This window comes from Panthera tigris, chromosome B3 (genome assembly GCF_018350195.1).
Source record: "Panthera tigris isolate Pti1 chromosome B3, P.tigris_Pti1_mat1.1, whole genome shotgun sequence".
Lineage (NCBI taxonomy): Eukaryota > Metazoa > Chordata > Mammalia > Carnivora > Felidae > Panthera > Panthera tigris.
This window is the reverse complement of record NC_056665.1, coordinates 46,300,016-46,588,373: the sequence shown is the minus strand read 5'-3', so window position 1 is coordinate 46,588,373 and position 288,358 is coordinate 46,300,016. Positions and strand designations below refer to the sequence as shown.

Genomic DNA, 288,358 nt, shown 5'->3' with positions numbered 1-288,358 from the left:
CAAATCATTATAGCACCAGGAAGACAAGTTGAGAAAGGCTGCTTTTCAGTCTCCTGGGCCACTGTCCTCTGTGTGGTTCTGACACAGCCAAACCATTCTCTGGACCATCTTTCCAGGGGAGGGGAAGGTTTCTAATGGGGACAGACTAGACCTGGACAATGTCACCAGCCTTCATCCTGCCCATGCTGAGGGCCAGGGCTAGCCTGGGACAGGCTCCATCAACCAGTGATTATTTATTATACTTTATGCTCATGATTCACTCTCTCAGTGATCTGTAGCAAAACAGCGTGAGCAGCATTCCCAGAGCCAGTGACTGCCCCAACATTTCGGAGGCGTGGAAAGCACAAACACAGAAGCAGTACATGAAAGGACAGGCTGAATACATCTTGAGAAGTGGAAGCAGAACGTTAAGGCCATAAGCAAGTTAAGAAGAGATACCTGGAGCACATGAAGACTTTATAAAAGCTGAAAAAATACCAATAACTGAGCAAACAATTCTGGTTCTGGCTGTAAAGCAAGTGGGAAGTACTGAAGGCCAGAAACAAGGTTCGGGCAGGAGCCACCTCTCCCTGGCATTTCCAGAGATAGAGCGTAAGCTGATGATACTAGCTGGAACTCAGGAAAAGTTCTGCCACACTTCCGAGCTAAGACATGTATTAAGAAAAAGAAGGATCACCTCCATAGCACTCATCTACTTGACCAACAGTGATGACAGCAGCTAACATTTCAGAAGGTCTGGATGTCTGGGATACTCAGTCCTACCATTTAATCTTCACAGAAACCTTTTGGGGTAGGTGCGGTGATTACGCCCATTTTATAGATGAGGAAACAGAGGTTTAGTGAGATTAAGTGATTTGTCCAAGGTTGCACAGGTGTTAAGTGGTAGAGCCAGCATCCATCTCTGAAGCAATGTGATACCAGAAACTCTACTCTTCGTCTCAAAGCTATGCCTGACTTACAGTGGAATGGCCAAGGGCTAGAAATGACCAGCTAAAGTATGTGAAGCATGTAAATCCTCTGCACTGGTCTTATGGGTTCACTGTACTTGGTCGCAAAAACCACACTTCTTTCTCCCCCAATGCCTCTACTCACTCTTTCCCCACTGTACCTTGCTTGACCCCTTAACCCTGCAAACATACTTCCCTCTCTCTGTCTAGTCAAATGTTCCTCTCCTTTATAGGTCAATTCAAGTCTTCATATTTGATCGTATCTAAAGGTTTTCCAGACTTCTACAGTTCACAAGGATCTCCCCCCATCCCTAAACTCCACTATAACTTTACAGTCTTTTCTGGAATTCTTTGGATTCTTTCAATGTTGTAGATTAAATTTATCCAGCAAAATTTCTAGTGCCTTAATGAGCCACATCTTCCCCCACAGGTCAAGCACAACGCTTTGCACATGGTATATGGCTCAATACTTTTAGTAGACTGATTATGGACTAAGCATTTACTCACACAAGGATGCATTTAAGAGTGGCAGAGGGAAACGGACATGGAAGAGGTCTCCTCTTGTGTATCACAGGATTTTAAAAACATGGAACCAGCTGCTTTCAAAAGGAGGAAAAAATTTTTTTTGGATGGGGGGAGGGGGTGCATCAGCTTAGAACAACCCTGGCTATCATTTACCCTTGGAATGCTGCTCAAAAAATCCATTTATAAGGGCACCTGGGTGGTTTAGTCAGTTGAGTGTCCGACTTCATATCAGGTCACCATCTCAGAGCTCGTGGGTTTGAGCTCCACATCAGGCTCACTGCTGTCAACACAGAGCCTGCTTTGGGGATCCTCTGTCCCCTTCCCACTCTGTCCCTCCCCTGCTCACTCTCTCAAAAATAAATAAATCTTAAGAAAATCCATTTATATATGAAGGCTGCAAATAAAATCCCCTTGAGTGTAGGTTTTCTTTGTTACAGTCCCATTTTTCAGGTCCTTTGCTTTTCAGGAGGACTCTTCCCCACTCTGATCTGATCCCTGAAGACTGTCTGTACCTGGCCTGCCTGCTTCCTTGGCTGGATATCATGGGAGCCACTTGAAACCTACGTTCAAACCTCACGTCTGCCACTTACTGGCTGGGTGACCTGGACAAGCTGCTTAACTACTGTAAGCCTCAGTTCCCCGTCCAGACCATGTGGATATGAGGGGTTGAGCGTATCACTTCCATTTCATCATCGTGAAAGTCGAATGAGACAATGTTAGGAAAGAAGCTAACATAAAACCAAATACAGAGCAGGCATTTAATTAATGATATCTATCATGGCTATTGTAAAATACTTGTAACCGCTCTTCCTCCTCTAGTCTTTGCCAGAACATCCTCTATATGCCAGAAATTTTGGCCTGAAGTCCTTTGATATCTCCTCAGCTCCCATAGAACACTTAAGCCCTCTGTGACTGGGTTCCAGCCACCCTTCCCACTTGTGTCTTCAGCAAGCCCCTTCTGGTCATCTTATGTCCAAACCTGTGGTCCCAGACTCAGAGAATCTACAGAGGCCAAGCAGGTGACATGAGCCAGTGGACTGGGTACGTGTAAAATGAATGACCACCAATATTCAGCCCCCAGAAGCCACAGGAGTGGTGGGGAAAGAAACAGATTCCAGAGCTCACAGCTGTAGTGATTTTGCTATGGGGGAATGAAAATAAGCAAGAAATCTAGATTTTATGGAGAGCCTCTTCATTTTTGAATGCCAGTTAAAGATTTTAAAATGTTGTGAGGCAAAACAAAACATTTCTGCAGGCCAGATTTGCCCTTGGGCTGCCAGTTGGTGACCTTTGTTTCAAACACACCAAACTCTGGGACGCTCTGAATTTGCTGTGTCTTCATGCCTGTGTTCCTGCTACTCCCTCTGCATGGGAGGACTGCCCCCCACCCTCCAAAACTGAAATGTTATTTGTTCTGTGAAAAAATTAATGGATTCTTTCCTCAGTACTTGCAAGATGTGTGACACGCTTCTATTAATAAAATAGACCTTATTATATGAAATAGATGGTGCATTAATTTTTCTCCATTGCCACTTAAGGTAAGGGAGCTGTGTTCTAGTCATCTTTGTAGCATGTAGTACAATGCTTAGCCTATAGAAGTATGTGCTCAACAAAATGTTTGTTTAATGAATGGATGAGGGTAAGAGAAATCAACAATTGTGTGACTACTCCTCTATGCTGGTATCTGCAATCCCTATTTCTCTGCAGGCACCAGCAACTTTGGACACTTACATTTCTCTCCCATTTCCAGACATCTTGAATCCCCCAAAGGGGCTCTGGGCATTTAAGGCATTGTAACAATTGATCCTAAGGGAAGAAAACATAGTACCGTTAGTGCTGAATTCCACTTGCACAGAAATAGTACCACTGGCATAGTATTTCCTTTAAAAGTTTTATTTTTTTTAATTCCTTTTTTTTTTTTTTTTTTTAACATACGAAACATCTTTAATCTAAAATTTGCTTTGATTTCCCGATCTGGCCAGGAATGGGTATATATCCATTCTCGGGGGGGGGGAGTCTCCTTGCCTTTGGTATTCCCATCCCCCCAGAGAATGTGCTTACTTCACCCAGGTTCTGGAGATTATGAGGTCCCCACACAGCCACTGGCATGTGTTACGGCTAGAACAATGACGCTGACTCTGATCTTACCAAACAGTCCCCGCCTGCATTGCAGAAGACACCGTGAGGGCCTTGTTGATGTCATTAGTGAAGACAGCTGCCACAAGTCCAAAGTCTGAGTTATTGGCTCTTTCGATCACTTCATCCATTGTCTTAAACCTCAGAATCTCCTGAACAGGGCCAAAGATCTGCAACAAAATCATTTGACCCAACACAGGGCTGCTTTGCCAGCACCTTTACAACTGCTTTCCACATTGCAAAACAAGTTTGTTCTGCTTTCATTATTTAAACTTCATTTCAGCTTAGCAGCACAGAACTGTAAAATAACCTTTGGCAGAATAGGATTGTACACGTGTCTAGCCTTAGAGTTTGTTCAGGACCCTGACTCCTCCACCCTCCCTGGAATCACTTGATTCTACTGTTAAAACTGCCTTCTCCATGATTCTCCAGACACTGCTCCAGATCTCAGAACTGCTGGTCTGGACTGTTGGCTGATGTGCTCCTGGTTCCTCTCTCGCATGAACGTGAGGATACTTGGGTGTCTTCTCCTTCCTGGGGAACAGCTTAGTAACCTACATCTGAAGGAACAGACCTGTTGCAAGTGTATTACTAAGGCCAATGATTGGCTATGGTGACTGTCCTCTGGGCTAATAATAATTGCAATCATTTAGCAGGTCACCTGGCCTCCATCTAGCTTGCTTGCCTTTTGATTTAACATTTTCTTGAAAGTGAGATTTTACATAGTGATGTTTATAGCTGTTACAGAATATATATAAAATATAAAGAGCTAAAGCTAGAATATCATGTACTAGAAGTGCTCTGGAAACCATTCCAGAAAGATGTGGCTTTTGTCAGAACCCCACATTGGATACCTCCTCCTTGGCAATCCGCATATCATCGGTGACATTGGAAAACACCGTGGGCTCTATGAAGAATCCCTTTCGGCCCAGTCCTTTGCCTCCACATTCCAGCTTGGCACCCTCTGCCACACCACTCTGGATGAGTTCCAGGATCTTGTTGTACTGTTTCTTGTCAATCTACAAAAGAAATTTCCTAATGACTCCGTGTAAAGTAAGTGGGTTCTCAAGAATCTCTCATCTGCGATTTTGTTTCAAAGCTCCATGATATCTAGTCATATCACATGGGACTGCTGTCACTTACCCATTCTTCACCAACAAAACATGTGGTTTTTTTATGGTTCCACCCAGCATGTTGGGAACTTCAGTAAATTACTGCACTGATGACAGTGTGAGAGTGCCAAATCAGAACTATCAGACATAGGCCATGTTTTCAGATGATAGAGAACTTTGCTAATTGATTAGTCATTGTTTACAAATGGGGAAAAACTGACCTCTACATCCAAATGAACAGTTCAGCAAGTTGTACTGATACTAAAAAGATGAAAACAATAGGTGAGCTATATGGCACCACACATCAAATCCTATTGGGAAATATTTTTAATTGGACCTCCTATTACACCCGTAGAGGAAAAGATCAAGTCCAAAGAATGAGGACTAACTTTCTATTCCATAAAATAAAGTCAAGCTTGCTCCCCAAAAGTCATAAGTATCACTCAATTACTATGGTTAAAAACCTAAATTCACTTGGGTTTAACTGCTCATCAGTCATCTTTCAAATGGTCCCCCAACCTAGGTGATGTTGTTGCTTATTGGGAAGACCCACACGCTAGAGATCTAGATGCAATCTGGTCCAAATAGCCTTTACAAATTCTCAGGCTCTATCTACAGTTTAAAACCAGAATTCTATCTGGAAATATGCCTTCATGATTGTGGAGAACCTGCAGAGCCAAACAGTGTGGACTGCAGGGACTTTTGTGGCCCTCCCCACCCCATCCCCCACCACATGAAGCATTCAGGGTAAGAGAGAAACATAGAGCAGAGTGGGAAGGAGATAGCCCTCATTTCCTACACATTTACAAGCCACAAGAACCTCCCCAAAGTAGGTCAGGTTGGTGGAGAGATTCCTCAGCCACTGAAGAAGGGTAAGTGGCTTCTGGGAAAAAGAGATGTCCACTCTCCCTGACTAAGGCATTTGTAGAGGGGTCTTGAAGGCCAGTGATTACCACTGGGTGTCAGTTCTCAAGGTCAACATCCATCTTGTCATGCACAGGTCTTTTTTAGAGCTGAGACACTCCAATTTACCCCCAAGGTTCAAAGTATCCTTAAGGCAACTCTAATCCCTTAGTGTTTCAGAGATAAAATTTAGAAAGCAAAAGAGAAGCATGAGAAATAAGAATGCCTCACCAGCTACATTTCTAGCCATGAAGACAAGGTGGAAGAGTAAGGAGGAAGCAGAAAAAAAGAAGTTGTTTCTGGGGTCCCACTAGAGTGTCCAGTGTTCGCCAAGGATTAAGAAAGCGGATGTTTATTATTTCTCTACCTGGGGTCCCTGCTCAGTGGTGGGATCAAAGGGACTCCCCACTATGCGCCTCTTGGCTCGCTCCACACTTCTTCTCACAAACTCCTCATAGATGGACTCCTCCACAAAGATGCGAGACCCCGCGGTGCAGCACTGGCCTTGGTTGAAGAACACCCCCTGGTGAGCCTGCTCCACAGCATAGTCCACTGCAAGAGGAAAACAGCCACGTCCTCAGCACTAGTTCTCCTGCGGAGGGGTGTGTCTACAGAGTCACCTCCCATCCCTCTCCCCAGAGCCCTAGGTATAAATGCCACGCTCACCGCAGAGCGTATGGTGAGTAGGCAGCACCGGGGAGAGCACTGGATTGAGAACGCAGCTTAGGTGGAAGTTCTAACTAGACCCTGATGTTACTTGCTATGTGAATGTGGACAACTTCACTTCTTTGAGTCTCTTTCTTCTGTAAAAAGAAGGACTGGACCACGTCATCTAGAACAGGGGCCTCAAACTCCAGGATGCCAAGGGGCTAGGCAGATAATGTAATGGTAGGAATCTGCCAGCTACTGAAACAATCTGATGGAGGCTCAGAAGGAAAGACACTACATTTGGCTGTTGCTCTGCGTGAATGTAAACCAATGGCTGCCAGATGGCCAATTTTAAGAAAAAACAGAAGTCAGTATTTTTAATGTGCAGTTTTTCTTTTTTCAAGTGCTGTGTGACATTTAGACAGGTAAACATATGTATGCCTGCATCTTGTCTATGGACTGCCAACGTGCAACCTTACCCTACAGAACCTTGTAGCTGTATGCTCAATTTGTATTTTGTCGAATTAATAAGCTAGAACAGAAACTGATCTTCTTGAAAGTCACCAAGTTTCCTCTATATTTACATGGGATGGTGTAATGGCATAAAACTTTTTCATGTCGTAGCGTATCCTTCAAGACAGGACTAGTAAGTATGGTGTGTTAGTTGCTAAATGACTGACTCCCATCAGTCAACCAGTGGTGTGAGTGGAGGGCCTACTCCCCAAGAGAAATTTAGGTGTTAGAGTTCTGATCCCTTGGACAGCCAGCATGAAGCCGATGCTGAACTCTCTGCGGACTCCAAGCTGGGGCTGAGAGTCAGACAAACTGCTTTCTGCTTTCTGATCTCTCCAGTGATGAAAGGGAAAGCAGCTGCGCCTGGCAGGATGGGAAGAAGAAAAAGAAAGAATGAAAGAGACTTTGGAATTGCATTCCCTGGAAAGCTATTCTAAACAGAAAGGCCACACCTAGGCAGGATGGACTGCATGGCATCCTGCCTGGAGACATGGGATTTCCTACGTTTGCTGCTCCATGCTGCCACAGAATCCTACCTCCGAGGCGTAATCACCTGATTGAGGTCCATTCATATGGGACTTACCAAAGTAGGTTGTCATTCTGGCTGAAAGTCGTGGAAGCAGCAGAGGATGGGGGCACTAAACAGAGAAGGGGTTGGGGGTTTGGGGAAATGCTGGCAGGCCTAGTGAACTAGTATTTTTTTTAATGATCTACAAAGCCACCAGGCACAGTTGAGAAGTTTCAGATTTCTTGCATCTCGGCAGAGAGAGGGTATTTCAGCCGTTCGGAGGCTTAGGCCACACCCCTTTGCACTGCACAGCCCTGAGCAAGCCTTCATCTCTTCTACCCTGCTCTATAGCATCACAGAGTCAAAGAAGCTCATTAGTGTCCAGAAAACAAACTCTGTTCAGCTGTCCACTGACAAGCGTTCTTTCCCAACATTAGTCTATCTGCTCCTTAGGAGGAAAGGTCCACATTCTTCTACTTAAGTGCCCCTTAGTCTCCCAGATCTTCTTCTTAGTGTCCTGTCAAAGTGGAGATACAAAGAGGGCACCGGAAGGCAGTGTGCTGGCACATGTATGAGATCTGTGGGTGACTTACAATCAGCATCGGCAAAAATAATATTGGGGCTCTTCCCTCCAAGTTCCAGAGTTACTCTCTTCAAGTTACTTCTTCCAGCTGCTTCTTGGATAAGCTTTCCAACCTGAAAGGAAAGGAAATGGAGGAAGGTTTTGCACACCTTGCAGCTGAGACAGTCAGTGGCCAAGCCAATTCTGGGCAACAGTAATTGATCCTGCAAAGCAAACTAACCCAGTGGAGGTGGCAGGAATAACTCCTGTGTCGGGTTGGGCGGACATGATACAAGTCAGCTGGGATGCAGTTTAATGTCTGTGTGAAGTGAGTTGGAAGACTGCTTTAGTTTCATGATGGAAGGAGCATGGAAAGAGGGTTTAATCTGGAATCTTAATCACTGGTCTCCAAAAAAGCCAACTGGCTCCACATGAAAGACATGATGCATGATGAATGTACAACAAAATCTTCATGTATTTAAAAAAAATGCCACATATGACTTTAATCACAGGGCTCAAAGAAAATATAGATGTTACACCTTTGCCTCCGCCTAGGTCTAGAGTAGAAGGATTCCTGATGGCTGAAGAACTGTCTATACTGTGCAATGCCTATTTACCTAGAAGCCAAGCAAACAATAGGCTGAGTTAGAGATAGCATTTACCATGGTGTAAACTCACACTTCCAATGGAACTGAAAGTGTCAAGATGGAAACAGAAGAACACACTGCCTCAGTGATAGAAATGCTGTCCACTCTTTCAGAGTCTGCCTCAGCTGAACAGTGTTTCCTTGCCCAAGGGAATACCCTCCCATGGGTGGCCTATCCACGGATGGCAGCAGGGGTGTAGAGGCCCTTGCTCTCAGCTCACCACAGGACAGCTCTGCAGGCCCATGGATGCTCCACCATGCTGCATGTGGTTGGCGGACGTTGTCAGGCCTGCACTGCAGTTCAGCTTCCCCTGTGCCCACTCCCCTTCAGCAGCGATCCCTAATACATAACCTGCCTGGCAAACTCCATCTCAGCAGCTGCTTCTGGAGAACCTGACTCATACCAGGGTGCTACTCTACTATCAGGGTAGAGGTCACATTATGGGAAATACCAAGTCCCCAAATCGCCCATATGGGCACTTTGCTCTTGTTGGGATCAAAAATGCTACTGAATTCTACTGAAAATAAAATATTTTAAAAGCCTGGAGAAAAGAAATGCTAAATTTGAGTCCCTCCAGCCTCTTGTTGAGATCTTCAAGTAGGACTAACAATTCCTCAGGCAGGGTAGTCATGGTTAAGAGAAAATGTTCTGGAACCTGGAAGTTTTCTACTGATTTTATTGCTTACCAACTGGTTGACCTTGGAAAATTTATTTTACTTCTTGGCGCCTCGGTTTCCTCCTCTGTACCTGGGGCTAAACATAGTATCTACCTCAGAATTCAGTTGTCCTGAGGATTAAGTGAAGATATTTCATCCTTAAAACCCTCCTCGTACACAGTGTGCCCACTCATGGTAGCTACGTGAATGCGGGAGAAGCCAGGCCACTCTCTTTCCATGTTCAGTGCAGAGCAATGGAGGTGATCGTAAGAGGAGTTACTGCTAAGACTTTCCAAAGCAGGGCTCCCCCCTCCCTGCCCCCACTTCCCCCAAACTGCTTACACTTATCAGTTGCTTCAGGAAAATACTGGGGAAACTCTCTGACTTCCTTCAGTTGCCAGTATTACTCATTCACCGGATTAAATGCTTTTATGTTTTTATTATTACTCTACCTTATGGCAAAAAATTTAGAAAATGTACTTTCACTCCGAGGAAACCTAACCATGGGGGAAAAATAGTGATGTCTCTGGAAGAGCCAGAAGTGGTGTTTCTTAGTTTACAGGACAATGCTAGTTTCCAAGAGGTTAAGAAATACTGACATCCAGCCCTAAGATTAACGGGCAGGCATCAGCCCACCAGCCAGATGGTGCCTCTCCTGCCGTGCCAGTTTGTCTGTCTTCTACCTCAAGGCAAACTCCCTAGAAGACAGGCTAATAAAGGCCCTGTTCTCAGGAAAACATGCTTCCTCTTCTTCAGGAAGAAAATGTATGTACACAATGGAAAGGAGAATCTGGCGCTCTGTTCTGGCAAGAGGACAGCGGTCAGGTGAAAACTGTGACTGAAGCCTGAGATCCCTAGCTTGAGAGGGGAAGCCTTCAGAGGAGGACAGCTGGGACAAGAGCACCATGGGGAGTCCCTGACGGCTGTCCTCTGTGACTGATGCTTCTCCTGAGGAATTCTAGGGTTCTTGGCTCTCTCTGCCCTGAGGAATCCATATTGATGATGACTCATCTTTAAGTCCAGGAAGATAAACAGACGAGTGCTTTCTCAAAGAAGGCAATCACTGGAATTCCCGCACTTATTATTAATTGTATTAGAAAATGAACGTTTACTGAGCTGATCTATGTCAGACATTTACATGTAATTAGCTCATTTAAGTCGCTCAAACACCCTACATAGTAGATACTATCTCATTTTAAAGGTGACCAAACTTACGAGCTGGAAGTCAATGGATGGTACCATGTTACCCAGCAGGTGGGCTGGCAGAGCCTCTCAGACCCCAGGTAGACTGATGCCAGGGCATGAGCGCAGATCACTCCCTCTATGCGCCTCCCTCTCAACTTTCCGCCTTCCTTTCTGTATTTCCTGAGCACCTCATGTGTGTCACTCACCACCAAAACCTTATCCCTGAACTCCTAATTGTATCCAGGTGAGTAGGAGTATCACCTTTTATAGATACAAATGATGATCACAAACCATCAGTTGCAAAACTTACATTTTTGCCTTCAGAATGACATTAAAAAACAAGCAAAAGCAAGGGGAAATCATGGGTTTCACACACAGTAAGATGCTGAATAAATGTTTGGGGTTGGTAAAGGGAGTGGGGGCCCAGCTGGCATTGCATTTCTGTTAGCCCTACTCATGACATTAATCAAAAATTCTAGGGGCTGGTATTTTTTGCCACTAGGAATGTTGTCCAGTGATTATTTTCATGGCTACGGTAACTATACAAAAACCTTGCTCAGTCTATGGTCATCAGAGAATACCTAAGAATAATTTTTCCTGTGTCAGTGCTTTGCCAGCCTTTCCTTAGAAACCAAATTTGTGCTAAACATTGTGAGGCAAATCTCAGATGAATAATGCCTTTCCTCTTCATCTTTGGAAGAAGGTCAAGTTGCAGCTCAGAGTCGAGAAACAACTGAATGTGTTAGGCCACGGGAGAACCATTCCCATCTGGAGGGGCCTCAGGAAAAGACACTTAGGAAATGCAGTTTTCACTGATCCCCTTCATTCAACACACATATTCCTGGTTCTCCAACTTTGTGCCAGGTGCAATGCTGTACCAGGAAGGACCTCACAGCTAAGAGGACTTCCACATAAACCTAGCAGCTGCTCACTAAGTGTAGCTTTACAGTCCACTGGGACAAAAATCTGGGTCAGATTTAATATTAGATAAGAGTGGACAGAATTATGGCTCTGAGGTACTTTGTTATAAGCCAGAGTCAGAGCTCTCCCTCCGGTCTTTGTCCACAGATTAGGGCTTTGGAGAACACATTATTACTCATGAATTCTCTCCACGAGTGGACACAGGTTAAATGACCACAAATGGGAGGCACTCCTCATTATCATTACCAAGAAGGGGAAAGAAGTGATGGAAAGGAAAACAGATCCAAGTCCAAAGCAAGAGATTTTTTTTTTTAGCAAGATTTTCTTAATAGGGAAAAGTAATATTTAAAAATCAAGTGTTCAAGTGAGAATTGACTCCATGTCTGCTTATAAAATTTGACAGGTCCCGTGCAAACCGACCAAAAATACTACCTATACAAAGCCCATACAAGGGTTCCCAAAATTAGAATCTACGGAGTTGGACAATGTCAGGAAGAACAAAATGCAGACACCACACAAGGGCCTGGGAGAGGCAGTGAGTAGTACTCCTTGGGAGTATGTGTGACCCCGGTCACGGCGAATCCCTGTATGCAGGATCAGAAGGCAGAAGTGCACGGAGAGGTAAATGGGGCCGCAAGACACACAGGTCTTGTGAGTGGTTAAAAGTCAAGTCAGTAGGGATAGATTTATAAAACCAAGTCCTATTCTGATCAAATAGGCAACACCTCCCGCCCCATCACTGACAAGCTGGCTAACTGCAACCATATTCAGGTTTATGGATTACCCACAGGTGTCAAGAGACCCAGGTACTACACACTGGCGTGGTGCCCAACTCCTCCTTCAATTTGGGAGTGACACTTTGGCTCCTTAAACCTCAGTTTCTTCCTGTGCAGAATGAAGGCACAAGCCAAGTAGTTACTCTATTCTTAGTACTCGAGTTGGCTGGAAGGGTTTTAAAAGACACATAGGGCTCCCGGAGCCCCTGTCTGTATTTAGAATCTGTCCACTGTTCTTCTGCATTTTTCTTGCTTATGGAGCAGAAGTAGCTTTTCATCAAAGCATGCAGCTGCACAGAATGATAGAAAAACCTGATTTTTTTTTTTTTAAGTTTCCTGGACAGAGGTCATTATGAAAGAGTAAGTGATGGTGTTCCAGCCACGTGGTTTCTTAACTTTGCATTCCCTGTAGTCAGCTGTATCTGTGTACCCCAAACAGGCAAGAGCGGGAAGTGGGGGCTCCCCCACACATATTGGAACTGGGCTCATTCTCAGCAGGAATGTTGGCACAGATCGACTCTGACTCCCATCCATGTTTTGAAAGGCTTCAGGATTGATATGAGGAGTATCCCTGGAAGAGCCACAATGTACCAGAACACGTTCACAGCAATGTGCCAGGGTAGGGAAATGCAATTTGGTGCTTTGCAAGGGAAAGGATTCCTCATACAGGACAAAAAAGAACACAAAAGGCCTTTCCATGCCCTCTTTTTTTTTTTTTCCTTAACGTTTATTTATTTTTGAGACAGAGAGAGACAGAGCATGAATGGGGGAGGGCCACAGAGAGGAGGAGACACAGAATCTGAAACAGGCTCCAGGCTCTGAGCTGTCAGCACAGAGCCTGACGCGGGGCTCGAACCCACGGACCGTGAGATCATGACCTGAGCTGAGGTCGGACGCTTAACCGACTGAGCCACCCAGGCGCCCCCCATGCCCTCTTTATTTAATGCTGTTGCTCCCTGAACAGTGTTCCTGAAGCTGAGTAAACTTTTTATTAATTAGTGAATTACATCTATTAATAAGGGTGGATTCTTTCTCAGAGACATGCCTCCTTAAAACAAAACAAAAATCTCTAGTACAGAGTTCAGTAAGCTGGCTGAAGGATGCCTGCTTTTTAGAATATATTTTCATTTCTTAAACCTCTAACAGATTGACTCTATGGCTTCTTCCCTCCTCCCCTTATTTTTCACTGTTGTGTTTACTGGCTAACTATGATGGAGACGGGAATGACAAAAATATATGTCATTGGATATTTCTTGCCTTTCTGAAATACCTAGAAAGAACAGGCCAAATCAGTCTGTTCAGATTTCTACCTGAAAGTAAAAAGACCAAAACAGTTAAGCAGTTCCTTTAATTTCAGTGATAACAGCAATTTCAAAACTGTCAAATTCCAATTATGAAAACCAACATGGCCGCTAACAACCAGTCCTATCACACCTGTCCCTCCAGTCACATGAAACCATATGCCCTTCCTGGAACATGCCTCTATGTGTTTGTCCAGGCGGTTTCATCTGCTTAAAATGCCTTTCCTCCCCTTGCTTACTTGATAAAATCATTTTTCCTATTTCTGCCACTTCCTCTGTGAAGCTAGCTTTCCAGACCCACCCTCCCCACAGGTCTGGTCTCTGATCCAACAAAACTCTCACACTGTTCTTAATAGTTGTCTTCTAGCCTGAATTCCTGAACAGAGAGACTCTACTTTCCCACCTACCTACCGGACATACATATGGAAGATTTTCCTCATTTGTTGGGTCACTGCACCAGAATATGACACCTGTTCTAGGAGGTCTCTTGGAATCAGAGACCATGTTAGAGAAACAAGTGAGAGAATATAGGATGCTTGTGTCCAAGGTAGTCGTACTTTGCCATAACTAGCAGAATAATCTTTGGCTTCCCTTTCACTTATCTTTGGCTTAAATTTCCTCATTTTTAATGAAGGGAATGACTTCATCTAACATTGGCTGTACTGCTCCTGGAGCACTTAAACACTTTTTCTATGTCTGGGCTCTACCTCAAGAGATTCTGATTATTTTACTCTGGATTATTTGTAAAAGTTCCCAAGAACGTTCTAATTTGCTGCTAGGGTTAAGAACTATGAGATGAAAGAAACTTTAAAGGCACTGCTCCCATACTTGTCTCTAACCTTGCATCATTGGTTCTATTTTGCAATTGTACAACATTACTGTTTATTGAACACATACTCTGTGCTGCTTGTTCTCACAAACATTACTTAATCTTCATCCATTTCTGTGAGGCAAAATTACCCCCATTTTATAGCCGGGAAAAAAAAATGTGACTCAGAGAGGTCAAGAAATGACTTGCTGACAGGCATCCACTGAGAGGCGGAGCCAGGACTGGACTCAGAGTGGCCGTACCCAGCCTAGGGTTCTTTCTGCTCCACTATGGCTTCTCTCTGTGGTTCTTACTTCTCTTCTCCGATGCTCTCCTGGGGATTAGGTCCCCTTTGCTCAGAGTAGAATTCTGACAGCTAAACACTCTATCCACAGCTAACAGATATTCCAGATCAACTGTCTGGGATACTTAGCCATCCTTCTGTTAACTACATAGGACTCTCCCTTTGTATTTCAGATAACTAAAAAAGTCAAGATTCTGGTTGTTTTGGTTTGCTTTGATAGGAAGAATCGTGGAGTACTCAAGTCCATGTTACTACATTTCCCACTAACCAGGTGAACTGAATGAAGGGATGGGCATCATAGGACCTGCTCATTATCACCCAGAGCTCCAAGGAGAGAAACCCCTTGCAGAATAAATAATCTCAGTGAGCAGGCAGAGGCCACGGCATACTTTTTCTTATTCTTCAGTACTCAAGTTTTGATTTAAGAATTAAGAAAAGGAAAAGAAGATACTTTAAAGCCTGTACATCCAGGTGCTTTTTGACACATTCAACTGGTATTTTTGATTCAAATGCTGGATGGTTTACTAGTGGACCCCTACAATCTTAGAAAGAGGCTCATGAGCTTTTTTTAAAAAAATAGACAAAACGATAGCAGGGCAACTCCCCCACCTACAAAGAGGGGTGAGGCTACAAGTGGAAAGAGCTGACCCAATTCATTACTCAAGCCGCAGCGAGGGTGTCTACACCATGCATTATGACATTCATCTCACTTAGGAAGTGAAGGAGAACCCCGGCTGCGTAAATTAGAATCAGTGATAATACAGCTGTTAGCCACAAACATTTGTTTGGCACGAATCAATCTGGACTCTCCTGTAGTTTGCTTTGATGGTCTCTCTACTATCTTGTTGACTAATGATGAAATCATGGTTTGTTAATCTAACTGAACAAAGAAAACACCACACCAAGCAAAGTGCAAACTGCTTTCCTGTACTTTATTGAGGTTGTTTATTGACTCTGTGTTTATAAGAGCCCTTTTATATTCACTTATTAAATATTTACATGCATTGCTTATGTATTTAGCTGCATAAGGAGAAATTAATCCTATCTTCCATCTGAGTAACTCTGTTTGTTTTTCAAAGGCCTTTTGCTGAAGTAAAATGGCAAGCAGCCACCTCAAATAAGCTTCTTGTTACTGTTGCAGACATTCTGTGATGTACCAGTAAGTCACTTCTCCCTAGGGTAATCATACCAGGGGCCATGTTCAAATTCATATTTAAGTGACATGTTCCCTTTGGAACAATCTATACAATTTCCCAAGGAGCCTACGAAGAGAATAGATGGATAAAGAAGTAAAAACTGATGAAAGCAAGCTGAAAATGATTTTGGGAATTATGTGATCACTTGATTTGCCTGTAAAAATTCTCTACCCACCACCATTAATATGGGGAATTATAATTGGCTTTCATATTCTAGACAAATGCTTCTCTCTCAGGTCTTCTATTATCTATCTGTCAAAGATACTACTCCAGAAAAGAAACTAGGAGATACTCCAGAGGCCATAGCAGTAGTTCCCCTCTAAGTGAATGCAAACGCCTTTCTAGAGAGAGAAATATCAAATATAGATTTTGTCAGAAAAACTTGGTGAAATGTGCTTTATGCACACTGCAATAGGCTACCTCATGTTGTGAGTATTCCTAAGAACAGAACACTTCACATGGCCACCTTCCACCTCATTCTCTTTCCCGAACTTTTCTTTTTCTGTCTGTCTGTGTGTGTCTCTCTCTCTCAGGTCCCTCCACTGAATATCGGCATCTTTGAAGATTACGTATTTAGTTTTTAATGCTCTTCCTGTTAAGATGGAGAATCTCCTATGTTATATTATATAAAGCTACAGTGACCAAAAATAGTGTGGTATTGGTGAAGGGACAGACACACAGATCAGTGGAACAGAACAGAGTCTAGAAAGAGCCCCATACAAATATGCACAACTGCAGCCTGAGAAAGGCACAAAGTCATTTTAGTAGAAACAAAGACCATCTTTTCAAGAAATGGTACTGGAACTAGTATTATCTACAAAGAAGTTAGTTCCTCACTTTACAACATGCACAAAAATTAAATAAAAATACATCATAAACCTAAGTGTTAAACACAAAAACTATAACATTTCTAGAAGGAAACATAAAAGAAAATCTCTGTCATGTTAAGTTAGGCAAAAGTTGCTTAGGCATGACACCAAAAGCCCGATCCAGAAAATAAAAAAATAACGAATCAATAAACTGGATGCCATTAAAATTAAGAACTTCTGCTCTGCAAAAGGCACTGCTGAGAGAATGAAAGGATAAACCACAGACTAGGAGAAAATATTTGCAGAGCACAATGGACTTGCATCCAGAATACACAAAGAATTTTTAAAATTCAACAATGAAACAAACAACAAAACAGTAAAAAAAAAAAAAAAAAAAGTGGGCAAAGATTAAAACACACTTCAACAAAGAAGACACACAGATGACCAACACACACATCAAAGAGATGCTCACCATCACTCATCATCAAGGAAATGCAAATCAAAACCACAACGAGATATTACCTCACCTCTATTAGGATGGCTACTATAAAAAATACTGGGAATAACAAGTGATGGCAAGGATGTGGAGAAAAAGAGAACCCTTCGGCACTACTGGTGGGAATATAAATCGCTGCAACCATTATGAAAAATAGTACAGAGGCTCCTGAAAAACTTAAAGATAGAACTACCATATGATCCAACAACAATCCCACTTCTGGGTATTCTTCTGAAGAAAACAAAAACACTAACTAGAAAAGGGATCTGCACTTCCATGTTCACTGCAATATCATTTACAATAGCCAAGGTATGGAAACAACCTGAGTCCACCAATGGATGATTAAAGAAACTGGTATATATTAACACTGGAATATATATTCAGCCATAAAAAGGACTAAAATCTTGCCATCTGTGACAACATGGATGAACCTCAATTGCATTGTTAAATGAGATAAATCAGACAGAGAAAGACAAATACTGTAGGAACTCTCTTATATATGCAATCTAAAATAAACATATTATATATTTATATGTATGTGTGTGTGTGTGTGTGTGTGTGTGTGTGTGTGTGTGTGGACTCTTCCAGGACCATAACTGTCAATATGTATGCACTCAGTGTTTTAGCTACTGTGCTTTAGAAACTAACATTACAGTGAGGAGGGCCAGAATCCAAAAATTTTAAATGTGTAACGGAAACATCACATAAAACCAACTAACTCTATATACAAGCACACATATGCACAAGTGATGTGATCCTGAGAATGAGAAAAGCTCCCCCCAACGGATGCACCAAGATCACCTATAAAATCTGAGTGAATTCAATTTCAATTGTGCCACATGGTATGTTATGTCGATCTACCTCATGATAAGGTATGGGCTGATAATTACCTAATTTCAAATACTGTTAAGGATAATTAATATATACAATGTCTGATTTCATCCCCAGCCCAGAAGAATCATTTATTAGCCAGCAACAGGGTAACTGTATAACAGGATCTTACACAGATATTATCTAGTTTAATGCTCATAACTGCTTGGCAAAGTAGGTGTCAATCCCCCCTTTTTCTAGAAAACAGACTCAGAAAGCTAATGAATAATCAGGTGGAACTGGCATTAATTACATATCTGTGAAATAAATTTGTAGCAAAATTTTCAAATGGGCTTCTATAATTTTAAAAACCTTTAAATAAATGTGGTACGTAGTCAAAAGTTCCCAAGATATACATATATTTAAAAAAAAACCACTATGTTGAGATAACACTATTACATTTATTAGGATGGCTAAAAATAAAAATACTGACCATACCAAATGCTGGAGAAGAGGTAGGGGAGCTGGAAATCTTAGACACTGCTGGGAGGAATGTAAGGTGGTACCACCACTTTGGAAAATAGTTAACAATTTCTTAACCTACCATACAATCCAGCTATTCCATTCCTAGGTATTTATCCAAGAGTTAAGGAAATACACACACACATACAGATGCACAAAGAGTTGTACATGAAATGTTCACAGGAACTCTTATTTGTAGCAGTCCCAAACCAGAAATAACCTAAATGTCCACCAACAGGTGAATGACAAACAAATTCTGGTATATCCACAAAATGGAATATGACTCAGGAACAAGAAGGGATGAATTACTGAGATACACAACAAAATGGATGGATTTGAAAATTACTGTGTGAATAAGAACAGCCAGACAGAAGAGTATATACAGTGTGTTACTATTTATATGAAATTCCAAAAAGTGCAAACAATCTACCATGGCAAAAAGCAGATCCATGCCTGAGAATGGGCAGGGGGTGGAGGGCAAAAAGAGGAGATCACAAAGGGCCAGCAGGAAACTTCTGAGGGAGATGGACGTATTTGCTATCTGAACTTTGGTGGTGGTCACACAGGTAGATACATATGTCAAAACGTATCAAGTTGTACATTATGTGCAATTTATTATGTATCAATTATACCCCAATAAAGCTGTCAATAAATATACATTAAACAATGAAAGTGTTATTTTATTAGAGCAATTATGTCATACATCTATTTGTTGTCATTTGGGAACTGTTGGGGGGAAAATTATATTGAATCTACCTGACTATTTAAAATATGAGTTAATGGTTTTAATTAAAGTCAAATGGCTTAGGAATAAATTAATTACATTTTAAAATAATTGGAGCTTGACAGGGAAAGAGAAGTGAAGAGAAAAAAAGAAACTTAAAGGAAAGCAAAAGGTGGTGAAAATAAAGAACAGATCAGAGGACAAAAGAAGAGATTACAATTAGAACTAAAAAGAGGCAGGGCACTTGGGTGGCTCAGTCAGTTAAGCATCCAACTTTGGCTCAGTTCATGATCTCACAGTTCGTGAGTTCAAGCCCTGTATCAGGCTCTCTGCTTTAGATCTTCTGTCCCTCTCTCTTTCTCTGTCCCTACCTCCTGTGCACCCACTCTCTCCCTCCCTCTCAAAAATAAAACTTAAAAAAAAGAAAAGAAAAAGAGGCAACACTTGAGATAATAAGTTTCAATAAGAATGAAGCCACCATACTCACTACAGAGGTTGACCAGTTCTCATTTATCTGCACAGAAGGCAGGAAATAATCATGATGCTAAGGACTCACTGGCCAGATAAGGGAGGGGTGGGCACTCAGGCAGCAGAAACAGCACATACTCAGTCACAGAACTGAAAGGCACGGCCCGTCTAGGTGTCTGCAAGCAGTCTGGGAAGGCTAGAGAAAGGGGAAGTTGTGGGGCCAGGTCATGAACCAACTTGTCTGTTACCTGAAAGAATTTTGGATACCCAGGTAGAGATGTCTACTCTACAGATAGAAACAGAAGTCTCAAGCTCAAAAAAGCGGTTAATAATTACAGTGAGCTATTTCAAGGACATATTCTGACATACTGTGTTCACTCATAGGATTATTTCATATTGACAAATAAAAAATTAAATGGACCAATTAAAGTTAGTACAAATGAAAAACCTTTTGGACCGATGGTCTTATGGGGAAGGAAGAATTAGAGTGGGAAATGGTGGTTAAATTCCAAGTTCAAAAACCAACATTTATGACTGAAATGAAACTTGCACCTTCTCTTAGGAATAGTGCTTTTATTTTAATGTTTATTTTTGAGAGAGAGAAAGAAAGAGAGAGTGTGTGCAGAAGTGGGGGAGAGGCAGAGAGAAGGGGACAGAGGATCCAAAGAGGGCTCCATGCTGACAGCAGTGAGCCTGACGTGAGGCTAGAACTCACGAACTGCAAAATCATGACCTGAGCCGAAGTCGAAGTTTAATGCTCAACTGACTGAGCCACCCAGGTGCACCAGGAATACTGCTTTTATGCAGTAAAAGCTAAGTCAACAAAAATTGCATATAAGAAGAAAATGTGACCAGCTAAGCCTGCAGTGTCAAATTTTCTATGAATTCATCAGCTGATTCTCTGGGTTCTCTTGAACAGCCACTGCAAGGGGCACATGATAATGCCATGGCCTTGGAGCTGGGCTGAACCTAGAAAACCCTCTGGGGAACAAGCCTGGAGCATAGAAGAACTAGCAAAAAGAGGGAGGAGTAAGCAATCTTGCCAATTGTCAGTTCTATGCCCTGTGTGCCAGGGAAACCCCAAGGTCATTTGTAAAATAAGGAGTGACTTAAGGGCATCTTTACTCCTGCAAGGAACACAGTAGAGGATCAAAATACTTAACGATGTAAGAGGACTTGGAGTTCTAAGATTATCAAAGTCCTCTCTTTCTGGCAGCTGGCAAGCCCATTTGCACCCTTCTGGGCTCCAGGGCTGCTCCAGCACATGGGGAGCAAGAAAGAGAGAAATGTTGCTACACACAGATTGAGCAGTGGCAGAGGAGTGCCTGGATTGCTACACACTTTCCTCTTATGACCACCTTTGCTGTGTCCCAGAGGTTTTGGGCTGTGGTGTTATCATTTTCATTGGCTTCCATGTACTTTTTTAATTTCCTCTTCAACTTCTTGGTTAGCCCATTCGTTCTTTGGTAGGATGTTCTTTAGTCTCCAAGTATTTGTTACCTTTCCAATTTTTTTCTGGTGGTTGTTTTCAAGTTACTCAGCATCGTGGTCTGAAAATATGCACGGTATGATCTCAGTCTTTTTGTACTTGTTGAGGGCTGATTTGTGTCCCAGTATGTGATCTATTCTGAAGAACATTCCACGTGCACTGGAGAAGAATATGTATTCTGCTGCCTTAGGATGAAATGTTCTGAATATATCTGTTAAGTCCATCCGGTCCAGTGTGTCATCCAAAGCCATTGTTTCCTTGTTGATTTTCTGATTAGATGATCTGTCCATTGTTGTAAGTGGGTGTTGAAGTCCCCTACTATTATGGTAAAATTATCAGTGAGTTTGTGTTTGTAATCAATTGATGTATATATTTGGTTGCTTCATCTTGGGGGCATAAATGTTTATAATTGTTAGATCTTCTTGGTGGGTAGGCCCATTAATTATGATACAATGCCCTTCTTCATCTCTTATTACCGTCTTTATTTTAAAGTCTAGATTGTATGACATAAGTATGGCCACTCTGGCTTCCTTTTGGCGACCATTAGCATGACAGATGGTTCTCCAGTATGATTTGGTCACACTAGCCTTCTACCCCTTTTTTCTCTCTCTTCATCTTCTGTGATTCTTATGATTCAGATACTTTTTCTTTTTAATGAGTCACTGAGTTCTCTAATTCTTTATTTTAATTTTTTTAAATGTTTTTAAACATCTAAGAGTAAGAGAGACAGAGTGTGAGCTGGGGAGGGACAGAGACAGAGGGACACACAGAATCTGAAGCAGGCTCCTGGTTGTGAGCTGTCAGCATACAGCCCGATGCGAGGCTAGAACTTGTGAACCGCAAGATCATGACCTGAGCTGAAGTCAGACACTTAACTGACTGAGCCACTCAGGCACCCCCCTGGCTTTCATTTCTTCCTGCTCTTTCTTTTGGGGTGAATTCCTTCATTCTGTCATTTTGGAAGATTAAAAGAACTAATAAAATAAAAAATTAAAATTAAAAAATTAAAACCAACACAAAACATCAAATAAAAAACAACAACAAAAGCAACAAAGACTACAAAGGACCAGAGAACACCACCAGAAACTCCAACTCTACAGGCAACACAAGGCAATAAATTCCTATCTTTCAGTACTCACTCTAAATGTCAATGGACTAAATGCTCCAATCAAAAGACATAGGGTAACATAAGAAAACAAGATTCATCTATATGCTGTTTACAAGAGATCACTTTAGACCTAAAGACTCTGTCAGATTGAAAGTAAGGGGATGGAGAACCATCTGTCATGCTAATGGTCGCCAAAAGGAAGCCAGAGTGGCCATACTTATGTCATACAATCTAGACTTTAAAATAAAGACGGTAATAAGAGATGAAGAAGGGCATTGTATCATAATTAATGGGCCTACCCACCAAGAAGATCTAACAATTATAAACATTTATGCCCCCAAGATGAAGCAACCAAATATATACATCAATTGATTACAAACACAAACTCACTGATAATTTTACCATAATAGTAGGGGACTTCAACACCCCACTTACAACAATGGACAGATCATCTAATCAGAAAATCAACAAGGAAACAATGGCTTTGGATGACACACTGGACCGGATGGACTTAACAGGTATATTCAGAACATTTCATCCTAAAGCAGCAGAATACATATTCTTCTCCAGTGCACGTGGAATGTTCTTCAGAATAGATCACATACTGGGACACAAATCAGCCCTCAACAAGTACAAAAAGACTGAGATCATACCGTGCATATTTTCAGACCACGATGCTGAGTAACTCGAAAACAACCACCAGAAAAAAAATGGAAAGGTAACAAATACTTGGAGACTAAAGAACATCCTACCAAAGAATGAATGGGCTAACCAAGAAGTTGAAGAGGAAATTAAAAAAGTACATGGAAGCCAATGAAAATGATAACACCACAGCCCAAAACCTCTGGGACACAGCAAAGGTGGTCATAAGAGGAAAGTATGTAGCAATCCAGGCCCTCCTAAAGAAGGAAGAAAGGTCTCAGATACACAACCTAACCCTACACCTAAAGAGCTGGAAAAAGAACAGCAAATAAAACCCAAAACCAGAAAAAAACAGGAAATAATAAAGATTAGAGCAGATATCAATGCTATAGAAACCAAAATAAAAGGAGAACAGATCATTGAAACCAGAAGCTAGTTCTTTGAAATAATTAACAAAACTGATAAAACCACTAGCCAGTTTGATCAAAAAGAAAAAGGAAAGGACCCAAATAAATAAAATCAAGAACAAAAGAGAAGAGACCACAACCAACACAGCAGAAATAAAAACAACAATAAGAAAATATTATGAGCAATTATATGCCACTAAAATGGGCAATCTGGAAGAAATGGACAAATTCCTAGAAACATACACACTACCAAAACTGAAACAGGAAGAAATAGAAAATTTGAACAGACCATAACCAGTAAAGAAATCAAATTAGTAATCAAAATCTGCCAAAAAACAAGAGTCCAGGGCCAGATGGCTTTCCAGGGGAATTCTACCAAACATTTAAGGAAGAGTTAACACCTATTCTCTTGAAGCTGTTCCAAAGAAGAAATGTAAGGAAAAGTTCCAAACTCTTTCTATGAAGCCAGCATTACCTTGATTCCAAAACCAGACAGCGACCCCACTAAAAAGGAGAACTATAGACCAATTTCCCTGATTAACATGGATGCAAAAATCTTCAACAAGATATTAGCCACCCGGATCCAACAATACATTAATAAAATTATTCACCACGACCAAGTGGGATTTATACCTGGGATGCAGGGCTGGTTCAATATCTGCAAAACAATCAGTGTGATTCATCACATCAATAAAAGAAAGGAAAAGAACCACATGATCCTCGGGACCCCTGAGTGGCTCAGTTGGTTAAATGTCTGACTTCAGCTCAGGTCATGATCTCACAGTTCGTGAGTTCAAGCCCCGCATCAGGCTCTGTGCTGACAGCTTCGAAGCCTGAAGCCTGCTTCAAATTCTGTGTCTCCCTCTCTCTCTGTTCCTCCCCCACTCATGCTCTGTCTCTCTCTCTCTCTCTCTCCTTCAAAAACAAAAACATTAAAAAAAAAAATCACACAATCCTCTCAACAGATGCAGAGAAAGCATTTGACAAAATACAGCCTCCTTTCTTGCTAAAAACCCTCAAGAAAGTAGGGATAGAAGCATCTACCTCAAGATCATAAGAGCCATGTATGAAAGACCCAACACTAATATCGTCCTCAATGGGGAAAAACTGAAAGCTTTCCCCCTAAGGTCAGGAACACGACAGGGATGTCCACTCTTGCCACTGTTGTTCAACATAGTATTGGAAGTCTTAGCCTTAGCAGTCAGACAACGCAAAGGAATAAAAGGCATCCAAACCAGCCAGGAGGAGGTCAAACTTTCACTCTTCGCAGATGACATGATACTCTATATGGAACACCCAAAAGATTCCACCAAAAAAACTGCTAGAACTGATCCATGAATTCAGCAAAGTGGCAGGATATAAAACCAATGCACAGAATCGGTTGCATTCCTATACACAAATAATGAAGCAACAGAAAAAGAAATCAAAGAATAGATCCCATTTACAATAGCACCAAAAACCATAAAATACCTAGGAATATCTAACCAAAGAGGTGAAAAATCTATACACAGAAAACTATAGAAAGCTTATCAAAGAAATTGAAGAAGACACAAAAAAATGGAAAAAGATTCCATGCTACTGGATAGGAAGAACAAAAACTGTTAAAATGTCAAAACTACCCAAAGTAATCTACATATTCAATGCAATCCCTATCAAAGTAAAACAAGCATTCTTCATAGAGCTAGAACAAACAATTCTAAAATTTGTATGGAACCAGAAAAGACCCTGAATAGCCAAATAATCTTAAGAAAAAAAACCAAAGCAGGAGGCATCACAATCCCAGACTTCAAGCTATACCACAAAGTGTAATCATCAAGACAGTACAGTACTGGCACAAGAACAGACATTCAGATCAGTGGAACAGAATAGAGAACACAGAAATGGACCCATAAACGTATGGCCACCTAATCTTTGACAAAGCAGGAAAGAATATACAATGGAATAAAGACAGTCTCTTCAGCAAGTGGTGCTGGAAAACTGGACAGTGACATGTAGAAGAATGAACCTGGATCACTTTCTTACACCATACACAAAAATAACCTCAAAATGGATGAAAGACCTCAATGTAAGACGGGAAGCCATCAAACTCCTCGAGGAGAAAGCAGGCAAAAACCTCTTTGACCTTGGCCACAGCAACTTCTTACTCAACATGTCTACAGAGGCGAGGGAAACAAAAGCAAAAGTGAACTACTGGGACCTCACCAAAATAAAAAGCTTCTGCACAGCAAAGGAAACACTCAGCAAAACTAAAAGGCAACCGACAGAATGGGAGAGGATATTTGCAAACAACATATCAGATAAAGGGCTAGTATCCAATATCTATAAAGAACTTATCAAACTCAACACTCAAAAAACAAATAATCCAGTGAAGAAATGGGCAAAAGACATGAACAGACACTTCTCCAAAGAAGACATCCAGATGGCCAACCGACACATGAAAAAAGGCTCCACATCACTCATCATCAGGGAAGTACCACAAGAGATACCACCTCATACCTGTCAGAATGGCTAACATTAACAACTCAGGCAACAACAAATGTTGGCAAAGATGCGAAGGAAGAGGATCTCTTTTGCACTCCTGGTGGGAATGCAAACTGGTGCAGCCACTCTGGAAAACAGTATGAAGGTTCCTCAAAAGATTAAAAATAGAACTACCCTACGACCCAGCAATTGCACTACTAGGTATTTATCCAAGGGATACAAGTGTGCTGTTTTGAAGGGGCACATGCACCCCAATGTTTATAGCAGCACTATCAACAATAGCCAAAGTATGGAGAGAGCCCAAATATCCATCGATGGATGAATGGATAAGGAAAATGTGGTATATATATACAATGGAGTATTACTTGGCAATCAAAAAGAGTGAAATCTTGCCATTTGCAAGTACGTGGATGGAACTCGTGGGTATTATGCTAAGTGAAATTAGTCAGTCAGAGAAAGACAAATATCATATAACTTCATTCATATGAGGACTTTAAGAGACAAAACAGATGAAAATAAGGGAAGGGAAGCAAAAATAATATAAAAACAGGGAGCGGGACAAAACAGAAGAGACTCTTAAATATGGAGAACAAACACAGGGTTATTGGAGGGGTTGTGGGAGGAGGGATGGGTTAAATGGGTAAGAGGCATCAGGAAATCTACTCCTGAAATCATTGTTGCACTATATGCTAACTAACTTGGATGCAAATTTAAAGAAAGAAGTGGCAGAGGAGTCTCTACAGTTCTTGTCCATGAGATATAGCTTAAGGCGACAGGAAGAGTCTCAGCACTTCACGGGCGGACTATAGAAGTGACATATTCTTCTGAGAAATATAATCAAAGCATAACTCTGGCCCCCATGGTAACAGTACCCCTGCGTTCAGTGAGTGTTTTCCCCAATTACCAATACTGCATAGTTGTGTGGTAAGTATAAGCTCTTGGGAAGTTTTGTAAACTTCTAAATAAAATAGACGCACTTTTGTTGTTTATCTTTTGAGAAGTTCATGGGTGAAGGGAATGCTTTGGATGTCTTTGCTGTGCTAAACTGATTTTGAATTCATTTGTTTTCCCCCTTCAGGTGCTTAGAAGAGCTATCATCGTTGGAATGAAATTACAGACAGAGCAGACACTGGGAGTGGCGGCTGTCAGTTCGCACAAAGTCTTCCCTTGCACAGGTTAACAAACTCAGGGCTGTAGTTGTTTTCTTAAATGCATCTAGGAACATGTTTTGGAGTATGACCCAACTAGTCAAATTATGTATGAATCATAGTGATTCCTGAAAGCTAATGAACATAAGAACCACTAGAAAAGCTTATCAAAATAAGAATACCTAGACCTCATTTCCAAATAATCTAACTTAGAAGCTCTTGGGTGGTGCCCAGGAATCTACATTTAAACAAGCCTCTCAGCCCTCCCCCAATGCCCCCTCTGCGTCCCTGTAGGTGAGGTAGTCCTTGAAGAGCTACTGGAAAGCAATGGTAACCACATTACACTTCGCTGCGAAGAAATTCTCCCTGCACCAGATTTTTGTTCTGGCCAACACAGGCTGTGGGAGTGGCCCGAGCTCTAGACCAGTAGCAGAATCGGGAGTTCCTTAACAGGTACTAAGTGTCCTTTTCCGGCACTGCTCTCTAAATCAACTACACTGTTCCACTTAAAAAGAAAACAGGATTCAAAATCAGTTTATCCAAGCAAGCACTTGAGTGATCTTTCCAAAAAGTAAAATAGAACAGCAAAAACAAACAAACAAAAACCTCACATTTATTAGAAGACAAAAATATTCATAAACTATAAAAGCTTTAAAACAAACAAAAGGAAAGTAAAACTGCCAGAGGACAGTAGGAATTAGTTTTTGACAGATACATTCTTTGCAAATGGAAGTTTCGGATTCAGCTAATATTTACTGAGTTCTTACAATGTGCCAAGCAACAGGACTGGAACTTTCAAATGCGTTCTCTCAATTGGTCCACAAATAAATATGTAAGGAGTTATTATTCATAGCCTTTCTTAAGAGATGAAGAAATGAGAGGTCAGAAAGACTAAATAATTTGCTGAAGGTCACACAGCAGGAGATGTGGGATTGGATCCAAGGTTGGTTGAATCCAGCCCCCTTCTCTTCTACCCCACTTTCCCAAGAATAAACTGTTCTATAAATTTCATTTAAAAATAATAGAAAACAATGACAGCTAATATTTACTGATCCTTTACTAAGAACTACGCCTTGTCCTTGTCCTAAACACTTTACATATACTCGCTTATTCCGTCCTCACGGTCCATGAATTAGATACCATCATCCCTTATCTTCAGACAGGAATGTGAGGGCTGGAAGGATAAAATACTAACACATACTGTGAACAAATCCACACCATCATTACAGAGGTTTAAATTATGTCCAGTGTTCTGATATGGATCTGACAGATCTTATTTAATCTTGATTACTTTTAGTATGACTTGAAGACCGTGCTTGGAATTTCTTGTTGTAAAAGGGATTTCCTCGGTTTTACTTTTAAGAGGCCAAGAATGGTGTTATGATGCAGTGTTCTTTCAAGCTTTCATTTAGCAAAAAAGGAGTACTTTATTTTCCTTTAAGAGGTTCTAAATAAAGGGCTGAAAGAAATTAACTCAAGCTGAACTACATACATTCAAGCTGAACTAAAGTTTCTAAACTAATGTAAGATTCTGGAAGGAGGTTTTTGTTATCATTAGACTGATTGGATTGATTACTAACTGTTTGGCTTAGTTATTAACTTTGCTTTTGATAAGCCACTGGATAGCTTTGCAGACGGAAATTAACCTGGCCTGAATACAGGTGAGAGTAACACAATCTAAGCAGTAGAAAGATGATTTATGAGAAATAGGTATAGGGGGAAACCTAATATTTTACCTAGCTTTTGCACACTTTTGTGTCCTTTAAATATTAAATACTTCCACTAGGACACTGGGATTATGGGTTTAGCAGTCACTGAACCTCTGGTGTCCAGTGTTGGCTCACTCTACCAAGTGTTTGGGGCACTAGGAAATCAAACACACACCACTTCTCAATGTGTCCCATCTGCCATGACGTAGGTTCTTAGGACTGTTTTTTTTACCCCCATCTCTAGCAGGCTTTTCACTTCCAGAAGAGACTGTTAAGGATACACAATGAATTAGTATAAAATCTACAGCTCTGGAGTTTAAATGCCTGTTAAAAGTCAAGCTGTCTGAAATGACAGAAAAATGAAAACTACATTTGCTTTTGAGGGAAACCGTGAAACCTAATCTCCCATTTTACACCATGCCAGCAAAACGTGGAGCGAGCTTTTTCAAAGTGCTGGTCCTTAATATCAGGCTCAGGAAATGACCCTGAGAACTGAATGGATACCAGTATTTGTTGATTATCTGCCAATAGCAAACAGCACATTACTCACAAGGGTCCCCGCAGCTGGGGCTACTTTCCTCCAAGTCCTTCTTGTACGTTGGTCCCCGTATGACTATCATTTCATTTTCTTCAAAGAGAAAAGGCAGACAGACCTACATTTCTCTGGGCTGTGAATACTAACAGCTCTGGAATGAAGATGTAGCATTATCTTTTTCTTAAATTATTATCAATCAATTATTGTTACCTTTGAATGAAGCTGCTTTTCATTTGAACTTAAATATCTTGAACTAATGATATCGTGATGGTGCTGTACGGTAAAAGATGGTAGCTACACTTGTGAGAACAGCATAATCGTAATCATCACCTTCTGGCTTGGAGAGTAAGCTTTTTTCTTCCCTCAAATTCAGTCTTTATTTTTGGGGCTAACAAATATTTATAATGCATGTTGACTACACATCAGATACTACTTGAGGTAGTGAGAAGAATGCCTAAGATCGACTCTAAAGAGACCTCCACCCCCAAAATCTGCATCTATGGCCAGAAAGTGTCATCTGAAACTAAAGTGAAAAAAAGTCAACACAAAAGTGATAAGCAAATATTTGAGTTCACCCCAAAAGATTAAAAAGGAGTTACCTATGGGACAAAAATAATATACAAATATTCTATACCAAACACACCAAGGGTTTTTCCTGAATCCAAACATCTTTAGGATTGTATTCTTTAGACTTTATAATTGTATCAGCTGAAGTAAAGAAATTGATAACCTCACTGATTAGAATATATTCAATTTGAGGCAATGAGGATGAAGATAAACTATGAGAATAAGTGATCTGCCTGAAATCTAAAAGAAATCAAATAATGGTATCAAATTAATCAAAAGATGTGACAGATGATCCTGCTTTTGGTTGTAATGGAGTAACTGGCACTGGACTTGTCCTGCTACTGAAAACAACTAGAAAAGTATGTGACACTGCTTTCTCCAAAGTGGACATGAGGCAGTATGGGACTATGATCCTAGAGATAAGAGAAACACGTAAGGGAAAACCTCTCTGCCAAGACTTTCTCGACTACAGCAGGGGGTGGGGAGACCAAAGGAGAACGTGGTGGTCTCACTAAGTTGATGATAAATATCAGAGTATACAGGGGCTGCAGTGGCTAAAATGTGAGGGGCTTAGTACCAGAGGGAGAGAATGAGGTCCAGAAATCTGAACAGGGGGGTCCCTTGAGTTCTGGCTGAATGCTAAGCTGGGAATACACAGGGTGAGACTCCATTAGACTGAATAAAGAAGGAAGACCAGGTCATCTGTATGCTGAATAATTCCCAGAGTTCATACAGGGCTGGGAGACATTGGAGTTCAGACCAGCTAGAGTGGAAAGACCTTGCTGAACACCAGGAGCATTCGGCAGAAGCTCCAGAAAGATCTCCATTTAGTAATCTTAGTAAATTTTAGTAGTTAGTAAAAGATAAAGTAGTCCCAAAACAGCTTAAAATTAAGTGTCAAAAAGGTCAAGCTGTCCAGCAAGTGACTTAACCGTTTGTCAAAAAACAAACAAACAAACAAAAACCCCCAACGTTCTTTAAAGAAAGACAACAAACTTCACATGGTAACAATCCTTTCAAAAATTAACAGACATGCTCAACAAATGGTGTTGGGGAAACTGGCCGGTGACATGCAGGAGAAGGAAACTGGACCACTCTCTTACACCATACAGAAAAATAAATTCAAAATGGATGAAAGACCTAAATGTGAGACAGGAAACCATCAAAATCCTAGAGGAGAACACAGGTAGCAACCTCTTTGACCTTGGCTGGAGCAACTTCTTACTAGACATGTCACTTGAGGCAAGGGAAACAAAAGCAAACATGAATTACTGGGATTTGATCAAGATAAAAATCTTCTGCACAGTGAAGGAAACAATCAACAAAACAAAAAGGCAGCCTCCAGAATGGGAGAAGATATTTGCAAATGACATATCTGATAAAGATTTAGTATCCAAAATCTATAAAGAACTTATCAAACTCAACATCCAAAAAACAAATAATCCAGTTAAGAAATGGGCAGAAGTCATGAACAGACACTTTTCCAAAGAAGATATCTGGATGGCTAACAGACACATGAAAAGATGTTCAACATCACTTATCATCAGGGAAATACAAATCAAAACCATGATGAGATACCATCTCACACCTGTCAGACAGGCTAAAATTAACACAAGAAACATCAAGTGTTGGCGAGGAAGTAGAGAAAAAGGAACCCTCTTGCGTTATTGGTAGGAATGCAAACTGATGCAGCCACTCTGGAAAAGAGTATGGAGGTTTCTCAAAAAACTAAAAATAAAACTACCCTACTACCCAGCAATTGCATTATTATCTATATACCCAAAGGATATACAAAAATACAGATTCATAGGGGTACATGCACTTCAATGTTTACAACAGCATTATCAACAATAGCCAAGCTATGGAGAGAGCCCAAATTTCTATCAATTGATGAATGGATAAAGCAGATGTGGTATGTGTGTGTGTGTGTGTGTGTGTGTGTGTGTGTGTGTGTATATATATATATATATATATATATATATATATATATAAAATGGAATATTACTCAGCCATCAAAAAGAATGGAATCTTACCATTTGCAACAATGTGGATGGAGCTAGAAGGTATCATGCTAAGTGAAGTCAGTCAGTTGGGGAAAGACAAATACCATATGATTTCCCTCATATAGGGAATTTAAGAAACAGATGAACATATAGGAAAGGGGGGTGGAAAAAAGAGGAAAGAAGGAAACAAACCACAAGAGACTCTCAATAATAGAGAACAAACTAAGGGTTGATGGAGGGAGATGGGTGGGAGATGAGCTAGATGGGTGATGGTTATCAAGGAAGGCACTTGTTGTGATGAGCACTGGGAGTTGTAAGTGATGAATCACTGAATTCTACCCCTGAAACCCATACTGCACTGGATGCTAACTAACTGAAATTTAAATTAAAAAATAACAAATAAAATGCTATGGCAATAAATAAATGAAGGGATCACATGTTTAAATATTAAAAAAATTAACACTCATGGGGCGCCTGGGTGGCTCAGTAGGTTAAGCGTCTGAATTCAGTTCAGGTCATGATCTCACAGTTTTAAAGTTCGAGCCCTGCATCGGGCTCTGCGCTGACAGCTCAGAGCCTAGAGCCTGCTTTGGATTCTGTATCCCTCTCTCTTCTACCTCTCCCCCACTTGTACTCTGTCTCTATCTGTATCTCTAAGATAAATAAACATTAAAAAAAAATTAACACTCATGAGAAAAAGCAATATATATATATATATATATATATATATATATTTAAAGAAAATAAATATATATTTAAAAACATAATGGTTGGAAATTTCCAAATTTGATGTAAACTATAAACTTATAAAGCAATCTATAAACTCATAGATCCAAAATTTTTCAATGAGCCTCAACTAGGAAAAAGAGACAAAACTACACATAATAATCCAATTATTGAAAACTAATGAAAAGAGAATATCTTAAAAGCATCCAGAGAAAAACATTATGTACAGTAAAACTAAGATCATGACTGCTAACTTCTCATCAGAAAACGATGTCAGAAAAAAATGAGAATGATACCTTTAAAGCATTGATAAGTAATAAAACAAAATAAAATTATCAAATAAGAATTCTAGATTCAGGAAAAGTCATTAAAAAAATGAAAACAAAATGAAGACATTTGCAGACAAAAGCCAAGATAATTTGTCACTGACAGGGCTGCACTCTAAGAAATGTTTAAAGGAAGATGGTAACACGGAAGGGAAATGGTATTGGAAAGAAACCTGGGCCTACACCAAAAAAAGAAGAGGGCCAGAAATGGCAAGTTTGTGAGTAAATACAAAATAATTCTGTTTTCTTGCTTTGAATATTTTTTTAAAGACAGCTGTGTTATCAAAAAGTATATAACATATGTAGTAGTAAATTATAGGAAAACAGCATAAAAGGATGGTATGAGAAGTGGAAGAATTCTGTTTTACAGTCATTATATTATGTATGAAGTAACAATGCTATTTAATGGTAGGCTATGATTAAGACACATATTGTACTTACTAAAGCAATCACTTTAAAAAGAGGTATAGCTAATAATCCAATAGAAGATAAAATGGAGTATTCATTTCATCCAATAGAAGGCAAAAAAAGGAGGACCAAAGGAACAAAAAAACAGCTGGGACAAGTAGAAAACAAAAATCAGGATTGGAGACTTAACACCAAACCACATCAATAAATCTTTCATATTAAACAACAACAACAACAACAACAACAACAACAAAAACCCAACACAGGAGAGTACATATTGTATTACTCCATTTATATAAAATTCTAGAAAAATATAAAAAGGATCAGTGGGTTGCCTGGGGCCAAGGGTGATAACCACAAAGAGACATGCAAAATCTTTTTAGAGTATGGAAATGTTCTGTATTTTGATTTGGGCGATGATTATGATGAATTTTGTGTGCATCTGGTACTTAAATGGGTATATTTTATTGTGTATACATTATACTTCAGGGAAGTTTTTTAAAAAGTTGAAAAAAATCTTAAATGGCAATACAGAGATTTGAACTCAAGCGGCCCAGAAACAAGTGCTTACGTTCTTGCTGATATCACTAGGCCACTTCTTGTCCAGTCTGAAGGATTAGGTCATGTGTCAATTTAACTTTCTGATACATGATGTTGTGACTTTAAAAACCCTGCATGACTGACAGATAAACGAAGAGATTTGCCTGATGTCCCAGATGAGAAGTCAATCTCGCACAGAAAGCACATGCCCTCAATATTACACACAGATAATGCAATGTCAGTCAAAATTTCAATGAGAGTTTTTGGGAGGAAGGCAAAGTGTTTAGAAAATCGATTTGAGGGCGCCTGGGTGGCTCAGTCAGCTAAGACTCTGACTTCGGCTCACGTCATGATTTCATAGTTTGTGAGTTCGAGCCCCACATCAGGCTCTGTGCTGACAGCTCAGAGCTGGAGCCTGCTTCAGATTCTGTATCTCTCTCTCTCTCTCTCTCTCTCTCTCTCTCTGCCCCTCCCCAGCTTGCTCTCTGTCTCTTTCTCAAAAAATAAATAAAAAACAATAAAAAATTTAATAAAAAGAAAATCAATTTGAAATTTTACCTGAAAGAATGAGAATAGCTAAAAGGTTTTGAAAAACCATATCAGAGGGTATCTTGCCTACCATACTGCAACATCTTTCAAAACCCTGTAATTAAGAGAATCTGGTACTCGTGAAAAAATAGACAACATTTTGAGTCCTAAAACAGAAGCATGTATATAAGGAAATTTATCACATTAATGTTAATGTTGTATTCAAATTAGCTGCAAAGGGATAGAGTATTTAATAAGCGGTGTTGAAGTAACAAACACTCATTTATAAAAAAAAATAGTCAACATCACTGGTCATCATGGAAATACAAATTAAAAGTACAATGAGGTGTCATCTCACTCCTGTAAAATAGCTAAAATAAACAACACAAGAAACAAGTATTGGTGAGGATGTGGAGAAAGGGGAACCTTCTTGCACTGTTGGTGGAAATGCAAACTGTGTGTACAGCCATTCGGGAAAACAGTATGGAGCTTCCTAAAAGAGTTAAAAATAGAACTACCCTAGGATCCAGCAATCACACTAGTAGGTATTTACCCAAAGAATACAAAAATACTAATTCAAGGGGATACCTGCACTCCTATGTTTATAAAATAGCAGTATTATCTACAATAGCCAAATTATGGAAACAGCCCAAGTATCCATCCACTGATGAACAGATAAAGAAGAGTAGGGGATGTGTATGCATGTATGTATGTATAGGTATATATATATAATGGAGTGTTACTCAGGCATAAAAAAGAATGAAATCTTGCCATTAGCAACAGCATAGATGGAGCTAGAGAGTATTATACTAAGCAAATTGAGTCAGTCAGAGAAAGACAAATACCATATGATTTCACTCATATATGGAATTTAAGAAACCAAACAAAGGAGCAAAGGGGAAGAAAAAAGAGAGAAAGAGAGGGAGAGGCAAATCAAGAAAGAGACTCTTGGAGCCTCCTGAGGGGCAGCTGGTTAAGTGTCCAACTTGTGGTTTCAGCTTAGGTAGGGATCTCAGGGTTAGGAGCTCAAGCCCCACCTCAGGCTCTGTGCTGAATGTGGAGTCTGCCTGAGATTCTCTCTCTCCCTTTGTCTCTGCCCCTCCCCTGCTCATGTTCCTTCTCTCTAAAAAAAACAAACAACAAAAAGAAATGGATTCTTAGAGAGAACAAACAAAGGGGACAGGTAGAGAGATGGGTTAAATAAGGGATGGGGATTAAGAGGGCACTTGCTGTAATGAGCCGGGCATTGTATGGAAGTGTTGAATCACTAAATTGTAGAGCTTAAACTAATACTACACTGTATGGTAACGAACTGGAATTTAAATAAATACTTCAAAAAATAAAAAAATAAACAAACTTAGGTCTCATCTTTCATTACACGTGCAAATAAATTCCAACCAAGTTAAAGATTTAAACAAAAACAAAACTATAAAAGAAAATATTAAGGATCATTTGTATAATGTTAAAAGGGTTTCTTTAAAGACAGCCGGAAACCCAGAAGCCATGAAAAGAATGAAAGATAGGACTAGAGACAAATTAAAAACTTGTGCAGAGCAAACACTTCTATTTAAAAAGAAAATAATAAAAGCAAAGAGAATATATGAGAATATTTGAGAATATTCGCAGAGTATTTGCAAATCCTACAAGGAACAAAAGATTAACATACTTAATATATGAGATCTTGTAAATGAAACATCACTCTAATTCATTTTTGGTAATAAGCAAATTAAAGCATAAACATCCTTTTATTTTATAATTTCACTTTTAAACTGTTATCTAGTAGAATGTCTAATATGTATATGAACAAAATTTCACTCAGATCTCCAAAGATTTTCAGTTCAGTGGTCTGTATAATAGAGAAAAAAAAGTGAAAAAAAATCCAAAAAACTGAAATGTACATTAGCAAGGATTAATTAAACTATGATAAACTGATGCAAGAGTATTCTACTCAGCTATTAAAATGAATAAAAGAGATCTATGAGTACTGACATACAAGGTGCCATATCTCATTTTATATATTACAATCTCATTTTTATTAAAAAAAAATATTACAGGGGCGCCTGAGTGGCTCAGTCAGTTAAGTATCCAACTCTGGATTTCGGCTCAGGTCATGAAGTCAGGGTTTGTGAGTTCAAGCCCTGATGGCGCAGAGTCTCCCTCTGCCCCTACCCCCTGTCTCAAAATAAATAAACTTACAAAAATACATTATACTAGAAAGCCCTTAACTGACTCAATCAGGACCACCGATTGGTTAATATAAAGAGGTTGAAGCAGGGAAAGATCCTTAAGTATTTCATTTTAATTCATTCTCTAGTTTTTGATATAGAACTGAGAACTTTAATTATAGGTTCACCTGTCCTTTCTGATGAAACCATACTCCTAAAATACTGTTTAAGGTTTCTGGTTTCAGTTTCCTTAAAGTGGAATGAAGACTGGGGTGCCTGGGTGGCTCAGTCAGTTAAGCGTCTGAGTTGGGCTCAGGTCACGACCTCACAGTTTGCGGGTTCGAGCCCCGTGTAGGGCTCTGTGCTGACAGCTCCGAGCCTAGAGCCGGTTTCAGATTCTCCCTCCCTCGCTCATGCTCTGTCTCTCTCAAAAATGAATAACATTAAAAAATTAAAAAAGAAATTTGAGCAAAGACTTAAAAATATTTGCAAAACGATCTGGGTGCACATTCTATCTAGCGTCATATTTTCCCCCAATTTTTTTATTATTGCCTTGCCCAGTCCTAACTGACTGCAGTTTCTAAGGCATCTAGCTCTTAGCAAATCTTTTCAAGACACTAGACTTAGCTTAAATAGGAACTATATTTTCCTTTCACACTCACATTTTGGTTTACATATTTCATTAAAATTGCGAATTACTATAATTGAGTACAACTAGAATAAAAGGTTTGGAAACAAGATTAACTCTTTACAAACAGAAAACTCAAGATTCTCTAACTATAAGTTAATACTCAGGTTTATTAACCAATCTCTTACGGACATTTTTTTACATGAGTCAATTTAACCAAGTATCATTAAATGCACTGATATAATCAAGCCCCTAGGCCTGTGCCATCCAGCATGGTAGTCACTAGCCACATGTGGTGACAGGGCACTCACACAGTGGCTAGACTGAATTGAGATGTGCTGTAAATGTAAAATACATGCCAGATGTCAAGGACTTTGAACTGAAAAGAGCATGCAAAATACTGTGACAATGATGTTTTTATATTAACCATAAATTGAAATGAGTATTTTAGATATACTGGATTAAATAAAATAATTATTAAAATTAATTTCACTTGTTTCAAAAATTTTTAAATGTGGCTAACAGCAAATTTTTCATTACAAATGTTGCTCTCACTGTATTTCTGTTGGGTGGCACACTGTTCCTCGAGATCTACAAACATGGTTTATTCAAAGGTGATGTCATCTGTGAAGTTCTACTTGAAACAATGAATCAGACTCTCTTTTTTATTATCTCTATTACTTGAATCTAAGACACTGGTAGTAACATTTTATAAAAAAATTTTTCTAAGCAGACTTATGACTCTGTATCAGGGGTCAATAAACTATGGCCCATGAGCCCAACTTGGCCTCCTGCCTACTTTAGTAAAGCCTGCACACTAAAAACAGTTTTTGTGTTTTTAAATGGTTGGGAGAGGGAATCAAAAGAAGATTAATATTTTGGGATGTGTAAAAATTATATGAAATTCAAATTTCAGATCTATAAATAAAGTTTTATGAGCCCGTCACCATGCTCAGCTTCTACATTTCCTACAGCTGCTTCATGCTTTACAAGGCCAGAGTGGAGTAGTCGCAACAGAAACCGTACCACCTACAAGGTCTACAACATTTACTAGCTGGCCTTTTCCAAGAGAAGTTGTCTGACCCCCTGCTCTTTACCATCCCTATGGCTCGTGGACACAGTTACAGTTGCCAATGGCACCTACAGGATGTGGTGAAATAATGAGGAGAGAGAACTGTGTTCCCATTTTAATCTCAACTGGAGACTAGATTTCCAGCTTCTTAACCTGCTTCTGCCATTAATGCTCTTGACTCCAAAAAGTGTTTAGAACCCCAGCTTCTGGGACAGATTTTGTTTGTTTCTTTTTGCCTCTGATAAGTGTTCCTTTTATTTCAAAATATAATAGGGTTCCCCACCCCTCCCGGGACAGGTTTATAAAGATGGCATCACACAAAAAAACACTCAACAACCTGCAACATCAAAAGATCAACGCACAACTTTACTTTGACATTCGCGAGCATTCTAGCTATGATACCAATGCTGCCCCTTTGAGGGCTTGGGTACTCGCTGCTCTTTTGGTGTCCAGCCTGTAGATAACATACCCAGTTTTCTTTCAAACCCTCTACTCCTTTGCAGGACTGTTCCTTGACCCATGGTTTCTCAGGTACCTACCTCAGTTGACCCTGTGAATGCAATCTTGTCTATGCCAATGTGAGAAGCTATTGCCGCCCCAGCCGTTGGCCCGTATCCTGGCAAAATATTGATGACTCCCGGCGGAAAGCCAGCCTAACAAAACAGAATTGGAGGAAACGTGGCTTGTGAAAGCTGATGAAGCACATTAAATCGGCTATGCTCCAGTAGGCCCCAACTACAAGGGGAGTGGGAGCCACTCCCAAGGTTGGTTTCTCTTACCTCCTTGATGAGGGCTCCCATGTAGAGCGCACTGAGCGGTGTTTGTTCTGCTGGTTTAATAACTACTGTATTGCCACAGCAAAGAGCTGGAGCAATTTTCCAAGCAAACATCAGCAGGGGGAAGTTCCACTGAAAGGAAGAAACTCAAGGTTGATAAATGAAAAAATATTCCTTTACTGTTTTGTTTTCAAGCTGTGACTGCTCAGATTTCTCAGACGAGGCCTCAACATAAATCTTGTCCCACCACCAAGTATCGATGTTTGGATATTTTAATTACTTCATTAAGAAGAGAAAAGGACCAACCTGGAAAAGCTCTCCTTTTCTATTGGGCAAATTATTATATCCCAACTGCCCAACTACCAAAAGAAATCTCCTGGCGAAAAGGGAGTCTGAATTTTTTCTTTGCTTTGTTTTGGCTTTTCATTGCTGTCATTTTATGTTTTTAAAATCGGATTTTGGTTCCAGTTAAGTACTTGTCTATGAAAACTCTCTCTTGCATTTGTGATTTTTTGCACCAGGAATTTCAGACTGGCTTGAGAGCTCTTCAGTGTGGAAGAGTGAGACGAGAAAACTCCAGGTGTGAATTATATTTAAGTTAACGTGTATTTCAAGGTAGTGCCTTTTCTTTACAGACATGTGGTGTCACAAAACATACACAAAAGAAAGCACACTTACTAATGAGGATGCAACAATTTTCACTTGTCTCCCTTCTATTGCAAAATAAAACTAACGGACACTGAAAACTGTATGTTGAGTATCTGAACTGGGGGCCTAAAATGGTTTAACGGGATTTTAAAAGCATATTAAGCTTGTATTGTCATAAGCACAGGGATGAACCTCAGTACTATCAGGTGTCACTGATAGTTTCATTAAGAAAGAAGACAGAAATCCTGGTCCCCTGCTTCAGCCCTTGACCACAGTGTGTTTCTGCCTGAAGCATCTCAGCTGCCACCCTTGAGAGATTCCCACTGGCCCTGGCAAGCTTGCAAAAATATACAAGTGTCTTGCCTTCACCAAACACCCAATTTCTTTTCCCCTTGGTTGTTTATAAACTTGGGAGTCCACAGTGATGTTTTAATTCCATCTACAGTATATAAATCTTGGAGTGTGGTAATTGAGCCTGAGCTGGCTGACAAGTGGCTCTTGTCCTGGCAGTGAAGGCTGGAGCCCCAAGAGTGTGGGGAAGGGCAAGGCGAGCAGGTTTGAGTTCCTGCAGTTGAGGTGACAGACCTCACCCCTGTTCTGATCCAAATGGGATTACCCTGGGTGGTACAGGAGCAGCAGAACTTACACCCACCTCTCATTTTCTCTTCCATTCTCTAATAAATTTCACAGAAACCCACAGCTTGCAGATCAGTTAAAAAAGTACTAATACCTCTCAAAGATCTTTGGCCCCCAAAGCCAAAGATTACCTTCTCCTATATTTTGAAAAGAGAAAATTTCTTGTCTATGCTTTAAGAGTTTAATTTGAGCCTCCCCTGAAATCCTTGCCAGAATGATTACTAGTACTGCTGGAAGATTCGGTGATGTTTTGTACAGTGCCAAGGCTGTGTATGAGAGAAAGGGGGAAAAAAAGACAATGTTTAATGTTCCAATCCAAACACTAAGCACTACATCTATTTCCCTTTACAAGACATACAACAGCCCGGCATGGTTTCAATTATGACCGTGACGTTAATTGTACTGCTGTGTCTTCTGTACAGTCTTCTATCTAGATTCTTGTGAAAAGAAACAGTGGGAAAGAATGGGATTAAAAGACCATATAAAACAATATGCCTGGAAAGATGGTGAGTCATAGTTCTAAAAAATAAACAAGCAAATATAACAAAGCATTAATTTTCCATAAGCAGAATGGACATCCATAACCAAGGGCAGGTTATTAATACACTGGGCTTTGCTTTGCTTATTTTAATCATGAGAATTCCACGGCTTGAGAACTCAACTCCTGGTAACGGAGCCGAAACCCTATTAACCTGTTCAAATAAGCATTTGCAGGGAGGCTGTTAAAGATATGTCAACAACATGAGCTCAGTTTTTTTCCCCCAGTAATGGAAAGCACACCTCCTGAGGTCCATGTTTTATGTATCTCTAAGAGAACTGGTTCAAACGAAAATAAATATGAGGCGTGAGGAGATACACTCACCGGGATGATCTGTCCACACACTCCTATGGGTTCATGTCTTGTAAAAGTAAAATAATCTCCATCTGAAAGAAATGGGCAAGATCACTACAAGAGAATTCAGATTAGGAAAAAAAAAACCCGCAGAGGGAGAATTTGGGTGGCAACCACAAAACCAGAAATAAAGTTGAGAAAACATCCTACTCAACCATATAGGAAAGCTGGTAGAAGAGCTTATCACTTGGCCTGGGGTAGCTCCAGATATGGCTCCTGGACACCCAGGGTACTGATGAGGGAACCTTAAAGGCAAAATGAAAGACAAGTTTATGACACTAGAAGCAGTCTTCTGAGGAGGTGGGGGGAGGGGAGAGAAGATGGGAAGAGGGGGGCTGGGAAGGAGAAAACAGTAAGTTCTAAATTTTATGTTAAGTATTAAAATGATACTTAAATGGGGGTGCCTGGGTGGTTCAGATGGTTGAGCGTCTGTCCAACTGTTGGAATCAGCTCAGGTCATGACCTCACAGTTTCATGGATTCGAGCCCTGCGTCTGGCTCTGCACTGGCAGCACAGAGCGTACTTGGGATTCTCTCTCTCTCCCTCTCTCTCTGCCCCTCCCTTGCTTGCACTGTCTCTCTCTCAAAATAAATAAATAAAACTTTCTAAACAATTAAAAAAAATTAAAATGACACTTAAATGTAAAACAGTTCTTTAAAAGCTGAGGTACCTTAACATTTTAAATAACTTTCTGCACTATTAAAAAAACAAAAACAAAACTAAGTAACATGTTACTGGGTAAATTTAAAATGGCAGGCAACTAGAAAAGGTGAGTAGTAAAAGTAAGGTCTTTTTTGTAACTCAATCCAGGTGTCAAAACAGACTTTCTGGGCCCTGGGGAAGCCAGACATCTTCAGGCATCTTTCAAGAAGTCAAAAGTCCGCTTCAAAGAAGATTCCATCAAAAACCCAAAGACTCTGCCCTCAAATTAGCCATGGAAATGAGGACAATTTAATAACCTTATTTTCCCTATAGGAGCAATAGGCAATTGGAATAATTACCCAGGAAATCCAAACCAAATTTTTCTTTAGAGAAATGCCATTATATTTATCTGAATTATTTTAAATGGTTAATTGAAATAACCAAAGAATGGCTTGCTTTTAGCATATGGCTCTTCAGTGCTGGTACTGGACAATGTCTTTGTTTTTCCCTCACCTGCCAACCCTGTGGCCACTTCCCTCATATTTGTTTTCTGTCTCAAAAGTTGTTCCCAGTAAAGCGAAGGCCCTCAGTTACTACTCGTGACGAACACTCCTATTAAGGATGAAGTAGGGACAGGAGTGCGTGGGTTGGGGGAAGAGAAAGAATGTGATGGTTTATCATTGTCTCTCAACATAACTAAGCCACTCATAGTTCTCACACAGAATTGTTTTAATTAAATACAAAATTATGCATTTAAAAATAATTGAAGGTCTCTCTCCCCTGAACCTCGTTTCCCAGAATCTGCAGCAATCTGTTGCTTCTGGGTCTTTTCACAGAACTTTTTTTCACATACAAGTATATATAGCATCCTTTTATTTCTGCCCCGCCTTTTTAAAAAATATAAATGTGATCATATTACCCACAATCTTCTGTATTTTTTCTCACGTGTTTTCATATATAGCTTACATATCTTTTCAACTGCTGAATGCTATTCCATTGGCACACTGCATAACCGTACTGCTCTGAACTGTCCTGAGGGGCACAGAAATTGCTTTCCCTTTAGGCTAATATAAATAATGCTTTAAACAGGCTCATTGTATATGATCTTTGCACATCTGGAGAACTGCATGATTAAAGTGAATATGCATTTTACATTTTGATAAATACTGCCAAATCACCCTTCAGAAAAGTCACACAATTTTTTAAGAAAATCTTTAAATGCTTATTCTTAGAGAGAGAGAACACACGAGCAGGGGAGGGGCAGAGAAAGAGAGAGACACAGAATCTGAAACAGGCTCCAGGCTCTGAGCTGTCAGCACAGAGCCTGACGTGGGGCTCGAACTCACTAACCACAAGATCATGACCTGAGCCGAAGCTGGACGCTTAACTGACTGAGCCACCCAGGTGCCCCTAAAAGTCACACAATTTGTAACTCCAACAACATGGTATTTTTCCCTATCCTTCAACATTGTGATTTTTCAAACATTTTAATTTCAGTGAACCTGACAGGTGCAAACTGGCGACCTGTGTTGATCTGTGACGAATGGTAGATATTTGGCTTGAAAAGCTTTTCATGTTTACTGGCCATTTTCAATTTTTTTCCTTCAGATTGATATCTTTTGCCATTTTTCTATTGGGTCATTCAACCTTTTGGTTATTTGAAGGACTCTACATATGTATATTAAGGAAATCAGGTCTCTGTCACATGTATACGTGAAGTTTTTTCCTAATCTGCTGCTTGTCCCTGAATTTTGCTTTACATATCTTGATTCAAATGGAAGAAATTCAGAAATATGCAAGCATTCAACAACTATAGAAATTACTTTAGAACATATCTCCATTAAAACAAACAATAGCCCAAATGTGGAAACTGCCATTGGATGACAATAAGTCTGAGTGATATCTTAAAAATCAAATCAAATATCTTAGCTTTGCATGCAGACAACTCAAGAAGTTTCAGATATCATTCTTTTTTTTTTTAAATTTTTCAATGTTTATTTATTTTTGAGAGGGAGGGAGGGGCAGAGAGAGAGAGGAAGACACAGAATCAGAAGCAGGCTCCAGGCTCTGAGCTGTCAGTACAGAGGCTGACATGGGGCTCAAACTCACAAACTGTGAGATAATGACCTGAGCTGAAGTCGAGCCACCCAGGCACCCCCTCATAGACATCATTCTTTACAAAAGTGCAAGTTACTACCCTTCTTCAACTTAAGATCTCTGAAAAGGTTCTTTTTTTTTTCTTTTAATATCAATACCTTTTACTGCTTCCCTTCTCTGTGTGTATGGAAGATATAAATATGATGCCAGGCTCTTCCTCCTAGAAGCTTTTTCGTGAAGAGCAATAACCCTTATCAAGAGGCTAGAGGGATTCATTCACATGGAAATCCTTCCCAACTGTAATTTGGCCAAGGTGATGGCTTCGGATGGATAATCACAGATGACAGAATCAGTGTCAGGTCAAGAAGGCATGCAAATGGGCTGAGAAGATGGGAACCTGAACTAAAGGACAACACAGGCATTTCCGGGGGCAGCACATGTGGGAAACTGGAGCGGTTCAGATGGAGCGTGTCCCCCTCTATATTCTAATGACTGGAGAATTTAGTTGTATTCCTTACATAATTTTGAAAGTTACTGAAAAAATGAAAGAAGAGAAAAAAAGTAGGCAAAATCTTACAAAGCTGGCCTCATAAGGAATTGAACTTGACTCTGTAAGTGTGTCCCAGGAGAAACTGAGTTATGGGGAGTGAACACTTCTGGGATGAACTGCCCACAGACTTGACATTTAGCTAAAGGCTGGCACAAAGAATGGACTAGAGAATCTTCTATCCCCACAGCTCCTCTAAGCAGGAAATAAAGAAATAAAGGGTATTTTGGTGCTTGAACTCTTCCTCAAAAAATCCTGAGTGAAAGACATAAAGGGGCCCTGGCCTTGAGCTTAGTCTGTATTCTCATCTGGTTAGTGGAAGATAATTCTGGACACCCCTAGTCTGACCTAGGATGCCTGGCAATCGTGAGAGCTATGCCTTCTACGTGGGCCCTTGGCTAGGGCTAGTGGCACCACAGGTCCTTCCGGCACTATGGCCCTGCCCTGAATCCCACCAAGCTCCTACACTGACGTTACCCAAAGGCCAATCACTTGAGAGACACCCTCATAATTTCTGTCGCATCCAAGTATCACTTACTCTATTACTTAAAGGTTTGTTAAATCAGCTTTTAAAAATATGTAAATAGCTACTTGTTAGACTCATCTTAAAAACATCTATGACGCAACAGGTTTCGTGAGCTAGCAATATTTGCTTCAAACCAAATAATTCAGATAAAAAATGTTCACTACTTTACTGTGTGGAATCACCTTGCATGCTCCAGTGCCAGGTGGGACAGGCCACTGTGCTTCTCAAATTTACATGTGTACATGAAGAACCTGGAGAGCTTGTTAAAATGCAGATTTTGAATCAGTAAGCCTGGGGCATGACCTGAGAGTCTGCATTTCCACAAGCTCCCAGGTGATTATGGTGCTTCTGATCTACAGCCCAGGCTCCAAGTGTATCATGATGACTTATAGCTGCTTTATAGTTGCTGAGTTCATTTCTATTTACTCACTGTTTGCTTAGCTCTGGTAACTCTCCTCATTTGCCTGCAAGGAGTTTAAGTGAAGGAGAATCTGATCCACCTTTTTAATATTTAAAAAATACTAAAATAAGAACAAAACACATGTATTTCTATAAAGCTTTACAAACTATTTTCACATTCTTATCTCATTTCGTGCTCAAAACAACTCTATGGAAAAGGTAGGGCAACAGTTATTATCTATATTTTCTAAGTCGAGAAAAAAAATGGCACACAGTGGTAAGGTCTATAGTGATTTAACTGGCTAAACTGTGGCTTCTGGACTTGAATCTGGGTCATCAGACTTGCAGTTCATTGCCCTTAGAAACATTGTAAGACTTTCCTGTGAACAGAGTGTTGGATTTAGACGGGTATCACAAACCACAAAATCAAGAGTATGATGTGATGTCATGGAGTGCAAATGAGGGGGAAAAGACAATGCTTTTGTGAAGAGTGAAGAAGATTCTGTGGGGATTTGTTATGTGGACACAGAGAACTCACATAAACTCCAGGAGGTAAGATCTAAAGGGAACACTGCAGTGCAACACCACGTCCCCTGAGATGGGGCAGTCCAGGACTGAGTGCCTCTCTCCTCTTCATAGAAGCAGAGTCAACTCAAAGGGGTCACAGTGTTACTTCTCTCTCTCTCTCTCATATTCCTAAGAGGGTACACACCGAGAACTCTTCCCTAAGAGAAAGGAACAGCCCATTTTCCCACCTTTTATGTTAATAATGTCCTCTAAATCTGGCAAGATGACTTAAAAAGCTGTTCCCTTCACTTCTTTGGCTTTGTGCTATAAAGTGCTTCAGCTTGATAGAGAAAAAAAATCGCCACCCAAACTCAGATACTCCGTTTTAAGGCTACGATGATCTTAGGTCTTCTTACCCATATGGGGTATTACAGAGAGAGCTCAGACTCAGCAAGAAAGGGCTGTATTTGATGAGAATACCAGAAAAACGTTCTGAGCCAACAAGTTAGAACATAACTATGGTGCAGAAAACTAAAGAAGCGATGAGATACCAAAATAGAAACACAAAATCACATGTATAGGAATTTTATCTCTCAGCCTCTTTTCTATTGCACTCAAAAAAGTAAAAAAAAAAAAAAAAAGACAGAGTAACAGGTACTTCTCTTAGAAGTTTATTTTAGGGGCGCCTGGGTGGCTCAGTTGGTTAAGCGTCCAACTTCAGCTCAGGTCATGATCTCACAGTTCATGAGTTCAAGCCCCACGTTGAGCTCTGTGCTGACAGCTCAGAGCCTGGAGCCTGTGTCTCCCTCTCATGCTCTGTCTCTCTTGATCTTAAAAATAAATAAAACATTAAAAAAATGTTTTTTAAAAGTTTATTTTAAAACACACCAAGAGGCAACTTCTCTGACGTGTTTTTATATTTGAATGTTTACACCTCATGAAGAATATAAAAATCTTACAATTAAATACTTTATTATACCATTAATCTGGGTGAACTATGGATCACATTTTATTGACAATGTTTAGACTGAGCCATTTCTAGAACTGTATTAAGAAAAGTCTTTGACCTTAGAAATGAGGAACAGAATCAACCTCTTCTGTATTTGGGAAAATATCATGCCACTGTTCTATGTTCTTTGATGGGAACTTGTCTAATTACACAGAAGAGACAGCAATTATTCAGTTACTTAGAACAACTTTATTATTTGTATTATTCCTTCAGAGTTATCATTACCTATGTTTTTATTTTTAAAAAATTTGTAATGTTTTTATTTATATTTGAGAGAGAGAGAGATAGAGCTTGAGCGGGGGAGGGGCAGAGAGAAGGAAACAGAATCTGAAGCAGGCTCCAAGCTCTGAGCTGCGAGTGTCAGCACAGAACCCGATGTGGGGCTCAAACCCACAAGCAGTGGGATCATGACCTGAGGTGAAGTCAGATGCCCAACTAAGCCACCCAAGTGCCCCTATCACTACTTCTTAGGGCAGATTTTGTCATTGCTTGAAATAATCTTTTTGTTTGTTTGTTTTTGTTTTTGTTTTACAGAATGTTTATTCTCATAGGAATATCTGCCACTGGCAGTCTCTACATGAACTACAGTATGTTTAGAAAATCTGTATTGTCAATAAAATCATAAAAATCTAAAATGTGCCAGAAATTGAGGAGAAATTTATCTAATAGAGACCTCAAGAACTAGATCCCAATTACAATACTAAGAGTATTTCAAGAACTGCAGCAAATTTTATATACCTGTTAACACTAAAAGTGAGTTTACTTAATAGCATAAAAATATGTAACACAATTCAGTGAATGGTAGGTCATCTTCCAATCTCTAATCTGGGTGCACAGTTACCTTTTGAAGAGCTGGTAACCCCTCTGATGATGCCAGTATTAAATGATTAGAGCAGGAACAATGAGCTATTCCATCATGTGCCCTAGCAGATACCTATGTATTCTGACACTGAAAAGACCTCACTGAACATTTACAACTATCATGATAAGCTCTATAAATGCCTACACAATCACTGAGACTTCATGCTAGTACACAGCAGTGTTAACGCTATTCTTCTGGGAGTATGCTGGTAGCTTCTCAGGAGTTAGATGAAGCGTTCCTGAGTCTGTCGTGAAGATATCTTAACTCCACCACGACACTATTATGCAGTCTTGAAAAAAAGATGATTTCTCTGGACTTCAGTTTCTTTGTCTGAGAAATGAGTGGACTGGCCTTGGGGCCCAGGAGGTCTTTTGTAGTCAAACCTCCTCAAAGAGGCTACGTGTGAGGCCGACTTCACAACCTCCTGTCGCCAGCAATTCAGGTACCACTGAGGACCCCGCTTCTCCTCAAGCTCAGTGAGTGAACAAAAGATCTCACCATATGCATGCTTTGTATGTGCACACTAGAGTCAGCTGTTGAAGGCAACACCTTACGATTTGAGTCAGTGCCTTGCACATCTGTAGCCTTTCCTTTAGCTTAAAAGGTAAAACTGATGGGGGGGGGGGTGTAGTGGACAAATAATTACATATGATCTGGGTGGAGTTTTTAGCTTGTTCTAATGTATCATTAAGGCCATTTTGATGTCAGGATTCAGCTTGAAGCACGGACTACATTTTCCCTGCTTACATATCACAAAATCGATAAAACCAACAATTGTGGAACAGAGAAAAATCGTACGTAGTGCAGATCAATTAATCTCCCCCAGTAAACTGGAAACATGCTTGGATCATTCCTCCATCACAAGGAGTCTGTGGACATGAGAAGAAGCAGAGGATTTTGATTTAGGTTAAAAATAACCAAAATGGGGAAAATAACATTTCCCCTGCAGGGCTGCTATGAGATTAGAGATGATATAATGGGCACAAAGTGATCAATAAATCACAGTAATGATTATTATTTATCAGCATAATTAGGAGCTGCCATAGTAAAAGGGTCAAAGCACAGGATTTATGGTCAGAAAGAAGAGCTCCGTTGAATACCACGGCAGGAAATAAAAGCCAGTGCTGTCAAGTGAACAACACTGAGACCCTTGTCAATCACACTGACACCGTACAGTTCTGTGGTAATGTCTGACCGTGGGCCTTGCATGAGAGGGAAGAGAGAGGGATGGGAGAATCTCTCGATTCAGAGGGAGAAAGAGCTGTCCAGGGGAGAGTTCAAAGTGCTAATGCCATAACCCACTTCTCCTCTTCCCAAATATTCTAAGCTACCCTTCAGGGGGAGGGGAAAAAGCAGGTCCTTGTTCTAAGTACCCATTATATAATCAAAGTGCTCCTTGTAAAACACAATTTGGTTCAAGGCATTTGTCTATTTCAAATGATTCAGTGACTCACCATTGCTGTGATAAAACTTGCAGCATGGTTTACCAAGCCCCAGAGCCCCAGGGTCTTCTCAACCCGGCTATGCTTTCAGATCCACTACCGCACCGTACTCTCCTCCCTCCATGCTCTGTACAGGCTATTACCACCACCTGTGATAGCCTCCTCCATTTTCACATACGTGCCCACTCATCTCGTACGTCCCGCTTCCCTCTCCAGGAAGCCTTACTACCAGCTGAACTGCCTCTCCAGTGGAGAACTTCATGCCTCCATAGCTGAATGAGCTACACTATATTGCAACTGTTTGTCCATTGGCTTGTTTTCTTTACTATTCTTTGAACATCTTACTTACTCACCTTTGTATCTCCAGTGCTTTATACAAGACATGAAACACAGCAGATGCTCCCAAATAAAACACAACAAAACAAAAAAATGAATGACTGTATGAAGCAAAGAGTGAATGACTGAGAGGCTGAAGTTGTTATCTGATACAGGAGATGAAGGAAGAGCTCTTCCCATTAGCTGGCAGACTGTCCTGCCTTCCTAAATGGGAAGGAGTGAAAGAAACAATAGTGTAATTCCTCCTGCTCTTTTTGGTTCTCATGCTTTAGTGTCAGAGATACTAAACTGGATGAACCACAGAATATCCTTCAATGAAACTAAGTAATCTTATATTTTTGAGATTAAAAAAACACTTTCTGGGGCGCCTTGGTGGCTCAGTTGGCTAAGTGTCCGTGTCTTGATTTTGGCTCAGGTCATGACCTCAGGGTTGTGAGATGGAACCCCGCACCGGGCTCCACGCTGGGCATGGAGCCTGCTTTGGATTCTCTCTCTCCCACTCTCTGCCCCTCCTCCACTCGTGGTCTCTCTCACCTGTGCAAGCGCTTTCTCAAAAAATAAAACAAAACAAAACAGTTTTCCAGTTTACTTTTTACAGGTGACCAGAAAGACCTCTGCTTTTCATTAAACTGTGCTTTTCATTCCCATATGTCCTCTAGAAGCAACGATTTGGTATTTGCTGATTCAGTGTGCAAGCCGACGTTACATAACATAACTACCATGAATAACGAGAATAAAAAGCATATTGATCTAAAAACCTTCAGAGGGTTAAAGACTTCACCAGGGTGACTGGCCTCTTCATCATCCTGTCCTGCTGAACCAGTCTCCATAAGAAGAGGGCCTCCAGTAGAGACCTGGGTTTGAATCTCAGGCCTGCCACTTACTAGCCATGTAACCTTGTTCAAGACACTAAATCCTTGCTGTCTCATTTTCTTATCTGTAAAATGGAGTACCTTTTAAAACCCAAACTGTTTCACAGGGATCATACACAGAATCACACAGGTCCTGGGGGTGAAATAGTTTACACAATCAAGTACTGTACAAATATATATTATTCCTTCATGTTGTAATTCCAAATGTAAAATTAAGGTATTTCACAGAGAAATGTATGTAACACAATGAAGACCTCATGGTTAGAGACTAATAACCTTATGTTCTAGATTTCAGTGGAAAAGCCTGAGAAGGAACAAAACCAAGCTGATGATAAATTATGGAGTTACAAATGACAAACACAAAAGGACTGACTGAACATATCTGAGAATAAATAAGTGAATAATAATGACCCCTCCCCCTTTCCCTGATTTTCCCCTATGCTCTCCCACCTCGGGTTCAGTCCAGCTAGAATCCCTAAGTACTGAACTAGCCAGAGGGGCCTATGAGCAGAATTCTCAGTAGCCTACAACAGGCAAGCTCAAATGTACCTAAACCTGGAACAGAGAGGAAAGCTGCCAAGTTCATGTTTGCCTCCGTCCTTCCCTCATCTGCTTGGAGCACCACAGCCAGAGCTCTTACATCTCAGATCCCCAGCCTCCTAGGGGTACTGCCTTCTCCTGACTCCCTTGAGAGTCACGTCACCTCTAAACACACTTTAAGAAAACACAGGGAAACTAAAAACTACTTAGCATATAAGAAAATTCCCCATTTTTTTCCTTCACAGGCTGAACACCAGTGTGTGAGTAAAAGTGAGAGGGACTTCTGTGAAAGCCTTTTCTGAGCCCTGTATTCCTAACTCCTAGGTCAACATCCTCAGGAACTCCAAAGAGCATCACATGAAAACAGTGAGGCTTATACACACACCACCTCTTGCCAGATAGAGTAAAATAAGGCATCAAACATCAGAGACTCGATAAATCTCTATCTTATCAAGGTCTTCTCTCCTAAGAAAGCAAAAGACAACCAAGACATTGTTAGGCCAAATAGAGATTTATGTGTACAGCCTTCTGTTTCACCTCATTTCTAAGATTATTTATAAGTCATTAAAAAAGATATTTAAATGCCCCAAACACATTTTGTTTTAATAGTGAAACGGCGAGGGGAGGGGATGCAAAAAAACACCAGGGCCTTTGGTCTTGTTAATTTACATTTCTGCCTTGAAACAGGAAAGGCCAGCTTAAAAAGGAAGACACATGTCCTGTTTTTAACAAAAATTGTAATTCTCAGGCCCTCCAACAGATATGCTCACACTACCTAGTAACCCTGCTCCACTCAGGCCATTCCCAAATCCTGCCAGCAATGCTAGAGAACAGGAATTCTGTAAAATCTTCACAGACAAAACTGAACCAAGAGTCTGACATTCCCTAAGAGCAATCTTCTCCATACTGAACAAAGAAAACCTATGGGTGGCAAGGAAGAGTGCCTGTAACTGCAAACCCATTTTCTAAAGGCTAACATTCCACATGTTGCTGTATATCATGGAGGTAATTTTAAAATAGACCTTTGAAGTCTCATCTCTGTCCCTTCTCCACTCTTACTGTGACTCCTCCTCTTGCCCCATGCCTAAATGAAGCATCCCAACAGCCACTTGGCTGGTGCCGGTCTCTGTACCCTCTCCTTGCTGCTCGAGGCAGAGAACCAGCCGCACAGGCATCACCTGGCAGCTGGTTAGGAATGCAGAACCTCAGGTCTCACCCCAGACCTAGTCCATCAGAAACTGCATTTGACAAAGACCCCAAATGATACGTATGTGTATCAAAGTTTGAGAAGAACTGCTCTAAGCCCACCGCACTATCTGCTGGCCACCCCCGTTCCAGGTAAACCAACCCCTTGGCCTGAGAAGGGCCTCAGGGGGCACTCCAAAGTGCCCAGCCTTGCTTTCCACACTTCCTAGGATGCACACGGAAAGCAGGCTGTTTTCCAGAAAACCTAGGTAGAGGCCTGGGCACGGTACTTAGCAGCCACCAGGAGCCACTGGTGAAGATGTATTTCCTGTCCTTATGTCTGCTCACCATTACCAACACCCTCACATCTCCTGCAGTCATTCCCTTTCCTGTCCTACCTCTTCTTCCCAGTATTGAAAACGGATCAGCTAGTGAAGTGATTCACCAGGCTCTAATGTCAGAATTTCGGCTCTCCAGCTTGCTTGCTGGTGAATTAGGAAAACTACTTAACTTCACTAGCCCTCAGTTACTTCCTCTGTCAGTGAGGATGCTATAATAGTGCCTTCACCTTGGGCTTGCTGTGAAAGCTCTCAATCTGGCATTCGGATGGCTGGCACCTCACGTGCAGATTGGGACCTGTCCACTGACTTAGTGTGCACATTCGCCCTCTCCTTTAAAGGACTACACCACTGACAGGCAAGGCCACACAACTCAGCACCTAACTGTAACTCTCCCATAGAGATCTCTGTGCCGCTGGTTTTCTCTCCTAACTTGGATCTTAAAAGAAAGGATGGCTGTTGTGTTTACAGATTGAAAAAGTAATTCATGCTTATTACAGAAAAATATAAAAAAGAGAAATAAGTTATCCACAATCTCTCCTCTAAGAGACAATTGTTAACATTTAGAGTGTCCTCTTCCAAATAAGTAGATCTCACGGTCAGGAAGGAAAGGACCAAGTCTTAATGTCCTTGATAACTTCCCCGACTTCCCCGCGTCCAATACCTCTCCACACTCCCAGCACCTAACGTAGCACAGTGCTGAGTACTTAGCAGCAGACAAACCCATACGTGTGCCTCAGCCGACTGCTGTAGTGACGTAAGTGGCTTGTCCCTGCACTTATATGTACACTGTCTACATACAGAAACAGGGACGTTGTCAGAGTTAGTGATGTAATATGTTTGGTTCATATGTAAGGTTTCTGACACGAGTTGCTCCTATCTGCATTCCATGGGGCTACTGTTTGTGTTGGATGGTGAGTGTGTTTCTGGTTTCCCTTTCGATGTGCTCAGATTTCACTTACCTACAGGAATGGTCATCCCGTGAATTTTATCAGCCCAGCCTGCGTAGTACCGAAGAGTTTTGATGACCCCCTGCAAATCCACGTAAAAAGCTTGCAAGAACGGTTTGCCACCATTTAGGGATTCCATGGTCTGTACGAAAAGAAATGGAGAGAACTTTCCAGTGACACACAAAATAATCTCTAGAGCAGAGGAAAATGGAAGAGCGAGAATGTGAATGAATACGAATAGTGATTCATACCTGGTCAGTTCTGATTTCCCAAATGAAAAGATTTTTTAGTACTGCCAGTTTAGGTCAGTCTCTAGTAAAAACCACAATGAATATGTATGCACATGTTTTTGTGCCCGTGCGTCTCCAGTAACCACTATCCAAATGCATAAACACAACGTTTCTTCAACTAACGATAAAGAAATGTTCTGCCTGTCAAACCAGCTTCTGTTATATTAATGATCAGAGCTGCGTGGGGATGTGTTGGAGTCTAGACCAGTAATCTGAATCCATAAAGAGGAGCAGGGACATGGGCCTTTATGCAACTGATGAGAATATAAAGCGTTTTCCACCGCTGCCAAGACCCCTGCTGAGAAATGGAATATCCACCGTGCACAGTGACTTTATTTATTACCATCAAATAAACAAGAGCTCCTCTAGGGAAGCTCATACTTTAACAACTTCAGGGCTGCTTTTTGGTAAATATTTATGTTAACAACCATTACCTATTAAAAGTGAAGTATCTGTTCCATTGAATAAAAATAGACATACTGAGCAGTTGTAGATTACAAATGTTACTATTTGAATGAGGTGTTCCTAAACTGCTTGAATTGTAGCAACAACCATAAAAAGCCACATGGACACACTGAAATGAGAAAGGAGTATTTAGACTTGAGAAATATTGAAGGTGTTACAAGTTTAATGAATTCAAAATAAGCAAAAACATATGTTTATAATCTCATGTCCTTCTCTGTGAGGACACTTTATTATTCATACTGGTGTGAAAATGATGTGAGTGCTGACAAAACTAAGATGGAAATATTCTCCATTCGATGACATAAAAATACAATCACTTACAGGGCAACATACCCACTCACGTGGGTAAGGATCTGATGCGACTCACGTGCATATAAGATAGGACTCATTTTAAAAGATCCCATCACTTATCACTGTACATTGGCTCACCTTTACCAACGGGAATCCAATTATTTCCCAGTACTTTTGAGAACACGTATATGTTCAGGAGATGGGCATTATGTTCTCCAGGCAGCCAGCACAGAGCCAAGCTCCACACAGTATAGAGTGAAGTGCAGTCAGTAACCAGAATCTGAGCCACCTACATGGTCCCAATGAGCTGTTGACAACAGCCAATTTCACCTGAGGGTTGCCAGCCCTATGTTTATTTTCGATTAATTATATTTACTTGGATGAGGTATTAACTTCATTTTCTGGTCAGAAGCTCCCATCTATTCCAGAGGCTATCTCTTATTAAAAATCACTCCTCCCATGGCCTGAGGAGTATTTAAAAACAGAAATCTCATTTAAGTGTAATGGCAAAAGGGAACTGATCACGGTGAGGCATATGTCCGAAAAAGAATGGCATATGAATTTTATGACATGAAAATATAACTGCAGTATGTGTGTGTGTGTGTGTGTATATGTATGTATGTGTACACATATATGTATATATATATGTGTCTGTATATATATATATATGTGTACACATATATATACATACACACTAGTCTAATGTTGTAAATATCGTATAGATTTCACTCAATTAAACAGACACTTACAGACAATCTATATGCCCTCTCTACCTGACCATTTATGTCCCAGGAACACAAAAGAAGTAAAATACAGTCCTCACGCTTGAAGAAATCATAATCCAGGGAAGACATAAGCCTGCAGACCAGCATTTCCCCCCAAGTGTTCCAAAGAATTCAGTTTTGCACGATACTGATAGATTAGCCAGAAAAATAGTGTTGAGGCTTAAATAAATCTGAGAAATAGTGACTAGGGCTTTTCCGAGTCTCTAATAGGTCAGTGTCTCGTGAACATCTGAGAAGGAGCTACTTTACCCGGAACAAACACCTTTATTGCAAAACACATAAACACCTCACTGGAACAGTCTTCCTTGAAGTACCAGATTAGATAATGTTTTTAAAGAGAAGTAAATGTTACAGGGGCCAGAGTTCCAAATAATCTCCATAAAGGATTCATTTTTGTTCCCATACTATGAACAGATCCTGGAAGGGGATGGCTGGAAGAATGATGACAGCAGTGACACTGAGGAAGGACATAAGGCTTCCCCCTCCCAGAGCAAGCCCAATTGTGCTCTGTTTTCCCACGTGAAGGGTAGGATACAGTGTTCACGGTTTGAACGCCTGACTGAACAAGGACGCCCTAAACGTTAACTGATCAACAGTGGGTTATCCAGGAGGAGATCCCTGGTGCACAAAACAGACATTCCCAAATGGTTCCAGTTTCCAGGCAGTTCGTATTCCCTAAGAAACTGACTTTTATTTTATAAATAGCAAAAACAAACAAATACAAAAACCACTAGGAGAGGAGAGAGGATGCTCCTTATGTGAGAAAATGATTTAGCGAAAGACAGTTGCTGTCTCCTGCTATCTCTCCTATCCCCTGGTTCTAGAAAGTGGCAGAAGAACAAAGGGGGCAGAAGTGCCTGAGAGGCCCTCTGCTTCTGAAGGATTCTCTTTAGTCAAGAGAGGTTAACTCTGGGGAGGTAAAAAAACAGTCCTATTTGATCCTCAAATGAATCATTTGGTGTTGGTTTTCCCTAAGCTTCATGGTGACTCTCCTGCTGCTTAACTGTTTTTGTTTTGATTTGTCGGTTGAGGGTGGGCTAAGGTTGGAAAGGAAGGCAAGAACGTCCTTTCTAGTCATGGGAAGCTATGGTTTTGTTCTTCAAAATTCACTAAGAAGAGACCCTCAGCTAGTCTTGCACCTCCCCATCTGATCCCAAAAGCCAAACACCTCTCATTTTTCATGTGTATTATGTTCTCTTCAGCTTGTCCCCCAAGTTGACTTCACACCACATTTTCAGAAAGGCTGAGGAATCTACATTTCAGTGGAGTAGTAAATTTAGGGTAAAGACTTAATGTTTTTTTAGGCTACTTACTGCAAGAACTGCCCTGTCTCGCTCCACCAAGTCTGCAAGCTTATCCAACAGACGGCCTCTTTCTGAAGCGTCCATCCTTCTCCACACTGAACCAAGAGAGAAAGCCAGGCGGGCTGCCTGCACTGCTTTGTCTATATCTGCCTGTTAGAGAGGAAGAGGCACAACTGAGGAGAGAGAACACTCCAAATAAAGGAAGAACCACCTGCTTCGATGAAAAAGGTGATGAATGAACGTCAGTGCTGGTGTCTGGGGAGGATAAGCTTAGTGCTCTGTTGTCTGAAGGCAGTTATTTCATAGGGAATCTTTTTCTAAGAAGGACATACCTTGTCTGCTTCTTGAACTTCACACACCTGCTCTCCTGTGGCTGGATTATAGACAGGGAACACTCTCCCGCTCTCTGAGTTCTGCCACTCATTGTTAATAAAAATCTATGGAAGTAGACAACAGAGGAGGATCGGTGAGACACGTGATAGGAAGCCAACCAATGGTGAAGGATTATGGAAGTGCCATGGTAGTGATATTTGTTCTATATGTTTGTTGGCACGTAAGTATAGAATTTGAAGCATTACAAGAGACCCTTAACAGTATGCAGTCCAGCCTCTCCCCAAATTCAGAAATTTCCTCTATGATATTTTTATCTCAAGTTTATCCAAAGATTAAATATAGTTCTTACCTTTAGCGAACCTGCCAACCAGTGAGGGAGTCAAACAAAGATGGAAGCACAGAGTCTCACATACATACAAACAATACACAAAGCTGAGAAAATATTTACTGACTGTCCAAACTCTGGCCAATATCCAAAAGGAGTAAATACCATGGATCAAACTGAGTCATCACGCTTTAGATCCTAGTTTCTCTCTCAGAGGCATAAGTAACTTCACAGGGAACTTGAAGGGTGCTGAAATAAGTAAGCATTCACTTAATTTATAGTCAGATCCTGAACTGTGCAATGACTCTAACTGGTGAGTTAAACAAGTTATGTGTGTAAGTCCAAGTTAGATTTCTTCCCCTTTGCTGGGTAGACTACACGACTCAGCAAAGGGAAAAGGCCTGTCTTTCAAACTGGTCTCTCAAGAATTTCTTAAGAGTCTTGGTTTCCTTATAAAGGAAATGGAGAGGGGCGCCTGGGTGGTGCAGTTGGTTAAGCGTCCGACTTCAGCCAGGTCACGATCTCGCGGTCTGTGAGTTCGAGCCCCGCGTCGGGCTCTGGGCTGATGGCTCGGAGCCTGGAGCTTGTTTCCGATTCTGTGTCTCCCTCTCTCTCTGCCCCTCCCCCGTTCATGCTCTGTCTCTCTCTGTCCCAAAAGTAAATAAAAAACGTTGAAAAAAAATTTTTAAAGGAAATGGAGATTATATTAAAATGGCAAAGAGACTTATAGTTAAAAAAAATATTCAAGTTAGTATCTCAGAAGATTTGTAAGGACTGAGTTGAAGAAAAGGAGAAAATATAGGCAAAGAAATGTAAAAATTTTTATTGATATTAAAGAGAGAAACCCAAACAAAACGTTTGGACTATGACAGCTCAAAGAATACACAAAGATATTTTACTCTATAAAATTTATAGCATTACCATGAAAATTTCTGAAGTCAGAAGCCATCAGTCAATTTAGAACAAACACAAGGAAAAATTGATTTGTTATTGTCTGCCATTTTAGTAAATCACAGATGAGGCTAAATGAAGACAGATCTGCAATTCTAAATACTAAGTTCTAGATTATTCCAAAGCTTTATTTTGCCTTGATTTGTTAAAACAATGAAGCCTATGTTTCCCCTTTTTAAGACAAAAGAGAAAAAAGACCTTAAGTCTGCATAAGCACTTAATTCAAAAGTAACAAGCATAAACACAATGGCCTTGTAATTGTAGAAATTTTAAGTGTACGATTTATAAACATGCTTTATAATTTACAACAATTTATAAACAATTTCTAAATGTAATGTATTCATTTATTCAATAAGTACTTAGATAGTCCTAGACCTAGGACAGGCAAAGAGGACTAGCAGTGCCAGCCCTCCAGGGTCTTAGAGTCTCTAGTAACTCATTAAATATTCACAACCTTAATGGCAGAATTTTATTACCACTACCAAAGATGAGAAAGTTGTGAGGATGGGAGGTTAAGAGTCTGATGAAGCAGGTTCTCGTTGTGGCTCTGACTAGTCTACTGCTCCTTCCAGTGTTATCAGAGTCTGCGGGATTGCTCAGTCCAAAGAAACGAGTTCATGTCCAAGCCTAAATTTGATCTATAGTTCTTGGACTCCTGGTCTAGTTCTCTTCCCACTCCATGTAACAAACTTCCTAACAGTTCACAGTTGATCATATCTGCACACTCCTTTGAAACACAGTATGACCTCCAAGGTAACAAAGGACAAAAATTGAGAGATTAGTTTCACTTCTAGAGCATTATCAGGTTTAAGGAAGAGGGGTCTTGCCAATATGCCTTATTCTCTTTATTCACAATTTGACAGAGACTTCTTAACCTTTTTAATCCAATTTTAGTTTTTAAGTTTCTTTACTGAGTTCTATCTGTAAGAATTGAGATTTCATGACCTTTATTGATTCTTAGAGGTCTTCCAAAGATCAAAGAGAAAAATTACTTATTTTTTAACAGGATAAAACTCATTCATTCTCTTACTGTTTTCATTTAGGTGCATGGATCATCTTATAAATTTAAGATACACTACAGGACCTTAGTGATCTTTTGCTATTTTGTCATCCTAGGAGTTACTTCATCATCACTCAATTATTTCCAACCATGCTAAAAAAGAACAAAACAAAAAATTGTGGAACTGCCATAGAATGAATAAATAATTACAACTATTTCATCATCCTTCAGTTTTCATATGGTGTTGTCCAAACTAATGCATCATTTTTTGAAAGCACATAAAAGAAGTCTGGTGACACCATCTTTGTCATATCCTTTTTAGCTTTCATTGAATGCATTTAGGAACTCAGAATTTTTCATTTCAGTCCATCATGAGTAAGAGAAGATTACAGAGAAAGATATTTCACAACCGTAAATGAGTCAGAAGATGAAGGCAAAGAGAGAGAAACACTGGAGACTCTACTGATGAGGGTGAAGTTGATGAAGCAAAAGTTTGGACTATTTTCTCAAACTCAGGAATTAAAGAGCAAACAAGATATTTATGAATACACCAAGAAAACATGATATTCTAACTCAGTCATTTAATAGGACAGAGTTAATTATTTAGTATTTTGCAACAAGAACCTGGACCACCTTGTTTTGCTAAAAGGATATGTGATAATTCTTTTATCTTTTATGATATCTGTGTGTAAAAATTTAGTTGATATGATTCATAAGTGGACAAATACTGAAGGTAGGTGTATACACAAAGGTGACTAGAGGACACATATTATGTAGAAATAAAATTTTTCATTGATCAATCTAATCTACGTTTAAATTAGAAATTTAAATTAGAAATTAAAAACGGGGGTATCGATTGAGCATCTGACTCTCGATTTTGGCTCAGGTCATGAACTCACGGGTTCATGGGATTGAGACCTGTGTTGGGCTCTGTACATTCAGCACAGAGCATGCTTCAGATTCTCTCCCCCTCTCTCTCTGCCCCTACCCCATGTACTCTCTCTCAAAATAAACAAACTTTAAAAAAAACCTAAAAATGGAAACATCCTGTAATTATGGAACACAAAGATAGCCATCCTTTTTAATACAAAATTATAAGCACTCAAACTTTTCAATAGCATTACACTGTGAAAATGCACATACAAGAACCAGAAGTAACAATAAGCTGTAGCCTATTAGAGATATGTTTAAAATCTGGAATCAGTATTTATGACATGAATATTTCCTGTTTCATACATGATAGCTGATGAGCAGATAGTTAGATTCAAAGGCCCTTTACCCATTCCTGGCCAATACCTCTAAATATCCAGGAAAATATGGAAGAATAATTTGGTTTGCTATGTTTAAGTTCTAATTTTGTGGGTTTCACTATTACTACTGCTGTACATTTTTCATAAAATAACTTAAAATTTTAAGCATACAAAGGATCCAACAGACCCAGATGGTAAATGTGATGACTATTTTTCCTGGTATGCTGAAGGTTAAAATATTTGATTTTTACTAGGTTATTCTTTTTGTAGACCTAGCCTTATGACACTTAAAAAACCTGTACTGATAACTTTGTTGGTACACCGACTAGCAAATACCTCTAATACTTGAAGATTTTCAGCTTCTCTAGGCTATTTCAAAAATCTTGAATACTATATCAATAGTTCTTCCCTAACCAGGCTCCCAATGGCCAATACTGACATAATTTAAACAACAAAATAAATAATGATAGCAATGATTACTCATAGAATGAAAAAGGCACTCAAGAGCCCATAATGATACAAATTATTTTAATGAATATATAAATGGGGGGATAAGATGAAGTTCTGCTTCATAGGAGAATTCCAACTAACAGTTGTGAAGGAATGGTGGAATTAGATAATCACCATTTGTCAAACATCATAGTAGTAATTGCTGGAGGCAAAATCATCAGTGGATGATAAAATTGGTGGGTAAAAGTATAATGAAAAATTGGATGTTAATGTAGTCTCAAAGTATATTCCCACAAGATACTTCCTAATTACAAAGGGAAAAATAGAAACTTTATTAGAGAAACTTGACAGACAGCACCTTAATCAAGCAATCAAGGTTAACATCACCAGTAATGCAACAAATGAATTGTTATTAACATTTTATCTGCATGTCCTACCAATAATTAAAAAGCTGTGTTGAAATCTCTTGCTTTGGTTGTGGATTTGTCAGTATATCTCTTAGAGTCTTCATTTATATCTTTATAAATTTTAGGCTATTTTATTAGTGAATATAAAATGATTTTTGTACATTATCCTTACATCCTATAATTGTTTATTAGTTCCAGAAGGGTTTTTTTTCTCTTTTTTGTGTGTTTGAATTCTTAGGGATTTTCTACCTAGACAATCATGTTATTTATGAACAGAGACAGTTTTATTTCTTCCTTCCCAGTCTATATACATGTTATTTCCTTTTCTGGTTTTACTATATTAGGTAGGACTTTCAGCACAATGTTCAACAGGAGTGGCAAAAAGGGGTTTCTTGTTCCTATTCATAGAAAGCATCTATATAATTTCTTGTCATTAAGCATGATGGCAGCAAGAGGTTTTATGTAGGTATTTATCATCCAGTTGAGGAAATTCCTTTATTTTTAGTTTGTGGAGAGGTTTTTTTTTTTTGTTTTGTTTTGTTTTTTTTTTACCATGAATGGGTGTTGGATTTTGTCAAATGCTAATTCTAAATGTACAGATGCTATCGTATGAGTTTTTTTCATTAGCCTGTTGATGTGACAGATCATAATAAATGATTTTTGAATTCTGAACCAGTCTTGTATACCTGGAATAAATACCACTTTGTTGTGGTGTATAATATACTGTTGGATTTTATGTGTCAACATTTTTTACAGTATTTGCATTTATGTTAATAAGAGGTATTGGTCTGTAGTTTTCCTTTCCTGTATGTCTTTATCTGGTTTTAGTATTACAGTAATGCTGGCCATATTAGATGAGTTAGGGAGTGATCCTTTTGCTTCTATTTTCTGGAAAATACTACACAGAATTGGTATGTTTGCTAGAAATCACCACTAAAACCATCTGAACCAGGGGCATCTGGGTGGCTCAGGTGGGTGAACATCCAACTTCAACTCAGGTCATGATCTCAAGGTTCATGAGTTCAAGCCCCACATTGGGCTCGCTGCTGTCAGTGCAGAGTCCACTTCAGATCCTCTGTCCCCCTCTCTCCTTGCCCCTCCCCTGCTTGCTCTCTCTCTCAATAACAAACATTTTAAAAAATCTGGACCAGTGCTCTTTTATTTTTGGAAGGTTACTAATTACTAATTCGACTTCTTAAATTTATATGGGCCCATTTAAGGTTAGCCAATATGAGTTTCCATCCTTGGTTCCCACCACCAACTATTCCTTTTTTGTGCATCTCTTAGGTCAACCTCCTGAGAAGAGCACTTGGTTGGTTTCAGGACATTTTTTGAAGCACCTCCAGATGTAAATGAAATAACTACCCTTGGGTCCAAATATATGTAACCATAAAGAAGAAAGCCACGTATGTTTGAAGCCATTAAAGGGCCAAGTTTGGGTCAAGATAATTTCTTTTCAAAAGAACCATGGAGAGGCGGGCAACAAGTGATGAATATCTCAGGAGTGGGTGCCAAGTTGGTAGGTGTTAAGATTTTAAGAATTTCTGTATTTTTAAAGTGTCTTTGGTATTGGTATCTGGGTAATTCTGGTCTCAAAGAGTAAGATGGAAAGTATTCTTCTCCTCTCTTCGATTTTCTGGAAGAGTTTTTGTAGAAGTAGCATTATTTTGTCCTTAAATATTTGATAGAATTTGCCGGTAAAAGTATCTGGGCTTGGAGTTTTCTCTGTCAAAAAGGTTTTTTAGCTATGTGTTCAATTTCTTCAATAAATACAGGGCTATTTATCTATTTCTCCTTGTGTGACTTTTGGTAAAATCTGTCTTTCAAGAAATTGACCCATTGGAGCATCTGGGTGGCTCAGTTAGTTAAGGGTTTGACTCTTGATTTTGGCTCAGGTCATAATCTCCTGGTCATGAGATCCAGCCCAGCACTGGGCTCCATGCTGAGCATGGAGCCTGCTTAAGATTCTCTCTCTCCCTCTCCCTCTCCCCTATGCTCTCTTTTTAAAATAAAAAAAAAAAAGATAGATAGATAATTTGCCCATTAGTTATCAAATTTGTGGGCACAGATTTGCTCACAATATTCCTTTATCATCCTTATAATGTCCATTGATGGTCCCTCTTTCATTTCCGGTATTCAAAATTTATGTCTTCTCGCTTTTTCTCTTTGTTAGACAAGCTAGATATTTATCAATTTTATTGACCTTTTCAAAGAACCAGTCCATGGTTTTAGTGATATTCTCTATTGTTTTCTGTTTTCAATTTCACTGATTTCTGCTATAATTTTTTATTATTTTTCTTCTGCTTGCTTTAGATTTATATAGCTCTTCTTCTTCTAGTTTTCTAAGGTAGAAACTTGGATTATTTCTTATTTTCTAGTATATGCAACTCAATGCTGTAAATTTTCCTCTACCATTTTCACTGCATCCCACAAATTTTGGTAAGTTGTATTTTCATTTAGTTTAAAACATTTTAAATTTCTCTTGAGACTTATTCTTTGATTCATGTGTTATTCAGAAATATGTTCTTTAATCTCCAAACATTTTGGGATTTTCCAGTTTTCTGCTATTAATTTATAGTTTTACTCTATTGTGGTCTGGGAGTATTTTTTATATGATTTCTACTCTTTTAAATTTGTTGAAGTGTGTTTTATGGTCTAGAATGTGGTCTATCTTAGTGAATGCTCCATATGAACTTGAGAAGAATGTGTATTCTGCTGCTGTTTGATGGAGGCTTACTTTACTACTCTTAGAACTAATAGCAGCATTTGCTTTTATAGAAAACCCAGCTTTTGCATTTTCCTTCTGTTCCCAACTCATTTTAATATCACTGTTCTTTCAATTAATCAATATATTAAAATTAATGTATGCATGGATAGCGTTTCAATTACATATTGTAATAATATTTCATGTCACACCGTATAATTAAGCAGAAAAAATGAAAGGCAAAAAGGTTGAAAATAAAGTGATACTGTCTTTTTTTCTTCAGACATGATTGCCTGTCCAGAAATTCCTAAGAAATCTACAAAAAAACGCTGAAAGTATAATTTAGCAAAGTCCCAGGATACGAGATCAATATACTATCAATAAATCATTGGGAAATGAAATTTAAACGCATATATTTATACACACACATTAGTTCATGCAAGATCTGGTTGCACTGCGACAGAAGGGTCCTTTACAGTATATTGCTTACCTTACAGCCAGAAGTGGAAATCCTGGGCAGCAACTTCTGGCAGCAACTATTAACCCGTTAAATTATGTGACTTTAAAAATTATACTCTAAGAAAGAGTCTCAAGAAGAGTTATGGCTCTTAGTTGTAATGTAACCTCTTCACAAAATTGAGGGACCTGCAAAACTCTCTCCCAATCCTCCCCTGTAGAAAAAGATTCGATAGAAAACAAAACAAAACAAAACAAAAAAGGTGGAACTAACAGAAAAAGGAAGAGCTGAGCAGAAATTTGATTTTGCAGGAAAAAAACGGCCAAATGTTCATTGAAAGCCTATTTTAAGGGCACCTCACTGGCTCAGTTGGTGAAACATGTGATTCTTGATCTCAGGGTTGTGGGTTCAAGCCCCACACTGGGTATGGAGATTGCTTAAAAATAAAATCTAAAAAAAAAAAAACAAAAACAAAAAACCAAAAAAACAAAAGGCCTACTCTAAACACCGCGTTGTTTTAGATTCTACTGAAAACCCACAGAAAACATGTACTCTGCTCTCTGCTGTCCTGGAACTTATAATTATGTTTCAGAGACAAGATTACTTTCAGGAAAGTTAAATAATGTAAGGCACTCTATGATTTAGTGCCAAGATGAATGGTAGAGATAACCACTGCAGGAGTGTACCTCAGAGAAGGGAGATAGCAGTGTGGGCTGACATGTTAGAAGAACACTTCAGGAAAACAAGAAATAATGAGGGAGTATGACCCAGGGTAGGGAAAGGATAAGGTAAAGGAAAGAAATTCTATCCCTAATAAGATGATTCAGCTGGCCCGATCTACCCCTCCTCCTCGACTTCAGCTCCTCTCTGAAGATTATCTGATACAATGGTTTAGGAAGTGTGACAGAAAAGGAAGAAATCCAAGTTTAGCTGCTCTCCTTCCCTCCAGGAGTCCCCAGACCCTAGCAGCAGCTCCAGGGATTGAGCGCCCTGGAAACCCAGCCCCAGCCTCTACCGCGGGACTGGCTTCAGAGTAAGCAGGGTGCCTTCCAGCACGCAGGTCCTCCAAACCACGAAAATCCAGAAAGGACATAGGTCAGAAAGCCGGTCACACTCACAGAAAGAAGGGAGACATGAGAAAAGATTCTTCCCAATGTTGTAAATTGATACATTTAGAGAGAGCTGTGCCTAAAAGGAGTGAAAAAGACGGCAGAGCATACAGGAAGAAGAAGCTTTGAAAAGACATGGAAAATAAATACTGAAAAAAGTAGTGTTAGAGAACAAATATTTTTTAAAAAATGTAGTTGTTAGAATTGAAGAGTCTGAGAAAAATAAGCCTTACAGATTTCCCAATGAGAAACAATGAATCGACAAGGGAACCATGATGAAGAGAAATGGGGGTAGTGGGAAAAGAAAACGTTGAGATAGGGAAAATAGAAAGAGCTGGAACTCCTCTCCTATGAACATTCAGGTGTTCAATATTTTGAACTGTTCGAGACTGGATAACTAGATTTCTTTCCTTTTTTCACATGAAAATACAGTTAGAAAAAGCATTAAAGCAAGACCAGCCAGAACACATACAGAGCCCGTGGCGGAGAACAATTTGAGACCCAGCCATCGACTTGTGTCATCACAATCCTGCTATTTGCAGACACGTCTTGTGTTCGTGGTTTTGGTCAATACCTGAATTTCGCTAGTAGCCCACGGAGTGGAGAGGGGATTACACTGTAGGGGAATCGTGGTATTCTTGGGTAGCATAATCCGGAATGCTAAGTATGTGTACTTGGGCCAAAAGGTTCTCAAAAGCCAAGCAAACGATTGCAGAGATAAAGACAAGGAGTCCCAGGCAATCAGTAAGGACAATTTTGTTATAAAAAGTCTAGTCTAAACACAGCTGAATTCAAGAGGATGAGTCTCTTAAGGTGCAGGTTTCCATGGACTCTTCCTGTTAACACCCTCCCATCCCATCTTCCCTTCCCTTATCTTCCTCAAAAGTTTGTACTAAGTAGGTGCTTAGTGCCTGCTAGTGTCTCCTTAGATTTCTGGATTTTCTTTCTTTTCCAGGATGAGCACATTACGTCTTTCGGGTTAAATATACCTGTCTGTCTCCAGTATATGATCCCAAGAGTACAAGAGGGCTAAAGGGGTACTTGCTCCAGACGTCCCAAAAGACAAAGGCCACTGCTTCCATGTAGCGTGTCAACCACCAAATAATTCTTTAAAGAGAAAATAAATCATTCCAATGACTGACTCACTTGTAGAGAACAGACCTGGCTAAAACAAACTCAATTATATATCATCAATCCTACCTACCCCACTGCCCCATGATCTCCATATCTGAGAATGCTCTTGACATCTGTTTTAAGAAAAGAGTAAGAAACAGCCAACTGGTCTGAGCCGCCTTATCAAAGTCACATTGAATTACAGCATTTGTTACTCTGTTGAAGCAACATGGCATTAAAGCCAAGTACACACCAATGTCAGTTGTGACATATTCCCAAATCGGAAGAAACTATACTTGCCATCAGTGTTGTGGTAGAAGGCAATGGGAATTGCTACTGGTAATGGTTAATGTTCATTTCTTCCTGTTCCACTTTCTATAAACAAGGTAATGCCTATACAAGCTCATTACTGTAAACTGAGCACATTTAAATTGGCAGTAAAACCAGAGTATTTACTCTAGTGCACATATAAAGTGCCTCATCCAATGTTTTGGAAATGTTTCAAGTTTTGAAACCAAGCAGCTGGCAGCTTTACAAGCCAAACCTTACACTTAAATCACTCACTCTGGAAAGTTTTTTGGTGTCCCGTGTCAGGTAGTACCATTCAGCAGACGTTCATTCCCCCACCCCTTGAATTCTTTTGCAATAAATTTGCATTCACAGGGCTCTTATAACTCTTCCAGCACCATAGACTCCAATGGCTGTTGATTAAATGTATATATCCTGTGCATTTAATCTGACTTACATTATGGCCACTTCGTAAAAATGCCACAGACTGGACAAGCGATGACACATAGCAAGAACCTGGAATCCCTGCAAAGCCTCAGATTAGGGTTTTTTCTCCTTCTTTATTAATAGTGACCATTTTGTGGCCCGGCTCTAAATCAGCAAAAGTATTTGACAGCAAATGCTCCTATCTATGGATTATATATAACCCGTCCTACACACCAGATGAAAAAGGGATAACCCTGGGAAAGGAAGGGCTTGTTCCATGTAAATCATGTTACAAATTGGACAACACCCAGAGAGTTCATTGTTCAGCCTCAATTGTGAAGGCCGTTCCCATTTACTATTCTCCTAGAATCGATGTTAATTAAGGTGGACTGAGACCATAAATCAGCCTGGGAGTTTTACAATGTAATTCAGCATTAAGCATATATATTTAAATTAAAAGTAACTGATTAACCATTAGAGTTTTTCCAGAAGTGGCTGGGGCCATTTCTTTATAATAAAGACACGTCACCTTTCATTTTTGTAAAGGGGAGAGCATGAAAAAAATACTGTATTATCTTCTAAAATGGTGAATAAGGCTGGTAAGTGACTCACGACACTGGTTATTGGGAGGAGGAGCTGGCAAGAGAGAGAGAAAAGAAGAACAGGAAGGAGAGCTGCATGGTGCAGGGCAGCTGGCATCTTTTCTCTACCTCCCTTGAAGTCGTGGGCTCTCCCTTTAGTCACAATCATCCATTACCCACCTACCATTCATCAGGCTCTGTGCTAGGCACTGGGGGTGACAGAAATAAGTAAGAACCAGCGCCCGCCCTTCAAGTGAGCGTTCAGCATGGCAGAGGGCAGGACTGTCACAGCAATGGCTCTAATAATAGGACATGACAACAACATTCAAAAGGATTTATGGAACAACCACTAGGAATATGCTTCAAAGATACTATACTTTATGTTCCAACTTTATAAAACAGTAGCCCGGTAATTTGTGTGCCTCCAGGAAACCCAACCAAAGAGCTACACCTGCCTGACAGAAGCCAGGAGAACATCCTTCTGAGAATAGGACTTGGGCTTCATCAAAAAAAAAAAAAAAAAAAAAAAAGCAGAAGAAACAAAGCAATGGCTCTGTAAACCCACAGCTGAAAAGACAGGATTGTCTGATAAGTAAGTCCTTCAAGAGCTGTGCTAACACAGCCCATCTACACATGCCTCCCCACACAGTAAATATGAAAACCACGTGCAGAGAGTGAGCCTGGGAGAGGAATTTGTTTTAACCCAAAGTACATGGATAACACATATTCGATGAGTAATTCAGATTTATTAACATTATTAGATGACCACTGTATACCACGCATTTTTACTATTTCATTTAATCTGTGTAACATAACCGTGATGTAGGTATTTTCCTTCTAGATGTGTAAATGAAGGATCATGTTACAAATGCAAGTTTATACTGCAAATAATGTACAAGGCAAAAACTTGAACGTAGGTCTCTAAATGCTAAGTACAGAGCTTTTCCATTCCTCGTAACATTACCGGTTCCCACCTCCCACCATCCACAACTCTACTAGACTACAACTTTAAGTGAACGATCTATGTTCAGTTAGGCCAAAAGCAGCAAAAAGAATATAATTAGGACTTTTCCTGTAAAGTCAGAATTGAAAACCCAACCAATCAAGCGAATAATAACAAAAGTTAACATATAAGGCTTACTATGTTCCCAGCACTGTTCTAGACACTTTACATATATTAACTCATTTAATACTCAACATTATCATCTGAGGTCAATACTATTATTATCCCTGTTTTACAGATGACGAAGCTGAAGCTCAGAGATATAGAGGAGCTCACCCAGAGCCAGGCATGTGGCAGAACTGGGACTCAAAACCCACACAGTCTGGCACCTTCACCCCTCAGCCCTGGACACTGGTATCTATAACAGACTGGCACTCTGATGTCACTTCCTGCATTGCTACATAACCTTCAAGCGGCCATCTGCACTGTCCCAAAAGAAATAAACATGCTTCTTCCCCAAGGGGTAGGTTTCTTCATAATCTGGTCCCAACCAACACTTCTGGTCTCCTCTCCGGCCATCCCTCACCATGTATCTAAGCAGGAATAACATCTATAGGACAATATCATTCATGAGAAACAAGCAGTGACAAAATAACACCACATTTCCCATCAAGGATATGTCCCTATCTAAATATAGAATGGAGTGTGTGCCTGTGGAGAAAACCAGACTGGTCTTACATAGACCAGTGTCTTATAGTGTGCCATAAACTGAGGAGCACAAGCATTCAAAATCTGTGGATCTAAGTTCCTCCCTTTGCCCCCCTATACTTAAATCACACCAAAAATGCTACGAATTGTTATGAATGAGGATCTCTGAGCCTGCTGTTTCCTCCCTTCCTTACCTGACACAACATTAGAATTTTAGTCATCTTTCAAAACTCAGTTCGAGGGGCGCCTGGGTGGCTCAGTTGGTTAAGTGCCCGACTTGGGCTCAGGTCGTGATCTCACAGTTCATGGGTTCGAGCCCCGTGTTGGGCTCTGTGCTGACAGCTCAGAGCCTGGAGCCTGCTTCGGATTCTGTCTCTCCCTTTCTCTCCGCCCCTTCCCCGACTCGTGCTCTGTCTCTCTCCCTCTCTCTCTCAAAAATAAATAAATATTTTAAAAATCACAAAAAACCCCTCGGTTCAAATACTTGATAAAGCTGTCCCAAACTCTTCAGAGTTGTCTGATCATTCTCTGACTTCTGCCTGTGTATCACATCGATCTGTAATACTTTACGCATGTCCCCCACTTAGATTGTGGGCTCCTTAAGGATAAACACCATGTCACTATGTCATCTTTGTTTTTTGATCTCCAGGACCTAGAAAAAGAATAGTGAAATGGTAGATGCTCAGTAAATATTTATATGCATTTGTATTACCCAAGAAGCAAATTCTTTTTGTCAACAAAAACCAAAACAATGTATGTTTTAATTCCAGGAATCAGATCCTTGGAATTCTAGAACGGTTTCTATCTATCCAGAGAAGCAGGTCCCCAGTCAACACTGAATACTACCTAATATTGGATGCTTCCTACTTTTTCTTGTCTGGATTGAGGCTACGCAACAATCGGTTTTCCTCTAGAACATGGCTTTGGATAGACACTGTGACACCAAGATAATGGAGTTATTTACTCACCTAAGAAGATTGCAGAACCATGCACCTTGCTAAAACTCTTTAGGATAAAGGTGGTTCAGAAGGAACCCTTTTTCTCTGGGGGCACTAGATAATGACACCGGAGTTCTCGGGAGGAACCTGAAACCCAGAACTGCAGTCCCTTCATCTCACCACTGCCAGTAGTGTGGTTCATTATTTAACTCTGCTTAGGGGCTTGTTTATAAACGGACATCACTTTCGTGGTCTTATTTTCTATCACAGCAAAAGGAGGAGGGGGAGGAAGAGTGCTTGTGTTCTGTTCTTGGTTTCAAACTAAATGTTCAGCTAGTCTCCTAGCTTCCCCAACCCTCAGTTTCTTTATCTATGATAAAGAATGATGATTTATCTATAATAAGTGAAACTTGGTAACTGAAGATAGGCTAATCTATGACACTTGTGATAAAACTTCTGTCCAGCCCCTTGACAGATATTGATAATCAATCACAATATCTTCCAGTTGAATTTCTGAAAACTTTTCAACATGGCATTTTAGAAAGCTACTGCCAACTGAATGGAAGATGTCCCTGAGGACGTAAAAGTTCTAACTCTGTGAATCTGACGTACTGGCTATAGAACACATATGGCCACCAGTGGGCGCTCAACAGGAAAGTTTGTCATAAGTTCTGGGACACCGTAGGTTTGTCTTTCTTCTCCAAGTGCATGTTGACATTTCTCTAACCATTTCAACAACACCTCTCTATGTCCAGGGCAGAGTCCATCCTCTGGGTTCAAAAGTGGCGGTCTCCTTTTCCAATTACGTCTAGCACTTGAACATGTAACTGATGAACTAGAAAGATACCATTTTGAAAAAGCACAATTTGGGTGGAAAAAAATCCTGCAACAAACATTTTAAAACTTAGGCAAGCTCATCACCAAGCACAATTGGTAACTGCCCACCTTCCCCCCAAACGGTCTTACTGCTTGTTGTGAAACTATGAGGTTCGACACGATTATACTTTACCAGCGCAATCGTACTAAAGGATCACTTTAAAAGACACTAATGGGGGGCACCTGGGTAGCTCAGTTGGTTAAGCATCCCACTCTTGGTTTCAGTTCAGGTCATGATCTCGCGGTTTGTGAGTCTGAGCCCCGCATCAGGCTCTGTGCTGACAGCACACAGCCTGCTTCAGATTCTGCGTCCCCCTCTCTCTCTGTCCCTCCCCTGCCTGCGCTCTCTTTTATCTCTCTCCCAAAAATAAACATTAAAAATTTTTTTTAAAAAGGAACTAACAAGTGAGTATCTTTTTCTTGCTCTAAATATAGTTAGTGGAGGCTGCTTGGGTTAGGAAGAGAGAGATTCACAATGCTGGAAGGGGCCCTAGATATAATGTATGCAAATGAAAAATGTTACTAAATAAATTTCTCAAAAGAAGCCAATGACTTGCACAAGGCCACATACCCCACTAGTGGTAGAATAATAGGGACTGGAACCCCCATGTCCTGATTCCCATTCTAGTGTTTTTTCTAAATTTAATCTTTGCTAATGTTTCTTTGAAAAGCAAATTTGATGGTTGACCAGGGAATCAGAGCAACCCTCACTGCATTTCTTCCACAAGGTCTCTTAAACATTACTCTGCACAAGGAATTTTGCTCAAGTCCCTTTTTTCTTCAATACAATCAATGCAGATGATAGCGAAATAATTTTTAATTTCCTTTCTTGAAAGCAAAATGTGTTAGGGAAACAGTGGTGATTTACATTCCTAATGTGATTCTGCTTAGAGATGAGGTCCTGGGATATTTTCTGCAGCCTCCTGAGGTGCAGAAGCAGGAACTTCTGGCAGAGAACAGACAGCAACCTGACTATTGTGATCTTCAGATAATAAATTATTTCTTGGGCTTATTGAAGAACAGCTTTGTGCTCTTACAACAACAGGGCTATATTTGAGGGTGCAGGAAGGATACTTCAAAATCATCCTAATGACTTCCCACAGGCCAGTAGGTCTTGGACAAGAAAAGAAAGGGAATGGCCAGCCTTGACTGATTTAGGAGCTGGTTACAATTTCACTGCATCAAAGTGATTCCTTTTTCATACTTTCCTTTCTCCATGGAATCTAGGTATCCACGGCTGAATAAGAAAAGGGCATCAAATGCCAAAATCTTTATAAAATGGTCACAGCTGTTTGATTCACAGTCACTTCTCCTAGCTAAGGGAATTAAAGTAAAAATTCATGATGGCACTTTGTTAGGGACACTACACACAAGCATTTGGGGAAAAAGAATCTCTAAGTGTAATTCCCTCCTGTAAATATTTCATAACATCCTAGATTCTGGGCAAGAAATGTCATTTATTTCCCCACCTCAGAAATTTTATCCCCTTCCTGAAGGAATGTGTTTAAGAACTCTAACAAGTACAATACTACAACAAAGTCTTCTGCCAAACATTAGTGTCCTTTTCCAGGGCACTGGGTGGCTCGGTTAAGCTTCTGACTCTTGATTTCTGCTCAGGTCATGATCTCATGGTTTGTGAGTTCAAACCCTGCATCTGGTTCTGCACTGACAGTACTGAGCCTGCTTGAGATTCTCTCTCCCACCCCTCTCTCTCTGCCCGTCCCGAGCGCATGCACGCTCTCTCAAAAGAAATAAACCTTAAAAAAAAAAAAAGTGTTCTTTCCCAAATCTGAAAGGAACAGGTATCTCAGTGTCCAAGAAGGGAGGTCTGAAATATGAGTGGAGTATATGGTTGTGTCTCTGGATTAAGACAGTAAGGACCATAACGACAGGCTTTCTGAAAGCCAATTCAATGTGACTGGGCTGGTTTATACTTTCTGTTGTTTGTTTGTTGTTGTTGTTGTTGTTGTTTTCCAAATAAGACCATCAGGATAGCAACATGCAAGTCTGTTCTCTCCTCAAGACAGGTATAGAGACTGAAGTTGCTTAACATATTCAATCATAATGATTAAATGTCATGAAGGTTGTGTCTATATGCAAAATGAAATAGAGATATGAGGAAATTCACTGAGGACTGAGGTGGTTAATCTTGCACATATTCCTTTATTTTCCTTATAGAACAACCAGAGTGGAGGTGCTAAGAGCCAAAAGATCTCCATGTAAATACCACTCTGCCTTTTACCACTTATGCAATCCTGAGCCATCTTTAAATAGACTCTCAAACTCTTTGAGCTTTGTTTCCTTCTCTGTAGGAACAGAAATAAGGCTCGTCCACCTTGCAGGGTTGTTGTACAATTAAGTGAGATAAAATGTAACTGTGCCTGAGGCTTAACTGGCTAGGATGAACTTTCTTCCCTCTCGAAGATCCTTGAAAAGAGCTCTCTTGGCTTCATTTGGTTTTCTCCGTACTCTAATAGAGCACTTAACATGCAGTCAGTGTTCAAAAGACATAATAGATCATACTCCTGGGACAGAAGTGAAGACGGACTTCAGATTGGCTGTCCACAGGGATCCGACCCATCTAACAGTGGCTTTACGTGGTTTTCTAAATCTCAGTAGTTACGTGGAGAAAGACCCAAAACAGGGAACTTAACCACACAAGCCAAGCCACATCACTTGGCCACTTTTGCACCAGGAAGGTAACAGAAGACAAATCAGGCTTGCCACACTTTGCAGCCCACAGCAAAGTGGCTGTGACAATACAGAGATGCTGCCATGAATTTTCTAATTGGGGAATCTGACCCCCTGAGGAATTCTGAAGCAGCAGGCTTTAATAGGAGTTAGGTGTAAATAATTTCCTATCCTCGATGAATCTTTGACATAAAGCTGTCATATTTTATTTCAGTAATAAAATGTTTTGTTTTTTTAATAGTAAATGCTTCAAATGATTTGTATTTAAACCCTGCAGTAGATGGTGCCTTGGAGAGTTGAATTTTACTCGGCTTGCCACTAAACTGCTTTTGGTTCATCAAAGGAGAATACCAGATAACAAATCAATAACCAGAATGATGTATCTATAGAAAAAAGTTCAATTACTTTTAATTGAGCAGCATAAGGAAGTAGTTTAAGGACTTGTCATATGTTGGTTATCTCCTTTTACATGACTATTCCATTGTTTCTACGGATATACTGTACTTTAAAGCGATTTGTGGACGACAGAACACACAGCATGATCATTTAACTGTACAAAATTAAATTTCTATTGTAATGAAAAACTGTACTGATGACCACTTCAGTATGCTACTCTACAAAGCTAGTAGGCTTTTGAACATTATAATCAAAGGTAAAAAGGTTATTTTTAACTTCAATGAAAAACATCCCCATCTTCTTTTACTTCTAATTAAGAGGCTACCTATATAAAGTAAAATAATGAAGCAAATATTCAGAACCTTCCTGTTGAAACATTTAGGTAGGTAGAGCAAAAGTGGTTCTGTTGACTTCCACTTTTTGCTCTGCTTCACGCCAAAACATCTGGCTAAAAAGTGAAAAAACACCCAAATGGCATTGTATAGGAAAACACCTAGATGATTGATTGCATTTTGCACTTTAAAGTCAGTGTTTTGATATTATAGAGACATGGCCTTGGTTCAATAGGTGTAATCTCTTACAGGCAAAAGCATGGTTTCATAAAGCTTTGACAAGGACTAATTTACCAGTTCTAATTTTAAAGTAATTAACTGTTTTTTAATAACTGACCCAATTTGTATTCTCTGAACCCCACTTACCCTGAGTCCCAGGCTGAAAGGCAGGAAAAAGGAAAAGTCTTCACTAGGAAAAACTGCAATCTTGACTTTCAAAGTATGCAGACAGCACAAGGTCAAAAGAAATGAGAGGCAACATTTTAAAACAGCTTTAAAATATTAATCTAAAGCGACTGTGCCAGAGTATTTTAAAATGAAGGTTGTATGCCCAACACATTACACTAATGTGCAATAATTACATGAATTGTGTTAATCCTGGAAACAAATAAATTACAACATGAGCAGTGAGGTAGCAAAGATCCACCCAGCTTTTCAAATATCCATCTAATCTCAAGGTCTGTTTCTGAAAGTGAAAGGACACTGATGAGAGCCCAGAGACAAAAGGTCATTCATTAGTCATGTTCCCCAGAGGACAGTTCAGTTTGGGGCAGCCTTCCAGGAACAAGGCTAGATCTGAATGAACTGGACCGTGAGGGAAGAGGTGGGGAAGGAGGCTGGCCTCTTTCTCCAAAGGAGGCTGATTGGATCATTCAGATTAAAGGGCTCTGGGGTTACCTGTGACACAGATTAGGGAAGACACAGGGTTCCATTTAACTCAGGATTCCAAGGGTCATATTCCAAGGGCAGGATATTTCTACCACAGACTAAACTGTGGTAGATAACAAACTGTTATCATATGACTGGTTTGACTAGCACCCAGGTTGAATCTCATGAAGGTCCTTTTTAGTCTTCTTTAATCACAAAAATGGGCAAAGGTATCCTAAAATCACGTTCTGCCTCCTCATTTCTCTCCTGCCATTTCATAATGGGTATAATTCCCATGTGTATAAAGATTCCTAGATGGCGTGACTTGGGTATGGCATTTAAATTTTCTGTGGCTCAATTTTCTCATCTGTAAAATAAGATAATAAAACCACCTTGGGATACCTGGCTGGTTCAGTGGGTAGAGCATACTATTCTTGATCTCTGGGTTGTGAGTTCAAATTCCACATTAGGCGTGGAGCCTACTCAAAAAATTAAAATAAAATAAAATAAAATAAAATAAAATAAAATAAAACCTCCTCATCCAGTGGATGTAAGAATTAACTAGATTACTGAAAAGTCTGGAATAGTGTGTACTCAGAACTTCTAACTGATTCAGATTCTGAATGTAAACAACCAATTCAAGACAATTTATTAGTGCTCTTAAAAAGCTAGTCACTGATTGTTCTGTGTTTACTCATTCGTTTACTCTTCTCTCCATTGCTAGTAACTAAGACCTCTTCGAGAAACCATCAGAGACAAACAGGGCGAAAGGATAGGTGGAAGAAGGTAACGATGGTGAAGGCCATCCGACATATTAACTGGTCTCCCATAATTTCTGATTGCTACTCTCCTGACTACCATAAAGACAGGTCAGTGCAGACTGGTTCACACATCCCAGGGTTTCCTGGGCGGGAGAGGGTCTGAGCGGTGGTGTGGGAATGTTCTTTCAGAAGAGGAAACTCAGCAAAGGGCTTTCATGCTGTCCTGTCAGTCTTGAGAAAGCAGGAATGTAACATGATTTCTTTTGTCTTGTGCTTGGAAACAAATGTTCCTTTGCCTATCTTCTCTAGGTTTAATTAGTCTTCTGTCTTTCTCAGAAATCAGCCTGTTCATTTGCAAATGGCAGACATCAGAAAGACTAGTGACTATGAGTGTAGGTGTTGGGGGGGAAGGAGGCTGAAGTGTTTATTTTCAAAGCCACAGGGGTCCCCATTTGAAAAAGCACCCAGCTTATCTCAATGTTTTTGTTTGTATGATTTTGAATTAAAAGGTTGGAGCAATTCATTTAGGAGATTAAGCTGTCTTTACAATGAGCCTAGCTGCCCTATTTATTCACTAGTATCGTTACGGTTTTTAAAAAAGGTTTTCTACTACACTCTTCATTAGTGCAACAATTTTTAAAGATTCCTTGAGTCTTTGATTTTTAATGCCAATTAATTTTACATTAACATGATGCTCATTGCTGGTCGCCAGTAAAAATCACAAACCATATGTATAATAACAGTTTAGGGTTGACAGTTTTAGCAAATGAAATACAGGATGCCCAGTAAAATATCAATTTCAGAAAAACCAATTAAATTTCAGTATAAGTATGTCCCCAAATCACAGGGAAATCATGGTGCATTCTTATATTTAAAAAGTATTTGTTATTTACCTAAAATTCAAATTTAACTAGACGCTGTATATTTTATCTGGCAACCCTACGAGGTTTTCATGGAAATTGTACAAGCTCCACAAATGCCAAGTGGAAACTAGGAGAAACTCCATTTCATTACTTTATTATTATACTTAAACTCGCTTCTTGCAGAGCTCAACTTCATCAGTCAGAATAATACTCCCCAGTATATGAACAAATAAACGGATACCTTGGGAAATCAAGTGAATTGTGACTACAGGATGGGACTAAGTTCTAACCACCAAAGGCCATTCATTTATGGTAATTTTCTCATTGTGAAAAAGTGAACCACAAAAGGGACAACTGGTATCTTTAGCTGAATTAGAACTTAATGTCATGAACTACTACATTTAAATGCCAATGTCATCTTTCATTTATGTTACAAAGCAAACATCCTATGCAGAGAGAGGCTGAAACACCCCAGCGCCCATCCTAAAGTTGAAGAGGCCTTTGAAACAATAAATGAGTGATTTCTCCACACTAAACATTTGCTTGTGACAGTAAACAAAAAGCAAGCTGAATTTTATATAGCACAATCATTTTCGTGTATCTGTTGATGCAGTTAAAAGAAGAGAGCAATTACTGAATTTTTTCTTTCAATTAGAATTATAATTATTGCCCTTGACTCAAATCTTAGCAAATACTCTCAAATATAATTATATCTATGTTGTACATGATTAAATTCTTCCTTATTGCTCTCCACCCTTACAAATATGCGAAAAGATCTGTGTGACACCTTCCTCTACCCCAGGAATTTAATTGTAATATTTACAGTAATTAATTCCTAAAACCCGAGTTAATAAAATGTGATAATGGACTAATAAACCTAACTGTGCATAGCTTATAGAGTCAATTTCATTACCCTAAAGCCACATCTAATATTTAGGAAGACAGATTTTTTTTTTGCAGACCTCAAATCGCCTTAATTTTTCTTTCCTTTTTGTCTTTCTTTTTAAAATAGGCACCTTCTTGACAAAGGAAAAAAGGAAAGGAGATGTCAAATGAAAAGCTCAAATTAACCTTCAAATATCTAATCAAGAAATCCCTATTTGCCACTTAAACAAGATATTAGAAAAATCTTGCTAGGACTTAATTTTGAAATAAGCTCACGTTGGAGGTAAGTCTTGCTAACACTTGAAATTGCTAAGAAATGCCACCAAAAGCCGCCACTTGACCCAGAATTCCTCTCCAAGAAAAACTAGCCATAACTACATGTGGGACCTTGTATGAGAAACTGCCAGAATGTCAACTTCATTTGCAGTGGCCCCATATGGCCTGATCGCTCTCCCTGGCATGATAAATCACTGGCAGAATCCTTACCTTCCTACGTTTGATCTCTGCTCAGCAAGATGTGGTTTTGATGTGAAGAACTCCAGATCTCTTAGGTCAGAGACAAATAGCAGTGGCACTGACCTGCAAAGTGCTAAGTCTCTATTAGACTCAAGTGAAAAGCCATAGGCTTCTGACAAGCTCCCTCGCCACAGACTTTACTCGACCCACCGTGGTTTTCAAGAGCTCAGCCTGACAGAAGAGCTGCTGAGATGGCTGGGAGGAAATGCCAACAAACCTTTTCTTTCTACCACTATTACCCAGTATTAAAATCAATCTTCTCTAAGATTTGAAGAAGGAATTCTCTTGGGAGTCACTGGTCTGATTTCTAGTACTCTAAGTCTTTAACGAACACAATGTTTTTTTTAATTTCTGGTGGCTCTTTATGACACTGAGAAATCATTCATATATGAAGAATCATGAACAGATTTCTGTGGACTGCTTTCTGGTAATTATAAGGAAATCGTTGGGAAAATATTTTAAACATTGCTTCGAGTGAAAATTTGGGGTCCAAGAATAGGGGTTTGCAAATAGACGGACAAACAAATTCAGATTTTCCTTCTGATCCTCATAATCCCAGGTTCGGGCCCAGGAAATGAAAGAATTCTGAAGGGTCAGGGTGGGGTAAGGAACTCATATAGCTCTTTTCCTCCAGTTCTTTTCATAAGTAGGTGGATTAATAATACACATCTCATTCTACCCTATGATTTTATAAGTAATAAAACGGATGTCCAAGGAATTTAAGTAACTAACCCAGTATCACAAAGCATTTTCCTATTCCCAGAGCCTAATATAGAAGAGAGTACTCAATAAGCTATCCAGTAACGTTATTTGTTAATTCCATGAATCTTTATCGTGTGCCTACGTATACAAGGAACTGTTAAAAAGCATACATTAATGGCAGAATTGGGCTCATTCTGCTTCCTTGTTCATTACTCCACAATGCACCCTAAAGATCTTCTGTTTCAAAGAAAGGGGTAGGTGAGTGGGACTGAAGGAGGGAAGTTTTTCAACCTAAAGAGTGTGTGTGTGTGTGTGTGTGTGTGTGTGTGTGTGCGCGCGCGTGCGTGTATATATATGTATGTTGCTCTCACTAGAAAGTTATTCATTTCAAAACACTTTACCTGGAATTCACTTTCTAGCTGTGGTATTTTGTCTATTAGTCACCATGCAAATGAAATCACAATTTTATTTTCTAGTGCTCATTCACTTATTAATTCACTCAAACACAAAAATATGTGGACCACACTTTGTGTCAAGACCACCATGATAACCGGCTTTTATGAAGATTCAAATCCAGGAAGGAAACTAGTCTACACATCAAGCAAAAACTGGATCCCTTACGTTGGCATTGTCAAACACACAAGTTATTTAACAGTAATAATAAAAATGAAGATCTGAAACAAGCCTTAAAAAACCACATTTGAAAGACTTCTTGCAACAAGTTCAGAAGCTATTTGTTATTGTAAAAATAACTACACAGTCATTCCAAGAACAGTAAGACTAAAATTAGTATAAAACTTTAGTTGGCTGAAGTGATGAAGAACGCTGAGAAAGCAGTGCGCTATCACTTTAACAGCTGCATTATCTCAATAGCCGCCCCCTTTACACCACTCACAATTAGAGACACTCATAAATAAGCCCCTCATTAGCTCTCTGGAGAACGAAGTTGGTGACTCTGCAAGTGTTCATTCAAAGCAGAATGTTTGGTTTATTTTCTAGCTAAATGTAGTTTATGTACCCGTGTTTGTACGTACACGTCTACACTAAGTGTTGAGCAGTAATCTCTCTCCTTAAGTCAGATCATCAAGAGTTCCAAAAATCACTGTTTAGTGTACTTCTTTTCCAAGCCTTCTCTTTTTCTCTGTTGGAATTCCTGGTAACGATACCAGAATGTGGGCAAACCTCATTAGTCTCCCTGCTGTTTACAAGACAGGATTTATGCTCAATGTGCTGAACACAAGGACACACATCACTAAATGGCTCCAACTACCACCCAGGCTCTAATCTGAGAAATTTTTCACTCAGTACAAATACCTATCGGCACGGAGGAACACGGAAGAGCAATTACGGCCAACACATGTAGTCTTTTAAGAGTACACCAATAAATACCCATTTGTGAAGGTTAATTTAATGCAACCCAGGCTGTTATCTGGAATAGTGTGTGTCACCAATTCAATCCATTAAGTAATTACTAAATTCTCAGGAGGGCTCACAGAAGTCAAATGTGGTTATTCCAGGTTCATTGCTTCTGGTGTCCCCAAGGACCATCCGGGCCAACAGCTGGAAGAGCTGACTACAAAGGTTCCCAGGCATAACTAGACATGTTACGAAAACAGGTAAATGAATCTGACCAAGGAATGAGGGTCATCAAAGGCCTGCCTGACAGAAATACTTAGGGAGGCAGAAGAGAAGCAGAAGAAAAGAGAAAAAGATGGAAAAGGTGAGAAGGGATAACTCTGAGAAGTAGAGGAGAAAGGGAAATGCGTTCTCTCTAAAAGTGAAGACAGAGAAATCGGAAGACTACTGGGTTTGGCTTAAAGGAGACAACTTGTCAGGAGATTCTTTAGATGGGATTTTTGAGCCATTTACGATAAAACATTAATCGTGCATTCCAACCACCACCCTCTGGGCACTTAAGTTCTGTTACAGTATAAACACTGCATGAATTTCTGGGGTCTACTGTCTATTTCTCTATTCTGCATCCCCGCTGAGGCTACACACAATTGACAAATCTAATCGGAGTAGGATTCCAGTTGGAAGCTTTAAGTGGAAATGACTGCCCATAAAAGGCAAGGTGGAACACATCCACCTAAGTCGTTCTGGCAAGTGTCTCTACCACATAGGTTATAGTCAAGTTACACAAAATGATGGCCCATGGAAAGACAGAAAGCATTTGGAGCGCCTGAGTGGCTTAGTCGGATAAGCATCCAACTTCAGCTCAGGTCATGATCTCACGGTTCATGCGTTTGAACCCCACGTCGGGCTCTGTGCTGACAGCTCAGAGCCTGGAGCCTGGCTTCAAATTCTGTATCTCTGTCTCTGTCTGCCCCTCCCCCACTTGCATACCGCTCTCTCTCAAAAAATAAACATTAAAAAAATAAAATAAAGAGGAAGCATTAGAAAGAATATGAAATATATTCGTTTTCAACAGTCTCATCCGTACTCACTGCCAAGTAAATCTGAAGAACCATAACAAGGAAAAGCACTTTTTGAACTGAAAAAAAAAAAAAAAATACAAACAAGCAGATGTTATTAAGGGCAGTACATAACTGCCCAACCAGTGGGAATCCAAAAACACAGTTCTTTACCACAGCCTGAAGAATCACACCTAAGTATTGATTATACCAATTCTCTGTTTTTCTTTTTTTTTAATGAACACTTTCACTTTTATGTCAAGTTGAAATTGTTGCTAATGGTAGCTCCCATACCTACTGTTGCTAAGTTGGGGATCCACAGTCATAGAACTGGACTTGGGATTATCCTATACAACACTCAGCAGAGCATTAGGCTGAGTTCAAATTTTACTGTCTTTGTCGTCGTGGTTCTTAAGCTTGTTACTGTTATGAGCAGAGAAGGAAGAGATCCAAGTCTTGGAAATGAAACCTACTAACTCTTGAGCCTGAAAAATTTAACTTTAATATGCTTGACTTTCTCAGTTACATAGTGGGAATATTAATATAGTATCGGTATCATAGGTTGTTGCAATTATTAAATGTAATCATATGGGAAAAGCACTCTGGAAATTATAGTATTAATAATAAAAGGAACTATCAGTAGCCAGTAATGATAATAAAATCTAACAAGTATTCATTCAACAAACATTTCCTAAGCATTTCACTATAAGGCACTGAGCTAGATGCTTCAGAAATACTAAGATGAATAAGAGTTTATAATCTAGTACAGTGTAGGAACAGGGAGTTACACCAAAAAATATAAGCATACAAGGCTAAAATTGTACCATTCAGAAGTAGTGTAAACAAGTAATATGGGCATTCAGAGAATGTAGGCTCATCCCCTCAAAATAAGTGTGGGACCGACAATGTCAGGTACTATGTAAGCAATAGGCACAAGAGGGCTAGCTCCAGTTTTAAGATTGGAGAATTTCATTCCTCCTCAGGTAGCTTCTTTAGAGTTAGAGATCAATAACTTAGAAATCCAAACACAAAAGTGAATGTGTAACACCAGCTTTGAGTTTAAAACACAATGAGTTAAAACATTAACGAAATATAAAGCGATGTTATTTTCAAGCCTGGTGCTAAGGAATGACTGAAATTCTCTAAGCTAACACAATGAAGCACAGTATGGAATTAGTCATTCAAGGGAAAGGTCCATCAGAAATTCTTTTTCACATTATGTTAGCTGTCATCCCTCCAGTTTTCTCCAGTCCTATAAATAAATAGCACACAGTGAACCTGGTAATGCCCCTTTCAAAAAATGAGTGGTGTGTGTGTAAGTGTGTGTGTGAGGGGAGGAGAACAATAACCAACATTTGAGCACTTCTTCTGTTCTAGGGAGTATAAGAAAGGTAGGGAAGTAACTCTTGACATGGAAAACTTACAATGATCATATCTCATTTTATACAATGACTCCTTAAAGGTAGATTTACAGAATGCCCTACTGTTGTTAGTTTAGGGAAACCAACAAGTACTAAAATCATCCACGAAAGTAGGACTAATTTCTGATATTTTCCCATTACAGAGAAGATCAGGCTTAGAGAAAAACCACACATTCTGAACCTCCTAATATTATTCCAGAATTGCACAGAATATAATTCTGAAAAATTCTTTACACATTAATATCATTTGCTTTTCTTATATGTTACATCATTTGTCCTTAAGATTTACCTGTGTCCTTATATATAAACAAATACAAATGGGATTAATTACAGGTAGATTAAGGCACAAATGAGAAAGGTAAATTTTTTAATAATAAAAGTAAACTTCAAAAGACTATGTAAAAGAATACCTTGAAAAACTTGGAATAAGAACGGATTTCTTTAAAAAGACACCAAAAGCACTAACCATAAAGAAAAGATACAAATATTCCTCAGGGTTCCTGGGTGCCTCAGTCGGTTACGTGTCCGACTTCGGCTCAGGTCATGATCTCACAGTTCGTGAGTTTGAGCCTCCTGTTGGGGCTGCACTAACAGTGCAGAGCCTGCTTGGGATATTCTCTCTCTCTCTCTCTCTCTCTCTCTCTCTCTGCCCCTCCCCTGTGTGTGTGTGTGTGTGTGTGTGTGTGTGTGTAGGTGTGCACTCTCTCTCTCTCTCAAGTTAAAGAAATAAACTAAAAAAAAAAAAGAAATATTCCTATTTGCATTTAAAACTACATGACAATTACACTAAAAAAGAAGAAGAAAAAGCACAAGGGGGCAGAAATTTTTCACACTGTATATAACTGTCAAAGAATTATAATCCCAAGTACATAAAAAAAGGCTACAAATCATTAAAAAAACATACATATGCAAACAGAAATGAGCAAATGACATACTAGCCAACTCACAAAGGAGGACAGCCAAATGGCCAATACACATATGAAAAGATACTCAACCTCACAAGAAATCAATGCAATGCAAATTCAAATAGCAATGAGATACCATTTCACACAGACTGGCAAAATTTCAGAAGTATGAGAACTCCGTATTTCTGAATGGAAGTGAGGTGACGATAGAGAGTAGCAGGTACTTGGATACCTGCTGGGGGTAGTGGCAACCAGTGTAACTGTGTTGGACAGAAATTTGGCAATCCCTAATTAAGATGCAGATCCACATACCCCTTAAGCCAGCAATAATATCACTTCTAAGCATACATCCTAGAAAAGTCTCTCACCCAGGCAAGTAAGGAGATATGCTTAGGAACATTTAGTGCAACATCACTGTAATAGCAAAATGCTGGAAGTATCTTAAATGTCAATTAGTAGAATGAATGAAAAATTGTAATATATTCAAGGAATGGAATACTCTGACAATGAACGAATGACAATGTAAGCATTGCAAGTACATCCAGTTACACGGAGGAATCTTGAAAATAGCATGCTATGAAAACAAAGCAAACTGCAGCACAGTACCCTTTGTGTAAAAAAACTTAGCATGCAAAACAGTACATATTGTTTATGAGTACATGCAGGTGCATAGATACGAACACCTATGAACACCTATGAGGAAGATACATGCCTCTGAGGAAGGAACGGGGAAGTAAAGAAGGGAATGGAGGAAAGCCACAGGTGGAGTTTCAATGCAGTATTTCTTTAAAAAAGAACATTAGCAAATACTGCCAAATGTTAAGAGCTAACAAATCTGGGTATAGTTATACATGTTTGTGATATTATTGTCTGTAATCTTCTACAGGCTGAAACATTTCATTGTCTGTCAAGTACGTCCTACGAAACAGCGCTATTGGTCTGCAGAACCTGAAACATCTCTTTACCTTCTGAATACTCATGGTGCCTTCAGGACATTCATCTCAAGCATTTGCACCTTCTATTATGCACCATGTGTGTATGTTCTCACCCCATACCCAAGTGGGAATCCTCTCCAGCCTCTTCAGGGCAGGCCCCACAATCTATGTGGTGTTTCACGCCAGACAGTGACTAACAATGCTTTGTACACAAGCAGTCCTAAATAAATGTCAAATGAATGAACAAATTAATAAATTCAGACAAGCAAAAGGGTAGCTCTGGCTGTAGTTAAAAATGACCTCGAAATAATAGAGCTAGATACCCTTCCCTGTGAAAATCAAGTTACATTGGTATGTTGGGGATCAGACTGTAAAATATAGATGAGCATTGCAAGTCACTAGTTTCAGGTTTTGCTAGGGAATTTAACCAGTCATACTGATTCCTGATCTCCCAAAAAAGGATTCAGTGTAAAAGTAAATTTCTACACCTAGGGAAGTAAGACTTTAAGTTATCCTCTGTAGATTTCTATAGATATTCCCTAATTTTATCTTATCAGGCAAGTTCTTATTTTCCCTTTCCCTTCCCACCCTCAACACTCCATCAATACACACACATCAGTGCAGAGATCTGGTGTGTGTATTGTTTGTGGGCACTGGGGAAAGAGGGAACCAGGTTACATTTGCCTGTTACTAGGTTTACTTAAAACCACAATATTTTGCAAGATCCACTTACCCAGAGGTAGGTTCCATCATACGTGTGGGAAGAGCCACCCACTTATACCACTTTTTGTTTGACTAAGTTTAAGAAGTCCCTAAAAATGACCTGGGGCAAAAAAACAATCCCTAAGAGTCAGTGGACTTGAAATCAGAAGACATAGGCTAGAGGAATGAAAAGTATGTACAAGAAAATGTATAAAAATATAATCTTTAATTATTTGGAAATTTCCTCCTTATATTTTATAATCAATGAAGATTGGAAAGTGTTTGGGTACTCATGATATCCTAAATTCTTTGTAAATAAGAGACAGGTATGTCTAGTTTTTAACTGGACAAGAGGTTTCATCTTTCCAGAGATCTAGGAGTAAAGCAACTGTGACTCTGGCTCTCTAAAGGTCAGATTGTGACGAGGAAAGGAAACAGAGCAGATAACTGCTTCTGGAGGTACCAGGGCTGAGCTGAAGTGAAAAGAAAGGTTCTTTCTACAATAAAAATTAAAATGTTCACTCACAGACATTCTAATTTTTAACCACATTCTACAGAGGTCAATAACCCCCCGTGTTTAGCCCCAGGGAAATTTTGTTGAGAGCCTAGCAAAAGTCTAGGTGGTGAAGCACCCAATTATTATTCCAACTGGGATTTTCAAAGGCTGGAAGTATTTCCAAATCATGTGACACAACAGAGCTGTGCTGTAAATAAACTCACTGAGAGTTAAGATTTTTAAGGGAAACAATGTAAACCTGGCTTCATCTTTTTTATTTTTTTTAATGTTTATTTTTGAGAGAGAGACAGAGACAGAGTGCAAGTGGGGGAGGGGCAGAGAGAGAGGGAGACACAGAATCTGAAGCAGGCTCCAGGTTCTGAGCTGTCAGCACAGAGCCTGACGTGGGGCTAGAATTCACAAACTATGAGATCATGACCTGAGCTGAAGTCAGACCCCTACTCAACTGAGCCACCCAGGTGCCCCTTTAATTTTTTTTAATGTTTATTTTGAGAGAGAGAGAGGGAGAGAGCGTGCGCACGTGCCCACATGAGTGGGGGGGGGGCAGAGAAAGAGGGGGACACAGAGTCTGAAGCAGGCTCCAGGCTCTAAGCTGTCAGCACAGAGCCTCACTCAGGGCTCAAACCCACGAACCATGAGATCATGACCGGAGCTGAAGATGGACACTTAACCCACTGGGTCACACAGGTGCCCCAAAGATAGCTTCATCTTAAAGGCCAACAAACAAGCAATGGAGAAATGCCAGAGGTAAGAAATTCCCAATTTGGATAATCTCATATATCTGAAAGGTAAAATGGAATCGAGCTCAAAGATAGATCTGAAAAAGCAATTAAAAATTATCCAAAGTGACATTATGGCAATCACTTCTATATGCATCAGATTTGGTGTTTGAGGGGAAATGACTGGTTTTGAAATGATTTGTTGCAGCAAATAAAGAAATTAATGAAATTCTAGAAGGGCTTTCAAAATAGTCACTGCATTTTACTTTCTGGAAGCTGCCAAACTGGGCAGTCAGAAGCAATGAAAAGTCTCTTTAGCTTTAAATTATAGGAACTAAGATACCTTCCCATTTCTAAAAGGTATATATACCATCTGAGAATGTACTCAAATGCTGCCATACCTCCCAGATTTATGTGCCAAAGACTTGGCAACACCTTTGCCCAAACTACTTAAAATGCCAGAAACGGTTGTCTGCCATCTGACAATTAGGGCAAGCCACCTGGGTGTACTGAGGCATATTAATGCCAGATTTCGCCACAGTGTCAGGTATCTAATTTGATTCTTTAAAAACCGGCTGGGAAATTGTTTGATTTAGTGACTTTTTAGTAAAGAGGAGACCTTAGTAGAGAAACTGCCAAGGGATCTCATTTGATGGAAATGTAGGGAAAACATACAAGGGACCCATAGCTACCCAGAATATTAAACTCTCGTGGCTAATTAAAATAGTAAACAATGGCCTGTCTTGTAAAACCTTACTGACCATACAATTCTGATCTTTCTTAAAGTGGGCTTGCATTAATTCGTAACTACAAATGTAAAAATGAAATGGAATTAGCCCTTGGTTAACTATCATTATATGTACTTTCACACAGTTTTTCATTTAGCCCTCACAACAACCCCTAGTAAGTACATATATGACCAAGGTTTGAATAAAGACCTACTTTAACTCAGAGCCTTTCTTTTTCCAAATCAAGAACTTACAAACTTTTTCTAAAATATAGGCCATATAGTCTCTGTTACAACTGCTAGACTCTAGCATTGCAGTCTAAAAGTAGCTCCAGACAATATATAACTGAATGGGTGTGTCTGTGTTCCAATAAAGTTTTATTTACAACATCACGCAGATAGTCTGTAGTTTGTTGACTACCACAAGCTGTCACTGAGATAATTAAAGCAGACAAAAATATACACCAGTATTTCTATTTCATTATCCGACTGCGAAAGACTAGAGACAGAAGTGCATATGTTGGTATTTGAGATGTTTTTGGTCTGCTCATATTTGAGATGTATTTGATCACTGTGCTTGTGTAATGCAACAGAGAACTTATATTATACATGCCTGGCTTCTCTTAAGCCTTGCTGCAAGGGAATCAGACCTCACACACAGAACAGGCTCCTCAGAGTATCTTCTACCCTCAAATAGAAAATCTATTATTCCTCATTTTATAGAAACAGACGACAGAATTGCCTCAGCAAATGATGATTCCATATGGTAGCAGAATCCTGTACAGAAGGCATCAGGGCAGGACTCCAAGAGAATTATCTATTTCAAGCCCTACAATAAAGTTGTTTAGCAATAAAGTTCTTTTGCAAATCTGAGGTTCCTATAAACATGAGGTGTTATTCATAATTTATGATAAAAACAATCTTGATTAGAGATTTGGGAACAATTAGACCCACACCATGTTTTAAGAAATAATCTCTGCAAGGCACCTGGGTGGCTCAGTTGTTAAGCATCCAATGGCTCAGGTCACGATCTCACAGTTCATAGGTTCGAGCCTCAAGTCTGAGCTGTCAGCTCAGAGCCTGGAGCCTGCTTCAGATTCTGTCTCCCAGTCTCTCTCTGCCCCTGCCCTGCTGGAGTGCTTGCGTGCTCTCTCTCATTAAAAAAAAAAAAAAAAAAAAAAAAAAAAAAAAAAAAAAAAAAAAAAAAAAGAATCTCTGAAATAGGCAAGAATCTGATTTTTTAAAAAAGTAGAACATAAAAAGTAGTTAATTTAAAGTCAGGAAATCAAAAGCCACATGATGTAGCTTCTTCCTAAGAAGAGTAGACCAGCACATATTCTCCCCATGTTTGCAACAGAAAGAACACAAAAAAAATAAAGATGTAAACTCTCTCTCTCTCAAAAAAAAAAAAAAGTATGTTACTGTTAGGAAAAGTGAAGTGTATTATGGTCAGGAAAGATCCATCAGTTTTTTAAAAGTCAAGGCCAAGGTCTTTCTTATCAAGTATTTCTACTTCTTCCTATTCGCTCTCCTTCAAAAGGTTTTGCAAGGATCAGATATGGTACACATTAAAGTGCTAGGTAAACTATTAGACCCTATAACCAATGTAAGTGGCATTATGTATTTTTTATCATTATTTGTTACTACAATGATCAACTGAACTACTGCCATGCTGACAATTTTTGGCGATCAATCTTTCTAATAAGATCCTAAGCTCCTGGAAGGGAGATGCCCAATTAGCTTAACAGGGAACACTGTTGTTAGGAATACTAACAACACTCAGTGGTCACCCAAACATCCTTTGGACAGAATTGAAATTGACAGCAGAAAATAGAAAATGTTCAATAATAAGATTTTAAACAAACAAATAAATAAGTAGAAGTTACCCAATGCACATTTGCTCTGATTTTCAGTTGTCTTTTATTTTTTCTCTTCTAGTTTAGTAGTTTAGTAGGTTAGTACTCCATTAATGTTCCTTTCTTCCCTCTGTTCTAGCTCCTCACAGAATCAGATGCTGGAAGAAAACACAACCCTTTATGTTACTGTCAATTATAGGCATAAACTGTCACTGAAAAAATGCTCAACACAGAGACAGCACAATGCCTCTGCGTGTGTGCACGTGTGTATAATGGGGATGTGGCAGTAGAAAGAAACTAGTAAAGACAGAAGAGACAACAGAGACAACAGACAAGGTAGGGGTGGGATAAAGACAGAAAGATTCCAAAGACCTTCTGGGAATCTGGAAGAAATCTCCCCTGCAGTTAAGGGCAGTCGGTAAAGTGCTAGCCTTAATTTTACAACGTGTGAACTCTGATAATATATTCAGCCATACAAAGTTTGAAAAACCAGACTGATGAAACAGAAACAACTCAGAAAAGTTTTAATTCATAGAAACACACCTAAAACCAATCAGATTCCTGCAATAGCTGGCAAGCAGTCTTCTGAGGATCAAAGCAGGAGAGTACACGCTGTCTTGGCCTTCAAGTGGTCACCTCGCTACTTGTTGTTGGTAAACTTAACGCTTTCTTGACTAATGCAGTCTTTTCTTTAAAACAACAACAACAACAACAAAAACACCCATATTCCTTAATAAGGAATCATTTTTAAAACCTGGGATCTAGACTGCTTCACTAAGGAAATAAAACTAGATCTATACCAATGATGGTATTGCCACTGATCATTAGTCTAAATTGGGTACTGGAACTTCAGACAGGTAGGCTTATGTAACTAAATGTAAAATGTAAAATGTAAATGTAAAATCACTACAAGAGCACAAGTTAAGCCCTTTCAGTATCTATGGGGACTGGACTGTAATTCTGGAGTATTTTCACTGGACCTTTGACAGACAAAGATGTAAGTTTTATTTCTAATAATCTCTCCCACTTCCCCCTTCATAAAAAATGAAAAATACATCAGATCATAGATCTTAAATGCAAGATCATAAATGCAAAGTTTTCTAAATGCATGCAACTTGAAATTCTCATAATCTGACATTTACACGTAGGCAGTGGCTTTATGTTGGTCCCCAAATCACATTTACAAATCTTATCGTGATACCCTTAAAGATGCATTCGTTCAACAAGACAAAAATGATGAAGGATCCATCTTGTTTATCCTGCACGGCTCTGTGACACAAACATGGGATTTGTTTCCTATGTGTTCTTCAACAAGCCCTCCAGCATAGTAGTTCTTTAACCATTACTCTTTCAAAAATCCCTCTCATGAATGTGGTACTACTGTTCTAAAGGACGAACTGTCATTCTACCTTGTTCATTCTTCTGCTTGAAATTACCAAGATAATATCCCTCACTTCTGATCATAAGTGAGTTTTTAAAAACCTTTCCATGGATCTTATTTTTCCTTTTAAGTAAAAAAACCATTAGCCTCAGCTACCAAAAGAGCAGATTCTGCTCTTCACATTAAAAAAGCTGCTCACCAAAGACGCTTGTGTCAGAAAATTTAGAAGTCTCACTAAAAAGCTGGGGGGTGGGGAGTAAGCTGCTGGGAATCTTCACAGATACCTGATTTAACAAGGTTTTGTGAAAAGAGCTTGCCTTTAGATTAGCATTACTCAGTGTTTATGAGGGTTGTTTGTCAAGCCAAAAATAAGGCGCCTCCTCCCCACAAATTAAAAGAGTCAAGTTTCGATCCATTATTTCATTTCTGATTGTTTTTCTTTGCAATAAGTGGGAAAGTGGATATTGGATAAAAGTCTCCTCCGAGCTAAAAGACTCCACATTAAAGGCTTCATTTAGCTATAAATCAGTTGTCTTTCCTACTGGGGGAGAACAAGAGAAAAAGGGAGCGGGGGTAGCTGGAGAAAAAAGAGAACTGGAAGAGCTTCCAAATTAAATTCCGAAATACCTACTGCATACCTAAAAGTCCTTTCCGGGGCTGTGAGGAAAATCCCAATGAAAAGCTAAGACTAAAATCGAACCTTTCAAAGTATGAGAGTAGGGTCCCGTCTCACCGGGAGATCCTGAATCTTAAGATCTTTAAAGAGGGGCTGGAGAGGTTAGCGACCCTCATAAAACAAAGCGTTTATGCTGTGTATTTCCCTGCTCGTTCCCAAACCCAGAGATGTGCCACGCACTGGCACTATTGTTATGCAAACAATGCCTAAATGGCTGTAACCACTAACGACCTCCCATTAAAATGGCTTTCAAAAATTTGTCACACCATCTAAAAAAGCTAACAGGTACATCAAATCCATCATGAATCGGGCACTTAGAACACGAATCACCTTGATTTGCATCCCAAAACTCAATGCAAGTAAAATTTCAAAATTCGGATATTTAAAAAATTTCTCTTTCAACCATTAAGCCAGAACCAAACAATACACTTCTCAACAAATTTAGTTTATCCTGTAGTAAGAATGATGGAAAACAACTTTAACCGTATTGTGTGTCTGGGAAACGCGCTTTGGTTTATCGGGAACAATTTGGGGTAGAAATCAATTGAAAGTAATAGAAAAACAAGAGAACTGTAAAATGAGCTCCAAGGAACATGACATTAAATCCCATCTTTCTCCCCCCACCATGTTATAACTTTATAATCACCCCGTGTATCTAATCAATATATTTTTTTCCATGTGGAATTCGTAGAAAGTGAATTCAACTCCCATTAATGAAGGTAGCGCATGCATATCCTTTTTTATATGGCCCAGCAACAAATCCTGCTTGGCAAACCCAAAATGTCAGGGTTCGTTATAAAAAATGATTTCTTCTCAGTCCGAGAGCGAGCCCGTTAATGCACAGCAATTTCGAGAGTTTCTGCGTTGTCCAGCAGAACTGCCACTGCCTACAAATGCCGAACGAAATGCCCAAGCCGGAGGCGCCGGGAGGCAGCGTCCAGGTTTCGGCGCGATGCGTTAAGGGCGGCCCGAGCTTCGTGCGCCCTGTCGGCCCCTCCCGAAAAGCCGCTCCGCACCGCGGGCTTCCGAGGACCGAGCGGGGACTAGCAGCCCAGCGGCCCCTGAAGGCGCAGGGCCGCTGGGAAAAGCGGCCGGGCTGCGTGGCCCACCTGGCGGGAACCCTTCTAACCCCCATGAGTCGAAGCGGTGCCGACGCCTCCCCTGCGACAGTCCGGACCCCGCGAATCGGATCAGGAGGCAGCGGCAGACGCGGCGTGGGTGAAGAGCCGTTGACCGCGACCCCCAGCGCCGCGTTCAGGTTGGGGCGAGTCCCCGAGGCTTCCCGAGTCCCCGACAGGCCTTCGGAAGCCCTAATCCCGAGGACGGGGCGTCCCTCTGCTGCGAGGGGATGAGAGGCTGGCCCCGGGCGCCCCGGCCCCCGACCCGTCACGCCGCCCTAATCCCCTAACAGATCAGGGACAGGAAGGAAGGTTCTAGAAAGCCTCGGTGGACGGCAGGTCCTCGCCGGGCGCTTACCTTGGTGTACTTGATTTCGAGGTTGGGCGTGGGCGACGGCAAGAGGTGCAGGGACGCCATGAGGGCGGCGGGGTCGGCCTTCACCTCGCCGGGCATCTCGATCTTACTGGAAGTCATGGTGGCGGGCCGAGGTCTCGCTCGCCCGCGGCGTGGGCTGTGCGGGCTGTGCGCGCGGTCGGCGGGCCGGGGGCGCGCTCGCCTGTATATAGGCAGGTGTCAAGCTGGGGCTCTTCTTATTGGACGTGAGGGCCGAGGCGCGGGGGGCTGGTCCATCCTACCTAGGACGCCCGGGCGCAGCCCCGATTTACATAAAGCCCGCCGCCCGCGTCGCGCGATCCGTTCGCTCCGCGCCCACGGTCAAGTGCGCCTGGCGACTACCTCGGCCGCGGGGACAGGCCCAAGCCGCCTCCACCGCCGGCCTCGACGGCCAGAGCCCGAACCGCGCTGCGGCCGCTCGGGGCTCCGAGAGCGGGACCGGCCTCGCTCCCGTCCGGGCGGCGGCGGTGGGGGGCGCACCTTAGCGGATGTCGGGCGTGGGTCGTAACCCCAGAAGCCGCACCGGCGGGGGCTGACGCGGTGCGTTGGAGTTAGCTCTCGGAGCTCAAAGGGCGGCTCTTGGGGCGCCAAGCGGGCTCGGCAGAGGAGGGGGTGCGTCAGGGGCCCCTCCCTCTCGCGTCCCGGGGCCCTTCTCTCCCGGAGACCCGGGGGGCGCCCTCCGCTTTCTTTCTTCGGGCAGGCGGCCTAGCACACACCCACTCCCCTCAACGGAGCCGGAGGTGCACCGCGGCCGCAGGGTCCTGGTCAGGGAGTGATGAGTGCGAGTTCCTCGCCCCACACTTAAAATTAAGTATCCCCGCCAGGCAGTCGACTCCGCGCGGCCCTCGCCCAGCTTTTTCCGCCCAGCTGCTGCCCTCTGCCGGCCGGGACGGCCCCGGGCGGTCCGCGCTGCGCCCCAGGATGAGGGCGTCGGTCCTCTGAGGGAGTTGGCGTGTTTCCTTGGCCCCTCTGTCTTTCTTCTAGCATGCCCCCTTCTAGCCCTCGTTCTCCTCGCCCCCAAATAACTCAAGGATATACTTGTTTTTTCTGTTGTTTTTCACGCCAACAGGTGAATGTCCCTCCAGACATTGGGTTCCTCGCTTTACTGCCCCTTTGGGTTTGAGCTTCTGTACTTTATACCCCTTTAATGTAGATGTTTACCTAGCTCCAACAGGCCTTCTTTTAGTTTGTGGGATCCTAGAGGTCAGCATATAGGTGTACGTCAAGAATCCAGAGATTCCATCCCAGAATGGGCTTTGGGCTACAAAATCTGGGCTTCAGATAAAAAGACCTTTATAGGTCATGTCTGCTCCTCGCTCCCAGTGCAAGCTTGACAGGGGCCTACTGATTCTTATCTTAAATGCCATTTTCAAAGCCCTTAGAACCTCATTTCTTTGGCTGTTAAGGGTCAGCCTGAAGAAATTTCCCCTTGGATACTTTTCCTAATTAAAAGTGCCTAACACTCAGTGCCTGAATGCTAACCAACAGTAGAAAATAGACAGAAATATTTCATTTTAGTATTAGGTCTATAGAAATAAATTCCAGCCTCTCAGAACCCAAAGTATCTACCCAAGTTTACGTGAGTGAATTACCTCAGCCTAAGCAATAGGTAGATCTCAATTCACAGAGGATCGCTATGGCCAAAAATTATATTTTAGTTGACAGTATATCTTCATGAGCTATAGTTTTGTTTTGTTTTGTTTTTTTTAAGGCTTGGAGAGTTGGAGATACAATTGAGGAAATAAATAAATAAATACATACATACATACATACATACATAAATACATAAATAAATAAACGAAGTCCAGGAGTTAGCTGGGGAGAGGGGGAGAAGATAGTAGCAAGGGGAATCAATGGTGCTTGTGGAACAATTCTGCAAACATGTTTTGCAAGGTGCCTTACTAGAGTTTGGGTTACAAACAAAATGGATAGCCTTTGCCATCAGTGAGCAGGAACCCTTCCCCACAGGGAGGTAGATCACTATGAGGGACTGTGGGAAAAAGTTACAACTGTATGCTCTGGGACTCTACTAAAGAAGAGGTCAGCTCTCTGGGAATGCTGACCTTTGAGCTGGGCCTTAAAGGAAGAGGTGGAGAGCGCCTGGCTGGCTCAGTCAGTTGAGCATCCCACTCTTGATTTTGGTTCAGGTCATGATGTCACTGTTTGAAAGTTCAAGGCCCACTTCAGGCTCTGTGCTGACAGCACGGAGCCTGCTTGGGATTCTCTCTCTCCTCTGTCTGTCCCTCCCCTACTCATGCTCTCTCTCTCTCATAAATAAATACATACATACATACATACATACATACATACATACATACATACATGAGGTGGAGCTTCCTTCCACAGGGGAGAAGAGTACAGAATAGGTAGGAGGGTCCACAAGAGCAAAGGCATAAAAATTGGAGAATGCTTTGGTGGGAGGTGGAGAGAGAGGCATCAATGTGGCTGGAGCAGCAGCAGATGAGGCTGGCAAGGCAGTTGACTCAAGGTTGTAAGGACCTTAATTCTTGAGATGCTAAGAAACCATCAAAAGAGGGGCACCTGGGTGGCTCAGTCAGTTGAGTGTCCGTCTTTGGCTCAGGTCATGATCTTGAGGTTCGTGGGTTTGAGCCCTGCATCAGGCTCTGTGCTGACAGCTCAGAGCCTGGAGCCTACTTTGGATACTGTGCCTCCCTCTCTCTCTGCCTCTCACCTGCTCGAGTGCGCTCGCTCTCTCTCTCTCTCTCTCTCTCTCTCTCTCAAAAACAAATACACATTTAAAAAAACCTGAAAAGATGTTGAGCATGAGAAAAGGGGAATCTGTATAATTTAACCAGATAAATGAATACTGTCAGGAAAGACTCACAAAGTAGAAATAGTTGAGGTATATTCTTCTCAAAGCATGAGACAGACTTGTTCATCCTTGAGGCATCTCTTGCTTGTGGACTCTAGTTCTAGCACTGTGGCTGGAAAAGCTCTCCCAGGGAAGAAACAGTATGATGGAATTATTAGCATTCATTACACAGTGAGGTAGAGCAAGTAAATAGATCCCTCTTCCTGGAAATACAAATCAAAACCACAATGAGATATCACCTTACAAATGTCAGAATGGCTAACATTAACAACTCAGGAAACAACAACAGATGTTGGTGAGGATGCAGAGAAAGAGATCTCTTTTGCGTTGTTGGTGGGAATGCAAGCTGGTGCAGCCACTCTGGAAAACAGTATGGAGGTTCCTCAAAAACTAAAAATAGAACTACCCTACCACCCAGCAATTGCACTACTAGGTATTTATCCAAAGGATACAGGTGTGCTGTTTTGAAGGGGCTCATACACCCCAATGTTTATAGCAGCACTATCAACAATAGCCAAAGTATGGAGAGAGCCCAAATGTCCACTGACAGATGAATGGATAAAGAAGATGTGGTATATATATACAATGGAGTATTACTTGGCAGTCAAAAAGAATAAAATCTTGCCATTTGCAACTGTGTGGCTGGAACTGGAGGGTATTATGCTTAGTGAAATTAGTCAAAGAAAGACAAATATCATATGACTTCACTCATATGAGGACTTTAAGAGACAAAACAGATGAACATAAGGGAAGGGAAACAAAAATAATATAAAAACAGGGAGGGGGACAAAACAGAAGAGACTCTTAAATATGGAGAACAAACAGAGGGTTACTGGAGGGGGTGTGGGAGGGTGGATGGACTAAATGGGTAAGGGGCATTAAGGAATCTCCTGAAATCAATGTTGCACTAATTTGGATGTAAATTTTAAAAAATAAAATTAAAAAAATAAAAAAGAGATCCCTCTTCTCCAGGCAGGAAAGGGATCTCTAAGCTTTTCCTCATAAACAGTTCCAAAAGGTCTAGTGCATTTTTATCCAGTTCAAGATGGGGGACAAGATTCAGCAGAAAAGAACAGTGAATTATAATTACTTTTTCAGCATACGTTTTCTTTGTTCCTGTTTGTAGGACTTACTCTGCTTTAACTCCCTTGTAAGGCTGCTTTAACCTCTCTTCTCACATTCTTAGTCTTCCCTTTTCTTCTCTTTCCTTACTATCTTGTTACTTTCTCATTTTCTCTTTGGATTTCACAATGGTTAAAGTGGCGATCTTCCCCACCACTACCTTTTGATATCTAGCATTTTGAATTTCAGTCTTTTCCATGATTTGGTTAAGAAACATTTTTTCCCACCCTTATAATGTTTCCTTCTCCCACCCTCTCCCATCTGTAATTATTTATTGTTTAGGATACATGTTGTTTATAAAACCCCTTGCACAACGGAACACAGGCTACAGCATGATCTATTTCCTTGTGAAAACAATTTATTAGGCCTGGTGGAGCCAATATCCTGGAGTTGTAGAGGAGAAAAATAAATTCTTGCCTCATATTTCCTCACCTAAATAATAGAATGCAAAGTTGTAATTTTAAGGTATTTGCCTTATGTGAGGTTTGATTTTTTTTTTTTTAAGGTATGAAACCAGAGCAATTTAGGATTTTTTTTTTTTTTTTTGCAGTTATGCAGGAACAAATTGAGAAACATGCTTTAGAAAATCAGTGAAGGAAACCAAATGGAGCACAAAGATTCCTCCCAACCAAGGAACACTTTTGGTTTTGACAATAACAATGTCCAGCTTGAACTTCGAGCTTCCACATTCAGGGGCTATCGCAGCCTCAGGTGGCCCTGCTTAATTGCCTTCCTGTTCCCATTACTAACCATGATGACAGCCTACCTTTTCTAACAGATATACTCACATTTTAATTTATCTGCAAAAATAAATCACACATTATAGCATTTCTCTCTTCCGGGTTAATTGAATCAGTTCCTTAAATGTCTCTAAGTCTAATGATTTAAAAGGAGCACATTGTTTGAAATATTTAAAAAATTAGGGGCCTTGGGTTGTATGCAGAATGATCTCAGTGCTTATTTCAGATATAAGTGTTTCCTAATGATCTCATTCATCTCAAACGGGATATATGCTCAGCTACTTTATTTAAAATGTTTCCTGAAAACTCTAACAGGAAAGCTTAATGCAAAGTATATTTATAGAGAAATGGTATTTAATATATTTAAAAAAATCTTCTAAAGAACTTTACATGTTTTTATCCAGAAATGCTTAATGAAGTATTTTAGACCCATTATAAATACTTCTGTAAAACAAATTCACTTATATTTTTATTTAACGTGAATATTAACTTTTTATTTAGGATCTAAACACTCATTTAATTATCCTGTTCCTTCCAACATTTAGAAGAAAAGAGGCTGAGATTGTGGCATTTATTAACCATAAAAATTCTCTACATATTAAGTCCTTCATACCCCAGTGTGGCCTCTGGTCACTGTATTCTATGAAAAGGGGTATTTATGGTTGCAGGGATTAGATTCCTAATTGGTTATGACTCCAAAAATAATATTTTGATACAAAACACACTTCTTTCCCTTTAAAATATATCCTCCACCTTTTGGGAGCCTCAAGAGACTATTTTAAAAGTGGAAACTAGATTCGTCTTTGTTGTAAAGCCCAGTTCTACCTCATATATGTTTTAGAGACTTCAATCTGGGGGCAGGGATGAGCTCAGCACTTTATCAATAATCAAACTTAACAGGCACAGGGAGAAATTAAAATCCCAGCTATGCAGCCTTCTCTGCAGGGCCAGAGGAAAAGGGCATTAGCGCCCTCTGCAGTTGATGGCATGTATGTGCAAATGAATGTGAAATGTCAAAAAGCAATAGTTTGGCTTTAGTGTATTTTATCTGCTACTGATGAGATATGTTTGGAGATGTTACAGTTTTAATTTGAATTAGGTTGGAGGGGGATGAATCTCAGAATGCAGAAAAATTTCAAGCTGCAGTTAATTTAGGAGAGGGACTTTCATTAAAAAAGCTTTTGACTTTTAGGAAAAGAATGGTAGTGTTTATTAACCAAGTTTACCACAGAAAGTGAAGTACTTAGACCCCTACCATCTTGCTCACGGAGTAGTTCAGAGCATGCAGTATACCACAGCAAGTCATATGGGTGTGTCTCAGATTGGAAGCAGCTATTTTATCATGGGGAATGAGAAAGGGTTGCTCAGGGTTGCACGCTCCAGAATTTTTTTTTCTTGCCCACATTAAGTGCTTACTTTGTAATTAAGTTAAGTTGGCTTTTCTGTTTTCCTTTCATGTTCCGTAATTTGCGGTTTTGCTTTTACTTTTAAAATTCCTCACATCTACGCATAACTCTTAACTGCTATGACTTCCTAGCCCTTCCTAGGGCTCTCCCATTCTTAAACATAAGCTCCTTCCCCAAGTCCTTCTGCCCTTATGCGGTCATTCATCCAAAGGGTCTTTGTTCATATGAAATTGTCATATGAACATTGATGATATCTGGGACAGGGATCCATATTCATGTTCACTAGAAGATGAGGTAACTGAACAGTCATTGTCTCTCTCTTTCACATGCTAGAACAAGCCATTGAAAAGACAACGAGGAACACTTTAGATGTCTTGACCACAGAGGGGGAATGCCACTTCTTTCTTCCCTATCACCCAGTTCAATCTGTGAAAACACAGGGCAAAAATGGGAGGCATTCAGAGCCAAGACACTGACATCCAATTTGGATATCCAGCCCCAAACCAAGAGGACAGATCTCTTGCTTCAGGCATACATATTCCCCCTTTCAGGGCATCTGGGACTCCTTGGTTGCTGGTGCTAAACATAGATTTTTCCTCCCTCTGTCAGTCAGATAGCTCCAACTGAACAAATATTTACTGACAATACATTATGAGCCAAGCATTGACATGGAATCTATGAAGAACAAAAAAGAAGTGTGTGGAATGATGGGGAGGCTGCATCATTCAAGGGCCAGATGAGACAGGAAAGAAGTCAGACAATACAGTGTAGAATAAGAGGGAAAGGTGGTGGCAGACAGGCAACAACCTATTCACAAATACTTTTATCAGCCTTTTCATGGACCTCACGCTCTTCTAGGTGCTATGGGGGTTATAAAACACAAGTGGGAAAGATAGTAGCTTCCAAAACATGGACCCAAAAGGAATTCCTTTGGCATCTTTTAGTGTTAAGCCAGCTAATGGGTTGTTGTTGGTTTTTTTTTTTTTTTTTTAGTTTTATTTATTTTGAGAGAGAGAGAGAGAGAGAGAGAATGTGTACATGTGAGCAGGGTGGGGGCGTGGGGACTGACAGGGGACAGAGAGAGAGGAGAGAGAGAATCCCAAGCAGGATCCACACTGTCAGCGTACAGTTTGATGTGGGGTTTGAACTTAGGAACTGTGAGATCAAGACCTGAGTCAAAATCAAGAGTCAGACGCTTAATAACTGAGACCCCAGGCACCACCATCCCCCCAGCTAGTGTTATTGGAGAGGTTAAAATAGCTATTTGTAAAATTGTAATTCCCAAAAGCAAATACTCAGAGCTGAGATTCCTCCCACTTCCCAAATCCAAGTTAAACGTCCTCAAGTGTAAAGCCTTTTGGTACAGACCTAGCCAGAAGAGAAAGTAGAGGGACCAAGGGCAGTTGATCTTTCTCCCTCACTTAGGAAGAAAAGAAAGTGTGTGTGACATTAGGTCATGTATCTAATGCTTCCATACCTACTGTGGATTGATGTTGTCACCTCACTTCTGCTTGGTTGGGGGGGGGGGGGTGGGGTCAGATATTCATGGAATAGTCCAATGGTTTTCAACCCAGCTTCCAATTATAATCATTTATGGTGCTTTACGAAAATATGGAGGCTGGGTCCCACATCCAAAGATTTCAGCGAGTCTAAGGTAGGGCCCAAGGCACTGCTATTTTTAACAAAGCTTCTAGGTGTCTATAAAGGCACAGCCTATTTTAAGAACCACCGGTTAACCCACAGAAGGTTAATTCAGAGGAGTTACTTGAGTCCACTCTGCCACCTCTGGATTGGAAAAGTGGATTCCATGCCTCCTACTCTGTAGTGCTCTTTGATTTGCTATTTTTAATTTACTATTTGAAAAACACATCAAGCCTCAAATGGATTGACCTTTCTGCTAATGTATTTCACCTAAATTAACAGAGGCAATTAACTAATTTATATTGGGATTGTGCACTTTCCAGTTCACATTTATCAACTCTTAAATGCTCGATCTGGTGTTGCAGTTTAAATTTTTTATTATTACCCTTTAAATCTGAAGGAATGTCTTACATCTAATTAGCCAAACTTACATATTCAATTAATAGAATCATTACAGGCTAATGAATATGGAGGCTGTACTAGGGTAACATCTGCCTGCCAGTTGAAAGGACTCAAACTTTGCTGCTGCTATGAAAAAAGGAAAGTCTGCTATAGAAGTGAAACAACTTGAACTTGCAGTTTTAACATTTCTGTGCGCTATAATACCTGCAAGGAGTTTTAGGGGCCGGCTGACGTAGAAAATGCAATATGCGGTCCAGAGATAACTGCCTGTCCAGAAATATGGGAATCAGAATTGCAAAAGAAATACACCTCCACAGACCCTTCTCAGGATGAAAACTGTGCAGCTCTAGATTTTCATCTCAGGTCATCTAGTTTTTCTAACCTGAGTTTTTCATGAAAAATGCTTAAGAAAATAAACTCTGAGAAAATTAATACCACAAATTAAACAGAATTTTAATTTACTGTAATATACTTTAGGATCATTTTAAAATCATGGGATTTTATAGATTTGAAAATATAAGCAGACATTATTTTGGGAACTGGATATTCCAGTAATATTTGAATTCTAGGTAAATCCAGAGATCTAAAATGAACTTCTGCAATATTTTTAGTTATTAAAATTCTGGTATTTTATTTCTCTGGCTAGGAAAACAATAGATATTTTTAGTAATTATGAAAAAGCCACGAGTTTCAGGAAAGGTGGCTGAGAGCTAGAATTCATTTGAAAAACTCTTTTTAGAGATGGCAAGATTGTGGGGAAAATAATCAGAACTCCCTTCCCAAGTATGTGATAGGTCCAACATTGGCAAGAATTGAACAAGTGACTTTGGACTCATGTCTGTGACGTGACAGTAGGAGTGTTTCAGGACATGTGCATGCTACCGTATTGGGGCATCATAAGTCTTTTTTTTCTTTTTTCACTTCATACTCCTTACATTCAAGCTGCCACTTGACTTATGAGAAGGACCACATTTCTTACTTTCAATTACAGAAGTGCGTAGTCCCAATGTCCTTGCTATAGAATCAAGTACACATTTGTCAAATATTCTTAAAGTGAATTACTGCGATATTCATTATGTCTACTACTGAAGAAAGTTTCTAATGTGCCTAGCACTGGCCAGACTCCCTGGGCTATGACAAAGAAAACCTTAAGGGCTGGTCACACCTCAAGGAATTCATAATTTGATCCTCAAAAGGAAAATCTCTATGATTGACAACACATATACCCAGGCCCACAAGATTCACCGTGTTTCAAGGATGGCTTATTCTCTTCAGTATCTGAAAAACAGTGCCTGTGTGAGTAAATCTTCCCCGTGTTGCTCCCAGTAGAAGAAACACAGGGGGGAAAAAAGGCACCAGGTCTGCTCAGGGGGCCTGGAAGGAGAAAACATAAGCAATTCCTGGGTAGGAGGGATGTCTGTCTTGGTACCCTTGCTATTGAGGGCCCTGATGTTACAAATACAGAAAGAGCAAATTTAATAAAAATACCCAGGCACCTAGATCATTCAGGATCTAGCTTTCAGTGCCGGTGAACCCTAGACATCCACTGTCACCACTAACACAGTTCAGGGCCCAAGGAAATGCTCTTCCTCATCCCTTGTCCTGTGTCCTGAAAACAAAAGAAAACATTTGAATGCTGGAAGGTTAGTGTGTTAAGCATCGTCATCATTAACACACAGGCAGGGTCTGAGCAGTGCAAATGTGGAGATGAGGAAAAGGACAATTAGCTAACTTGCCAAGTCCTTTTTCTCAGAGAGTATGAATATAACAGGCTTCCAAAGTAGAAGTATTTCCCAAGAGGGCCGAGTGTCCGTGTTCTTGCTTCTCTTTGTATTCCACTGGGTGGCTTTTCAGGTAGTCACAAATTAACATGGTATTCTTATCAGTTGTGTGTGTTAACTGGGATATTTTGCAATATTAAATAATTTATAATACTATAAAACTTGTATATATGAAGGTCTAGAAATAACATAAAGTATGATATTCTTTATCTTGGCAGCTAGACGGACATTAAACTCTAGAATTTCTAATAGTTACATTTTTTAAATTAAAAAAAATTTTTAACGTTTATTTTTTGAGAGACAGGGAGAGACAGAGCACAAGAGGGGGAGGGGCAGAGAGAGAGGGAGACGGAAAATCTGAAGCAGGCTCCAGACTCTGAGCTGTCAGCACAGAGCCCGACACAGGGCAAGAACTCACAAACTACCAGATCATGACCTGAGCTGAAGTCAGACCCCTGACTGAGCCACTTATTTCCCAACACCATTTGTTGAAGAATAGGTGCCCCTATTTCTTTCATTTTTAATTCCAGTATAGGTAGCATAAGAGTTATATATTAGTTTCAGGTGTACAATATAGTGATTCAACAATTCCATGCATCACCCAGTGCTCATCATGACAAGTATACTCTTTAATCTCCATCACCAATTTTACCCATTCCCTTACTCACCTCCCCTCTGGTAATCATCTGTTTGTTCTCTATAGTAAGAGTCTGTTTCTTGGTTTGTCTCTTTCTCTTTTTTCCCCTTTGCTCATTGGTTTTGTTTCCTAAATTCCACACAGGATGAAATCATGGTATTTGTCTTTCTTTGACTTATATCGCTTAGCATTATACTCTCCAGCTCCATCCATGTTGTTGCAAATGGCAAGGTTTCATTCTTTTGGAATCATTATTTTTGGAATATTATTTTGGAATAATATTCCATTGTATATATATACCACATCTTTATTCATCTATCCATGGACACTTGTGCTGCTTCCATAATTTGGTTATTGTAAATAATGCTGTTATAAACATAGAGGTGCATGTATCCCTTTCAGTTAGTGGTTTTGTATTTTAGGGGTAAATACCCAGTAGCGTGATTACTGGCTCATTTTAACTTTCTGAGGGATCGCCATGCTGTTTTCCACAGTGGCTGTACCAGTTTGCAATCCCACCAACAATGCAAGAGGGTTCCTTTTTCTCCACAACCTCGCCAACCTTGTTGTTCTTCTGTTGTTGATTTTAGCCATTCTGACAGGTGTGAGGTGATAGCTCATTGTAGTTTTAATTTGCATTTCCCTAATGATAAGTAATGATGTGTGTATTTTCATGTGTCTGTTGGCCATCTGGATGTCTTCTTTGGAGAAGTGTCTGTTCATTTCTTCTGCCCACTTTTTAAATTGGATTATTTGGTTTGGGGGTGTTGATTTGTATAAATTCTTTCTACATTTTGGATATTAACCTTTTATCAGATATGTCATTTGCAAATAACTTCTCCCATTCTGTAGGTTGCCTTTTTGTTTTATGATTGTTTCCTTCGTTGTGCAGAAGCTTTTTATTTTGATGTTGTCAATAGTTTATTTTTGTTTTCCTTTCCCTTGCCTCAGGAGACATATCTAGAAAAATGTTGCTGTGGCCAATGTCAGAGACATTATTGCCTGTGCTGTCTTCTAGGATTTCTATGGCTTCAAGTGTCACATTCAGGTCTTTAATCAATTTTGAATTTATTTTTGTGTATGGTGTAAAAAGTGGTCCCATTTCATTATTTTTTAGGTAGCATTATTTTTTAACTTCATTCTTTGCATGTAACTGTCCGGTTTTCCCAACACCATTTGTTGAAGAGACTGCCTTTTTCCCTTTGGATTTTCTTTCAGCAAAACAGGGGTTTTCTGTTGTGTTCCTGACCTAGGTGTCCCTGTTTGTGTTGGTACCATACTGTGTTGATCACTACAGCTTTGTAATAAAACCTCAAGTCTGGAATGGTGATACCTCTAGTTTTACTTTTCTTTTTCGAAATTGCTTCGGCAATTCAGGGTCTTTTGTGGTTACATACAAATTTTAGAATATTTTATTCTACTTCTGTGAAAAATGGTGTTAGTATTTTGATAGGGATTGAATTAAATCTCTGGATTGCTTTGGGTAATATACACATTTTAACAATATTTGTTCTTCCTATCCACAAGCATGGGATGTCTTTCATTTCTTTGAGCTGTTCTCAATTTCTTTCATCAATGTTTTATAGTTTTAAGAGGATAGGTCTTTCACCTCTTTGGTTAGGTTTATTCCTAGGTATCTTATTATTTTTGGTGCAGTTGTAAATGGGATTGTTTTCTTGATTTTTCTTTCTGCTGTTTCCTTATTAGTGTATAGAATGCAGCAGATTTCTGCACATTAATTTTTGTATCCTGTGACCTTACTGAATTCATTTATCAGTTCTAGTAGTTTTTGGTGGAGTCTTTAGGGTTTTCTATATAGAGTATCATGTCATCTGCAAATAGTGAAAGTTTTACTTCTCCCTTACCAATTTGGGTGCCTTTTATTTCTTTTCATTGTCTGATTGCTATGACTAGGACTTCCAGTACTATGTTGAACAAAAGTGGTGAAAGTGGACATCCTTGTCTTGTTCTTGACCTTAGGGGAAAACCTCTCCGTTTTTCCCCATTGAGTATGATGTTAACTGTGGGTTTTTTGCATGTGGACTTTATTATGTTGAGTCTAATAGTTTCATTTTTACAAAAATATTTTGTGAGATGTAATTATATTTAAAAAAATTTTTTTAATGTTTATTTATTTTTGAGAGAGGGAAAGAGAGAGAGGGAGAGAGAGAGAGAGAGAGAGAGAGACGGAGCGTGAGTGGGGGAGGGGCAGAGAGAGAGGGAGACACAGAATCCGAAGCAGGCTCCAGGCTCTGAGCTGTCAGCACAGAGCCCAACACGGGGCTCGAACTCACGAGCTGTAAGATCATGACCTGAGCCGAAGTTGGACGCTCAACTGACTGAACCACCCAGGCACCCCTGTAATTATATTTTTTTTAACTGGATAATTTTATTCATAAGTTTGATACTCATTAATTTTAATTTCTATTTTGTCTTTTTAATAGAAAATTTTATATAGCTTAGAGAAAACTTCTGAAAACATCTATGAGAAATATTTTACTATTTCTATTTTTATTTAATTCACATTTCTGATTAAATATAGTAAAATTTGTACACTTTAAATATAATTCCTTCTTAAAAGAAACTTTAAATCACTGCTGGCAATATCAAATTATGTGAAATCTTGGTTATGACAATATAGTGATTTTGATTAAATAAAGGCAAAAGCTGCATTTTGCATTTTGTGGAATATATAATATATATAATTTATGAACCATGCAAGTCTTTATTTTATTAGTTACCCACACAATGCTACACATCAACAGAACACTTAGATGTACACAATGATCATGAAATTCAGTAGTCTTGATATTTTGCTGGCTTTCAGCCAAATAAAAAGTATAGCTTTCTATATTTAAAAATTTTGCCATCATGAAGTTCTATTTGTTAAATCAGAAGAGAACACTATATTTAATAAGTGGTAACATTAGATAAAAATTGTAAAATATTTAAATGTATGGTACTTGTGTCTCCATTTGTCCTCTTTATCTGGACTCAATGCTGTTAGAGGTGGGCCCAGATATAAGGAGTTGTTTTTCTCTCTGGGCTTAAGAGACTGATGTTTCTTTGTGTCCTGATTCCATTTGACTTCTCAGAGACTCTTGGCTAGTTGGCAACTGTTTTCTTTTGTTAACTATCCTGTGATATTCCCCTTGTGTATTTTTAAACTTTTCTCTGAAAAGGTGTGTCAAGTATTCCTAGAAACACAATTTGATTTTGAACTTAATATGTTAATTGACTTTTTTTTTCAGTGGTTTTCATCAACTGTTAACAGATTGAATCAACCTTGTAGAGATTTTCTCTGCCTTGTGATCATTGTTTTCCTTTTTTCTATGTTCCCTATGCTGTACTTCTCATCTCCATTACTTACTTATTTTATAACTGGAAGTTTTTACCTCTTAATCCCCACCCCTATTTCACCTGTCATCCCCACCAACTTCCCGTACAGCAACCACCAGTTTGTTGGTTGTATTTGAATCTGTTTGTTACTGTTATTACTTGTTTATTCTTTTGTTTTTTAGATTCCACATGTAAGTGAAATTATGTGGTATTTGTCCCTCTCTGCATGATTTATTTCACTTAGATTTTTACTCTCTAGATTCATCCATGTCTTGAAAATGGCAAGATTTCATTCTTTTTGATGGCTGAGTAATATTCCTGTGTGTGTGTGTGTGTGTGTGTGTGTGTGTGTGTGTACCATATATTCTTTCTCCATTCATCTTTCTATATTTGGGCTCTTTCTACAATTTGGCTATTGTTGATAATGCTGCCATAAACATTGGGGTGCATGTACCCCTTTAAGTCAGTATTTTTATATCTTTGGGTAAATACCTAGTAGTGCAATTGCTGGGTCATAGGGTAGTTCTGTGTTTGTTTGTTTTAACGTTTATTCATCTTTGAGAGACAGAAAAAGACAAAGCATGAGTGGGGAAGGGGTAGAGAGAGGGAGACACAGAATCCGAAGCAGGCTCCAGGCTCCGAGCTGTCAGCACAGAGCCTGACGCGGGGCTCTAACTCACGAACTGCAAGATCATGACCTGAGCCGAAGTCGGACGCTCAACCGACTGAGCCATCCAGGAGCCCCAGGGTAGTTCTATTTTTACTTTTTGAGGCACCTCCATACTGTTTTCCAGAGTGACTATACCAGTTTGCATTCCCATCAACAGTGCACAAGGGTTCCTTTTTCTTTGTGTCTTTGTCAATATTTTTTATGTCTTTCCCTTTTTTTTTTTAATTTTTTTTTTAACGTTTATTTATTTTTGAGACAGAGAGAGACAGAGCATGAACAGGAGAGGGTCAGAGAGAGGGAGACACAGAATCTGAAACAGGCTCCAGGCTCTGAGCTGTCAGCACAGAGCCCGATGCGGGGCTTGAACTCACTGACCGCGAGATCATGACCTGAGCCGAAGTCGGCCGCTTAACCGACTGAGCCACCCAGGCGCCCCTATGTCTTTCCCTTTTAATATTAATCATTCTGACAGGTGGGAGATGATATGCCATTGTGGTTTTGATTTACATTTCCTTGAAGACCAGTTGTGTTGATCATCTTTACATTTGTCTGTTGGCCAACTGTATGTCTTCTTTGGAAAAAGTTCTATTTAAGTCCTCTGCCCATTTTTAAATCAGATTATCTGGGGGTTTTTTGGTGTTGAATTTTATAAATTCTTTATGTGTTCTGGATAGTAACCCCTTTTTTGATATATCATTTGCAAGTATCTTCTCCCATTGGTTAGGCTGCATTGTCATTTCATTGATGGTTTCCTTTGTTGTGCAAAAGCTTTTGATTTTGCTGTTTATTTTCATAAGTTTTTGTTTTTGTTTGGAAAAGGCACTGGATCAGGATTCAGGAAACCCAAAATTGTATTCCTGAATATTCCTTTGCTCACTATGTTTTAGCCATTGAAATGTCCCCTGCTTCCCCCACTAGAAAATGTTTATGCTAGAGAGACACTTGGGTGGCTCAGTCAGTTAGGCTCTTGGTTTTGCTCAGGTTATGATCTCATGGTTCATGGGATCGAGCCCCGCATTCTGGCATAGCGCTGGCAGCCAGACCCTAGTCTGTTTGGGATTCTCTCTCTCCATCTCTTCCCCTGCCCTATAAGCTCGTGCTCGCTCGCTCTCTCTCTCTCTCTCTCTCTCCAAATAAATAAATATTTAAAACAAGAAAATGTTTATGCCAATGTGAGTATAGCCTCATGAGAAAGTGTCAAAGTTTGTATGAGGAGATCTGCATTTTTTTTTAAATACAAAGGAAAACAATACCAATTTTCTATGCTACAAAGTCATTCTTAAAACTGTGGAATAAAGAATTAGGGTACAGTTGAACTAAACAAGTTGTGGTATATGTGAAATATGTAACTACATTCCATCTTCATAATGCAACAAAAACAACTGCAGCACTATCGGGAGCTGAGGGCTATAAAGAAGCATAAAGCATTGCCTCACATGCAAGAGCTCTGTGTTCAAGCCAGCAGGGAGCGCAGTGGTGCCCTACCAGGTGTGCAGTGCTACAGAGATCAGAAGAGAAAGTAGTTATGTCTCTCCAGATGGCCAACAGGCACATGAAAAGATGCTCAACGTCGCTCCTCATCAGGGAAATACAAATCAAAACCACACTCAGATATCACCTCACGCCAGTCAGAGTGGCCAAAATGAACAAATCAGGAGACTATAGATGCTGGAGAGGATGTGGAGAAACGGGAACCCTGTGGCACTGTTGGTGGGAATGCAAATTGGTGCAGCCGCTCTGGAAAACAGTGTGGAGGTTCCTCAAAAAATTAAAAATAGACCTACCCTATGACCCAGCAGTAGCACTGCTAGGAATTTACCCAAGGGATACAGGAGTACTGATGCATGAGGGCACTTGTACCCCAATGTTTATAGCAGCACTTTCAGCAACAGCCAAATTATGGAAAGAGCTAACTGTATATCAACTGATGAAGGGATAAAGAAATTGTGATTTATATACACAATGGAATACTACATGGCAATGAGAAAGAATGAAATATGGCCTTCTGTAGCAACGTGGGTGGAACTGGAGAGTGTGATGCTAAGTGAAATAAGCCATACAGAGAAAGACAGATACCATATGTTTTCACTCTTATGTGGATCCTGAGAAACTTGACAGAAACCCATGGGGGAGGGGAAGGAAAAAAAATGAGGTTAGAGTGGGAGAGAGCCAAAGCATAAGAGACTCTTAAAAACTGAGAACAAACTGAGGGTTGATGGGGGGTGGGAGGGAGGTGAGGGTGGGTGATGGGTATTGAGGAGGGCACCTTTTGGGATGAGCACTGGGTGTTGTATGGAAACCAATTTGACAGTAAATCTCATATATTAAAAAAAAAGAAAAGAAAAGAAAAGAGAGTAGTTATGTCTCTATGGGAACCAGAAGAAGGATGGCATTTGAACTGTATCTACATGGTAGGGCACATAGGCAGGACTAGTATGGTGGCAGGAATACTGAAACAAATTTTGGAAAAGTATAACATAACTGTAGACCAATGGTAAGGACAGAGCCTAGATGATAAGCTAAGAAATTGATTTAGTAGAACAGGGAGCTAGAGTAACCCCCCCTCCCCACCTCCTCACACACCTCTTTACATGAAGATATTACCTGGGTTATATGGTAGCAAATCCTAGAGAAGAGTGATGTGTATGTTATTGCCATTCAACATTGTAAATAGCCAGGCAAAAGCAGAAAAAGGTCCAAAAGGTCTACCCATGAATCAGAAAATTCCCAGGTATAAGGCCAATTCCTTGGATCATAGGAGGGGGAAGCAAGATGATGAAATGGAAAGGCCTGGAGCTGTTGCTAAGAAGGAAGTAGGGGTCACTTACACTTCACTGGCTACAAAACCTTGCAAGGTGCAGACTGGTCTCTGTGTTAACACTCTCCTCACCAAGTTTTGTATCTTCTAGCTCACTACCATTCTCTCTGTCCTGCCCTTTTTCTCCACCTCTAATGTTACTGCTTTTGTCCTGTTCCTCTTTATCTCTTGAATAGCATAGGTTCTACACTGCAAATTTCTACACTGACAAGAATGAATTTCAGGTAAAATTAAGCAAGTGATACCATGTCAGTTCATGTGGGATGTGGGAAGGAGGAATGCTCTGAGCTACTGATAGGAGAAATGGATGTCTGGACTATTGTAATAATTTTGTCCTTCCTGCTTCTGGTCTTACACCACCCTTCATGCAGCTGATAGAGTGATCTTTCAACATACCAACCATGATTAGGCTACTCATTTCCATAGGGGCTTCCCAGTGCCTGTAGGAGGAAGCCCAAACTCCTTGATGTGGCAGTAGCCGCTCAGAGCTGTGACTTTGGAGGGTTAATTGTATAACCATGTGTAAGAGAAGTAGACTATTCATTCAAGACCAACAAGAGAACTCGAGGTCATCTAGTCTGGGCTTTCCTAAACTTCTCTCATCAGTCTTGAATGTAATAGACTCCTGCTGCATCAGTCTTCCAAGGAAGGTCCCAGGAGTGTGTGTTTCATGACTGGAGCTCTCCCAGAGCATTCTTATGATCAGGTAGTTTGGGGAAACAGTGATACTGCCCATCACCTTTTACACCAGAAGCCATATTCCAGAAAGGAGGGACCAAAAGGAGGAGAGTTGTGAATGAGACTGTAGACCTCATGATAATGTCACCAGAGTATACATGCCAGAGCCTAATCTAAGGTCCACCTGGGGGCTCCTGTGAATGTATGATCTTGGCATGTAGAGACTTTTCTCCCACTCCTGTCAGTCCTGTGGGGCCACAACAGTATCAACTCTTTGGCAGCAGTGACTGGGGAAAGTAGTGGACGAGCAGGAGAAAAAGAAAAATCCTAGACTGCATTCCCATTGAGGAACCAGAATCAGGTAGATTTTTGCCCCCAGCTTCTAGTTGTTCAGAAGCAGCTGAAAGTAAGCAAGATTTGACTGAGTACAGCAGAATTTGTTGCTGGTATTTATATACTTAGCTTTTTGCTTTTTTCCCCTGCTTGTCAGTGCTCTCACCTCCTCATCCCCCCAGTGAGTCCTTGTTCTCAAACCTTTCTTCTCTAGATACATCGAAATGGCTTTGTTGTCATCAGCCGTACTTTGAGGCAGTGTTTTGCTTTGACCAGGCATTTGTACTACCCATCGTTCTCTCTCTCTGTCTCTGTCTCAGTTTAAAAATATAAATTATTTCAGGCAGCACTAGAAGCCGAAAAAAATAATTGCAATAGAAAGTCAAGAAAGCCACCTTGCCCCTGAAATGATAATTTTCCACAGGTTGCCTCACAGTTTTCTTCAGCCACTCAACTCACATTTAATGGATGGGACATTGTGCTAAGCACTGTGTGAAATATTTGGCAACCAGAAGAGAACAGGGAAATATGAAAATAATCATAATAAGTAACAGGGCTTTGTCTTTTTCTTTGACTTGCTCACAGTCTGATGAGGATAAAAACTCAACCAGATAGAGGCATCTGGATGGTTCTGTCAGTTAAGCATCTGACTCTTGATTTCAGCTCAGGTCATAATCTCAGGGGTCATGAGATCGAGCCCTGCATCAGGCACAGAGCCTGCTTGGGATTTTCTCTCTCCCCCTCTCTCTGCCCCTCCCTTATTCTCTCTTTCTCTTTCCCTCTCAAAATAAATAAATAAACATTAAAAAAAAAAAACTCAACCAGATAATACTGTAAGACACAGATATGTATAACATACATAGGATCCTAGGGAACAGAATAGTTAACCTTTTAGGGGCATGGGACCAGAAGGCTTTACAGAGATACATTTTAATTTGGACTTAAATCATCAGAAGGTTTTTACTATGAAGGTAACAGGGAGAAGGAAGGACATTCCAAGTATAAGGAGTGGCATATACAAGGGTACAGAGGCAGGAAAATTTTGTCACGTTCAAAGAAAAAACTAAGCAAAACAGAAGGTCTGTATGGAAAGTGTAGAGTGAGTGGCAAGGAGTAGAAGGAAATGATGCTGAAAGGGTAGGTGGGAAGTGAAGGGTCTACCATGTGGCAGACTGTATTTTTCAAGTGATATACTTTTTCAAAATGACTTCACCAATATATATTCCATCCCACAGTATTTACGTTCCTCCATCCAGAGGTGAGGGCTCTGTTCCCTCTCGTCGAAACTGGGACACCTTTATAACCTTTCTGACCAATAGGATGTGGCAGAAGTGATGCTGCATGACTTCTAAGCCTTCTTCTAAGGCTCGTTTATAGAAAACACTATGACTTCCACCCACTGTGCTTCCACCCTACCGCCTACCCTCCCTCCTCCTATCCTTCTCCTCCTGCCTCCCTCCCTCTGTTTCTGGACCCTTGTCTTTGGAAATCAGCATGTTGTGAGGAAGGCCAGGCCAAGTGGAGAAGCTAAGTGTGGGTGTTCTGGCTCCTGGCCCCAGCTAGGGCTCAGATGTAGAATGAACAGGCCTCTAGATGACTTTGGCCAGTGAGTCTTCGTGCAAGGCCCTGGACCTTGCAAAGCAGTCACAAACCAGGCCTCCTATATTCCGCCTGAATGTCTACCCACAGTGACCCTGAGAGATAATAAATGATTATTATTGTTTGAAGCCAATTGGTTTTGGAGTAATTTTTTATGCAGCAATGGATAACAAATACAGTCATGCCAAAGAGTTGCATGACTTCATCTTAAAAACACTGAGGAGAGCATAAGAATTGCAGATTAGAGAGATAGCCCTGGTGCGATATGGAAATAGGATGGTGGTGGAAGGGTGGTTTAGAGGCTGGGAAGACAGGAAGCTATCACAGTTATCCAGATCGGAGAGAATGGTAGGGCAGGAAAGCATTTCTGATTTTTTAGGCAAACTTTCTTAATTTTAGTTTGGTTTAGGAACTCTCTCACTTTTATGTACCCAAATGGTGACAGTCAGTAAAGAGAGCAAAACACTTGAGCTGACTCTCTTTCACTCTCCCCTATCTCAGCTTTCTTTTCCACTTTCTTATATCCAGATCCTAGACTTTTCGAGTCTGTTTTCATGGTGCCCTCATTCCTCCCTAATGATGTCTAGTGCCCAACAGCACACTCCTCCTAGCTGGTGTCTTCCTGCCTTCTAAGTGTGAAGGTCATGGTGCCAATCTTCTCATCTAGAGTTTCTGTTGTCTCTAGCTCATCGGCATCTGGGTTCAGAGGAAAGCATAGTCCTGGAGTTTTGTAGGGGGTATAGGAGGACATGTTTGAGGGAAAGGGGATCTCAACTGTTGGGGGAGTAGATCCTAGCTTTTTTAATACAGATGAGTTAAATAATGATAATCCTGAGACCTATATGATTTATACTATTGAGTACTATTTTTGATGATTGTAAATACTGAAGGAGTAATGATGTGTTTCTTAACATACATTATTTGGTCATATAGTGTTAACAGTACAATATCATTCACCACTTAGAGCAAGACTCTTTAACTGTTGCCTGTTGTCATGTATATATAGTAGAATGTATAAGTCTAAGAGGTATTTAGAAAAGCAATGCAGGCCAAAAATAAAATGAATTAAAATTTTTCCTTCATTTCCCTTGTGCTTCATTCTTCCTGCTAAGTATTAGACTCATCTCTAAATTTATCTAGGAGTACTTGGCAATAATATCTTACATGCACTATCATGCAATTTTATTCATTTTGGTTACATTTGTGATTCAACATCCAGAACTACCATATTGAGCAATTTCTTTCTGTCAGGATCTTTCATATTCATGACCTTACTCAATCCTTACATTAAGTTCACAAGGTAGTATTTTATCTCTATTTTATAGTTAGGAAAGCTTTCCTGATTCTAAGTTAAGCAACATGCTGAAGGCTAAATTGTTGCAGGATTTTTTATCACAATACCTGGGATTTGTTGTCTCGCCGCTTCAATGAATGAAGAGGTGGACACAAAATGAGCAGCAGGCAAAAGTCTATTAGAGTACAAAATAGAAAGGAAGAATAGAAGGAAAGCTCTCTACAGAGAGGGGGACATTCAAAAGTGAATGCCAGAGGACTATAGGCGAGAGTCCTTGTTTTATGAGGTTCTGGTCAGCCCTCCCTCTTCCGTTCTCCCTTGTTCCTTCTCAGATTCTACTCTCACTGACTTGATAGCTCTAGTGCTGGGTTGTCCATTCCGGATTGGCTCATTTCCATTGTCCGAGGGGTGGTCTATGGCCATACTTAGGTCTTTTGTCAAATTCCTGAGGGGAAACCTGAGAGGGAGTAGGTGGAGTCTGTTACATTCTTAAGAGGAACCTTATGCCTGAGGATGTTTGCTGTGGTCTGACACTCCCGGCATTGTTCCAAAATAGGTGTTTCCCCACCCCCCCCCCCCCCCAGGGACCTCTGGCCCTAATCATTCCCTCTCTGCCTACTGAATCCTGTCTTCTATCATAAAATGATTCTCAGTAATAAGCAGGGCCTTGATGTTACATATTTTAGCTTTTAAATTCAGAATTCTTTTCACTGTGTACCAGAAAGCATGATGGACTTAGGCCATATTTTTTTCAATACCTGTAATTGAAGGCAAACTGCTTTCATTTGTTTTTACTCACACAGTGACAAACTGACAGGTTTTACTCAACTGGTTGGTTGGATATTCAGATCTGGCTGGCTAAGCCTTTTAATATGTGGACGGTTTCAGCTCTCCCTGTGTCAGCATCTGCCCTGGCACTCAGTCATTTTCCAACACACGGTGAGAATTTGCACATAGTTCTGGTGCCTAACAACTCACACTCTGGAGCCAACTATTTGGATTCAGATCTTAACTCTGCCGCTTGTTAGTTCTGTGACCTTGAGGTAGTACTTTACCACCCTGTGCCTTAGTTACTTCACCTTTGAAATGTAGATAATAACAGTGTGCCTATCTTGTGAGTTTGTTGTTAGGGTTAAATGAGTTAAATAGTAGATGAAGTTTGGAGAACATTGCCTAGAACATAGTAAATGCTATTTAAGTATTATTATTATTATTATTCCAGGAACCTAAGGAATCAGTATGAAATCAGCTTGGCAATTTAATAGCACACATTTATGTGTAGTTATGTGTGGATATGTATACAGCTGTTTTTTCTCTTCCTTCCTTCCTTCCTTCCTTCCTTCCTTCCTTCCTTCCTTCCTTCCTTTCACAGCCTAATTTCCAACCAAAATGTAAGAATCCCATTGTCTGGAACTTGAAAAATCTCTCTCCCTTCAGTCATCATGGTATCCAGACAAAATAAATGATGACATATTAGTTTGCTAGGGCTGCCATAGCAAAATGCCATTGACTGGATGGCTTGCACAGAGAAATGTATTTTCTCACTGCTCTAGTGGCTGAAAGTCCAAGATCAAGGTGTCCTTAGGTTTGGTTTTTCCTGAGGTCTCTCTCCCTGGCTTGAAGATAGCTGCCCTCTGGCTACCTTTTCATGTTCCTCTTTACTCTGTGTGAGCACATCCCTGGTATCTCTGTGTGTACAAATTTCCTCTTCTTCTAAGGACACTGGTCAGATAGGATTACTTTCTTATCACCTCTTAAAAGGCCTTATCTCCAAATATGGGTTACAGTCTGAAGAGGGGGGTATTATGAATGGGGCAGGAATGGGAGGGCAGACTATCTAAATTATTTTATGTTACCGTGTCTACTGGGTAGGAGCTATGGTCCCTTACTGTTGTTATGTAAATCCCCACAATTTCCCAAGGTTACTGTCCCTGGGAGTTGGAGACCTGCATAGGTTGCTGGTTGAAGTATGATGGCTTGTTAAATCATCCTGGGCACTCAGCTGGACTCTGAGTTCTGAGGGAAGGTGAGAAGTAAAGCCACCCCTCAGAGCCCCCTGGGCTACTTGCCAGGTGCCACTATGCTTATGTGACATAGAACCGGGAGGGACCCAGAAAGTGGATCTGCTAGAAAATGCTAAGATTGATCAGAGTATTTTCTCTAGGTTTACTTCAAAAGTTTTTGATCATTTAACTTGAAAATAGCTATAACTTGGCTTTTTCAAGGCAGTCAGCAGAAAGAAAGGAGGGAGACGAGCCAGCAGCTAAGCCAGTGCGGGCAGGGCAAGAAAACACTAGGTTCACATCGCGTTTATCAGTCAGCCCTGGAGGCATCAAAAGGTTTACTGAAGGGATGTGCTCCTGCATGGGTGGGCTTAATCAAACCACTCACTCTAATCATCTTGTCACTCATTTGCAAGTGGTTTTCCTCACTAAAATACCATTAACATGAGGAGAGGGAAGTGTGACCAGGGCAATGGGGAGTGGAATCAGTGCAGTTCGGTATCAGCGATCTTCAAAATTATCTTGTCTGATTTCCCATTTTCCCAGAAGGCACTGATGTCACACGTTCTTGTTCTCCATCTCCTAAAGTTGATTTCCCTTCTGATCAATAACACTCAACACTTCCTGGCCTTCGTTTTAAGATTTTATCTCCTTATAGAAAGAAATGAACTTCTGAATTTTTTCTTACCCTTCTCTTCTGCTCTTGTCTTCCCATCATCAATAACATAAAAAGGAATGATCAGTTTAATTTATATGGCTAAAAATTGTTAAAATTATTGATAAGATTATGAAATAGCTGTGCTATAGCTATGAGAGAGTTTTGGATTTAAAGTCATAGGATTTGGATTCACATTCTAATTCCACTGTTTACCAACCCTGCAAGGCCAAGTCACTCTTTACTCTCTCTGCACCTCTGCTTCCTCACGTACAACATGGAATACCTCTCTCAGGAATATATTGAGAGTTACATAGGGTATAGTTTATAAAAAAAAGTGTTACACCTAGCACCGGGTCTTATCTATAGAAGGTACATGGCATATCTTCATTAAATCCAAATCTGTTTTACTAGCAATCAAAAAAAAAAAATCTTTGTGTTATGTAAATTTTCAAACATAGACAGAAGGAAAAGGAGAATTCTAACAACCCCCAATGTACCCCTTACCCGCTGTTCAACATATGTCAACAGGTTGTCAAACTCATTTTACTTACCAACACTTTGCGTTTCTGGAATATTTTAAAGCAAATCTTAGCCACTGTGTTATGTCGCATGTAAATACTTGAGCATGCATCTGTAACTTACCACCATAGCATTTTTACACCTAACAGAATTAAGAGTGATTCCTTAATATCATCTGTAACCTGGTTGATATGCAAATATTATCTTAAAGAGATTTGTTTTAGTCAATTTGTTGCAATAAGGATTCAGACAAGGCCCACAGAGTGCATTTATTGTGCTTAAGTCTCTTGTTTAAAAATAGTCCCCAATTTCTTATATTTTTTAACTTTATGCCATCAATTCGTTAGAAACAAACATGTTATTTGTGTTATAGAATTATTTACTTTCTGTATTTAGCTGTTGTTCTGGATTTATGATGTTACTCAACTTTTTCTTTTATCTCCTGAACTTCCTGTAAACTGATGGTTGGATCTAGAGGCCTGATTATGTTCGTTTCCAAATTTTATAGACAAGAATGCTTCATAAATGGTACAGAGTTAGCAATCTTTTGAGAATGACTTATGATGTATTTCTCACTATTTTGCCATCAGTCTCAGAAATCTTTCTCTGCCACAAACCCAGGCATATAATGACCATGGTGGCAGTTCCATTGAGTTGACTATAAAACTCTTATCTTACATTGCCACTGAATGTGGCTGTCTGTATTCTTCTATTGTTGTTGTTTTATTTTGTTTATTTTTTTAGGTAAAAGTCTAGAATTTAGTACTGTTTTAGAAACTATATGCCCCTAACTCTAGTGAATCACCACTTTTGTAAGTCACTCACCATTCACTTCATATACATAGATATTTAGTTAGAATTCATGTTGAGTCACAGTATATTTAAAACAATGAGTCATTGTCTCAAATTGAATGTGATAGGAATTATTCAGAAGACAATAGTCACCTTCTCTATAGTCATTCCTTAAATTAAAAATAAGAAGTTTTAGATTCTGGATAATTCAGAATTCCAAAATAATTCTCCCTCAATTGTGTAGATACTCTCTTGAAATAGTGAGTCAATTCACATGATTCCCCTCAAGTAGTTTCACAAATAAATATTTATCAAGCCCTACTTTGAATAACTCAAGTTTGCAAGAAACTACAAGGTAAGACTTAGTTTCTGCCCTCAGGGACTAAGTTTGTTAGGGAAGATAGTGAGTACATCAATAGTTATAGTGTGAAGTATGTTTTGTAAGAGTGACAAAAGCAAAGCATGCAAAAATTTACTTTAGAAGCACATGGGATAGTTTTTGGTAGTATTTGAGATGAACTTTGAAGATTTAGAAGGTTTTGTTTCATCCTTGGAAGATGAGAAATTGTGGCTTTGGCAGGAATGGAACATACAAAAAAGCCTAAAAACCAGGCTTGAAATCAATGGATATGGTTTGCCTCCACTTAGAGAGATGAACAGAGGGACGCCTGGGTGGCTCAGTCAGTTAGGCATCCAACTTTGGCTCAGGTCATGATCTCACGGTTCTTGGTTTGCAGCCCCACATCAGGCTCTGTGCTGACAGCTCAGAGCCTGGAACCTGCTTCAGATTCTGTGTCTGCCTCTCTCTCCTCCCCACCCCCACTTGTGTTCTCTCTCTCTCTCTCTCTCTCTCTCTCTCTCAAAAACAAATAAATAAACATAAAATTTAAAAAAAGAGAGAGAGATGAGCAGGGATAGAGAGAGAAAAGCAAGTCTATCCCTCCTTTCCTTCCTTCCTTCTTCCCTCCGTCTCTCTCTCTCTCTCCCTTTCTTTCCTTCTTCCTTCCTTCTTTCCTTCTTCCTTCTTTTCTTTCTTTCTTTCTTTCTTTCTTTCTTTCTTTCTTTCTTTCTTTCTTTCTTTCTTTCTTTCTTTCTTTCCCTTTCTTTCTTTCTCCCTTCCTTCCTCCCTCCCTCCCTCCCTCCCATTCTTCCTCCCTTCCTTAATTCGGAAGGTAACATAAAAACATTAAAGTAAGATGACATAAAGTGGTGTCAAAACCAGAAGAAGGAAGAGTTTTAAGATGAAAGGAAGCACCATTATTCACAATAGCAAAAAAATGGAAACAACTCAAATGTTCATCAATTAATGGATGTATAAACACATGTGGTATATCTGTACAATGGAATACTGTTCAACCATAAAAACGAATGAAGGACTGTTATACATTACTATATGGACGAACCTTGAAAACATACTAAGTGAAAGAAGCCAGTCAACAAGGGACTACATATGAGATTCTATTTATATAAATTGCGTAAAAGAGACAAATCCATAGAGAGAGAAAGCAGATTAGTGGTTACCTAGGCCTGGGGGGCGGGGGGGGGGGGGCAGTGGGCAGGTGGAAGAATTGGAGGGTGATGACTAAGGAGAGTGGGATTTCTTTTTGGGGTAATGAAATGTTCTAAAACGGATTGTAATGATCACTGCACAACTCTGTGAATATATTAAAAGTCATTGGATTTTATACTTTATTGGAATGAATTGTATGATATGTGAATTATATCTCAGTCTAGTTGTTTAAGAAAAAAAATAATGAAGGGAGTGGTCCACTGTATCACTTTTACCAGGAAGTTCAAGAAGAATGAATTAAAAGTTCATTGGTGACCTTTAAAAGGGGAACTTATTCTCTAGAATGGTGGGAGCTGAAGTGAGTGGGTGAAGAGGAAGTAGAAGTAGAGTTGCCTTTTAAGATATTTGGCCATAAGGGGTGAGACCATAGGATATGAGCACTTCACTGTACCCCTACACAGCCTCAACATTTATTTTTCAAAATCATCTCATTAATATTAATTATTTCTAAAGAAAACCATTCTTTTGGGCTAGGGCTTACCTTTCTTAGTTCTTGAGCTTATTTTCCACTCTCAGTCCAAGACTCTTGCCTGATTTACTATGTTCTTTCTCAGTTTAATAATAAAGAAGCCTCATACAAATCCAAGTTATGGCACATTGTACAAAATAATTGGTCTGTAATGATTAAAAGTGTCAAGATCAAGACAGTCCAGAAAAACTGAGGAACCCTTCCTCACTGAAGGACACTGAAGAATTAGTGTGATAACTAAATGTAACACATGATTCTAGACTGCCTTCTTCTATTATAAAAGACATAATTGGGGCAACTGTTGAGACATGATGGGGTCTGAGGATTAGGTAATAGTAATATATCAATGGTTGCCTCCTGATTTTGATAGTTTTATCATTCTATGTGAGAGAATGTCCGTGTGTATAGTGGGCAACACTAAGGTGAATGGATGTGATCAGCATCATTTGGCAACTTACTTTCAAATAGTTCAGGAATACAGTTCTTTGTATAATTCCTGCAACTTTCTATAAATCTGAGATTGTTTCAAAAACATAAATGCAAGTATCATCATGCAAGAAGTAAAAATAAAATGTGCCTAGAAAGATAATCCTCCCAGCAACCTGAATAAGTTAGCACAAATCCTTCTTGAAGGAACAAAAAAGTTCATCCTGAATCTCAAAGAATTCCCACTTATGAATTCATAGTTAAAATCATAGAACACAAGAAAATAAGTTATGAGGAAGAGTTGAAGCAATACATAGCAGAATTAGAACCATAAAGACTTCAGATAATGAAATTAGCAAAAAATATAAAATTCATGCTTAACATGTATTAAAATATGTTTAACATGCTTTATGAGGTAAAAAGGAGTCTTGAACATATACAGAAGACTATAAAAACAACCAAAAAGGCTTGGAAAAAAAAGAATCAAATAGAAATTCTAGAAAAGAAAAATATGATTGAAAGTAAACATATTAAATTTGCTATTAAAGAAAAGATTAGACATAGTTCAAGAAAGAATGAGTGAACTTGAAGATAGAGTCAAAGACAAATTCCAGAGTGTAGTTCAAAGAGCTAAAAGGATAGAAAATATGAAAGAGGTAAAGAGGCACAGAGGCTAGATTGTGAAGGACTAATGAATGTGTGCTTGGAATTTTGGAGAGGAATAACAGAATTGAAAAGAGTCAGTATTTGAAGAAGCATGAGGTTGAGAATTCCCCCAGAATTGTTGAAAGACAATCAACAGTTGTCAAAAAAAATTGTCAAAAATCATCTGGCAAATGCCAAAGAGAAGCTGGTTTTTATCTAATATTGGGATCACACTTATATAAATGAGAAATATTTAATGCTCCTGGTTTAGAAGACTTAATGTGTAAATATGCCAGTTTGTCCCACATGATTATTTAATGCAATTCCAATAAAAATCCCAATTAGTATTTTCATGATATTTAATAGCTCAACTCTAAAAGATATGTGGAAATACACAATGCCCAGGAGATCAAAGATACTCTTAAAAATGAACAAGTTGGGAGAACTTGCTCTACCATGTATCAAGATTTATTATAAAGCTATAGTAATTAAGTTAGTGTGACATTTGTTCAGAGATAAAGAAATAGACCACTGGCATGAATATAGAGCCCAGAAAAGATCTATGTGAGTACTGACAGAAGGGCACTGAAGGGCAGGGGGCAAAAAGACAGACTTTTTAAACATGTGAGGCTAAAACAATTGGCCATCCAAATGAGGAAAAATGAAATTAGATTTCTACCTTACAGGATACAGAAAAACCAATACTTGATGATTAAAAATCTAATATAAAAGACAAAATTAGAAATCTCTAAGAAGATTATATAGAAGAGTATCTTCGTGACCTTAAGATTTGGGAAGGATTTTTTTAAACGAGATATAAAAAACTAAAAAGGAAAAGACTGATAAGTTGGATTTCATTTCAAGTTAAGAATGTTGAGTCATTAATTTTGCATTTAAAATGTTGTATTCTTGGGGCGCCTGGGTGGCTCAGTCGGTTACGTGTCCGACTTCGGCTCAGGTCATGATCTCACGGTCTGTGAGTTCGAGCCCTGCGTTGGGCTCTGTGCTGACAGCTGAGAGCCTGGACCCTGTTTCGGATTCTGTGTCTCCCTCTCTCTCTGACCCTCCCCTGTTCGTGCTGCGTCTCTCTCTGTCTCAAAAATAAATAAATGTTAAAAAATTAAAAAAAAATAAAACAAAAAAGAAAAATAAAATGCTGTATTCTTTTTCTTAAGAAGGCACCCAAATTGTATATCTCCACTGCCCACAAAACTGCCTACATCTAGTCCTTTCAAACAATACCTTCTTTATTTCCTAAGCATACTTTATTCCTAAAGACAATATTGTAGATATAGGCCTTTTCTATTTTCTTCTTTACTTTTAGGTTTGTAATAATTTCATTAAGAAATTTCTCTTCCTGAACCCAGGAAGGATGCCATGGTCTCTTTATAATAAAAGCTTCTATTCCTTTTGATCTGCTCATGAATACAATTATCCACCATTTCTAGAAGAAACCAGATCTCCAACCATGGTCATAACTGCCCAAACCAACAAAACCAGAGCCAACCTGAGACCACTTCAGCCTATGAACAAATATGTGATTCCAAGAAGCTAAGTCATTCACCACTACTTCTCTTGGCCCTAGTGATAGCTCAAACACAAAGGGACTTATGTGGTTCTTCCTAACTAGACCTGGCAAGAAACTCACACTTTAGTGTTTTGGAGCCCAAGTAGAATCGGCCTAGCTCTCTTTAGAGTCTAAAGTCATGGTCGCTAACCTTACTGATAAACCAAAGAAAAGCAATGAAAATTGTTCATGCAACTAATACCTAAAACACCTGTACCTTAAAGCTCTGCCTGTTTTGAGGTGAAATTTTCCTGGGGTAATGTGACATAGTACCCAATAACTTAATCCCTGCTTCAACCAGGCTGAAGCTAAACTGAATCTGTTTGGGCCAAAGTTGTGCCCACCTAGGTCATATCAAGGTTCACGTACTACATGCACCTATTAAAGCTGTGCTGTCCCTCTCCAATTATAAATAGCTGCATAGTTATAAAAACTTGCCAACCTACAAACTCCCTCAAACTGTCAAAGGTAAATACTACGTGACTTTAAACACTAAAGTCCTATATTTCCTCACATGGATGCCCCCAGAAGCCTCAACCACTACATGATATTTTAGACTTCATAGTATCAGTTCTTACACTTTATATAAACAACTAACTGGATATCTGCATTATATATATAAATATAGGTCTCATTTTTTGCCCATTTGCTTGAAGAGTTCTTTTCTCATTAACTAGAAATGCCCTTATTTGTCATTCTGTATTATTTTTTACTGGTATATATGGTTTGTCTTTTCAACGTGAAGATTCAGTTTTTCATTTGCTTTAGAGACATTTAAAATATTCTCTGTGGGGTGCCTGGTGGCTCAGTGACTCAGTGCCTGGGTCGTGATTTCATGGTTCATGAGTTCGAGCCCTGGATCAGGCTCTGTGTTGACGGTGCAGAACTTGCTTGGGATTCTCTCTTTCCCTCTCTCTTTAACCCCTTCCCTGCTTACAATCTCTCTCTCTCTCTCTCTCTCTCTCTCCCCCCCCCCACTCCCTCCCTCCCTGCCTCCCTCAAAATAAGTAAATAAACATTTTTAAAAATTTTTTTCTGAAAACTATTTTTTCTGTCTTATTTTTTGGGCTTTCTATAATAGAGATAGCAATTACCCTTATGTTGGATTGTCTCCTCTGTTTCCCTCTGCCTAATTGCTTTAATCCTTTTCTCTCATTTTTGTTTGCTTGTTCGTTTCTTTTTGGTTCACTCTGAATAGCCCAAGACTTCTGATCTCCAGAATCTCCAGAACCATAATATAATAAATTTATGTTATTTCAAGCCATTAAGTTTGTGGAAATTTGTTACGGCATCTAGGGAAATGAATGCAGACATTGTCCATCACGGCCTATCCTCCTGGCCAGCAGTATGTACTACTTCTTTGGATGCCAGCTGACTCTCCCAAACTCAGCAAGGTGCCATGGATAATAGCAGGTCCTAAAGTCCCTGCACCTTTGCCAGTGCTCCATGGGGACATGGACAGCATCTGCTTTTAGGACTTTTCCTTAGCTTTTACAAAGACTACTGACTTGTTACTACAGCAAACGCCTTACCAATTGGAGAGTACTCATGAGAATCCTCAGGATTCTCTCTCCCCTGTTCTCTCTCTCTCTCTCTCTCCCAAAAGTAAAATAAAATATTAAAAAAAATAAATATGCAGCAGCCTAGGGAAAGTAGGAAGAGGGCTAGTGCCTGATGCATTTCAGAAGAAAGCTTTGCTATAGCAGCCAAGAATTAACCAGGCCAGGGCCTCTGTTTGGAGGGTAAGTTATTAAAAAGTGCTACTGCCTACTCCCTCCAGGTGCTTCCTCTAAACAGAAGCTAGACTCTTATGTACCCCGAGCTGACCTCTGGTATGTATATTCACCTCCAGTCCTTACCACTGAGTTATTTTATGGATTTTCATCAAAGTGTCCTTTTCAGTCTAGTCATTTATCTTTTTGAAAAAAGTTAGAAGTTCTGTCATTTAAAAAAGCCTGCATCTCTTAGGCTGAGTAGAATTTTCATAAAAACAGGACCATGAAACAGTGAGAAACAGTGGTGAGTACTCACTGTACCTTTCTTCTTTTCCTGTTAGCATCTCAGATTTGCCTGCAGACTTCATTCATGCACTCAACGTTTACAGGCCTAAGAGCCTGGCTTTATGCTGGGAAAAAAGAAGACAAAGATAAGTAAAATGAACTCCAGGCAGGTAAAATAGTGATTGGATTCTTGATGGTCAATGGGATAAAAACATTATAAACTAAATCAGCACTAGAAGCTTGTAAAGGGTGGCATTCAAATATTAGATCTTGTAGAACAATTTTTGCTAATCATAGTTTATATGGATTAGATGAAGCAAGGGCCAACCTCCGGCTGTGGCTTTCCAGTAGTCAACCCCCAGGTCATTCAAAGGCTTAACAATCTACAATTGGTCAAAAGAGTTGTAATCACTTGCGGGGAGAATTCTACTTTAGCTTGTAAGAAGCAGAGTCCCTTTCCATAATTTGGCTATTGTTGAGAGTGCTGCTATAAACATTGGGGTACAAGTGCCCCTATGCATCAGTACTCCTGTATCCCTTGGATAAATTCCTAGCAGTGCTTCAACTGATGAATGGATAAAGAAATTGTGGTTTATATACACAATGGAGTACTACGTGGCAATGAGAAAGAATGAAATATGGCCCTTTCTGGCAACGTGGATGGAATTGGAGAGTGTGATGCTAAGCGAAATAAGTCACACAGAGAAAGACAGATACCATATGTTTTCACTCTTATGTGGATCCTGAGAAACTTAACAGAAACCCATGGGGGAGGGGAAGGAAAAAAAAAAGAAAAAAAGAGGTTAGAGTGGGAGAGAGCCAAAGCATATGAGACTCTTAAAAACTGAGAACAAACTGAGGGTTGATGGGGGGTGGGAGGGAGGGGAGGGTGGGTGATGGGCATTGAGGAGGGCACCTTTTGGGATGAGCACTGGGTGTTGTATGGAAACCAATTTGACAGTACATTTCAAAAAAAAAAAAAAAAAAAAAAAAGCAGAGTCCCCAAGGAAGTGGTGGCAAAGAAGTGCCTACATTGACAGCAGTGGCAGCAGGATACAGGGCTTTGGGGCACTTTTGTTGCTAGTGGGGGAAGCAGTGATGAGGATAACAAGAGCAAGCTGCCTACAGACCCACTGGGAAGAAGGGTCACAGACCCTTCTGTGACTTCTAAGTGGGTGGAGTCAGATATCCTTGTCATTAAACCCAAGACAGGCATGGTATGGACAAATAAATGTTCTGTTCCTAAGAATGAACTCAAATATTCCTCCTTATTAATTCCACCCATTAATCCTAGTCCTGGCTCTGGAGCCATCTGCTTTGTCTCCTACATCAAAGCCCTTTATATATTCAAAGACAGTTATCATGTCCCACTCCATTCTTTCCTCCAGAATAAACCTGGGCAGTCCCTCCATTCTGTCATTTTCAGGTCACTTTCCTCCACAGGCACTTTAATTTTGTCAGTCCCTAGCTCAGCTCCTCTTCTCTTTCCATTCATGCTGGAGACATACTGTCAGCCTTTGCTTTAGTCTCCAAACATGGTTCCATTATAAGGGTTTGTCTTGTTTCATTATTTGTTTGTGCTACCAATAGAAGTGTTTCAGGAGCTTGACATCAGTTATACTCAATTCAATTAGTTGTGTCTCTCTTTGTTGATGATATTTGGGTCGTTACTTAACGGAGACTGATATAAACAGTTTAGAAACTTAAGTTTCTTGGATCAGAGGTAGAATTTCTTTCCAGGTATGTGAACATAGGTCCTGGTCAAAAATAAGAATTTGAATGTTTATATGTTAAATTGGCATGGACCAGGTCTTCCTGATTTGGAATTTAAAATAAGTGGGAGTCTCTTGTTGTTTTGTTTTTAATCAGGACCCTTGTATTTCTTCTACTCCTCTTAACGTTCTGTGTCCTGGCACAGTCACCCATTCAGTTTCAGGAATGAAAGAAGGAACCCAAAATAAATGTGAGGGCTGGAAATGTGAATGGTATACGTTCTTGAAGATAATTGAAAAGCACGATATGAGAGACTTAAAAAGCATATGCTGGCAAGTTCTTTTTGTAACAATGGCCATTTTTCAAATTTATAAATGACAGCAATATTTTGGAAATAAACTGATCTTTTTAAGTCTTCTTTTGAAGAAGCTCATTAGAATGAGAATTGAAAGTCTCAACACTTATCAGCCTGAAAGACTGAGCCCAATGATAAGTTGAGATACTTTTTTTTGTTGTCAAAAAGTCTGGTATGATTCCTTCTCTGCAGAAGAAGCCAATAGAACTCATGTTTTGTCTATTGGTGGTTTGTTCCCTCCCCTTTGTATTTTGGAAGTCGTGGGGAGGTTTTGTCACTTAACTTCTGTTATAACTGTTGATGATGGGGGCACCTGAGTGGCTCCATCAGTTAAGCATCTGACTCTTGACTTTGGCTCAGGTTGTGATCTCACAGTTCAGAGTTCCAGCCCCGTGCTGGCAGTATGGAGCCTGCTTGGGAATTCTGTCTCCCTCTCTCTGCCCCTCCCCACTCATGCTGCCTCTGTCTCTCTCAAAAAACAAACAAACAAACAAACAAACAACTTAAATAATTATTAATGATGGATTTTTGGTTTTGTGATCTAGTCACTCTGTTTTTATGTGATGAATTGGTAAGATAAAATGTATGTTACTGCAGCTACTTTAAATGTGTTGATTGTGCCAGGGTCCCAAGAAAAAGTTGGGTATCAGGAGGAAAGAGTTGCAGCTTCCACTATCAAAGAGCTCACAGTTTAATAAAGGAGATGGAAAAGCCAACCACAATTAGGATGGGTGGTGCTGATGGCTCTGTGCACATGTATTATGTGGCAAAAAGAGAGTCACCTGACTTTGTGGAATAGTGAGGAGGAGATCAGGGACGATCTTCTGGAGGAGGTAGTGCTGAAGGTAGAGCCTCAGCTGAAGGTAGAGGCTAGTGCTGAAGGACAATTGGATATTAAATAGGATGATGCAGTAAGGGAAGCTTTTCTGCACCAAGGAAATTGCACTGACAAAGGCATGGAAGCTGGAAACGACATGGCGTAGATGGGTACCACACATTAAATTACAGCTATGTAGGAACTCTGAGCAGGATTCTTAGGGGAAGTGATGATATATGAGTCTAGAATAATATGTGAGTTCATGGGCTAGTTCACGAAGACTGATGTTGTAAGCTGTGGGAAAGGATTAAGCTGGGCAGGCATCCCTTACACATAGAAGAGAGCTGCATATCACAAGATGCCCTGCTCTGCCTTGTTGCTCAAAGAAATCACTCCAACTCTGACCTCTACCCCTGACTCCTAGCAGTCCCTTCTAGGTCTAAACAAGCCCCTGTGGTCCATGCTAATCTTGGGTCATCCAAGTAGTTTGTTTATGGGTTCACTTTTCAGATTTTGCCCCAACTTCTGCACATTCTCTGGCTCTGACCTCTTTATTACCACTGGTTCTATTTGGGACAACTCTGTTTATTCCCTGCTGTCCCATCCCTGCTCATCATATCTGACTCGAGGACAACTTCCCACCTGGCTCCTGGAGTCATCACAGCCCTCATTAGTTTATTCTTTGGTTCATATATTAAACTTACTAAGCTCTTAAAATGTGCCAATAAAATGAATAAGAAATTCTCACCCCGACTTTGAAATCCTTCCTAAAGCAGATACTGAGATGAGGATTAGGGTGCAGTTGGTTTACTTGGGAGATGATCTCAGAGAATATAAGGGGAAGAATGGGGAAAGCATGAGTGAGTCATCACTGTGGACAACAGAAGCTGAATCTCTCTGTGAATCCTCTGTGGAACTATGTAGAACATGCCTCAGAATTGTCCTATCGAGGGCCAGGAAGCTGGAGCATTTATCCATAGATTTCTGTCACTCATCAGTTGAGCTTTCTCCCCTGGAAATGTTACATCCTTGGCTTTTCTGTGCTTCTCTGCAGAGCAAAGCAGAGCAAATTCCTATGGCCTAGGAGAAAGCCCTCATGGAGCAGAGGAGATCAACATAACACTTGAGCTAGGAAGGTGTCAGTGTGCACACTAGCTGTCAGCTGCAGCTTCAGGGAAGCTCAGAGTCAGCAAAAGGGTCATGGGGCAAGGCATCAGCACTGTCTGCTGCACAGTCTTTACTTTCAAGAGGGTTTCTTTCCATAGGAAAGTATAGGAATATGAATGATTGTGTGTTGTAGTGTTATGGGTGTTATGGTAGAATAATATACAGGGTATGTGTGAGAGAAGGTACAAGGGAGGAAGTGGTGCATTCTACCAAGTAAGGGCCAGGAAATGTTTCCTAGAGAAGTCACCCATAGACTCTACCACATCCCACTTGGCCTGATCCTTCAACTGAGACACGGCCTGACTGAACCGGTGGAAGGTTGACAATAGAATAATTACATGTTCCAGTCTGCATTTTGGAGAGTCATTCTTATAGCAGTATGGTGGATGGTCTGGAGAAGAACAAGACCAGAGGAAAAGCCAGTTCCATTCGAAAACTCTTGTGGTAGTTAGTCCACATAAGAAAGTATGTCAGCTTGGATTAAATCTGTGACAATGAGGCTGGAGAGAAGAGAACAAATTCTGGAAGAATAAAGGAGACAGGATCGACACAACATGATGATGGATTGCAAACAGTTTTGCAGGACGGCAAGTTTAAGGATGTTTCTGGATGAAGTGACTGGATGGATGGTGATACCATTCATGGATATGGGGACACAGGAGAGAGAAGAAGCTTTACAAGGAAGAGAGTCGACTCAGTTTGGGGCATGGAGAATTTGCATGCTCTTCTGATCAAAAGATGACAGAAATAAAAGAGGGTGAAGGATATTGTGTCCAAAGAATTTGGAACTCAAATAAATGAGGGTAGAAGAAATAGTGATGACTCAGGAAAGCTGGTCTCTTTCCCTTGTCCCAGAGATGCAGGCAGGAAAGGGATGTAGAAGAATGAACTCTTGGAAATAAAGTCACAAAAGAAAGTGGGTTCTTAGAGGAAAGACAACTTGCAGTTAGAGCCATGAGGAGAAGCAGATGGAAAAGGTGAAGGTGGAAGGGCCCTAATATCAACCAGGGGGTTTGCCTGGGGTTCTAAAGAGAATTTTACAAGAAGATGCCCAGGTACTTTGACCAAGCCTATCCCCAATTGATGGGAAAAGGAAAAGATAGACTGAGTGTATTTTCAACTCACTATAAATAAACAACACATTATTTTGTACTCAAAGTAAGATAATGCCCCTCTTCAAACTTTCCTAAGTTGTGCTCTCTCCATCCTTTATAGGGAGGAACATCTGAAAAATATCTCTTAAGCTTTTAAATATTAGAGGTTGAAATAAAGATGATTTTATTAATTGGATATTTCTTAAAATTCGTATCCATCAAACTTTTTTTTCTTTATGTAAGTCACATGATGGACCATATTTCAGAATAACTATTGTTGGACCAGAAAGAAGGACACAGTGTATTTGTGAAGTATAGACTTGTTTTCTGGGGAGAGGTGGAACAGATAAAAGGAGCTTTTCATTCATAAGCCCCTCTAGGCATTTTGAAGAATGTAAAAGAAATTTCTACCCTTAGAATATTTGCTCACCCTCAGCTAGAGGATCATACTTGATTATAGTTTTGGGCAGCAAGGACTCTAAGACTTCATAAAGAAAAACATATGAATAATAAATGACATGGAGGAAAATCTTTGATAAAAGGAGGGAAATTACAGTAGTGGAGAAGAGTGAGTCAGGAGGTTATGTGTGGCAGGTGGACAGTGTGAACAGGGGCAAAGATGGGAATGATAAAGCATTCTCAGGGGAATGACAGAGTGTCCTGGCAGAAGAGCACTGGGGATGAGATTAGAGAGATCTATTGGAGCAATTGACTAATGGCCTTGAATGCTGGGCTCAGAGAGCGTATTTACCTGATAAGTAAGCAGAAGTTATTGTAAACTTTTTATGCAGACAATGGCAAGATGAGAGTGATGTTTGACAAATACTTGTGTGAGTTGTTAAAGAAGCCAGTTAAGATAGGATAGCATATTTGGGGCAATGACCCCTATGTTAATTGAATAATACCCCCCCCCCCAAAGATGTCCATATTCTAATCCCCAGAACCTGTGAATCTTGTCTTATATGGCAAAAGGGCTTTGCAAATGTAATTAAATTAAGGATCTTGGGAGAGGAAGAAAGAGTATCCTGGATTACTTGAGTGGGCCCAATATAATCACAAGAGTCCTTTTAAGAGGGAGGCAGCAGATCAGCATAAGTAATAGTAGATATGGCAACAGAAGCAAGAGGTTGGAAAGATGCAAGGAAGGGGCCACAAGCCACAGGGTGCAGGTGGGCTGTACAAACTAAGAAAAGGGCAAGGACATAGCAGCCTCCAGAAAGAATGAAACCCTGCCAACACTTTGATTTCAAACTTGTCACTTCCAGGACTATAAAAGAATAAATTCTTGTTTTTTTAGGCCTGTAAATTTTTGGTAATTTGTTTCAGTGGTAATGACAAACCAATACATCTCCGTTTGGGAGACTGCTGAAAACTATTATTTTACATAGAAAAATGCACGTATGTCCGAAACCAACAGAATACACATTCTTTTCAAGTGCACATGGGACATTCTCCAGAATAGATCACATACTAGGTCACAAATCAGGCCCCAACAGATAAAAAAAGATTGAGATCATAATACCATGCCTATTTTCTGACCACAATGCTATGAATCTTGAATTCAAACACAAGAAAAAATTTGGAAAGACCACAAATACATGGAGGCTAAACAACATGCTTCAAAAGAATGAATGGATCAAATAGGAAATCAAAGAAGAAATTAAAAAAAAATACATGGAAACAAATGAAAGTGAAAACATGATGGTCCAAAACCTTTGGGATACAGTAAAGTGGTCATAAGTGGGAAGCAAATAACAATACAGACCTACCTCAAGAAGCAAGAAAAGTCTCAAATACACAACCTAACCTTCCACCTAAAAGAGCTACAAAAAAACCAACAAATGAAGCCTAAAACCAGCAGAAGAGAAATAATAAAGAGTGGAGAAGAAATAAATGATATAGAAACTAAAAACAAACAAACAAACCAACCCCACCAACCAACCAACCAACAAACAAAAAAACCCCCACAAAACAATAGAAATAGATCAATGAAACCAGGAGCTGGTTCTTTGAAAAAGAAATTAATAAAATTGATAAACCCCTAGCCAGATTTATCAAAAAGAAAAGAGAAAGGACCCAAATAAATGAAATCACAAATGACAGAGGAGAAATAACAACCAACACCACAGAAATACAAACAATTATAAGAGAATATTATGGAAAAATTACATGCCAACAAATTGGACAAACTGGAAGAAATGAATAAACTCCTAGAAACACGTAAGCTACCAAAACTAAAACAGGAAGAAATAGAAAACTTGAATAGATCAATAAACAGCAAAGAAATTGAATCAGTAATAAAAAATGTACCAACAGACAAAAGTCCAGGGCCAGATGGTTTCCCAGGGGAATTCTACCAAACATTTAAAGAAGAGTTAATACCTATTCTTCTCAAACTATTCCAAAAAATAGAAATAGAGGGAAAACTTCCAAATTCATTCTATGAGGCCAGCATTACCCTTATGCTAAAACCAGACAAAAACTCTACTAAGAAAGAGAACTATAGGCCAATATCCCTGATGAATATGGATGCAAAAATTCTCAATAAAATACTAGCAAATTGACTACAACAGTACATTAAAAGAATCAGTCATCACAATCAAGTGGGATTTATTCCTGGGCTGCAAGCGTGGTTCAATATTCACAAGTCAATCAATGTGATACACCATATCAATAAAAGCAATGATTAAAACCATATGATTTTTTTCAATAGATGCAGAAAAAGCATTTGACAAAGTACAGCATTAATTCATGATAAAAAACTGTTAACAAAATAGGGCTAGACAGAATATACCTCAACATAATAAAAGCCATATACTAAAAACCCACAGCTAATATCATCCTCAATGGGAAAAAACTAAGAGCTTTTCCTCTAAAGTCAGGAACAAGACAGGGATGTCCACTTTAACCACTGTTATTTAACATAGTATTGGAAGTTCTAGCCTCAGTAATCAGATAATAAAAAGAAATAAAACGCATCCAAATTCATAAGGAAGAAGTAAAATATTCACTATTTGCAGATGACATGATACTCTATATAGAAAATCCAAAAGACTCCACCAAAAAATTGCTAGACCTGATAACACAAATTCAGTAATGTCTCAGGATGCAAAATCAATGTACAGAAATCTGTTTTATTTTTATACATCAATAATGAAGCAGCAGGAAGAGAAATTAAGGAATCAGTACCATTTGCAATTGCACCAAAAACCATAAGATACTCCTGAAATAAACCTAACCAAAGAGGTGAAAGATCTGTACTCTGAAAACTATAAAACACCAATGAAAGAAGTTGAAAATGACACAAAGAAATTGAAAGCATTCCATGCTCATGATTGGAAGAACAAATATTGTTAAAATTTGTCAATATTACTCAAATCAATCTACACATTTTAATGTGTCTATCAAAATACCACCAGCATTTTTCACAGAGCTGGAACAAAGAATCCTAAAATTTGTTTGGAACCACAAAAGACCCCGAATAGCTAAAGCAATCTTGAAAAAGAAAAGAAAAGCTGGAGGCATCACAATACTGGGCTTCAAATTATATTACAAAGCTGTAGTCATCAAGACTGTATGGTAGTGGCATTAAAAAGACACAAAGATCAATAGAACAGAATAGAAAACCCAGAAATGAACTCACAACTCTATGGTCAATTAATCTTCAACAAAGCAGGAAAGAATATCCAATGGAAAAAAGACAGTCTCTTCAACAAATAAGTTGGGAAAACTGGACAGCAACATGCAAAAGAATGAAACTGTCCACTCTCTTACACCATACACAAAAATAAATTCAAAATGGATGAAAGACCTAAGTGTGAAAAGGAAACTATCAAAATCCTAGAGGAGAACACAGATAGTAACCTCTTTGACATTGGCCATAGCATCTTCTTACTAGATACGTCTCCTGAAGCAAGGGAAACAAAAGCAAAAATAAGCTATTAGGACTTCATCAAAGTAAAGAGCTTCTGCACAAGGAAGGAAACAATCAACAAAACTAAAAGGCAGCCAAAAGAATGGAGAAGATATTTGCAAATGACATATCTGATAAAAGGTTAGTATCCAAAATGTGTATATTTTGTGTATATTGTGTGTGTGTGTGTGCGCGCGCGCGTGTGTGTGTGTGTGTGTGTGTGTGTGTGTGTGTGTAGAGTATAAAGAACTGATACAACTCCTCACCCAAACAACACACAAATAATCCAGGTAAAAAATGGCAGAAGACATGAATAGACATTTTTCCAAAGAAGACATACAGATGGCTAACAGACACATGAAAAGATGTTCAACATCATTCATCATCAGGTAAATACAAATCAAAACCACAATGAGGTATCACATCTGTCAGAATGACTAAAATTAACAACATAGGAAACAACAGGTGTTGGTGAGGATACAGGGAAAGGGGAACCCTCTTACAGTGTTGGTGAGAATGCAAAATGGTGCAGCCACTCTGGAAAATAGTATGGAGTTTGCTTAAAAAGTTAAAAATAGAGCTACCCCATGATCCAGTAATTGTGCTACTATGTGTTTAACCAATGGATACAAAAATACTGATTTGAACGGATACATGTACCCTGATGTTTATGGTAGCATTATCAACAATAGCCAAATTATGGAAAGAGCCCAAATGTCCATTGACTGATGAACAGATAAAAAAGACATGGTGATGGTGTGTGTGTGTGTGTGTATGTGTGTGTGTGTGTGTATATATATATATATATATATATATATATATATATAATGGAATATTACTGAGCCATCAAAAGAATGAAATCTTGCCACTTGCAATGATGTAGATGGAGCTAGAGAGTATTATGCTAAGTGAAAAATTCAGTCAGAGAAAGACAAATACCATCTGATTTCACTCATATGTGGAATTTAAGAAATAAAACAAATGAACATAGGGGAGGAAAAAAAGAGAAGCAAATCATGAAACAAACTCTTAACTACTATAGAGAAAAAACTGAAGGATACCAGAGGGGAAGTGGGTGGGGTAAAGGGTTAAACGGGTGATGGAGATTAAGGAGGGCACTTGTGATGAATACTGGGTGTTGTATGTAAGTGATGAATCACTAAATTATAAATCTGAAACTAATGTTACACTGTATGTTACATAAATGGAATTTAAGTAAAAACTTGGAAAAAAAAAAAGAAAAATGTATGTATGCACCCCAGCATATCAGTATTTTTAAAAAGAATTTCAGGGGTTTTACAGGCCCATTAAAGCTTGTGTATTACCATCTAGGGGGTGTTTGGTTCACAGGTTAAAAACTCTGGAGCTCACAGCTTATTTTAATACCTCATACATATAATAAAGAGGCTTAAGGCTATGACAGCGAGATAGAAAGATGGCATAAATGTAAGAGCAACTGTGGTAGAAGACTAGGTGTGCAGCCTAAGGACAGACATACACCAAGGTGACTCCAAGACTGTGAATCTGAGATACCAAGAGAATGAAGATATGTTAACAAGAAATGGAGAAGGTGGAAAGACAAGAAAGTTTGCCAGGAAAGGTTATGGGGGAACACCCATGATACAGAACCTGAAAGAGGACTTCACCTACCTCTATTTTGACCTCAGTCTGTACTTTCTAACTGATTAAGTTCTTCTTTCCAGCTTATCTCTTAACTCAGGCAAAAGACCCAGCTGACAGAGCATCCCATGAGGGGAACTGAAACTACCCCCTCAAGCAATAACAACTGCCCTGAGCCAGGAAGACCCAGCAAAATTGACCCCAAGACAATGATCCACCTGACCTGTAATGCCCACCTCCATGTTCCCACTGACCTCTGTCCCACATTCTCCTTACATAAACCTGGAAGTGTTCTCAGAACTTTGGAAACAGTCTTTGAGAAGCTAGTCCACTGTCTTCCCATTGTTGGCCTCACTGAAATAAATTCCTTTCTTGTTTCACCACCACTCAACTCTCTGCCTTTGGATTTTGTCAGTGGTGAGTGGTTGAACCTGGTCTCCTTGGGGGACCCCCAGAGCCAGGCACTCTTGCACCGTAGGGCCCCAGTTACAAGCCTGCCCCTGGGGCCAAAATCAAATTTCCTAGTTTATCTCAGGATTTAGGATCTCCAAGGAGAGAATTTGTGGGTGAGGGAAACCCAGAAGCCAGACTCAGGCTCAAGGGAGCACCCAAAGGGTAGAGTTTTGGGGACTGTTTCCTCAGCCAGGAATTGAGTAGGGCTGGAGAAGGGATGGAATGATCACCATGGAAGCCACCATGGAAGCCTCAGGTTGTGAGAATGGTGCCCTCAGTATACAGCCACCAATTCCTCTAATTGATACAATGACTGCTACCCGGGGGTCTGCAGGAGGAAATCTGTCTGCAGGAGGAAAAGAATTTAGAAATCTAGGTTAAGAATTCATTAACTCTAGGGGCGCCTGGGTGGCTCAGTTGGTTAAGCGTCCGGTTTCGGCTCAGGTCATGATCTCGCGGTCTGTGGGTTTGAGCCCCGTGTCAGGCTCTGTGCTGACAGCTCAGAGCCTGGAACCTGTTTCAGATTCTATGTCTCCCTCTTCCTCTGACCCTCCCCTGTTCATGCTCTCTCTCTGTCTCAAAAAAATAAATAAATATTTTTTAAAAAATTAAAAAAAAAAAAAAGAATTCATTAACTCTACAATTAGTGAATTGGTTTTCAGTCAGAGGGCTAGTCCGACAGAAAAGTTCAATTCATTGGTTCCCATTAAGATAAGGAGTCCTGAATCAGTGCCAAAATAACAATACCACCAAGAGAAGCAAAACCAATAAACAAAATGCAGGATAGCCTAGCGCCAAAAGGTACAACCAGGGCTGTCCCAAGAAGATCTGGGTATCTGGCCTGAATTGATTATGGACAATGAAATCTGTGTCATTATTTGAGGAGTCTTTAAGAAGGTGCCCCTACACTATGCAGACAACTTATGGAAAAGGTCACTCTGAATTTTATGAGGGAGACAATAGAGCATTCTGGAAAAAAGCATGGGTTCTGAAACTAGGAAGACTTTGGTTCATATCAGATCTCCTCCAGTTGCTGCCCATCCCAAGCAAATGTCCTAAAGCCATGAAGTCTAGTTTCCTCAACTTTTAGAACTACAAAAACAATATCTTTCTTTACAAGGATGTTGTCAACATTATGTGTGGTAATATTCATAAAGCAATTTGCACGGTGCCTGGCACATAAAAAGTGCTCAGTAAGTGGTGACTGTTGTCACTGTGATTAGGCAGCTGCTAAGTTGGATACCCTGGAGATGGTATGCAGAATGAATGTGCTATCTAATCTAATCTAGTCCTATATCAAATCAAGAGAGTGTTACTTTGCAACTATAACCCACTCAATTGTATTGTGAAACATCTGAGGTCACTGTGCTGTCCTAAAGAAAAAAGGGGCTGCTTGGAATCTAGAAAAAGTATAGATAAAGAGTAGGGATAAGTGTTATGTGCTTACTGTGTGCCATACGGATTGTGTTATATAAAATAAGTCATTTATTCCTCAGAACAGCCTTATTATTATTGCCTTTCTACAAATAAGGACACTGAGGTGTAAAGCAGTTAATAACCTGCCCAAAGATGGGGCGCCTGGGTGGCTCAGTCGGTTAAGCATCCAACTTCGGCCCAGGTGATGATGTCATAGTTTGTGGGTTCAAACCCCGTGTGCTGGCAGCTCAGAGCCTGGAGCCTACTTCGGATTCTGTGCCTCCTTCTCTCTCTGTCCCTCCCCTGCTCATGCTGTCCCTCTCTCTCTCTCTCAAAAATAAACATTAAAAATAAATAGATTTTAAAAAATAACTTGCCCCAAGTTCCACAGCTGTTGAGTGATGACACGAAGATAGAAACTCAAGCTCCCTTAACTCCAGGGCCTACAAATTCAGCCCCACACTCTTCTGTCTCTCAAAAGAAGGAATGGTCTCCAGAACTGCTAATGGAGTCATAATCAATGGACAAATGTTCTAGTTCCTTCCATGGATAGATCCCCATGGTAGAAATGAGTGAATCAGGTTACTTTTTGAATCCTCTCCAGGACAAAGTGATAAGGATGAGAGAGCTAGACTACTGGTTGGAGGAGGATTCTGGTTGCTGGAAGCAAGTCATCTGAAGGATAACTTTTTACTTTTCAAGAGTTTCTATACTTTTTCAAGAGTTATCTGAAGGACAGGAGCCAGGGGTGAAAGTCAGGTGGAACACCAGGGACCACCTAAGGAAATAGCAATCCCAAACCAGTTGAACTGAATGGTGAAAAGCTGGTTGAGGAAAACGGAGTACGAAAAGAAGCCAACAAGATGCAGTAATGAGATTCAGGTGGATTTGGAGCCTGCAGCGAGAATCCTTGAGCGTAGAATGGGAAGCAAATCGTTTTTTGAAGGGAGCCAGCCTGCGGGTGGAGGAAGCAATTGTTAAGGTGGCCAGTTCCCCCTGTCCTGATACATATTTCCCCAAGTTGGCTTCTATGAAGACGTGACCACTGAAAAGATGTGTGCAGGTCAACCAAGAGGAGTAACATGGTGGATTTCCACATCACAAACAGTAAACAGGCATGCCAGTTATTAGTTAGCATCTCCTGCATTTGGTAACTTGAGTCAGGCTTCCAGGGCTTAGTCACATTTGGGAAACATAGTAAAACTAAGTTTTAGATCTATGAAGCTGAAGACAACATCCTGGGTCTCAGTTGATTCCATTCAAAAGACAATCTCCTTTCACAAGAGAGTCAGCCTTTCTCTTTAACATCATTTTAGGGACAAGTAGTTCTAGGAATTCTATGCTCTTAGAGTTCACCCAGTTGGATCATTCATGCATTTATCAAATTTGCCAATAATCTATGTAGTTTCTTAATTATCTTGAGATAATGTTGAAGGCCCAGGCTGCTTTCATTGATCTTCATGTGCCCAGCATGATCTTCATTGTACCTAGCACAATGGCAGGCACTTGTATACTCAAAAACTGTTTGCTGAACTGAGCTGACCCAATGTGGATAAGAACAATGTATCATACTATAGACAATACAGGCAATATGCCCAATATGTTTCAGACAGTGGATAGAAAGATATCACTTCACCTTTCTCCATGTACCAAATATAACATATATTTTAAATTATACATTAAATGCTCATTTGATAAATATTAAGTGACTGCCATTTTGTTTTAAACTAATTGTAATGTTTTCCTTCATCTTCTTTAGTAGCATACCAAATTTCAACAGTTAAACCCTTTGATATCATAGAACAAACACAAGTAAAAGTGACCTTGCTTTTAGTCAACACACTTTCCCTTAAACAAATTCTCCCTGAGCAAATGTTTGGGTAAACAGAAGATCAATGAACTCAGTTCACAGAGGTCATGAAAATCATGGAGTCAAAGATCCCCTCACTGATCACACATTAGTCATGACTATGTTCAATTCAGATGATTCAGTTCAAAATGGAGTTGACTTTAAATTTGTTTCTGTAATGCTTATGTGATTATTAATTAACTGGTTATTTTTACCAGTTCAACTGTTTAAGCACCTCGGCTACGTGGGGGTTTGATCAATTATTCAGAGATTAATCTGCAAAAGGTCTATATGGGTGGCCACTGTCATAGTCTCCAAATTCTTTGTATTAAACTAAAAGATGTTTAGAGGTATTCTGAGACTGTATTTCCACTGAGAAATACAGTATGTCAAAACACACTCTTAACTTACTACCAAGGACAAAAGCTTTGCTACCAGAGACATATTTTGCAATGAGTTCCTAGATAATGATCTATTGGAAACTATAATTTATTTTAAAATTTCAAGAGATCATTATATTTTTCAGCAGCCAACAAGTTAAATTTTAAACAATTAAAAAAATTTTGAAAATCCACCTTTACTGGATTCAGGACATGAGGGAAACTTACCTCCCATGTGTGCCTCAGTGGCTCATGGGAGTCTCCTATGGAGAGAGCTCCAGGATGTTCTTTACCTTGGGGCACCACATCTTCTCTGAGGGTCAGGTAAAGGTCACTCTCTACTTAAACCCTTTACTTAATCTCTTTACTGGGAAGTGCATCAGTGATCATTGCTGTTTCTCCCCATTGTGCTACAACAAATATAAAGTTAGAGGAGGATTACCCTGAAAAGAGCTCTGAAAACAGATATTTGTGTCCTCTGGCTTAATGGAACAGTTAGAATTAAAATTTGTGGAGAAGCTTCTGAAAGGAAAGTCCTCTGATGGAGCACTTCATACATATGACTGACAATATAACCAACTGAAAGAGTATTAGCTATGGGCTAGAACAAGAAGGAACATCCCAGGTTCTCAGGACTATATGGAGAGCACACTAGTCTATTAAGTAGCAACCAGTAGGCATTTGGGGGTGTCCACTGGTAGAGTTTGAAAAGCAGGCAATGGACTCCTATCCCAATTGCTGAGAGATTCGGGGGCTCTTCAATGTCTTTCTCAGGATATCGTGTCCAGCATCCTTGCTAGTGGGGGGTGAGGGTTGCACGGACTTCCAGGGGAATGGCATCTTTGTGGGACGTGTGACTCCTCACCCGGATCCCCAACTTGATGAAGAATTTAGGCTTCTGAAATACTAAAGTTGCAGTTATAATAGTAACGGAGCTATATACAGTTGTTGTTGCTAATGCACTTTCAGGAGGGCACCTGCTTTTGTTTTTGCGGTTCTGGAAATGAATTGGTACAAGATCATTCTCAGTCTTTGTGATCAGCTTTGTGTGATTGAGAGATGCATGTGGCTGCGGGGTGGAGTCCACCAGACCAAGTGCCACTTGCCAAGCCCTTGGCCTCAGCCTCATTCTCGCAGAGCTGCAATTCTACCCGAGAAACCTTTCCCCAATTATAGTGTGTTCATTCTATGAAATAGCATACTTGTAAAGAAGCTAGGAAAGGTTGAATAAAAACCTCCCCATAAGCCAAAATCTTTCCGTTTGTGGCAAAATCAGATTTCTCTGTTGTGTCCAAGCAATGGCAGAAGTGCATTGGATCCAGAGTCCAAAGGTTCAGATTTGAATCCTCACTGTTTCACTAACTACATGGTTTGGGACAGGTCACTGCACTTTCTTGGGCTTCAGTTTCTTCAATTGAAAGTGAGGATTCTCTTCTCTCCCTAATTACACATGTGTTTATTCAAAGATTGCATGCCATAGGCATACCAGGTGCGGGGTATCTAACATAGCATAGTTTCTAACCTTCTAAGCATTGGCATAGTATGAGAGACAGGCCAAGTCACAAAAATTTGTAATTTATATTTTACTTTACATGCTAGTTTTGAGGTAAAAATAAATGATTTATGCAAATGCTTGATAAAATGTGAAAAGCTATTTTAAAAAAGGGCCAGCAACTTGCCCATACTACATTCTCCATAAATACTTATTAAATTTTACTTCTATGATGATCATTTTGTTGTGAGATAATTTGTGTGTCTGGTAAAGACAGACTTATAGGTTTTCCTGATTCATGAGATCTTACATTTTATATTTTACAGGACCACCTTGATGTGACTCTGTAATCTCTCTTGTTCTTTCCCAAAGTCTCACCCACCTCTCATCAACCTCTAAGACACACAGTTCCTTACCTCACTCCTGAAGCCTCTTGACTAGGGGTCATAGATAGGGTGAGTCTCAGGACATGGGACAGGATAGGATAGAGGTTCTGTTGTGCACATTACTGGTCAATTTTAAGTTGAACATTTAAAAGTTTGTTTCTCTCCTGAAGCCAAGAACACACCTTATACACTCTATGTTAGCTAACTTGACAATAAATTACATTAAAAAAGTAAAAATTAAAAAAAATGAAATAAATAAAAGTTTTTCTTGGGTCCTGTGAAAATATCTCTGTACCATGGTGGCTGGATAAAAATGGCTCCATTGGAATGCCATTTAAGTGAGAATATTTCTGAAAGGAAGGAAGGACCACTGGGAAATTTAAATATCACAGCACACAATATAAGCTAGACACATTTCAACACATTAACATTGGAATTAATTTTGAAAACTGTTTCCAAGTTTTATTTTAGTGTGAAGCATTTTCAAAGCATTCCATGCCATGAAAAGCTTTTTGAAAAAGCATATTTATTTATATGACAAATGTTTACTATACTAAACCTTTTAGGCCATAGTAAGTAACAAAAAATAGTTGTTACTTTTGAAGAGTTTATCATCCATATGGGGAGGAAAAAAACACATGCATATATACACATACACACACACACAGATAGGAAGGGTTAAGAAACTGTATATGTTTAAGACTGAAGTGAGCAATTTACACCACGAGTGGTAGAGGCATTTGATGATGGGATATTTCACTGTTCAGTGGAATTGTGAGGAAGCGTTCACAAATGAGTTAGAAAGAGGGCTTGACCTTCAAAAGAAGAGATGAGTAAGATTTGGACAAGAAGAGAGGCAGAGAATGGGCATTCCAGATGAAAGGATAGAACACAAGCAAGGACTCGTAGGCAGAAATAAACAAATCAATTAAAACTAACAACTCAGGAAGCAACAGATGTTGGCGAGGATGCAGAGAAGGGGAACACTTTTGCACTGTTGGGAATGCAAACTGGTGCAGCCACTCTGGGAAACAGTATGGAGGTTTCTCAAAAAATTAAGAATAAAACTACCTTACGACCCAGCAATTGCACTACTAGGTATTTATTCAAATACCTGGTTTGAAGGGGCACATGCACCCCAATGTTTATAGCAGCGCTATCAACAATAGCCAAATTATGAAAAGAGCTGAAATGTCCATTGACTGATGAATGGATAAAGAAGCTGTGGTATTTATATATACATATACATACATACATATATATGTATATGTATTATATACATATATAAATATACGTATATGTATATATACATACACACACATACAGTGGAATATTACTTGGCAATAAAAATATGAAATCTTGCCATTTGACACAACATAGATATAACTAGAGTGGGTGGGGGGATGGGCTAAATGGGGGATGGGGATTAAGGAGGACACTTGTGATGAGCACTGGATGTTATATGTAAGTGATGAATCACTGGGTTCTACACCCGAAACCAATACTACATTGTATGTTAACTATCTTGAATTTAAATAAATAAATTCAAAGAAAAGAAAGGAGCAATGCATTTTGTGGGAACTATATGGGCTCTCCTGGATAAAATGGAGTGAATCATGTTGGGGATATTGATGTATATATTTGGGCAGATGAAGACCTTAACTGTCAGTCTAGGGAGTTTGGATTTTACCCCTTAGAGAATGGGGAATCCATGAGTTTTAGGGAAGGGAATGTTGTAATGAAATCATGATTTTAAAAGATTCCTCTCTCAAGGATGTACAAGGTAAATCAGTGAGGAGAGGGAAGCAGGGAGCTCATTTTTTCTATTATTTTCAATGCTATTTTATTTTTTCTCTTTATTAATAAAACAGATATAAAGTATAAAAATCCATGATACAGTGAACATCTATGAAGCCACTTCCCAGTTTATGATGAGCAATAGGACCATCACCTGACAGTCCCTTGTGTGGTTCCTCACATCTGTCTGTTCTCCCACTGCTTGATAGGTAACCTGTATCTTGAGCTTGTTGTTTATCATCTCTTTACATTTCTTCAGAGATTTACCACCTAAGTTTGGTCCCTAAAAATATGTTGAACAATTTTGTATGAAAATGAAAATAAATTAATCAGTAAATCTAAAGAAATAAATAAGAACAGTAAAAGAAATTTATATAAATCAGGAGAAATATATGAAGAAAAATAAGAAACTTTTATTTTATTTATTAATTTATGTTGTTTTAATTTAAATTTTAGTTAATATACAGTGCAGAATTGGTTTCACAAGTATAATTCAGTGATTCACCACTTACTTAACACCCAGTGCTCATCACAAGTGCCCTCCTTAATACCCATCAGCCATCTAGCCCACCTCCAACCCAGCACTCCACCAGCAACTCTCAATTTGTTCTCTGTATTTAAGAGTCTCTTATGGTTTGCCTCCCTCTCTGTTTTTATCTCATTTTTCTTTCCCTTCCCCTATGTTCATCTGTTTTGTTTCTTAAATTCCACATATGAGTGAAATCAAATGATATTTGTCTTTCTCCGACTAACTTACTTTGCTTAGCATAATACATTCTAGCTCCATCCACATTGTTGCAAATGGCAAGATTTCATTCAGAAACTAGTTGAGTTTAAATAAAAGAAAATAATTGACAAACAAAATCAAGTCATGCTTCTTCAAATATAACAGTAAAAATAGTACACTTCTGGCAACTGAGACCAGTGAGAAAAGAGAGGAAAGTAAATAGTACTTGAAATGAAAAAAGATGCTTTAAAATTATATGATGTGTCTGTGTTAATTTTGAAAATCTATATTAAATAAAAGAATGTATAGAAAAGCATAACTGACCAAAACACTTAAGACATATAACAACAGTAACTGTGATAAATACTCAAAGATCTACTACCCAAAAAGGAGCTTGGCTCATATTTGTATATAAATGGAGCCTATCATTTTTCTAGGGAACAGATATCTATTGGATTATTTAAACAGTTTCATAGAATAGAGAAATATGGAAATCTTTCCAGTTTATTTGTTTATGGAGAGTATTAGTCTGATATAAAGTCTGACAAATAAAACACAAATCACCTATTTATCATTTTAATGGTGAATATCCAAGCCCAAAAGAGTAATCAAAACCTAAATTTTGGAAAATTAAATTTAGCAGTACATGTATATGTGTATCATGACAAGTAGGGGTCTTTAAGGAATGCAAGGTCGTTTTAACAGAACATTCAAAATATAGTATGATTAATTAAAAAAAAATTTTTTTTTAACGTTTATTTATTTTTTTGAGACAGAGAGAGACAGAGCATGAACAGGGGAGGGGCAGAGAGAGAGGGAGACACAGAATCTGAAATGGGCTCCAGGCTCTGGGCTGTCAGCACAGAGCCCAACGTGGGGCTCGAACCCACAGACCGTGAGATCATGACCTGAGCCAAAGTCGGACGCTTAACCGACTGAGCCACCCAGGCGCCCCAGTATGATTAATTAATGACATAATGATTAACAGAATAATTTTTTAAATGCAATTTCATCATTAAATATTCAGAAGACATTTGATGAAACCCATTATGCATTCCCGTTTTTAAAATAACATTTCTGGGGCGCCTGGGTGGCTCAGTCGGTTAAGCGTCCGACTTCGGCTCAGGTCACAATCTCACAGTTCGTGAGTTTGAGCCCCGCGTTGGGCTCTGTGCTGACAGCTCAGAGCCTGGAGCCTGCTTCACATTCTGTGTCTCCCTCTCTCTCTGCCCCTTCCCTGCTCATGCTGTGTCTCTCTCTGTCTCAAAAATAAATAAACATTAAAAAAAAAAATTTTTTTAAATAACATTTCTTATTAAATTTTTAAGAAGTCTTAGTATGATAAAGAACATGAAGCAATGAATGGTACAATCAAGGCATTGTCTTTAAACTTGGAAACAATATAAGGATGCCTGTTCTCATTATTTAAAAAAAAATTTTTTTTTAATGTTTATTTATTTTTGAGAGAGACAGAGACAGAATGCGAGTGCGTTAGGGGCAGAGAGAGAGGGAGACACAGAATCCAAAGCAGGCTCCAGGCTCTGAGCTGTCAGCACAGAGCCCGACAGGGGGTCGAACTCACGAGCTGTGAGATCATGACCTGAGCTGAAGTCGGATGCTCAACTGACCAAGCCACCCAGGCGCCCCTGCCTGTTCTCATTATTATGATTCAATATTTTTGCAATGACTTCTGCCCATACTATAAAGCAAGAAAAAGAAATAAATAGTAATATTAAAAAGGAAAAGAGTGAATGATGATTATTTATACTTCATTTATATTCTACCTGTTTAATTAGAAGCCTAGTTTCCCCAAAGATTATAGTATGGGTGTCTATAATATTTGGGGCTATAAGCTTCCCTGTTCAGGTCCAAGAGATGATAGAGAACTGGGTAGAGAATTGGGCAGAGGATTCCTACAGCTTTCAAAGAATTGAGGAATTCCTTTCCAAAGCCATAGAAAGCTTCCCCTCAAATTTTTTGGCCCAAATTAAATGACATTATTATTCCTGAACTAGGCATGTTTTTGAGGGTGGGAAAATGATTCTGATAGGCTTAGACGCATCAGTGTTTACCTTTAAACCCAAGTATAACTAATCTTTCACCCAAAGCCTATAATTGCATAGAATAAAAAGAAGATACCCAAATGAAAATCTGGTACTATTAGAAAAAGGATTTAATAGATGCCAAGTAGGCAACTAACAATTTTCACTACAATATCAACTAGAAACCTATGTAAAACTATAAGAAAGTTCATTAGGATAGACAGTTAAAAGATACACAGAAATAAAGTTTTGCTTGTAATGGTCAGTTAGAAAATAGAATAAAATAAGGGATTCCATCCTTACTCCAAAAATAAATATAACTAAGTATCAAATAAACTTAAGAATTTACAAGACCCAATGGAGAATGTGTACAATGTAATTTTGCTTGAGAACATAAAAAAGACGAATAGAGAGATGGGAGTTATATTTCTGAACAGGAAAATTCACATTATAACTTTATCTATAACATTAATGCTTTCTCATTAATGGTGGGAGAAGATGGAACTTAAAAAATGATTCTAAATTATTCTAAAGTTCACCTAGCTAATAAATATTTGAAAATAATATTGAGGAGGGTAACTTCTCTAACCAGAAAAACATTAAAAGCATAGTAGGACTAGAGTAACTAAAAAATCACAATTTTATGTTAGGGAATTTTTTATATATAGATGAAGTTTCAAGTCAAATTGTGTTGGAAAACTTGTCAAAATAGTTGGGAAATATATTAGAGTCCTACCTTATGCTATACATCATAATCTAGAAAAATTTTAAATTTAAGTGCGAAAAGAAAATCATGAAAATACTGGAAAAATATAGGACAAAGTTTAGTATTTTTGGAATTTTGGTGTAGATCAGGTCTTTATTACAATAAATAACAAAGTTGGAAACCATACAGAAAAAGGTATATAGACTTGAGCATATAAATTTTCTAAACTATATAACAACCAAATACCATCATAAGTTAAAGATAAATGAGTAACTGGAAAATATATGTGGAAAATGATTTGTCACATATAATATATAAAATATTTATATCCTATATTGTAAAGAGTGACAAAAATTAATAAATAGCTGCACTTGAGTGGCTCAGTCAGTTAAGTGTACGACTCTTGACTTCGGCTTGAGTCATTGTTTCACAGTTGTGAGATTGAGTCCCATGTCGGACTTTGTGCTGAGCGTGGAGCCTGCTTAGGATTCTCCCTCTCTCTACCCCTCTGCTGCTTGTTTTCTCTCTCTCTCTCTCAAAAATAAATAAATAAGCAGTTAAAAATTAATAAATAAAATTAAACATTATATTGAAAATTGGGTAGAGCACTTGTTGGGATGAGCACTGGGTGTTTCTGGAAACCAATGTGACAATAAATTATATTAAAAAAGAAAATTGGGTAGAGGACAAAAATATAAAATTTATAAAAGATTAAGTACAAATAGCTAACACATGAAAGATGCTCGACCTCACCATTAACCAAATAAGTGCATAGTAGTACAATACCATTTCTTAACTATTGGGAAAAGATTGAAAGGATTTATATTAACCAATATTGAAAAGAATGGGAGCAATCGGTACTTTTAAAACACTTGATATATGCATATTCTTTGATTAGTAAATAATTTAACTTCAAGGAAGTTGTACTAAGAGGTACATAAGTATTTACATAGGTATGTTCATTTAATGGGGGAAAATTGGAAACATCTGTCTATCAAAATATTATGTAGTCATTAAAAAGATGAGTTATACATTGGCATAGAAAGATGAGCAAAATATTGTAAGTGGAAAAAAGCCCTACAAACCTAGTATTAGGGAAAAAAAATTTATATATGTCTACTGAAAAAAAAATTCTAGAGAGATATAGTTTAACCTGCGGTTGAATATAACCATAGTGGTAATCTCTGAGGGCTGGGATTATGAGACATTTGTATGTTTTAATTTAAGTACTTCTGAATTAGTTTTATTTTTTCAATGTAACATGATTTTATGCTTGAGGGGAACTGGTTATTTCTTCCCCCAGATAGAAAAGAAAGAATGTGGAGAAAACCAATGAAATGGTTGCTGTGAACTGCTTGTTTACGTCTCCCCTGCCCCCACCCCACAAATTCATATGTTAAAGCCCTAGTCCTCAATGTGGTAGTATTCAGAGGTGGGGCCTTCAGGAGGAAGTTGATTTTGAATGAAGTCCTGGGAGTGGAGTTCCTATCATGGGATTGGTGCCCTAAAAAAGGGATAAAGAGGTAGGAGGTCTCTCTGCCATGCGTGGATACAGCAAGAAGGTGGCTGTCTACAAACCTGAACATGTGTCCTCACCCAAACCCGACCATACCAGCACCCTAATTTCAGTCTTTCTGTAGTGGCTCCAACTAACTAAAAAAAGAATTTGAGGCGGAACAACTGGGAAGGGATGTTTTTCAGAATAGGTAAGACCGAAAGTTGTTTGTAGGCCCTGGGAAAGAAACTACTGGGGAAAAGAGATAGGGAGTGTGAGGAGATTATTAATCAACTGCCATCCTAGAGGGGCTAGAATAGCATAGCAACCTCGGGCTAACGGTAGAAAGAAGGAAAGGAAAAGAGGACAACACAAATAAAAGTAGGACAATTTTTTGAGGAGGAGAGGCACAAAAGGTATGATAGCTATTAAGCCCATTTTTCCCCCTCAATGGGTTGGGAGAAAAGTTTATCAGCTGAGCAGGAGGTTTGGGACAGCTATCTGGAGGGGCATAGAAAGTGTACTGCTGCTGCCTGAAATGAGGCAAGGTGTCTGAATCATCAGCTATATGTTTATGAGATTCCTGAACTCCATCCCAGATCTACCAAAGCATACTCTCTGAAGGTGGGTGATCCTAATGCACACTAAAATCTGGAACCTTTGAAATAAAAGGGCAACTAAGATTATGTACCCACCGCTGATGATAGATCACAATGATCTTAAATAGGGTCAATCAATACATTAATATGATGATCTCCAGCTTCATTCAGTAGCCTGGGAAGGGAGTACTTGAGAAAAACAGGTGGCTAGGTTATACTCAGAGTTGGGCTTTGGTAATGTGGATGTGGAAGAAAGTCAATGTGCCAGTGGAACCTGAGATACTGGTAAGGGCATTGTTAACCTGGATGATCATGAGGTTAAGAATGGGTGGAGAAGAAGGAGCTGAGGGACTGAGTCTATGAGGAGGATGTTCCACACATTTGTGAAAGACAGTGGGTGAAATGTGAGAACTGGAAGTTTTAGTCAGAGAGGTATGTCTTTGTGTGAAAGGTTCTGAAAGGGAAGATGGTAACACATCCCAACAATAGCCGTCAAAGGGCTTCTCAACTAAAGTGGAGATAAAGTTGGTCAAGTAGAAGAGGTTGGGGAAGTGAGGTGAGAGTGTGAGATAATTTTCCTTATGAACACCACACTTGTTGAATCCCATCAGTGGAACCAAAATGGTTACTCAGGGTACAACCAGATAGGGAAGAAGAGAACGTTGGGGTCAGGGAGTGACAGAGTCAGGAGGATCTAAAAGAGCTGGGGAGGCTAGCCCTGGAGAGTCAGCATGGCAATGCATCTCAGGGATTATGATTCTAGAAGTCTTGGCAGAAGGAGGAGTCAATATGTTGGCAATGGATAGTGACCTCTCAGATGTCCATGGGGTGATAGCTGTAATTTTAGTTCAATGCTTTGCATATGCTCCTATTTTACTATATGATGTATTCACTTGGAAGTCTTTGTCACTTAGACTATACTAGAGATCTGTGTTCCTAATTTTTGAATCCCCTGTGCCTGACATATGGTATACTCAGTAAAACCAAATGAGTGAGTGAATGAATGAATGAAAACTAAGCAGCCACATATTTCTAATAGGAACTTTGGTGTGAGGCTGCAAACGGGAATGTGAGTTACGTTCACTGTGAAGTTAGTAGTTCTTGGTGATGAAAGTGAAAGTGTGGCTTTTCTGAAAGGAGAATAAAAGACATAACAAAGATTCCATTCTCCTCTCCCTGAGCATGAAGTGTTGAGCACCACAAACTCAGCCTCTGCTTTCTTCAAATTCTCCCCCTAGGCAACCTCACCTTATTCTTGGCTTCAATGATCACATCTATGAACACACAGACCTTTCCTCTGAACCAAACTATTTCCCACTTACCATCCTCTCTCCAAAGCACTAGAGAGCCCCTAAGGCTTAATTGGCACAAGCAGAAGTCATGATCTTCCATGGCAATCCTCGTCTTTTTCTAGTGTTTCCTCTCCCATTACTTAGCAACTCTTTCTCCAGCAAGCCAGGGACCCAATGATCAACTTTGCTGCATCCCTCTCCTCACCTTCCATATCCAAATCACCAAGTTCTTCCAATTTTAATATACAAAGAACTCTTGAATCCTTCCATGTCTCTCCCTGTCAAAGCCACCACCCAGTGCTGAAATTCTGTAATATCCCCCAGTGGGTCTACATATGACCACTTCAGGCACCCTCAAATCCCCTTTCCACCACATAACCTGGTTGATTTTTTTTTAAATGTTTATTCTTGAGAGACAGAGAGAGCACGCATGCATGAGCAGAGGAGGGGCAGAGAGAGAGGGAGACACAGAATCCAAAGCAGGCTCCAGGCTCTGAGCTGTCAGCACAGAGCCTGACACTCAAACTCACAAACTGTGAGATCATGACCTGAGCTGAAGTCAGACGCTCAACCAAATGAGCCACCCAGGAGCCCCCAAGTTGATTTTTTTTTAAACTCAAATTTGGTGGTGTTGTGTTCTCACTTAAACCACCTTCATGGCTTATCATTGCTTTGCCCTGAATATGATTTATAGGGCTCAGGATGTATGGTCTGACTCCCACCTATGGCTTCAGGTTCTTTTTGCACCATGTTCCTTCATTGTCCCTGGGAGCCAGCTAGTAGGTTGGCCAGAACATCATACTGTTCCCACCCCCACTGCCCAAGGCCATTGCACATGCACTTCCCCCACTTCAGGTAGTGAAGCCCTACACTTCCTTCTGATCTCAGCTCGGACATGATTTCCTTAGAGAAGCCATCAGAGATACCTCCATTGAGGTGAAATCCCCCTCTTTTATTCACTCATAGAAGTATGTCTTATATCTTTATAGCATACACCTCAATTATGATTTCATATTTCTGTGTGTATGATTGTTTCACTATGCCTGTCTTCCTCATTAGACTCTAAGCTCTGTAAAGGACAAGAACTATGTGTGCTTTGCTAAATGCAGTGCTTGGCACATAATGAGTATGCTATAAATATTTCTTTTTTTTTTTTTTTTTTTTTTTGGGACAGAGAGAGACAGAGCATGAACGGGGGAGGGGCAGAGAGAGAGGGAGACACAGAATCGGAAACAGGCTCCAGGCTCCGAGCCATCAGGCCAGAGCCTGACGCGGGGCTCGAACTCACGGACCGCGAGATCGTGACCTGGCTGAAGTCGGACGCTTAACCGACTGCGCCACCCAGGCGCCCCTATAAATATTTCTTAGATGAGTGAATAAACAGACCAAAGAACACCCTTGTATCATATTAGTTGTAGTCACAGCAATAAAGTCCTGTTTCTCTGGTTCATCTACTGGGACTTTGGAATAGTGTGGTCACAAGTAATCCTTCTGGACAATGGTATCCATGATAACTTAACCAAGAATTAAAGCCAAAATGCTACATTCTTGTCCTGGCTCTGCAATGATGTGCCCTCAGGTAAGTTATAATTTCTTTAGGTCTAAACTCTACCTCACCTACAGATTAGGTATCTCCTTCTGTCCTTTGACTCTCAATAGCTGTTTTCTCCAGATCTCACCTGCCTGCCTCCTCAGTTGGAAATGACTGTAGGCCTCCTGCAAAGGTAGGGAAAGACCTGAAACAGAGCTGGCTTCTCTGTGGGAGGGTTGGGAGGCAGCACAAAGCGTGGGTACTAATTCCATGGGAGTGCCATGATATTCAAAAACAACTGATCCATTCTATCTCTTCAGACAAACTAGCTTTAAAAAACAAGGCTTAAATATTTGACATGACAGGAAGCTAGTCCTAAACAATTTGTTGCCTACAAGGATGATAATTCATCAAACTTAAATAGCATAACCTAGAAGGATTATTTAGATGTATTTAACTCCTTTCTTGTTTAACTGGCGTGGCATATACTCAGACTGATCTCTTTCTGGCTCAGTGACCTCCAACAGTTTCAAGCTGCTATTGTTTATTTTCTATGAATTTTGCTTAAATATTTCATGGTAAACAAAAGGGAGTAACTAGATTTTCAAACCAGAATCCTCCTTCAGAAGAAAGTCAACAAGTTGCTTTCTCCATCATTTTAATTCTTGGATCCCAGTCTATCCTCAGTAGATGAAACCCAGCCACAGTAACCAAGGAGGAGATCCATCCTGTCCTAAAGACTTGCAATGGTCTCTCTGTATGTTAGTTTCTCCATCTCTAGAATGGATGAAGTTGTTCTTACCACCCTGAGGAAGGTGTCATTAAATCACTGGAATTACATTGGAAGAAAACAAGAGGGATTAATCTTGCAGAACAATACATCTGTATTTGCTTTATATTCTCCAACGTGCATGAAAAGTTCCTTCAGAAGAGAATGTTTACACTGGATGTATCTGTACCTGATTTGACAATCCCAAACTACACCCCAACCACCCACTTCTGAACAGGGGAAAAAAAAAAAGAAAACAGAAGACTGCAATTGTGTAACATGCAAATCTTCTGGACGGGAGCCCATCGCTGTGGTTTGGCAACACAACCAGCACAACATCTGTTTTCTCATCTCTTGAAGAAAAAAACAAAACAAAACAAAACAAAACAAAAACCAACAGAGAAAAAAATACCTTGAGAATAAAGGTAATGATTAATCTATCAGGCACAAAAAGGATCGTTTGGGGGATTTCAGGTTCTAACCTGCTAATTCAAATAAACAACTGTGAACAGGAGATGACAATTTCACCAGAAGAGGATTAAGTCACGGGTTCTAATTGGCACAGTGTTTGTACAGTCAGAGAAGCTCACCAGACATCTCCAGGAATCTGTGAGCAGTTGTCAAAACTCCCATTTTCATGTGCGAGTGAAGTAGGGACCAGAAGAAGCAGGTATTGGTGGAGAGTGGTCCTTGGAGAAGACCCAAGATGCAGCCTGGGAAAGGACGAAAGGGGAAGAGCTTCAAGCAAAGACTGGTCTTGAAGAGCACCTTAGCTAAAGAAACAATCTCTGAGTTCTTGGGCACCTTTATAATGATCGTAAGTGTTTCCTGAAACCTGACCCAATTATGCCTTCCTTTCTACCCAGCTGGTAATGAATAGTTTTGTTTTCTTTTCTTTAAGTTTGTCGCTAGATTCATCTCTTCCAGGAAATAGGATGTTCCTTCCGGGCTGTTTGGCTCTGTACGTGCCACAAGGTTGGGTTTCCATTTACACATTTCATTTATTCACAAGAGTTGATGGGGACAGGAGAGGGGGAGTGAACTACTTTCTTCACTTCAGCAATTTACTGAGATTCTGAGCTGGCTTTGATTAAAATCAGTCATTAGTAATTTGTCTCATTGATTAATTGATTTATACCTTGTTTATTTCCCACAAATATTGAGGTGACTCAGTCACTTGAAGTAAGAACTGGCAGTCAATAAATATGAGTGGCAAGAAACAGCTCAGTATTACAAGTGCTCGGCAAAGATTGTGTTGTCATATCATTTGACTTTTAACAAGTTAGAAATTGCACTAGATAGAAATATGCATTCTACAATCATCCATCTTTGGTTTTACCTCATTTTCCCCCTCTTTTTACCTGAAACTGATATCTAAAGATCTTCAATACAACAGTTATAAGAACCTTGTGTGTGTGTGTGTGTGTGTGTGTGTGTGTGTGTGTGTGTGTATAAACAGAAGGATTGATTCTAAGAACCACTCAAGGATTTTGTCCAGAGAACTGCACAGCTATTAAGGAAAGACTGGACAGTTTATGTAAGTGGCATGGGCTCTAAGCTTCCACCCTATTGCATGCTATAGCATTCTTTGGATCCTGAATTTTCAGCTGGAGCCAGAAAATTAAATTTTCAATTATTCTCATATGCAACAACCACTGACTTTAACTTGCTTTAAAAAAAATCCTCTCAAGGGGCTCTTGGGTGGCTCGGTTGGTTAAGCATCTGACTTCGGCTCAGGTCATGATTTCATGGCTCGTGAGTTCGAGCCCCGTGTTGGACTCTGTGCTGACATCTCAGAGCCTGGAGCCTGCTTTGTATTTTGTGTCTCCCTCTCTCTTTGCCCTGCTAATGCTCTCTCTCTTTCTCTCTCTTTCTCAAAAATAAATAAATGTTAAAAAAAATTTATTTTTAAAAATCCACTCAAAGATTCCCTACTTCAGTATTAATAATTTCATTTTTCTTAAAGTTATAGAGATTTGTCCATAAACTTACAAGTTCTTGCTGATGTACAGCATGGTGACTACAGTTAATAATACTGTATTGCATATTTGAAAGTTGCTAAGAGCATAGATAAAGTTTGTTATCAGGAGAAAAAAATTTATAACTATGTTGTGATAAATGTTAACCAGACTTATTGTGGTTATCATTTCATAACATATGTAAATATTGAATTATTATATTGTACCCCTGAAGCTAATATAATGTTTATAAGTCAGCTATATCTCAGAATAAAGTTCTTTGCTTTGTATAAATACATAATTTAGGAGAATAAGCCAAGATCAAGAAACAAGTGTGAACTCAAAAAATTGAACTAGTGTAAATTGAGAGAAAGTCATAAGTATTCTGGTCTCTGAGAACCTCTTTTTACTGAATTCACTCAAGTATTCTTGAGGCAAATGGACAGCTATTTGCACTCTTTCTTGACTGTCCTCACTTGTGTTAAGAATGTGGATGGGAGGGTGGGTGGTTGGAGAAAAAGAGAGAAAATAAAAGCCCATGATTCTTCTTTAAAAAAAAATTTTTTTTTTAATGTTTATTTATTTTTGAAGGAGAGAGAGACAGAGTGTGAGCAGGGGTGGGGCAGAGAGAGAGGGAGACACAGAATCTTAAGTAGCTCCAGGCTCTGAGCTGTCAGCACAGAGCCTGATGCGGGGCTCAAACTCACGAGCTGTGAGAACATGACCTGATCCGAAGTCAGACACTTTAAGGGACTAAGCCACTCAGGTGCCCCAAGCCCATGATTCTTCTGATCTTACTCTGTGCTTACTGGAAAATCACCCTCAGCGAGACAAAAACTGTTCATGTTACTTGAAATTTGGTCCCAAAGAAGAGAGTGGATGTCACTACAGACTCGATGCAGCTCTATGGTGACCTGTGGTACTGAGAAGTAAAGCAAATTCAGTTACACTCTATAGTCGTCTGCAGAAAACACGGAGGAGGAAGTGAACTAAACAACCATTTTGCAACTGAAAAAGTTAAAAACCCTCCTTTTTTTTTTTTTTAATTTAAACCCTCCTTTCTTAACAAGAAGCTGTTTCTTAATCTCATTCCCTCCGAGTTGAGTAAGTGAAAGTTACCGTCAGCCATTTACTCATACAATTAGTAGCATGTCTTCCCCTACCATTCACGGTGGGAGCTAAACACATATCTTCATACTGTATATTGAAAAATAAAACTTTGTGTCTTCTGGCCAAAGCCAATAATTTCCTAAATGATTCATTTCCATCTCCACTGTACATTAATTTTTTAAAGCAAACTCTTGTGGAATCCATAATTGTGATTATAATATTTTTATTAAGGCTTGGGGGTATATATGCCAGAAGTTTTCGCACAACACAATATTTTTTCTAACCAATTATGTGGCTTTGCTCAACTCTTAGCCAAAATAATTATTTCTGCTTTATTAGAAAATGTGCATAATATGTTGCTTTGTATAGTAGAAAGCTTTGATTGTTGACAAGGTATGGGCAAAAGGGAACATTTAAAAAAAAAAAAAAAAAGATGGCAGAGGATATGCAGGACTCATCAGTCCTTCAAATTTGGCTTTTCCCCCAGACCCTGAGAGTCTGGTGCCATTTTCCTCCTTACTCTCAAAAACCTGCCCTTAGAAGAAGTATCTTAAACTCATTTATACCATGGTGCAAATGACTAATAAGGCCCACTGGTAGCATTAAGGTCCATGAAAAATTCTTTGTAAACTATAACTAAAAACAACAATAACTAGGTTATAAGCCAAAGAATTAGCTCTAATTTGGGCTTATAGACCCAAATTAGAAAGGGATAGGTATACCTTTTCACCTTTGCTAGTGCCAGGGAGAGGGGTCACAGTGGATCTTCCCTAATACATAGAAGGGTTTCAAAGCCTTGAGCTGCAAACGTAGGGAGGGAGTATGTATTAAGTACCTACCATATGTTAGCTTCTTTACATACATTTGTTTAATCCTACAATAGCTGCATTGGGAAGGTTTTATTATTACTCATAAACAATTGAAGAAATGAGGACTCAAAGAGATGAAGTCACTGGCCGAAACCAGGAAAGCACTGAACTGCCATTCTTTCTAATTCTAGAGCCTACACTTCCCACCCATTGCTGGAGTTCCTTCCACAATGTCCTTGATAGATAGTAAATCAGCCTCTCTCCACTTGAACGTCTCCATAGACTGGAGCCATGAGTTAGCTCTCTCATTTGCTTGCAGTCACGTGAGTTTAACTGGTGGACACCTGATGAGGCCAGACCATGAGTTGTACTCCCAAAGCTTTCTGAAGCAGAAAACACTGCTCAACAATGGTCACTGCTCAACAAGGGGAAGGGAGAGAGCAGGGGAATCCTTAGCCTTCTGCACATGGCTCAGGGCCTGGGGATTTCAAACTGCACATTAAATACCCACTACATGTAAAGCTCCTGAGATAGGAACCGCTCATAAAATGCTGGCTCCCTTTCCCCATGCTCGCCCCTTCCCCTCTTCTACTTCAGAGTCTTTGTAGTACTTGAAAACAGCTTCTTTGTCTCCTTCTGGACATCTTGCAGCCTCCTTTCCCCAACATCTGCCACAGAACTCTGCACATACGTAAATGGGACCCCATAAATGTGTGTTCAATTAAAATGTCTTTTGGTGGCTGAAATTCCCAGAATCTCTAGTCGTTTCTTGTAGCAGCTATGTTTACTCCTCACCACTCCATGCACCCTTTCCTGTCTTCAAATGTTTCCGGATTCTTTGATACAGAGTTCATCCTATTGAAGATGCTGAGGTGAACAGCCTGGCAAGCAGCTATATTTCCTCTTGTAGTGGAAGGGCATCCTTCCAGGGCAGAATTTATGAGTGGGTGATCATCTCCTTGTGTATTGGGAAAGACTCTAAATTCTTGTCTCACTCTGTCAAGCTTGCACATTAGAGATCTACCTTTTGGCATCTCCAAGATTGAAAAAATGTAAATACTTCTGCTAAAAGTAATAGCCTCGATCTGTGCCCTGAAGGTGAAATAGAATGAGCAGAGACCTGGGACACAGGATGTGGAGGGCATAAGGGAGTGGGCAGTGCAGGAGGGAGGGAGGAAGTGAGATGGATGGCACATGACAAATGTCAAACCCCACAGTGATTTCCATATCTGCTTCTGCCTTCCTCCGTGACTTCATGACCAAACTTCCCACCTTGCCAAAGTCACTGAGTTTGCCATTCTGTTCTTGGAGAGATACCAGATATGCTAACTATAGAAATTCTAGGTCTTTAAAATTATTATTACAAAGTGTGCTCAGATCTTAGAGTGGGTCTATTTCATACTGGAGAGCTTTTGAAACAAAAGAATATATGATTAGCATTTAGAGTAAAATAGGAAAATTCTTAAAACAAGCCAGTTCTTAAAATAAGTGCTTTGCAGGGCATAATTCAGGACATTTGGACCTGCTACATATTTAGAATTTCCAGGTACTAGTAGGACAGCTCTGAGAACCGGATGAGATAGATGTTGCTGGCCCTTCCTATTGATGGGGAAGCTGACACACAGATTGATGCAATCATATGTCCTTTGAGTCAGTGTGGAGCCCACACTGTCTTAAGCATAAACTTCTCTTGGTTTCCACTGCGTTTTCCCTCCAAGAGGCATAGAGTGCCTTCTCAGGTAGATTATTTTTTTCAATTTCATTTTGGTTAATATACAGTGTTATATTTCAGGTGTACAATGTAGAAATTCAACTAGTCTATATATTACTCAGTGCTCATCATGATAAGTGTACTTTTAATCCCCTTTACCTATTTCATCCAGCCCCCACCTACCTTCCCTCTGGTTACCAGTTTGTGCTCTAGAGAGTTTGTCTCTTTTTGTCTTTGCTTGTTTTGTTTATTAAATTCCACATATGAGTGAAATCATGTGGTGTTTGTTTACTTAGCATTATACTCTCTAGATCCATCCATGTTGTTGCACATCTCATATAGATTCTTGTTTATTGTTATATTTATATCTTTCCTGGGGGGAAGGGAGAGAAAGAGAGAGGGAGAGGGAGAAAGAAAGAGATACAGAGAGAGAAAGATATCAACTCCATTTTGCCCGGTGGGAGAAATAGGTATAACATAATTAAGAGGTTCACCCAAGGTCACCCAGCCCATGAATGTGAGAGCTGGGCTTGATATCTTGGCTTTAGTTATTACTAATGTACCATTGTTTGATGAGAATTAACTCCTTTCATGGGAAAGCTCAAGAGAACTTTACTAATTTTATAGCCTAAAATACATTAGATAGTAAAGGTACCAAAAGATGGTTATATAGAGCAGACATGATCCTGGCAGAGAAATTTTACAGAAGCTCTATTAGCATAGAGTTTATGGACCACTTCAGTATCTACAAACACACTCAAAGCTCTTGTAACACTAGGGTTCTGAGGTGGTTCAGTCATATCTTCATGTCCTTGATGAACACATTGACCATGCATTGCACTGTGTTTCCCCTAGAGCTTCTATTTTCTGGATTCTCCTTGAGGACACCTTGTGGCTCAGAGCAAGGGACCAATAGGCAAGGGGGAATAAAGGGACACCATAACTCTTCTCTCACACTTTCTTGCTCAACAGTCACCTGCCCTTTCTCTGTTTCCTCTCTGCTTGGTCTGGCTTATGACTTTGCAAAGACCTGTCCCCCTCCAGGCCTGGCTGCCAATGATGAGGGTCCCACTGAGCTAGAGCTGTCAGTCTGCCAACATATGATTGGGCAGAAGCCTCTGCTGTCAGCAGTGCCTGGCTGATTCTGGCCCCAAATGCCATGCCTCTGTGTCCTTCAGATGAAGAAACAGAGACCCACACACTCACAGGATTCTGTCAAATGCTTTTTCCACCACAGTCAATTCCACCTGATTCTTATTATTTACTTTCGATTTACGTTTAGTTCTCAGCCTCTCATGGGTCTGTACTTTTGTACTGGGTGTTCTGTCACTTTAAGAAAGTCCCAGGTTCTAAATATGAAAGTGTGGAAGAACTAAGCATGTAGGGTTCTATGTGGGCCCTTGCCCTGTACCTTTAGCAGCTGTGAGAAGGCTGATGCAGAAGGTTCTCTGCCTTCCAGCATGGTGATGAGATGAGGACAAAAGACCAGGAAAGGGGTAAACATTTGTTGAACATACACTATACCCAGACAATCATTAGTTCTGGAAAAATCTCATGAGGTAAGGGAATTTTTCTTATTTTACAGATAAGGAAATGAAGGCTTAGTATGATCGAGTAACTTGCCCACAGGCAAATATGTGGTGGAGCTGGGATTAGAATCAAATCTCTGGTTTTTCTTCTCCATGCTGAAATTACCGTTCTCATGTATGCTTTTGAACTTCCACTGCTGTTGCCTGAAACAATATATGTTTTATATGTTTTCAAAATGTACATATATGGCTTCATAGTTTGTATGCCTTCTACGATTTGAAAATTTCCTCCCAAATACACTTTCTGAGATTTATCTATTTGGGGACATGTAGGTGTAGGCAATTCATTTTACTTTTGTAGTACGGTGGGTTTGTGTATCCATTCCCCTCGTGAACTGTTATGTGGTTTGCAACACGTTACCAACACTGCTGCAGTGAACGTCTTTGTACGTGTCCTGTATGTGTGTCCCAGAGTTCTTCTGAGTACATACTTAGAAGTAGGTTTGGTGGCCCTAGGCATGTGCATCTTCAACTTCATGCATATTGTAAAATTGCTCTTTAAAGTGGTTTTAAATTTAAGTACCATCAGTAACATAGGAGTCCCCGTTTTCCATGTACTCACTGACCCTTGATATTATCCAACTTTTAGATTTTTGCCCATTCGACATACAAGAAACCATGGTGCCTGGGTGGGTCAGTTGGTTAAGTGTCTGACCTTTGATTTCGTCTCAGGTCATGATCTCATGGTTTGTGAGACTGAGCCCCGCGTTAGTCTTTGAGCTGACATGCGACAGTGCTGAGCCTGCTTGGGATTTTCTCTCTCCCTCTCTCTGTGCCTTTCCCTCGTGCATTCTCTCTCTCTCTCTCTCTCAAAATAAATAAATAAACTTAAAAAAAAGAAATAGAATTTCACTAGTAATTTTAATGAATTTCTAGGGCAATCCACCATCTTTTTCAGGTTTACTGAAGCTTTAGCTTTCCTATTCTTTAAATTGCCTGCTCATATCCTCTGCATTTTTTAACTTTTTCTTATTGATTATAATAGGATTTTGATATTTTGTGTTTTCTTACAGCTTAATGTCTTACTTTTCATAGTTAAGTCATTAGAATTTATTCTGGTGTATGGTGCAGAGTAGGTGCCCTTTATCTGGTAAAATAGCCAATTGTTTCAGTAATGTATTTGACCAGTCTGTTCTGCTTCTACTGATTGTGATGATATCATATACCCGTTAGATAGATCATATATCAGTTCATATATGAAGGTGGTTGTATGTCAAAACTTATCTTAGTTCTAGTGATTTCTCTGTCCAAACCAGCACCAATGCCATATATTTTTGTTATAATTACTTTCTTTTTTTTCTTCCAAGTTTTTATTTAAATTCAAATTAGTTAACCTATAGCGCAATATTGGTTTCAGGATTAGAACCCAGTAATTCATCACTTACATATAACACCCAGTGCTCCCACAACAAGTGCCCTTCTTAATGTGAAATGTTCTATTGGATTGTGCTGGTACAAACAATTTTTTTTTCCCTGAGAATATGAGAACTTTTATTTTCTTTCTTTCTAGACCTTAATATTTAATTTCTTCTTATTATCATGGTTAAAACCTTCCTAGTACAAGGTTATTAGAAGCTATCATTGTAGCATTGTTATTTTATCCCCAACTTTAAAGAATCTACTTCTCATGTTTTACCATTAAGTGTGATAGTTCCTATAGGCTTTGGGTAGGCATTGTTGATTTGAGTAAGAGAATTCCTATCTGCCCCTCATTTACTAAAGCTTTCATTAGGGATGTTTATTGAATTTTTAAAAAAGTATCTCTTCTATATTTATTGAGATAAGCATAGGGGTTACTCTTTTATCTGTTGATGAAGAAAATTACATTGACAATGTTTTTAGCATTAAACCATCCTTACATTTCTGAGATGAATTTCCACCTAATCATGTGGCATTTCATTTGCAATGTTTTATTAAGGATTTGGACTATAATTTCTTTTTATGTTGTCCTTTGTCTAATTTAATCACCAAGATTACATTAGCACCATGAAAAGTAGTTCTTTCCCTCTTTTTATATTTTCTATATTTTATATTTTATATTTATATTTATATTTTCTGTGTTGCAAACCACATAACGGTTCACGAGGGGAATGGATACACAAACCCACCGTACTACAACACTTTGTATAAAGTAAGGATTACCTACTCCTTGAAGATTACTTAGCATATGCACTAAAAAAAGAGCGAGAGAGAGAGAAGTGTACAAGAAGATTTCTCTAAAACTTATGTCTAATTGTCTAAGTTAGATTTTCCATTCTTTTTTTTTAAATTTCTTTAATGTTTATTTATTATTTTGAGAGAGAGAGCACAAGTTGGGGAGAGGCAGAGAGAGAGGGAGACACAGGATACGAAGCAGTCTCCAGGCTCTGAGCCGTCAACATGTGGCCTGATGCAGGGCTTGAACCGACAGAACTTGAGTTCATGACCTGAGCCGAAGTCAGACACTCAGCCAAACCAACCGCGCCACCCAGGAGCCCCCAGATTTTCTATTCTTAATTACATTTTAGCAATTTATATTTTTTCTATATTGTACTTCATTTGTGTTTTGAAACATAGTTTTTCAAAATTGCTAATATTTTCAAAATCAATACAGTGAAAGCAATAATTGTGAAATAATTTTTCATAGTATTTCCATATGGCTTTTAATATCTCTACTGTACTTGTGATGATTCTCTCTAATTTTTAATGTGTTTTTTTTTCACTCAGTAATTTCTGCTTTGATCTTTTTTTTTTTAAAGTTTCTTTTGAGAGAAAGAGAAGAGAGAGAGCATGAACAGGGAGAGGCACAGAGAGGGAGAGAGAGAATACCAAGCAGAGGCTCAATCTCATGAACGAACTGTGAGATCATGACCTGAGCAGAAATCAAGAGTCTGACCCTTAACTGACTGAACCACCCAGGTGCCCGCCCCCCTTTTTAAGTGACCTTTCTTACATTTTTCCATCGAGTTGAACAGGTTTCTTTATTTCTCCCCTTTCTCCTGTGCTTGTTCTATTTTTAAGTATTTACCCTTTCATCTTTAGAAAATGTATTCTAGAGTTAACAAAATTTAAAGTGAATCAACTTCTTTCCTCCTGAACAACTCAAAAACTTTTTAAAATCCTGATTGTAATCAACCACTCTATCTTACATGTCATTATTGTCTGATATTTAAATTCTACCTCCAATATTTTTATTATTGGTATTTTTAATGATGATTACTTATTTAAATTTACTACCACTTATCACTTTATTTGCTAATTACTTATACATATATGCATTACTTTTAGGTGCATTTTCCTTCTTTGTGCAGTAAAAAAACCTTTCCTTAGGAAATTTTCCAGAAAGGGTGTGTGAGGAATAAACTTTCTCTGTCTTTGTTTGCCTGAGTTTTTCTTTATTTCACTCTCAAGTTTCAATGATTGGCTGATGAATTTGAGGTTGACAACTGGTTTTGCTTGGCAATTCGCAGGTGTCCTTCCAATGTCTCTTATTGCTGTTGACAAGTCTAGTGTTCATCTAATTCTTGTCTTAATCTGAATTTCCCTAGTTTCTATTAAGAGTTTCTCTTTTTATGTGGCACACACACACGCACACACACACAAATATTATACAGCCATAAAAAAGGAGGAGATCTTGCCGTTTGCAACAACATAGACAGGCCTAGATAGAGGGGGTATTTAAGCCAGACTGAGAAAGACACATACCATGTGATTTCACTCAGATGTGGCATCTAAAAAAACATAATGAATGGATAAATAAACAAAATGCAGAATCAGGCCTATAAATACAGAGAACAAAATGATGGTCACCAGAGGGGAGAAGAATAGAGGAATGGGCAAAATGGGTGAAGGGGAGTGGGAGATACAGGCTTCCAGGAATAAAAGTCATAGCATAGGGAATCTAGTCAATGGTATTGTAATAGTGTTGTTTGGTGACAGAGGGTAACTGCATTGGAAAGGAGCAGAATATAACATATAGAGAAGTTGAATCACTATGTTGTACACCTAAAACTAATGTAACATTGTGTTTCAACTATACTGAAATTTTAAAAATTATAAAAGCAACAACAACAACAAAAAGACTTTCTCTTTTTTTTCCCTTGAAATTTCACTACAATATGACTAGGGCTTATTTTATCTTATACATAACACTCAGGATTCATTGTTTATTAGCATTTAAAGATTCACAATTTATACAGTTCTAGAAAATTCTTAGTTTAATCGCCTTGCCTCTCCCCAGTGTCTCTGTTTTCTCCTTATAGAATTCCTATTAAATGTGCATATATGGCTGACCTTCTTACTTTTTTTATTTATGTCTCTACCCTTCTCTCATATTTGTATCTCTTAATCTCTCCATGATGAATTTTATGTAGTTGTCTCAAATCTATTTTCCAATGCACGAATTCCTCTCTGTTGTATCTAATCTTTTAATACATTCATTAAGTCTTTAGTTTCATTAATATGTTTTCATTTCTAGAAGTTCTATTTGGTTCTTTTCAAAAATTGCTTTTCTTTTCTCTTCTCATGTGTTTATTTCTTTTCTCTCTCTAACTCACTAAAGCCTAATGTACCGATGGTATTTTATGATTGTTCTGTTCATCTCAAGTTTTGGGGGAACTAATAATCCTGTTTATTTTATGCACTCTCATTCACAAAAGAAAACTTCCTTTAGTGTTTTCTAAATTTGTAGTGTAAACTCTTACAGGAGGGTTTGCTTTTCTCTGTGGGAATTCTGTACGGCCTGCACTGTGGGGTTGTTCTTCCACAGCAGTCTTACATTTGTTTCTGGGAGGTTGCTCGGGTATATCACCAACAAGAAATGATTGTTGTAAAGTGGAAAACTAGAAAAGGAAGACTGATGAATGTGCATACCCTGTTGAAGAGCACTCTCTCCAAAAAAGTGGCACTCTGCAGGGCATCTAGGTGGCTCAGTCTGTTAAGTGTCTGACTCTTGGTTTCTGCTCAGGTCATGATCTCACAGTTTTGTGGATTTGAGCCCCACATTAGGCTCTGCATTGACAGTGCAGAGCCTGCTTAGGATTCTCTGTCTCCCTTTCTCTCTGTCCTCCCCACCCCCCTCGCTCACTCTCTCTCTCTCTCTCTCTCTCAAAAATAAATGAATAAACATTAAAAATATTAAAAAAAAAAAAAAAGAATGTCTCTCTGCTCCCTTTCCCCCACATGAGATGTGTGACCATGAATGACTAACTAGGAAATCCCATGCTTTCTCCAAATGAAGCTGATTCTCTTCTAGTCCTTACAGCCTGAGTCAGGATCAGCTGAAGGAGGACTTTCCTATAGAGTTCCCCTTACCAACAGTGAACATGAAGGGCCAGACTGGCCTGGAAAATTTCAGAGTTCCAAAAGACCTGGGGAGAAAAGTCTGTTCTGGGTCATTGATCTAAAGGCTACAGATTCCTAAAGCCAAACAATTCTGCCAAACAGAACTCTGTTTTTGATCCCTGAGTTTGAATTTTGACTCAGAAAACTTGCTACATTCATTGACTTTCAAAGAGGAAGTATTTTTGTTTTCTACTTTCCAGAATGGGTTTGGTTTGTTTTTTTCTTTAGTGACAAAGCCCATTGCAACATGTTTCCATTACTTGACAAGAAAGGAGAACATAGAAATGAGAGCAGACGTTGTCTCCTCTTTACTCATCAACCTTATGATGAAGATACAGCATAAACTGAGGGACTGGGAGGAAGAGAAGCCTCATAAAAGAGAGGTAGCTGATAGGTCTGATCAAAATGCTAAAACAGCTCAGCAATGAAGTCTACTCCATACATGTAGTGGGCACCTTATTTCATGTCCTGGTAGGACTGCTGAGCTCACTGAACCCACCAAGCAAAGAAAATGCTTTAAGAGAAAATATGCCAGCAAAATGTGCCCCCCTCCTCCATCATGATGGATTGGCTGATCATGCTAAGACACACAGTCCCGGCATGACCAGCCAAGACCAAAAAAGATCTGAGGGCTTCACTTCTCTCCCAGCCTAGAATCAGCCCACACGCCTTAGTCTCTATTTCAAAGTTTAGATTTTCTAAGGAGGAAACCTCCTGAAAAACCCATGCCTCTATCAACAAATAAGTGGTTAAATAAATTGGGGTGCATCCTTACAATGAACTGCTATATAGGAATTAGAGATAATGAGGCCAATTTTTATATGCTGTTATGAAAAGATTCATTAAGCTAACAACTTGAAAAAGTCAGCAGAAAATGGTATGTATAAAATACTCCTATTTGTATAAACACACACACACACACACACACACACACACACACACACATTTTTACAGGATATACCAGGAAGTAGTGATATTAGTTACTGTAAAGAATAAAATATAAAATCTGGGATGGGAAAGAGACAAATTTCTTTTATTTTTTAAGTTTTTTTGCTTGAGAGAGAGTGCTTGTGCACAAGGGAGGAGCAGAGCGAGAGGGGGACAGAGGATCTGAAGCGAGGTCTGTGCTGATAGCAGAGAGCCCAATACAGGTGAGATCATGACCTGAGCCAAAGTCAGATGCTTAACTGAATGAGCCACCCACACAAACCAAGAGATAAATTTCTTATATTTTATTGTATACCCTTTGTATCTGAAAAAAATTTTACATATTCATGTACATTTTCTTCAATCCCCTGTTCCCCTAAAAGAGCTGACTCAGCAGATCTTCTCCCTTCAATGTGTTTTAGGGAGTTGCTCATAATGTGTTCTGAAGAATACTAGTTCCATGAAATGCAAATAAGGATTAAGTGAAAGAAAATATGCTGTCCATCCCAAATATGTTTGGAAAACACTGGGTTAAACCAAGTTAAGCAGTTTCTTCAACTATAGGACTTATCAGAGCTTTTAATGTTCACTATAAACTCTAAGAGGGAAATAGAATATATAGGCCCTGGACTTACTTGACCACAAATTCCTTTTTTATTTTATTAATGTTTATTTATTTTGAGAGAGAAAGAGAGAGAGAGAGAGAGAGAGAGAGAGAGAAAAGGCAGAGAGAGAGAGGGAAAGAGAGAGAATCCCAAGCAGGCTCCTCTCTATCAGCACAGAACCCGACTCAGCTTGATCTCACAAACCATGAGATCATGACTGGAGCCAAAACCAACAATCAGATGTGTAATCAACTGAGCCACCCAGTCACCCCAACAAATCCCTTTTTAAAATTTTAATTTCAGTATAGTTAATAGATAGTGCTATATTGATTTCAGGCATACAATATAGTGAGTCAACAATTCTATACATTGCTCAATGCTCATCAGGATAAGTGTACTCTTAACCCTATTACCTATCTCACCCATCACCCACACCCACCTCCACTCTGGTAGCCATCAGTTTTCTATAGTCAAGAATCTGTTTCCTGGTCTGTCTCTATTTTTCCTTTGTTCATTTGTTTTGTTTCTTAAATTCCACACATGAGTGAGATCATATGGTATTTGTCTTTCTCTGACTGACTGATTTTGCTTAGCATTATACCCTCTAGATCCATCCATCACCTTGGAAATGGCAAGATTTCATTCCTTTTTATAACTGAATAATACTCCATTGTGTGTATTTACACCACATCTTCCTTATCCATTCATGCATCATTGGACACTGGGGTGCTTCCATAATTTGACTGTTTTAAATAATGCTGCAATAAACATAAAGGTGCATATATTTTTTGAATTAGTGTTTTCATATTCTTTGAGTAAATACCCACTAGTGTGATTACTGTATTATATGGTCATTCTATTTTCAATTTTTTGAGGAACATCCATACTGTTTTCCCCAGTGCTGCACTAGCTTGCATTCCTACAAATAGTGCATAAGGGTTCCTTTTTTCCACATCCTCGCCAACACTTGTTTCTTGTGTTTTTTATTTTAGACATTCTGACATGTGTGAAGTAATAGCTCATTGTAGTTTTGATTTGCACTACCTGATGATGAGTGATGTTGAGCATGTTTTCACGTGTCTGTTGGCCATCTGTATGTCTTCTTTGGAGAAAAATTAGAATAATACAGAGAAGATTAGCATGGCCCCTGCAAAGATCCTTTTTTTTTTTTTTTTTTTTTTTTTTTTTTTTTTTTTTTTTTTGAGGAGCATCTCATGGAACTGATGGTCTGTGGAACATACTGGGTCTGGAATGAATCTAAGAAACAAATTTGCCCCAGAATTCCTGTCTTCAGGTATCTTCCAGACTGAAGGTGACCCAAGGTGTTCTTAACATTGTTAGGTCACTTTGAATAAAGAGAGAGCTGTCCTTGGGGTACCTGGGTGGCCCCACTGGTTAAGCATCCTACTTGGGCTCAGGTCATGATCTCACGGTTTGTGCGTTCAAGCCCCACATCAAGTTTCTGCTGTTAGTGCAGAACCTACGTTGGATTCTCTGTCTGTCTGTCCCTCCCCTGCTCACATGCTTTTTCTGTCTCTCCCAAACATAAATAAACATTTACCAAGAAAAGTGGGGGAGGGGGAGAGAGCTGTCCTCAGCAACCCTCCATCTATGTACAGCATCATCAGACCCATGTTTATCCTATTGAACACTCACACCTTAATAAATAAATGTTTAATTAGTTCCTAATTCTGACCCAGGGATTGTGATCAAGTTTTTGTCCAAGCTAGCATTATTTTGGATGAGTTGAGGGACATGAACACCTGATATAGGCCAGAAAAGGAGAGCATTGTTCTTTTCATCTTATGAGAAAGAATGACGTTTAATCACCTTATATTTCTGAGACCCAAGTTTGTGCTTCATCCTCTTTTCTACTTAGAGAGCACTGAGGTTGGCCATTTGCCCATTCACCTGGTTCTCAAATTTCAGATTCCTCTGTTTTTATGAGCTTGCCCTAACATCATCTCTTTTCAAGTACAGCTGGTTCTTGAGGGGTGACTGATCTTATCCTGATATTTTCTCAGGCCACATACCATCAAATACTTTATTTTTAACCAGAAGGTCCAGGTTTCAGTCTTGGGTTTTTTTGTGACTATTTTTGTTATGACTGAGAACATTTTATTTTCCAGTTTGAAAACTAACTGACTAGAAAGCTGTGCATAAATATGCATTCTGTCCTAATAAAGGGAACAAACAGACCCACCAAAACAAAAGCAGTTGGCACAGGAGGGACACAGAGCTAGGAATCAGAAGACCTGGTTCCAGACTCAAATTCTGCCACTTATTAGCTGTATGAATTCTGTCAGGTTATCCAGTCTTCCATTTTTTTAAAAAAAGTTTTTATGTTAATTCCAGTTAGTATACAGTGTAATATTAGTTTCAGGTGTACAATATAGTGATTCAACACTTCCATACAACACCCGGTGCTCATCACAACAAGTGCACTCCTTAATCCCCGTCATCTAGTTCACCCATTACCCCGACCCCAACCATCAGTTTGCTTTCTATAGTTAAGAGTCTGTATTGGTTTGTCTCTCTCCAGCCTTCCACTTTTTGTTCTATTTAAAAAACATTTTTTTTAATGTTTATTTATTTTTGAGAGAGAGAAACAGACTGAGAGCTGGGGAGGGGCAGAGACTGAGACAAAGAATTCAAAGCAGGCTCCAGGCTCTGAGCTGCCAGCACAGAGCCCAACCTGGGGCTCAAACCCACGAACCGTGAGATCATGACCTGAGCTGAAGTCGGACACTTACCCAACTGAACCACCCAGGTGCCCTGGCCTTCCAATTTTTAAATGCGGATTAAATGTTGGGAAGAATAATGGAAGCAATGTACATGACAGTATGATATATGTGCTATTAATGTTTGTTCATTCACCTATCCAGTGGTCAAAATCATGTGTAGTCAAACCTGGGCCCCATGTGTGTGAATGTGAGAAATTCTCCTAACCTCTCTAAACTTCATTCCCTTGTTCGTAAAATGGAGGAAGAGAGAGGACCTGACTCAAAGGGTTGATGTGAGGACCAATGGGCTAATGTATGGAAAGTACTTAACTCATAAAAAGCACTCAATAAAATGTTAGCTGTTGTTGTTGTTTCTATTATCATGACATGTTCCAGTGGATATAGTCACAAAAACTAAATAGATGTATAAGTAGGATGTGCGACTTATAGTAACATATACCTACAGCACAGGCTGAAGGGCCAAGGTTTGCAGAGAATGTATTGACAGACTGGCATTTGTTCTCCTTCCTCTCCAGTTACAAAAAACAAAATGTTTATAGGAGGAGGAGAACCTCTGGCAAAGGCCCAAAGTGACTCCCTTCTCAAGAATGGAGACTATACGGGGCACCCGGGTGGCTGAGTCACTTTAGCGTCTGACGCTTGATTTTGGCTCAAGTCATGATCTCACAGTTCATGAGTTCAAGCCCTGCATCAGGCTCTGCGCTGACAGTGTGGAGCCTGCGTGGGATTCTCTCTCTCTCCCTCTTTCTCTGCCCTTCCCCAACTCATGCATTCTCTCTCTCAAAATAAACTGTACAAAATAATAATGGAGACTGTGCTTTTGGTCTCCCTATCACTGCTACCTTAAAGTCTTGCCCATAGTCAGTCTTTCATTTGAAGGTAGCCACAGATTCTTTCTCTAGGAACTGAGAGTCTGTGCTGCATCTCATCTTGGGGCTGCTATCACCAGGATATCTGTGGGGTCAGGAAGTCACCGACACCAAAAGCTAAATGGATTTCTCCTCCCAGGACTTAAGATGGGAGTCAGTAGCCCCAAAGCTTATTGAAATGAGGCAGGTAACATATATGGATGAAGTGGACATGGCAGGGTTAAGAAGGAAGTGTCTGTCCTGTCTCAGGAGGCGTCTGCCACCCAGACTGTCTCCACTGTGGCCAAGTAGGAATGGGGTGGATTTTTATCAGACTTTCAAGTTTGAAAAAAAGAAAGGTCTATGTGTAATTTTTCTTTTTAAATACTGGCAACAAGGGTGCCTGGGTAGCTCAGTAGGTCAAGCTCAGACTCTTGATTTCAGCTCATATCATGATCTCATGGTTCATGAGATGGAGCCCTGCGTTGGATTCCACGCTGGGCATGGAGCCTGCTTTGGATTCTCTCTGCCCCTCACCCCCCAAAACAAATAAATAACCATTAAAAAATAAGATTAAATACTAGCAACAATTTCTAAAATTAAAAAAAAAAATCACCATGTAGGCCAAGCATATCTCTGAGTCAATCCCACTCATAGACTGTCTTCAGTCATGGACCACCAGTTTGTGACTGTGCTCTCAAGATGTCCTTAACCACACTCTACAAACTATTCTCACCAGAAAAGGGCAAGTGGAGAGACTGTGAGGGCCTCAGCCTTCTACTCAATATCATCTGTTTATAAGAGGCCTGCTATTGGAAATCAAATTCCTCAGTGCAAGATTGTGGTCCTTTTGTTTTCTCATCCTAACACCTGGCAAAATTGACTGAGGCAATCATGTGAAAACCATTTTTATTTCAGGCAGTACCAGAAGAGAAATCTTGATCTCATATAATTTTAATCAAGTTGCTCATTAGGCCAATCTGTTATGTGCATATATTAATACATCTCAGATTTAATAGTATTATTAAATACTATGGTGATTCAATAATTTGGGGGTATTAATCAGATAATTCAAGAATTTGGGGAGACTGAAATGTCAAAATAGCTGTCACTTAGGTCGTAAGACTAAACTATAAAACCACATTTCCAGGTATACTTTCCCTAGCCATAAATGCTTAAGCCATTTACTAATAACAAGCTTAGTGGGGTGCCTGGGTGGCTCAGTCGGTTGAGAGTCCAACTTCAGTTCAGGTCATGATCTTGCGATTCGTGGGTCTGAGCCCTTCATTGGGCTCTGTGCTGACAGCTCAGGGCCTGGAGCCTGCTTCAGATTCTGTGTCTCCCTCTCCTGCCCTTCCCCCACTCACGCTTTGTCTCTCTCTCTCTCTCTCTCTCTCTCTCTCTCAAACATAAATAGACCTCAAAAAAAAAAAAATAACAAGCTTAGAATATTAAATAACAGCACCACACTTCATCCATATTTTTCTTACCGGCTCTCAGCTATCTTACCTCTCCCACTACTCTGTGAGCTCTTAGAGGACCTGTGTCTGAATTTTGTTTGCACCCCTGCTACCATGAGGCACCACATGTGCCGAATGTACATATATATGGAAGAAAAAATGATGAGAGGAAGGAATGGCTGAGTGAATGCCAGATCACAATTAGGGCTACTTGCAGATTTAGGGATCTTAGTTTACTATATTACATTTTTTGAAAGACAGACTTGTAAAGCACAAATCTGGACACACTACTTATTTTGTTCAGGTACAGTTGAGGGCAGTTTAGGGTAAGTGAAGAAACACAACCTTTGGACACAAATGTTAATTTTAGGTTCCAAAAAAATCTTTTCACTAGTTGTATGGCCTCGGGCAAATTACTTAATTTCTTTGTCCAAGGGTTTCTTTAGAAGAAAACAGCAGAGTTTTCCTTCCCTGGAGTTATTATGGGGACTAAAAGAGAGTATTTGTAACATATATGTGTGTGTGTAAACAAATCAGTTCATTTAAATTACAAATGTTGCCACAGGCATACTCTTTGAATACTGACTTCTGTTTTATGAACATTTACATTAAATGACAAATTCTCCACTGAAGGATATTTTTCATTTAAAATATATTCCTCCCCTAAATTTCAAGAAGACCTGCACCAATGTACAAGGTAAACAGTCATACATGACTCACATTCTTGGCTCACATGGTTGCTTCCCACGTGAGACGTAACAAACATGTCCCAAACTGGCATTACTAAATTAAAGGAGGATATTCCCTTCTTAGAAAAGTTTTCAAGAGAATGGTAATAAATAAATACTAGCCAGGTGAGCTTGGAAAATGTTGGGGCATTTTACAATGGCCCCTTGGGTTACTTCTTGGGTCTGGTTAAAGGGGCAGGTGAGAGTTGGGGAATGGCTTCACTTCTTGGATCTTAGTGTTGAGAACAGATATGAGTGCTAATAAGTCCCCAGAATGCTGGCCAGTGCCATCTGTGTGGCTCGTGGGTGTGGTTCATCAGTACAGATAAAGGCCTTGCCCCACCATTATCTCAGCCCACTCACTTCCGGTACCAGGCAGGTTTGATCAGCATCGGGCGCATGAGTGTACCTTCTCCCGATGACCACAAAGTTGCGAGACACCAAGAGGAAAGAAGACAGACAAAAGTGGAAGTTGCCTATGCAGGAGGAGCAAGAGAGCAAGCAAATGTTAATCAGTGAAACAGGTTTTGCATAAACTGAAAAGCTAAACTTAGTCACCAGCCTATCTCACTGGTCTCTGAGAAAGAAGGGAAATGGGCCTGAAAAGGATTTTTCGCTGGGTCACTAGAAGCTTTGGTGAAAATTCACAAGTGTCGGACCAAAGTGACCATGTTTGTTATCACCAGAAACGTCACGTGCCCTGGTACAGGAGCCCAAGAACTATAAGAAGAGTCCCCAAATGAGCATCATCCTCAGGCCTTCAGCCCCCTTGGACTGATATACCTGGTTTACAATGCAGTTGTTTGCACTGGGTAGATTGATAACAGATGGCTGCTATCATGGGTCTCCAAATCCTTCAGCATTCCCAGACAGCCCTTCACTTGCAGTATGAGATAGGAAAACTGGTGCCCTGATCCCACACTGTGGGAGCCCAGCATTCTACCTGAATATTTCTATCAATTCTCGGGGGTATTTGTTCCTTCTGATGACCTCTCACTCCACCCAATGTGTAATGGTTAAGAGCACAGGCCTCCGATTAGGACAGACCTGGGATCAAATCCAGGTTCTGTCTCTTTTATTTTTTATTATGTAACATTAGAGAAATTGCTTGGCCTCTCTCAGCCTCAATTTCTTCATCCATAAAAGGGAGATAATAATACCGTACTTTTCTCCTAGGGTGAACATAAGTTGATAATGATGAAGTAATACAGGTAAGGCACTTAGCAAGGAACCCGGCACAAAGAACACACCAAATAGATCGTAGCTGGTGTTTATATTTCTTTATCCATGCTACCCTAAACGGATGAGTAAAGATAGTAAGCATTTCATGAAGCCTTAACTCCAAAGTCCATGACAGTATTTCCCAAGAAGTCCTTTCAACTCTTCTTTCAGTATCTATTAATTCTGAAAATACTGAGCTACAAAAAGTAGATATGAGACATGGTTTTTTTCCCCCTTATTTGGACCATGTTTGATGCACACAAAGAATCACAGACCCCTTATAATAATTACAAGTTTCCCTAGTGATCATTGGCCTCGTGTTGCAAGCATTTGCAAACATTTGTAAACATTTTGCTAAAGAATCCCTAGCCTTTATTAATGACTGCTTTTCTGAAAGGGCTCAATTTTTACCTACTTACTAAATAAATGTTTATTGAGTCTCTGTTTTACATACTGACTAAATAAATATTTGTTGAGGGTCTATTATGCACTGTGTACTGTGTTGGGAATATCTTGGTTGGCACTGTAAAGAAGGGAATAGATACCTAAGAGTTTTGAGAATAGTAGGCTTATTATCCTTTCTGCTCATCTCCAGCATTTGTCTGTGATAATAACTTGATCTGTGTCCAGTAATCAGCTTGTCGTAGGGGTCATGGCTCAGTTGGGAACTTGCCAGCAGCCCAACTGATATTTCTTAGAAATCACACCTCCCACTTCTCACATCCCACCCTGAAATTGACTGTTTCTCTTGAAAAGACATTTACACAGGGTTTTATTTTCCCTGCTTATGTTTAGACATTTTAATATATTACATCAGATATTGCTTGAGCTGCTGTGGCAGACGCTACAGTCTTGGTGGGGTGACACAAGGCAAGGTGGAATATAATGAAATGACATCGTAAAGACATAGTAGAAGAAGCAGAAGAGGCCTCTGCAGGCTGAAGCTGTCAAAGAAAAACCCCACAGAGGAGGTAGGATTTTAGTTCAGTGTTAAGAATAGATTGGGTTTGGCTGGGGAAAGTGAAGAGAAGGGACATTTTGCTGGAAGGTATAGCATGAGCAGGTGTACTGGGTGGGAATGAGTGTCATGAGCTCAAAGGACTCAAGTGACTGGGACACCAGCCTGGCTGATGCAGATTTATGCTGAAGAATACCAGGCAGAAAGTGGATGAGTCACGAGGCAAGGCACCAGAGGGCCCTGAGGACCAGGTGGAGGTGTTTGTGCTGCTACTTCCTGAGTAATGGCATATAAGTTGTGCTTCATCTGGCATGGTCACTGAGTGGGGAGACACTGGGGGTGAGGACACTGGCTGGGGGCTGCAGAAGAAGACTCATAAAATTTGAGAATGATTGGCTATGAATGGCAAAGGGAGAGAAGAGGAGAGAATACAAATGATTCCAGAATGTTTGGCCTGGGTGATTGAGAATGACTGGTCACCAGTCCAACTGCCTTTCAAATATCCTTCTTGCTTTTCCACTGAAATTCTTTCTCCCACTCCTGCCACATGTGGTGCCTGATAATAACAACAGTATTTACCCTCTCCCCTTTCTGTGTTGCTTTCCTACCAAAAGCACTAAAACCCCACCAAATATGAAAGGACCCATCTTTGGAGAGGAATCATAAATAGGCAAAACAATGTGAAGCTCTTGTCAGCTTCCCACTTTCTCTCTTCCGCAAATTTATCCCACTACTAGGAATGAAACAGCAACTATTTGCAATACATGTCATAGATGTGTTTCTCCCTGGTTTTATTACCCATCAGTGAGTCAGTGGTTAAGTTCATGAGTCCGTTTGCCTTAACTTACTCACCCAAAATGGGGGTTTTCTTTTTTAGTTTATATTAAAAGCAATAATATCCTGCACTTGTCATTGCCCTTTGTCATTTAAATAGTGCTTTCATTGTTGTTATCCCATTTGCACCTTTACTAAACAATCCTATGAAACAAGCCTGGCTGGTATTATTATTACGCTTTAATAGATAATCAAGCTGAGACTGAGAATTGACATGTTCATTTACACAGACACCGACAGTCGTACCTGGAAACAGCAGCTAAAATCTGTTTATTTAATTACCTCCAATATTCTAGATGCTGTTACAGAGACAAAGGAGTTTAACACATGATCTTGTATACCTTATAAAATTGGGAAAATCAGGCATAGATACGTGAACAGTTCAAGTACATCCTGTGCCTGAGTGTCCCACTAGATGGCAGTAGAAGCAATGAGCAGAGGGTATAGGATAAATTACCATGTCAGAACATGACACACAAATAAGGGAGGACTGTGTCCATTTCTGGGCCCTGTGTTTTAAGAGGAATGCTGACAACCCAGAGCTCAACCAGGTGAGACTCACTGGGAATCTGACTCTCAGGAATCAAAAATGAAGGGACAGGCATCCAGGAAAGGGAACTTAGAGAGGACCTTAGGCTCCCTCCATTTATTAGAAGCCCGGTTTGTGAAAGAAGTTTATTCTTTATAGTCCCAAGAATGGGCCTAGAGCTAATAGACAGAAATTAGAGGAGAGAGGATTCCAACTTCATATAAGGAAGGACTCCCCAGCCAATGGAACAATGAAAAAATATATAGCACAAACTGCCTGATGTGATAATGAGCTCCCTATGCCTCACAGTAATCCAACATGGACCAGATGAATACCTGTTTAGGATGTTGTTGGTGAAATGCCTATATAAGATCCAGTATGTGTGCCATTGAGTTCAGAACCAGCATGGTGCTAAGGCTGAGGAGAGAGCATCATGCAGGGTTTAAGACCCCAGGCTCTGGAGACTATGGTGCTCACACTTGGAACCGAGCCACCATGTTGTAAAGAAGCCAGTCCACAAGGAGAGGCCATTTGTAGGTGTTTGGGCCAATGCTCCAGCTAAGGCATCAGCTGAGAGCCAATATCAACCACTAAACACGTGAATGTGTTAGCCTTTAGATAATTATAATCCTATCAACTTTGAACCATCATACTTGACACCAAATGGAGCAGAGTTGAAATGCCCTGACCAACCTTGCCCAAACTGCAGACTCACAAGCAAAATAAATGTTGTCATTTTAAGCCACTAAGTTCAGGAGTAGTTACATAGTGCTGAATAACAGACACAAATGTGATATTCTACATTGTCATTGAGCTTCAAGGCAACTTACAGGCACGGAGTAAGTAGAAGGTGGTGGTGTTTGCAGAAAGGAGGGTGGTGTATTGGCAGACGAGAGAAGAGAAAGCTTGGTGAAGCTATTGAGAGAATATGAATGAGAGATGAATGAGGAGCTTTGGGGGCACAACGAAGGACACAGTGAGGACCAGATCCATGACTTGTAATACCTTTCCTCCTCTACATGCTTTTGTGAGTTCTCTAACTCTCCTGGAGAAGGCAGTTAGACTGAGCAGTTGCTAGATCCTGACAAGAAGGTGGAACAGAACTTGAAGGTCTGTACATGGCCTCCACATACAAGGAGGGGATGGTGGGCGTGGGAAACACAACACCTAAGGAAACAATAAAACAAAATAAACCAGCCTAGTGTTTGCTGTGGGTATGGAAAGGAATCTTAGAATTGTTTTCTAGATAAGGAAACCAAGGTCCGGCATTTGGAAAACAACTAAGCACTAATTGTATAGTATGGACAGTACGATTGAATTTCAAAGAACAAAGGTTAGGTGTGGTGAGTTATGAATGGGTAATGGGTCCAAAACAGCTTTCCAGATAGGGAGACCAGAAAACTGAGACAAAGTGGATATGATAATAGGCTTTCTCTGTATCTAAGAAGGAGAATGGTAGGACAGGCTTTTCAAAGGTTAGGGCAGGGAGTTGGTTGGAAAATTTCTCAGTAATACCATGAAGGAAAGTTCTTTCATTTTGGAAGGAAAAAAACTACACTGGGCGCACAGAAGAAGGAAACCAGAGTGGGTGACCAGTTCCCTAGCAATCAGGCCACGATACATTAGGATATCCAAGGACTGCTTCCCTGTGCAGTAAATTCAGGTGGGACAAGGCAGGCAAGGGGTGATACTAGAGGGTAGTTGCCTGACTTCCTCATTGCCTCTGAGACTATAATAAATGTATTTTAAAATTTAAAAGCAATGATGTAAATCTGGGCTGAAATCTGAGTGGCAATTTCTGATGGTCAGGGAAGTCCCCACACTGTTCATTTGTCCTCCTTCCTTTCCCACAGCACACAGCATCGATTATCTTCCTGAGGAAAGAACAAAAAAACCATTTCAGCATCTGGGGTGGAAAAGGAGAGTATTAATCATTATGAAATTTGACAGGGCAGAGGCCTCCCTGAATCCACTCAGGCCATTTAAAACTTTTCTGTCCCCTCTAGACTAGCACGAGTGCACGCGCATCAGACCATAAAAGCAGGAAGATGCTTATATGGAAAGCAGTAATATTTCAGGACTGGCCTGTGTCCGGATGTGTCTCATTACACCTCATTGTCTAAATCAAGTCATGGCAGTTGTCAGTAAACTTTTATTCTTGTTTTCTGAAGATGCTGCCAAAATGCCAGTTACTTTGGAAGTTGTGCACAGGGCAGTTAATTCAGTTTAAATTAAAAAGAAAGACACCAATGTGGTGGTGGTTTTAATAAAGAGAGTTATTATAATAGATAGAGATTCTGGGAAAAAAATAGGTCAAGTCTAAGTGAAATTGATAGGCTATGAAATGGACCCAGGGGATGTTTTTGAATAAGGAAAGGGGAATATGTTCCTATTACAACCTCACTTAGGATTCAGTGTAGGGTCTGGAGCCAAGCCAGTGCATGTGTGATGGGTAGCCCAAGGGTGTCCCTCAAGATATCAAGCCACCTACTTAACCCTACCATCCAGCAGTTAGAACTGAGGTGAGTCAATATGTCTTAGAATTGGGGATTACGGAGGCTATTGAAAGACCATCAAGATAATTTCTCTGCCTTCAGGGAGGAGTAAAACAAAATCATTCTATATGTATGAAATTATTGTTTGTATATTATATTTCTATGAAAGACCTCACAGACGCACCCTGGGGGAGCGGTTTAGAATTAATCCATCACTGTCAAGAAATTGTTTATGTGCTACCTCTCCTACTTCAGGTTCACACTTCTCTTCTCATCCTTTTGTGAAGAGACACATAGTGGCTGGTTATTATCTTCCTGATAAGAGGCATTCACATGTTTAATCTCTTTTTTCCTTGAGCATATTTATTTCTGAAACCTTTCCTCACGTGTCCTTAAATAATATTCTTTACCTGATACTGAGTCCTTCTTGAAGTTGTTGTTTCATTATGAAACCCAAGCTGAGCCATGTATTCTAGAAAAAGTTTGGCCAATTCAAAATATAAAGAGCAATGATTTAATGATCCTGCAGTCCAGAACTTATTCCTCCAGGAGCATACTAGCTGTTTAAACCACAGCATGAGGATGGCTGATGGCCATTTATTGTCTTGTTGCTTTTCTAACAGACTTACATGTAACTAATCTGTCTTTCCCAGTAACACTCCCTCATCAAATGTTTCCTTAATGAACCATGATTAAATGGTTTTAATTGTTCAGTGAAAATATAGGACTCATTTTTTAAAAATTAGGAAATGCATGATGCTACAAATATTTGTGTCCCCCCCCCCACCGCCAAATTCATTTGCTAAAAACCTAATGCCCACAGTGATGGTATTAGAGGTAGGGCCTTTGGGAGGTGATTAGCTCACAAGGATGGAGCCCTCATGAATGGGATTAGTGCCCTTTTAAAAGACTTACGAGAGCTTGCTCAGTCCCTTCTGCTCTGCAGGATACAACAGAGAAGTCTGCAACCCAGAATAGGGCTTTCACCTGACCATATTGGCATCCTTATCTTGAACTTCCAGCCTCCAGAACTGTGAGAAATAAGTGTCTGTTGTTTATAAGCCACCCAGTCTGTGGTATTTTGTTATAGAGGTACAAACAAACTAAAACACATGGTTAAAAAAAAAAAAGTGTGCAATGAAAATTTCTCTCCCAGTATCTGCACTGGCCATTTAGCTCCCCCCATGGAATCCAGTACCATCTCCTGATCTGTGTTCATAGAGATGGCTCATGAATGTAAAAAGAAATACATACACAGTAAAACCTTGGTTTGCAAGTATAATTAGTTCCAAAAACATGCTTGTAATCCAAAGCCCTTGTATATCAAAGCAAATTTTCCCTTAAGAAATAATGGAAACTCAGATGATTCATTCCACAACTCAAAAATATTCATGTAGAAATGATTACAGTCCTGTAATATAATACAAAATACTAAAGAAAATAAAAAAAAATTTTTTTTACTTGCTTTTGAAAACCTTTGTGGCTGGTGTGAGGGAGACAAGAGAGAGAAGGGTTATTGTGTAGGACGACTTTCACAATCCCTTATGGAATCACTGCTATCTACTGACTCAATGGAATTTTTTCTGCATGGGGGCCATTGTATATGCTCATATGGATGTTGACTACAGTACAATATTAATAAACTTTTGTCATATACTGTATTTAATGTAATGGTCAATAAGGCAGCAGAAGAAGGGGTCTCTATCTGCAGGCAGTCTGACCTAGAATGAAGCAAAGCATTCTTTCCTAAGCTTACTTTTGTTTGGAAAAGCAGAGGACTGTCCATAGGTGCTCTGAAGTGACAAAAAATACACTAGTGTCAGTTGTGGGCACTTTCTAACATTCTGAAAAATCACTGATAACTGCCAAACACTGCAGCCTGAGACCGAGCATCTGGGCATGAGAAACAATCACCCACAATCCCAGAGAGAGAGAGAGAGAGAGAGAGAGAGAGAAAGAAAGAGAGAGAGAATCATTAACTTGGTTGTGATCATGTGATGTTAGGCATCACATACTACTCGTATTGCAAGACATCACTCATTTATCAACTGAAAATTTATTAGAAATGTTTGTTCACTTGTGGAACACTTGCAGAACAAGTTACTCACAATCCAAGGTTTTAATGTAATATATTTTGAATACGATTGGCAGTGTGCTTTAACACTGCTCTATATCTTTTCTTAAAAGTTATTAATATAGGGGTGCCTGCATGGCTCAGTTGGTTGAGCGTCTGACTTCGACTCATGTCACGATCTCATGATTTATGAGTATGAGCCCTGTGTTGGGCTCGCTGCTGTCAGTGCAGGGCCTGCTTCAAATCCTCTGTCCCTCCCCTGCTTGTACTTTCTCTCCTCTCTCAAAAATAAATAAACATGAAAAAAAGTTAATAGTATATATTGGGAATCTTTCCGTACACACTGATCTGCTTCATTCTGTGATACAGCTGCATAGTACTCTGCTGAGTAGATGTACCATAATATATTTGTTCCAGACATTTCTGAATACTTATCCCATTCTCCAAAATACCCTCTACAGCTGAAGACTATGGAAGATCCTACTTCATCTTTACTGTATAACTATTTGTAGAGTGCTTCCTATAAGCACAGCTCTGTGCTTGGTGCCAGAGGGAATGCAAGAAGCAGTAAGTTTGGCAGCCCGGCTCCCTAAGAAAGTACAGCCTCATCAGGGAGAAAAGACATGGGGATGAGGAGAGCTAGATTGCCAATGCTATCCCCCTGCCACTTTTCCTTTGTTTTCTTGCACATCAGATGCCCTTTCCCATGGCTTTGTACATGGCACAAATGGCCTTTCCATTTGTCAGATGTGCATATGACTGTGAGCCTGAGATGGCTTACACTGGGAACTTCTAGAGCAGGGATTGCCAGCTCTCCTATAGGGGCCAGGAAGGAGACCTCCGTGAGTGGAGTGAAGTGAGTGAGCCGCCTGGGAGCATACAAGCTCTGTTTAAAGGGAGTGAGCAGCCTCCCCTCTCTCTGCCCCTCCCCTACTTATGCTCTCTCTCTCAAAAATAAACATTAATTTAAAGGGAGTGACCAGCTGCTGCTCTGCTCCAGGAAATTATTTCCCTGTGGTTGCTAGATCTTCTGATTGATGAAAAGGAACCAGTGGTAAAAAGTACATGGGATCTTTCTGTGTTATTTCTTACAACCTCAAGGGAATCTACAACTGCCTCAAATAAAAAGTTTGATTTAAACTAAGAACAGAACCCTGGATCATGGTGTGAAATTACCCGATTTACAAGTATGGGGAAAATGTTAATGCTGCAGGCCCAGAAACCTCATCTGTAAGCCAGATACAGCTTCAGAACCACCATTTTGCTCTCTGTGCACAGCGGGATCATTACGATTTGATTTGCATGAAGCCTGAGGCAGCCCAATCTACATGTCTGCTTAAAACATCTTTCTTGTTCCTATGGCTTTCCATTGTCTTTGACAGTGGCCATCCCCACTTATGAAGCTTCCTCTCATTCCAGGTCCTTGGATGTGGCTCTGTTGCCCAAGCTATCCTCAGTCGTGGACACTTGGGAGGAATTGTCACTATCAATGTTGGATTTGCAATGGCAGTTGTAATGGCCATTTATGTGACTGGAGGTGTCTCTGGTAAGTAATAGAAATAATAATAGCTGCTGTTAATTCAACCATTCCAGTATGCTAGCCTAGTGTTGGATGCTTTACATACCTCAATTTATTTGGATCTCCACAACCCTGAAAGAATATGTATTTGATTCTATTTTTATAGATGTTAAAATCAAAGGGGACAGCAAACGGTAAGCGACTTGTGCAAAGGCAACATTTAGCAAGAGACAGAGATGGGGTTAGGACTCAGAACTAGCTGACTCCTAAATCTAGTCACTACATTGTATTCTTCTTCCATCAATATGATCTTTTATCTTCTCTACCCCATGCCTGGAAGCGGTTCTCGGATACCCCATGCTGAGCCCAGTGAAGATCACTCCAAGAGAGAAAAATCCCTGGACTTTTACCCACAGCAATGAAAAAGTCTATGCCACTTGCAAAATGACTGGTGCTTTCATGGAAGTGCAGGTCTCATCAAGCAGATCATGGGCTAATTCTGCCCTGATTGGAAGCCACTCACAATGTTCTGAGAAGCAAAATGAAATGATGATATTTAACACAGTCTGGGGACTTAGGAGAGCACTGTGGAAATGATCCAGTTCTCAAAGGCACTCAGAATCTTTCAGAATCCTTGTCAGAACACTAAGGCAGGACCACTGGGGATAAAGGAAGAAAGGGAAACACCACGTGCTGGGTGCTATCCTGGGGCTGTCCATACTTTATCTCTTTTCTCTACAGCAGCCCTCTGAGGCAGGCATTACTGTCTACATCCCACCAAGAAAAGTGGAGCGCCAAGATATTAAATAAATTGCTGGAGTCGCACAACTGGCAAAGAGCAGAGCAAAGATTTGACACAGGTCTACGTGACAGCAAACCTCATGTCCCCACGGTCACACAATATTCACAGTGGTCTATTATGGGAAGGGCGTTATAAGCAGGGCCTTTGGGCAGAGCAGGCCTGCCAGACAACCATGCTGGCCAGCTGGCCTGGTGACAGATACTGCCATTGGAGCCCTGAAGAATGGTTGCCTCGACTCCTTGAGCTGGGCACCTGGAATGGTCATTTGCTGGCTGGCACCCTTTCCATAGCACATGGACTCAGATCCTGGGGTGGTCCAGGTTAGAGATGCCTGTATGTGTGATTTGTTTGGCATGAGCAGTGTTTATGTTCACTCTCTCGTCAAGCCTTTGCTGTGATCCCAGGGCTGCACTGCCTACCTAAGCACAAGAGTACACAGGGGACCATCCTGACTGTGCCAAGGCCAAATTACAGTGCAGGCCTTGCCAGCAGGCACAGATCATAGTTGTGGCTTAAAACAAGCATGCAGGAGGCTCCACTGCTGCCCCCCAAGGCCCCCCTATGTTCACACAACAAGTGTGGTTTCCACAAACCGTGGGATATAAACATGAGTGCATTCTCAGCTGTTTTTTAGGTAGTGACACGGTTTGGGAATATTTCACCTGCATAACACCCTGAATTGAATTCTATTTATTTAGAAAAATTGACCCCAGGCCCTAAGAGTGTAAGAAATTGCTTTCATCACCACTGCAGCCCATGTCTGTTTGTATCCATTGATATACTCAGGGATTTGGGCAGTCACCATAGGAAAAAAAGGGGCAGAAACCGGCAAGAAGAGGAAGAGAGGGTGAGGGATGGTGTGAAGTCTTCCCATCTGGCCCCTAGACCTGGGTTAAGCCCCTGTGGCCAGAGGGGTGAGAACCAGAGCTGATGGGACTATTTCCACTAGAGGCTGTTTCTGGGTGAGGGTTGAGAGCTGACCAAGTTGTTCACGAGAGGCTGTGAGACCCCAAAATACAAGTACAGCAGTTTCTAAGCCCGGTTAATACAAGATGGCATTGGGTTGGAAAGGAAGCTCATCTCCCCATCTCTGGAGAGGCTCCTTGAAGACTGGTGCGTTCCCACTGGTGGGAAGGTGCAGGGACAACACACCAGCCTACCACTGCCATCCACACAGACACCCATATTGGTTGTTTCAGCAGCCACGGGACTAGGATAGGAACACTGTGGGGGAGATGACTTTCTCATGTGGCTACAGCTAACATACTGGTTTGTGGGCACATACGAGGCCCTCTTTGAGGATTCCAAAAATAACCAATGTGCACTCGGCATAAATATAAATAAGATCTCATTTGTGGTCACAGACTGGTGAGGTCAAACGACATCTGGTTTTGAAATAGAAAACATTACCTTACTGGAAGGAAGTTACCACACCCTGCTTCCTTGTGAACATGCCAGTGGTCTGCCATTCAAATCTGGCCAATCGGAACTCACAACTCCTCCATTAATTTTGCAACGTCCCCCGTGACAGTATTCACACTGCCTACTTTTACCTAGGCTATGGTGGATGTTTTTGATGTAGCATTCTATAAGCTGTATAAATTCTTGAAAAAACAAAAGAGCTTTGCGTGATGACAAATAAAATATTAAGGTTGCCTCTATCACAGAATGGTCTCTGAGTGCGGGAAAGGGGGTCACTTGCCCAGAACAGCACCTTGAAAGGGTTCAATCTGCTCGCATAAGACTTCCGTCTTGGGCCTGGTGGGCTCCAGTTCCACCCCGGGCTCTTCGTATGAATCATCTGATCGTTACAACAACCTTGGCAGAGCCAAGACTTGAGGGCGGCACTCTCTGTCTCGCACTCATGTTCTTTCCACTACACCGCTCTGCTTTGTCCAGCAGTATTCCAGGCTGTGCGCTCGTCTCTGCCAGGAGAAATCACCTGTTGCTTTGCAAGGCACCATCCTGAACACACCCTCTCGAATTCCCAAACAACTTTCCCTCTCAGTACTTTTGCAGTCTGAGCTACCTGAATAAAATCCTCTGACTATTTATTTATTCGACTTTCATATTTTGAACTCTTGCTCTGTGCCTTTCACTGTGTGAAGGCCAAGGTGAAGAATGAGGTCCTTGCCTCAGAGGGCTTATGAGGGTTCATTTCCCCTTAGACATCTCTTTTCCATCTTAAGATTGTTTGAGACCTTCTGGATGTGGACCAAGGAATTACTAGATGCAGATTTAAACCTTAAACAATATATTGTATAAATATATTGACTTAAAAATATATTGAAGTTATCAGTTTATATAAATCTCTTTGAGGTTATTGTTTTATAGATAGATAAAGCCCAGTGGATGGATGATGGCTAGATGGTAGATTGATGATAGATACAGACAGAAAGGAAGCCTCGTGAGTACAAGTTTCTTTCTATATCTGACTCCCTTTTCAGAAAGCTTAACTCTCTAAACAGTGTCTAATGACACTTGCAGGTTACTAGTTCCCATTTCCTCCCCACTCAAACACAAACACACACACTTACACACCTACTTACACTCACAAATGCTTAAGTCTCTGTCTCTTCACATATAGTTCTCTACCTAGAAGACTGAATTCTGCCTGGGATCTCTAGATAAGGCTTTCTTCATAATAATTCTCCCTGGCCTGCTGCTGACATCCCTAATCATCTTATCTTTCTTGTAGGTGGCCACATCAACCCAGCTGTGTCTTTTGCAATGTGTCTCTTTGGACGGATGAAATGGTTCAAATTTCCTTTTTATGTGGGAGCCCAGTTTTTGGGAGCCTTTGTAGGAGCTGCAGCCCTCTTTGGCATTTACTATGGTGAGTAGGACAGCTGGCCATGATTTTAAAGTCAGAATTACTTGGTAGGAAGAGATAAGATAAGGCAAGAGCAGAACATGTTCCGCAGTTGACAGGCAGTTCTAAGAATTCTAGGTTCTAAATAATGGGACCAACATTATCATTAGGACAAATTCATGAAGCCTGTTTAAGAAAATGGTCACAAGCTTAAACGGAGGGCAGAACTTGAAATCTATTTTTAGATCCAATCAGTACCACAATGTGAACATGCCCAAAATAAGCAATAAGCCAGTGGCTTCTCCACAAGCTTTCTCTGAGTTGGCTGGGAGAGGAGGTGTTGACTGGTAGGTAGCAAAGGATATGATGAGTAAGTATTTAGAGAAAGAGTCTGGAACAAAGTCTTTGAGGGAAGAGGCATAGTTGAGAATAGGCTAGGTGGGGATCTCTTCTCCATTCCATCCAACAACCAGGACTTCTGTTCTGCAACAGTCTTGGGGTGAAAACACAGCCCTGACGATTGAAGTCCCAGACTTTAACTCTGTGCTGTGTGAGTAAATAGCTGTGTGACTTAAGTAAGTCATCTGACTTTGTTGTTTCAGTTTCCTTCTCTGGAAAATGAGAGAATTGACTTCTAAGACTCTTCAAACTAAAAAATCTTGAGATTGTATGAAATTAACTGTTAAAATAGTTCCTCTGTCTAACCCAAGTTAAGTCTCCTACATTATGACTCTTGAATTGAAGCCCTTAGTAACTAGAATTTATGAAACCATGCCTTAGAGAAATACAACATTGAAGGAGGCTTCTTCCCACAGAGTGTCTTTCTGAGAAAGAGAGCCTAAGAGGAATGACAGAGAATTGCAGCCCAGATCAGAAACTTGGAGAGCCAGCTGCTGTGGCAGGAGGGACTGGGGCCAGCGCTGGCTGTGTCGAGGACTGCTGTCTCCCTTGTTCTGAGGGCATCTTCACTGTACCACAGCACACCCCCAATTTCTGGACTCATATTGGGGGTTACTGAGAACCCTCTGGGAATTATGAGTTCTGCCTACAGTACATCAAAGCTCCACTTTGGCATTTGGTTGATATAAAAAATTCCAAGAATGTCCCCCAGAGAATATTAGTTCCCCAGATCCAATGGCTAAGGATTTGGCTCAAGTTTGGAGTGAACCATAGAGGGCAACCAGGGCTTTCCATCTTTGACCTGGTATCCCGGAATTTCTTTGGACATCTCTAAAACTACATGCTATGGGGGCTCCTGGGTGGCTCAGTCGATTAAGTGCCTGACTCTTGATTTCGGCTCAGGTCATGATCTCACAGTTTGTGGGTTTGGGCCCGTGTTGAGTTCTGCGCTGATGGTGCAGAGCCTGCTCGGGATTATCTCCCACTCTCTCTCTCTCCATGCCTCCCCTGCCCCTCAAAATAAATAAACTTAAAAAAAAAAAAAACTACCATGCTATGAAGTGAGGACTGGCAAACAGTGTGGATCTGCCAAGCTGAACCTGAGTGATTGTAGCTATTTAGCACAAACAGGACATAGGCTGCACTCAACTTTGCCAGGAGGACACTAATGTTCCAGAGCTCTGTCTTCCATAGATGGACTTATGTCCTTTGCTGGTGGAAAATTGCTCATCGTGGGAGAAAATGCAACAGCACACATTTTTGCGACATACCCAGCTCCATATCTGTCCCTGACAAATGCATTTGCAGACCAAGTAAGTGTACATTTAACAAAGATCTAACTCTGGTGACAAGATATGATCTAGTAAGGGGAAAGCATAGTTGCATTATAGGCTAGCAGAAAGGAAAGGCTGTGTTTCCAAAGTCAGAGGTCATTAGGCATAACCCAAGCTTTTTGTTAACAAGTTTTTTCCTTTACCAAAGTTGACACTACTAAAAAAGTTTTCTGGTTCCTCTTTAATACATACACTTGTTTCACTTTGGTTGAGGTCTAGAAGAGAGCAGATGACTAGACATTTCAACCCCTAAAGGAGAAAATAGGGTTTGTTTCAGGATTACAGTCTCTTTTGTGATCTGAATGGGGAGGCCATAAGAAAAGACATTTCTATCTCAATTCAAGGACTGTGAAGTGTGGTAGTTGAGGCTAGAGTATCACTGATCCTCTGTGTCTCCTCATATGCACAGGTTTATCTAAACTCTCAAGGTAGCTAGAAGTGTCTCCACCTTATTCACATTTAAACAAGCTGCACCCACCATCTATGATATAGCCAAATGAACAGTTATTCTGGTCTATTTGTTGGAGGATCAACATTATCAACCTGATAGTCTCTTCCTCCCTTACTGTATCCCAGGAAGGTTGCTGGTCAACCTGGTAGGAAGGAAGGAAGGAAGGAAGGAAGGAAGGAAGGAAGGAAGGAAGGGTAGGAGGAGAACAGGAGGGAGGGAGGGAGGAAGGAAAAAAGGGAGAGAGGACATCTCCAGCAACTCTAAGTTGTTCTCTTGTGATCAGGATTTATACGATGGGACAGGGAAGAGTGAGCATGTGTATAAAATGGATCTTCCAGTTTGCCAACTCTGTCCACCTCCATTTAAGATAGATGAAAGAAACTATGCCCTCATGTCCTGAGCCTTTTTCCTTCCCACTTTTATCAATAAACCAAATAGGCAACAAGCCTTTCTTGAGCACTTTCTATATGCTCAGCCCTGTGTTGGAGCTGGAGGGACTGACAAGTAAACAGGAGTTGTAAAGATCCAAGATTTGGAGTCTGAGTACCTGACTTAAAATAACAGTTCTGTCCCAACTCCCTGAGTAGCCTTAGCTAAACTACTGAACTTTCAGGGTCTCAGGTTTTTATTTGTAAAGTGGGGATAGTAGTAGTACTTATCAGATTACTTGTAAGAATAAAATGAATAATATGAGGAAAATGTATTGTAAACAGTCTCTGCTCAGGAATTTAGAATCTAGTGAAAAACAAAATGATCACCTAAGAACAAGAGGAACATTGCAAAACTGAAGATAATTAGATGGGAAACTGGGCTGTAGGAGTCATATTAGTAATTTGGAACAGAGAGTCTAAGTGAGCTGGGATGATAAGAAAAGTTTTGGTGGAAAAGACACAGAGAGATGTAGCTGCCATAAAAAGGAATGTTATCATAAGCTGAAAAAATAGAAGGATTGTATTCAAATGAAGTAGTTTAGGGTCTTACTCTATTTCCATACTTAGAGTATCAGACTCATCCAAATGTCACACTTCAAGAGGACATACTACTGAAAGAGAGGATCCAAAAAGGTCACACAGCAATGAGTGGAGAGTAGGGATGTTTGCTCTAGAGAAGGTGTGCGTGCAGGAGCTGGGGAGGATGTATGTGATCATCATGTACCAGTAGCTTTCAAAGATTTGAGGGAGTGTCAAGTGCAAAAAAAGTTAGACTTGGTGTGTATACCCTCCATGGAGATTTGGTAGAAATTAGTACATAGCAGGTACTCAATAAATATTTATTACTATACTTATATATTAAGTATGTAAAATTTGTACACCAGTATTTATATACTAATTATAAAATATTTAATCCCTACATGAATGAAATTATGGTGAGATCAAGTTATATTCAATAAAAGGAAGACTCTTCTAGCAATTGGGGCTGGGCTAAATATAGACCCTTTTGTCACAGGACAACAGTCATTAGGCCTGTCTAGTGGTAGGCCTGTCTGGGTAACCTCCAGGGCTGGAAAGCTTGGATTCAGAGATTCAAACACCAGATGATGGACATTGTGGGATGTGTCCCCTTCAAGGTCCTTTCCAGCCTGGAGACTAAATTAGCCAGTTGGAAACTAGGAAAAACTGGTGTCATCTGAAGGAAAGGAGCAGGAGGGGAGTTGTTTCATAAACTTGGGACAGCAACACAGAAAAAGACGGGAGGGGAGAGAACGCAGGATTGCTGGAAACAAGATGGTGGGCGTCCTTTACCCCTCTGGGCATCAGTCTCTATTAAGTGAGAGAGAATGGCTAGGTGATAATGGTTCAAAGTGCCCGGAGGACAGGGAGGGTGGGAACAGTTCACATTGACTGGCGCAGTTGCTGAGTCAGTAAGGGATGCAGGGGCTGCCTCAGAATGGACTCTGGGGATGCCAAACAGTTGGGTTTCTCAGGGATCCTACGTTCCATTAAATTCAGGCACAGTTTATCTTATAATGAAGAAGAGGGGAGCAGAGTCAAGAGCTGTTGAGGGACCTTTAGAGATGTCTCCTGTGATTTCAGGTCCTTTCCATTCGAGCTAAGAGAGAAAGAATACTGACTTTCTCTCTGAAACCCTGGCTTGCATTGAAAAGGGCAGTGGCTTCATTGCATACTTCATTCAGTGTGGTTTGCATACTTCATTCAGTGTGGTCACAGGGTTTCATCCCTGTGCTCTCAGGCTTTTCTGAGAATGTGAGGAGCAAAGTGAAGCCTCTAGCCCCACATATTTCCCCCCTGAGTCCTGGTGCAATGCTGTCCTCCTTACTCCTCCTGAGAGTTAGCTGGGGCCAAGCCATCCCTGACACACCGCCACTCTGGGGGCAGGAGAGTGACACAAGCCTCCCTCAGAATTATGCAGTGTGCTGGGAGATGGGGCCCGGTCTTGCCTCTTTCCAAGCATCTGCCCTGAAACAAGTCACTCAGAACCTACTGAAGCCTCAGGTTCGTCTTCTGATAAATGGCATCAATAATACCTGCTTAATACATGGTAGGTAGCAATAAAATCCCTCAACAAGCAGTTATTTTTCAACCGTTAGCCAGCCCTCTCTCCCTCCCAACCTTGTTCTTATAATGCAGTCCTATATCATGTTACATGCTCTTCCAATTCATACCTTCAAGATGTACCACTGAGTATCTTGGTGACAAGAAAATTGCTTGGTCTTCTGGTCAGTGGAGGTCCAGCCTCACTGAGGGTTGCCATTTCTTACCCGATGCTTATCCCCATATGATCTCCTAAGCCTCAGTCACTGTGTTCACTTCGTTCACCTTTTCTCAAAGTGAGTTGCCAGTTTCTCTAAGAGCCGTGGGTTTAAGCCAGCTATTATATATAGCTAAGTAGAGAAATTGAATATTAGAAAACCCTGATGCTCCAACCATGGGCGACCCCTGAAGGTTCTGTATTCTTTAGGCTTTGCGGAGAGTTCCAGAGAGTACCAACTGTTAGTCAGTGGACACACAACAGAACTCTGGCCACCATGGCTGTATTTCTGGGTCAGTTTATCTCAAGAGCACAAAATTGTTTACCTCTAAGTATTGTTCAAGGATATTCCACAATTTAATTAATAAACAATCATTCATTCAGCCGATATTTGTTGGCATCTACTGAGCCAGATACAGCTCCATGGCTGTTCCTTCCTCAACCCTCAGGTTGAGGTGCCCAATCTGACAAGTAAGCAGATCCCTCTGTAGCAGGGTGATCATGATTGTGATAGGAGTAAAGTCGAATGTAATGGGAGTCCAGAGGTGGAAGCTTCTATCCTGCCTGGGAGAGTGGGAAAAGACTTTCCAGGGAAGAGCGCCCTTGGGATAACATGATTCTTTGAATACAAATACTTTTAATCTTCTTGTGTTGGAAAACAGATGAAAGGATGAGGAACTCAAATTCTAAAATCAGTTGCCTGGTTCTCATCCTGATTCTTCTGCTTATGAGCTGTGTGTCCTTGGGCAAGTTTCTTAACCTGTTTCTCTGCAAGTTTCCTCATCTGTAAACTGAGAGTAATAGTGGGATTTGTCTTGGGGCAATTGGCTGGCTCAGTCAGTGGAGCATGCAACTCTTGATCTTGGAGTTGTGAACTCGAGCCCCAGGTTGGGTATAGAGATTACTTAAAATAATAATAATAATAATAACAATAATAATAATAATAATAATAATAGTACGATTTATCTGATGGTTATTAGGAAATGCTAATGAGATAAACATATGAAACACCTGGCACATAATAGGTATTCAGTGAATAGTGTCCATCAATTAGTGGTTAAGTAAGTAAAACAATAGTTTAGAAAATATAGAAAATAAATTGTGGGGAAAATACCAACTAGAATGCACCACTTCAGAATACCTATTATTGTATTTCTTACAATATTTCTTACAATGTTTTCTTACAGTATTTCTTTTATGCACATTTTTTAAATATGAAATACAATGTGCATATATTTTTTACTTAATATCATAAGCACTTTTAAATATTATCACATAGCTTTTATATTTATTGTGTTTAATGGCTGTAGAGTAGACCATAAATAGACACTCCCATTATTTTTAGCTTTTTCCCTATTTAATACGTTTTTAGATCTCTTCCAATTTTTTAGCACTATAAATAATGCCGAAGTGAGCATATTTGTTTTATGATTTTTTTTCATATTTTAGATTATTTCCAGGGTATGGTTTCCAGATACCTAGCTGGGTCAAACTGAATAGATAATTTTATGGATTTTTTAATGCATATTGCTAAATTACTGCTGAATTTCCTTTTGAGAGTGGTACATTTAGTTCTGCCAGAAGAGCCTGAGGAAACTGGTATCATTTCCCTAACGTTTAGTAGTGTTTGCATTTTTCCATTATGAATCAGATTTTCCCACTTATTTGTTTCTTAATTCTGTTTTTCTTATGAATTTTCTGTTCATTTCCTTTACCCGTTTATCTACTGGTGTCTTGCCAGTTTGACTGAGGGCCTTAGTTTATTGCTTAGCTAGCTGGGTAGTAGCTTAGCAGAATGGTGTAGTGAAGGTAAGAGTCACCAGAGCTGAACTCTCTGGGTCCACACCTGACTGCCACTCACTGAGTTTGACCTTGGCACATAACGAATGTGTAAATGAGGATGACACTGGCACCCACATCTAGGATTGCTCACCAATGCATGTTAGTCATTACTAGGTTTGTTCTTTAACAAGAGGGGGTAAATTCTGCAGTGGGCAAATGAGTAGAATACAAGTTCAACCCCTTATGTATTTTCTCCTTCTGCAGGTAGTGGCCACCATGTTCCTCCTCATGATTGTCTTTGCCATTTTTGACTCCAGAAATTTGGGAGTCCCCAAAGGCCTAGAACCCATTGCCATCGGCCTCCTGATTATTGTCATTTCTTCCTCCTTGGGATTGAACAGTGGTTGTGCCATGAACCCAGCTCGAGACCTGAGTCCCAGGCTTTTCACTGCTTTGGCAGGATGGGGGTTTGAGGTCTTCACGTAAGTAACAGTGGTGTCGGGGGAGAGAGAAAGATTCATGCTATGCTTTACTGGGGAGAGCTGTGTTTGCACTATGGAAGTCAAAGAGAGTTCAGATGGGAGCACGGAGGTTAAGGGCACACTCTGGTCATCAGTATGGAATATTTCACTAGTGATTTGTGGTGTGCAGTATGGTAGGGGATGGGTGGGGAAGACAGACATGGACACAGATAAAGAGAAAGAGAGAGAGAAAGAGACAGAGAGAGAGGCTCCAGGTAAATTCCAGAAGAGATAGCCTTGCCCTATATAATAATAATCAATCCTCAATTGATATATGGTTTTACGTGGATATTTTGGTTGTATAACTTCTCTGCAGATTCACTTTGATACAAAGTTGCGGCAAGAATTTACATATTCCGATACTACTACAGGGCTCTTTCTAGGGAATCATGCTATGTATGCTTCAGTCATTCAACCTATCTTTACTGAACACTATCTGTGCTGTGGTCACTGTGCTAGGTAAGGAAATTTCAAAATCAGCTAAGACACTAGCCTCGAGCAACATAATAAGTGCTCTGGCAACTCCTAAAACTAAGTGCTAGACAGGAGAGTAACTAGCTAGCTATGCCTGGGGAAATTGGAAAAGGCATCACTGAAGAAGTGAGAGCTGAGTTGGGTCTTGAGGTATGAGTAGGAAGTCCCTGGTAGAACAGACATAAAAGAGAGCATGTGTATAAGAAAAGGCAAGACGCCATGCTTTCTACCTCAGAATGTGCTGTGGAAACATGCCAACTGTCGGGACCAGTCTTCCAGGACAATCTGTACCCATTTCTTCCTTCCCACTTTTGCCCCATAAAATCACAGTGGTCTGTCCCCATCCATTTATCACATTTCTCTCTGGGAAAGGAACTCACTTGGTTCATCAGGAAACAGGGCTCTAATACAGAGAAAGAGAGGCAGGAGAGACATGTGTCAGGAAATGTTAGTTTGATATTTGCTATGAGAAAAGACTTGAGTGTTTCTAAACACTGACCTATACATATAGTCATATACATGTTATGACTTATTTAAGTGTAAGTTGGGTTGTCTTCTCCAATGTGAAAAACTAGCTATTGAAATAACTGATACCAGTCAGAATACCAGAGACAGGGTTGAGAGCTGTTAGAGTATAAGCATGCTGAGGACAGGGACCTGGTAGCTTCCTCACTGCTGCACTCCCAGTGACAAGACTCGGGCCTGTCATATACAGAGTCTCATAGAAGTTAATAAATGTCTGAACGAAATAATGGATAAACACTATATTCCAGACATGTCCTAAGAGATGAGGGATACAAAGAAAACCAAGCCACATCCCCTATCTTTAAGAAACTAGTAATGCAGTGAATTTTCTAGAGCAGTGGTTCTCAACCAGAGGTGATTTTTTTTCCACCCAGAGATATTTAGCAATGCCTGGAGACATTTTTGGTTGTCCCAACTGGGGAGGGTGGAGATGAAAGTTGTTACTGGCATCTAGTGAGTAGAGGCCAGGTATAGTGCCAAACATCCTACAGTACCCACAACAGATCCCCACAACAAAGAATTATTCAGACAAATTGTTAAGAGCACCACAGGTGAAGGGCTCTTGTTCCAGAATGATTACCACTAGAACATGAAAAGGTTGAACAAAACGCCTCCAACTAGGAAGGATCTTTTGTATTCTTCCAACAGAGAATGAAAAACATATGTCAGAAAGATAATCAGAGCCCAGAATTAACCTATGAGTTTCGTTAATTCCACCTTCTTGAGCTTCGCTCTAGGAGACCACTGCCCCCATGACCAGGTCACCTCAGTTAGCTTCACACAGACCCTGAACAAAGATGCCTCAAAGGCCTCCCTTTGAGCCCTGCTTGGTGATTCATCCAAAGCTCTAAGAGTGATCGTGGTTCTAAGATAGGCAGAGATTTTCCCTACTCTCTCTTGGCTTTATTATGTATATGCAGGAGATCATGTCTGTGGCAAAGTGCTACAATCACCTAGTGCCAAATTGAGTCCGTGTCCCTCTGTCAGGGTCTTCTCCAACTTCATTCATTCATTTATTCATCCATGCAGCTACCTGAGCTCTCATTCAAGGAGCTGTGCTGGAGATGACAAAAACCAGTTGCTGTCCTTCAGCTTTAATTGTGTTTTGTCTCAGAGGGGTTAGCATAGGCTCTTACACAAGTTGAAGTTGTCAAATGGCATTAAACAGATTTGACTCATTAAAACCAGCACTTGAACGGTTTTCAGCTTCAAATTTAGGAATTATAGGGGTGGAAGTAGGGACATTTTATAGTATTTGGACATGTTTAAACAGGGACAAAGAGAATATTTCAGGCAGAGATGCTGCTGTATACGAAGACAAATGTTCAAATGACATGTGATCTAGTCTATCTGGAAGGGTGCATGAAGAAGGCTGGAAAGGACAACTCTTTAGATCACAGAGGATCTAAACTCCCAGAATGAAAAAATTGGGTTTTGGCCACTCCCTATTGTGTAGATTATGGGAAGTAGCAAAAGATTTAGAGCAAAAGTTTGATGTGTTTAGAGCTCCAATTTAGCAAAATTAATCTGACATCACCTACATAAAATGGATAAAAAGGAGAGTAGAGGATCAGAAACCAGTTAGGAAAGAGCTGGCTGGCCGATAATCGTCAAAAATTTCTGAGAAAACCTTTGAGGGATAACAGGTCTCCAAAGTATTCCCAGACTCTCCCATCCTTTCAGGATTCCCTATCCCTGATAAGCATCTCAGAAGATATCCCAGCTTGGATCTACACCCTCGGTCTCAGATAAAACCAAGACTGCCTTATTCTCAAGTCCTCACTTGCCCCTGTAAGACAGGCAGTGAGGATGATGGCGGAGTGGGGCACCAGAGGGTCCAACGAGGGCAAGTCAACAGACTCTAGCTGACTATTGCTTTTCCCTTAAATATTAGGATGTTTCCCATCTAAGCTCTCTCCACTAATTCATATTAAGTTGTTTATGACTTCATAGATGAAGGATCTCAGGAGTATTGTTAATATTTTAAATAGTTTACCCAAAGGAATGAATCCCTGATGATGGTATGTACCTTAAGCAAATAACACAGACGTTTTCCTGGGATATCCCAATCACAGCGTACAAATGACACTGTGGACTTTTAAGACTGGGCCAAGAAGGATACCACATGTAAGGACCTTCATTTATGACTTGTGACCTTGGCACAACAGGTTCAGCCCTGACAGAAGGAAGAGCCCAGCCAGTGAAAAGAGGACATGTGTCCTGGCAGATATCTGGGACACTAATCTGTTAAATGACAGTGAGATTCGCCATTAAATCATGATGAACGAAAGAAAATGGTAGACAAATTAGATGGCTTAGACTTGCTTCATGTGTTTACCAAAGAGAAGTCTCCTAGCTCTTTAAAGCCCATGTACCTCTCCTAGGAAAGTCCTTGGGGGCTTGTGACGGGGCACTGAGAAAGCAGCGAGTGCAGCTTCCTCTCTCCCGTGCCTTAAGAGTGACATCTGGTGGCTGCTGTGCTCACCCTCGGTGCTCTTCCCTCCAGCCTGCATTCCTAATCCAAGATTTTGGAGTGCTTGAATGATCCAGGTGGAAGAGACCACCATGCAGATGAAAGAACGAAGTTCAAGGGCAGGGCTTATTTCCTTTATTATCCTTTCTAATCAAACTGTGATAGAAATAAAAGGCCACATGGAACATATATGTAGTTATTAAGCAGAAGGATAAAAAGGACAGCCATCAACCTTTTCTAGGTAGGACAATGTGATGTCCTCAAGTATATGTGTGTGCTCTTGCTATTTCCCCTGCCTCCTCTGCATTATCCTGAATATTTGTGTTTACCATTCCCCTGCTTTAAAAAGTTTTATCTGAAATATATAGGTCATTGAACAATATATTGTACAGTTTTGCTTGCTTCTGAGGATCATGTTCCTTTCTACAGAGCTATTTAAATCAATTTCCTGTCTCTGAAAAAGATGGTGACAATTTACAAAGGCATCTGCTTTCTCCAATAACTATACTTTAATATAATGTACCGTCATTGAAGACTTCTTCAGAAGACAGAATCATGGCACAAAACCCTTATCAGAGAGGAACTTTAAGCTGTGACCTCAAAAAATAAGCATGTGACTAAATTATATTTAGTAGGTAATTCATATATCCACCTTTCATTTTTTAAAGTTAATTCATTCATTGATAAACATTTCCTGATTGTTTATTTTGTGGTTGCCCTCATAGATGGATGATTTCCAGGAACCCCTCCACACCTTTCCATTCATTATCCCCAGGATTCATCATTTCAGGATACAAGAAAGGCAGTTCCTGAGTAATCAACCTGAACTATCCCTAGATGTCTTCAGTTTTGACAGTGGGTTCAGGGACTATATTTTCTGAAAGGAAAATAAATGGGGCATATTCTCTCAAGAGTACTCATAGGAAAATGGAATAGATCATCTGAAATCAGGTAAATGGAAAATCCAGGATGATGGTTGCCAAGCTACAGTGAGTGTCCTTATGCTTAGTTCTTGCTGAGTTAAAAGGGAACCATGAGCCTGAGAAAGACTGGCTTGTTTAGTGGATAACTAAACAATAATATCAGGAGAAAGGTCCAAGTGCAATATCATTAATTTCTTGTTTGATTTCAGAGCTGGAAATAACTTCTGGTGGATTCCTGTAGTGGGCCCTTTGGTTGGTGCTGTCATTGGAGGCCTCATCTATGTGCTTGTCATTGAAATCCACCACCCAGACCCTGACCCAGACTTCGAGACAGAACAAACTGAAGACAAAACAGATAAATATGAACTTAGTGTGATAATGTAGTAGTGTGCTCAGTTCTGGGTTTGCAATTGGCTGAACTAGTATTCTCTTCAGAAAAGATGGCATCCAGGCATCTGTGTTTTCATAAGACTAGGATGGAATCCATCCAATTTTCTCTGCTAGCCGTGTGAGGCACCTAACTGTAAAAGCATTCAAGTAAAAGCTTGCAAATGCCGACCTCTTCTCCACCAGCTTCCCCCAGAATAGCACTGAATATTCCCTGCTCTGTTTATTTTATCCTTTGATGAGAATCTTTATTAGTGGATGAGCACTAATCACTTAGAACTTTGACCATGGACTTATTTGGATGATCTTAGCTGCATTACTTGTATGAAATGACATTACAAAAGCCTTGTTTTCAAATTCCACAAAGATTACATTTTGAGTATCAACCAAAACTAAATTGAAAGACAAAATAGTGATTTCAGTTAATATGTCCACGGATTAGCATTACTCTGTAGTTATGTTGTGCCACTATCTTTGTATGAATACAGATATTCCTCAAACCTCGGAATAAAGGAAACGTAGACTACAGCTGGAAAGCACAGGGGAAGGACATTGTGGCATTCAGAAACCTCAGGAGACAAGACAAATTTGGGAAACCAAATGGAATTTTTTAATGGAAACCATTTATCAGATTAATCTCTTGCTCTTTGCATTTTAGAGGGCACCAACTAATTTCCTTGTCTTTGGTATATAATAACCTAAAATACAACTGTAACCTCAGTCATGAAAAATACATCACTCTGTATTTTTAACTCAAATGTATTTTCCTAATTGTCCACTTGAGGATAGACGTTTGAGAAAAGATGTCAATGGCTGCACTCATCCATTATTCTTCACATGCCCTAGAAGTCAAAACTGAAAGCCACTGGAACCTGGACTAGAGGAATCTTCAGGATAGAAGGTCCCTGGAAAGATAGCATTACCTTATTGGGCTTTACAACTCACAAAACACTTCCATATTTATTATCTAATTTAATTCTCATGGTGATTGTTTGAGGTATATGCCATGCTTCCCATTTTCTCAGATAAAGAAACAGAAGCTCAGGGAAGTTAAGTGAGTTGCCGAAGGCCACAAGGAAAATTGAGCCTTGTCTAATGCATCCTACACCTTTCTGAAGATCAATAACTGGCCAAGATTCTTGGCTAGCCAGAAGACATGGATTGGCAGTTGCCAGAATGTGCACATCTTCTGGACATAATGTTCCTGGGATCCTAAAATATAAAGACCTTCATCATCTGGTTTTATTTCCACTGTTACTGAAGCACTAACAAAGGAAAGAGGTAGCAATTTGGTTGTACTTTTCATGTGCTGAAAAACGTTATCAGAAGGCCTCTCTTGCTTGCACTTGCTAAATCTTGCTCCTCTTCCCCCTCCTTCCTTCCCTGCCAATCACAAACATTACATTTGGGGAATTTCCTGTTGGTCAGGCTCTTCCCTGTGAAGTGCTCTAATTGATGTTGCTTTGGTGACAAATTTACACAAGCTTGTAACTCACAAGCACCAGAGAAATTGCCCTACACCAAGTGATTCATTCTCAAACTGTTAAAAAGCCCAGCCTTCCCAGAGGTATCCACTTTCCCAATTGCTTTGTGATGATCGCAGAACAAAAAGTAAATGTGAAATGTTTCCAGTGGCCTATGTTCTACCATCTACCAACCTGGAATTTTTTTTTCCTTGTTCTGAAACTACCTGGATATTTCCTCTTTGAAATAAAATTAGTGTTTTTTTTTTTAAGTTTTTAGGAGTATTATGACTTCTAAGTACATATGTTCATCCTGTCTACAAATTGAGAACTCCTGGGGAGCTTTTAAAAACTACTAATACCCAGTTATTCTTTTGTAAATATCACAGTGATTCAAATGCATAGCCAGGGTTGAGAACATTGAGTTAGTTAAATTATGTGTCTAAGCTTTCTTTGAGAACCATGTCTGGAGGTGGCCAGGTGATTCCTGGTAGCATTCACAGGCTTGGGATCCTCAGAGATTTGAGAGCAGTGGTTCTCAATAGGGAGCAGTTTTGCCCCCTGTCCATTCCCTTCCACCACCCCCTGCAAGGGGATATTTGGCAATGTCTGGAGAGGTTTTTGGTTGTCATAATTGGGGCAGGAGAGTTACTGGCATCTAGAGGATAGAAGTCAGCATGCTGCTAAACATCCTACAAAGGACAAGACAGCCCCAGCCCACCCCCCACAATAAAGAATTATTCAGCCCAAAATGGCAATAATGCAGAGGCAATAATTAAGAGACCCTGGATTTGGAAAAAAAAGTGAGGTGAGGAATAAGAGAAGACACCGAAACCCTGTGCCCTGGTTCAAGTTCTGCAAAAACAGAGATGCCAAACAAGTCAGGAACAGCCCCAGGGTAGATTATAATTATTAGAGGAAGAGGCAACGTAAAATTTTAGTTTTCAGGTTAAATTGTGTAATTTATGATCTATGCAGGTGCTCATTAAACACTACTTGGTGATTAATGACTGAAATTATAAAGAAGAAATGCACACTTATGGAAATCAACCCCAGGAAGGCTTTTTTTTTTTAATGGAAAAAAAAGGTCCTCTTGTTCTAGGTGCTCACATTTTCTCTCTGCCCCAGTTTACAAGTGAGTTTGCCTGTGGCAGGTTCTTATGCAAGATAATGTCTTTTTGGTTGAATGATCAGTATCAGAAGTCAATTAGACCCAAATAACCTATTTTTTAAATAGACCTTTTAGGAGCTGGAATTTTAACATCCCACACCCTCCTTGTCAATCATGAAACTTAATAGAAAGTATTTATTTTAATGACAAACAGAATTTCTCTATGATTCTCCAACTTGTTGAGATCTCAAAGCATGTCAAATATTGTAGGACTTTTTTTTTTTAAGTTTATTTATTGGTAGGGAGAGGCAGAGAGACAAGGAGAGAGAGAATCCCAAGCAGGCTCTGCACTGTCATCACAGAGCCCAATGCGGAGTATGAACCCACAAACCATGAGTTCATGACCTGAGCCGAAACCAAGAGTCAGACGCTTAACCTAGTGAGCCATCAAGGCACCCCAGACTTTTCTAACTAGTAAGAACCAAGGTTAATACTCAGCTGTTGAACAGGATAAGCAAAGGATAAATGTCACATTTAAAAATCTGATCCTTAAGATATAAATTATTATTTCCTTTAAGTTGTTTACACACACACACACACACACACACACACACACACACACACGTCTTATATAAATGTTGTAGAATTTTTTTTTACCACAATACCCGGGGTTTGTTGTCTTGCCACTTCAAAAAATGAAGAGGTGGACACAAAATGAGCAGCAGGCAGAAGTTTATTAGAGTATAAGACCAGAAAAGAATAGTATGAAAGCTCTCGTTACAGAGAGGGGGCATTCAAAAGCTAATGCCTGCAACTATAGGTAAGGGTCCTTGTTTTATAAGGTTCTGGTCAGCACCCATGTCCCTTCCCCCTCATTCTTTCCCTTACTGGCTAGACAACTTTAGGTGCTGGGTTGTCAATTCCTAATTGGTTCGACTCCATTGTGTGAGGAGTCAGACTGGTCCTACTGTCTTAAATAACACAAGTTTTATGGTTTAGCTAGGTATTTTTATTGTCAACACATTATACCAGATGTACTAAACAGATAGATACAGACCATTCCATCCAAAAGCAATAGAACATACATTCTTCTCAAGGGCACATGGAAGATTTTCCAGGTTAGATCATGTGGTAGGCCACAAAATAAGTCTTAACAAATTTAAGAGGATTGAAATTGTATCAGGCATCTTTCTGATCACAATGGTATGAAACTAGAAATGAATTACATGAGGAATAGTGGGAAATCCACCAATATGTGGAGACTAAACAACATGCTACTGAACAACCAGTGGGTCAAAGAAGAAATCAAAACAGAAATGAAAAAATACCATGGGGGTAAATATAAATGGAAATATACCAAAATTTGTGGGATGAAGCAAAAGCAGTTACAAGTGAGAAGTTCATAGTGAGCCTAAAATGTATATGCGAATGAAAAGGCACTAGAAGACCCAAAACAAATGAAAAAAGGAACAAAATTGGAGGACTTATACTCTCTGATTTCAGTACTTTCTATACAGCCAGGGACAGTGTGCTATTAACAGAGCATGTCCCTAAGGAGGGACAAATAGATTAATGAAACAAAATAGAGAATACAGACTTTGATCCACATTTATGTGGTAAATTGATTTTCAGTAAAGGAGTCCATGTAATCCTATAGAGAAAGGACACAGGTTTCAAAAAATAGTAATGAATAAAGGAATAGAAAAAAAGGAAATCTTGACTCCTACTTCATAGTAACATAATACACAAACATTAATTCAAGATGGATCGTAGGCTAAAGCTTCTAGAGGAAAACATGGGAGGATATATTTACAAATTTAGGATTAGAAGAATTCTTGTAAAAGAATATAAAACAATAAAAATAGGTTAATCAGACTTCTGCAAAATGTAAAACCTCTACCCATTAAAAGGTACCATTAAGAAAATGAATGTGCAAGCCACAGACTGGGAAAAAATATTTGTAATACATATACTTAACAAAGAACTTGTACCCAGAGTATCTAAAGTACTCCTTCAACTCAATAAAAAAGACAAACAGATGTTTTTTAAATGAGCTAAGGACTTAAATAGACACTTTATTAAGGAATATATATGAATGGCCAAAAAGAATATGAATGAAGTTCAAATTAAAATCACAATAATGTATTAAATTACAGGCACTAAAATGGCTAATTCCAAAATAGACTTAGTAACAGTAGCTGAACTCATATTATCAGTGGAAGTGTAAAATGGTACTACTCTGTAAAAGTGTTTTTTTATAAAATTAAGCATACATATATTCCATGACCGTGCATTTTACTCTCAAGTATTGACCCAAGTAAAACAAAATATGTCTTCCAAAAAGCCTTATACAAGAATGTTCATAGCATCGTTATTCATTATAGCCCTCATTTGGAAAAAATCCAAATGCCCATCAATAAGAAAATGGATATATAATTTGTGGTATATTCTTACAATGAAACATTACTCAATAATCAAAAATAATATGCTAAAGGAGCACTTGGGTAGCAGAGTCAGTTAAATGTTCAACTCTTGGTTTTGGCTCAGGTCATGATCTCACAGTCCATGAGTTCAAGCGTTGCGTTGGGCTCTGTACTGCCAGTGTGGAGCCTGCTTGGGATTCTCTCTCCCTCTCTCTCTGCCCCTCCCCCACTCATACTCTCTCAAATAAACAAACAAACTTTAAAAATAACATGCTATTAATACATGCCATAACATGGATAAATCTTTAAAACATGCAGAGTAAAAGAAATCAGACATAAAAAGTACATACTGTATGGTTCAACTTTTAATGAGCTCAAGGGCAGGAAAAAGAAATCAGAGTATTATTTGCTGCAGAGGTGGGCAGCAGTATTGATTATAAAAGGACTAGAGAAAATTTTCTGGAAATAAAAGTTTTAAATTTCTTGATTGGGTTAAAGATTATATAAATGTATACACATGTCAAAACTTACACTGAAAAATCTGTGCAGTTCACTGTATGTAAATAGTACAAGAAATCTTTAAAAATATTAATATATGATTTCTCATTTGAAACTATAAAGGCCACAAGTCAGTGGGATAGTAAATTCAAAGTAATAAAAGAAAAAGACATCAATCAAGAATTCTATGTCCAGCAAAAATATGTCCAGCAAAACTACCCTTTAAAAAATAAAGGAAAAGTTAAGACTTTGCCAGAAAAACAAAAGCTGAGAGAGTTTGTCACCGATAGATCTGCACTGCTTGAAATACTAAAGGAAATCTCTCAGGGTGAAATTAAAGGACATTAGACAGTAATCAAATCCACATGAGAAATAGACTGATAAAAGTAACTACATAGGTAAATATCAAAGGCAGTAGACATGTCTTTTGTTTATAACTTTTTTTCACATGGCATATTTTAAAACATAACTATAACACTATAATTACATGGTTCTATTGATAGTTTTATAATGTATAAGTATGTAATTTGTGTGACAACAGCATGAAGTGAGGAGGGAATGAAGCTGTATAGGAGCTAGGTTTTTTTTACAATATTGAAATCAAGTGGCTATTTATCAGAACTACGTTGTTATAAATTAATAAATTTATTGTAATTTCCAGGACAGCCACTAAGACAATAACTCAAAAAATAGTAAAAGAGACAAAAGAATGAAAATACTGAACTACAAAATATGTTTAACACAAAAGCAGGCAATAATGGAGGAATAAAAAAATAAAAATACATAAGACATATAGAAAACAAATAACAAAATAGCAATTGTAAATTCTACCTTATTAATGATTACATTAAATGTAAATAGATTAAACACTTCAGTGAGAAGATGGAGATTGGCAGAATCAATCTGAAAATATCATCTAATTTTATACTGTCTACAAAAGATGCACTTTATACTGAAAGTCAAACATAGGTTGAAAGTAAAATGATGGAAAAGGATACACACCATGCAAATGGTAATCAAAAGAGAAGTGTCTACTAATATCAGAAAAATAGGTATTAATGAAAAACTGTTACTAGAAACCAAGAGAACATTTAAAAATGATAAAAGAGTGCATCAAGAAGACCTAAGGAGTGTAAACATACATGTACTTGAAAATAGAGTTCCAAAATACATGAAGCAGGACAAGTCTCCAGGACAGACTATAAGTAGGCCAACAAATCCCAATAAATTTAAAGGGATTGAAATCATACAGCAGTGCCTGATTGGCTCCATCAGTTAAGTGTTGGATTCTTGATTTCGGCTCAGGTCATGATCTCAAGGTCCTGAGATCAAGCTCCATGTGGGGCTCTAGACTGAGTGTGGAGCTTGCTTGGGATTGTCTCTCTCCTTCTTTCTCTGCCCCTCTCTTGCTTACACTCTCTCTCAAAATAAATAAATAAACATTTTAAAAAGGCAGTGAAATCATACAATATATGTTCTCTGACCACAATGAAATGAAAAATCAATAGCTACAAAATTTGGGAAATTCACTAGTACATGTAAATTAAACAACCACTATTAAATAATCAATGGGTCAAGGAAGAAATCCAAAGAAAATTAGAAAATACATTGAGATGAATGAAAATGAAAACATAACATATGGAAATTTATGGGATGCAGTGAAAGCAATGCTCAAAGGAAGATTTATAGCTATAAATGCATATGTTAAAAGAAAAAAAACTCCAATCAACAACCTAGTCTTCTGCCTTAAGACACTGAAAAAGAAGATCAAACTAAATTCGGAACAATTTTAACTATACTGGAATAAAAAAAAACACCTTAAGAGCAATCAAAAGGAATGAAATAATAAGGATTAAAGTAGGAATGAATGAAATAGGAAACAGGAAAACAGGGGTGCCTCTCTGACTCAGTCAGAAAATCATATGACTCTTGATCTCAGGGTCATGAGTTCAAGCCCCACATTGGGTACAGAGATTACCTAAATAAATAAAAACTTTCAAAACAAAAAGGAAACAGAAAAACAATAGGGAAAATTAACAAAATGAAAAAATGGGCTCTTTAAAAAATCAACAAAATGGACAAGACTTCAGCTAGATTAACCAAGAAAAAAGGAATACGATTCAAATTACTAAAATCAGGAATGAAAGAAGGAACATAACTACTGAACCTACAGAAATAAAAATATTTATAAAGGAATACTATGAACTTCTATATACCAACAAATTAGATAACTTTGAAAAAAAATTTCCTGAGAAGGACAAAAAGCATTCAAACTAACTCAAGAAGAAATAGAAAATCTGAACATACCTGTAATGAAAAGATTAAATTGATAATCAAAAGACCTCCCACAAAGAAAAACCCAAAACTAGATGGCTTGTCAGGCGAATTCCACGTCACATTTAAAGAAGAATTGGTACAAATTCTTCACAAACTCTTCCAAAAAACGCAAGAGGAGAAAACACCGCTCAACTCATTCTATGAGACCAGAATTATCCTGATACCAAAATTACACAAAGATATTACAATAAAACTAAAGACTAAAATCTTTTATAAGTATTGATGCAAAAATACTCAAGAAAATACTAGCAAACTGAATCCAGCAACATATAAAAATAATTATATTCCATGATCACAGAGATTTATCCTAAGGATGTAAGATTGGATCAATGTATGAAAAACAGTCAGTGTAATAAGCCATAATAGAATAAAAGGCAAAAATGACGTGATCATTTTAGTAGAAGCCGAAAAATCAATTGACACAAATCTAAAACATTTTTATAATAAGAACACTCAATAAATTAGTGATAGGAGGGAGTTTCTTTAACCTGATAAAGGACATCTACAACAAACACACACCAACATCATACTTAATGATGGAAGACTGAAATCTTTCCCCCTAAGATCAGGAACAAGATAAGTTATGTCTACTCAGATACTTCAACATTTTACTTGAAATCCTAGCCAGTACAATTAGGCAAGAAAAAGAAGTAAAAGACATCAGATTGGAAAAGAAGAGGTAAAACTGTGTTTATTTCTAGATGACAGAATCATGTATGTAGAAAATCCTAAGGATTACACATACACACACACACACACACACACACACACACACACACACAAATACTACTGGATATCATGGGCCTGGGTGGCTCAGTTAAGCCTCTGACTTCAGCTCAGGTCACAATCTCACAGTTCATGAGTTCAAGCCCCATGTCAGGCTCTGTACTGACAGCTCAGAGCCTGGAGCCTGCTTCAGATTCTGTGTCTCCCTCTCTCTCAGCCCCTCCCCTGCTCATATTCTGTCTCTCTCTGTCTCTCAAAAATAAATAAACATTAAAAAATTTTTAAACTAAAAAACACTATTGGATATAATAAATAAGTTCAGCAAAGGTGTAGGATAAAAGATCAAGAATCCAAAATCAGCTTTATGTCTATACACTAGCAACAAACCATCTGAAATGAAATTATAAAACAATTCCATTTATAATAGTATCAAAAAGGATAAAATTTACAAATAAATTTAACAAAATGCTTTCAAGCTTTGTACACTGAAAACTGTAAAACATTGTGAGAAGGAGATGTGACTGTAGAAGAAAGAGGAAGTGAGAGAATATCATGAGAAGGACTTGGCCTACCATTGTTGGCTTTGAAGATGGACAAGCATGTGATGAATCAAGGAATGAGGGTGGCCTCTGGTAGCTAAAAAAGAAAATAGATTATTCCCTGGAGCATCCAGGAAGGAATGTAATCCTGATTTGATTTCGGTGAATCCATGTGGGATTTCTGGCCTATGGAACTGTAAAATAACAAAATTGTGTTGTTTGAAGCCACTATGTGCCAATATGTTATATATGCCATAGAAAACTAATACTAATGGTAACACTGTCAAACACTCCCGAAACAATCTTGAAAAAAACAAAGTTGAAGGACTTACACTGCATGATTTTACAACTTAGTACAAAGCTGAAGTAATCAGGACAGTATGGATAAGGATAGACATAGAACAATGGAATAGAATTGAAAGCCCAGGAACAAACCTTCACACTTATAGTCAATCCATTTTCAACAAAAGTTCCAAGACAATTCAATGGAGAAATAAGTTTCTTTCAACAAATGATAGTGAAACAACTGGATATACACCTGCAAAGGAAAGAATTTAGATCCACGTCTTACAACATATACAAAAATTAATCCATTATGAATCAAAGACTCTAAATGTAAAAGTTAAAACTATTGAACTCCTAAAGGAAAACATAGGCCTATATCTTTATGACCTTGGATTAGACAATGGGTTACACCAAAAGCATAAACAACAAAAGAAAAAAAATAGACTGGACTTCATCAAAATTAACTTGTGTTTCAAAGGACACCATCAAGAAAGTGAAAAGACAGTCTATAGAATAGGTGAAAATATTTGCACATCATATATCTGATAAGGAACTTATGTCCATAATATATAAAAAATTAACAGAAATCAATAATAAAAGGACAAATAACTAATTTAAAAGCAGACAAAGGATTTAAATATACATTTCTCCAAAGAAGATATATAAATGGCCAATAAGCACATAGAATACATAGAAAGCCCAATAAACACATAGAAATATGCTCAAAATAATTAATCATTAGGGAGATTCAAATCAAAACCACAATGAGATACTGCTTCCCACCTACTTGAATGGCTAGACAACAACAAGTGTTGGTTAGGATGTCTGGATACTGGACCCTTCATATATTGCTGGTGGAAATGTAAAATGATACGTTTGCTTCAGAAAAAGTTCCTCAGTGATTAAGGAGAGTTACCATATGACATAGCAAGTCCACTCTTAGGTCCATATTCAAGAGAATTGAAAATATTTACACAAAAATGTCTACACAAAAACTTGCACATGAATGTTCATAGACACTTACTCATTACACCAAATAGCAGCACAAACATCCATCAACTGATCAGTGGAAAAATAAAATGTGGTATGTCCATACAATTGAATATTATTCAGCCATAAAAGGCATGAAGTACTGATGCATGCTACAACATGGATGACCACTGAAAACAATTTGCTAAGTGAGAGAAACCAGACACAAAAGACCACACATAATATGATTCTATGTATACAAAATGTCCAAAACAGGAAAATCTATAGAGTCAGACAGTAGGGTTTTCAGGACCTGGTTGCCATGGTCTGGAGGAAGAGGAAATGGAGAGTGATTGCAAATATATACCAGATTTCTTTTGGAAGTGCTACAAATGTTCTGGAATTAGATGCACAACTCTGTGAGTAATCTATAACCCCTGAATGGTATACCTTAAAAGAGCAAATTTTACAGGAAACACATTATCTCTCAATAAAAAAGAATGTTATGACCATTTAGATTAGCTTTTTCTTAAGTAAGCTCTACACCCAACATGGGGCTTGAACTCATAACCCCAAGATCAAGAGTCACATGCTCTAGCAACTTGGCTAGCCAGGTACCCCTATCATGACCATTTAAAGAACAACCTAGAAGCATTTAGTTGTAGTAGGTACTTGTATTCCTGTGATTCAGCACCTCCCTCCTGTCCCTATACTTCTGATAATCAGATCCATAGGGACATATGCATGGGGATGTTTACTGTGTTGTTTTTGACAGGGAAATGAAATGTGGTGGATGCATGTTATCAACCATCATGCAGCAGTTAGCAGCAATGAGCCAGATGGACATCTTGCACTTTAAATAGATCCTAGAAACAGTGTCAAGTTAAAAAATAAAAAGAGTGAGAACAAGATCTATAGTAAGCACTATTTGTGTAAATTAAAAATGCATAAATATAACATATTCTTCAATGATATATGCAAATGCAAGAATATAGCATCTTAGAATGGCTACCCTTAGCGGGAGTGAGGACTGGGATAAAGACTCAGAATGAAGGGGGAAAATAATAAAATAAAATAGAAGCAAAGCCAAGGACATGCGAATGTTGATAATGTGCCGTGACTGAGAAGTGTAAATAACTCAACTCTCTGCCCTTGAGGTCTAAGGAGAGACAGAGAAGGAAGAGGATAAGAAAGAAGGACTAGGGAGGAGAGGAGGGCAGAGAGAAGCTAGCTCAAATACACTCCAATATGTTAAGAGATGTTATCTCTAGGAGGTGAGGTTTATTTCCCCATCTCTTTACTTCTCCACCTCTTTTAAAAACAATGGGAAGGGAATATTTTGTTTTGTTTTGTTTTGTTTTAAAAGGTTAAGAAATGGGGGCGCCTGGGCGGCTCAGTCGGTTTGGTATCTGACTTCAGCTCAGGTCATGATCTCACAGTTCATGGGTTCAAACCCTGTGTCTGGCTCTATGCTGACAGCTCAGAATCTGGATCCTGCTTCAGATTCTGTGTCTCCCTCTCTCTCTGCCCCTCCCCCATTCGCCCCACCTCAAAAACAAACATTAAAAAAATTTTTAAAAAAGATTAAGAAATGGCAAAAGTCTTAGATAGCTTTTGAGTGACATTTAAGGGCACCTTGATGCTGCAGACAGCCAAAGGATTATAACCAGTACCATTCCCTTAGGTTGTTAAAGTGGATTAAAAATGACTGCCCTGTGAAGTGTAACCCATCACTGCCTCTCTCCATTCTAATCAGATCTGTTCTAACATAAAATTGACATATTGAGTACTCAGAGAGTCACCAGTGACCTGGATCCCACTCAGCTGTAGTCAAATATTATCATCCTGCTGAAAGAAAGGTATCTGATAGGTTTCTATCTAGTCTTACAATATGGCAATGTTTCAAAAGTCTCAGAAATCAGTAAAAGAAAGGCTCTTCAAGATTTAATTCAAAACCAGCTGGAAGAACTGGATAGGATAAGCAAGTGTCAGGAATCTTGGAAATTCTCTTGGAGGACATCTCAGTATCTCACTTGGCTCTGTGCTGGGGCAGCACAGTAATTACCCCCACCACTGGATCCACCTAATCCTACTTACAGATTCAACTCAGACCTAAGATCTGATACCACCAGTTAAAAATTTTTTTTTAATTTTTTTGATGTTTATTTTTTTTTGAGAGAGGGAGAGAGAGTGAGGGAGCATGCAAGCAGGGGCAGGGAAGAGAGAGAGAAAGAGAGGGAGACAGAGACACAGAATCTGAAGCAGCCTCCAGGATCTGAGTTGTCAGCACAGAGCCCAACTCAGGGTTCGAATTCATAGGCCATAAGATCATGACCTGAGCCAAAGCCACACGCTTAACCGACGGAGCCACCCAGGCGCCCTGATACCACCAGTTTTAGAGGGGAGATGTAAGGAACCCTGGATTTGATACTTTTTAGTATCTCACTATGTCAGCCTTGCGCCCCATCCTATGACTTGGTATCCAGGTCCTTGCTATTATAATTCTATTCCATTTCCCTTTCTGATGCCCCAGTTCCCTCATGACTAGAGTGCTCTCTTGCTTCTCCAAGCCCTGCTCCCTAACCCACGAGCAAATGACTTCTTAGTGTTGAGTGGCTTTCTATACACCATTCTGGCAGAGCTTAATAACTTCTAGGTCTGGCCTAACCTACTCCTGAGTTGACAGAACTATGACAGGATAACAGACCTATGCAAAATATGAAAGAAGCAAAAGAGTGGCTCCAATGGGTCTGTCTGATGGAGGTTGGAGCCCCACATGAGTTGAACCATGTGAAACAGGTTAGGAACACAAAAGGTATGAGTTAGATGCAGGGGCGGGGGACTCATTTTAATCACTGTTTTGAGCAGAAAGAAAAAAAAAAGCGATAGGCCTACAGCTTCGGGCAGATGGTTAATGTTAACAGATGGCAGATAAAAAGAAGTACTATTTTTATTTTTGCTATATTCTTCAACACAGTGCCATAAAACTAGGGATTGGCATATATTATTCAAATTTTCAGAAAAGTGAAAAGAAAGAGGTCAATTTTAGAAACCGCAGATTGAGGAACAACTTATTGTTACGATAATAAAACAGGAACAATAATGAAATGCAAGATGTATTGAGAAATCACAAGAGGAGCATGGTACTAAATGTTTTCCACACATGATCTCATTTTAATCATCACATAAAACCCCCAAAGAAGGTATTATTATCCTCATTTGACAGATGAAACTGAGGCTCAGAGAAGCTGAATAACTTGATGTAGCTCACAATAAAAAGCTAGGATTTAAACCCAGGTGTGTTTAACTACCAGACCTGTGCAGTTCAGATTCCAAAACAAGTTGTTTATGATTGTGTAGAAAATAAAGTGGTATTTGTTAGGAGCCTACATGAGTTGATTAACAGCCCATCATGCCAGACTATATTTAAACCACTTTACTGGAAAGTTATACCCACAAAGTTCAGGGAAGGCAAATGCTGTACAATGTCACTGTAAAGAATAAAGAAGAAGAAAAACAGCTTGGTGGACAACAGACTAAACAGACTTGTAGCTGGAATGATCGTTTCCTAAAAGTGTTGCTCAAACAGTGGAACAAACCTACTCATCAGGAGGCCTCCAGTGCCCTGCTGAAGGACTCTGAATTTGCCTAGCCCAGTCAACAATTTTATCAGTGAATTGAATAAAATATGTATGGCATGTTTGTCAAATTGCAGAGGACAAAAGAGATAATTATTAGATAACAGTGCAAAAAATTTTTTCTAAAAATCTCATCAGGTTGGAATGTTGAGTCACAGCAGACCAGATAAAAATTATGAAGAAAAAAGATACAGAATCTTTTATTTAGGTCCATAGTACCTTTAAGGAAGACACTGGAGAGAAGTAGGCACACAGCCATCCTGTGACAGATGCTAGAGATGTTAACTACACATTCAATCGGATGATATGATTGTTAAATGGAAAATAAGTCTGGGGCAGTGTTAATAGTGCCAGGATAAACAGACACTATTCTTTCCATCCTCAGCATTAGACATCCAATTTAGGTTCTGCAAATATTTTCTGAGTGGGTTGTTTCAGTTTTCTATTGGTATAAAACCACTCAAACTCGGTAGCTTAATAAATTTTATTCTTATCTCTCATGATTCTGTGTGTTGGTTGGTCTCAATCGTGTGTTTCTTCTCTTGGTTTTGCTCAGAATCTCTCTTGCAGTTGCTCAGTTGACAGCTGGGGCTGAAGCACTCTGGAGGCCCTTGGGCAGGAACATTCAAGATGGCGTCTTCACTCACAGAGCTGACACCTCAGTTCTCCACACGCTATCTTATCCTCCCAGGCATTTCCTCCCCAGCAGGGCAGCTAAACTTTTTACATGTTGGCTTGTTTCCACGGAGCACAATGACTCGAAGTGTCAGACTTTCTCAAGGCTTAGGACCAAAACTGACACAGTCACTTCTGCCCATTCAGTGTAGGTCAAAGAACAGCCAAAATTCAGGATGGGAGGGACTACATAAGGACATAAATACTAGGAGGAATCATTCGTTGGAGCCCATCTTTGGAGTCCACTGCAGGAAGGCAATGAAGTTTATAATTAATTTTATTCTAAAATTTATATATAAGGTGATGGGGCACCTGGGTGGCTCAGTTGGTTAAGTGTCCGACCTCAGCTCAGGTCATCATCTCACAGTCTGAGAGTGTGAGCCCCACGTCAGGCTCTGTGCTGACAGCTCAGAGCCTGGAGCCTGCTTCAGATTCTGTGTCTCCCTCTCTCTCTGCCCCTCCCCTGTTCATGCTCTGTCTCTCTCTGTCTCAAAAATATATTAAAAATTTTTTAAAATTTTAAAAAATAAAATAAAATAAAATTTATATATAAGGTGAAAGACAAATACATTTGGAGATTTTAGCACAGACATGATGTCTTATAGTTCACAAGAGTTTTCAAATTTTGGGAGGACTGTGTACAGAAGACAGCTTAAATATACCCTGTGTAGCTCCAGCGCACAAAATTAGGACTGGGGGTAGGTTTCAACTCAACTGCTATGTATCCAATTGTCAAGGGTGTGGAGAGAAGCTTCTGTCTGAACAGAAAGTCATACTGGATAGACTCCAAGGCGCCCTTCAACCTCAAAAACTAAGTTTCTAATTATACACCTCCTCCTGTTAATTATTCCTTGGTATATTCCATCTCCTCAGCCAGATTTTAAATTGAAGAAGCTGGACAAAACAAAATAAATACAAATATTTCTGGACAGCTTCTAGTGTTAGCTCTCCCAGCAGTCAGCTGCCATATAATTTTGGATAAATCACTTAATATCCCTGGGCCTCAATTTCTTCTGAAAAAGGAAGGGGTTGAATTGTAATTTCCCTCCCAGTACAAAGTGAGGATAATAAACAACAACTTTGATGGAATTACTTTAAGAATAAAATGGCAATGAAAGTAGATAAAGTACTTTAGATAGCAACTGGCCTATTCTCTGTGCTTAATAAATATTAGCTTTCATTATTCCCATGGTGACAATGATGATGTTTTCTGATTCTATGATTTCCATGTATATAATAAAATCTTGAATCACTTTAGACCTTCACTTCTTTTGCTCTTCTCAGCAGCAATCAGGAAGTAACTCATAATAATCGCTGGTCTAAGTTTTCTGACCAGGTAACCAGGTTCCCACCATGACCTTGTAAAGGGCAAACCCTCAATGAACAGTTGAATTAAATTTGAAATGGTTTGGGCAACAAATGTGTTCTCCTGCTCTATGTCAGCAGAGGGAGCCAAAGAAAAGGAACAAATCCTTTCTCTGATTAGGTACCAAAAAGAGCGAGACAGGTCAGGGGCTTTTAGAGGTATCCTTATTCACCCTTCCTACCCTCATTTTATAAATTACGAAACAGGCCAATGGAGGAAAGGAGATTTCCCAAGGTTACAAAATAATAAGTGGTAAGGTTATCTGAAAAGCAAGTCTGTCTCAATCCTGGTTCCTGGGTCTTTGACTCGTGGTCTTTCGTACGCTACTATAATTGCTTTCTTGTTCTTCAAGGAAATTAGCTGCAGATTATTCCAACTTCAATGTTCTCTTTTGCCTCACTCATCTGATAGCATAGTCTTTGGGTTTGAATCCTGGCTCTGCCTCTTACTAATTGTGTGACCATGGGCAAGTTACACAGCCTCTCCAAGATTCAGAATCCTATGGTTTTAAGTGGTTATAATAATTATACTTCTTTCAAAGGAGAAGCAAATGAAATAATGCAATATAAAATGTCTCGTAAGGCATTTCATGCCTTGAGCGCATGAGGTGACTTAATAAATACCCATTTTTGTCAAAAGAAATTATTTTATCTAAATGAATTGAAAATAGATAATGTGGGTCTCAAACTCAGATGCTTACAGAAGCTAGCCATTTAAGTTAAGTTGTCTGGGGGTCGCCAAGGGGGCTCAGTCGGTTAAGCATCTGACTTCAGCTCAGGTCATCATCTCAGCCATTCATGAGTTCGAGTCCTGCATTGGGCTCTGTGCTGACAGCTCAGAGCCTGCTTCTGATTCTGTGCCTCCCTCTCTCTCTGCCCCTCCCCCACTCACACTCTTTCTCTCAAAAATAAATAAACATTTAAAAAAATTAAATAAAATTGCCTGGGTATATAACAACAGGGACTTCTAGGGACTATGGCAAACCACAGAGTTCATGGCCAAGGGAGACAACCTTTACTGGGAAGAAATTTAAGCCCACTATTGTCAGATCTTCCAACATGTTGAGAAAAGTTGGGAATCTGGGCTTTTATGTGCAAATTTCTGATTTTCAAAAATGTTGCACAGACCAAATAAAATCCAGGCCAGCAGCTTGTTATTTTCAAGTTAATTTTAGAGTGCCATATGCAGCAGACACACAACACACTAGACTTGAGAAACTCAGCCCAATAAATTCAGGAAAAGATATTATGTCTCTCATTTGGAGTGCCAATAATATGAACCCACAGGAATGTTTTTCCAAGGACCTTACTCAGCAAACACACTGAACTCCTGAGGATTATTTTGCAATCTCTAGAATATCTTCCAGTTTTTCTTGGTGACTTTAGATTCTGCCCACTCCATGCCTGATGCCATTTGAGTTACCACAGTCTTCCAGCTTGACTATAAATTATACATTCCACACTGGTATGTTTTTTCTTTACAAGGTAGAAAATAACATTTCACAATTTTATACATAGCATTCATTTTTATTTAACAGCTACCTTCATTAGATATTCATTGAAAAGAGGTTCATTGTAAGCAACAACTAGGTGGGGGGGGGGAGGAGTTGGGTGTCTAGAATCTTCTATACCAAACTTCCAATACACATGAAGTATAACAATCACTTTGTTTCAGTCAACCACACACACAAAAGTAAACTGTAGGCACATCCGAATGGGAAAGAGAAAACGTAATGATAAATGCAAATGAAAAAAGGGGAAGGTGTCAACTAGCAGAGTGGTTCAATCCAAACTTATTAAAGATCCTTGAGTGGTTTCTCCTCCTCCACCTTGGCAGGTGTAAGCCCCATGGTTTACGCTTCATTTCCAGAGAGTAGTATCTCCACCATCTCCCTTCCTACGGGAGAAGAAAGGCTGATTGGAAAATGTTTTGTTTTCATGATGTCACTAACTTGCAAAATGGTCTCAGCCTTGTAGTTGTATTTATAGGTAGGTGTGCTGCAGGCCACTTTTCTGGAAATGGTAGGAAGATATTGCCCTGAGTATAACCTTTTGTTTAAAACTGAGGTTTCCTATTAGCTTGGCCAAATGTGATTATGTTGACTTGGTTATATTAGCATTGTTTCAATACTTCAAAGAAGCTTTTTAAAAATCAGCCCAAGAATATTAAGAAACATGACTCAGCCAGGTCAGTGGGAGTGGCACCAAGTTAATGAAACAAGGAGGCTGGGAAACCCTGATAGCTGAGATGGGGGCTAAGTGAGACCATCTAGGAGACAGCCAGGGTGTCCTGTGATCCAGAGTCTCAGGTCTAGTAAGCAGTGGAAACCAGGGCCCTAGGGAGAGAGAGAGAGACAGGGCATGGATGTCACTGTGCCCTCCCCTCCCCAACTCATTTTAATATGGAAGCCAGTGCAATACAAGAAGAGATTAAAAAGAATTTTACATTAAAAGTGAGTATAATTTTCACAAGACAGCAAAGAGTAGTGGAAAATAACTGGAGGCTGAGCTCTCTTGCTTGCTGACTCTGGGGCCTTGGGCAAGCTGTTTTACCTCCTTGGGTTTTAATTTTACAATTCACAAACTGAAAGATTTAGAAGATAAAAATCGAAGGACTCTTCCAAGTCAGATGTTATACAGTCAGGCATTTTCCCCTGATGTTTTATTGGGAAAAAATTCAAGTCTATAGGAAAGAAATATACTCTTCATCTAGTTTCACCGATTGTGAACATTTTGCTGACTTTGCTTTAATTTTCTGTTTCTGTCTGTTCTATCTATCTATCTATCTATCTATCTATCTATCTATCTATCAATCATCTCCTACAATCTACCAATCACCTATCCATCCATATAACCACAATATCATAATCACATCTTAGAAAATGACAATAATTCCATATACTCTAACATCCAGCTTGCATTCATATTTGTAATTGTACCAAATTCTTCCAGTCAATTAGGTTTTTAGACTTTAACATTTTAACATATTGGACAACACTTCTCTTTCTTTTCCTTCCTTTTAAAAAATTTATTTGCATTCACTTTCTGAGCAGTCCAGTTATTTTGTAGAACATTTCACACATTCTGGATATGGCTATTTCTCTGTCATAAAATCTTGCACACTCCTCCCTCTATATTTTCTGTACACTGAAAGTTAGGGCTGGTGACTTGTCACATTCAGGTTAAACACCTCGGACAAGAATGCTTCATGGGCAGTTTTTTCTTCTTCATGTTGCCTCCCACCAGGAGCAGGTTCATGTCAGGCTGCCCCAGTAGCTGTCAGGTTAAGTTTGACCCTTGGTTAAGGTGGTGATGGCCAGATCTCTCCAAAGTAAAGATGCTGTTTCTCCTGCTTTGTCATTAGTAATCTGTGGGATAACACTTTGATGTCATACGAACGAACCTTTCACCTAAGTGTCTTAACACCATTGAGATCCTCACCTGAATTCATCATTACATTGGGTTTGCAGGGATTGCCTCATTTTATCCTCCCTTCTATATTTATTAGCTAACATTCTTCTGTAAAGATGAACTTTACTTTTTTATTTCTTCTCTCTCTTCCTCTGTCTCTCCCTGTCTCTCTCTCTTCTACTCTGCATGTGTGTGTTTCTCTGCCCGCCCCCCGCCTCCTCTTTCCTTCTTCCTCTCCTTTATATTACTATGGTCTCATGAATTTCCTTTAAAATTTAGTATGTGATCAGTTATTCTCTTTATTCTTTTTGATGTCCAAATGGTCCCAAATTTGGCTAGAGGGAGCCCCATTAAGGTAGATCTTGTATCCTTTTCATAAGAACACATGGGTTTTTGACTTCCTCCTTGCTATCTAGCAATATAAAATATTTCTGATTCACTTCACATTTGCCTTACCTGGATCTAAATTCAACCATTCTCCAAACAGTCTTGTTTCCTTGTTTCCTTTTAATGCAGAATAATATTCACGTCAAGATCTGAGCAGTAAGTATGCTCATAGTAACTAAGTGTCATTACTTATAAGTGTTTTCAAGTGGGCAAAGATATAGATATAGATATAGATTCCAGAATTCATATATTCAAAGAATATATTTTCAAGAATTCATATATTCAAATTGAATATAGGTTTTTTAAAAATTCTTTTATTTTCTATTTTCATTTATTTTATAGTAAACTTTTGATTCCTAATAATATTATTATGTCTACTTATTTGCTTTTTCCCATATTATTTATAGTTTCAAAATTATAATGCTGACATTCCTAATACCCAATAAATACTAAAAACTAAAGTTTTTAAATACAAAACTAAAGTTTTGGATGCCATTGAATTCTTTTTATTCTTAGAATACATCCTATTAAGGGATGGTCAGCCAGGACCCTCATATCAAAATTTACTTGAATCAGTTCTTTTATATATATATATATATATATTCATATTTATTTTATTTTATTTAAATTTTATTTATTTATTTAATTTTTATTTTATTTATATATATTATATTACATATTTATGATATTTATAAATTATTTATTTTATATATATGTATACATATATATATTATTTATTATCAAATTGTTTTCCATACAACACCCAGTGCTCATCCCAACAGTTGCCCTCCTCAATGAAATCAGTTCTTTTCTCTGTGTGGTTATTTTATTGATATTATATACAGCTAGATTCATTTTTTTAAACTGTATTACAATTTAGAGTTTGCTTCTTTCTGTCCCCTTCAATTTATTTTTTCAAGTATCTAAGACATTCACATGCTCCCATACCTATTCCCTCCACTTCAGTTCTGGTTTATTCTTCCTGTGGCCTGTGTTTCTTTTTGCAAAACACACGTGTGCACACATGCACACACACACACACACACACACACACACACACACACTTTCCCATCTTTCTGGGCAAAGAATATTGTACAATATACGTTGTCATACCTCACTTTTTTTACTCAACAATATGTCCCGAAATCTACTCCAAATCAATTTGTAAATATCTTCCTCATTCTTTTTCATGTATCTCCAGGTCTTTTCAGAGGCATATTTATGAAACGAGACATCAGGAAGCAAGAGCCAGCAAGCACCTGACACCATGATGGAATATTTTAAAATTGAAAACTGTCTTTGAGATCCAGCGAACCAATTTCCCCACTTTGTAATTGTGGACACTGAGGCAAGGGGGGGGAAGTGACCTTCCCTCCATCCCATTCTACACTGTATTATGTGACCCAAATCAGAGTGGCTATCTTTTAAGGTGGCTATTTTAGCTGCAATGATTGGCCTGGGATTAACATATGACCTGATCCAAGCCACTTAGAGTCCCTTCTGGGGGCTGGAAAAGTTAGAACTAGGGGGAAAAAGTTAGCAAAGCTCTGAGTGTAAGAACCTACAGCTGCTGGTAGCCAGATCCCCTGCTGAGTAGAGAGATTTCATCTGTAATAGGAAAACATAAAGCCAATACATAATGGTCAAGAGAGGGACCTGATGATGCCTGAGTCCCTACGCATCATAGGCCAGCTCTATCTTTACCTTTTCCACAGTGGGAACTGAAAAATGACATGACTGTCAGTGGAGCAAACTTACTTCCCCAAAAGGTGGAGATGGTGATAACTGGAAATAGCTGTAGTGCCAAAAGAATGTAGACTTAGAAAATAGCAAAACACAAGAACAACAGGCAGAGGGGGTGTCAGGTTAAGAGTTTCTGCAATGTTCTGTAGTTCATTTGCAGGTTGTTAAAAATGAAGAATGTAGCCGGAGAACATTTTCTCCTCCCCACTCCACCCCTGCCCTTACCAGCAACTCACATGATTCCAGAAAAGCTTTGGTCTCTCTCCCAGAAAGGCTATCCTTTCCCACCAATTTCCCACCAGTTTTCCAACAGTTTCTCCTATCCAGTCTCCCAACTCTACTTCCTTTGTTACATACTTATCAAGAAGGCTTCAAAAGCCAGGAGGACTTTTATTGCCTATGCCCTTCAGAAGAGGGACCTTCAAGTTAGCAGAACTGCCTTTACTTGGTTGTCTACATAGTTTCATCAAACAATCACAAATCTCCAGTTGCCTGCCCCCAGGACTGTGGGAAGTAAAGGTTTTATCTTTTACAAGCAAATGATATTGCTTTTCTTTCTTTTCCCAGAAGAGGGAGAAAGGTTAAGCCTAACCTTGAATACCAGAGGAAGAAAAGCTTTGTTTCAGTGGAATTCATTTGAAAAATCATCTCCCACTCCCCCATTTAGTCATCCAGTGGCGCTGGTCAAAAAAGATCCCACCAAAAACCCCACATATGGGATCTTTGTAGTTCTTACAGATGAAGGGTCTTCTGGTCATCAAACCCTGGTTCCCTCTGGACAATGGGCACAACTACAACTGGGTGGCTCATTGCTGGAGTCTTGCACATGGGCATTTTCCTCGTGAGAAGACCTCAAAATTCTCCAGGGTTTGAGGTGAAATGTTGACTTCTGCCCACAGGAAGATCATAAAGAAATGGAAAATGCCACTTTAACCACCAAACACTAGATTATAATATTAATTTTCAAAACAAATCTCATGAGCTTCGATTTCAACATCCATAAGATGAAGAGAAATAATGCCTACCTCACATTGGTGTGTTGCTTAGGGAATGCTGATTAAGTAAGCAAATCACTAAACTACTTAATTTGGAAGAGAGGCATCAGCAGTCTTGGCGGCAAGCAATAGAAACTCAATATGATTTATTTAAAGAGAAAGAAAATCTACAGACAAGATACCAGGGAGCTCACAAAACTGGCTAGAAGCAAAAAAGCCAGCTTTTCTTTTTTGTTTTTTTTAATGTTTGTTTGTTTATAAATATAATTTATTGTCAAGTTAGCTAACATACAGTGTGTACAGTGTGCTCTTGGCTATGGTAGTAGATTCCCATGATTCATCACTTACATACAACACCCAGCGTTCATCCAAACAAGTGCCCTCCTCAATACCCATCACCCATTTTCCCCTCTCCCCACACCCTCCATCAACCCTCAGTTTGTTCTCTGTATTTAAGAGTCTCTTATGGTTTGCCTCCCTCTCTGTTTGAAACTATTTTTTCCCCTTTCCTTCCCCCATGGTCTTCTGTTAAGTTTCTCAAATTCCACATATGAGTGAGAACATATGATATTTGTCTTTCTCTGACTGACTTATTTCACTTAGCATAATACCCTCCAGTTCCATCCACGTTGTTGCAAATGGCAAGATTTCATTATTTCTCATTGCCAAGTGGTATTCCACTGTATATATAAACCACATCTTCTTTATCCATTCATCAGTTGATGGACATTTGGGCTCTTTCCATAATTTGGAAAATATTGTTGATAGTGCTGCAATATACATTGGGGTACGTGTGCCCCTATGAATCAGCACTCCTGTATCCTTTGAATAAATTCCTAGTAGTTCTATTGCTGGGTCATAGGGTAATTTTATTTTTAATTTTTTGAAGAACCTCCACACTGTTTTCCAGAGCAGCTACACCAGTTTGCATTCCCACCAACAGTGCAAGAGGGTTCCTGTTTCTCCACATCCTCACCAACATCTGTTATTTCCTGAGTTGTTAATTTTAGCCACTCTGACCTATGTGAGGTATCTCAGTGTGGTTTTGATTTGTATTTCCCTGATGAGTGACGTGGAGCATCTTTTCAGGTGTCTGTTGGCCATCTGGATGTCTTCTTTGGAAAAGTGACTATTCATGTCTTCTGCCCATTTCTTCGCTGGATTATTTGTTTTTTGGTGTTGAATTTGGTAAATTCTTTATAGATTTTGGATACTAACCCTTTATTTGATATGTTACTTGCAAATACATTGTCCCATTCCATTGGTTGCCTTTTAGTTCTGTTGATTATTTCCTTTGCAGTGCAGAAGTTTTTTTTATCTTGATGAGGCCCCAAAGTTCATTTTTCCTTTTATTTCCCTTGCCTTTGGAGACATGTCTAGTAAGAAGTTGCTGCAGCTGAGGTCAAAGAGGTCATTGCCTGTTTTCTCCTCCAAGATTTCAATGGTTTCCTGTCTCACATTAAGGTCTTCATCAATTTTGAGTTTATTTTTGTGAATGGTGTGCGAAAGTGGTCCAGTTTCATTCTTCTGCATGTTGTTGTCCACTTCTCTCAGCACCATTTGCTAAAGACACTGTCTTTTTTCCATTGGATACTCTTTCCTGTTTTGTCAAAGATTAGTTGGCCATACATTTGTGGGTCCAGTTCTGGGTTCTGTATTTTAATCCATTGGTCTATGTGTCTGTTTTTGTGCCAATACTGTACTGTCTTGATGATTACAGCTTTGTAGTAGAAAAGCCAATTTTTCTAACCCCAAGAGCGTGGGTTAGAACTATGGCAGGAAAAGACAGTCAAGGTCTCACAAACAGAAATAGTCCCTTAGAATGTGGCTGCGGGCACCCTTACTCCCCCATCCCAGATATGCCCCACTGCTGCTGGCCCTGCAACACTGTACCCCCTCACTCACCCAGTGCAACACTTCTGTGGAAAAAAATCAAAATTGGTCCCATTCTACATTTGTGAGTCTCCTAGCTTCACCATGTAATGCTTGAAAAATGTTTGAATGTACTATGTGAAGAAATTTTGCAATTCTGAATTGGCCATTTCTTCCACATCTTGAGGAATTAGTTGCAAGTTTAGTCTGTACCCTCATATCTGCTTCTGCCAAGGACTTGAGCATTTTTACAGATTAAAACTCAATCCAAAAAAAAAAAAAATAGGTGGATGGAAGGACAGATATGTCAATGGACAAACAAGCAGATCATGTAATTTTAAAAACAGCTGAAGGAAAATATGTCTCAGCCACCTGACTTGAGCAAGTGAGGACATTTGGACAATGACTTTCACTCTAAGCTTTCTGACACCCAGGACTTGGAGGAAAATGTAATGGATTACATAGTTTTAATTTTCTTTTTCACACCAGAATTTTATCTAGAGAGACAAAATGTTTTCTGGCATTAATCTCCTGCAAAAGATTTTCCTTTGGGTTTTATATGAAAGGTGTTACATGAGCTAGTAGACAGTATCCCATTTATGGTTTCACAAACACAGAAAGGCTTTTTAAATGGGTAAACCTCACGTGAAATATTTTGTGAAGGCACACTGTACTCAGGAATGTTTCTGCCAGCCACAATGGAGACAGGGCCCAGGTGCTCTGGCTCTTCCAATGTAGCCCCCCACCCCCCACAGCCTGGAGAGTCTGGACATACACCTGGCAGGTGCTTGCGGTGGGCCTTGCCTCTCCAATGTCAGATGTGCTAAAGCGAGGTTTGGCCGCAGGTTGTGCTTCCATGAAAGGATGAACCATTCTCCAAACATGGCCCCAGCAGGTCCTCCATGGGTTTAGGCCTCAGACTCCAGACAGGAGAGGGCAGACTGCCACTTTATTCTAGAAGGTTTGAAACCCAACATGTGCTCTTGCCCAGACAGCATGAGCCTCAGCAGCAGGAGGAGGATCTGCAGATGGAAATGCTGTTGTTGCTTCTCCTTCCTTCTCTGTCTCCTTCTCCTTCTCCTTCTCTTCTCCTCCTCCTCCCACTCCCCATCCCCCTCCCCGTCCCCCTCCTCCTTCTCCTTCAGAAACTGTATCACCAAGGGTGGGAATGGCACAGAAGCCAAGAAGTAAACCCTACATGGCTACATTACACAGAAGAGAGTTACAGGAGGCACTTAGAGCTTGCCAGCTGCAGTGAGTTTGAATGCTTATAAAAATGACCCAAATGCCAGAAACCTCAACTTCATTTCAAAAAAAGATTTGACAGGGTTTTGGGGTGTTTTTTTTTCTATTTCATGAAGAAATCGAAAGGAAGGCAAAAATAAAACCAGGTTAGTGAGATGAGGCGTGTCATCAAAGTGGTTCTCCAAAAATGCATGCCACACGATCCTGTGCTTGCCGGACGAGCCCTGCCAGTAAACAAGCCAACTGTCTGTGCCTCTGTGCAAAGGGGGGTGGGTTAGGGTGACATGTGGAGAGGGGCCCAGACACAGCTCAGAAGAGGGAATGGTGGAGGCTTAGATGGACAGGATAGCATTCGCCTTTCTTGGAAAGGACCATGTTTTCTCACACTCCATTTTTCAACTGACTGAACTCTACTTCCTCAGGAGTGGGTGCAAACCTTACCATCTGGGATTCTTTTCCTATTGCAGCCCCCCAAGCCCCCAACCCCCACTCAACTACCCCCAGCCTGGTCCTTCTGCGTTTCCAGAACACTTTCTCACATCTTTCATTCAGTGAAGCCAGAGGCCTGCCTCTTACTGAAGGAACATCAGTCACACAAGCAGGTAGAAGATAGGATAGAGTGTTTATGCGTCCCCGCCCCATTTTTTGTGATGGGGGAGAGGGGCAGGGAGATACAGGATTCTCCTCTCTCTGGAACAGATTGATCCTAAAATTAGACCTAAAGTTTAATTATTTTACTCATGTCAGAGGACTTAGATGGAGGGTGGGATGGGGGAGGACCACCCTTCTTTTCCCCATGCCCCGTACTTCCCCTATTTCCATTAGCTCTAGCTGCTCCTTCTGTGGCAACAAACCCTGGTGCCACCCACACCCACCATGGCGGCCCCCACCCCACAGACTCCTCACCCAGTCCAGGCCCCGTGCCCCTTCTCCTCAGGCACAGGTGACTCTCATCTGGTGTGGGGGACAGAGAGGCTGGGGGGTATGAGCAGAGAGTGTGAGGGGCCTGTGGGAGGTGCTGGCAGGGATGAAGGCCAGCTCACTGAGAGGGAGTCCGGATTCCTGGCGATATTCCAGGGAGGCTCAGTCCTGGGATCTAAACAGAGAGCAAAAGGGGGCCAGGAGCTAGGAAGGAATATCTGGAAACATTGTCTTAAATTTACAAGTGATAATTAAGCCCCTGAGACTAACATCTGGATAACAGAGCACCTGTGTATGCCCATACACATGAGTATTTGACTTTTACACCAAGCTGATGACATACATAATTATCATCTCAACCTTACACACCTGGAAACCCAGCCCTAGGGAAGTGAAATGACTTCCCGCAAAGAATGATGAATATGCACAAGTGAGGTTTGAGTCTTCTGCTTCCGCAAAGTATGCCAATGATAAAATAATCCATGAACTCTAGCAATTATTTCACATGCTGAAAAAGCAACAAAATAAGAAGAGAAAAATATTAAAAAGTGGGGGGTGGGGGGGAGATTTACCTGTGCAAAAGCAATTACAATCAAGTCCCCCAATGTGAACTGTCGAACTCAGTGTGATAATGGTTATGATGACCCATCTTTGATCAATTAATTTCTAACAAGTATTATTTGATTATTATAATTTAAGATCTACACACTTATAATAGTTTCACAAATTATGCACTTCCTAGTGTCAACTTATAATATTCTTATGCTCTCTAAGAGATTAAGGTAATCAATTATTTTATGAGGCTTCATGGGCTTATAGGACTTCACAGGAAGAGGTATAAAGCAAATAGAAAAACATAGTGTGTGCTCAACATTGACCCTGCATTCCAAACAGGAAGGACAATTGTATCATATGAGACAAATTGGTGTCTTTATAATTTGGTTTTTAAGATTCAATTCCTCAAAAGGAAGGCTCTCGGCATGTACAAAAAATGGAAGTTGGAGTGGTGGCCAAGATTAATTTACGTACACTGCCACCAGGTGGAGGCAGAGTGCCACGGGTTGTAAAGTCTGCAAGGGTAGTTAGAGAATTTGTGAAAATTGCAGATTATGGTTCTGGGTTCAAGCCCTAAGACTTAAAATCACAAAATTTCCAATTTCTAATTTACTAGAAACATTTTCTAAAATAGAAAAATGCAAAGAAGCTATTAACAAACATTTTGAATCGCTCTTTACAGGGGTTTTACAAATGAGAAGTGCAATTACATTCTCCCCTTTAATCTCTTAAGGTTCCTTTTCTCACAAATACTTTCCAAAAAAATTATTGGTACCTCCTTATGTTGCTTTCATGGGAAACCCCCTACACCTCTGGATTGTTTGGCCCAAAGCTCAGTTTTAGGCGGTGACCTATCTCCCTGCCTCTCCTTCTCTCAGCTAGTCCAAGAACAAATGGTGAAGGGTGGATGAGGAAGGTGATGGAGAGTGACCAGCTGTCCTGGTTTGTCCTAAACTGTCCCAGGAAAACCCCCTTAGTCCCAAGAAAACCAAGAATATATATATCCAACTTTCCATTTCAGACTCTCTGCTTGAAGACCTTCATTTCTTTCCATGGGGGGTGGGGGGGAGTGGGGAGGCAAAATATCCCCACCATTTGATGAACCCCGCAAATCCTCTGTATAAAAGCACTCCTTTAGCATAAGTCTTTGCTGCTAGGTCAGGGGTATGCTTTATGTTTCACATGAAGGCAGGATATAGAGAAGTATAAATGTGTGTGGTGTGGTGGCAATGCAGAGCAAATGAGGCAACCATGTCATGTAAATAGAACCTTTAAGAAGCCTCTCAGTTCCAGGCACCTGGGTGGCTCAGTGGGTTGAGCGTCTGATTTCGGCTCAGGTCATGATCTCGTGGTTCATGAGTTCAAGCCCCACCCTGGGCTGTCTGCTGTTAGCACAGAGCCCTTTTCCGATCCTCTGTGCCCCTCTCTCTGCCCCTCCCCCACTTGTGCTCTCCCCCACCCCCCCCCCCAAAAAAAAAGAAGTCTCTCAGTTCATCATGCCAACCTCTGAGGCTGACCCTTGAGGCCCCTGATGAGGCAGCCCTGCCAGCTGGAAAGGAAGCAGGAAGGAAATCAACTCCAGCTGACAGAGGATGCCAACTCTGGAGTTACTGCTGGAGGCTCCCAGAAGGGATATATTTAGCTCCGCTCTGTTAATAGCTGACCCCCTTGGATCTCCTCAGGAATGTACCTAGGGGAGTTCTTGACAGAGAATCGGGAGTGAAATAACGCAGACAGGTTTATAACTTAAAAAGAAGAGTATCTTTAAGGAAATGACCTAAAAAAGGAGGATGATTCAATGGGGATTAGATGAAAACATTAATGTTATTTTGTGAATTGCTTTCCCGAGGAGTTTATATTCATTCTATTCATTTCCTGTGTTCTTTCGTGTAATTGGTTCAATCATAATTTAGCTTTTCTGTAGGACAAGTGTCCTCCATCAAGTTTGTGTCCTTGGGCACAAAGTACTAACAAATCCTTCTCCAGACACCTGTCACCTGTCAGCACCTGTTAATGATGAACCCCACGGGATGTGGTAATAATATTCTTAAAAACTGAGATTTGGTAAGAATTACCTTCACACTCTCCGAAGAATAACCCAGACATGCTGGCTGTGGAGGCAGTGTCACAGTAGGATGGCAGGGCCATCTCGCCCCGGGGCCCCAAGTGTGTACAGACAATGAACAAAGGCGACACAATGGCACAAACACTATTAGAACAACACATTTATTTATGAAATCTGAGGTTGGGAAAGCGAAGACAGCTGAGAAATATGGTTGAGTTCCTAACTCGACAATGAATAAGCAGGCTCTAATTTACAACTGCACGGAGTGTGAGACTGCCATATGTTATGTAAATAGCTGTAGGTCCCTTTAAGACAAGAAATGGTGTGAAGACAAAGCCCTTTTGTACTGCTGAGTGAAGCCTACCTTGACCTTCTGAGTATCAAAGAAAGGCCACCTGGATACAGATGCCAGATAAAATACAGGATGCCCAGTTATATTTAAATATCAGATAAACAACGAAAATACTGTGGTTATGAGTATATCCCAAATATTGCACAGGACAGACTTAGACTAAAAGTACTATCCATTGTTTACCTGAAGTTCAAGTTTAACTGGAATTGTATTTGCTGCATCTGGGAACAAAAAGCAAAACCTGGTGAGATGGGAGGGGAGTGCTGTCACTAAGACAAAGGAACAGGAAGTTGGACAAGGATCAGCATACCCAAGGGGAGGAGAAGCTCCAACAGTGAGCAAGCCCAGGCTTATGGAGAAGAAATGTTGGATTCCACAACAGAAGCTCCCAAGAGCCCCTCCAAAAAGCTTCATTTTTGGCTCACCTTCTTTCTGCTGCAGTGAATGATCAGGCACTGAAAACTATTCTGTTGGTCATGTTGGGGCATATAATGTTCCCTTTTAAATGGTGGAAGACAGGCCTCTCAAAAGAGGTGACAGAGTTCTTCTGATTAAAGACCCATTCAAATGAAAGAAAAGGGGGTAGGGGAAAGGATGAAAGAACAGGAAGGCATAAAGGAAAGAGACTGCAGCTGATTTCTAGAAAGTGGGGAGCTGGTGAATGGAAAGCTCTTGGAACTTGTGGGGACCGTCAGTTCAGAGCGGCCAGGCATGCCAGAGGAATGGAAGTCGGCTTTGTCACCGAAGGTTGGAAAATGACAACCCCTAGCCCTTGCCAGCAGCTGGCAGAGTGGCCCTGGCAAGGGGACCTGTGCAGAAACTGAAGGGGAAAGGTATCAGTCTTAGAAACGGCAGGTACAAGTCATCTGGACTGAAAATAGTAGGAGTGATTGAAAGTCTGCAGATGGAGTGACTGGGGCCCAGGTGCCTTCCTCTGCCCTGGACACTGACTGCAGGCCCCATCCCAACCCCAGACAAGGGGAAGTTTCCTCCCCAGAGAAAGGGAACGGCCTCAGGGGAAGGACCCCCACATGCTGCCCTCGCTGTGCCCCTCTGCCCCATACACAAACGTAACTCACAGAACTTCCAATCAGTTTATTTATGCAACAGTCTTAAATATAAACCGACAACCAAGGATCATCAATCATTGGAGGAAATTCCCCACTCTTCCCGGAAATCTCCCCTCCCCTCTTTGAAAAGGACCAATATAGACAGGAAAAAAAAAAACCTATATGAATAGGTAATGATGTGGTTTTGGAGTGGTGGGGGTCTGGAGCTGACAGCCAAGAAAGAATTCTTGAGATGTCTGAGATGTCTTTGGTGCAAAAAGGTGATTTATTAAAGCACAGGGACAGGACCAAAGGGCAGAAAGAGCTGCACTGGGGTTGTGACAGGGTGGGGGTGACTATTTATAAACCTTCAGGTAGGGAAGGGGTTAGGGATACCGTAAACCTATAAGGAATTTTGGAAGCAAAATTTCCAGGACCTTGAGGGGCTAGCTGCTGTTAGGAAAAGGTCATTTATTATTGTTTAGTAAAAACTCAGTCCTGAGACCCTTCAGATGTATTTCAGGGGGCCATAAGCTTGAAGTATGATTGCCAACATATATCTTGGGTGGGGGGGTTGATATAAAGGAACTTTCCAGAGGAATTTTTATATGTTAAAGTAGACTTACAGGATCCTGGAGGTTGGGATAATGCTAAGCTAAGGTTCTCTTTTGCCCCTAGCAAAGTGTCATCATCGAGGCAGCTGAGCTCCTAGAGGAATGTCAGTCTGCTTGTTTCAAGGACTTGTCAGTGGGCTGCAGGCAGTAAGGAAATTTAATTTTTCATTTGTCTTTGTTTCCCCTATCAATAATAATGTCAAATATGGGGGCGGGGGGGGAACCTTTGAAACTTCTAATTAGATCCTTAAATATACAAGAAAACATTACATACTCTTCCTCCTGTTAAAAAAAAAATCAGCCCCCAAATATAATAACTTATGCTAGGCCATGTCACCAAACTGGGGCTTAATAACTAACCTAATTACTGTTTCAGCCTCCCCCAGAAATGCAGTCTTAACCGGTCAGTCAGGAATTTTCTGGTCAGCAGCAATGAGGTAATCTGTCACATGGGCCTTCTCCATCCCCCAAAGGAAGATGAGGTAATCCACCTAATGAGACCCCAGTCCTTTCCCCTAAGGAAAGGTGACACAGACTGAAACAGTCCTTTCTTTTCTTTTGCTAATAACTTCTTGTCCCACCCTCTTTCCTGTGAAAGCTTCGCATTTGTGCAGTTCCTGGGAGCATCTCTGAGCTTGCTGGCTAGGATGCTGATCCATTCATGAATCACTTAAGAAAGCCAATTAGATCTTCAAATTTACTAGGGTTGAATTTTGTTGTTTTAACATCTCCCCAAAAGAAGAAAATATGATCAAAGTGAAACAATAGCAGAAGAAAATAATCTTGGAAATTTTAATCTGGTTTCCCAAATAAAACCTCAATAGAAGGCTTAAAATATAAAGAAAATGGTATCTCTCATAGAGTAGGACACGAAGATAAAGACATGGATAATATGACAGAAAATATAAAAGCCATAGAGAGAATTGATTCAGAAAGACCAATATTGACCTAAGAGATACTTTAGAAAACAGAGAACCAAGAAAAGAACTGTCAAAAAAATAATACTGAAAAATTCACATAACTGAACCACAATAGCTAACATTAATTGGGCGTTTGTTATGTGTTTTATAAGTTTTAACTCATTTACTCTTCCCAATAACCCTGTGAGGTAGCTACTGTTATTATCCCATTATAGAGATGAGGAAACTGAAGCACAAGAGAGGTTAAGTAACTGTCCAGTGCCTTGTGGTCAGCAGGGCCAGGACTAGGATTCAAACCCAGAGTCCAGCTCCAGAGCCCGTGCTCTTGAAATCAATGTGTCTTAGTCTGGGTTGCCTATGAAAGGCACCAGTTTACTTGCTAACTCTTCATCAGGAAGTGCAATTGCAGGAAAGAAAGAAAGGAGGGAAAAGAAGGAGGAAGGTAGGAAAGGAGGGGGAACAAATACAAGAGAAGGTGCCCCGAGGCTGGCCATGGATGGGTAACAAACACAGAAGATTGCTTTTTGGCCTCCTCACCTTCCAAACAGGAGGAAGTAGGAGACCTGATCTCCTGCCTCCCACTGTCATTGGTCAGATGGGATTTTTACCCTCCCTCCCCTGCACTTCTTGAGGCCTTGAGGCAGCTTCCAGAGGCCACCAAGGGATCCCACTGCAGTGGCAGGAGCAACATAGTGGCTGGGCAGGTGGGCGTGAGCCAGTGACACACCCATATGCTTGCGTGTCTGCTGCAGTGTCTCAGCTGGAAGCTAGCAGGCACACGTGGGTGCTGAGCGGACCCACAGGGTCTCATGCCTCAGTGGGAACAAGGAATTCCTAGGGCAGGTGGCGAAAGACAGGTGGCATGAGGAATTAGGAGAATCCCTGTTGAATCATGCCTGTCAGTGGCAGGAAGGATCCGAGCAGCTGCCACTGAAGGCTTGGTGTTGACAGAGACAGAAGTCAACAACGATCAAAACTTCCGCTGTGAGGCCTTGAAGAATGTTGGCCTGTGGTGCCAGTGATCCTCCTGGATGCAGCCATCAGTGAATGGCAGCTAGACCTATTGGGGGAGATACATAATAGAATACGACACACTTTCCTGTGCAGTCTAGAGAACTGAATGCTGGCAGTGACTGTTTCAATGCAGCAAAAACTTGTGCTGAGTTGCCACCTTGTGCCAGGATTACTCTAAACACTACATGTGTGTTATTTATTTTAATCCTCACAGCAATATCATGAGGCTCTTCATGATTTTACAAAGATACTAGCACAGAGAAGGCTGGTAACCTAACCGCACCATAGCTGGCACCTGCTGGAGCCAGGTTTTGAATCCAGGCCATCCGACTCTGGTGTCAGGACACTTAACCTTCTGAACGATCAGCAAACAAATGAAAAAGACTTCCCACACTGTGAAAATTTGGAACACCAAGGATAAAAAGATGACTCCAGAATCTTCCAGGGGAACAACTTGCAACAGAATGAGAATCAGAATGGTGCTAGTCTTCTCAACAGCAACCATAAAAGCAAGGAAACAATGAAGCCACAACTTCAAAACTTTAAAGAAAATAAATTTCCAACCTAGGCTTCTACATCCAGACCGTCAACCAAGTGGGATGACAGAATTCGACTCAGAAAATGAAATTTTCTTTCTTAGAAAGTGACTAGAGGATACGCACCAGCAAGACCAATAAGTAAGCCAAGAAAGAGGAAGACGTGGCAACCTGGAAACAGTAAATCCAACCTAGAAAAGCCAATAAGAGAAGATGCCAGGTTGATGCCTGTGGGGCAGGCCTAGAGGGGCACAATTCCACAGTTAGGGCAGGAAAAGGCAGGGAGGTATGAAGGAGCATTCAGAAAAGAAGGGGACCCAGGCAAAGGGTGGTATGATAGATTACATGATGGAGCACGTGGCGAGAAGATGCAACCTGCAGTGAAGAGTATTTGCAGCTATAATCATGCAAATACTAACTACTGATACAATTAAAAGTATGATAAAATTTGGGGGAGAGGATGTGGAAAGAAAGTTGGAGATATTAAATCTTCATCTCTTGTAACATTTAAAAATTGTAACGTATGCCTATTCTTTAAACATGGGAAGGCAACTCCCAGAAAAACCAGATAAAATTTCAAAGCAGTTCCCTTTGGCAAAAGACTGGCAGCTGATGTAGGGTTGGGCAGGGAACTACTGTTTTATATCATAAGCATTTTAGCACTATTTGATTTTTTTTAAATTTTTTTAATTGTTTATTTACTTTTGAGGGGGAGAGAGACAGAGCATGAGTGGGGGAGGAGCAGAGAGAGAGGGAGACACAGAATCTGAAGCAGGCTTCAGGCTCTGAGCTGTCAGCACAGAGCCCGATGCGCGGCTTGAACTCACAAGCCATGAGATCATGACCTGAGCCGAAGTCGGACACTTAATCAACTGAGCCACCCAGGCGCCCCAGATTTCTTAATTATATATATATAATTACAAAATTAAAAAAAAAATACAGAAAACATACTTTTAAAAGAGGCAAGCCCGTGAGAGGAATCCATGCAGTTAAGAACACAGCTTATGGATCCCCCAGGATCTTTTCACAGTTCTGCTCCATGACACTTGACCAGCTCTTGGTGACTCCCCATGCTGACTGTTCACCTCCATCTCCTGTTTGCACTCCATCTTTAGTTTTGATTATCTGGTACCTTCCAGTTCCCCATTCTGACATCCACCAGCCACACAATGTTCCAATTTGCTTTCTGTCATTGACTTTGATATATCAAACTTTCTGTTCCTCCTCACACTTTCCCCCAACTTACAACACAAGTGGCTCCAAAGTGCGGCTTTAATCAAAAAATTACAGATATTCCCCACTTTTGGAAAGTTCACATTGCACCACTTTGCTTTTAAGAAAAACCAACACTGGAAATGGGCAGAAAACATGAATAGACACTTCTCTAAAGAAGACATCTGGATGGCCAACAGGCACATGAAAAGATGTTCAATGTCGCTCCTTATCAGGGAAATACAAATCAAAACCACACTCAGATATCACCTCACGCCAGTCAGAGTGGCCAAAATGAAGAAATCAGGAGACTATAGATGCTGGAGAGGATGTGGAGAAATGGGAACCCTCTTGCACTGTTGGTGGGAATGCAAATTGTTGCAGCCGCTCTGGAAAGCAGTGTGGAGGTTCCTCAGAAAATTAAGAATAGATCTACCCTATGACCCAGCAATAGCACTGCTAGGAATTTACCCAAGGGATATAGGAGCGCTGATGCATAGGGGCACTTGTACCCCAATGTTTATAGCGGCACTTTCAACAATAGCCAAATTATGGAAAGGGCCTAAATGTCCATCAACTGACGAATGGATAAAGAAGATGTGGTTTATATATACAATGGAATACTACTTGGCAATGAGAAAGAATGAAATATGGCCATTTGTAGCAACGTGGATGGAACTGGAGAGTGTGATGCTAAGTGAAATAAGCCATACAGAGAAAGACAGATACCATATGGTTTCACTCTTATGTGGATCCTGAGAAACTTAACAGAAACCCATGGGGGAGGGGAAGAAAAAAAAAAAAAAGAGGTTAGAGTGGGAGAGAACCAAAGCATAAGAGACTCTTAAAAACTGAGAACAAACTGAGGGTTGATGGGGGGTGGGAGGGAGGGGAGGGTGGGTGATGGGTACTGAGGAGGGCACCTTTTAGGATGAGCACTGGGTGTTGTATGGAAACCAATTTGACAATAAATTTCATATATAAAAAAAAAAAAAAAGAAAGAAAGAAAGAAAGAAAGAAAGAAAGAAAGAAAGAAAGAAAGAAAGAAAAACCAACACTGGGGGTGCCTGAGTGGCTTAGTCGGTTAAGCAGCTGACTTCGGCTCAGGTCATGATCTCACAGTCCGTGAGTTCGAGCCCCGCTTTGGGCTCTGTGCTGACAGCTCAGAGCCTGGAGTCTGCTTCAGATTCTGTGGTCTCCCTCTCTCTCTGCCCCTCCCCTGTTCATGCTCTGTCTCTCTCTGTCTCAAAAATAAAAAGCATTTAAAAAAAATTTTTTTAAAAGAAAAACCAACATTGGTACCTGTTTTTGCTGACCAAAAGAAATATAAAGGGGATTTTTGTTTCTACAGAAAAGGGGGGAAACGAAATTAGTGTTTAGTATTTGTTTTGCAGTGTGTCATTCCAGAGGTAGGGTGCGCTAGAGCAGAGAAAGAGAGTGGCGCCACCAAGCGCCTTCTCCGGGAACTACACTCAGCATGTCAGGGTCAAGCGGAGTATCTGTGCTTTATCTCAGTTATTTTGTGCTTCCCTTAGCAAAATGTGTCCTAAAGTATCAGAAAAGCCTAAAGGAGGTTAATTTTTAAGGCCTGGGAATGCTCAATTTTTCCATGTAAATTAATGGTAATTTTTTTCTTTCTTTCTTTCTTTCTTTCTTTCTTTCTTTCTTTCTTTCTTTCTTTTTTTTTTTTTTTTGCTTTACACCACTTCTGCTTATGAAAGATTTCATAGGAAGTCTCTCTACTTTCACAAAGCAGAGGAAAATTATAAGGAAACTTAATCTGTTGTAATTGTGTAACTCTGAATCACCTCACTTCTCACAGTTTCCTTATCTGTAAAGTGAGAGATTAAATCTAGATGATCTTAAATCTCCTTCCACCTCCAACATTTTATGGTTTGTACCTAATCGTAAGGCTGAGTAGGCAGAGATGTATAAAAATAATTATAAAGGAAGTGATGTCATCTATTCTATGATCACATAAAATAATTCACTGAAAAGGCATATTGAATTCCATTCACTTAAAAAGAAATGTGAAACTCTACACTTGAAACTCAAAGAATCAATGGTCCAGATCTGAATCAAGCTAAAAGTGAGCTCAAATGGAGAGGAGAGAGCTCCAAAGTCATCGAACTAGACAGTCTTGATCAAACTTCTCTTATGAACGAACCCTTTTATGAGAGTGGTTTTCAAACCTGTATCATAATGGCTCAAATGACCTCTTAATACAAAGGAGGGAGTTTGGTTTTAAATCCTCTAGCCCCTCGGGGAAGACAGATTTGCTAGAAATAGACAAGGCAGGGGTGCCTGGGTGGCTCCGTCGGTTAAGCAATCCGATCAACTCTTATATGGGCTCAGGTCATGATCTCACAGTTTGTGGGTTCGAGCCCCACGCTGGGCTCTGCACTGACAGTGTGGAGCCTGCCTGGGATTCTCTGTCTCCCTCTCTCTCTCTGCCGTTCCCTGCTCTCTCTCTCAAATAAATAAATAAGCATTAAAAGAAAAAAAAACAACAACAGATAAAGACAGAGCCTTCTATTAAGCAAGATGTGCCTGGGGGTGGGGAGGTGCCTGGCTGGCTCAGTTAGTAGACCATGCAACTCTTGATCTAGGGGTTACAAGTTTGAGCTCCATGCTGGGTGGAGAGATTATTTACAAATAAAAAATCTTAAAAAAAGAAAGATGGGCCCAGATGACAAAGAGATAAAATTAGAGCCCAACAATGCACAGATTTCCTTAGTTAGAGAAAAGAGGGATTTCACTGTTACAGACAGATGCCTGACAGAAACACCCAGTGAAAAAGATACTGTTCAAAACACTGTATTGTAGATTTGTCTACAGATTTTCCAAAATGAATAGTAAGAGAAGCAGAATCAAGAGGTTCCTTCATCTCCCTGGACTAGAGACCCTTATGCTCAGCAAAGAGGTATGAATGTCTACCTGAAGCTGGTTTAGGCGTGGGTCTGATAGGTGGGGTTGGGGCAATGGGGGAGGGTGGAGTCAAAGAAAGTCCCCACAAGCCCAAAAATGTGTTCGAAATCTCATATTTCATCTTTTAAAATCATGCTAATTTTTAATTTTCCCTGTAGTGAATCAGTCCTTGATTTAAGAAAAAAATTCCCTCCTGAAATATTCAGCAAATATGACCCTCCAGAGAGAGGCCCCATGATTATCTGAAAGCTTCGTGAAGCCCAGCTCAGACCCTTATCTGATACGCCATGCATTTGTCCTTCAAATGAGAAGGAGGGCTGGTGGAAAGAGCACTGCCTGGGGAGGGGCCGTATCCCACACACCCCAGTGCCTGATAAGACGACAGTGCTCCAGACAAGCCAATGAAAAAAAATGAATGAGTCAATGAATGAGGTGATAACTCCTCATGCCTGTCTAAACCCCACTATAACCTGGATGTGAGCAGTTTTCACTGATACCCAAGGCACAAGCCAAACATGTGCACTTAAGATAGACTTTCAGAACAGACCCCAGAGATACCAAAGGACAAATCTAGCAGGAATAATTAATCACCTGGGAAAAGAGAACCTGAATCGGAGAGACAGAGCAACTGACAAGAGGGGAATTCTCTATGGAAAACAATTAGATATGGGTGTTAAACATCCCTACCATCGATGGCAAGAGAATAAATCATGTTGCCAACAGCAATTTGCAGGTAAGGGAAGGTTAAGGAGAATGGAACAGGAGAGCTGGGACACACACGGAAAGGTCTCTCAGGTAGAAGGGGACTTCATACCTCCCAGGCCAGGACCCTCTGAACCCAGAGAGGGAGACACACTAGAGAATCTTAAGGCAGCCATGGTGACCTGGCTCAAACCCAAATGACAGGAGGGCTTACAGAGGGCACAAACAGAGAGGTCTTGTCTCTCAGAGTGCTCCAGGGTTGCCTGGAAGACTGGTATGGCAGAATAGCAAGTGTAACCATTTAAATTCGTTTATATGACAGCTAAAATATTGCATGCCATTTTTCACTTGGATATGGAATAATATTTGCATTTTTGTGGGCTTTGAACAAGGAGGATATACCATTCGAGCATTCTGTGCACTGTCAAAGCTAAAGAAGAAATAGTGTATAAAATTATGAAAAGGATTTGTAATCTCCCTTGATCCCTCAACTAGAGTTTGGTGTAGGTGGATTTTAGAGTCTAAAACCTGGGGTCAGTTGTTATGACATGTCCAGAACAGGCAAGTCCATCCACAGAGACAGAAAGTAGATGAGTGTTTGCCTAGGGCCAGGAGGAGGAGGCAGGGGAAATGGGGAGTGACTGCTAATAGGTACAGGGTTTCTTTATGGGGTGATGAAAGTTTTTAAAAATGTACTGATGATTACACAACTCTGTGAATATACTGAAAACCACTGGATTGTGCACATTAAGTGGGTGAGTGTCTATAAATTATATTTGAATAACATTTTTAAAACAAAACAAGAAAAGGGGTGCCTGGGTGACTCAGTTGGTTAAGCGTCTAACTTCGGCTCAGGTCGTGATCTTGCAGTTCATGGGTTCGAGCCCCTCGTAGGGCTCTGTGCTGATAGCTCAGAGCCTGCAGCCTGCTTCAGACTCTGTGTCTCCCTCTCTTCCCTCTCTCTGCCCCTCCCCCACTCTCTCTCTCTCTCTCAAAAAATAAAGAAAAAACATTAAAAAACAAAACAAAACAAGAAAACCCCAGGTCAGTGTCCTAATTCTGCCACTTACTATTTGTATGGCCTTACCCTTACCTCAGTTTCCTCATCTGTGAAATGGGATGATATGATAGCACCACCTATTTCATAAAGATGATGTGAATTCTCAATGAGGTCACATACGTAGGAGGGCCTAGCCCAATGTCCTGTCCATGGTAGAAATGCAATAAATGTCAACTACCTGTCCATTTGTCCCAATATAACAAATACATGAATTTAGGAGTTTGAGGTTGGATTGACGGTCCCCATTAGAGGGCCTGCAGACCTCCAGAGAGCCTAGACAACAGTCATTGAGATGCCTTGGGCAATTTTTTGCCAGAAAGCCAGCCTACCTGAAGGTACATTTACTGGATATCTGGTTGCCCCCGACTGCAAAAAACATTAAATTTCTTTGTTTGGGGCTGAAATTATATGAATTCAGCATGGTTATTTGCCAAGCGAAAGTTCAGTTGGCAATTATATAAGTCTTGGGTTAATTATTTTATTGTTACTTATTAAATGCTGTTCATCTGGGAGACGAAAACCTTTCAAAACACAGGGCCCATGAAGTAAAGCGATGGAAGGAATTTTCTTGGTGAAGGCATCAAGAACCATGGATCCAGGGCCTCTAAACTCCTCAGCTCTGCTGTTCAGGTTGAGTTTTGGAGGATGGGTGCATGTCAGAGACAGGGAAGAATGGCATTTTTTGCCATTCCTTTGTGCTGGAATGGCAGCACAAGTGGTGGCTTGGAGCATGAGAAGTCTGGAGGGTGGGGGGAAGAGAAGAAAGTTCTCTAACTCCTTTTGCTCCTTCTCAACTGCTAAGACCTTGTTGTGGCAGCAGGACTGAGGACATTTTGAAAGCTGCTCCAAGGTGATCCAGCCCACATTCCTGTCACTAAGGTTGTCTTCTATTTAGTGACACAGCTGGGGCCAAAGACATGGTTGTGGTCACTGTTGTTCCAGGACAATCGAAAGCTTGATGTGGCTTACTTCACTTCCCGAATCAATTCTTACAGGGCCCTTTGAGTCTCATGCAGCATCTGCCAGGCTCAGCAGCAGAGTTCATTGAGAGAAGGAAAAGCTACCTGGGGACTTTTGTTGCAGGTGGGTCTGATCTTGTTCAAGGGTGTTCAATGTCTGTCCCTTGTCAGCAATGCATAGCACGTTGGCTGCTGGCCCTTCCCGGACTTGGGAGGTACCCCTTTGTCTCTATGTCAGCTGACAGAGAAAGGCTTCTGTCTACAGAAATTCAAGAAAAAGGCTGACAGTTGTCTTCTGAGAGGTTTCCAGTGTGGCAGTTATTCACTTAATGACCTGACTGTGGTCTATGATCTGACCTTTGGTGTTGAGTAGACACAGAGCAACTGATCATGGTCACATGGCCATGATGCCATTCTCTTCCTGAAGGTGGATCTGGAAGGGAAGCCCACTGGCTGTGGAAAGGTGTTTTGTGGTCCTGAGTCAGGACAGAGAGGAGTTAGGCAGGTGAAAGGTGGCAGCTGTTAAGACTGCCTGGGGCAACCACCTCTACTTTAGAGTCGGACTTAACAGTACGTTGGGAACCCTTAAAAGATGAGGGTTAATTCTCCAGGCACCACTACCAACCAAGACAGAGCTCAGATGGGCACTACCCACCTTTGTCCTGGGACCTCTCCTTTTTCTTAGTTTCCTTGGTGACTATGCCCTTGTGTTTGATTGACACCATCTATCTTTAAACACATTAAAATATTAAGTCAAAATAGTCAATTATCAGAGTCTTGAAAGCCACACATCTCTCAAATTTTGACGCAAACTGCTAGGATCTAGGGGTGCCTGGGTGGCTCAATCAGTTAAGCACCTGACTCTTGATTTTGACTCAGGTCACGATCTCACAGGTTCGTGGGTTCAAGCCCCGCGTTGGGCTCTGTGCTGACAGTGTGGAGCCTGCTTGGGATTCTCTCTCCCTCTCTCTGCCCCTCCCTGCTTACCTGCCCTCTCTCTCTCTCAAAATAATAAACTTAAAAAAAATTTAAAAAACACACAAAATATAAAACTGTTGAGATCTACTTGGACACTGAAAAGATAATTTATCTCTCTATTCTTTTTTTTTTTTTAACTAGGCTCCACACCCAGCATGGAGCCAAATGTGGGGCTTGAACTCATGACCTTGAGATCAAGAGTCAGACACCTAACCCACTGAGCCACCCAGGTGCCCCTTTACTCCCTATTCTTTGAGGGAATCTCACTGAGCATTAATAAGAGCAGACTAACATTTACTGAGTGCCTACACTGTGCCAGGCATAATGCTAAGAACTTGGTGTGTACTAACTCATGTCATCCTCACATATGAGGAGTGTTCTGGTATTATTACCATTTATAAACAAGGAGCCTGAGGCACAGAGAGGTTAAGAAACTGGCCAAAGAGCATGCAGCTCCTAAGTGGGCAAAGTGGCGTTTGAACCCAGGCAGTCCAGCTCCAAAGTCAATACCCTAACCCAGTGTGTCACAAACATTAAGAACAGTCACAACTTGAACGGTTCTCTTGGAGGAAAAGAAAATTAACTAGATTCCAAGCTGAAGTTTACTGGAGTTTTAAGAGTCTTGTTGGGTGTTGTATCTAGTCTTTATGAATAAGTAGAATAATGCAGTGGCCAGCCTGGAAAGGGGAAGGAGGAATAGCTAAGCCCCTTGTCCTGGGAGTGCCCTCCCCTCGGGTCTCGTCTGGACTCCCTGCTCTTGCAGCCACTCCCTTGACCTTTGACCTGTTGTATATTATTCATTCACTAGACTTGTATCGAGCACCTTCTATGCAGCTGACACTAGGGACACCACTGAAAGATACCTCTGTCACTGCCCCCCCAAGGGCCCCTCAAATATGGTAAGAGATTGCCATTTGTTTCTACCTAAATTATCTAGTTAAGCCTCAGAATCACCTCATGAAGTGAGGTGGAAATCGATATACCCATTTTATAATTGGGAATACTGAGGAACCGAGTAGCATGCCTCTGCCCCCACATCTCCAGTCATCATACCCTCTTGAATTCCAAATGAAGCTCTATTTCAGTTGTTCTGTCTTCTTGCCTCCATATTATACAAAGAACACTTACATGGCTAGTCTGTTAGGAGGCTTTCGCTAGTCATCAATGAAATGATAAATAAAGATGATGGAGAGTTTTTTCATTAAACTAAATTTCTTCTATTTCAAGAACTATCCTCTATTCTGAAATTATGTTCTTCCTACCTCTCAGTATTAAAATACCCTTTTATACATATTAGTTTTTTTTTAACTGCACTTTTATGGCAAAACAAAACATTGGTGATTCTATTATTTTCCAAACCTGTTTGCTGGTTTTTGAACCACTGCCCTTTTAAAATGCACATGACCCCTGAAAGGCACTAAGTCCAGCCCACCACCCAGAGCCATTGGTGAGCCTCTCACCGCTGGCAGTACCTAAGGTGCCTGAGAGCATGACCTTGACTGGGAGGGCAGGAACGCTGGCAGGAGGCTTGAATAAAGAAAAACAAGGAGCAGGGAAGTGCTGCCATCCCTTTACTCTGATTTATACAAGACACATGATTTTCCACAGCCACGGCAACTAGCCAAAAATGATAAGGCTGATTAATTCCGCAAATGCATTATTCCCATGTCACCAAATATTGACTCTTACCCACCCCCTCCCCCGCAGCCATCTGCCCTGGTGTGTCAAATCAAAATAAATCAGCAAACAAAAAGTGGCAGGCAGAGGACACCCCAGGGATGCCACAGCCAATTGCGTAAGTCCCAGCACAAGCCTGAGTTCTGAGTGGCTGCCCCATTTCCCCATCTTTCTTCTTCCCCAGTGGCCAGGAGTGCACACGTCTGCATGCACACACACGTGCACGCACACAGGTTTTAGATGGTATGGGCATGTGGGGAGGAAAATGGTGGGGAGCAGCTAGAGTGAAAAAGACTTAAAAGATCCTAGGAAGTAATGCTCATAGTAGACCATTTGGTGATGAATTTATGTACCAGGCGTACAAATGCCAGAATGATGTTTGATCCTCACCACAACTCTTGGGACAGAGGAACTATCATTAGTCCTATTTTAAAGATGAAAAACTAAAACTCATTTGTGTTAATTAATTTGTCCAAAGCCAAACATGGAGCACCTCATGGTCTGACCTCAAAATTGATGCGTTCAATCCCTACATAGGCCAACCCTCCTTCACTGCCACCTGGACATGTTTTTCAAGCTCTCTGTGCCTCTACTTCTGCATCTTGATCAAGGGACAGTTATGGTACCCAGTTTACAGGGTTGTTGGGAGAAATCAAAGACCTACCACATGTAATGCACTGACAACAGTCTCAGCACACATAAGTGCTCAATATGTGTTAGCTTTTATTACTGATATTGTTGTTATTTTTTTTTAATTTTTTTTAACGTTTATTTATTTTTGAGACAGAGAGAGACAGAGCATGAATGGGGGAGGGGCAGAGAGAGAGGGAGACACAGAATCCGAAACAGGCTCCAGGCTCTGAGCCATCAGCCCAGAGCCCGAGGCGGGACTCGAACTCACGGACCGCGAGATCGTGACCTGAGCTGAAGTCGGAAGCCCAACCGACTGAGCCACCCAGGCGCCCCTGATATTGTTGTTATTTTTATTGCACAATATTGCCTTCCTCGGCTTGGTGAAGGGAGTGTGGAGGACACAGAATTTACAAGCAGAGGATACACCTGGATGTGTGAGCATTCCTGGGGACCTAGTGCCAACAGAGCCACACTTCTATTCCCAGCAGAGGCTAAGTCATTTCCTCCTTACCTGCTCACACTGGGTTACATGTTTCTACACCCTGGGGACTTCCTAAACACCTTGTTCTCGCTTCATTCTGTCTCCTCTCTTCTGACAGCTCTCTGGAGAGGCCACGCACCCCCTCTTCCATAGCCCTCTCTCTCTCCCTGAGTCACAAGCTGCTAGACTGTCTGGTGAGCAGTAGCTACATGAACCTCCACACCCGCGGACCCCGCGGTGGTATGTGTGTACCACACCCACAGAAACTCCCCACAAAGCACAGAGGAAGGTCAGCTCAGGGCTCCAGCCTACTCAATTTTAAAAGCAATTTCCAGGGGCGCCTGGGTGGCTCAGTCGGTTGAGCGTCCAACTCTTGATTTCGGCCCAGGTCATGATCTCACGGGTTTGTGAGTTCAGGCCTCGCGTTGGGCTCTGCGCCTACAGTACAGAGCCTACTTGGGATTCTCAGTCTTGCTCTCTCTCTGCCCCTGCCCTGCTCATATGCTTTCTCTCTCTCTCTCTCTCTCTCTCTCTCTCTCTCCCTCTAAAATAAATAAACTTTAAAAATTTTTTAAATAATAAATAAGTAAATAAAAGCAATTTCCAGCATTTTCCTCCCTCCATTGCTTTTCACCAAACTACAGGCAAACGTGAAAATTAATCCACTGAAGCATCACGAACAGCTGCTACCCATCTTCATGCGGGGCATTTAAATTTAGTCTTAAATTTTGTAACACAGAAAACACAACCAACAGCCCCTGTGAACAAGAGTTATTTCCATGAGTTTTCTTTTCCAGCGTCTGAAACCGATGACTAAAGTCCCAGTCACCAGCTTGAGTGTGTCACAAACATGCTTCTTTCCCCCATGACCTTTTCCCACCACTGACTGCATTTTCAAAAGTAGCCTGAGGCCAGAGAACAGCTGTTTGCTGGTTCCCTCAAGAGCAAGTAGCAAATGGCACATCATCGTTGGCTTGTGCTTTTTGCTTCTTTGAGGAACGCACTTGAACATGCCAAATGGAAGGGAGGAATCATAGAATGGATAATAGGATGTTAAAATTGGAAGTCGCTACTAGTCACTAAGATATACCAGATGTGAGTCAAAAGTAAAGTATAGATTAAAAAAAGAAGAGAGCGCCTGCATTATCACTCCTTGCACTGGATCGTTCCAGTGCCAACTCGTTTCCACTGGGTACTACATTTCCCAGAATCACCTTTACCGAATGTTCCAGATTTGCATCTATCAGGTGTAATTTTTGTGGGATTTGGGAGGCAGAAGTGAGGCAGTGGCTCTTCCCCTCTGGTGGTTGCTGTGAATTAAAGGAGGTAAGAGAAATGCAGAGGTGCCCGTTCGCTTTCACTACTCCCCCCACCCCCAGTGCATCCACGCTCCTTCCCAGCTGCTGACCTGCCAACCAGCAGTGACCCCAGGCCGCCGCAGACACTTTGCTGTGAACCCCAAGGGAGCAGCCATGATGAATGGACAACTTTGCACAGCCTGGTGCCTGCCCCTTGGCAGTCCTACCCCAGCAGCTGGAAGATGGGCTTCTAGCTGTCCCTGAGAGCTCTGAGGATTCGCCTCTGCCCCCACTGCTGTGCGGCCTTTCTCCAACCTTCCTTTTCTTTTCTCACCCTCGTTTCCCCAGTGCCTCTCACAGTTGTATGGTCTCGTTGCTGGAATATACTCCTTATTCATAATGCTTGAAAGGATTCTGCCTCCCCAACTGCACCTGGACTGATGTACTCCTGGACCCCTGAGCCAGATCAAGGATAAGGAGTGTGAAGAAAAGAGAATTATCAGGAAATTTCCCTGAGTGAACATCAGTCCGTAGAGCATGTGACTCTTGATCTCAGGGCTGTGAGTTCAAGTCCCACATTGGGTGTGGAGCCCACTTAAAGAAAATTTAAAAATTTCCTTGAGAGTTGCAACTGTGCCATGTCTGTCTCCACCTCCCCCTGTACCTCAAGTCTCGTGATGGGCCACCATGGGCCCCCTCAGAGAGCTTTGGTATATGCTCCCTGTGGCTAGATACAATGGCTGCCACCTAACTTGTGTCTCAGAAAGACATAACCAATCAGAGACCCAAGGTGGCTGCCCTGGGTTCCTCTCACTGGTCAAGTTTGGAGATGGGTAGGGTGGGTATCAGGATTGTCCCGGGTCCTGACTGACAGGCTAGTGAGAGGGGCTGAGCAAATTCAACAGCAAGAAGCAGGAAGTAGATTCAAGACTCCTGTGGAGCAAACATCACCAGCAACCCAGGGAATGGAGATGCAGGTACCAGACCAAGGGATCTGCAGGAGAACTCAGTGATGAGAAACTTGAAGGCACCCTGGAATCACTTCACTGAAAAAGTGATGTTCAATACCTACTAATCCAGAGAGCATGAGGTCAGGGTCTGGCCCTGGTCAACACCTCATTTGTTATTCCTTCCTCCTTCCTCTCTGACCCTGAAGGGGTCACAAATTGCCTAGCAAGCTGAAATGGGAGGGGGACAGGAAAGGGGCAAATATTTGTCATAAAATTAAATTTAGAGGCACCTGGGTGGTTTAGTCTCCAACTCTTGATTTTGGCTCAGGTCATGATCTCATACTTCGTGGGTTCAAGTCCCACATCAGGCTTTGTGCTAACAGCACAGAGCCTGCTTGGGTTTCGCTCTCTCCCTTTCTCTCTGCCCCTCCCCTGCTCACTCACTCTGTCAAAATAAATAAGCATTTAAAATTAAATAAATAAAATTAAGTTCAGAGTTTTTGTTAATCCCTTTGAGTGGACATAATTGCATTGAGATCATGTTTTGTGACTCACAGTGACTACGTAAGTGAGAGTGAGCTGGAAATTACGGGCCTGCTGTGGTTTTTACCTAGGAGTGGAAGAGTATTTCTGTTTCATTTACTTTAAGGTGGGAAAGAAAAATGGAGTTTCAGTTACTGACACCCAGAGGCTGGGTATTGTGGATGCCAGTTACAAACGTTGAGGCAGGGGTGCCTGGGTGGCTCAGTTGGTTAAGCGTCTGAATTCAGCTCAGGTCATGATACCCCAGTTCGTGGATATGAGCCCCACAACAGGCTCTGGGCTGACAGTTCAGAGCCTGGAGCCTGCTTTGAGTTCTGTGTCTCTCTCTCTGCCCCTCCCCCCACTCACACTCTAACTCTCCCTGTCTCAAAAATAAGCATTTAAAAAACAAAAACAGATGTTGAGGCAGGGTCCAGGCCCTATGGGCCTCACTCTGTGCTTGTGGAGCGCTGAATTCCTCTAGTGAAGCCTCAGGACATGAGGGGGCACAGGGAAGCCTGAAAGTGTGGGATATGGAGGGCTGTCCCATCTTCAAACAAGAGTTTTTATACCTTTTTATACAGGATTTCCAAATAGGTTTTCATTTGAAGGAGGGATAGAATTCCACTACTTTAAAAAAGATCTTGAGGGGTGCCTGGGTGAGTCAGTCGGTTGTGCATCCCACTCTTGATTTCAGCTCAGGTCAAGAGCCCATGATCATGGGATCAAGCCCCACGTGAGGCTCTGCGTGGAGCTTGGAACCTGCTTGGGACTCTCTCTCTCCCTCTCTGGCCCTCTCCCCTGCTTTCACACTTGCGCTCTTTCACTCTCTCTCTCTCAAATAAAATTAAAAATTAAGAACTAAAAATAAAATAAAAAGATCTTGAAACCTGCTTTCTGTCTAATCCCATTTAACCAACCAGGAAACAAGGGCCACAGAAGGGAAGCAATCGACCAAGGTAGAAGCAGGACCTGAACCAGTGTCCTGACTTCTAACTCTAAACCCTCTCCCCACCACCCACAGCTTCCAACCCCAACGTTCATATAAACATCTGCTGTTTGATTTAAAAAAATTTTTTTAATGTTTGTTTATTTTTGAGAGAGAGAGAGACAGAGTGGGAGTGGGGGAGGGGCAGAGAGAGAGGGAGACAGAGGATCCAAAGCAAGCTCCAGGCTCCAAGCTGTCAGCACAGAGCCCGACATGAGGCTCGAACCCATGAACCATGAGATCGCGACCTGAGCCAAAGTCTGGCACCCAACCGAATGAACCACCCACGCACCCCTACTGGTTGATTTTAGAGATCTCAACTCAGAAATAAATGTAAGGACAAGAAAAGTGAAACAAAAGATTAAAAACCAGATCAACAAGTGCAGGGTCAAGGAGGAGGAAGGCCTTGGTGAAGACACAAATTGCTGCTCAGGGGTTAAACTCAGCTCTGGGTCTTTCCTGACCTCAGCTGTGCCCTGTCAGCTGGGCACCTCTGAGAAAGCATATTCCCAATCCCCTGGCTTGTCCTGGGGCACAACCCTGAACCCGAATTTTAACAAATATTCCAGATGGTTTAATTGCCCGGGCAGGTTTTACTCCACCGCCTGGCTTCACACATCAGGCCCAGAATGCCAGCGCACAGTGGCAGCAAAGTCCTGGACACGGGCCCCGGATGCCTTCTCCCCACTGAAGCTTACTCAGAAGAGCACAACAGGACTGCCCGCCTGCTGGGTGGTGACTCAGGCGTGTGGGGAACTAAACAGGGCCATTTCTGGCCTGATGAAGGTGCCCCCAAGGAGCAGCAGCTGCTGTTCTGGAAGCTTAGCCCAACAGAGGTGGGGCTTCTGGCTGCAGGAAAGATGGAACTTGAAGTGGAGCCAGAGGCAAGAGCCGGCCCAAATAGGTCCTGAGAGGTGGCTGTAAAGCCTGGGAGAAAGGAAAGGTCAAGGTTCTAGGCAGCAGGGGCCATCCTAAGCAATGAAGCCTCAAAGTATGAAGGAGGCCGTGCTAAACTGGCAAGAACTCTTTGGCCACAGAGCCTCATGGAAAGATTTGTGTTTTCATAACCAGTTGGAGCCCCAGAGCATCTGAAAATATGTTACTCTTACTCATTTACGACAGTGGGTCTCAACCAGAGGTGGTTTCGCTCCCACCTCCCCCCGGAACATTTGACACTATCTGGAGACATTCTGTTTACCACACCAGTGGGTAGAGGCCAGGGAAGCTGCTGGACACCCTGTAAAACCCGGGACATCCCCCACCACAAAGAACTACCCAGCCCAAAAGGTCAATAGAGCTGGGGTGGAGAAACCCTGCTCTGCGTGGCATCACTACAGGAATCCATCCTTTGGGGAAATCCATATCTGAGATGCCCATGATATGCCCTGGTTTCTCTCCACCCACAGACAGGCACACACACGAGGCCCCCCTACCCACTCCAGAGGGCAGGTAGGCCTGGAACCAGGCACCAAGCATGCAAGCGTATGCCCACCACTATGTATCACAGCAAATTTTATTAAAAGAGAAGATAAACAGCAACATGTTTTGTAATAGGCAACAACAGGCATTAAAGTCTGCTGGCTTCACACCCCTGTGTCCCCGCTGCACCCACACCCTGTACGGTCACTGCCCACAGTGATGGTTCTACACTGTCACAGGCATGGAACAAGCACCTTTACCACCATTACCTCCCACACCAGACACCAGGACTCCAGTCATTCGATTTCCAGCAGGCAAATCTGATGTCTTTTGCAAACCAAGTGCCTCAAAGCAGGGGTTGGGCTGGGGGATTGGGGAGGGGGGGGGTCGTTGCTTCTCTCAGAGGAGCCAATTCACTTTCTTTCTGAGCTACTCACTTTGCAGAGAGGGCAGCTGGGCTCTCTCACCCTGATCCTGGTACATCTCATACCTCTCAGTAAGTGTGGGCATCTGTGTCCCCAACGCACTGCTCCAACCTGCTCAGAACAAGCACCCCACTTTCTCCCAACTCATCTCATTTATTCAGTTCACCGAGGCACTCAAGAGCATCTCCCCTAACATGTCAGGGGACATGGGTCCCCTACATCTCTCAAAGTGTCCTTTAAAGGGCATGGCAGGAATAGACAGGTGAAAGCTCAGAATCTTCACTCTCTCCGAGCAGGGCACTGCCAGCTTTCTTTCCTCACTTGAAACAACCCTATTTGTTATTTTGAGCCATGACTGGGATGACACTTATGACATATAGCAAAGCAGGAATTATCTTTGGGAGCAGAAAGACGAAGACATACTGTGAGTCTGATAAGATAAAAGCGGCCACAGATAAAAGCATTTATAAAGGAAAATGATGGCTATCTGCCAAACAGGAGCAAGGAAACTCACCCACCAAACACAAAGAAATGAAAAGAAGTCAAGCCAAATTCTGTAACGGGCTGCATGCTAGCATCCTTCCCTGCAAGACAACTCAGCAATAGGAGAGAACATGGAAGGGGATGTTGGGTGATGGGGTCTGGGGACACTGTGTGACCTTGGACAGCAGCTTCCTGTGGAGAGAAAGGAAGGGAAGTCACTGGCGTACCTCTCAGCATCATGGTGATGTTTAAGTGAGCGGATGCAGGTCACAACGCTGGGCGTGCTGGGAAGCATCAGATATGTAAGGCATGGGTTCTCAGACGGTCACATACGGAAATTGCTTAGGAGAGCTGCTAAAAACACAGATTCTGGGCCCAAACTCCAGAGATGCTGATTTAGGAGGTTTGAGCTGGGGCCCAGGAATCTGGATTTTGGACAAGTGCTACAGATGATTCTGAAATAGGAGGCCTCTAACAACCCTATGAGGTAGATACTGTTACGATCTCCATTTTACACGTGAGGAAACAGAGGCAAAGCTAGTTTGCGGTAGAGCCAGCTCCCAAGAGATCTTGGACTCAGGAAATGAGAAAAGAGGTTATCCAGATCTGGGCTGGGACTCCCATCCCTGCCCCCTCCTCTAAAGCAGCCAACAGAGTGGCAGCCCATTCCCAGAAAGATCAGAAATGCTGTTTCTCTGAATCTTTTGAGCTTCAAGCAAGCAAATATGCCTAAGACAGGTGTAAGCAGACACTCATGAATGAGAGAGACAAAGGAAGAGGGAAAGAGGGAACGGCCACATTAAAAATTATAACCTACATCAAGTTTGTGCTTCTCTAGATCACTCTGAATATTCACTGGGATAAAATATGCTCTAAAATATGTCAATGCCAAGGTGATTAAAATGCCATTCTGTACCCATCAGTGTACAGAGAGGAGAGGGAACAGCAACCAGGATGTCAAGTTTTCAGAAAACAATATAAAATGAATAAGTAGAGTTACAAAACCCAGAATCATCAAATGTTAGAGTTGCATGTACCTCTGGGAGTTATCTTGATTCTCCCCTTTATTTGACTGATGAGAAAACAGAGATTTGGTGAGGGCAGGTGCTGTAGCTGGGCGTCAGAGGGCAGCCCCAAAGCCAGGTTTCTGACCTCTACTCTGGTTCTCATTTTGCTCTATATGCTGCCCTTGTGAAACTTGAAAGGAACCGAAGTCCTTAATGTAGCACTCCTTCCAAACTCCTTGAATGGCTCCAAAGCCAGGGTTGGTGCAGCAGCACCGGAAGGATGGAAGGGAGGTGAGAAGAGGCAGCCAGCCACAGACTCAGTAAATAAGAGTCTCAGACATAATCACTGTGCAGAGAAGTCCCAGCTCTCCAGCTCCCTCAGAGAGTCAGAAACAGAGAGGACAAGTGACTGAATGGAAGGGACCCTGAAGAAGGCTCCCTAGGATGGGTCAGGGGGTGTGGGCATGTCAGCTCGCCTCTCACTGCCTTCCTGCCTTGGGTACCCAGGGACGCTACCAGAAAATAACTTCTTTGAGGCACAAGCTGCAGTGGCCGGAAGTAGAGGTGGAATTTCAGGCAGGATTCAGTTGTGATTTTTCCTCCAGCTCAAAACCTTCACAGGGGCCCTTGGCCAAGCATCCCAGATCCACCATGGTCTGCCTGTACCCTGCCCATCAATTTTATTTTCTACCACTGCCCTGATGTCAGCACCCATCCTATACTTTGGATTATTCTGCCCAACCGATAGATACCCTGGGAAAAGTGCCAGTGACAGCCTGAGAGGCCAGCCCAGACATAGTCCTTGGCAGTGGAGGAGGAAGAATTTCTAGGCCATAGGGAGCAGTCCTGCGGGGGAAGACAGGCCTGAGCAAGGAAGCATACACCAGGACTTCCAAATCCCATCAGCAGGCTCACCTCTACACATGACATCACCATGACAGTGACATCAACAACAGAGAGGCATGGCCCAGCCCCCAGCTCTGAGCTCCCAATCCTCTAGTGACCAGAGTAGTCAAGGCCAGCTGGAGAGCAAGCATTGGCCTGAGCTGTGGCAAGAGCAGTGTCTGGCCGTAGAGGACGAGATGGAAGGACCAGAATTTCTGGTTTCCTTTCCACAAAGAGATTGGAACCAAGATTACTATCACAGAATGAGTAAATCCTGAGGCTTATCACAAGAATGAGGGATCCTGGGAGCAAAAACAGACATAATCTCAATAGTGGAAGATAAAAGAAATGTGAGCTTATCTTCTACTCAAACCGGTAATGCAGCCGGTGTCCCTGCCATTGAAGTTATAGCCACCCACTGGTTCTGGCTTTAACTTTGCTTAAACCAACTTGCAATAAACAGGAGATCATCAAGGTATTTACCAAGAAAATCATCCACTGGGTAACCTACTATGCTTCAGGCTTACAAAATTGTCTTCATTTCCTGAACAGAACAGGATGTGTGAAGATACCAAAAAGAATGATCGCCCTGCCATTTCCAGTAAGTCCTGCAGAGCCTTTCAAAGTTCCTCGTTTTTTCCTATTTGTCTTGGTAATGAATTCTCTGAGTCTTTGACCTGGCAGTTCAGCTATCTTTCCTCATCTTTGATAAAAGCCTAACTGTGGGGAAAGATAATATTTTCTTAATCAAGTGAGTATCAGTGAGATCTATGCAGCAGCTTCTAACATTTTTTAAATGACTTGACTCTTCAGAAGCTTCTCTTAGGAGAAAGCCTTCGGGTATGATATGAATGTGAAGGAATATTCTAGATTTATTCAACTCATAATCGTTTTTAAACTTTTAGGGTTGGCTGCAGGAACTATGGAACTTTCTAGCTTTTTCCACGCAGACAATGGAAAGGAGAGATGTGAGCAATTATTTAGAAGATTCGAAAGATTCAACTGCTAATCAGGATCTTCAGGCATAAATGCTTAGGGTTTTGAAAGACCTAGGCTAGAATGTTTTCTGAGTAGCTTTACCTCCCTCTGCTACAGTTTCCAAGCCTATGAAAAAGAGTTTATTATAGTACCTCCCTCATAGAGAGATAGGAAGATTATATAAAATAATGACTGTAAAACATTTAACACAGTTTGGCTCAGTAAGTGTTTGGTTTTATTGCCAAAGGATTACATTGCCCGCCTCACAGCCCCCTTAGCTGTATTTTGCTCTCCTCAGTTTTAGTCACCCTTGGCCAACCTTTCCCTGGAAGCAGATGATTCTCCTAAAATATTGTTATAAGGTCAGTAGTAGCCTAATGCTACGTTGCAATGCCTATGTCATTTACCTCACTTTGCATCATCATGTAGGCATTTTATCATCTCATATCATCACTAGAAGGATGAGTGTGCTATAATAAGATATTTTGAGAGAAAGACACCACATTCACATAACTTCTATTACGTATATTGTTATAATTGTTCTATTTTATTATTATTGTTAGTTTCTTACTGTGCCTAATTTATAAGTTAAACTTTATCATAGGTATGTACATATAGGGGGAGACATCATGTATATGGGGTTCAGTACTATCTGTAGTTTCAGACATCCACTGGGGATCTTGGAACATACCCCCTGTGGATAAGGGGGGGCTGCTGTAATTTCCATATCCAGTTGATTTTGCCTTTGTGGACACAGCCTATAAACATTCTGAATGTCACAGGGACATTCTAACAGTGAACAAATAGTCTCTCTAAGTAAAATGTAGTTAATGCAATCTGTTTGACTTTACTACTTGGAAAAAAATTGGCGAAAGCTTTACCATATTTGTTTCCTAGGGCTGGTACCACAATGCACCACAAAGTGGGTGACTTAAAACACACACACACACACACACACACACACACACACACACACACAAAACAAAACAGAAACTCATTCTCTCATAACAGTAAGGTCCAGAAGTCCAAAATCAAGCTATCATCAGCAGGGTAGATTCCTTGTGGAGGTTCCAAGAGACAATGGATTCCAAATGTCTCCCTGCTTCTGGCAGCTTCAGGCAGTCCTGGCATTCCTTGGCCTGTGTCTGTCTTCCAGTCTCTGCTGCCATCTTTATATGGCTTTTCTCTCTGTGCTTCAAATTTTCCTCTTCTTTTTCTTACAAGGACACCAGTCACTAGATTTTCCTAAATCTAGGATGATCTCATCTTAAGATCTTTAACTTAATATATCTGCCAAGACCCCATGTCCAAATAAGTTCACATTCATAGGGAGTGGGGGTTAGGATTCAGACATATCTTTTGGGGAGACACTATTCAACCCACTACAATTTTAAGTTCTTCAAACAAAAGCTTTTCCACTACCTTATTGCAGGAATGAAATGACTTCAGAGCAAGTATTGCCCATTTTCTATACATCTTTGGAAACTCATACAAAACATTTAAGACATGTGGATTACATGGGAAGTTTAAGTTTCTTTTAAATCTGGAGTCATGTTAAGTCTTTTTGTTGTTGTTGTTGTTAAGTCTTTTTAAAAAAATTTTTTTTATTTTTTATTTTAGAGGAGAGTACATAGGCGGGGGGAGAGGGGCAGACGGGGAGAGAGAGAGAGAGAAAGAGAGAGAGAGAGAGAATCATAAGCACGCTCCATGCTCAACTCGGAACTTGATGCAGGGCTTGATTCCATGACCCCGGGGTCATGATCTGAGCTGAAATCAAGAGTCAGATGCTCAACTGACTGAGCCACCCAGACACCCCCTAAATAAATAAATAAATATATATATACATATATATTTAAGGAGTCATGTTAAGTCTTGATAGAAGATGGTGGCAAACTCAATTTCAAATTTCTAAGTTTCAATTAATGATGCTGCCATAGGCAGATTATGTCTCCCTGCCCCACCAAATTCCCATGCCCTAATCTCTGGAACCTGTGAATATGTCACCTTATGTGAGAAAGAGGGTTACAGTTGCAGAGGGAATTGCTAATCTGCTAACTTCCAAATAGGAAAATTATTCTGGATTATCCAGGTGGGCTCAATGTAATCACAAGAGTCCTTAAGGGTAGAAGAGGGAGACAGAAGAGGAGGTGTTCATGATGCCATGTGGAAAATCTTGACCCGTTGTTACTGACTTTGAAGGTGGAGGAAGGGTCCACAATCCAAAGAATGCAGGCAGCTTCAAGAAGTTAGAATAAGGCAAGAAAACACCATCTTTCATTCAAAACTCCCAGAAGGAAATGCAGCCCAGTCAACATCTCAGCCTAGTAAGACTCATGTTGGACTTCTACTCACCAGAATGATAATAAATTTTTTTTGAGCCACTAAATTTGTGGTAATTTGTCATGTAGCAATAAGAAACACATACAGATACACTTTAAACAAATACAGTTGTCTTTCCTACTTACACCCCACTAAAAGGATGGGAGAAGCAGGCATGAACTCACAAGAACTAAGTACAGAGAAGAGGAGAAAAGTACAGAAAAAGTTTTTGTGAAGCTAGAAAACAAATGCACAGGTGGTACCTGACCTAACTGCCCTGAGAAAGCTGAATCAGAAGCCAGTGCTGTGAAGACAAGAAGCAGTCCAATATATTGTGCAGAACCCTCCAAAGGCCCCAGAAGTGGTGGCACCAGGTATATCTAGAAGTAGGGGGTGAAGCAGAAGTTAAAAACAAAAGGATTGGGGGGGGGGCGCCTAGGCGGCTTAGTCATTTGAGCGTCTGACTCTTGTTTTCAGCTCAGGTCGTGATCTCACGGTTCATGGGTTCGAGACCCGCATTGGGCTCTGTGCTGATAGTGTGGAGCCTGCTTGGGATTCTCTCTCTCTCTCCCTCTTTCTCCGCCCCTCCCCCACTTTCTCTCTCTCTCTAAAAAGAAATAAACTTTAAAAGAAACAATCCTTTACCAGAAGGATTGGTAAAAGTCTTTTCAAGGAGCAGTCAGAGCCCCAGATCTCATTTCCCTCCCTTACCAGCCTTGCAACTTCTCCTCTCCAGCCCCAGCAGAAGACTATAGGCTCTGTCCCCATAGAGGGAATAACACACAATCTCTAGAATTATACACATGGCATCAAGCAAATGTTCATTGAAATAAATTGAGTTTAATTGAAAATGAATTAAATTGGATAGTACTAGTGATATAAAATGTATGTCACATATCATTTATCCATTCAATAGTCAACATACAAAAATTAATAACTAAGACACTACCTTTCCACAAAGAGTTCTGGTGTGGAACCTAGACAATTATGCGGGCCATTACAATAGAGTGTGGTGAGGGCGATGCCAGAGGTGAACCAGTGGCACTCTCAAAGTGCTGAGGAACAGGGCCCCTCTCTTAGTGGGTGGGACAGACCTGCATTCCCAGATACCGAGATGCCTGACCTTGATCACTAATCAACCTTTTTTATTGACCAATAGCACAGTGTACCAAAAACAAAGTTCTGCCATGGGAAAATCATGATGTGAAGTAACTAGGGTTATTTTGTGGTATTCTGAGGCCCTAGCCAATAGTATCACCATAAAGCCATGGATCTCAATGTCTGATGCAATGAAGGATCCCCTGCGTATAGAACAGAGTAACAAGTATTTTATTTAGCTACATCATTTCTACCCTCAGAATACTCCTGCCAGACAGGAATTGCAATTCTTTATTTAGCAGGTTAGGAAAGCCGAGACTCAGAAAGTTTAAGTTGCCCAAGATAATCTACTTGGGGCTTCCAAGTCAGACTGTGCTCAAAGTCCACACTTGCTTTATGCTGCCACACTGCCCTGGATAGACAGGTCCCCGGGGAAGTAGCTCTGGAGACGTGTCAGCTAACTGAGCTCAGAGCTCAGGTGTGGCCTAAAGGTGAAGCCATCCACCCCGTTGTGTACCCTTAGGACTAGATAAATTGTCCTCAGGACAATACAACAGCGAACTGTACTCCTTAGTTTATGACACACCTTCACCAGGAGTCTATTCAAAGCCTCTCTCTTTTTATTTTTTCCCCCTTTGCTCATCCATTCAACAACTATTGAGAGCGTCTACAATGCTTTACCCCTACTGAGAATAAAACAGTTAAAGTGTTTGCTCTTACAGAGCTTATTCTAATCATGGAAATAGATAAACAAGTAAACAATAGATATGTATCAACAGGTGCATGAGTGTTATGAAGAGAAACTAATGCAGAGTAAGAAAATGAGAAGCAGAAGAGTAACAGGATCTGACTAACATTTTAAAAAAGATACTCCACGGGGCGCCTGGGTGGCTCAGCCAGTTAAGCATCCAACTGCCGCTCAGGTCATGATCTCACAGTTTGTGAGTTTGAGCCCCGTGTCGGGCTCTGTGCTGACAGGTCAGAGCCTGAAGCCTGCTTCAGATTATGTGTCCCCTCTCTCTCTACCGCTCCCCTGCTCATGCTCTGTGTCTCTGTGTCTCTCTGTCTCTCAATAATAAACATTAAAAAAATTAAAAAATAGATAAATAAATAAAAATAAATAAAAAAGATACTCTGGCTGGTGTGTAGACAGTAAAAAAACAAGGAAGTAAGCCAAGAGACCCACGAGGAGTCCTGGTGGCTTCAGTGAGGCTGGCTGGGAGCCACAGACGTAGCAGAAGTGGGTCCATTCCAGATACTTTGACAGTTGAATCAACATTATTTTCTAGGGACTGGGTGAGAGGTGTGAAAGAAAAACAGTAAAGGCCCTTATCATAGGCTGAAAAATGACTTCCCAGAAGATAGCCACTTCCCAATCCTTAAAACCTGTGAATGTCACCTTACATGGCAAAAGGAGGGTAGTCTTTGCTTACAAGATTGAGGAGTTTAAAGCTTATTTACTCAGAGAGAGGGGGATGGAGAGAACCCCAAGCAGGCTCCATGCTGTCAGCACAGACTCAGACGCGGGGCTAGATGTCACAAACTGGGATATTATGACATGAGCTGAGATCAAGAGTTGGGCGTTCAACCAACTAAACCACCCAGGCACCCAGAGATTGAGGAGTTTAAAATAGGGAGATTATATCCGGCATCATGTGGTTGGGCCTTAAATATGATCACACATACTGTTATGAGAGGGCAGCAGAGGGAGACCTGATGCACAGAGAAGGTGCTGTGACGATGAAGAGACCTGAAGATGCTGGCCTTCAAGACTGGAATGATGTGGCCACCAGCCAAGGAGTGCCAGCAGCCACCAGACGCTGGAGGGGGCTGAGTGGATTCTCCTCTAGGGTCTCCAGAGCAGCCAGCACCTTGCCTTCAGCATGGTCATACTGACTTTGGACTCCTGGCCTCTAGAATGGTCAGAGAATATGTGTGTGTTGCCCAAAGCTGTCTAGTTTGTGAGAACTGGTTACAGTAGCCTCAGGAAACTAGTACAAACCCCCACTCCAATTTCCTTCCCCATACTAGACGTCTGCTCTTACGTGCTTAATACATGGCCTGATACAAGCATGTATACTTGAACATGGATCGTTGTTTTGAAGACTGTAGGTGTTTTTGAACAATATTTATGCTCTAGATCTTACTCTTCTGTATTCAACTCTGTATATGTAAGGTCTTTCCAAACTCTTGGATGTATGCACACCTGGCTGGGTGTGTGCATCTGCCACAGAACATTCTGTACGTCTCCACCGGATACCCCTTTTCCATTCTTGGACAGAGGGACATCTACATTGCTCCCAGCTTACCAGTCACATTATGACAGTTTAAAAATTTGCTCATCAAGAGGCAGATACTTGCTGATGTGATCTTTCAGGACCAGGGGAAAAGAACGGATACTGTAGATGGACTCAAACTACAAGAGGATAAACTGTCAGCTCTGCATTTGAGTGACAAGTATGATTCTTGAGTTCCCTTGGCCCAACCTTTCCTCTCGGGTCCTACTGCCCCGGCCTTCCCCCTCCCCAAGAGATCTCCGGAAATTGAAAGGCCGAACAATTCCAGCTGCCTTGCTTGACAAATTGAAATGGAAGTTGGCGGCCGTTTTCCCTCCAGCATCCTCTGGGAAATCTACCCAACTACGTGTTCCCAGTCTGCCCCTGCTTTCAGAGCTGTAAGGTTCAATACCAAGCGGCAAGTGCCACGTACAGGACATTAGTGTGGAGAAGCAGTGCAAGGCCTGGCAGGGGCAGAAACAGCCCCTGGGGGGAAAAGAAGCCATAGGTATTTAGCTAGAAGAAATGTGGATGGGATGAGTTCAGCTGGCTCCAAGTGTATAAACAACAACGCTAAACAATTGTGCTTCTACTGAGTTGAGGAACAGACACAGTGGACCTGAGGTGATAAGAAACACCTGGGTTAGACATTAAGAAGGCCTTTTTAACAAGTGACATTAGAGGCAACAATCACACAGCTTCAAAGCTGGAAGATGTAGACTCAAATGAGCTTCTGTCAGAGCAAACACTTTGTCTGGAAGGGACCCTACCAATCTATTTTAGCTCTGTCATCAGTTTGCTTTAGAAGCTGAGCTAAGCCCCTTTGCTTCGGTCTCCTCATCTGTCAAGAGAAGGGTCCAAAAGATGTGGCTGAGCAAAATTAACTCAAAATGCACCACAGAATTAAATGTAAGTGCTAAAATCACAAAACTCCAAGAAGAAAACATAGATGGAAATCTTTATTATCTTGAATTTGACAAACACTTCTCACATATGACACCAAAAGCATGATGCATAAAAGAAAGCAATTGATATACGGACTTCTCCAAAAAAAAAAAAATTGTTCTTCCAAAGATACTATTAAGAAAACTAAAATATAAGCCAAAGACTGAGAGAAAATATTTGCAATTTAGATATTTAGAAATTGCCTAAGAATGATGATCCAGGAGGTGGTGGATTTGTGAAACTTTACACAGAATCGAGTGGCCTGGGTTAACAGCTAACTATGTAAAGTAGGTGGCTTTGTCTCTTTTCTGTTAAATGTCCTCCCCTCTAGATAAGCATTTCTGGCCACCACATTTTATCCTGCCTGTTACCCCTTGTCCTTAAGTAGATAAGAGTTAGACAGACTTGTGTTCAAATGGGCAAGTGCCTTCGACTCTGAAGAGATGGGTCCTTCCTCTGTAAAGTGGGGGTAATCAAACCAAACTCATAATGCCAACGGGCAGCCTGAGCCCACACAGAGGAGCTCCTATCTCCATCCCCAAACCTGCTTCCAGGAAAAGAAGGTGCTATTAGTCACTAGCACCTCACTGAAGAATACACTGTATTTAATCCTTTTTTTTCATTGGGAATTATCCTTTTCAGAGTGGAAGAAAGACTTTTTCTGCACTGAGGGGAAAAACAGCCTCATCCAGCCTGAAGCCCTTCCTAAACTCTGGAAATCTCACTCTCTCGTCTCCTTGCTTGGTTTCCTTTTCAAGAACTCTGGGAAGAAGTCAGTTTTTGACATCTGAAAACCATGCACTTCCCATCTTCAAGTGCTGTGCTGTCACATGGTCCCAAGGAGTGTAGGGCCTTACAGATTACATCAGCAGACACACCCAGTATGCCAAGGACACAGCTACAGTTACCTGAATGCTGAGTGCTTGCTAAGTCCTTACTCAGAACACTGGTGTAGAGCAGAGCTGGGACCGGGGTGCAGTGAGGAGGAGTTTAGGGTGTAACATTTAAGGAGGCACTGATGTCCAGGTGTCCGCTCCGGAATTGCATGACCCTGATGAGTGCCTCCTTAAGAGTGGGCCCCTTAGGGCACAACCTTTCCAACACCAGCATCCTCAGGATGTAAAGGATGCTCCAGAGAGTAGATTCCTTCAGTGTTGCACCCTAGGCACCTCACTTGCCTCATTCAGCAGCAGCCCTACTGGAGAGGGTATGGACCCACGTCCACATGCTGAAGTTAGAGCACCAGGGAGCCATGGGACCCTAGGCAGGTCTACATCTCCATTTTCCTGACTGTTTTCGATCTATGATTCTAGAGTTACTTGGCTTCTCTCTGCAATAAAGCAAAAACAATTACGAAAGTCTGCATTACCTTGGTCTAATAGATGCCGGCTTAGATTTCCTATCTTCACAGAAGCATTCCCTGACCCTGTAGGCTACTCTCTGTCATGTTATATTAGCAACTTGTTAATTTTATTCACAGCAGTTATCACAATTGATAATATTTTATTTTATTGTTTTGCATGAGACAGGATAGTCTAGATTACATTTCAGTAATAAAACGACCCACACCTCAGGAGTTTACAACAGTTTATTGCTTTCTCACTCCACATTATGTTAGGGGGCAGCTGGGAGGCTCAGCTCAGGCCCGGCTGATGAGGCAGCCACCATATGGATGCTTCACTGGTCATTGTGTCAGAGGGCAGAGAGCTCCAGGGAGCATCACATTAACTGCTTAGCCCAGAAAGGACGTGCAATCACTTCTAGTCACAACCCATTGGCCAGAACTAGTCAACGTCCCCACCCACTCACAAGGGACCCTACCACTGTACTTGTGCCCCAAAGGCAGAAAGCCACAAAGGTTTGATGAGCAGCTCTAATGACTCCTGCATTATTTATTTGATTTTGTCTCAATCCTCTGACCAGAATGGTCCATAAGGGCAGGATGGTCTGTCTTGTTCATTCATTTTATCCCCGGTTGCTGGTATCTTGTTGGTGCTTAATAACCATCTGTTGACTAACTTAATGTCTCTGGTAGTTTAGGATTGGTGACCAAGACTGTCAGGTGTCAGCCCCCACAAACTGCTTGGAATCTGGAGGACCATGTTAACTACACCCTCTTGAAAGGGGAAAGGTACTCTAACTGCTGCTTTCATTAATTTTCTCCTTGAGTGTCTAACTGGCCAATGAATAAGAATGTCTGGGAATCTGAAAACATAGTCTAAAGTGGGTGAGCTATAATTTGAGATCTCTTCGTAATTTTATTCTTCATCTTCAAAGCCCATGTGAATTTTATATTTTGCTCCATGGTCATAAAAAATGTTTTAAAACATTTCCCAGGGGAAAATGAGTGCTTTGCAAACATGTGTCAAGCTTATTTCATGGTTTCAAGGCCCCACTAACAGCTCGCCCACCCCTGAATTCCCAGGTTGGTATGCCCCAAGCCAGAGAACACAGCTCTAAGCCTCCTTAGGTGGCTGCTGGTGTCTTAAGGCTTAAGTTTAAAACATTAAGAACATCCTGGAGGCGCCTGGGTGGCTCAGTCGGTTAAGCGTCCAGCTTCAACTCAGGTCACTATCTCGCTGTCCGTGAGTTCGAGCCCCGCGGCGGGCTCTGGGCTGATGGCTCAGAGCCTGGAGCCTGCTTCCGATTCTCTGTCTCCCTCTCTCTTTGCCCCTCCCCTGTTCATGCTCTGTCTCTCTCTGTCTCAAAAATAAATAAACTTGGGGCGCCTGGGTGGCTCAGATGGTTAAGCATCCAACTTCGGCTCAGGTCATGATCTCATGGCTCATGAGTTCGAGTCCCGCGTCGGGCTCTATGCTGACAGCTCAGAGCCTGGAGCCTGTTTCAGATTCTGTGTCTCCCTCTCTCTCTCTCTCTCTCTCTCTCTCTCTCTGACCCTCCCCCGTTCATCCTCTGTCTCAAAAGTAAATAAATGTTAAAAAATAAATAAATAAATAAAATTTTTAAAAAAAGCTGCTGAGGATTCAACTCAGTTTTAAAAAAAAGAACATCCTGTATGCTTTGTTTCCTTTCTGTGGTGCCTTTTTCCCCAATGGGGAATTTGTAATGAAGATTGTATGTGGGAATTTGCATTTGTCTAATGAAATACAGAAAAGGGTGATAGAGGCCTCATTTTCTTTCCCACAAGTTGATGGGCATAATTGTTCTAAAACTAGTGTTTTTTCAAACTCTTTTTTGTTTGTTTTTACCCTGAAGCACACTTAGAAATACATTTTATAAAACTTCCTGGAATGGACACTGTTGGTAACCCCATGCAGGCTGGTGTACCCATTCCCCAGCTGTCAAGACCATTGCCTCCTCCTCTGGGAATTAATCTGAGCTGAGCAGGAGCTGCCTTTCTGGAGGTTATGTACCTCTGTTCCTCAGAGCAGACAATAGCCAGTGTTGACAGGGGATTCACAAGGCACTACCTGCTTGTCTCAGGCATCACCAGCTCTGATGCAATTCAAACCATGGGATTAGGCGTGAGTACACCCTTGCTCAGCTGGTCCCCTGCCCGCTCCAGTTCCTTCCTCATTTTTCTGTCCTAAAGACATCACAGACACCCATATTCTTTTCTTGAGCTCTGCTTCCAAGGAATCTGAGTTAAGACAATATCCAACACACACACACACACACACACACACACCCTTGAAATAAAATTGCAACATTTACCCTTCATGTGACATGCTCTGATACTTGCAGTATTGTTCTGTTTGATTTTTTTAATTGCTCATTTGTGATCTTTTAATTTGATTTCATAACCCACTAATAGGTCACAGCCCTGCAGTTTGAAAAACACAGCACTAAAACTTTCCAAGTTAACCTTCCAAGCTGACCTTCCAGAGGCTGATGTTTAGTACCTGGGCAGGTTAAAGAGAAGGTGAAGCGAAGGGCATCTGCTCCAATATGCACGTCATTGAGAATTTAGAGGCTCAAGAAGTTGATTCTAATAGGACTGAGCATCTCAAGGGAGCACCACGTGTTCCTTCCAGCCACTGACCTGCTCCACACTCCCCAGGCTGGTTTTCCTTCCTGGCAGGAATGCACATTTGATAGGAAATGTGGGTTCCAAGGAAGTAAAGCAGATTTTGACCTCCACAAATGCACAGAGATGGACATGTGAGAACATTTATTCCGGCATTGTCTGTGATGGCCAAGATGAAAACATTACAAATAGCCATCCCTAAGTGAACTGCAGTAGAATGTATCCAGTAATAATAATGTGGGTATCTAACTACAGAAAGATTTCCATGACAAACTAAGTGCAAAACTCAACAACCCTTCAGTTCACCAATAAAATTCCATTTTTTTATTTTTTAAAAATGAGTATGTGTATAAATGCATAAAATATGGAAAACTATACTCAAAACTATCTTCAGGGAAATGATTATTGGAGACTTATTTTCTAAGTCATATATTTCCACAGCATTGGAACTTTTTCCCAAGAGTACAATTTACTTTTGAAATAGGAAAAAACATAATTTTTTGCTTTAAAACAGTAAAACACAAAAGGAAGCTATTTATAAGGTGGCAGCATGTGTTCCTTTGAAGTCACAATAGCGGCCCTCCAGCAGGTGATGTGTGCTTTCAATCGTCTGAGATAGAAACCATTTCTAGAAGTTTGTGCTCTGAGGCAACATCTCAACATATAGAAATGATGAAATACAAGTCAAGAAAATGTATAAACCACAGGAAGTCTCGGAAACTAGATAAATGTCCCTATACCCTAGAAACAGAAGAGAAACCCCTCATCAGGGAAGAAGACTGAGGCCAGGGCGCCCAGGCCCAGGTTCTGGGAGCAGATACAGGTGGCTGAGTTTGGCTCCCACAAAGTCCAGGGAACTAAAAAAAGGTAGGAAGAGGACAGAGTAACCTCCACTACTGGACATGGGGACTGGAGGCCAGCTCCCCAGCTCATGAAGAAAGCCTAGAAAAAGCTGTCTGTCTGGGGGTGTTTGTTCATTCTCACTTTTTAAATCGGGTTTTTACTCTGGCTACATTTTTTTTTTAATTTTTTTTTTAACGTTTTTTATTTATTTTTGAGACAGGGAGAGACAGAGCATGAATGGGGGAGGGTCAGAGAGAGGGAGACACAGAATCCGAAACAGGCTCCAGGCTCTGAGCTGTCAGCACAGAGCCCGACGCGGGGCTCGAACCCACTGACCGCGAGATCACGACCTGAGCTGAAGTCGGCCGCTTAACTGACTGAGCCACCCAGGCGCCCCATACTCTGGCTACATTTTAAAATCACGTGGGGACTTAAAAAAAAAAAAAAAAAAAAAAAAAAAAATATATATATATATATATATATATACACACACATACACACACACACACACACACACACACACACACACACACTCTGTTGCCCTGGAAATTCTGATTTAATTTTTAAATTCTTTCTTTCTCTTCTTTTTTGAATTAGTTTTGGTGTTTATTTATTTTTGAGAGAGAGAGACACACACAGCATGAGCAAGGGAGGGACAGAAAGAGAGGGAGACACAGAATCTGAAGCAGGCTTCAGGCTCTGAGCTGTCAGCACAGAGCCAGATGCAGGGCTCGAACTCATGAATGGTGAGATCATGACCTGAGCCAAAGTTGGACGCTCAACCAACTGAGCCACCCAGGTGCCCCTCTCTTCCTTTTTTTGAAAGGCTTTTTTAGAAATTCTAATACATGTCCTAGATTGACATCTCACTGAACCTTTGGGCTTAGGTAGGGCTCAAAGTATCAGACATGACCTCTGTCCAGGTACTCAGTCAAGGAAGCAGCCAGCTTAGAGATGAGATCTGGGATTTTCCCATTCTGACCTCAGAGCAGACATTTCTGATCATCTGAGGCTTGCTTTGGGACTGGCGGCCCTTGGCAGGAGGCCTAACACAGCTGGTCAGGGTGGGATAAAGAGACAGACAGACACACAGGAAAGAAATGTCTATTCATAGGTAAATGGATGAATCTATGATCTACGTGATATATTCATAGAATAGAATATAACAGTGAAATTTAAAAACCCAGCATTAATATGACATAAACAGAGCAGTGAGTTATAAAAGCAACTTGCAGCATGACAAGTACATTACAACATCATTTATTTAAATTTTAAGTTATAGGAAACAGGAAGTATATATTTTGTGGCTAAATCTGTATACACTATAACTATAAAAATATTCATAAGAATTAAATACTATTTAAGGGCCGTGGTTGCCTTTGGAGAAGATTTGGAGGGGCATGGAGGGAACAATAGACACAAACTCAGATGAGCCTCAAAGGCATCATGCTGCATGTACGAAGCCCATGTTGAGAGGTCACATCCTTGGGGTGTCTGGGTGGCTCAGGGGGTTAAGCATCTGACTTCGATTCAAGTCATGCTCTTGTGGTCTGTGGTCCCTGTGTTTCAGCTCCGTGGGTTCGGACCCTGTGTCTGACAGCTCAGAGCCTAGAGCCTGCTTCAGATTCTGTGTGCCCCTCTCTCTCTGCCCCTCCCTTGCTCCTGCTCTGTCTCTCTCTCACACAAAATAATAAGTAAATATTAAAAAGAAATTTTTTAAGAAGTCACATCCTTATAATTCCATTTATTATATTGGAGGAAAAAATGGTAGGGAACAGATTAGTGGTTGCCAGGGGCCAAGGGACACTGTGGTTATAGAAGGAGGTTTTGGGGGAGATGTGTCCTTACTGTAACAGTATCGTCAATCTACAATGTACTAAAATATATGGGGATGGAATTCACAAAAATAGTAGAATGGTGGCTTCCAAGGGCTGGGGGAGGAGGGAATGGGAGTCATTGTTTAATGGGGAGGGAATTTCTGTTTGGGAAGTTGAAGAAAGTTTGGGAGGTGGATTGTGGTGATGGATGAAGGACAATGTAACTTCAAAATGGTTAGAATGGCAAACATTTGTTACGTATACTTTACTACAAAATTTTAATGAAAAAAATTAATATGATTGTATACCAGAAGAAGGAAAAAAGCCATTTTATTGAATTTTATTACATGGCCATTAAAAAAAAAAACACTAAAAAAAAAAATCCAAAGCAAATATTGCAAAAATGTTAAGATTTATTAAAGTGACATGATAAATACATTTGTGCCTGGTAACTGAATTTTCTTCACTTCTCTGCATGTTTAAAATACCCTAATAAGTTTGTAATAGTTCCAGGTCGAATCAGATTTTTAGGGCTGCAGGAAGCTTTTGAGATCATTCTTCACATTCCTTCCCTGAACAGAGAAAAGAAACTGAGTTTTCACAGCTGAAACTCCTGACTGTTTTATCCATGCTGATTATTTGGAATTGAAGTTTCTAACTGATAACAGAATTAGGCTTCTGGAATTTTGAAGAGCTTAAGAAATTCAAAAACACACAAAGAGTGTATTCAACTTCCCCTATTCCACAGGAAACAATCCCTACATTATCAGAACATCCAACTAAGGACTCTCAAGAACAGAATTAAAATGTAATCAGCAGCTTTCTTCAAAAGAATTGTTAAAATAATTTTAAAACAAAAAAACTTGCAAAAAAGTGTTGATTTTACACTGAGATACTCAAATTGATCTTATGAGGCATTTTAACTTGTTTCATCTTGTCTTTGCTTCTTCCTGTCTTTGTTCTCACCCCACTCTCCTCCTCTCTAAATACAACATCATACTGAATAGCTTCTGTGACCACCTCTCACCCACGTCTAGAGTCAGAGTGGCTCAAATTAGAACAGACTTTCTTTAGAAAGTAGTACTCTGCAAAATTCTTGGCCAAAAACAATCTTCTGCCATTGCATGTGCAAGGTTCTTGGTTGCAAGCATTGGAACTGACTCAGGAAGCTAGGAAACCCAGGCCTGCACAGGGCAGGATGTGAGGGAGGAAGCCCAGTCAGGGACCCCTTGACCCCCAACAGGAAGATTGTGCCTGAGACAGTGTCTTTGGTATCATTGCCACCAGCAAGATTCTCCTCTCGCTGCAGCCATCATGAAGAATTTCTCAGGTGGTGGGATGTCTTCTATGAATCACTCCATCAAAACTGAAAGCTTCAGGTGTGGGCATCCAGTTGGCTGAGCCTAGTCCCCAGCCTATTCTCTAGCTGCCAGGAGTTTCTTTAAAGGGAGTCCAGCTCTGCATTTCAACAACCCCCACACAGTGAAGGACTCTCCCGAATAGGGAGGGTTAGCAAAATAAGCAAGATCTGTCTCTTCTCTTGGGTTTCCATAGCCTTCCCAGCATCCACAAGATGTGCTTCTTGCCTTTTTAAATCCCCCTCACTGCTCCCACTCCATGCTTCCACTAAAGCCTCCACCAGTCACCTTTGTACAACTAAAAACACACACCCCCTCCCGAGGGGAAGCACAGTTCTGGCATCTCTGACTCCTGCTCCTACTCTCACCCCCAGTCACTTCTCATCCCAGCAGCCAGCATTATCCCCTTAAAGCCTAAGGCACATCTTGTCACTGCTCTGCTCAAAGTCCTCCAATGGCTCCCCTGTCACTCTGAGAAAAAGCTAAATCTTCACAGTGGCTCCTGACTCTAAGTCATTACCTCCTCCCCACTCGCCTGAGCCTCCTCTTCCTCCCTCTGCTCCAGCCACCCTGACCTCCTCCCTATTTCTGTCACTTCCCTAGCTTGTGTTCACCATGGAGGCTCTACTCTTCCTTCCACCAGATAGACACACAACTTGCTCCCTGTACAAATGTTATCTTCTCAGCTCCCTCTGAGTAAAATAGCACCCCATGGCTCTACTCTATCCTACCTGTATCCTACTTTACTTTTCTTTATATTATCATACCTGGCATCCCATGCAGTTATCTATTTGTTCATCATCTATCTCCTTCCATTAGAACATAAACCTTATGAGTCAGGGATTTGTTTTTCCATCATGGCATCCCCAGAGCCCCGATCAGGGCCTGGTTGAGAGTAGGTGCTCACTTAACATGAATGGTTGCTCAAGTAGGAAGTGAAGTCTTCTGCTGAGAATAAAGGGCAGGGAGAGGAACAAGGGTGTCTTCCACTGAGGAGTGTAGATAAGGCCTGAGAAGGCTTCTTTGGTAAAGTGGAGAGAGCTGACCAGGAAATGAAGAGGTTTGTGCTAACAGTGATGGAGACATGGGTAAGGATGGGAACTATGTAATAGGAGCAAGGATCTGTGGTTGAGTAACTGCTTTTTTTTCAGCCCCACTCAGCAGCCTGGAGGTAGGTGTAGAGAAGCACAGTTGAATTTATTCAGCAACAGGGTTGGCCGTGTGGGTAGGGCCAAGGGGACAGGGAGAAAGGACAATGGGGTTCATTGGCAAAAAGCACTTGTGGGAATGGGCTTTGGATTCTAAGCTGCATGATGAGGGAAGTTAAGAAGGGCAAGGAAGTGGTATAGAATACACAGATGAGAGACAGAATGCTGTCAGAAGGAGGCTAATGGGTGGAACCATCCAGGAGGATTGTTTCTGAGGAGTGGATAGCCAGGCCAGGAGGCTAGGAAGGGAGGAAAGTCAATGGACAAGGAGTGTGAGAGGGAAGGTACATGGAGTCTGAGATCTTTGAGCAAATCACTGTCAGGCGATGTGTGCAGCCAGACTAACAGAGGCACATGTACAATAGAATTTGATCTTTGTGAATTTTTAAGATCATAATCTCTTCAGTTGCAAAGTATTTCTTCATTTTTATTGTCGCTCTGGATATCCCAAGGATACTTAAAGATCCTTATTGTTATTGAACTACTCAAGTATTAATATATGAAAGGATCTAATGTAAAACATGATGACTGTAGTTGACAATACTGCATTGTATAAATGAAATTTGCTGAGTAGAACTTAAATGTTCTCACCAAAAATAAAATGAAATAAAATAAAATAAAATAAAATAAAATAAAATAAAATAAATAGTGAGGTGATGGATGTGTTAATTAACTAGATGTGGGGGGGGGGGTCTTTTCACAATGTGTACATATATCTAATCACCATGACATAGATTTTAAATACTTTACATACAATTTTATCACTTACACTTCAATAAAGCTAAAATTTTAAAAATATGAGAGCTATTTTAACAAAAAGGTTTATAGTAATCTTTAATTATGCTGTTATTCCAAGGACAGAGACCAAATCTGACTCCCTTGAATAGAACAATTGTCAGGATATTGGGTAGCTTTCTTAGATTAATAGAAAAAAAACTAGAAAGATAGGCCAGAGAGGCAAAGCAGCAGGGAATGCAACCAGAAAGCCAAATAATGTTTACTGGGGTCATTTTAGAAGGTGTCATTAAGCTAGCAAAGATGATCCATTGAAGAGTCAGATCTGTCCACAGTGGCTACCCATGAAATCTCGCACTACCCACGAAATCTCTGGTAACAGCCCACTTCTCCAGTCTCATCCCCCATGGCCCTGTGATGTCACCTTCAGAAATCTTGTTCCAGTGCAGTCCTCACTTATCCCCAGAAGACACGGTCCCTCATACCTCAGCCTTCCACATGGCCTAAAATGCCCTCCCTACACTGAGCCTTATCAGCCTGATGAGCTCCTATGCACCCTTCAAGACCCTATTAAATATCACCTGTGTGAAGCCTTTCCCTATTCTCCAGGTACACTGTATTCCCACAGCACTCAGATGATATCTCTAGTATAGCCCTGATTGTATTATTTTTATATTATCTGTTTTCCTGTCTGTCTGCTCTAGTGGACTGTTACCTTGCACCAGTCAAGGTCTATGTCTAATTGATCTTAATTAGTTAATTAACTGGGTTACTCTAATTAACCTAAAGGGCAGGGTCTGGTTATTTGCGTCAATGCAAAGTACAATGCCTGGCACATTTGCATGTTTCATAAATGCTGAATAAATAAATGAAGTAATTAGTGATGACCCAGAAAGCTGGGAAGTACCACTTAATGGATTCCTCTTCTTCCACGCAGGGTCTGCTGAAATCTGATCAATGCTTTCCTTAAACCTGAGAACCTGGGGGTGCCCTGTTGGCTCAGTCGATTAAGCATCTAACTTCAACTCAGGTCATGATCTCTCGGTTTGTGAGTTCAAGCCCCACATCTGGCCCTGCATCTGGCCCTGCATTGGGCTCTCTGCTGTCAGTGCAGAGCCCACTTCAGATCCTCTGTCTCTCCCTCTCTGCCTCTCCTCACCTTTCACATGCTCTCTCTCTAAAATAAATAAATATATATTAAAAAAAAAAACAAACCCTGAGAAGACTTTGGCGAGACATTCTAATACTACATCTCCTACATATGGGGATATGTTTTTTATGCCTATTGTAAAATCCTCTCTAGGGCATTTTACCAATTCTCTTGAGTCTTCCAATCAGTGGAAAGAGAAGAGCTCTTTACCATCACTTGTACAACAGCCTTAATATATACAAAAGTAGGTGGAGATGGCCACTTCGGGCCAGCCTATAAAGCCTTCTCTATTATCTGGTAGGGCTTCCATAACACAATTCCATAGACTAGGTGACTTAAACAACAGAAATTTATCTTCTCACAGTTCTGGACACTGAAAGTTCAAGATCAAGGCATTGTGAGGGTCAGTTTCCCCAGAAGCCCTCTCTCCTTGGCTTGAGATGGCCCTTTCTTGCTGCCTCTTTACATGGTCATTCTTCTGTGCACATGAGCCCCTGGTGGCTTTCAGTGTGTCCTAATCTCCTCCTCTTATAAGGACATGAGTCAGATTGGATTAGGGACCACTCTAATGCTTTTATTTTAACTTAATTACCTCTTGAAAAAAACTGTCTCCAAATACAGTCACACTCTGAGATTCTAGAGATTAGGACTTCAACATACGAAATGAGGTAGGAGAGGAAACACAATTGACCCCAGAACACTTTCTCAGCAAGCATTCCATCTGGAGAAAAGCTGGCTTGTGGGAAGCTGTGGTGCCCCTCCCTAATTCATTCTTACATCCGTTTTCATTCCACCAATATTTAATGAGAGCCACTTATATAATGACATCATCTACATAAAACTGACAGAGTGATCTTTCCAAAATACATGTCTGATTATGTCTCCCTTCAGACAGAAACTCCTGAATGGTTTCCATGCCCTTAGGAAAATCCCAAAATCCTAGGGTGTACAAGACATTTCAAAATCTGAGTTCTGCTTACCCTCACAGCTACAATTCCATCATATCCCTTTTGTTGCAAAGTACAGAAGTTGTTTCCCAAACAAGTTATGCTGAGTTATTGCTCACTACGTGAACCCAGGAGAATATTTATTCAACAAATATTTATCATCTCCTTTCTGGAGTTGTGCTAGGCCCTGGGGCAGTTAACAAAATCCCATCCTCAAAGATCTCCTAATATGGAGGAAATATCAGACAAGTAAACTAGATATATGCAAAAATGTGTCAGGAGTCCAGAGAATAAACTTCTTAAATTTATAGAGCAATAATTCCTCCAGTAAAATAACACACCAATCTCCAAAATTAGACTTAGAAGAAGGCCAATTTATAGCACAATGGTCTATGTTGTGCTAATACATTGCTGAAATACATCAGAAATGTGGTTCCAGTTATTACGAATAAGTGACATCTTCCATTACCAATGAAATTGAAATTGGCTACACACTCACCAAAGTATGCATGGCCTTCAGGTAGAAACTGAAATCCCGGGACCTTGCTGCCACAAATGCATCTTTGCGGTGTTTTTCAAATGCACACATGAAAATAATGTTGGACAACCACTGTACAAGCCACTCCACCAAGCCTGAGGTGGTTTAGCTCCATCATGCAATTTGTAGTAAGGGTTATTTTATTTATGTTTAAAACCCTCCAGCATGGTTCTCAAGAAGTTACCTAGTCTAGAAAGTTACAAAAGAAAATGGAAGAGAGAACAAGAATGGGTATTAAGCTGCCAAAGTAATACACACAGAAAACCTTCCCTCTAAGACCACTTAGAGACGCTGGGGGCAACAGAGCGCCTCTTCCGTTGTAAGGCCTAACTGAGTTCACAACCACAAAGGGAAATTCCCCAGTGATTATAACAAAGAGAGAACCTAAACCAAACTAGTCAGCAATGAGCTGACAGAGCAGCTACTCAATTGGATGAGGTAGCATTGATACCAGTTTCCATGGAGTTCTGGTTTCAATGCCCACCTAGAAGCAAGGAGTCCTTAAGTCCACCTGTGGTGGGGGGTGGGAAGAAGGCCCCCCACCTTCACAAAGCCAGAACTTTCAAAGGGAGACACCTTCAGAGAAAGGTAGGCAAACAATAATGTGCTTACTGGCCCACAGATCAAGGAAGTGCGTCTCCACTCATGTTCTGGATAAGAAAAATGTCAATTCTGATGGGGTGTTAGTCAATTCATTGCCTTTCAGTTACAAATTCACTTTTCAGTACCTGGTCATGGTCATGAATTGGACGCCTTAAGCATTTTCCTTGGCAGTTAAGCATGATACTATGCTTTGTCAGCAGAGGGCGATGGAGGAACATTGCAGGAGGAGGGCGTCTCTCTTCCTGGCTCCCGTGTGCTAGGTTTGGCTTTTTCTTGCTCTTGCTGCATGTTTGGTGTGCAGTGCAAATATGTAGGACATCCAGTCGTGTACTGTGCAGTACAGTCCTTCAGTGACCTCTGTGCCCCAGCCCAGGCCTGGTGACTACTTTTCCTGGCTCTCCTAATACAGATACCACGTGCTCCACACTTCAAGCCCACAGTGGCATCTCAAATTCCTGTGTGCACACACTTAACAGCTGTGGCATGCCTGCACCCTCAAAGTTGTTTCCTGCCTGCCCAGCAAGTGTGAACCCGCTCAAGTCTAGGCAGCTGAATAAGCTTCTCTGCCTTCCTGTGAGCTGAACCACACCTCAGTCAGGTCTGACCCTAGCCTTGGGGAAACCCCCCATTCCAAGTTTTTCCTTCCTTTTAGCATCCTCTTTATAGACTTTTATACACTTTTACCATAGCTTAACAATCCCTTATATTACACTTAAATTTAATTTAAATTATTCTGTGGCTTCTGTCTCCTGATTAGGCCTATAGTAATATAACCGAGAAATCAAAACCCTTGGCCTATGTCTTATTAAGGCTTCAAATTTACATTACAAAAACATTGGGAAGAAATAGTTCCTCAATCTAGTTTGCACAGCATTCTCACAAACAAAGCATGCTGAATATGAATTCACAATTCAAAAATTTAAAACTCAAAACTCACAAAAAATGTAATCCTTCTTCAGGAAGTGTTATCAAATATAATAATTATGGGGCTTAGAACTACAATAAATCAAAAATCTAAAAAGATTATTTACCTATGCTTCAAAAATTGGCAACATAGAAGAAGTTACTAAATGTAAATGGACTAAATAATTCAGCTAAAATACAAAGATTATGAAATCTTTGTTTTATTTCCTCATTTGGATGGTGTCACATGGATTTGTTTATACTGTGAACATTTTATACAGCCACCTTTTTATGGTTATACACTTTTCTGAATGTATCATCTATTTCCTATGCATGTTTGTAAAAATATATATACTTATACATAATTTGTAGGTCAAAGTACTAAATCACTAAATAAAATATAGCATATCAAAATTTGGGAGATAGAGATAAAGCAGTATTTATAGAAAAGAAACTTATGACTTTATTTTTTTTTTTCTCTTTTTTTTTTTTTTTTTTTTTAATTTTTTTAAACATTTATTTATTTTTGAGACAGAGAGAGACAGAGAATGAATGGAGGAGGGTCAGAGAGAGGGAGACACAGAATCCGAAACAGGCTCCAGGCTCTGAGCTGTCAGCACAGAGCCGGACGCAGGGCTTGAACTCAGGGACCGCGAGACCATGACCTGAGCGGAAGTGGGCTGCTCAACCGACTGAGCCACCCAGGCGCCCCAGAAACTTATGACTTTAAATAGCCTTATTAATTAAAAAAAAGTCTAAGAAATTAGACAAAGAAATTAGACAAAATAGAATAAATTCAAAGAGCATGGAAGGAAGGAAATCAAAAGGCATGTTAGGAAAAACATGCCTGAGAAATTGCAAATATTAATTGCTTTTCCAGTTTTAGTTTGTCCTTGCCTTCATGGAAAGTCCATCTATGTAAGTAGGACACCTGAGCATTACAATTACTTTTGCCCTGAGGGCTTTTGCTGATCTAGGCAAACTTGGACTTCAGTTTTGGCGTTCTCATGGAGTAAGAAAAACAAGAAGTAAGTGCCCCGAGCTTACTCTGATACTGGCAATCTAATAGGACACCCTCTTTCATATCAAGCTTGTCCCAAAAGACCACACCCTCAGAATAAAGCAAACCAGAAGTATATCTGCCCCTAACCCAACCCAGGGCACTACAGTAAAGGTCACCTCTGTGCTGAGCGCAGGTGGTGTTGAACTTGCTTGTCTGGTTCCTTCTTTCCCTTAAATTCTAGCCTGATAGTGGTTTTTTTCTTTTTTAAAATATAATTTTGTCAGTTCTTTAACACTTTTACTAGATTTTAAAATATAGCCTAGAAAAAAATCTCTATATATACTTTAGACAGCATTTAGGTATATATATCACAAGGAAGGCTTGAATTATCTAGCCCAGCATTATCAGAAACCAAGCTTCTATATGTGGTAAAAGTATAAAAATCCATGTAGGAGTTACATACACCAACTTCAGGATAATGGTTAGTTCTGGAGTGGAAAGGAGGGAAAAGAGATGCAGATAGGCCTTTAGTTTTATTGTCATAGTTTATGTCTTCAAAAGAAAAAGATCTGAAGCAAATTTTCAGAATATTAACATCTCTCTCTCTCTCTCTCTCTTTAAATATTAACATCTCTTAAATCCTAGTAGTAGGTAACAGCGGACATTGGTGGGTTGTTTGCCCAATATCTATTATCTCTTTCTTTCTTATTAATGGAACTCCAATTTTGATGAGACTGGTTATGTTACTTTGTCAAAGCCCCTTGTGGCCTTGGAATGGCGTTATGAACATAGTTCTGGCCAAAGCAAGGTATGCAGAAGTCCCAGGGAAGGACTTCCTGACACAATAAAACAAAAAGACAACCAAGTTCTGTGTATGGAGAAGCCACTCTTCTGTGTCCTTGCTGCCTGAGATGAAAAAAGGTGGTGGTGGCAATGACCATCTTCACATCATGAGGACGGAAGTCACCCAAGATGGTGCTAAAGGTGGAGAAGGAGCAAGAAAAAAGGATGGTCGCTGCAGACATCTCTAAGATACTGTATCAGCTTTGGACTGCCTACATTCAAACTTCTTCTCATGGTCAAAAAATAAACATTTTTAAGCCACTAATCTTCATTTTTTTGTTACAAGCTCCTGAACCTATTCCTATTAATACACTAGTACATGGATTTTGTTATTTTCTTTATGTGGAAATATCTCATAAATTATTTAAGAATTTTAAAATGATAGCAGAAAATACAGGAAAATAGAAACAGTTTTACCACATGAGTGTAGCTTCTCTGGTCCATTTAGATTGGCTGAAGGGAACAAATGGCTGTACAATGTCATTCCTTCTATTTAGAAAAAGTCTCTTATGCAGAATCTCTTTCCATTTCCAAGTTTATAAAAGAAATCACAGCAAAGTAGTGTTCAGTTCTACTATATCAAATAACTTCTTCTATGGTTCTAAACACAGTGGAGAGAAAGACTATCTTCTTGTCTGCTTAATACTATAATTCCAGCTTGTTGAATAAGTGGGTTTGACCAATGTCACCGACATCACTTAACTGTAACATGTTCAGTGGCCTGTGACCCTCAGTCATATTGTATCATAAGGGGAATTACCTTTGGGTAGTTTGTTAGCAAACAGCAGAAAATAACTCTGTAGTCTTGGCAGAAAGAGACTTTCTGAGAAGGAAGTTTCCATGGCTCGAGCTGACCAAGGAAATCAAGTGAGGAAGAGGCAGAAATAGATATATTCAAAGATGTCAGTGGCAGGACAGCTCAGAGACCTTGGCAGATCATCAACTGACTAAATGACTCCAATTATTTATCTCTTCTTTGTGACAAATTCAAAGGGGTGTGTGTGTGTGAGTGCATCTGTGTGTGTGTGTGCATGTGTATGAGAGAAAGAGACAGAAAGAGAGAGAGAAGGTGAGACAGAGACATAAAGGGAAAGAGGCTTAATAACTAAGCATAAGCCTAAGGCCTTCTTACTGCTACCAAGATTTGGACTTGAAGACTCTGACAGACAGAGCCCTTAGATTCCGAAAGGATGTGCATCCACTGATGTGCCATTGCCCTGCACATAGTAAAGAACGCTGCTCCTCTGAAAGAAATTTGAGCCACTATAAGGAGGGGTGTGGGTGCCAGGAGGCTAAAGCAATGATGAATACCTGCTGCTGACGTACAAGTGCAGAAGGAAGGGACGTGGTCCTAGAGACTCTCTTAACCACTATTTCCCTACAGCATTGAACTACACAAACTGCTAGTGGAGAATCCCATTTTTGCAGATACTGTTGAAAGTTTATTTCTAAGTGTTTTTGTCAAGTGAATATATGAGTATTATTATCAGCTGAAAAGGATACTGCCCAAAGCATGGGCTTGCTAGACATTAAAAACAAAAAAAGAGCAACTTTGAAACTTATTTTCAAGAAGGCTTTTAAACTATTGCCATGTAAGTAGCCCATCGCCTCTGTGAATAGAGTGGTTAATATTCCAAAAACTCAAATACTATTTCGAAATAGAATATCGTTACCTCATGGCATCATTTATTCAAATGATCAAATAAGTACGTAAACAATGACCCCTTTCATACAATAAGCTAGACTTACTTTTGAAAAAAGCTTTGAAAATCTTTGGAAGTTACTTTCTGAAAGTGTTAAATATTCTTTTTTCATCATTTTGAACTTCATTAACTAAATGACAATTTTGTTTTCCTTAGAACTTATCTTGACATTTCTATTTTCTTTTCATCTCTTTTTTTACTGTGCAGTTAAAACCACCAATGAACAAAGCAGAGCATATTTAAATCTTAAGTTTAAAAAACCTGTTCTGCTTTGCAGTTCAGAATAATGCATGAACACACACACACTTATCTCCTCTTTTTCCAGAGCCTACGTGAACATGAAACTAAAGGAATAAAAAGGGACAAAATCAACAACACTGTAGAATATTAGAAGGGCCAATGGGTGGAGGTGAAATGTTAGCACACATATACAGGATGACAGTGGATAGACTTCCACTCTGGGAGCATAGTGGGCTGAATATTCTGAAGGGTCCAGCTGCTAAAAACTAAGTCTCATATAAGTTGCAACAAACATGATTTCAAATGCAATGCTCAGATCACAAGAAAGTGAAGGAAGTCTCTAAAAACCAAAAGTCCAAGAGGAAAAAAAAAAAAGGAATAGAGGGAAAAGAGAGAAAAGGAGACAGAGAGGAGCAAAGGAAAATGATAAGTGAGCCAGACCCATGGGAGGGAGCAGCGACCAGTATAACATAACTTCATGTTTCATGCCCTATATATGCCTGCATTATTTTCACCAAGCTATGGAACTTTGCATAATAAAATGAACAGGACACACAGGAAATCTAGGATTGGGGAAACACTCCAAAGCTGTACATAAAAAATTCACTGAAATTTAATAATAAAAGTAAATAAATGCATACATAATGCTACTGCCACTTTGTTTTCTAATAAATAAATATTATCATAGTCATAGACAAAACATATCTGTTTGTTTGCTGTGGTGAACTGTAGCTTCCAAGACAAGGAGAAGAGGTGGAAGGAAGAATAAGGTTCTTAGGCTGAAATGTTGCCACAGCAGAGATGGAGGGTTCCGGTTCATTGTCTGTTTTCCTTTCTTTTGCTCTGGCTTAAAATAGAAACCCTACCTTTGTTGTTTCCCAGTTTTCTTCTTTCACAAAGAAGCTGCACACACAGCTCAATGCGGCCAGACACAGAGTGCCATCCTGCTGCTCTGAGCACTGTACTGTCTGCTCCAATCCTCACAAACGCTTCCCAGTCCCAATTAGCACAGATGATAACTGGGATGTGTCTATCTCTCCTCTCCTTTATTTTTGTCACAGTGCTGTCTCTGATAGAATGCAATGTGGACTCCTTATTTCTTGGATATCACATGTTCATATGTTTCTTTTAAAATCATAATTCCAAACTTCCTCTCAATACTTTAAGTCTGTTTTGTTGTTGTTGTTCACGACTTGGATTCATATAACCAGAATGTTTACTTGTGCTTGAAATGCCATCTTAAATATTTATATTAAAAAGAATACACAAGCTTTGGAGAACAGTGCAATACATACTTGCAGGTTATATTAGTAAATCGAGGAAAGAGAGAGAAATTGAAGGGTATGTACATGCATGTGTGTGTGTGTCTGTGTGTGCGTGCTGAGTAGCCTTGCATGAGATGCTATGTTTGGCAGTGTGGCCTTTTTTTTTTTTTTTTTAATCTGATGTTTGGCTACAGCATAAGCATAGTCAAAATCTGAAAAACTGTGGAAAGGCTAACACAATTTCTAGCTTTGGTGATTTTATTCCTTGCTTATTTATCTTGAATATATAAATGTACCCATTACAAAACAAAAACAAAAGAGATGGTAATGAGGCAAAAGGCAAGATTGACCCAGAGGCAAATGTTGATAACACCTCTGCAATCTGAAGACTAACTCTTGGGCCCAAGGCAAAGTGTGTGAGCTTAATCTGAAATTCATCCATTAATATAAGACTCTTAAAGGGGGCTGAAGTATTCTTGGTAGCACCACTAATTCTTGGGTGCTACCAGGACCAGAAACAAATGCCCAGACTCTCTGGATGAAAGTAACCAAATTTAGGCTCTCAGGATTCCCACAGGCTAATCGTCTTCATGAACACAAAAGCACAAATTTTAAACAAATTATTAACAAAGCAAATCCAGTGCTATATAAAGGAATTATACAGCACAATCCAATAGGGTTTTTCTAACAATTCAAGGGTAACTTAATATTTGTGAATCAGTTCATGTATTTCACTACATTAACAACAAAAAAGGTGGAAGATAGAACATACAATCATCTCAATAGGTAGAGTAAAACCTTCTGATAATTTACTCTTAGCAGATTAGGAATAGAAGTAAATTTCCTTAATCTGATAGTGTCCATACAAAAATCTACTGCAAATACCTTTATGATGAAATATTGTAGACATCCCCTAGAGATGAGAAATGAAACAAGGATGTCTTTTTTTTTTTTTTAACAAGGATGCCTTCTATATTCACTTTCATTCATCATTGTACTGGTTGTAGCCAATGCAATAAGGCAAGAAAAGAGATCACAAAGATTGGGAAGAAAGAAATAATACTGATTTATTCACAAATGATATGGTTATGTAGATAAAAATGTAAAAACATAAAAACATCAAAAGGTAACTGGCCAAATGCAGGGCCAGATGTGGGGCTTGAACTCACAAACTGTGAAATCATGACTTCAGCCAAAGTCAGACACTCAACCAACTGAGCCACCCAGGCACCAGAATACTGAATACCATGTACTGACCATGTACTGAATACATGTTTTCAGTATTTTAAAACAGCAATCATTTGTTATGTCTCATGATTCTGTGGAGTTCCTCCATTGATTTTTCTTGGGCTCACCCTAGGCTATATTCTCCTCAAAAAACAGCTGGGCTGGCCAGTACAAGGTGGCCCTACCTGAACATCTGGCTCTTAATGCCAGCTGTCTACTGGGGTTCATCATTTCTCATCTACATGACGTCTCACTCTTCTGTAGGCTAGATCAATGTCCTTAAATGACAGTCTCAGGACAGCATTCCAAAAGGCCAAAAGAATAAGGTTAAAGGTCCATTGAGGCCTAGCCTTAGATTTTGCAAAATGTCACTTCTGCCTTATGCTACTGGACACAGGAAGTCCCAGGGCCAACCCAGAATCAAGGCAGGGGGTGGGGGGGTGGAAATAGACCTTGCCTTTGATGGAAGGGGCTGCAAAGTCACCTTGCAAAGGGGTGAACATAACAGGATAGGAGGAATTTGTGACTATTATTCATAATGCTACTCTCTGCCCTCTGCCCACCGTTATTTACATGTCCATCATGTGCAGAAGAAATGAAAACAAAACACTAAAATTGATTGCCTCTGAGAAGGAGAACAGTGGGTAAGGAAGAGTGGGGACAAAGGTTTTTTCATTCTAGGCCCTTCCATACTCTTCTTTTTAAACACATGCACGCTCTATAAAAACAAATGTTTCTGATGTTCTATAAGGTGCATATAAATCCCTTGCTTTAAAAAGAAAAACTGGAAGGATAGTTTCTCCTATCCTCATCAAATAAATGATGAACAATATTTACTGAATAGGTATTCTAAGAACTGCAAGATTCTTAAACTACTCAGATTCAACCTTGTTCAGTTTTATTCTGCCTCCTAAGAATTCAATTAAAAAATGTGATTGTGTGTATGAAAAATGCTTCCTAAGTTATAAATGTTTTATAACTCACTATACATTATCCACTGCAACTGTCCTACGTTGTGCCCAGCACTGTATTAAGCTGTGCAGAGGCCACAAAAGGACCAGAAAATAAGTTTTCTGCCAGCAAGAAATTAACAGTCTAGGTGAAGAGACCAGATGATACCCACAAACCAATTATAGTACATTACGCTAGACTGTACGGGTCTGTGCAGACAGTACTCTTTGCTCATTGCAGCCTCATCAGGACCCCACATACAATAAGACCTTGATAAATATGCATTGATGGAGGGATGGATCAATTACCTGGCAGCCTATAACTCAGAGCCTGGTCACAGTACCAATTGTGAGTGCTAGAGGCATCTGAGAAGCAGCGATCAGAGGAGTTGGTTGTACTCAGCCAGGCACCCAGGCTGGGCTTTATTTCCAACCAGGATATGACAAAAAGAAAAGACTCAGAGATGGGAAGGAGGTCAAACCAGGGAAGTGGTAAGAGGGCTATAAGATCTCCCAGAGCACCCACCTTCTGCCCTTGCAGCAGGCATCTGGCCAGACAGGAAGCAGGGCTGGGGAGGAGTGGACAGGATGGGCTGGCAAGGGACAGGAAGCACTTGGAGCACCAGGGAGGAAGGGAGGGGACAAATCCCACCACCTAGCAGACCACAGGAAAGCCCCAATCATGGGCACTTCTGGCCTTCCCCACAGAAGAATCCTGCCTTTTCCTCCATACTGAAATTGGCAGCAGAAACAAAGGTGAATTGGACATTCTCCCACTCACCAGGATATTAGTGCCTCTTACAGGGGGACAAACACCAGTGACATAAATAATCAAGGGCCTTGAAGCATCCCGAATGACAGCAAGCCAGGACTCTGAGATGGAAGTAGGCACACCGGAGTTCCTATCCTGATTCCAGGCCCAAGATCCTAAGGTAAGTTAACCTTTGTACACCTCAGTTTTGTTACCTGAGACTAGTCCCTGCCTCACAGGTTGTGAGGATGAAATAAGGTCCCCCCCGTAAAGCTCTCAGAGGACTCCTTGAGCCTTAGTATTGTTGGAGAGAGCCACAGCTGTGGGACCTGGGAGGCTCGGAGGAGGTGCTGGGGACTTGAAAATGAGCAGAATTTAGACCAGCAGAGATGGGGGAGCCAGGGCATCCCAGGTGAGGGCAAGAATCAAGCCCCAGCACAGGAAACTAGGGTGTGGGGGTAGCCGTGAAGTTTTCCCTTTGACTGGCTGTGGGGAGGGGAGCAAGGGAACTACCTCCGGAAGGGCAGACGGGGTATTCTGGGGATACTGGCATGTCCAGAGCAAGAAACCAGACCTTGTTCTGGAGTCAATTGGGAGCTTTGAAGTGTTTGAACAGGGTGACCAGTTGAGCAGTGGGAGGTGGGATAGGAGGCGGATGAGGTGGACTAGTGCAGGGAGGTCATGGGGCCCAGGCACAGCTCTTGGAGAGGGGTGGGAATGTGGCTGCCTTTCAAATAGATCAACTCTGACACATTCTGGGAAGGACCTAGGGTGGAGATAGAATTCTAATTCTTAGGACTCTATCTCTTTCACAACTGCCTTCAAAGGGAGAAGGCTGGGTGACAAGGGAGGAGATAAAGGGCCACGTTAATGATTGGAGAGGCCATATGGTGTAGGAAAACATCGATAAACCTCGTCTAATCATTCACAAAGAAAGTGGCTGCAAGAGAGGAGTGAGAAATGAACAGCTCTGCAGCCTGACCAGTGAGCTGTAGTCCAGATGTGGTCTGGCCTTGGGCGACATGAAAAATGGATTGCTTCCTCAATCTCCCTGAAATGTCTTCACGGTCCCATTGCCCTATTAGGACTACCCTTTCCCTCAATTGCCCAGACCTCATGGCCACACCCAAATACACTATGTTTCCATGTGAGGGTGTGGTGTAGACATCTGAAAGCCCACAGTGCTACTCCCCACCTATGGCACTTCGGACAGATGACTTATATTGGTCCCTTGAGACCTCTGTAGTAAATTGAGATGCAGATGAATCCTTCAGCAGTGGACTTAACTACTTGGAACCTCAGTCTCAGAAATCTGTTGAAACTCTGACCTCAACTGACTGCTGAGTGTACCTTGAGAGAGTTCATGTGTTTCCCTTTCAAGTTGACCCTAAGTCCACAGATGTTGTTTGCTCTTAATACGAAGATATGTCCCAATCTGTGAGAACATCTGAATTTGCGATAAACTTAGAGTCAGGTGCCAGGGTACATGTAACAGAGACTTGTAGGTGTTCTAAGCCCAAATTTTTTTTTCTGAAGAAATTATGTGAAGTATTGACACTGGTGAAACATTTCCAAAATGCAACCCGATTCAGTACATCTTCCTGAAGAGAAATGGCAGGAAAACCGAAGGCTACACAAGAAGGCAGTAATCCAAATGCAGAAAAAATTAAAATGTCATATGATTTTAAGCAACTGATATATTGAAAGAAAAGAAAGACCATTTGACCTTGACTTTATGGTGACTCTTTCCCCTTTGAGTAGCTCACAGGTCCTGACATTGGATCCGTAGAGAGGACCATGTGATCCCAGCATATTGTCCCTCCCTGTGGTGGGAAATAATGAACTGATGGTAATAACACAAGTGCATTTTTTATGGGTTATAACTTTTTAAATCAACCATAGAGAAAGCCTTTATTACAAGTGAAGAACTGAACGGAGAGCTTGTGAATGTTAACAACATTAAAAATGAAAGTGTCACTGTCAAAGGGGCTCCAGATTAATTCAGTGGGTTGGCTTGCATCCTCTAGAAAAGTCAAATTACTGAGGAGGAATCCAAAGCAATCACATCAACATGAAATACCCAAATCCTACATTTGGTAAATTTGGCAGATTTGTTATTCATCAAACTGCATTTTAGAGAATTGGGCTGCTTCTTACAGAAGGTAGGAGATGAAAGACGAAGAGTGACCTTGCCTTTCAGAGAGGGAAGTAAATTACTGACTGAAGATGAATAGAACAAAAAAATAGAGGTTCAAGAATAATATTTAAAGTTAAAAATATCAGCAATTGAGGAATTTTTAGGAAATAATTATCAAACCTCAGGAAAAGAAGAGGTAGGGGAAGTACAGAATCATGTGACCTAAATCCTCATCGTATTTTCATAACAAGGAGTCAAAAGACTTTTGTAAAGCTGAGGAAATTAAGAAACACTGGTATAAGCTTGTTGTTTTGGGGGACCTTGATTTCAGCTCAGGTCAAGACCTCACAGTTCATGGGATGGAGCCCCGTGTCGGGCTCTGCACTGAGACTGCAGAGCCTGCTTGGGATTCTCTCTGTTCCTCTTTCTCTGCCCCTCCCATGCTTGTGGTATCTCTCAAAATAAATAAATAAACTTAAAAAAAATAAGCTTATTGTTTTGAATTATGGAATAAACCACAAAAGAATGAAAAAGAGAAACAGGAGAACAGGACTATGTTTGGGGCACATAAACCAGGAGAGAATTGCTTGCATTGCAAGCTTTCTTTTGCTATTTTGTTTTTTACCAGGTACATCAATGTGTCAATAATATGTTTAGGGTGTGTGCGTGTGTGTGTGTGTGTGTGTCTGTGTGTGTCCCTTATAGGCAAGGACCATGACATAGCCATCTTTTTTTTTCCTAGGTCTACCCTTGTAATTGGCACAATAGCAATAAATTAATAACAATAATAGGAAAACCATCTGTTAGTTAAATGCCTACCATGCCCAGAGGCTGAGCCAAGCGCTTCACAAATATATTGTTATTCCTTACACAGCCCTGCAAGATAAACATTCTGTCCATCCAATGAGGAAGTGGATGTAAAGGAGTTCAAGAAGAAGAAGAAGAAGAAGAAGAAGAAGAAGAAGAAGAAGAAGAAAAAGAAAGAAAGAAAGAAAGAAAGAAAGAAAGAAAGAAAGAAAGAAAGAAATATAAGAAAAAAGAAAACAGAAACAGAATTGTCCAAGGAAACACAACTGATTAATGACAGGATTTGAGCCCAGGTCCTGAAATCTAGCAGGATTTAAAACTAAGTCTGACTATCTCTAAGACCTGGGGATTTTGTTTGTTTGTTCTTTTTAAAACTAAACCACCATTTGAATGAATAATTGTGAATAAATGATGGTGAATAAGTCAATGCATATGAAACTTAAAATGATGTCAGTTATGTAGTTCCATGCCTCAAGAATATTCTATCAAGTATCACTATCTAGGTCCAAAAAGCTTTAGACTCATAAACTTACTATGCCTGAAATAACTGGAAGAGAGTATTGTAAAGTCATAAATAAGGCCTGGTAGAAGCCAGAGGGAAAATTTAGATTCTTATAGTAAGTGGCGAGATTTTGTCCAGTAATGGAACAAATTGAAGTAATCCAGGCTGAAAGAACACTGGGTAGTAAATATACATTGAATCAACCTCAACACTTACAGCTTTCTGGACTAAAATATTATTTTCATGCAGATTTAAATGGCTTAGGCATTAGGGCTTACTGCAAAATTAGTTAAGTGGCTATGTCTTTGAGCCCAAACAAGGTCATACAGATGCAAGAGTGTGTTCAGCCTTAGAAGAAAGAAACAGAATGTCCTCATATGGGTATCTACAAATTATATTCTGATATACTAGATTAAGATACACATTATAGCACATGCATAAAAATAGGAAACATAAAAGGATGAACTGAATACTGCATATAAACACAAGTTCTACTTTTTCTTCTTACTCCCCAATTGGTAGTCTTATACAACCCCAGCTACAGTCCACTCAAAAGAATACTGGTATATGGGGTGGATTATCATATACTGAGCAAGAAATGATGGAGAATAAATGGTCTACAGGAGGAAATAAAAGTATTATAATTAGAGTCAACATTTATCAAGAACTTACCCTGTACTAGGCACTGTTCTAAGCAGTTTGTATTAACTCATGGAATCCTTATAACAACCCTACGGGCAGGTTGTATGGTTAATCTCCATTTCACAAGAGACGAGACTGAGGCACTGAAAGATTAAATAATTTACCTGAGGTCACACAGCTAGTGAGTGTTGGAACTAAAAGGCCTTTTTAAAATAAAACACTTGATTTTGGAATAATGTTTGATTTACAGAAAAATTGCAAAGATAGCACAAAGAACTCCCATATACCTGTCAAACAGCCTCCCCATGGTTAACATCTCATCTCACCATGGTGTACTGGCACACTAAGAAACCAACATTAGTACATTACTATTAACTAAACTCCAGGTTTATTTGAATTTCAACAGTGTTCTCACTAATGTTCTCTTTCTGTTCCAGGATCAAATTTGGATATCTCGTTGAATCTAACTGTCCTGTCTCCTAAGCCTCCTCTGGTCTTTGACAGTTTCTTAGTCTTTCTTTGTTGTTGTTGTTGTTGTTGTTGTTTTTAATGGCATTAACATCTATGGGAATATCAGACAGGTATTTTGTAGAATGTCTCTCAATTTGGGTTTGTTTGATGTTTTTCTTATGATTGGCCTGGAGTTATGAGCTTTTGGAAAGAAGACCACAAAAATGAAGTGTACTTCTCATTATATTATGTCAGGGGACACAGGATATCAACATGACATCACCATTGCTGCTACCTTTCATCACGTGATTAAGGTGGTGTTTGCCAGTTTTTCTCCGGGTAAAGTTACCATTTTTCCCATTCTATACTCTGTACTTTGGAAACAAGTCAATAAGCCTAACCTACCCTGGGGAGGGGGAGGAGATTAAGCTCCACATTCTAGAGTGAGGAGTATCTACATCTACATATATTATTTGGAATTCTGTAAGGAAATTCTGTCCCTTGTCCCTTATTTATGTATTCATTCATTCATTCATTCATTCATTCATTCATTTACAATAATATGGATGCATATGCCTCTATTTTATAGTTGGGGTTATACTGCAGTACTATGTTAATTGTTTTGTTGTTTAAATTATTTCAGTGTTAGCCATTGGGTACTCTTTCAGGCTGGCTCCTGTGTCTCTTTGACATAGCCCCCATCAGTGTAGTTGGGTTTATTATTTGTTTTGCTCTAGCTCTTTCTTATTCTCTGGTGCTACAAGATACTCCAAACTCATCTTGTATATTTCTTGCCCTAATCCTAGAATTAGTCATTTCTCCAAAGAGCCCTGGTTCCTTTCATTGGAAAATAATATTAGAAATCAAGATCTGGGTGCTAGGTGCTCATTGCTACCAGGGCATCATTGCTTCTAGGTCCTGTCAGGGAAGAGAGCAAGGAAATACACATATGTATATACACATCTCAACAATTGTTCCTGTGTCTGTCCGTCTATCATCTATCTACCTACCTACCTACCTACTTACCTACCTACCTATCTAAACATGAGTTCATATTGATGGCTTTAAACTCTAATTCAATACCACAGAGTTTGTTTTAGCTTCTTTTTTGATTACCTGTAACTTCCTTCCCTGACAATGAGAAACCAGGCTCCCACCATCTGCCACCCATTACTTATTTGTTAAACCCTGGTCTACAATAAAGCAGTTTCAGAACTGTTAGCCTGTACCCTGTGAGAAACAACTTTACTAAGTGGAATACAGTGTTTTTGTGCACTTTCTTTGCCTTTAGCTTGACAGTTTCTGGTTAAAATAACTTTTTCCAGAATTACTTAGTTCAGCTTCTTTGGTCCCCACCCACTTCAGTGCTATTATATCATCATTTTGCATCAGTCAGGGTTCTGTCAGAGATATTGAGTCACAGTAGGATATGGAGATGGCTACACATATGGTGCTCCTTTGCTTGTAGGTGACTATCTCCTCTCTGAATCTGCACATCATCATCCTTCTATACGTGTCCATGTGTCTAAATTTCTCCCTTTAAAAAGACACAGTCATATTGGATTAGGGCCCACCCTAGAACCTCATCTTAACTTAATCATCAGCAAAGATCCGATTTCCAAGGAAGATCACAATAACAGGTACAGGGGTGACAACTCCAACATCTCTGGGGAAGGGGGGGCACAATTCAACCCATAACTCTAGGCACGTCTGAAATCCACAGGGCAGACCATCAGAAGGGCAGGCTGGAAACTCTCAGGCAGAGACTGAGCTGCTAACCACAGGCAGAATCTTCACCTCTGCTCTGAGATCCTTCAGCTGATTGAATGAGGCTCATCCAGATTATCTAGGATAATCATCTTCCTCATTTAAAGTAAACTTATTATGGACTTTAATCACATCTACAGAACACCTCTGCAACCAAATCTAGCTTAGGTGTTTGATTGAATAAGTAGGAACTGTAGCAAAGCCAAACTGACCATCCCACATTGTGATGTGTTTATATTCATTTGCCATAGTCTGCATTCCACAGGATGCCTCCTGAGGTCAGAGAATATCCAAACCAAACCCAGAAACTGCTGTAACTGTGAACCCAAGTGGGATTACATTTTATACCTCTCACTACTTTATACATGTTTAAACAGAAAGGGACTGGTTTTTTTTTTTTTTTTAATTATTTTTTAATTATCTTAGAGTGAGAGAGAGAGAGAGAGAGAGAGCAAGTGGGGGAGAGGGGCAGAGGGAGAGAGAATCCCAAGCAAGCTCCATACTCAGCGCAGAGCCGGGCATGGGGCTCAGTTCCATGACTCTGAGATCATGACCTGAGTAGAAATCAAGAGTCAGACGCTCAACCAACTGAGCCATCCAGGCATCCTGGGGCTTTTTTTTTTTTTAAAGGGTTACAAGATCGTTTCCCTAAAATAGTAGCAAAGCCAGGAGCAGATTCTTGGGGCAGCAGAAGGAGCTTCCAAATGCACAGTTGCCCACCCGCAGCCCTCACCAGCTCACTTGGAGCTCTGACGTGCAGGTTGGAGGCCGACATCAAGACACAGGTAACATTTTCAGGAAAGAACGAGCAATTTCACAACCCTGGAAATCAGTTCAGTCTACTCCAAGTTGCCCACACAACCTACTCCACCCCCCAACAGATGAGACCCAACGCTTTACCCCCGACAAGTTCCACGGCTACTTCTCAAAGGCCACTGTGAACAATAGTGACCCAAATGGACCCCTGACACCCTTGGGCATCTTTGGGAAATCCTCTCTTTCTTTCTAGCCAGAATCTCAGATCCGTGTGAGAAGGGCAGAATCAAACTTTACCCTCCCCTGCTGAAGGAGGTAGCCTGGAGTCAAGGGTGTTACAATGTGAGGCTAATTACTGTAGCCTTTTAATATTCTCTTCTCTGAGGCCCTCTCGGGAAGGATAAAATAAAACTCTGCATAATAATAGGTGAAATGAACGATGGACTGGGAACCTTCAGTAGCTGTGTGACCTTGGACAAAGCAGTTGACCCAGACTGGCTATCTCATTAACACAAAGGGAAAGAGAGTGAGAGAAAAGGCCCCTTCTCCTTGCCAGGGCAAGGAGGATCAGGCTGGAGCCAGGGCATGTCAGAGAGAACACTCCTCTGTAAAATAGACCCAGGGAGGCAGTGCTGCCTTGTGGGAGACACGGTGCCTAGTTCCTCGCCTGGGGTCTTCTGTTATATCGCCCCACAATTTTTGTCCAATTGACAGTCTCAGTTGTATTTGCCCAACAGCTTTTGTTTTGTTTTGTTTTCATCACGCACTGTATCATATACACGGAAGGATATAAAAAAGCTTCTGTACAGTTTGGAAAGTAATAATAACATAACACCAGTGTATTCACCATTCAGGAAAAGAAATAGAATCTTACCAAACCTGAAAATCCTCATGTGCCACCTCCAGGTCACTTTTTCCTCCTTTCTCCCACCCAGCCAGCTAAACTTCCTAGCCTGATTTTTGTGCTAACAGCCTCTCCTGCCTTTTCTTATCACCTAGAAATGTGACCTCTAAAAATTAATTTTGTTTTTGACATTTATATCAAGAGTCCAGACTGTTACGAGTTAAACTGTGATTTGCTCCTTGTGTTTGGTTTTATGTTTTTAAGACTCCTTCATGTTGCGGCCCCTGGGTGCCTCAGTTAAGTGTCCGACTCATGATTTCAGCTCAGGTCATGATCTCACGTGAGATCGAGCCCCTGCATCCAGCTCCACACTGACAGGGTGGAGCCTGCTTGGGATTCTTTCTCTGCCCTTTCTGCACATGCTCTCTCTCTCTCTCTCTCTCTCTCTCTCTCAGAATAAATAAATAAACTTAAAACAAAAAACAAAAAAACTCAGAGGAGCCAAGGTGGCAGAACAGCATGTGTCTCCTGTGCATAAAATACAGCCAGACCAACACTAAACCATCCTGCCCACCCAGAAAACTGATCTGAGGATTAACACAACAATCTGCACAACCTGAACCACAGAATTCAGCAGGTGTGCGGCGCAGAGAGGTGAAGTGGGGGAGACAGAAGCTGCAGGGGGCAGGGGAGCCACGTTTGCATGTGGAGAGAGGACAGAGACGGGGTGGGGGTGGGGAGAATACGGGAAAAGCACCCCCTTCCCCAAAAAGCAGCTGGAGAGAAAGTGGAGAAGTGGAAACAGCCGCAGGGACTAAACTAAAAAGGGAGAAAGGAGAGGGTTTAAATTCCATTAAGACTATCGACAGGGGAAGCACGGAGTCTGAAACTCCGCAGCTCAATACCTGGTGGTGCTCTGGTGGGAAG

General features: G+C 40.4%; 2 protein-coding genes, 1 long non-coding RNA gene and 1 pseudogene across 12 annotated transcripts in view; 2 read left to right on the top strand and 2 right to left on the bottom strand.

Annotated features, from left to right (window-relative positions):
• ALDH1A2 (aldehyde dehydrogenase 1 family member A2) overlaps positions 1-93,350 on the bottom strand; it is a 99,985-nt gene extending 6,635 nt beyond the window's left edge. For 5 of the 8 annotated variants that reach the window (XM_042988767.1, XM_042988768.1, XM_042988765.1 and 2 more), the window contains exons 1-12: positions 92,900-93,350; positions 56,631-56,735; positions 56,308-56,448; positions 53,176-53,305; positions 40,882-40,943; positions 38,739-38,867; positions 38,499-38,612; positions 7,886-7,988; positions 5,991-6,175; positions 4,463-4,627; positions 3,621-3,778; positions 3,204-3,278 (exon numbers count right to left, since the gene is read on the bottom strand). In XM_042988767.1, the coding sequence (XP_042844701.1) occupies positions 3,204-3,278; positions 3,621-3,778; positions 4,463-4,627; positions 5,991-6,175; positions 7,886-7,988; positions 38,499-38,612; positions 38,739-38,867; positions 40,882-40,943; positions 53,176-53,305; positions 56,308-56,448; positions 56,631-56,735; positions 92,900-93,016 (1,484 nt within the window). In that variant the 5' untranslated portion in view covers positions 93,017-93,350. Of the gene's footprint in view, positions 1-3,203; positions 3,279-3,620; positions 3,779-4,462; positions 4,628-5,990; positions 6,176-7,885; positions 7,989-38,498; positions 38,613-38,738; positions 38,868-40,881; positions 40,944-53,175; positions 53,306-56,307; positions 56,449-56,630; positions 56,736-89,396; positions 89,525-91,385; positions 91,550-92,899 lie in introns of those variants that run through there. The other 3 variants (XM_042988770.1, XM_042988771.1, XM_042988772.1) reach the window with 3 other exon arrangements.
• A 59,464-nt stretch (positions 93,351-152,814) lies between these two features.
• Positions 152,815-268,469, top strand: AQP9 (aquaporin 9). Of its 3 annotated transcripts, none has more exons than XM_042988763.1 (6): positions 152,815-153,307; positions 181,832-181,958; positions 185,432-185,569; positions 187,139-187,257; positions 192,485-192,702; positions 218,552-220,378. In XM_042988763.1, the coding sequence occupies exons 1-6, from the start codon at positions 153,197-153,199 to the stop codon at positions 218,619-218,621; spliced, it is 783 nt and encodes a 260-aa protein (XP_042844697.1). In that variant the 5' UTR covers positions 152,815-153,196; the 3' UTR covers positions 218,622-220,378. The 3 variants fall into 3 exon arrangements, with proteins under 3 accessions (XP_042844697.1, XP_042844698.1, XP_007084521.1); XM_042988764.1 differs by lacking the exon at positions 218,552-220,378 and adding an exon at positions 268,341-268,469 and having other exon boundaries at positions 152,817-153,307; XM_007084459.3 differs by lacking the exon at positions 218,552-220,378 and adding an exon at positions 197,346-200,308 and having other exon boundaries at positions 152,820-153,307.
• LOC122239844 lies at positions 167,619-167,703 on the top strand (annotated as a pseudogene).
• On the bottom strand, positions 210,225-226,044 carry LOC122239463. Its single transcript, XR_006218617.1, has 3 exons — positions 222,576-226,044; positions 221,982-221,984; positions 210,225-210,254 (listed from the first exon to the last, which is right to left on the bottom strand). It is a non-coding gene; the product is annotated as an uncharacterized LOC122239463 (long non-coding RNA).
• Positions 268,470-288,358: the final 19,889 nt, after the last annotated feature.

Coding starts and splice junctions, on each gene's coding strand:
- AQP9 (XM_007084459.3), top strand. CDS start 153,197: ATGCAGCCTGGGAAAGGACGAAAGGGGAAGAGCTTCAAGCAAAGACTG. Junction 185,570..187,138: donor CCTCTTTGGCATTTACTATG/GTGAGTAGGACA, acceptor TGTCTTCCATAG/ATGGACTTATGTCCTTTGCT. Junction 187,258..192,484: donor CAAATGCATTTGCAGACCAA/GTAAGTGTACAT, acceptor CTCCTTCTGCAG/GTAGTGGCCACCATGTTCCT.